The sequence below is a fragment of the Carcharodon carcharias genome, chromosome 10, assembly GCF_017639515.1.
Source record: "Carcharodon carcharias isolate sCarCar2 chromosome 10, sCarCar2.pri, whole genome shotgun sequence".
Classification (NCBI taxonomy): Eukaryota; Metazoa; Chordata; class Chondrichthyes; order Lamniformes; family Lamnidae; genus Carcharodon; species Carcharodon carcharias.
The window spans coordinates 124,881,318-125,100,256 of NC_054476.1; the positions used below are offsets into that span (position 1 = coordinate 124,881,318).

The 218,939-nt window shown below is 41.4% G+C and overlaps 2 protein-coding genes and 1 pseudogene across 7 annotated transcripts; 1 reads left to right on the plus strand and 2 right to left on the minus strand.

The window, feature by feature from the left end:
- Positions 1-14,775: 14,775 nt before the first annotated feature.
- On the minus strand, positions 14,776-15,416 carry LOC121283417 (annotated as a pseudogene).
- Positions 15,417-23,687: 8,271 nt separating this feature from the next.
- Positions 23,688-187,619, minus strand: tyw1 (tRNA-yW synthesizing protein 1 homolog (S. cerevisiae)). 6 transcript variants are annotated; one of them, XM_041197092.1, is made up of 17 exons: positions 187,429-187,619; positions 186,072-186,211; positions 185,421-185,555; positions 181,586-181,687; positions 179,975-180,169; positions 178,531-178,821; positions 173,972-174,091; positions 158,841-158,967; positions 135,561-135,613; positions 133,262-133,380; positions 130,138-130,247; positions 114,249-114,426; positions 108,522-108,657; positions 48,113-48,223; positions 43,254-43,421; positions 26,984-27,143; positions 23,688-23,832 (listed from the first exon to the last, which is right to left on the minus strand). In XM_041197092.1, the coding sequence occupies exons 1-17, from the start codon at positions 187,496-187,498 to the stop codon at positions 23,795-23,797; spliced, it is 2,253 nt and encodes a 750-aa protein (XP_041053026.1). In that variant the 5' UTR covers positions 187,499-187,619; the 3' UTR covers positions 23,688-23,794. The 6 variants fall into 6 exon arrangements, with proteins under 6 accessions (XP_041053026.1, XP_041053025.1, XP_041053024.1 ...); XM_041197091.1 differs by having other exon boundaries at positions 23,688-24,187; positions 26,933-27,143; XM_041197090.1 differs by having other exon boundaries at positions 23,688-27,143; positions 185,421-185,552.
- An 8,566-nt stretch (positions 187,620-196,185) lies between these two features.
- sbds (SBDS ribosome maturation factor) lies at positions 196,186-214,198 on the plus strand. Its single transcript, XM_041197096.1, has 5 exons — positions 196,186-196,742; positions 200,957-201,086; positions 210,426-210,626; positions 211,699-211,863; positions 213,796-214,198. Exons 1-5 carry the CDS (start codon positions 196,615-196,617, stop codon positions 213,922-213,924), a joined length of 753 nt encoding a protein of 250 aa, XP_041053030.1. The 5' UTR covers positions 196,186-196,614; the 3' UTR covers positions 213,925-214,198.
- The last annotated feature ends 4,741 nt before the right edge of the window (positions 214,199-218,939 follow it).

The window sequence follows — 218,939 nt, forward strand, 5'->3', positions numbered from 1 at the left end:
AAGGCAGGTCATTGATGAAGCAGCTGAAGATGGTTCGGCTGAGAATACTACCCTAATGAACTCCTGTAGTTATGTCCTGAAGCTGAGATGACTGATCTCCAACAACCACAATCATCTTCCTTTGTGCTAGTTAGGACTCCAACCAGCAGAGAGTTTTTTCCTAATTCCCAATGCCTCCAGTTTTGCTGGGGCTCCTTGATGCCACACTCGGTCAAATGCTGTCTTGCTGTCAAGGGCAGTCACTCTCACCCCACCTTGAGAGTTCAGCTCTTTTGTCCAAGGCTGTAAAAAGGTCAGGAGCTGAGTGGCCCTGGTGGAACTCAAACTGGGCATCAGTGAGCAGGTTATTGCTAAGCAAGTGTTGCTTGATAGCACTGTTGATGACCCCTTCCATTACTTTGATGATTGAGAGTAGACTGATGAGGCAGTAATTGGCCAGGTTGGATTCATCCTGTTTTTTGTATACAGGACATACCTGAGCAATTTTCCACATAGCCAGGTAGCTGCCAGTATTGTAGCTGTACTGGAACAGCTTGGTTCAGGGCGCAGCACAGTTCCACAGTTCTGAGATAAAGGGGAGAGGGCATTTGCATAAAGAATGGGGCAGAAATATTCAAGGTCTGGGATGGAAGGGGGAGGGATTTTCACCTTCACCCAACCATATTAGAACCTGCTCAATTTTAATTTCTAGTGCAGGTACAAGGTCGATAATTACAAATGAAAAACAATTTAAAAAGAAATAATGCGATGGGAAAATTGCTGGTAATGCGTAAAGCTAAATGTTTTATAAAAAGCATGACACTTTTTCAATTAGCATTGCTTCTTTGAAATTCAGAGGATCTGAGTATTCAAGTAGGCTATTACTTAACTTGGGCAGTTCTGACTATAGACTGGGCTATCCTCTTACACTTTACAATTGGAGGCATTTTTCCCCAGACCATTCTTTGTAGAAGCCCTTGGACGTACAACATCTTGCTCACAATCCGTACAATCCAAGTGGAAGACATCATTGGGGCAGTGGCTAAAGCACGCTCAATTGATCCTTTCAGGGCTAAGGCCAAAACTGGGGTTTATACTGGTTACATCGACATACTACACAGTTAGACGGGCTTTTGGCAGGTGTGGAATTTAAGACAAGTCCTTCAAAAATAATGTATATAACTAGGTAATGGGGTGGTAACTTCATCCAGGAAATTCCCAGAGCTGACATTTTGGAGGTTTTGAATCTACCAGTGTTTTAACATGAAAATTCCTCAGGCTAGAAGCATTTAAAACCATATTTTTGACCTTTATATGTGCTCACACATCAAATGAAGCAGACACATTGACTGCCAGTTTATGTTTGCAGCCTTAGTTATTGGTTATACAACCAAAGGTCCTAAATCCGGAGCACATGTGTTAGATAACACTCCAAGTAAAATACACATCTCAACCTGACAGAGCAGCTGTGTGCTTGCCCCAAAGGATTTTAAGACAGATGCTGCAGTATTGATATGTACTGCAATGCCCTCACCTTCCGTCAGCTCAAGAAAACAGTCAGGTTCATGCTTTTATTACTCTATAATAAAAATGTCTAGATTGTGCATTGGTGGTGGATTTTCATTCAGCCAAATGCCAACTTACATCAGGGCTGCTCTTGCGAACTCTTGAGAATCTTAAGAAATGAACCATAAACTGCAGTTACATTAACTAATCATAATCTCTCTATATTTAAAAAATTTTGGAAATTGACAATTCAACATCAACTGATTTATCAATGCGCTAAAATGCAACATGCATCTCTTTTGTGCATTGGATTGTCAAAACCATCCTTTTACACTTCTTTTGAAAAATACATTTTAATGACATATTTACTTTTTTGATGTTTGGTGAAGTTAAGAAATAGAAAAAAATCTATTTCCCATTAATGCAGCTTTGCTGAAAGACACATTTGGGCCAGCTCTAACAGAGCTTAATGACCCGCATCTTCTTCTTAGTGCCAAACTCTGGCTTATGTTCAAAAGTGTGTTTTGATCTTTTTAACTAGCTGCAATGGGAGCTTGCTTTCCTGGCTACAATCTGGATCCAGCCATAAGGCAATTCCGAGGACGAGTGGAGAGGTGCAATTCCAGCAAAACTACGCCCCTCTTTGACATCATGAGCTGAAGACACACTCCTTGAGGTCTGCCTTCAGTTTCAGGTCAATTACTTTTTAAGAAATATTTACAATTGATTTTAAATGCATTCCAGTTTTACATGTGTTTTACATAAGTGCGTTTGGGGGCTTGCCAATGTTTACAAGTGCCCCTAAATCCCTTTAGGTACTTTCAATGTTTCCTTGATTCAGCTTTGAATTCTAGCCGTGCCTCCACCCCACCACACTGGCTCGGTTCATCAGTTGCCCCCACCAACCCTATGGCACCAGTGGGGCAATCAACGTGGAGCCATTTCTGGTGAACTGCAACTTCTGGGTTCCAGTCAGAGTCTGTCCCTGGAACTTGGGGTTCTGGTGTAGCCCTCAATAAGCGGCAAACATATCCGTCCTCACCATGTATGGAACCAGACGTTCTGGGCCAATGGAGATGTGTGGGTCAATCTTGTGAAAATCTAGCCTCATGAGGAGAAAAGACCAGAGTTGGAATATGAATGCCGGACATGGGACTAAATTAAATATGTTATTAAGGAAAACATTGAGGGGAGGGGGTATTAAAATTGGTAGCCCCTGAAGCCAGACGTGGGGATCGTGATGTGCAATAAACCCTCATCTATTGACTGTAATACAGGGAGCACGCAAACATGGTGACAGCATCAAACCAGCACACACTGCACTGTTCATTGGCTGAATACCCAAGCAAGGTATTCAAGTAATATGAGTGATTGCCAATAGGTTCATAAAGCTCAACAGCACCTGTTAAAGATAAAGCGCATTGCAGCTTGAGCAGGTGATGGGACCCCTTTGTGAGCTGAATCTGACTAGGAAAGAGAGAAAAATGGCAAAAATGGAAGAACACGTGCTTCAAGGTTTCTGATGCTGCACTGGAGGCCTTGATGGAGAAACCACAAAGGAGGAGCATTTTCTTGTCTCCTCATGGGTCCTGGAGGCTCTCCAGACACAGGCTCAGAAGATAATGGGAACAGATAGCCATAGTGGTCAATGTCAGGAGTCAAACCCCTATCCATGTGATAGACTTCTATCAAATAAATATAAAGGGTAAAAAAAATCTAAAATTAGTGTTATACTGAATATACTGAGCTAGATACTATTGGTTAATTTAAATCACTAAGTGGTTGATGCTCAGTTCATTAAAGGGAACTGAATATCATATTCAGGAAATTGTTTTGATTGTGACCAATTTTATAGACATTACAGAGATGACATGAAAACAAAGTGCTGAAAATACTCAGCAGGTCTGGCAGCATCTGTGGAAAGAGAAACTGAGTTAATATTGAGTCGAATATGATGCTTCTTCAGAACTGAATATGGACAAAAATGGATGTGGGGCTCAGTTCTGAAGAGTCATATTTGACTCAAAATGTTAACTCTCTCCACAATTTCTACAGTATTTCCAGCACTTTGTTTTTATTTTAGATTTCCAGCATCCACTGTATTTTGCTTTTATTACAGAGATAATGCTCAGTTGCAAAATGATGTTTTTAAGAATTGCTGAAAAAAAAGAGACGTGTCAAAGCTTTTCATCATCTTGCACTCATCAGGGCACTTCACAAGAATACCAAAGGAAGGGGAAAACAACAATTTATACTGTATGAGAAGAGACTGCTGAGTGGCTGGCAAGTGAACTCAGGTTAGTAGAGATCCTGCCATGGAGAATGCACCAATTGATGATGATTGACAGCTAACTGCCAAGTATTGTTTGAAATTTAAACCAGGCAGCTTGACCCTGATTGGTCAAGGCATGAGTCAGCAGATGGCTATCACTTATTTTACTTTGCTGAAACAATTGCAAATTGTGTACATGTTCTTTATGTCTGCAAGGAACAAGGTCCTGTCTATTAATATATGCAGCTTCCAGTATACACAAATGTGCCACACTGCAAGCCTGACAATCTTAAATTGGCTAAAAGCAAAATACTACGGATGTTGGAAATCTGAAGCAAAAACAAAGATTGCTGGAAAACTCAGCAGGTCTGACAGCATCTGTGGAGAGAAAGAGTCAACATTTTGAGTCTGTATGACTCTTCAGAAATTCTTAAATTGGTTGTCATCATAACTTTTAGCACACAGATTATTTAGCAAACGTTGTCCAATCGCAGAATCACATCTAATGTTGGACACTGTGTTTTGAGTTTTGCAAGCACATGTTGGTTGGGTACAGTCTGTACCACGCTTGTTGCAAACAGCAGCTGGTTCATGTTATTTGATACAATCTGCCAGTCTTTGGGAAATATGGCCTACATAACTAGTATCGCACGGGCACTGAAATTCATATACCACTTTTCAGGGCTGAAAGTGACAGCCTTAGACTCGTTTATGAGTTTGCATGATATATAGCACACAATGATCTGTTCAGGGATGGAATGACATCTAACCTCCTACCCCTCGCATATTTCTGATATGTGGATGATATGTTTGCTATATTTAAATCTGCAGCTGCATGTAACAATTTCCTTGCATGTCTTAATGGGCTCCATCCTGAGCTCAAATTCACCTTTTAAATGGAGTAGTCAAATAAGCTCCCTTTCCTTGATGTACTAGCTGAGAAATCTGCAGGGGCTTCTCTACCATGGTTTACCACAAGCCTACTTTCATTAGTCAACACATGAGTTTGGATTTCTATAGTTACACGCTATAAGATTGGTCTTATCGGCAATCTTGTAAATGGGGCCCAAGTCATTCGCTCACCATGCAAACTTGATGCTGAAATAGGGTGCATCAAAGGCATCCTGTAGCATAATGGTTACCCTAATCGGATAAATTCACACTGTGTATCACGCAAACTCATGAATGGGCATAAGGCCATCACTTTCGGCCCTGGAAAGTGTCCAGTCTACCTCAGATTACCCTGGAAGGGCAAGGTATCTCAAAAATTTGAGCAACAGGTGAAGTTAGCTGTTTCACACTGCTACTATGCAGCAGCAATACGAGTGGTATTTGCCACTAACAGGATGCTGCCATCAAGCCAAATAGACGTTTTGCTTATCACACAAATGAGTAATGTGGTATATGAATTTTAGTGCCAGTGTGATGCCAGTTATGTAAGCCGTACGTCCCAAAGACTGGCTGATTGTATCAAACAGTATGTCTCAGCTGCTGATCGCAAAAGGCAGGGTACAGACTGTACCCAACCAGCCCATGCTTGCAAAACTCAAAACAGAGTGACCAACATTAGGTTTGATTCTGCAACTGGATATTTGCTAAATAATCCCCAATGTGCTAATAATTACGCTGACAACCAATTTAAAATAGTCAGGCAATGTGGCACATTTGCATGTACTGGAAGCTACATATATTAATACACAGAGCCCCAATCCTTGCAGACAGGAAGAACATGTACATGTATTGTGCCTGTTTCAACAAAACAAGTGACAGCCATTCGCTGACTCATTCCTCAGGACAATGCCTTGACCAATCAGGGTCAAGCTGTCTGGTTTAAATTTCAAACAATGCTTGGCAGTTAATTGTCAGTCATCATCAATTGATGCATTCTCCATGGCAATGCCTCTACCAGAGTTCACTTGCCAACCAATCAACATTCTCTTCTCATGCAGTTTTCCCTTGATATTGGTATTCTTGCGGTGTCCTTATGACTGCAAGATGAAAAGCTTCGGCATGTCTCTTTTTTCAGCAATACTCAAGTTCTGTACTACCAAATGACTAATGGTGTGTTTATTTTAAAGAGATCCCCCTATTCCAAGGACGTCTAAATAAGATGGACAAAGAAAGCTTGTTCCAATCACCCACTATTCAGCTAGTATTACAAATTCAAGTCCACCATTGATACCTTCTTGAGTTCAGTAGCACCAGTCACTCCCATAAGCAGATTAATTATCGTACTTCTATGTGCTTTGACTTACCCCACCTTATATCTATCTTCACTCTTGGGTCATAATCCAACACCCTTTTCCTATGAAACTGGCTTCATGCATGGCTCACCTGAAGGGCTTTCTACTGTCTCATGGTGTAAATATTTGTTGGGAGGCCTTAGAATGGGATGACAACTCCCTATTGTTCCCAATTGTCTTCGTCACCATGGGGAGCATTTTTCCTATGGCGGGTGGGGGCGGGTGCGGACCCAATAGCCGCACTCGATTGGCTGCGCCCCACCGTTTTACGCAGGCAGGCCAATTAAGGCCCGTCCAGTGTAATGCACAGCCAGTAGCGCTCAGCACTATCCGTGTGGGTGGGGAGGAGCAGAGTTGGGGCATGCGCGCAAAAGAATGCAGCAATCTCCCTGAGGCATGGAGCTGCCTCAGGGAGATTGACTGGATTATAAAACTTTTTAATAAATCAAGTAAAATTTTATTTAAATATGTCCCCTCATGTGATAGTGTCACATGAGCTGGGACATGTTTGTGAAGTTTGGAAATTTTATTTATTTATTTTATAAAAGCTTCAGGAAACCTCATCCCACCTGTGGACGAAGTTTCCTGTAAAACGCGAAGGCCACTTGGCCTCTTCGCCTACCCGCCAGCCTCAAGGTTGGATGGGCAGTGTTCCTAACAAGTCTAATTAATTTTTTTAATGGCCTTAATAGGCCGTTGACATTTCAGCAGGTGTGCAGCCACCTCTGCCGCATGCCCGCTGAATGAAATGTCAAGATGACGCACGATGACGTCGGGAGGCATGCCCAACATCATCGCGCGTCACTACGTGTCAGCATGTCGGGCCCACCCCACCCCAACGAAAAGGTTCTGTCCCATGTAAACGTTTTGTTTTAAATAACCTTCTGCAAATGGCTACTGTCTATGGCTTTCCCTTTTGAACTTGTAAAAATCCATTTTGTTTTTAAAACTAAACACTTAAAATAATTCAATTTCTTTAAATCCTTTCTTGGAAAAGTTGTCAAAACTTCCTGAAATACAAGTGCCACAATGCCCAGAGTTTAGACAGTGCAAATATTTGACTCTCTGAACAAAAATAGATAAACTTTACCAAAGTGTTGCTTCATTTTTGGGATCAAAATTGGGAAGAAATGTTCTGAACCATTGTTGTTTAACCCTTGCTTTACAATTGGTGCAACAGTGAAGTTTCACAATTAGCACAGGTATGTTCTCTTCATTTTCTATGCGCCATAAAACCAATGAAGAAGGCTGATTGCCCAATTGTACCTATGCTGCTGTGAGCTCTTCAAGTGGAACTGTCTACTGTAATGCAGTTTTCCTGCTCTTTTCCCACATCCTTTTATACTCTTCCTCCTCAAATGTTTCTACAATCCTATTTAATTGATGACATATCTGCTCCACAGCCTCTTGCAGGAAAGCAGTCCGTGTTCCAAATAGCGTTGGTATAAAAACGGAGGCCCGATGCACCAAAAGGCCTCACTCTGTGCCATAAAATTCTATGGTGTTACGGGCTAGAAATTTGTCTTGGGCAATAGTGCAAAATGAGTGCTATCAGAGTGTCCACCTGTTATAAGGAGCACCTGCCATTAAATTCCATTGACTGCAATGGAACTGAATATCATGTTCTGTGTGTAACAAGTGGCCAACTGGTATCACCCATTTTGTGTCACTGCCTGGGGCAAAGTTTTAGCCCATCTTCTTTCTTCCCAGCACCCCCCACCCTATTCTTTGAATGATAATTCTTAGTCCATGCCCCTTAACAACAGATATATTCATGAGTTGAAACAACCTTTCACTTTCTCTTCTCACAAAATCTTACTTGATTTGGCAAATCTCTATAAAATTCCATTTAGTCTTCCCCGTTCCATCAACAAAGCCCTGATTTTACAAGTCCTTTTTGACGTTTTGGTAAGGTTAAGGCCTCAGACCCAACACAATCCTAGTGATTTGGCACTGCATTTTCTCCTTAGCTCTTATATTTGATGAACTATTACTTTCAGATACCCGAATAAGTTAACAACTTTTTGAACATAAGTTGAACAAATGATCAAGATGGTTACCAGTTCAAGTACCAACACATGCTTAACAGTGTGGTTAATAATGCAGAGTTTATATTAATTGATTTTGAAGATTTCTGTCATCAATCCAGGGCATTATGTGGAGAGATACCATATATTAAATTTAATTTAAATTGTAAACCTAAATGAAACTATAAAGGGAAAAAAAGCTGATAATTCCCTCTAAATCTGGTTTGTGGGTAATGACAGTCCATGATTACAACACCCAGCTCACTTATGCTCTGATTATGGTTAATATTCAACATCAGTCAACCTTCAAAAACTTAGGCTGTCATGCACATCTGCTGCTTTCAAAAATAGTTATTTCACTGAGGTCAGAGGCGAAAACTGCAATGATTAGAGTTATCTGTTAACAGCAGCCTTAAATCAAGAGTGGTTCAATCACTCAAGCTTGTTACGATTCCCTGCAGTGGCACTTAGAGGGCACCTTGTCCAAGGTAAGCAAAGAACACGCAAAAAGCTTCACTTGCTATTTTCCTTACAATTTTTGACTTCTGAAGCACTTTTTTATTGAAATATTGCTGTTGAAAAAATAGAAAATACTAAATGATGCAAACACATCATTAAAGAGATTATTTTTGTCCTTCAAATTTGAGAAGTTGTTACAATCATGCTTCACGTTTTAATAGCACTGACTGAAGTCTATTAAAAAAATTATCACCTTCATTAGGTTCCTCAGTGTACTTTACCTAGGTGGATAAGGCAGGTAGGTTATTCTGTGAAGTGGTCACTAGGAGGTGTTTGAAAGCACCCTAGATTGGCTCACCTGCAAGTATTGAACTACTTCCCCAATGGGCTGAATATGGAAATTGCTACGTGCAGAATTGCAAAGGTTCAGTTATTCTGCCACACTGATATCAGTTTGTTCAAAAATGAAAAGGTTTGATATACAATTTCCACATGATGTCAGGCCAAATTTGAAAAACATATTTTTCCAATTCTGTGGACTATAGAATAATATAATTTTCCTTTATCTGCTTTGAATAAATAGCAATTTCTTATACTTTTAGACAAAATGTCAGTTGTTTTTACATTCCAGTAGGTGCCCAGAGCAAGAATATTGAAAAACAGAAAAGGAACTGCAGCTGATTTTATGCAAGTGAATAAAATACATGACAGGTCTTCAAAAGATCCTCTACACTACAACAACATATTGGAAGTCACACATCTCTGATTCTATCTCCCACATCACCCAACTTCACTCATCTCAGTTTCTAATAAAACCAAAGCATTCACACTCCTAAAGAACAAATAAACTGTGTAATGGTAAAATACATATTATTAGGCCCAATAATGGGCCAGATTAACGTGTCAAATAATGGTGAGGCTTACGGCACTATCCATTATTTATGCGCAAGTGGTACAGAGACTTCAGGTGAAGAGTAAATGTACCTTTAAATGTGAACATCCAAAAACTGCTGTGCAAGTTCCACTACATCACTATTAGCTTTGCAAAAATAACATCTCGCCATCTGCCTCACCAGTGACATACATTAAATGGTGTGACATTTCCATTGTGTTTTTACATGATAAATTCATCTCAGAAAGTTAAAACGTGTTATTTCAAGTCTAAGTACAACAGTGTGATAAGTTTTTATTACTGCCTCGCTGGTATTGAAACTTAACTATGTCAGCAGTGGCTCAGATGGACTCTTGCCTCTGAGTCCAAAGAATTATCTGGTCATCATCACACTGCTGTTTGTGGCAGTTTGCAGTGCACAAATTGGCTGCCATGTTTCCTATGTTGCAACACTTAAAGTACCTCATTGCCTGTAAAGCACTTTTGAGACATCTGTGATGAGTGCATTCTAAATGTACATTTCTTCCCTTTTATTACAAATATAGAGTCTTGTCCTCAGGTATTAATTGTTGTTGGAGATTTTAAAAATGTTCATGGGGATGCTCAGGAGAGAGTTGAATACAATAAGATGAAATATTGTTGCCAGGTTGGTTTTAGGGGATAGAGGTGGATGTTTGGTGGTGAGCAGATACAGGAACATATTAGGGTGCAGAGACAGATGTTGAAGAGGTGATGCTCCAGATATAGAGTCACAGCAGGTGGCCATTTGGCACATCATACCTATGTCATTATTTTAAAAGAGCTATCCAATTAGTCCAACTTCCCCACTCTTCGTCATTGTTCTGCAAATGTTATCTTTTCAAGTATATATGCAATTCCCTTTTGAAATTTACTGTTGAAACTACTTTCAGCGACCCTTTTTGGCAGTGCATCCTAGGTCAGAACTTGCTGGGTTAAAAAAAAACCTCATCTCCCTTCTGTTCCTTTTGCCAATTACCTTAAATTTGTGTCCTTTGATTACCAACTCTTCTGCCACATGAAACCATTTTTCCTTATTTACGCTAGGTAAAGCCTTAATGATTCTTAATACTTCTAACAAATCTTCCCTTAACTTCTCTGCTCAAGAAGGACACTAATAGTTTCCCTAATATTGCCATGGACAATTAAACAACTAACTGGAGGAGGCAGCTCCACAAATATCCCCATCCTCAATGATGGGATAGCCCAGCACATCAGTGCAAAAGACAAGGCTGAAGCATTTGCAATCACCTTCAGCAAGTAATGCCAGGTGGATGCTCCATCTGGGTCCCCAGCATCACAGAGGCCAGTCTTCAGCCAATCCGATTCACTCCAAGTGATATCAAGAAACAGCTGGAAGCATTGAATACTGCAAAGCTATGAGCCCTGGCCACATTCCTGAATAGTACTGAAGACTTGTGCTCCAGAACTAGCCGCGCTCCTAGTCAAGCTGTTCCAGTGCAGCTACAACACTGGCATCTACCCGACAACATGGATAATTGCCCAGGTATGCTCTGTACTCAAAAAGCAGGATCAACCAGCCAATTACTGCCCCATCAGTCCAATCTCGATCATCAGCAAAGTTATGATAGGGATTTATCAACAGTCCTATCAAGCGGCACTTTTTAAAATTCATTCATGGGATGTGGGCATTGCTGGCTAGACCAGCATTTATTGCCCATCCCTAATTGCCCTTGAGAAGGTGATGGTAAGCTGCCTTCTTGAAGAACAGTCTAAATAGAGTAGGTATACCCAAACTGCTGCTAAGGAGTTTCAGGATTTTGACCCAGCGACAGTGAAGGAATGGCGATATTTTCCAAGTCAAGACGGTGAGTGGCTTGGAGGGGACCTTCCAGGTGGTGGTGTTCCCATGTGTCTGCTGTCCTTGTCCTTCTAGATGGTAGTGGTTGTGGGTTTGGAAGGTGCTGTCCAAGGAGCCTTGGTGAATTCCTGCAGTGCATCTTGTAGATGGTACACACTGCTGCTACTGTGCGTCGGTGGTGGAGGGAGTGTATGTTTGTGGATGGAGTGTCAATCAAGTGGGCTGGTTTGTCCTGAATGATGTCAAGATTCTTGAGTGTTGTGGGAGCTGCACTCATCCAGGCAAGTGGAGAGTATTCCATCACACTCCTGACTTGTACCTTGTAGATGGTGGACAGGATTTGGTGAGTCAGGTGGTGAGTTACTCACTGCAGGATTCCTAGCCTCAGACCTTCTCTTGTAGCCACAGTATTTGTATGGCTAGTCTGGTACAGTTTCTGGTCAATGGTAACCCCCAGGGAGACAATAACAGGGTATTCAGTGATGGTAATGCCTTTCAATGGTTAGATTCTCTCTCACTGGAGATGGTCATTGCCTGGCACATGTGTGGCACGAATGTTACTTGCCACTTGTCAGCCCAAGCTTGGATATTATCCAGGTCTTGCTGCATTTGGACATGGACTGCTTCAGTCTTTGAGGAGTTGCGAATGGTGAACATTGTGCAATCATCCACGAACATCCCGACTTCTGATCTTATGATGAAAGGAAGGTTATTGATGGAGCGGCTGAAGATAGTTGGGCCTAGTAACTCGCCTCCTGACTCCCGAAAGCCTGGCTATCATCTACAAGGCACAAGTCAGGAGTGTGATGGAATACTCACCACTTGCCTGGATAAATCCAGCTCCATCAATGCTCAAAAAGCTCAACACTGTCCATGCCAGATCACAGTGCAGAAGGCAGCCCCTTGACCCATCAAGTCTGCAGTGGCTCCCTGAAAAAGCATTCTACCTATCCCACTCCCCTGCCTTATCCCCATAACGTTGAACATTCTTTCTTTTCAGGTAGCAATCCCATTCCCTTTTGAATACCTTTGATCGAACCTGCCTCCTCACTCTCTCAGGAGGTTCATTCCAGACTCCAACCACCCTCTGGATGAAAAAAGTTTTCACACATTACTGTTACTCTTTTTGCCAATGACAAAGCAGCCCACTTGATTGGCACCACATCCACCACTGACGCAGCGGCAGCAGCGTATACAATCTCCAAGATGCACTGCAGCAGCTCACCAAGCCTCCCTCAACAGTACCTTCCAAACCTGCGACCTCTACCATCTAGAAGGACAAGGGCTGCTGATGCTTGGGAAACCACCACATACAAGTTCCCCTCCAGACACAGACCATCCTGACTTGGAACAATATCACTGTTCCTTCACTGTTGCCCAGTCAAAATCTTGGAACTCCCTTCCTACAGCCCTGTGGGTATACTTACACCACATGGATTACAGCAGTTCAAGAAGGTGGCTCACCACCACCTTCTCAATGGCAGTTAGGAATGGGTAATAAATGCTGGCATAGCCAGTGACGCCTTCATCCCATAATAGTATAAAACAAAATGTACCTGAAGTCTTTCATCCCTGTACTATTCTAGTAAGTCTTATCTGCAGATTTTCCTGAAGGTTTGTACTTCTGCCCCAAAGTGTGGTACGCAGAATTACATTAGCATGGCTGTGGTCTAACCAGTGATTCACAAAGGTTTATTATAACTTCCTTGCTTTTGTACTCTATGCCTCCATCTTTAAATCCTAGAATCCCCTAGGTTTTTATTTAAAACGGTTTTGTCAACTTATCCTGCCGCCTTGAAAGATTTGTGCATGTACAACCCTAGATCTCTTGATTCTTTCTTCACCTTTAAGATTGTGCCAGTGTACATTGTCTCTTCTCATTCTTCCAACAAAAAGCATCATATGTTGTTAATGATGTGCTGGGAGCATCACATGGTTCAAGGTCTGGAATACCTGTGCCAGGAGCCTGAAAAGACCCCTGGCTGCCCTCACATGGTTCAAGGTCTGGAATACCTGTACCAGTAGCCTGACAGGACCCCTGGCTGCCTTCGAAGCACCAAAGTGCTTTTGTTTTAAATTAAAAAACTCCTACAGCATTGCTCAATGATCAAAAATTCAGAGTTATAAAATAAGCTGCCCACGGGTTGTAGGAGATAAAATCAGGGTCAGATTTAGTGACTGATTAAATCAAATCCCATTTCTGTTGGATATAAGCCTCAGGCCCCTACATCAATGCCTGCCTGCCATTGCATTATTATCCGCCTTGTGAAAGCACATTGTCATCCGACTCTTCATCTCATACTCCAACAAGCACTGCTCCCATTATCAAAATATGATGTATTGCTATTAGTGATCCAGTGGCTACCAGAAGATGAAGGGAGGCAATTGACTTTGCTGGGGGCAAGGATATAAGTAGGAAGGCAATAGAGAACATGTAAATGCATGTTTGTTATGGAAAATAATTTATGAAATACTATTTGTATGCAAATCTAATTCAGAAAATGGTTTACTACATCTCAATTTATTTTGGCTTTAGGATTGATAGTGCAATTTTTATCACTTGCATGACTGGATAGAGGAACTGTCCTATCTGCTGAACATAACAGTATTTCACAGACTGAATTCAGAAATATTGTAAGAAAATAAACACTTCCAAATTCTTGTGAACTTCAGTTATCATTGTAAGTCTTAGCTCAGTCTAGCACTTTGATCTGAGCCTGGAGGACATAGATCCAAGCCCAACTGCAGAGACTGGAACACATATTCCAGGCTGACATTTCACCTCCACCACTCCATCTAGTCTGTGGGGAACCAGTAAGTACCTGGTCAAAATGAAAGTGAATAACATGTTATCTGACAAGTAAAACACTACCAAAAGAACCCACATTGTTCAAAAGTAGTACTCAGCATGATTCATCACTTACCTGATTATATCAAAAAATTGCATCTCGGGCCACCTTTTCTTTCCAGTTTTTGTAAGGCTCTAGTATATCTTTTACAGCCCTTACTACGTAGATGTTTGTGACAGAAGATAGATGCCAAAAATGATAATTGTAGCACTTATAACTCTATTCCAAAAATTTACACAATTACCAAAATATTCAGAGGTGACTCCAAGAATATTGTTTGCATTTCCACAAGGGATGGCAGGACATTCTAGCATCCTTCTTGTCAAGGTCAGTAAGCACAATGATCTCTTTCATCTCATTCAATCTCAAAATTCCAAACAGCTGTAACCCATCACTTGGTTAATAACAACTATCACTCCTGTATAATGAGGCTGTAAGGAGATTAACCTATCAGCCAGTGCTATACCAGAGATGAACTGAAGTAAGTCATATGATGAGTAACCCCAGTAGATGACTGCATAACTGAGTGATAGTTACCTCAAAAGTGGGACTATTTATCATTATCACAATCAACTGGGATGTACTTGACAATATCCAAATTTTAAACAGCATTTTGCAACCCAACAAAATAACTTAGAGCTTCTTTATTTTTTTTTATGGTCAGTAACTTTCCTTTTAATGTTAAATTGTTCTGCGAGCGAGTCACATTCAAACAGCGTGCAGTGCACGCCACACATTGAGGGGGCCCCTCTCAGGGATATACTTCACCCCGCAGCCATCTGGAAACAGGTGCTTCTCAGCCACCATGTCATCAAAGTCCTCGGTGTTGAACTTGGTGAAGCCCTACTTCTTGGAGATGTGAATCTTCTGCCTTCCCGGAAACTTGAGCTTTGCCCTGCGGAGGGCATCAACCACGTGCTCATTGTTCTGCATCTTCGTGTGCAAAGATATGATGACCTGGCCAATGTTCACAGGGGCAACTGTGCCCTGAGGTTTGCCAAAGGCACCGCGCATACCAGTCTGCAACCTATCAGCACCAGCACACGACAACATCTTGTTGGTCCGGATGACATGAGAAGGGTGCAGGCGTATCCGGATGTGGAATCCATCCCTGTCTTGACCATGTACTTGTTGGCTCAGATAAGAGCCGCCTCCAGAGTTTCGGAGGATAGCTGCTTGTATGCATTGGACACCATGTGGCCACACAACGGGAACTCATCCATCTTGGCTTTCTTGGGACCCAGGTCGAAAATCCTGGACTTGGGATCAGGGACACTCCGACATAAATGGGATTTGGGGTAGGATTTGTTCTTACAGTATCTGTAACAGCGGGCTGGTCGGTGGCCCATCCTGCTACCTTTTTGAGGGGTGTTTTTGTTTGAAGTCAGTCGGGGCCTGAGGCCTACTGGTATTTTCCCGCAAATGGGGCAGAATGTTCTGGAGGTGACAAGGGTCTTGCCTGCCAGCTGGCGAGAGACCTACTTAGCCTCCTTTGGGGAAGGCCTGCTGATCCACAAGCCAATAAGGCAGTAGTCAGTTTCCCCGGTATCAGGGCCCTGGGGGTGGAAGTTGAGAGCTTCCAACCAATCAGAGACCGGCAGCTCTTTTGCCCAGCAATGTCACTGGGGAGGTGGTGGCTGCTGCAGGAAATACACGTATTGGAGGCCTTGGATTATGGAGAGACCCAGGCCAGAGGTAAGGGCACAGGGTTGGCGGGGGTGGTGGAATGACACTAGCAAGGAGTGGGGGGGGGCGAGGTTTGGCTCTCAGCAGCCCCCCCCCTTCTAGTTTTTCAATGAGAGACCCCCGTCCCGCCACCCCCTTCCCCCAGGAGATGACAAGCACCATTTTACTTGCCGTGCATGCTGTGTGGCAGCAGGCTAGCCCACAGCTGTGTTAATGCTAATGGTGCACAGGGATGAGGCCTTCAAGTGGCCATTAATTGTCCACTTAAGGGCCTCAATTGCCAGCGGGGCAGGAAGGTCAACCACAGGCCTTCCCTTCCCAGACTTAATCAGTGGAGATGGGAAGGCGGCGGCAGGGTGCTCAACTGCCATCCTCACGCCTGATTAAATGTACTCCCTGCCTCCAAACACACCACTGTAGCCCCTAGTGTCCTTTTCTTGTCAATTTTTCCCCATTTCTGTCCTCTGCTGAAAATATTTCCATAGTACACTCAATGTTATCACTCATGAATCAGTTTTTTGCAGCCCTTTGCCTCTAATACCACACTTAAGCAACCATTTCGTCATTGGAGCTCGGTCAGTGAATATTAACAGGCTATTCAAATCTGGGGTTCATTATACTCCAGACTGACCATCATGTTCTCCTGAATTGAGAGGTGCACTTGATGTTGCGAATATGAACTTTCAAAAGGCATTTGATAAAGCACAATATAATAGACTTGTCAGCAAATCGCTGGATCAAAATCCTGGAATTCCCTCCCTAACAGCATTGTGGGTGTACCTACACCACATGGACTGCAGCAATTCAACAAGGCGGCTCACCTTCCCAAGGGCAGTTAGGGATGGGCAACAAACACTGGCCTTCCCAGCAATGCCCACATCCAATTAAAGAATAAAAAGTCCATTGGGACCATAAAAGGGATACAAAATTGGCTAAGGGACAGAAAGCAGGGAGTAAGCAGATATTTTTCAAATTGTTGGGGAGTGCTCCCTAGGTGTCGGCATTAGGATAACTGCTGGTCTTCATATATTATTAATAAATTGGACTTTAGGTATACAGGAATAATTTCAAAGTTTGCAGGTGATGCTGAACTTGGAAGTGAAATAAACAATGAAGCAGATAGTGACATACTCCATAAGAATATAGACTGGTGAACTGGGCAGATGCAATTCAATACAGAAGTGATACATGTTCATAGGAAGAATGAGGAAAGGCTAAACTAAATGGTACAATTTTAAAGGAGGTGAAGTGTCACAAATGCGTAGTTGAGATATTATGTATTTTGAGTGGAATTTTCTGTTCCTGCTGATGTGGGGCATGTTTCGTGCCGTGAACAGACAATATGGCGAGAAGGCCAGGAATCGGTTTCACCACATCGGTTTTTGGATAAAGGATATTCAACCTGTAAGGAGAAACTGTTTCTAGTGGCAGGAGGTCAGTAACCAGAGCGCACTCAAAAACAGAAGTGACATGGGGAAACATTTTTATAGCATTGCTGTAATCTGGAATGCAGTGCTGAAAAAGAGTGCTGGAAGCAGATATAATAGTAACATTCAAGAAAAGGGAAAAAAATTGAAGAGATATGGGGTTCAGCAACTCAATAGTTCAATAGTTCTACCAAAAAAGGAACAATGGGCTGAATTGCCTCCTCCTGTGCTATATCTGTAGTATAAGGGTCTGGCACATATAGGGTTAATGTGAGACTGAGTACAGTACCGCCCACACAATGATCTAAGAAAGCAGGGTTAGCCTGGTGTTGGACAAAGCCACATGTACCAGCAAGCATGGGGACATCCTAGCTTGTACCCTTTACTATAGATTCATAAATAGTTCTAAGAGTCAATAAAGACTTAGCTAACCTATATATGGCTATGAAGACTTCTTCAGACCTACCAAACTGTAAACAACACCCTACAACATGGTGGCAGTGAAGGATGGACCCTGAAATCCCAGAGAAGCTGAGAAGGAACTCAGAATCTCAAACAAGGAAAACTAAAGAAACAGAAGCCAACCTAAATTTGCCCAAGTCGAAGACACAGTTGGAGATCACCTAAAAAGCTCCGCTGCAGACGTGGAAGCTGAAGGACTCCACCAGGGCATGTGGAGGTCCATTGCCAGACCTGATCGAATGCAGGGTTAACGGCCCTAGCTAGATCACAAAAGGCCGGGCAAAATGTCAAAAAGGGAAAAAGGCTGAAAGGCAGCAGACGAATCCACTGTGCAGATGAAAAGAAGAACCTGAGTGAACACAGTCAGGAGACTTAGCCAAATCACAAGAAGGGTGAGCAATATACAGTAAAATAGGCAGCTATCAGGATCAGTAGTAGCATTCCAGATTGCAGCCGCAAGAAAGCTGCAGCAATGGATCCACAGCCGGCACCATAACTCGTGAGGGCTGAGATCGACTGAAAAAAAAGAAAGTTTTTTAAAACTGACGACAGAGTTTAAAAGTCACCTTTCAGTTTATTTTCTCTGACTTAAAAATCCAGTAACTGGCCCAAACAGCTTGTTTTGACACTCCCTGGGGAATCGATTAGTTTGGAGAATCGAGCCCACAATCGCAGTGGGAGTCCCCTGAAACCCAACAAAGCAGGCGAAGAACAAAGAGAAACAAAAAAAAGGCAGCTGCAAAACCATCTTGAAGAGAAAAAAAAACAGCCATGGATAGTAAATTAAAACTGCCAGATCAATTTATGCTAAGGGCCAAACCCAAAATTGGAGGTCTTAGAGAAGAAATTTTTTACATTACAGGAGCACATCGGGATTAAGTCAGAAATCAGAAAAAAATACAAGTTAATGTGTTTTTATACTGGTTTGGTGTATTTGCGGATGAAGTAATCCTAATACAGTGTATTGATGAATCCTCAACCAGCTTCAATTAAATATTAAAAGCCTTTGCAAATACTTTAATCTTCAAATTGTGGAGCGCACAGAGTTTAAGGAGGATTGAAGACCCCCAGTAAAGCTACAAAAGAGTATAAGATATTACCCTAGCAAACCACATGAGGGTCCCAGAGAGACAAGGAACTTTCCAGAAGTCCCAAACATATATCTTTGTGGAAACCCCAACACTTTACTCAAGCTACAACAGCTGGTGGCAGAGTGGGCAGCTGACTGTGAATGAAGGAAAGCTATCTGATGAAGTCCAAATACACAAACTTTGCAAAAGAAAAATGAAGTAAGGTTGGAAAATTTATGCATCAAAGCTGAATTGGAAGATTTAATTCAAGCTGGAGTATATACCTTTAAGAACACACAATAAACTAAAGTCTTCAGCAAACCAAACTGTTTGAGGTCTGAACAAACAACTTTCTGAGGAGTCACAAAGAAGCCAGGAGGAAATAACTCTGAACTCAATTGTTGGCAAATCAAAGCGGAAGTTGGGAAAACTCAACCAGAAATACAGCCAAGCGTGACAGCAGGCACAAAATGTACTCAAAGAAGTTGCAACCTTGAAAGAACTGAAGAACTAGTTGGCAGAGAAGACTCAGGAATGCTCTATATTCCAGGAGGAAGCCAAGGGGTACAAGAAAGAGACTGCAGAGCTGAAGAAAATGATTGGACATTTGGAAGAAAACTTAAGAAAACATTATTTTTCCAAAAATATATATGAAGAAATGAAAATTAGGAACCTAGAATGGCAGAGCATATAGAACTTCTACAAAAGTGCATGAAGAGACTTAGAAACAATTGGCAGAAGTGCAATTACAGAATGTGAGCTTGAAGGATAGTGCAGAGAGATTGTGTTATGCTAAAGAAAAACTGATCAGTGTAGAGAACCAACTTGCACGTTCAAAAGTGAGTTCATAAAGAAAAAACAAGAACTGATGAGAACACTGGAATGTCACTCACAGGAAGTAGAACACTTGAAAGAGGACTTGAAATGCTTAAACAACAAACTTGTAGAAGCAAATCCAACAAAGATCTTCAATTAAAAGTTGATGAACTTCAAGCATCAGAGGTCTCAAGTAAGCATCATGCAAAATGCCTGGGACAGGAGAAAGCATTGCTGATGCATCAGAACAGTTCTTGAAAACAAAATTAACAACCAAAACTGATGAACAACTTGAACTTTGATCCAACCTGAACAACATGAAGGTTGAGATACACAATATGGAACAACAAATCCAGACGTCGAAAGCAGATAAGAGAAATTCTATAAAGCAGATTGACAATCTAATGAGTGAATTGAAAGAGTCCAAGGAGCAGTGACCATGGAAAAAAAGATGCCAAACAGAACTGAATTCCCAGGTGAAGTAGTCAAACTTATATAAAAGTTCCGCAGATAACTCTGAAAAAAAGGCAACTGAACTTACCAGAGTAGTTGTTGAGTGGAATGAAAACATTTATAAGCTCGAAAAACAACTGGGAAAGAAGAAAGTACTCAAATTTAGGTAAAATCGTGAAACAAGAAGGAACAAGGGTTCCACTTTTGCAAACTTTCACATACATTGCGATGACTCACATAACAACAGAAGTGAAAGAAAAAAGATGAGTACAATGTTCGTCCACCCCGCAAGAAACGACTTAAGGTCACAACCACGGAACAGCGCAATAGCCAAACCAACCAACTGCGGTTCAACGTGAAAGAATGGAAGAAAAGGATGAAAACATACCCAAATGCCAGAACAACCTCCAAAAGAACCAGCAGCAACAGAGCCTACCACTCCTCCGACAGTAGTGCAAACAAGATATGGAAGGGTTATAAGGCCTCCAGACAGCCTGAACCTTTATTTTCAAGAACTTGGAGTGGAGGGGGGTGGTGCTGGTGGGGGGAAATGGGGTAGTGATAATGTAGAAATGACAACCCAAATGTATGATAATAATAGCAAAGTAAGACATAAGGATAACTATAGTCACGTAAAATACATTACATAAAGACTTGGGGGAGGTAGTATAAGGGTCTGGCACATATAGGGTTAATGTGGGACTGAGTACAGCACCGCTCACAGAGTTATGTAAGAGAGCAAATCACTTGCACCCAGTGTCAGTTTAGTGCTGAACAGAGCCATGTGTACCAGCAAGCATGGAGATAGCTACTAGTGTGTACACTTTACTGTATATTTGTAAACAGTTCTAAGGGTCAAAAAAGACTTACAGTTAACCTACATATGACTATGAAGACTTCTTCAGACATATTGAACTGTAATCAACACGCTATAACAACAGTATTCTATGCCTTTTTTATGAGGATATTTGTTCTGCACTTACTGCTTCTCCTACTGAGATTAGCCAACCCAATATAGACTGGTGATTGGCTCTGGCACCTCCAGGGTCATTATGGCTTGGCATTAACTGAATAAAATTGTGGGACCATCAGGAGGTCCTCATAATGGCAATATATTTTAAATGTTGGCAGTATCATAACTGAATCAAATGTGCATTAGATTGATGCTCAGATGCCTTAAATCTGGCAATCATGACACATTGAAGAGACTGAATTTGTTCATTCTGGAGAACATAAGCTTCATTGGAGGCATTACTCAGGGTTCTTGAAAGTATAGATAATTGAACCACGTTAAGATATTCAAGACTGCCACAAACTCTAAAGTAAGGTGCACAAGTGTTAAATTTAGAAAATGGAAGGTGGAAAGTTTAAGTTTGAGTACTTTACACTTATGGGATAAATTGCCCAAAGAGGCAGTGAAGGATAGAGTGGGAAAACTTGATGGGAGAATTGAGTACAAGGGAAGAACTTGCAGTTATATAATGTCTTATATATATTTCAGGACCCCAAGTGCTTTGAAGCCAGCTGTTTAATTTTTGAAGAGTATGTTGATGTCCAAATGCAGCAGCTAAATTACACACAAGATTGAGGTTCCACAACCAGCAAACGAATCAATGATGGGATTAAAATTGTTAGTTGAGGGAGCAATGTTATCCAATGCACCTGGAAAAATCCTTGGTTTTCTTCGAATAATGCCACCTGAGCAGGTGGTCTCAATGGCTCAGCTTAAAGACAGCCTCTCTTCTGCAATCCTGAAGCTTCACCCTAGATTGTCTATGAAAGTCTGTTCCCACAACATTCTGACTGAAGGATTAGATCACACTTCAGAGATAGTTGTGGCATTGGTTAATTGACGGCATTTTGAGTCTAGTCAATTGGACTAGCCTTTCGGAAATGGACATCAGATTCATCAAAATTCACAAAGGGAAGGGAGAGTTGAAGATCTTAGCTGTGGGCACTGGCAGAACTGGAACTGAACTGAGGGAACATCTTTCAGGGCTGAATAAAATTAATTGGGGAAGGAAGGGAAACAGATAAAAGACTCCTGACTATCACAAAGTAATAATGGAATTAATGGCCTTTCAACTGTTTAAGATGCCAAACATAAGAAGAAATGCTGATTGATACACCAGGGTTATTTCACCCAAACATTAAAAAGGTATTAGAAAGACAAATCAAAACCAGCACAATTTACTCTGAACAATATCTCAAACAGAAACTTAGAAACACGATTTCTACTGTGGAGCAGTGATATTTTCGAATTCCCACTAGTACCATCCTATGGTTCTAAGTGAGATTAATAACCTCCTGCCAGTTACTGCCAAATTAGAGGAAGTTGAAATGTGGACCGACAGAGACAAAGAATTGGCCTAAACTGAAATCACATAGAATACTTAGTGCAAACAGGCAGTGCAGGCTTTCAATTTGTCAGTCATGGAATTGAACCCTGCGCTCAGATATGAAAGTGCAATTCCACTGTCTTGAATGAGTTTGAAGGGAAAAAAAGTGTTAATACTACACAAATGTCTTCTGCAATTCGGACACGCTAATGAGCAGACATGCATTTTATTAAATATTTTACAGATTAAGCTTTAAATGTATAAATAAAAATTCTCATACTATTGACCATATAATAAATAAGTTTCTGATTTTGCATCAGTCCACACGCCACTGAGATTACTTTGGTTTTATTAGAGTCTGAATGAGTGGTTATTCAGAGCAGGGAAACTGAACCAGACTGTTGTGAAACCCACTTATGTGATCTCTTAAAGACTTCACTTAAAGGAACTTATTTTAGGCTCTTTTAGCTTTTCCCCTGAAATATATCATTTTTATATCTCTGTTAGGTTCCAAATGCAATCACATGATATTGAGAAAACAAAAATAAGTTCCAGCTGAAATACCATACTCAACACATTTTATGTTGTTATGGAAAAATATATTACATGTTGTATACTGCGGTCCATCCTAAATAAATTAACATTTTCCCTAATTTACTTTACAGATGTTCTGAATATTAGTCCTTTTTACACCTCAAAAACTCACTCGCACACACACATACAAAATGAGAGTTAGTGATATCGTTGGGAGCTCTGGCTGCAAGGAATTAAGCCCAATAACAAGAGATATGCCGAATTTAGTAGAAATGCTTAATTATATTATCCTTCGGCCAAATGTTAATAAGCTTCAATCATGATTGATTATTCCGTCACTTCACACTGCAGGCTCAGTATAGCTCCTCTCAGCCACTTTCCTCAAGGATACTGTTTGCATTTGCTGTTCAAAAATATATATACTTAACTTCACTCGAAAGCTAACATTATTTTGTTTATTTTTGGTTATGTTATGAACAAGTAATATACTAAAGGGTTAAAATGATACAAAAGTCTTGAACCAAAAGCATTGCAGAGAATGCAGGAGTTTTTAAACAGTCCCTGGGAAATATGTGCTTATGTTGTAGGCTGCACTTAAATTTCCATACTAACGTGGTTCAAAGGGTCCAATCCTGGAGGGTTAAACTTTCTTATCTCCATATAAATGCTCTGTATTTCAGCACTTTGCTTTATTTCATATTTCCGGTATTTGCAATGGACCTTCCAGCGCACTTGCAAATATCACAGATAGTAGTTGTTGCATCATAACAATACAAAGGACACTAAAATTAAAATAATAAAAACAAATGTCATACAATGTGACTACAGTAATATGAAAACGGAATTTTATTTTTTTCAAAGTGGGTACAATTCTGGGACTGTTCTGTGAAATAGCTATTTGTCTGGTGAAACTGGGTAGAGAACAAAAAAACAAGTCCTTTCAGAAGTTTTTTTCTAACATGGAGGATGGAGGAGCAACAAAAAAATCTAAAAGCAGCCATAAACTTAAATAAAACAACAGATGAGGTATATGCAGCCCACATCCTGCAGTGCTTACAGAATGTCTTCAATGCTCAAATACACTGTATCAAAGTAGCCCATCATAGGTCATTAGCACTGTTTGACAAGTAACTAAAGATCAGCTGCAACGTGGAAATTGGATAAACATGTGAAAAGGGAAAAGATTTGCAGGGATATGTGGAAAGGGCAGGGGACTGAGGTTGATTGAACAGCCCCTACAAAGTGCCAGTACAGACAAATTGGGCCGAATGCTCTCCTCCTTTGCTGTATGATTCTATGATTACCATTTGATTGATGAATTACCATCATCACCCTGTTAAAGAGGTATAGAAATTAAAGTAACAAAATTTATTATCACATTCTGTATACAAGTTATTACAATCATAATTTTAAAAAGTTTAAAATTTAACTTAGAAATAAAGGAACAGCTCATGTTAAGACAATGGATAATAACCAAATCATTATTAATTGTCGCTGACCGTGAAGATGACATTTCCGACAACGAACGTTGAACTTTACAAGAGAGTTGGTGGGCTGACCCTGTTGTTTTTTCTTTACAGCCACCTCCACACAGCTCTGCAACCTAACTCAAGTGTTAGTAGGTATCAGAATTGGAGGGATAGTATCCGATTTTCCTCTTTATCAATGTGATGCAAAGCTGAGGACAGGATTGCTTGCATCACATCATTGAAGAGGAAAATCAGATACTGTCCTTCCAATTCTGATCCCGACTAACACTCAAGTTAGGTTGCAGAGCTTGTGTTGGAAGTGGCTGTAAAAAACAACAGGGACAGCTCACTAACTTAGATGAATGTAATTTTATGGGGATCTGACAATAGATAAGAAAGTTGAATAAAACAGAATAAAATAGAAACAATGACAATTAACATACACAAGATTTAGACCAGGCTTGTCCAACCTGTTTGCGTAGGCGACCACATTTCACTTCTTTTCTCACTCAAGGAGCTGGTGAGCAAATTTTGGAAAAATAACATTTGGCACAACATTAAACATGGATTTTTTTTTAAAAAATCAATGTCAATGCAGTAAATTGATAATTCAAAAGAAAAGGGTAGAGTAATAATAAAAATGACAATTCAAAAGTGCCAAGCAGCAGAGTTAACCTTTTTTGCCTTTTTGATTAAGAAGCAGAGAAAGACTAGGGCCAAGTCATAGACATGTTGGTGGATTGGGAAGACAAGTGGCAGATGAAGTTCAATGCAGAGAAGTGTGAGATGATTCGCTTTGGCAGGAAAGATATGGGACAGCCTCTAAAGGAGGCGCAGGAACAGCGGGACCTCATGTATACATACATTGGTCACTGAAGATGCCATGGCATGTTGAGAGAGCAGTAAATAAAGCATATAGTATATTAGGCTTTATAAATAGGGGCACTGAGCACAAGAGTAAAGAAGTCATGTTGAACTTGTATAAGACACTAGTTATGCCTCATCTGGAATACTGCATCCAGTTCTGGGCGATGTGAAGGCATTGGAGAGAGTAAAGAGGAGATTCACAAGAATTATTCCTGGGATGTAGCTGTAGCTATGAGGATAGATTGGAAAGGTTGAGCCTCTTTTTCTTGGAGAAAAGAAGGCTGAGAGGAGGCTTGACCAAGGTATTCAAAATCCTGAGGGGTATGGACAGGGTAAATAGTGAGAAACTGTAACCACGCAAGAGAACACCAAGAACTAGCGGGCACAAGTTGAAAATAATTGGCAAAAGGAGTAAATGTGATGTGAAGAAAATCTTTTTCACCCAGAAAGTGGTTGGATCCTGGAACAAACTTCCTGAGAGGGTGGTGGAGGCAAGTTCGATCAAGGTATTCACAAGGGAATTGGATTGCTACCGGAAAAGAGAGAACGTGCACGGTTACTGGGAAAAGGCAGGGGAGTAGGACCAGGTGGAATGCTCTTTCAGAGAGCCAGTGCAGATTCTATTGGCCGAATGGCCTCCTTCTGCTACTGTGAAGTCCTGGTCACCAGGTAAGGGGTGGGGACCTGGGCTGAGCTATGGTGCTGGGTATAACTAACACTGACCTTGAATTTGCCTCTGTGCTGGCCTCTGCAAAATTCATACGAAAACGGGGATCAGAAGTGGGTTCCCTTTCAGCCTGGGTGTTCCTCCTCTCCTAGCCTGCTTTGTGGATAGGTTTTTGGGAGGGAGGTGGAGGGGAGGAAGGGTATTGTGTGTGTCTGGCTTACCTCCCAGTCTCAGGGTTCTCACGCACACACACAGACAACATACAAAGACGCTCTCTCTCTCTCACATACACACACGTGCAGACTCTCACACATGCAGAGTCACTCACTTCCCACCCAGGCCCAGGAGGTTGGAGGCATTTGGGATACTGAAGAGACAAGTTTCCTCACGCTGCCCTATCTGAAACTCCAGCTGCCCCAGGTGGGCACTGTTGCTGCAACTGCTTATCCTCGTGGTCTTCCTCCTGGCCCGCTCCACCATCGCGACCCCTGTGCGGGAGGGCAAGAGAGAGGGTGCAGCCAAAGACAGAGAGAGCCACGCTATTAAAAGAGAATGCACTCACCTTCACACTGTTAACTGCTCCTCCAATCAGAGACTGTTTCTCCTGCATTTGCTGCTGGTGAGAACCGCAGCAAACACGGGAGAGAAACGGCGTGTGATTGGAGGAGCAGTTCCTTGCAAGATCTTTCACTGAACCTAGCCATAGTTTGAACATTAACTCTGCAGGCCGGATACAGAGGTTTAGTGTGTCAGATTGTGACCAGCAGGCCGTAGGTTGGACATGCCTGATTCAGACAGTTACGCTTATTACATTGTCAAATATGGTTGTCAATTGGCAGCAGTTTTGGTTAAGGATATACTGCAACATTTGAATGTGATACATGTGGTTTCCTACTCTGCATGTAGTTTCCTATTCTGCATGTGCGTATTTTGATAAATTCTTCAATTTACACTCGAATTAAAATCCATTACAATACTAATACACAGCTGGTCTAAAGACCAATATGAACTGTGCACAATTTCTTTTGAATTCCCGTGGCACCACGCATGAGTCACACTGAATAGTCTTAACAACCTGAGATGTCCTTCCTTTTTTTCCTTAGGAAGCGAATATCAACAGGATCAAAACCCCTCTGCTTAGCTCCAAAGAGTGCCCAGGGTGGTGTCTTCACCATATAATCTTCAGCAGAGATTATCTTCGTGCCATTGTTCTCCTCATTATCTTTGATGAGGTGCTGAAAGCGGTCATAGTCTATCCAAGTCCACCATTCTCCATTTACTTTGAACTAAAACAAGGAATAACAGAAACCTCTATTAATACAACTACTCAAGTGAAAAAGAGATTGCTTAAATCTTCAATGAACCTCCATTTCAGAGTATTCTGGTTCGAGTTAAGTGATTTTGACTAATTACTGGAATTTGTTATATGCTACCAGATCAAGAAGTGACAATAGGTCTAAAGTTTTCAACTTAATTAAGGGGACCACATGAGTATCAAACACCATATTTTAGGGAAATTTCAACTTAGCAGGAATAAGTGAAGTAATAGAAGAGAAAATTTGTTTTTGGACATGGTAAAGAAATAAGACCTTGCATTTCTTTAATGTTTTTCATATCCTGACTATGTCCCGAAGTGCAGCTTCACATGTTGTAATGTAGGCAAAGTAGCAGCCAATTTGAACAAAACAATGTCTCAAACAACAATGAGGTAAACAACCAGATAATCTGCTTTAATGATGTTGTTTAAGGTACAAATGTTGGCTAGGGCAGAGGGAGGACCCCGTGCACTTCTTAAAATAGCATTATGGAGCTTTTAAGTCTACATGAGAGGGCAGCTGAGGCCACGGTTTAACTTCTTATTTGAAAGATGAAATCTTCAACAGTCAAGTACTGAAACGTCAGCATAGATTTTCAAACTGGGGCTGTGATGAGTATCAGGGAGAAAAAGGACACATGGATTTTGTCTCTCAAATTCCAAAATTATTGGTGCATGGTATTGTTATAATCAGGTGAGGAGGGGTCGAATGGCTCCTCTCATTTCCCTCTCTCCGTTTGACTGAAGCAGGTTTTTTGTTTGGAAAAGGATGTATTTGCCAATTTAGTGAGTACTTAATTGTTTACGTGCTGCGATCATAAAAGAACAAATCAGGCAGGTTTTCTTGAGTTTAACAAAGAGAGAGGTTAGCTTTATTATACTTAAACTGATCAAAGTAAAATAATAAAATACGGTCTGAATTTCACGTGTACACACACCCAAAGTTCTCATACATACAAATGCAGATTACAGAGTGAGGAGGAATAGGTTGGCCAAATTAGAGTCCATATAAAGAAAGAAGAATATACAGTCTGTAGTGCGGTGACTGGGCTGGCTTCAGACTGAATTCAATGATCTTAATACTTCTGATTTAAAGGTGTAGGTGATCAAGTTGTTTGTTCTTCTGGACACAGTAGTGCTGGGTTGAATTCTTTTAAAAAATCTCTGTTTGCAGCAGGGGCATCCCTGGATGGTCAGAGTCAACAAACAGGGCTTGAAGATTTCCATGTGGGTTGGAGAGAGGGGTTGGCAGGAGGGACCCCACTTGGGTCTTCTCTCTCAGCTGCTTGTCCTCAGTTCTGCTGAGAAAATATGGCTTGTTATGAGACCTTCCTTCTCCAAATGCCTGGTGATCCAAATAAGGTCACGTCTGTATATTCCAAGGGTAACTTGATTAGCTCATGTCTATAAAGTTACCTTAGCCAGGGTCCCATTGCCCAACTGATTAGTCTTAATGGTCCATCTCCAACAGTTGAATTAAGGTGATTGCCTTAATGCCTTGTTAATAGGACAGGAGATGTGGATCTTTCACATTCCCCAGAAGGTCATTGTCTTCAGTGGGTTTTGCAGACTTGCAGTCTCCATTCCAATGGAATGTGGAATGTACTGTAATACAAACTAGGGTATCCATCTTTGGCTGTGATCTCAAGTCGCCGTTTAGTCTGAGTCTTAAAATGCCTATTTTTAAAATTTTAATTCACGGTTCCAGCCGGTTTATTAAAAATCATTTTTTGACATAAACACATCTTCATGGCAGTGTCAAAACACCAATGATCAGTTGTTTGGAAACCTCTGCCTAGATTGTATGTTCGAGTCTCTGAAATGGAGCGCATGAGAACTTAATGAGATAGCTAATGAAATTGGGTATGTTCAAACAGGCATATTTTGGATAACCTTGGAAAGAGGGAATGTGCCTGAGGACAAGTGAAAACAAAATGTGACACCAATCTGTAAAATGGGGTACAAAGATAACACAAGAAATTACAGGCAGATCAATCTAACATCCATTGCAAGGAAAGTAGGCAGTCATTTGGAAAGAATGAATGTACCACCACCTGAAGAAATATGGAATTATAAAAAGGGAACAGGCATGCCTTCATGGGAAGATGATCATACCTTTTGAGAAAACAAAAAGCATTCTGAATATTAGGAAAAACTCAGTGAATGTTCTATATTTAGATGATACACTGGTCCACAAGGTTGGTATGCACAGCATAGTTGGAGCGCTTCCAAAACAGGCTGAAGGAGGGAAGTCAAATGTGGTTGTATACTGAGCTGGATCTGGATGGAAGATGGCAAATAAAGGGGTGTTTTAGGGTCAGCTGCTAAAGCCACTGCTATTTGCAAAGTACATTTCCTCCTATTAAGTATTGCAAAGACTGAAGCACTATTGCTTTTGATTTCTGCTTCAAAATCCATTCCTTAGCTACCAACTCCATCCCCCTGCCTGGCAACAGCCTGAGATTAAGCCAGCCTGTTCACAAACTTACTGTCACATTTGATCCCAAGATGAGCTTCCAATCTTATATTTGTGCCAGCACTCAGTCTATTTCCACAGCACAACATCATCCCACTTCTCTCCATCTCAGCTCATCTGCTGCTGAAGTCTTCACTTGTTCCTTTGTTTCCTCTAGTCTCGATTATTTCAATGCACTCCTGGCTGGTCTCCCATATTCTACTGTGTAAACATGAGGTCTTAACTTGTAAGTTACATTTCGCTATAACCCATGCTTGCTGGCCTACATTGGCTCCTAGTTAAACAACATCCTTATTTTCAAATCCATCCACAGCTTCGCCCCCACCTCCCCCTCCACCCTGATCTCTATAATCTCCTAAAGCCCCACAACCCTTAGACATCTGCGTGCCTCTAAATCTGGCCCTTTGAGGAACCCCAATTTTAATTACTCCATCACTGGTGGCCATGCCTTCAGTTGACTAGGCCCCAAGTTCTGGAATCCCCTCCCTGCACCTTTCCACCTTTGTGCTTCACGTTCCTCTTTTAAGTTACTGTTTAAAGCCTAACACTTATCTGATCTAATATCTCCTTACAAGGCTCGGTGTCATACTTTATTTTATATTGCTCCTGTGAAGCACCTTGGAGTGTTCATTACACTAAATGCATGCTATAAGCTATTGTTGTACATACATGACTTGGAAGCAGGGACAGGAACTAAACTCTCCCAAATTTAGAGGATGCCAAACAACAGGACGAGGCTGATTAAATGCCAATGGACTTGATGTACTGGGATGTTGGGCTGATCAGCAGTAGATGTCATTTAAGGTAGACAAATGCAAAATTCTGAAATTGGGAAAGTAATATATGGTAGCAATAAAAGCTAAATGCTATTTATTTTATAGGGCATATCACAGGAGAGGGATTTGGGGGTACTGAAGGCATGTGGATCAACAGTTAAGTGAGTAAACAAAATCTTGGGCAGTACAACAAAAATCTCAACAAGCAGTCAAGATTGTACAGAGCAAGTCCTGCTTCATCTAGCGTATTATGCACAATTCTGACTACTGTATTATTACAAAAAGATCTAGGCATTGGAGAGGCAGCAGCAAAGGACAATTAAACTGACAGCTGAGAGTTATTAAGAGACGCTGCAGAGGCTTGGAACTTTTACTGAAAATATTGACATTTATCCTTATGTCCCACATGATCAAAGAGAATGACTAAGATACCAAAGCATCCAGGCAATATGAAACCGCCATCAAAAAGGCTAGTAAAAAATGACATGCAACTCGAAGATATCCGACTAAATGAAAACAAGGTACATTGTAGAGCATTAGTGAAGTCACATTACAATTTTCACTGATTAAAGGATACTAATGCATTAAAGCAGGTCTAAGGAAGATTACCAAAAATGGTTGCAGGACTCAGTACTTTAAATTATGGACAGATTTTCATATGGACTTGTTTTCACTGGAAAGGGGATAGGATACTGAAATGCTGAGAGGCATTCTTTAAGGTAAACAGATAACTCAATCTTCAAGAACATGTATAACCAGAGGATGAGAGGATACATGCACAGATAAGTAAGGTTCAAGTGAAATAGATGTGAAAAATTCCAGAGTTGCTGACATGTGAAACACTCTCCCACTGAACTGCATTGATTAACTTCTTTAAAAAAAAAATTCTGGAGAAATATTAGATTAGGATCAAAATGAAGGCTATATGTAGAGAACAGATAGAAATAATCTGATATGGTGCAACCTGATGGTTCCTGTGCTGAACTGTCAAAGCTGAAGGATAATAATGATCTAAATTTGCAGACGTGCCAAGGAGAGTGGAACAGCTTGAATGATGACATTACAATAAATGTCTTTCCTATACTTATTAATCAGATAAACAAAATGTTTTTGTTTAACAATAAATTTGCTTTCAATAAGTTTCACTACTTCAGTATTCACTATTTTGCTGTCAGCAATTTTTAAAAGCTAATGCTTACCAATTGGCCAACAAAAGTAGTCTACATTGACAATATTGACAAATCATTTTCATTTGTGGAAAAGATTTGTCCATAGATTTTCTGTCTTCAAATAGACAGGAGACATGTTTATTTATTTTAAATAGAACTTAAATACAGATCATCCAGAATCATAGGGAGAGGCCAGTAAGCGGGGAATACCGTGCTGTATGTTATGACGTGGCAGATGATGTGTGCCAGGCAGATCAAATCCACGAGGGAAACTTGATCACTCGATCACAACTGTTTTGTAATTTGTTTTTTTATTTTGAGATATGTTCCCTGAATTCAGAAGTAATAAGACTACCATAACTTGAGGATTTTAAAAAACTAAAGTTAAACATTTATTAGCAAAAGAAAAGATTTCAAGCACATACATAGGTCTAGGCTTGGCCTAAATAGCCAAGTGGTTACGGTACTGGGCTTGCAACCCCAAGATCAAGAGTTCAAATCTCACAATGGCAAACTATGAAACAATGTAACTTCATCTGAATAGGAACAGATGGAAACGTGTTTGTACTCAAAAGAGTTACATAGATCTACAAATTACTACTACAATAACTCCTAAAATCCCGAATTAATCTGGCTTCCAGTTACACCCCCTGTTAAGGTAACGGTAAAAACAAATAGATTTAAACAGGCCCAGGTAAAGCTACACAATACCCGGACAGTCGAATTCAAAGTGAGTTTTCTCAGCTTCGGTTGCTGTAGGCAGCAAATTGATGCATAGAGGCTGGAGGCTTTTTACCCTTGTGTTAGATCTTAGAATGTCTTCTCATCTTACACATAGCCTCATCTCCTTCATACAAGTTTCTCCCTTTTTAATGCAAATTCCATTGTTCCAATATGTCTTTGGAACTTTACCTTTCTCATAATGTAAATCTTTTCATAGTGCTAATTTTATCAGTAGCCTTTGGGAAAATTAAACACACTGTTTGGCTTAGCTTCTTATGGCTAGGTGTAACATATTATCACCTCTTTGAAATTCAAACTAACCTAATTTATCTAAAAATGCAAATGTTCCTTACACCTCTCATTCTAAAACTTCAGCCATGTTTACGTATTTAGCATTTCAAACCTAGTTTCTTGTTGATAACTCAAAGCCTCCAGATCAGCTGTGTCCAATTCAATTAAATCCCCCCAACACGCACACACACACACAAACAAACTAATCCAAACCCCACTAATAACCCACTTTTACCATAAATCACAATAATATTATGAAAATTATTATATTTTCAATACATATATTTCAATTTATTTTTGTTTTGCTCCTTTGAATTATTGTCTTGGAGCTCACTTGTCACAATCATAATAATATGGATCTCATTTGTTAGGAATTTTGCATCCAGCCATCTTTCTACTTTGTAGTGTCATCTCAAGACAACTGTTATGAATGCTGCACCATCAAGCCTGATCAGAATGGGGTCAACTGAGGAGGAAAACGTGGTCTTTTTTGCTGTGTGCCAAGACACACCTGCCAATGTGAATGCTTACTCTTTCAAGTACTGTCACTGCTACTTTAGTTACAGTACATATTTTATTTTGCATAGTTTTATATTCTACAGATCACAAGCATAAATGGATATATCTTTTCTCAAGCCTTTTCTCCACCTCAATAAATATGTCATCCGTCAGCATTTATCGTGGAAGTAGCTCATTAAATGAGGAATTCAATTTTGTCTTTGAATAAAGGCAATCTAATGAGGAGTATGCAGCTTAATTAAATCTTTCTGACTATCAAAAATAATTGTCACTGCCATTACAACAATCCATTAAGGAATTTGTTAACTGCATTAAATATTACTGCTCACCCAGCCTCAAGGCACAGCTGTGAATGGACTGGTCAAACATCTGTTGCAATTCCAAAATCATCTTAATTCTTTGAATGTAGCAGGACCCCTTCAGATTCGAAATATGATTTCTTAATTAGTTGATGACTTCTAGCGCTGCACATAGTGTGGATACTTTTGGCTTTAGGTGGTAGCCTAAAAAGGGCAACATTGAATATTGATGTCAATGAAAACTGAGAGAAATGCACAACAAGCAGCTGAATCGATAGCTACCAATCTTGCATGTCGCCCAAAATCAAAGCTGTCCCCAATGGGTTGAGAGTGGGGTTCTTCAGGTGAAGTTGTTCAAGAAGAAAGCCCAATTCCATTTTATCAAAGATAATTAGGAACGTGCAATAAATGCTGGCCTTGCTAGTGATGTCAATTTCCCAAAAAATGAAGAAATGAAACTCACCTAGAAAGAGATGGGTTAATTAAGGACATTTGGCATGGATATGTATAAAAACAATCTAGTTTCTGGTAAAAACATCAGAGAGAATTGATAAATTAAATGTAGTGGATGTTGTGTATATGAATTTTCCAAAGCATTTCGATAAGGTTCTGTACAGGAGACTTGTAAGTATTAGACATAAAGAGGTGGATTTCCAATTTGGGATCAGGAACCCGGTGTCCAGAACATTTTCAGGTCTTGATCCCACATTATGACTTTAAAATGTCAGGTGCCTAATTGGACCGGGGCGGCGGGGGGTTATTGCCTGGGTCTGGTATGGTGCCCTGGTCTGTGATGTGGGGCAATGTGAAGACCTCATTCTCAAAGTTTCTGGGTAGCAATGGAATTCTTCAGATGTGTGCATTTGAATAATTTCTCTCGCTGATGTAAGTTGACTTACAGAGTTATCTGTCATAGGTCTGAGAGGTACTCAGGTGAAACGTTGCTGAATCAACTTGGTCATTGCAGCCTGCCAATCACCGTGAGGCCTGTGACAGCCTCCATCCAAAGTCTGGGCATGCGCATTCCTCTGCAACACCGCCATCATCCTTCACTTCCTCCTTCGAGGAAGAGTGACAATCCAGGTCTCCTCTTCATCCAGCTCCTAGCCTCCTTTTATAGTTATGTTGCCCAGCACATAGCAAACCACCACAACATGAGACACTCCGGCTGGCTTATATTGGAGGGCACCTCCCGACCCATCAAGGTAACAGAAGCACATCTTCAAGATGTTCAATGCAGCTTTCATGTTAGTCGATGGTTCTGGTTGTAGCACCTCTCCCATCTGTGTCTGGGCATGGGACGGACGTCAGGATCCACCTCCGCAGAGGGTAAACCTTATCTCCTAGCATCCATCCATGAAGTCTGGATGTTGACCTGAACAGAAATGTCACCTGGGACTCTTGCAGGATGAAGGAATCATGACAACAACCCACTAACCGGTGAACACCTGCAAGATGCTCTTCTTGCGGTCACAGACCAGCTGGACATTCAACAAGTGGAAGCCTTTTCTGTTCAGGAATCTGGCCGACTGGTCTGTTGGTGCTTTGATGGCTACATTGTTACAGTCGGTGAGCCCCCTGGACATGAGGGAATCCATCGACAGAGGCAAATCCCAATGGCCTCTTTGCCTACATTGGCCCATCTGCATCAAAATGGATATAGTCCCCCAAGCTCTGGAATAGGGCATCGTGACCTACCTGATGGTATGATGAGTTGCCATGCAAGTCCACAGCTGATCCTGGAAATAACTCTGAAGCATAAAAATCCATAAAGAAGCCTTGACAGCTGCAGGTAAGGGACTGCCATGGCTACCGCAAGGTCTCAAGTCATTGTGGACCAGAGCGCAATTGTCTGAGACTAGCTGTCTGGATAGGCACACTCTCCTACAGACTGGCACTCTGTCATTTGCAGGTAGCTGACTCTTGAATGGTACACCCCCATGTCTTGGGTAGTGCCTTCTTCTCCTTACAGCCCCTCACTGTGCTGCTTTGGCCTCCTCCTGATCAAAAGGATGCATATGCTGAAACTCCTCCCCACTACTCTGTTCAATATCAGAGTAACCAGCTCCTGTTTCATCTTCCTCAGCTGGCACTAGTTCATTTACCAGGGCTTCATCTGCCAATCTCTTTGCCCAAGTGATGACTTGATTCAGTTAGATCAAACAGTACAACTGGTCTTTGCATGATAATATAAAATAATAAACATTCTATGCTTCCCCACATTAGTGGCTTAGTTGGTTGGCTTAAACACAACGTCAGTCAGTCAGCCCTGATCTACAAACAAAAAACTGAGCAAGATTTTGCTTTTGAGCCTAGCAAAAGCTTGCTCTCAGTTTTCTGTTTGCAGACCAGGGCTGACTGCCTGACTTTGTATTTTGTCACCTTCTCTTTATAAACTGAAGACACTAGGCACTACCTGACACAAATCGGTGTAAGGCGTTAATCAATTGCTGAGACATTCAACAAATTGATTTTTTTCAGGGTATGAAGAACAACATTGAAGATTAACTCATTGATATCTTAATCACCTATCATCTCAGGACCTCTTTTTCTAACTTGGGTTAATACACAATGCTTTAAACTCAACATTGAAAAGTAACTTCTTTTTCAAGAGGAGCTGAATGTCAATGCAAAATTCTGAAATAAGACAGCACTAATGGAAAGAGATATCAATCAGTCTAGTTTCAAATGCAATTCACCATGGAAGAAGGGACAATGGAACTGAACATGCTATACCAACAATTCTTCGATTCTGTGCCACTTTTAACTTTCAAACAAATTAAGACACAGAATAAACAGACCCATAAAAATGGCACCTGACTTCCTTACTCTTGTATACTACTTCTCTTACTGCTTGCTTGATTCCAAATCTGAAAATATAAAACAATCTGGTCCCTACCTGAAGGACAATTACTTGCAGAAAATGCACAAAGCCGTCAATGTGAAGATCTGATATTGCTGCATTGACGTCATTGCTATGGACTATGCAGGATAGTGCACTAGAATCCAGAGTACCTACTATTAATATTATTTCTTGCAAACATTTAAGTCTACAACCTACCTTGGCTTTGTGGGGTATTGGTCTCACCTGTTTTCAATTTATATTCATCATTTTTCATTGTAGTACTGTGTCAGATTAAATAGAAGATTGATTTCTACACTACAGTTCTCTCTAATAATGTAATTTTGCTGCAGAAATCAAATGATGCAGAAACCAGTGGTAATAAATGAGATAATTATTCATAAACATTATGAAATGCAGCATTAAACTGATTAGTAAATGTGTTAATGTGAAGAGATGTATTGAAATGCATGGATATTTGATATTTCTAGATTGTAGGCAGCCACTTTCAATGCATGTCACGAATTCACAAATCTGATACATACTAACGTCTTATCAAATATTCAAGCTCAAATTTAGGGGCTAAGCATGTGGAAAATCTGCCAATTTGAGTTCAGTGCTTTTTCCACCATATGAAACAACGAAAAATAAAACAGGCAGAATACTAAAATGCTGGTAGATATTTTTTTAATTCAAGCATAATGTGTTTCGTATAACTTTGTATGCAGAAATTACACAGAAAAATAGTGCTTTATGAGATTAGGGTTACGGTATTTGACTGGAATAAAATAAAGTAATTTTACCATGAATCTGGCTAATGATGTTGGATGCAAAAGCTGAGAATCATTCCCAATGCCCAACTATACAAACAACGCTCCATTGTTTCTTTTGGCGATGATCTTAAATTTATGCCACCTAGTTGCTGATTCACTGGCCAGTGGAAATAGTTTTTTACAATTTGGCATTTTCAAATTTCCTCATAATTCTGAATACCTCTATTACATCTTATTGTAACCTTCTCTGTTCTAGGTTCTTCAGTTTCTCATTACCGATATCATCTTAGTAAAATTTCTATGCACCCTCTCCTTGTCTTCAAAGCCTTCCTAAAGTAAGGCTCTCTATACAGGATAGGCCCGAGATGGTAGGGGTTGGGTATGGGAGAAGGTTTGGGAGGCGAAAGTAACAAAAATAAACTTCTAGCATATTTCCCACATCCTGCCATTTTCCAGTAGGCTTTTGATGTGGGCAATGAGCCTTCCCACCAGGAACATGAAGGAGCCTCTTAATTCAATGCGATTAAAAAAAACTAAGGGAATAATTTTCCTGTTGGTGAGTGGGGGCGGGGCCCGCTCGCTGACACACAAAATCACACGGGGTGACGTCGGACAGGCGTCCCGACGCCACTGCACGTCATTTAGGTTGTCAGTTTGGCAGGCGCACAGCCGTGTCAGCTGTGCGCCCGCCGAACTGTCAAAGGCCTATTAAAGCCATTAACAAAGTAATTGAAGCCGTTAAGAATGCTGCCCCGTAAGGTTGGCAGGCAGGCGAAGAGCCCAGGTGGCCTTCACATTTTTCATGAAACCTCACCAACAGGCAGAATGAGGTTTCATGAAGGGTTCATTAATTAAATAAAATTTTTTGAAAAAATTAATGGACATGTCCCAGCTCATGTGACAGTTTCACATGAAGGGACATGTCCCAGCTCATGTGACAGTTTCACATGAAGGGACATGTCCTTAAATTTTTTTTGACCTTTATTACATTTTTCAAGACTTAAACTAATTTCAGGGAGATTTCTGCGCAGCCCTGACTCAGGGAATCCCCCGCCAACACAGCGAGCGCACAGCGTTTCCAGGTATGCGTCACGCTGGGCGATCGGGGCGTCAATTGGGTTCAAGCTCGCTCCTGCCCGTCCCCCCAAAACCCCCCTAACGGGGGGAAAATTCAGCCCTAAGGCATAGTTAGGGCCCTAACGTCATTTCGGTACAGTTAACTGTGGAGCCTGATGAGTGTTAAATCCACCCACTACGGAGAATGGGAAACAGCCTGGACTGATGCCTCTTAAAGGAATCACCAGAAACAGCTTTATAAACAACAGAAAATATTTTGGCACACTTTAAGCAACAAGATGAGCACAACTGCTTTCCCTGCACTCTATTCCACAATCTTCTGACTCCTTTCCAGCCCAATACTCTCCTTTAATCCCTTGCTGTAGGCTCTGCTGCACCTCCTGCCAGCACTGCATCCTCTCCCCCACCCCCATCACCCAAATCATAACCTGATCAGCACTCGGAATATGCTGCCCTTCTCATAAAACTTTGGATTCCATGATATTTTTAAACATCTTTATCAATTTAAAAAGGCACTTGTTAGTCAACTATAAACTGAACCAATAACACTGCATTACAGGAGTTTAAGTTTTAGTTTTCTTTATTCTTTCATGGGATGTGGGCATCGCTAGCAAGGCCAGCATTTGTTGCCCATTCCTAATTGCCCTTCAACTGAGTGGCTTTTCAGGCCATTTCAGAGGGCAGTTAAGAGTCAACCACATTGCTGTGGGTCTGGAATAACATGTAGGCCAGACCAGACAGGGATGGCAGATTTCCTTCCCTAAAGGACATTAATGAACCAGATGGATTTTTACAACAAATGATGATAGTTGTCACGGTCACTATTACTGAGACTAGCTTTATATTCCAGATTTATTAATTGAGTTTAAATTCCACCAGCTGCCGTGGTGGGATTTTAACCAACGTCCCTGGACTGGGTCTCTGGATTACTTGTCTAGTGACATTACCACCATCTCCCCCTCAATACGTTATACCCCATACCTGATCATTTGTAACAAGCCACCCATATAACACCTTGACGAATGGCTTCTGAAAATTCTTACATATTTACTGCATTGTCTTGCTCTATTCAACCATTCATTTCTTCAAAATACACTACTCAAGTTGGTAAACGTGACTCCTCTTTACTAAACCTATGCTAGTTGCTTTTTGAAGACCCCATGTGCAGGCATATTCACCTCTGAAATAACTAAAAAACTGGGTATACAGCTTAAGTGCACTCCTGGATTTCCTTTCTCTTGACCTTTGCTCGTCATTTCTCAGTCCCTTTTGCCTTAACTTTGGGTAATGGATTTTGATCCTTTTTAAGCCTTTCCAAAGGCTTTCAGATTTCTTGTCATCTATTCTGACATCCCCTCCCCCCCACTTAAATGTCCTCAACCCTTTTAATTTTGCAAAAATATAGTTTTCCACTCCCACTTTCTTGAACAGATCCAAATGTACACATGGAGCTATGCAAATTACGATTACAAACTGACCTCTGAAAATTGTATTTCTAATTGCACCTGAACAAAATCTGCTGTTGTAAACTGTTGGAAAATCCAGACTAGTCTGTTCATCCTTTGTTTGAAAAGAACAGTATTACCACAAGCCTGACAACCCCCTTCTGTGCTGTAAATCCTATGATGTCCTTCCAATTATGAAGAATGAGAACGCATATTTTGTAGTGTGGTAATTTGTTGTCCAGCATTGCTGCAATATACCTTGCACATAGGGACACTAAAATAGAAGGCCCTTAGGAGATGGAACAGAAAAGAATGTAACAATAATACATGTCTTGATTAAAAATCAAATATTTTGGGATCAGTGATATATTGTTTATCCTAACTGGGATGGATTCTGTGTATCATGAATTTATGAAGTATACCTTCTTATTTTTTGTTGCCGGAAATAAAATATGTTCTATTACATTTACAAAAGCAAAGAGGCAATGCCAAATCTATTATAAATCATTGCTAAGGCCACAATTAGAGTATTGGGGTTGATGTTCAGAGTACTGAGGAAAGACCAGGGGGAGGAATTAATTGGGTAGCTCTACCAAAGATGTGCCCAAAAGTCATCTTCTGTGCTGTATCATTCTATGATTGTACAATTTAGTTATGCCACCTGAATCTGTTTATGGGTGTGGCATAGCTTTTTCTGCAATTAACAAGTGGACTAATTGAGAGTCTGGATGCTGACTGAAGGTGGAAACACTTTAGTTATTGAGGCGGGGTGTCACAGGCACATCATTCAGAAGTTCAGTGAGATAGGTGATTCACTAACAGATGCACATGTAAACATATATCCAAAGTGGACAAAAAAAAATCAAGGAAATAAATAAGATAAACGGAGGACTCTGTGGTGCACTTCAATTGATTTCCCTGCAATTGTAAAAAGTTAAAATTTTCAAAAAACATGCAAATACTTGATGCCAATTAACAAACTGTATGTTTCAAATTAACCTATAATTCAGTGGCAGTGTCAGAGCTTAAAAGAAAATCATTTTCTGCTCCATTTCCCAATTATATCAGATTCACCTCTCCAGAATTGAGACCACAAATGGTTATTATGATAAACATGTTTTTTGCTATCTGCTTATGTAAATTACCTAGTTACCATATTTTTTAAATTCATTCATAGGATGTGAGCATCGCTGGCTAGGCAAGCATTTATTGTTCATCCCAAATTGCATCCCCAGAGGGCAGTTAAGAGTCAACCACATTGCTGTGTGTCTGGAGTCACATGTAGGCCAGACCAGGTAAGGACAGCAGATTTCCTTCCCTAAAGGGAACCAGATGGGTTTTTACAACAATTGACAATGGTTTCACAGTCATCATTAGACTTTCAGTTCCATATTTTTTAACTGAATTCAAATTCCACCACCTGCCATGATGGGATTCGAGCCCGGGTCGAACCCAGAGCATTACCCTGGATTACTACTCCAGTGACAATACCACTACCCCACTTCCTCCCATCTTATGAGGATATAATTTCTTAATGTGTTTGTAAATAAAGACATAGATAATAAGGAAAATAAAAAATAGAAACAAACCATTCTATACCTATAGCCTAACTCCACCATTTTCAATAAGATCACGATTGATGGAAGTTCTGATTTTAATAGGCTTAAGGCAGAATTTTGCCGTTGGCGAGCAGAGGGTGGGGCGGGCCCACTCACCGACACGTAAAATGATGCGGGATGACATCGGGCGAAACCCCCAACGTCATCTCGGCCCACTTAAATTTTCAGGAAGGCGGGCCCGCAGCAAAATCAGCAAACTTGAGGCCATTGACAGGATCAATTACAATTAAAGGACCTGCCCGTCCAACCTTAAGGTTGGCGGACAGGCCAGGAGCTCCGGCAGGCAATAGAAAAAACATGAAACCTTATCCACCAGCAGGATGAGGTTTCATGTAGGGTTTTAAAAAGTTAAATAAACTTATTATGTAAATTATTAACATGCCCCATCTCACGTGACATTGTCTATTCTATTTATCTATTTTTCATATTTTTAAAAGTGTAAGCGATCTCCCTGAGGCAGCACTTTGCCTCAGGGAGATGTGCGCTCTTTCGTGCGTATGCGCCAAAGAGCGTACTCTTACTCTTGGGGAATCCCACCCCCGCCCGCACAGGAAGTGCACCCGCCGGACGTCACGCTGGGCGGGCTTTAATTAGCTGCCCACGTAAAATGGCAGCAGGGCCCGCTTCTCTGGCGGGGATCAGCTCCCCACCCGCCAGAGATTGGGTTGGGCCCACCTGCCCAACAGGCAGAAAATTCTGCCCTTAGTGTCTCACATCATTGCTTTGAATATTCACCTTACAATTACGAAACATTTGGATTCAGGATGAGTTGTACTTAAAATGTAACGAGTGCCATTGTGATATAGTGGTAAGTGGGGGTGATTATGGACCTTAGTTATATGCTTGAAAGGAAATCTGACATAGACAAAGACAGGAAAATGCTGTGTGGTATTTTCTGAACCATCTCCGACACTTATCAAAATGTTTATCTTTGGTGATAAACCCATTCTCAACTATATTAATGAAACTGCACTGGGTTACCATTCTTAAATACATAAAAGAATATTTTTAATGCAAGGAGAAATAAAGAAACAATTACATTCTATTTTCATTGAAGATTTTGCATTTTTGATTATGCCAATAAATTTTATCAGAAACTTGAAATTTGACCTAATCATTACAATTTTGAGCGCATCTTGGGCATAATTTCCCAATTACAGCCAAAGTGGATACTACTCCGAGGTGTTTGACCTTGCGAAAAGTGAATCTAGAACGATTTGTGAAAGTACACTTAATCTTGAAAGTGTGATCTGTTTAGGTATGGTTTACGCCAAATTCAATGAAAAAGCTATACTAGACCAATTTCTTACAACAAAAAATACAAGCTAAAAAATTCAACACAAACACATTCAATTAGCTGAAATTGTGTTGCAACTGAACTGCTCTTGTTACACTAACTCTACCAATTTAAGGTAAATAGCTAAAAAAAAAACTAACAGTAAAATGTGGAAAAACCTGTTCATGTAGTGAGTTGATAGGGTTTCGAATGTACTGCCCGAGAGTGTGGGGAAGGCAATTTCAATTGCGGCTTTTAAAAGGGAATTGGATAAGCTTCTGAAGAGAAAAAAATTGCAGGGCGACGAGGAGAGGGTTGGGGAGTGGACGAGCTGAGTTGCTCTTGCAGAGAGCTGGCATGGGCATGATAAGCTGAATGGCCTCCTTTAGTATTGTAAGCATTCTATGTCTCATTAATTTCCAAGACCTCATAACTGTGGATCTCTTTCCATCTCAGCCTTCCCTCGGTCTTCAGTGCAGTGTCAACAGCAAAAAAGCACATTACTGAGCACCCCAGCTTTTCATAACTAACACCATTGCACAATAACTTGTTACAGGAAATGTACATTAGCAGCCACACAGCACACCAAAGCACAAGAGAAAATCAAAAAAGCTCCCAGAAAATATCTGATAATGTAACATATTATTCATATAAAAGCACTTGATTTATTAGTCATTCATTTTCTATTGTACAAGATTTTAAAACTGGTTTATAGATATTCTCAAAATTTTAGTTTGTAAATTAACAGAATAGTGGATATTTGCAAATTAAATACTAAAACTTAAATGGCGCTCACCTTTTTGTGTGCTATGAGGAGGCAGTTCGAATGCTCATGTTCACAAGCAATTTCATAGTCTCTCAGAAGGTCAGCCAGCTGCTGGACAAAATATGCAACCTCCTCGTGCCATGGAACATTAGCCATAGTCAGATTACTTGCTGAGCTTTCACCACAATACGTCACCCCCTAAAAAAAATTGAAATATTGTCAATATATCATTCTTCTTACATAAACTGATATTGAACATCAGAACCACCTGTTTAATTCAAGCTCTAACACTGTCCCATAGAACAATCCTCCATGCAATAAGTTTCTAGGCTGCACCGTGAGGGGTGGCAAGAAAACGCCAAGTACTTCCCCAAAGGAGGAGGCGGTGGAATTGAAGAGACAAACATTCCAGGCTCTTCTACTATACCTTCCTATACCTATCACACATTTGCTGAATTATCTTATGGCCACAATTTTGGTTATAACCCAAAGCACAGTGGATATCAAGAGAGTAAAAGAATGAAAAAGGTAGAAGATGAACTAGAAACAGACCACAGGAAGTCTCTGTGGAAATGTTGTAGGCAAAACTTAAGCCCACACTACATGCACTACAGAGTAATCAGAAGAGAAGTATGCCTCATAGTGTACCTTCACCCTTTATTTGATAACTAAGTATCTGTGAAGTGTCAAATCTACTGTATTCCTTACTCCCCTTTCTCTTTGTAACAACTTTAAGGATATGAGAAAAAAGGGATGAAGATACAGAAATTTTCCTGATGAGGATCCAGACAAGCATAAAGGGTCACTGTTCTGTTATTTCTGCTTTCTGAGGTAAAATATACTTAATAGAGTATTCTCATGATAAAAAAGTGAATCCTTAAATACCCTTGATTCTGGAATATAAACATCCATCATCATTGGCAATGGATGAGTGAAATATTAGCACAATTACATCACATTCCCATTGAGGTATTTTAATACAGCCAACCAACCTAGTTGACACAAGGATGCTAATGCCCAATGAAGTAACAACACTCTCAAGGGTCCCATTATATGTGTTAGACTGGTATCTGTAGAGTATAACACACAACCAGCAGATTGGAGTTAGACCATTGGCCATGAGTCTCATATTGCCCAGTAACACTGGAGTACTGTGCATGCATACAAAATATTTTCCAGAACTCTGCATTCTGAAATCACTTTTTTCATAGCAGAAGAAATCTTGCAGAAGCATGGACTCCCTCCCTACTTTAAAAAACCTGAGTTTTAAGGAAGTCTATTGTAGTCTATTAAAACACGGTTTTGCTAGGCTACCACTGGTGTGGAAGCAATATGATTTGGAAATTACCTCAATCCACTTGACATTTGCATATTCAAAAATAAGATCATTGGCCTGATTTCTAAGTTACACTACCGCAATTGCAGTAACTGGGGTCTCAAACTACTTTGAACTGATGCAAAATAATTCACTGACAAATGAGAAATGACCAAGAAAGAATTATATAATACATAAAAAGTGCCAATTAATAAATTAGCTAAAGGTATTTATCCAATTTTAGAGTTCAGAAAAGACATTACTGTCTCAAGACAATTTACATTATCTAAATCCCTTAATAAAATTAGTCCTTAACTTTCCCCAGTATCTGTATTACAATTGGTAGCTCACAAGATTCCCAAACTGACAAATAGCATTTATTGTGATGCTAACTGATCTATGTTAATTTTTCAAAGATGTGAATTATATAGTGGCTAGTTTCTTTTTTGCTGACATTCATCCTTATTGTTTTAATGTATTTAAAATGAAATGCCCTTGAATGAAGACCAGGGTGCACAATTTTTTTTATTCTTTCACAGGATGTGGGTGTTGCTGGCTAGGCCAACATTTCTTGCCCAAACATAATTGCCCTTGAGAAGGTGGTGGTGAGCTGCCTTCAATTAATAGTAAAGGGAATTCGTTCTTAGTTCTTTAAAGCTTTAAGCCAGAATAGAATTCTGCGGACACTACTAGTTTTTAACATTGATGGTCAACAAATGTATGAAACTGAAACAATATTAATGTTAATTTTGCATTTTGTAGTGGTTAGTTGGTAGCACAGGATCAACAGGGCATAAGATTGTGAATGATCCAGTACAAGAAGAAAACTTTGCAGAAATAACACTCATAACCACGGCAAAATCTCACTGAGAACAAAGGGGGGAAACAATGCAGGGATCAAGAATATGTAGATTATCAGACTGCTGAAAAGATACTTCATTTGCAAGTGTTGTTTACAGCTAGCATCTAGAACAGATTACTACAGATTTTACCATTACAGTTAGAGTGGGCAAGGCTGATGACGAGTTGAACTCCAGCCTTTAAAAATCAATCTCAATGTAATCATATGAAAGCTCTGTGGTAATCAACACTGCAAGTTATATTTTTAAAAATAGGCCGTCGTTGGGTTTCTCACCGAAAAACAGGACAACACTGTCTCAGAATACTAGTGAACATGGAGTTGAATATCTAAAGAAGATATAATCCAGAGAAACTGTTTAGTATTTCAACAGTTTAGGAAAGTCATCACAGAACGGCATTGCAATAAAGCCCTGTGGAAGACAGGTTAATGATTGCTTACTAATGCAGATGTTCAATAACAAAAGTTGTGTGGTCCATTGTCCAAAGATGACATGACTGGAGAGGAATACTGAATCTGCTTGCTTCTGTTATAAATTCATGTCAAAGGGATACCATTGCTATGCTGCTGTTATTAAAAATTGCTGCCACAAAACTTTCATCACAAATACTTTGATGTCAAGTTATGTACTAATTTATTTGTGTTCTGCTATTCTATCTTAATATTCATGTTATAACCCATATAAACTGAGGATCTGAAAATAAAGAAAAAGATCACTTTTTTTCCAGTGGCCTACATTTGCTATTGTACAATCAGTTTCACATTCTATTAGATTTTGCCTTGGAAGCTGCTGGGACTGCACCACAGATTGCTGAAGTGATCCAAAGTGGTTGGTTAAATAACAAAGAGTTTATGCAAAAATAAAATTAAATAGAACTTGATTAGAAATTGGGTTATGGTACTTGTGCCTGTTCTCAAAAAAGTTTAAAAGTCTGATCATCAAATTAGCTCCAATTTCAGGTAATGTGATTGATTAAATTACTTTGCTTCAATGTCTTCTCCCAGTTTTACAGAAGCTCATTGGGCAGAATTTTACCCTTGGTGGGTGGTCTTGGTGGGGGCAGTCATGAAGGCAACCGTCACCCGTGATCAGGATTGGACCGCGATTTCACACTGGTGGGAACTTGATAAAAATTTTAATGCTTTATTTTAAATGAAATTTGATTTGGAAACTTCAATGCAGTGATCAGAATTTCAGTTCAACCTAAGTTTAGTGCAAATGTTTAACATACCTGTGCCACATTCCTTTATTACTTTTATGCAGGCATAAACTAATTTATTTTCAGTAGGTTAACACTAGTTTAAAAGTAAGGCACAGAGAAGCTCAGGGCATTAAGTATTTGAATATAGACTTTACCAAGCAAAGTTTATATCCTGATATATTCCCAAATTTTAAAATTGTTTATGTGCAACATGGTAAATGTTGATTAAGCTGGCACCAAAAGCAGTGCACTAGGAATTCAAAATCTGCATCAACAAAGAAAATATTAGACATAAGATAATATTAGAAAACACTAGACCTTTTCATACTGACACATTTTCCAAGATAACTTCAGAGACTGCCTGACTGAGCATTAAGTTTCTTCAAACTGCAGTCAGCAATGAACAGTGCACTGATAAATCCAATAAAAAAGATAAATTTCTTCAATTGGTGCTTAGAATGTGTAACTTAAGGAAATGATTGAAACAAGTGTTTTAGAGGCTTTGAAAAGGAAACTAGATGAGTACATGAGTGAAAAGGGAATATAAAGACATACTGCAAGAGTGAGATTAAGCAGATGGAATGGAAGGAGGACTCATGTGGAATAGAAACACTAGCACAGACTAGCTGGGCTGAATAGCTTAGTTCTAGCTATCTGTTCTATGTAATCCTAGGCAATGTGCATGAATTTATTGCTCATTATGTTTCTTCAAACTGCAGTCAGCAATCTTCAATCAGGATCTTTTATCATTACAGCTTGAAACTTCATCTGAACCACATCATGAGGTATTGACTTGCAGTCCTTCACTTTTTTCTATTATCCTACATATAATGAATTTACCCTCCACAACAAATAACATTAAAAAGCCAAATTGGGTTGCAACAAGTTTCATGTGCACACACAGCACCAGTATACAGAGGATATCAGTCTGCATGCACTGTAAACACTTATCACTTTGTAAAAATTATAAAGTACTAGTTCAACTCCCATATAATTGCTAATGGTGAGTCAGATATACATAGTTTTATAATAAAAGGACCATTGTCAGTAAAATGCGATGGAAATAGGTTTATAGGAAGATGCTGGGTGAACTTTGGATGTTTCCAGCATTCCCTGTTTGTGCTTCATATTGCCAGCATCTGTGTTCTTTTGCCTTTTAAATATTGTGTTCTATTACCATTTATTTGTGTTACGAAATCTCTTCTCTAGCAGCATTTCTTTCTGAACTGGACAAGGACCCCTAACTAGAGGAGCTGGAGAAATGGGAAGGCATTCCTCTGTGCCTGAGTGAAACATACTACTAGAGCCATCATATCAAGCCTGATGCTGGTAAAGGGGGAAGAAGATCATGCTTTTTGACAAGACTCGGCACTCACTCAAATATGAAAAAATTATGACCAGTATTCTGCCAGAGATTATAAAACTTATAAGTTTTAATTTTTAAAAATTAAACATCATGCAATAATGGAATATGATAATACTTACCTGCCAACATACTAATATTCTGACTTACTTTAACTTCAATGAAGTCAGGTTTCCCAATCTCAATCAGATCAGCATAAGATCGAAGTTCATCCACATTCCAAGCCTTTACCAAAGTTAATCTATATACTGTGCGTTGCTTCTGCAAAATAACAGATGAAGAATATAATTTTAAGGCACAGTATTTTCTATCAGCATCCTGCGAAAAAAGCATTTTTCTCTATATTTCATTGTTCACTTTAAATAAGTTATTTTTGTCATGACCTATAGTGTCAAATAAATCTGTGTCTATGCTGGTATACAAATTTTGGTAAAAGATTCGTAAAAGGATGCTCTGTACAAATATGGTGCAATAACTCATCCATTCCAACTCCCATGCACTGAGATGGGACTCCACAGTTTTGTAAGATGTTCCATCTAGCAAACCAATACTATCTTTACTGAAATAAGCAAGTCCAAATGCCAAATGGCTTTTGGGTCTGGGTGGTGCAATTGTCAGATTCAGAATCAGTTGGTCAACTGGAAGAACTTCTGCATTCTTAACCTGAATTTATCATCCCTCAGACTTACTAGACTGCAGGTTACATGGAAAAATGGGCAGAACCACAGAAAGCAAAGTTCAAAACAAGTGCTAAAAATAACCTCTGCATCCAATGTATTAAAAATGTAACTTTACTGATTTAGTTATGAAGTAAAATAACTATTTATTATCAAAATAGGGCAAAGGAAAGCATAATAATTTTGAGCTGTGCATACAGTACATTAGCGAGGTTGAATTTCCACCCTGGACGTTTAATTCTCAAATTTCAGCTCAAACTTATTTGCATATTACTGAATGCAAAATTTTCCATGAACTAGTGCACTTGGGAAGTATTCCAAAAGAGAAACAGAGGCCTGAATTTTCCGGTCGGCGATTTGGGGGCGGGACCCGCTCACCGACAGGAAAATGACGTGGGATGACGTTAAGAGGAAACCCCGACGTCATCCCGGACCCTTTAAACTTTTAGGAAGGCGGGCACTCAGCAAAATCAGCTGTCCGCTCGCCAATTGAGGCCATTGACAGGCTAATTAAGATAATTAAAGACCTGTCCGTCCAACCTTAAGGCTGGCGGGCAGGCCAGGAGCCCTAGCGGGCTCCAGATTATTCATGAAACTTCACCCACTGGCGGGATGAAGTTTCATGTCCGTTTTTTAAAAATTTAATAAATTTTGTGTGTTTTTTATTAACATATCCCATTTCATGTGACATTGTCACATGAGGGGGACATGTTAATAAGTTTAATATTTCTCTATTTTTTGACTTTTCTTACCTGTCAGTAAACTCCCTGAGACAGCACTTTGCCTCAGGGAGCAGTGCACTCTTTCGCACGCATGCACGATAGAGAACACTTTAACAGATGGGGAATCCCGCCACCCCCCGCACAGGAAGGCCACTGGGTGGGCCTTAAATGGTCCGCCCACTCAAAATGGTGGCCTGCCCCGTTTCGGCGGCGGAGTTCGGCTGCCCACCCACCGCCGAGCCGGTGGGGCCCACCATCAGAGGGCAAACTTCTTCCCAGAACTTCTTCTAAATCTTGCTTTAAAAAATCTCCTTTCATATATTTAAGTGCCAACTTGGTGAACTTAGATTTACAGCCAAAAATGGGTTTGTCACAAAAAAAAGCATTTTTGATCACAATTCACCACCTGAACAACGTCAATCTTAAATTACTGAAACTTACTTTTAAAATATATACAAAACTATTTTCTAGTTTTATTGGGTACATTAGTCAGATTCTTAGTGAATTAAAACATAAATCACATTTCCAAAACTTTTAAAATGTATCCTTTAGTGTCCTTCTCCCCAAAAGAAACAACTTAATTTTAAAGCTCCTCTGAAAGTCTGCAAACAAGTGCAATTAGCTGAAAATTGCATTTGCAGTCTGGGGGTCTGGCCAATTGTATGGGCTGGACCTGCTTCCAGGACAATGTTTTTAAAGCTAGTACAAAAGATTATAGTAATTTGTCTTGGGCTGAATGCAAATTGTGCTTAAAGATTTTTTCAGTACTTTACACCGACTTTGGCTGAGAAAAAACAGGGAAGTCGAATGGGAAGTCCAGCATGTATTCGTCATTAATAGGCTTTCCAAAGGAATTAAAAAGGGTCAGTTTGATGTTTTTGTAAAATATTCTTCTGTACTCCTCAAAAGGATAAAAACCTAACAGGAAGTTAATTGCAAATAAGACCGCTTTCTGAAGTGCTTTCATCAGTTGCAGTTTAATAGTACAAAAACAAATTGCTCTCTTATTACCCGCATTTTCAGTGAGGTCTGAATAAGCTCAGTGTTGAGCTGCTTATTTGTTCACCATAGTATCTGCGATTTTCAAACCATTTTTATAATATCCTTAGATTTCAACTTCTGTGTAGGCAATGCAAAAAAAAAATTGGTGTTGGTCATACACCTATTGTTTAATTACAAATTAACAATTGCAAGAACTGCAACAGACTACTCTTATAGGCCTGAATATTATTAGTATTTATATTCAAAGCACTTTCAAATGCTAAGCATTTTAGAAAGAAAGCAAGGCCATAGAGAGAGATGGAGGTAGTGGCGTGGAAGAGTTTGAAGGGAGAGCTCCTGAGTTTAGGCAACTCAAGACTTTTGCTAACAAATGTGGAGTGTAAGGAGAAAGAGATATCTAGAAGCGTAAGAGTTGAAAGGGCATGGAATCCACACAAGCATATAGAATTGGAGATGTTGCAAAATCAGATGGAACCAGGTCAAGGAGGGAATGAAAAATTATTAGAAATATGAATTCAATAAATTGGGTCCAAAGAACAACATATAGCACCTCTTTAAGGTAACAAAACATCCAAAGGCACTTCACAGGAGCATTACAAAACAAAGTATGACACCAGACCACATATGGAGATATTAGGTCAGGTGGCCATAAGCTTAGACAAAGAGCTAGGTTTTAAGGCGAGTTTAAACAGAGGAAAGGGAGGTAAGGTAGAGAGGCAGAGAGGGTTAGTGAGGATATTCCAGAGCTAAGGGCCTAGGCAGCTGGAGGCATGGCCACCAATGGAGTGATTACAAACAGGAATGCTCAAACAGCCTGAATTAGATGACTGCAGATATCTCAAGGGGTTGTGGGGCTGGAGGAGATTACAGAAATAGAGAGCGCTGAGGCCATTAAGGGATTTTAAAACAAGGATGAGCATTTTAAAATCAGGACATTGCTTGATAGCGAGCATGGGGGTGATACATGAAGTTGGTGCAAATTTAAGACATGGGCAGTGGAGTTTATATACAGAAGATTGTGGGACAGCAGCCAGGAATGGAATAGTTGGAGATGGAATAGTTAAATCTGGATGTAACAAAGGCATGAAAGAGGATTTCAGCAGCAGATGCGCTGAGATGGGGCAAAGTCAGGTAATGTTACAGAGATGGAAATAGGTGGTCTCAGTAATGCAGAAAGATGTGATCCGGGTCAAATAATGCACCAAGATTGCAAACAAACTGATTCAGTATCAGACTGCTGCCAGGGAGAGGGATAGAATTGATGGCAAGGGAACAGAGTTTGGAGCAAAAACCAAAGCCAATAACTTCGGTCTTCCCAATATTTAATTGGAGGAAATTGTTGCTCATCTGGTCCTGGATTTCAGATAAGCGTGTTTTGATAATGTAGCAGTAGTGAAGGAGTCGAGGAAGGAAATGGTGAGGTAGAGTTGGGTGTCATCAGCATACATGTGAAAACTAACGCTGTGCTTTCAGATGATAGGGAAAATGTAAGATGCTATTATTAAAGACATTATAGCAGGGCACTTAGAAAAATTCAAGGTAATCAGGCAGAGTCAACATGGTTTTGTGAAAGGGAAATCATGTTTAACCAATTTACTGGAGTTCTTTGAAGAAGTAACATCTGCTGTGAATAAAGGGTAACCAGTGGATGTACTGTACTTAAATTTCCAGAATGCATTTGATAAGGTGTCTCATTAAAGGTAACTGCAGAAAATAAAATATCATGGTGAAGGGGGTAACATATTTGCATGGATAGAAGATTGGCTAGCTAACAGGAAACAGAGAATAATTACAAAAGGGTCATTTTCTGGTTGGCAAGATGTAACGAGTGGTGTGCCACAGGGGTCGGTGTTGGGGCCTCAACTTTTTAGAATTCATATAAATGACTTGGATGAAGAGACTGAAGGTATGGTTGCTAACTTTGCTGGTAACACAAAGATAGGTAGGAAAGTAAGTTTTGAAGAGGACATAAGGAGTCTGCAAAGGGACATAGATAGGTGAGTGAGTGGGCAAAGAGCTGGCAAATTGAGTATAATGTGGGAAAATGTGAAATTGTCCAGTTTGGCAGGAAGAATAAAAAAAGCATATTATCTAAATGGTGAGAGATTGCAGAGCTCTGAGGTGCCGAGGGATCTGGATGTCTTAGTGCATGAATCACAAAAGGCTATTATGCAGGCACAGCAAGTAATTAGGAAAGCTAATAGAATGTTACCATTTAGTGCAAAGGGAATGGAATACAAAAGTAGGAGGTTATGCTTCAGTTATATGGGGCATTGGTGAGACCACATCTGCAGTACTGTGTACAGTATTAGTCTCCTTATTTAAGGAAGGATGTAAATGCATTAGCAGTTCAGAGAAGGTTTACTAGACCAATACCTGGAATGGGCAGGTTGTCTTATGAAGAAAGGTTGGACAGGCTAGGCTTGTATCTGGAGTTTAGAAGAGTAAGAAGTTAATTGATTGAAACATAAGATCCTGAAGGGTCTTGACAGGGTGGATGTGGACAAGTGTTTCCTCTTGTGGAAGAATCTAAAATTAGGGGTCACTGTTTAAAAATAAGGGGTCGCCCATTTAAGACAGAGATGAGGAGAAATTTTTTCTATTAAGGGTGGTGGAAATCAAGTCTTTGAATATTTTTAAAGCAGAGATAGATAGATAGATTTTGGATAAGCAAGGGGGTGAAAGGTTATTGGGGTATAGGTGGAAATGTGGAATTGAGATTACAATCAAATCAACCATGATCTTACTGAATGGCAGAGCAGGCTCGAGAGCACAAGTGGCCTACTCCTGTTCCTAATTCGTATATTTGTAGGTTCGATGTCAAGGGGCAGCATGTAGTCAAGAAGTAGGAGAGGGCCAAGGCTAGGTCCATGGGAGACACAAGAGATAACAGTGCAGGAGTGGAAAAGGAAGCCATTGAAAATGATCAGATAGTTAAGAATGGAACCAAGTGAGAGCAGTCCTCTCAGTTGGATGACTGTGGAGAAGCATTGGAGGAGGATGGTATGGTCAACTGTGCCAAAAGCAGCAGACAGGTCATGGACAAGGAAGGATTGTTTACCTTTGTCACAGTAACATAGGATGTCATTTGTGACCTCAATAAAGGCCTTTGCGGTACTGCGGTAGGAGTGAAAACCTGATTGGAGGGATTCAAACATGGAGTTCAGGGAAAGTTGGGAGCAGATTTGGATTTTGAAGAGGAAAAGAAGGTGGGAAATGGGGCAGTAGGATGACAGAGTCAAGGGTTTGTTTTTTTGGGGAGAAGGGTGATGAAAGCTGATTTAAATGAAGAGGAACAACATCTGAGGATAGGGTCAAGGGAACAGGAGGTGAATCTCATGGGCAAGATGAGCTTGGACAGGGCATTAGGGGAGATAGGTGAGAAACTAGGATGAGAATTAAGGCTAGGGTGATGGGGAACTTTAAAGAAAATTTAACCAGTGGGATATTGGAAGGGAGGGCTGCAACAGAGGCAGCTGATTGTCTCTAAGGTTGAGACTATCCAAAGAAGTTCATGAGCTCCTTGCACACTGTTGGAAGTGAGGGAGAGGAGACCGGGGAGAGGGGTTTAAGAAGATGGTTTGCAGTAGAGAAAATAAGATGGGTTTATGTTTGCATTCCAGGATGACTCTGGATTAGTGAGCAATTTTAGCAGAGGAGAGGAGGATCCAATAGTGCTTTATGTGGTGCAGTCAGATTTGGCAGTGGATGACTAAACCAGTTGTCCACCACATCCTTTCAAGAGGGCCATAATGGGGGAATAACCAGGGAAGAAAGTAATGTGTGCAGTTTTGGAGTCCATATGTAAGGAAGGATGTACTTGCAGTGGAGACAGTAGAGTGAAGGTTCACTAGAACATGGGATGAGAGGGTTGTCCTATGAGGAGAGGCTCTCAATAAATTGGGCCTATATTCTCTGAAGGTTAGAAGAATGAGAGATGACCTCATTGAAACATAGAGGATTCTGAAGGGGCTTGACAAGGCTAAAACAGAGATTATTTCTGCTGGACGGGCACAGTCTTAAGATAAGGCGTCGATCATTTGGGAGTGAGATGAGGAGAAATTTCTTCATTCAAAGGGTTGTGAAGCTTTCGAATTCTATACTCCAGAGGGTTGTGGATGCGCCATCATTGACTATATCTAAGGCTGGGATAGACAGATTTTTGATCTCTCAGGGAATCAATGGATATGGAGAGCAGGCAGGAAAGTGGAGGTGAAGCCCAAAACCAGCCATGATCATACTGAATGGTGGTGCAGGATCAGTGGGCTGTGTGGTCTACTCCTGCTCCTACCTCTTGCATTCTTGTGTAATGGTTTTATTGGGGGCTAGGGCATCAAAGGTGGAGGTGAAGGTGTGGTTGAGCAAAATCAGTAGCTGCAGAGGTGTTGTGGCAAATGGAGAGCCAAAGGCTAGACAGTTTGAAAGTGTGGCTGTCAGTGAAATGTTTGGAAGTTGACAAGATTATGGGTGATAGCGAGTGGGATTTAATTCAGGATAAGATGTGGACAGAGTTTTGGATATGTTGGAGTTTATGTAGGCTGTAGCTCAGGAGGTCAGTTGAGAGGAGCATCGGAGGAGTCAAACTTGGAGTTCGCCACAAAAGTATGGACGACAGTTTTCAATGGTGGTAATATAAGTGCAGAAAAAGGTGATGATGTAGTTTTGCAAAAAGATGTCCTTGGGATGGATAGGACATAAGATTTGAAGCTCAGCTCAGACAATTAGCACCTCTAAGTTTGTACAGTCAGATTTAAGGAAACTAGCCTTCAGTGAGGGAGAGGGAATTAGGAACTAGGGCACAGAGTTTTTGGCAGTAGGCAAATAGGATAGTTTCTGTCTTGCTGATATGATGTTGAAGAAAGATCTGACTTATCCACCACTTAATGTTGAACAAGCTGTCAGTCAGCATTATGCTGGTTATGTAGTTGAAGGTGGTGCTGAGAAGATAGAGATGAATGTTGTCAGAACATATATGGAGACAACCCTCTCCTACAGACAACGTTAGGGACAACAAACAGAACAGGGAAAGGGAAGAGCCAGGTCTAAAGCGTCGATACATTCCCAAGGTGACTTTGCAGTGGAAAAATAGTTTTTGGGAATTATATCAAAAGGGAAGGAATGCCAGAACAAACAGCTCATAATATATTTGCATACAAAAATGGACATGTGACATCTGGAATATAGGCTTCTATTTGTGGAGGGCAGGATGGTTAAATCAGACCTTGTAATGATAGGACTTTTGGGCAGTAAACATTGAGATAAAGAGGGTTAGATGTGGGCATCGGACCTTGCAATGAAATGAGGGAGCAGGCTGGAACACACATTGGGGGGCAGGGGGGCCTCACAGTGGTGTTGTCACTTACCTCAGTGTGGGGCAGGGGTGTGGGTGTGGTAGGGGAGGAAGAGGTTGGAACTGATAATGAGGGAGGGAGTGTCAGACCCCGCTATGTTGGAAGAGAGCTGGATCTCTCAGTGGGGGAGACTTTAGAGCAGATGAGGAGTTGGTGAATCTCACTGTGGGAGAGGGTGGGGTGAGTTGGCAGACCTCACTGCAGTAGGGTGGGCACAGCTCACTGGGGAAAAACTGGATATCATGGAGGGGGTGTGGTAGCTTGAATCAGATGTTGTTGGGCAGGGGATGAAGGCAGCCAGATGTGGGGGGCCTGATGGTGTGCAGGTAAGCTTATTGGACCTGGGGAAAACATTTGTGCTCCTCTTGGCTACAAGCAGGCATGTAACCTCTTTTTACCTACAGGGCCTCCCTCCTTTGTTTTGTTAAAAACAAAAAATGCAGCTAAAATGGAGGCATTAATCTAAAATTTAATAGAACAACATTAAGGATCCTCAGCCTTTCGGATAAAGCATCCTAACAAGGTAAGGCTGGAGAGACTAAGGCTATATTCTCTTGAACTGAAGTTAGGAGGAAACTTAAAGGTGTTCAAAATGAACAAAAGAATAAACAAGGTAAACATTGATTAACCTATTAATGAAAACTAAAAGAGGTCATGATCTGAAAAAAATACATAGGTACAGAAAGCGGAAGCTCAGAAAAAACTTTTCATGAAGACTAAATGGAATATGAAACTCTTTGCTACAGTTGCCATTGATGTTTCAGTTATTATAGGCTAGAAAACAGTACAGGATAATTACTTCAAGAAAAACAAAACAAGATTATGGGGAGAAACCAGAGAAATAGGGCAAAGCAAATCTGTCCTGAGAGGATCCCAATTCAATGAAAGCAGGAAGAGTTGAATGGTCATCTCCTGTGTTGAAATCTATTTCTAACTTCCATGCTTATGTCATAGGTTGAAAAAGCAACAGTCAATACTCACTTATGATTCAACACCAGCCATTCAAAAGACTAGAAATCCTGGCAGATGAGGAGAGTTTTTATTTCCCCTTCCTAGTAATCAAATTAGCGACACAAAAAGCATTTTTATATACCGGCTCTTCAGTTATGCTATAACTCACGGCTGAGATTACTATATTAAACAGAATCATAAATTTTTAAACAGCCAGAGTATTCCATTAGAGATATTTGATAACTTTTAAGCTGAGCTTCCTCATTTTCCACATCAATTCCCACCCATCCAAAGATCCCACACCCAGTGTACTTGATTTATTCCACTCTGACTAAGTTCCGCTCATCTAATTAGTGCGGTTTTCCCATTGTACCCTACCACCAAACCAGTCAATTCAAAATCCTCTTCATTTTCAAATCTGTCCAATCCACCTTTGCAACATCTTACAGTCATATACGAGATGGCATTAAAGCACAGATAGACTGGCTGAAGAAATATATAGACATAAAACACATAGATAAATGATCTGGACTTTGATTCTCTTCAGAAATCAAGGGATTTGGGGAGCAGCCAGGAAAGTGGAGTTGAGGCAGAAGGTCAGCCTTGATCATATTGAATGGTGAAGCAGGCTCGAGAGACCATATTGTCAATTTCTGTTCCTATTTCTTATGTTGTTATAGGAAGTACAATATCGTAATGTACAGATGACAAAAGAAATAGGGAGCACCCACCCATGTAAAGTACTACAAGTAAATTATGGAGGATATGGTCAGGTTAGTACATTAATGCCATATTAATTCGCATGAGGAAAAAGTGAGCTGACCCACTAGGAGGAAGAATATATGCTAGATAGTGAAATTTTAAAATGAGTGAAAGAGCTAGCAAATGTAGGCTTTCAGATGTATGTATCTTTAAGAGTGGAAGGAAAAGTTGCTAAAGCTGTTAAAAATGCAAATGGGATCCATGAACAGGAGCAAAAGCAAAGAGATAGCGCTCCTCAGGGGAGGTGGTGGTATAGTGGTAATGAAACCAGGCTGGTAATCCAGAGGCCCAGGCTAAGGCTCTGAGGATAGAGATTTGAATCCCACAAAGGTAGTATCAGTAATAGTGAACATGAATGGTTCACTAATTTCCTTTAGGGAAAGAAATCTGCTGCCTGGCCTGGCCTACATGTGGCCTGTGTAGCAATGTGGTTGACTTTGAACTTCCTCTGAGATGGCCTATCAAACCACTACAATGCCTACTAAAAGGAATGAAACCGGCCAGCGCCGACCTAGGCACCAGAAATGACAACGGCAAACCCAGCCCTGTCAACCCTACAAAGTCCTCCTTACTAACATCTGGGGGCTTGTGCCAAAATTGGGACAGCTGTATCACAGGCTAGTCAAGCAACAGCCTGACATAGTCATACCCATGGAATCATATCTTACAGATAATGTCCCACACACCACCACTACCATCGCCATCCCTTAGGGGGCAGCACAGTTGTATACAGTCAGGAGGGAGTTGCACTGGGAGTTCTCAACATCGATTCTGGACCCCATGACGTCTCATGGCATCAGGTCAAAAATGGGCAAGGAAACCTCCTGCTGATCACCGCCTACCGTCCCTCAGCTAATGGATCAGTACCCCTCCACATTGAACAATACCACTTGGAGGAAGCACCAAAGGTAGCTCGGGAACAGAATATATTCTGGTTGGGGGACTTCAAAGTCCATCACCAAGACTGGCTCGATAGCACCACTAATGACTGAGTCCTAAAGGATATAGCTGGCAGGCAGTGAGAAAAACAAGGGGGAAAAACCTACTTGACCTCGTCCTCATCACTCTACCTGTTGCAGATGCACAGTGCTTGCGGAGACAAAGTCCTGTCTTCACATTGAGGATATCCTCGTCATGTTGCGTGGCACTACCACCATGCTAAATGGGATAGGTTTCAAACAGATCCAGCAACTCAAACCTGAGCATCCATGAGGCGTTGTGGGCCAACATCAGCAGCAGAATTGTATACAACCACAATCTGTAACCTCATGGCCCGGCATAACCCCCAGTGTACTATTACTATCAAGCCGGGGGATCAACCCTGGTTCAAAGAAGGGTGCACAAGAGAATGCCAGGAGCAGTACCTGGCAGACTTAAAAAGGTGTCAACCTGGGAAGCTACAACACAGGATTACTTGCGTGCCAAAAAGCGAAAGCAGCATACGATAAACAGAGCTAAGTGATCCCACAACCAACGGGTCAGATCTAAGCTCTGCAGTCTTAACACATCTAGGTGTGAATGGTGGTGGACAATTAAACAACTCACTGGAGGAGGAAGCCCCACAAGTATCACCATCCTCAATGCTGGGAGAGCCCAGCACACTAGTGCAAAAGACAAAGCTGAAGCAGCCAGAAGTGCCAAGTGGATGATCCATCTCAAACTCCTCCTGAGGTCCCCAGCATCACAGATGTCAGTCTTCAGCCAATTCAATTCACTCCACATGATATCACGTTAGGACACTGGGTACTGCAAAGGCTTTGGGCCCTGACAACATTCTAGCAACAGCATTGAAAACTTGTGCTCCAGAACTTTCTACCCCCTAGCCAGTACAGCTACAACACTGGCATCTACCTAGCAATGTGGAAAACTGCTCAGAAATGTCCTATATGCAAAAAGGACAAATCCAACCCGGCCAATTACTGCCCCATCAGTCTGCTCTCGATCATTGGCAAAGTGATGGAAGGGGTCATCGACAGTGCTATTAAGCAGCACTTATTCAGAAATAAACTACTCACTGATGCTCAATTTGGATTCGCCAGGGCCACTCAGCTCCTGACCTCATTACAGGCCTAGTCCAAACATGGACAAAAGAGCTGAACTCAATAGATGATGTGAGAGTGACTGCCCTTGGCATCAAGGCTACATTTGACAGTGTAGATCAAAAAGCCCTAGCAACTGGAGTCAATGGGAATCAGTAGAAAAACTCTCCTCCGGTTGGAGTTATACCTAGCACAAATGAAGATGGTTGTGGTTGTTGGAAGTCAATCATCTCACTCCCGGCAGGTGTCCCTCAGGGTAATATCTGAGGCCCAATCATCTTCAGCTGCTCCATCAATAACCTTCCTACAAATCATAAGGTCAGAAAGGGGGATGTTCATTGATGATTGCACAATGTTTAACACCATTCACGACTTCTCAGACACCAATATGCAGCAAGACCTGAACAACATTCAGGCTTGGGCTGATAAGTGGCAAAGTAACATTCGCGCCACACAGGTGCCAGGCAATGACCATTTCCAACAAGAGAGGATCTAACCATCTCACCTTGTGTCAGGAAGGTATAATAATTTTCATAATGTTATTGGAATTTACTGTAAAGTGATATTGGGGTCTGTGTCTATGGTCTGTGTGTGTGTGACTTAATTGAATTAAAGGCAGCTGGTCTGAAGGCTTTGATGTATTAGAAGATAAGCTAAGTTTGAAATGTTAAGTAGGTAGATACAGGGAAATAAGCCAGACTAGACTTATTTCAAAGGAGTGGAGAAATGCGTCACGTAGCCAGGAGAAGTAAGAAACAATGTGTTTATTTTTCCCAAAGATTACTAGTAAACTTGGTGTTATCCGAGATTTTTATTATCAAAGAGGTAAGTCCAAAGACATAATGAAACAATGGGAATTTGCATCCAAGGGGAAAATATGTATAAAGGAGTGAAGACTGTGTGTAAGGGTAGGCATTCTAAGATCTATCAAGTATGAAACGCCTTCAGCATCTAAGCCTCAAGCTGCTGTCTACAAAGAACTGAAGTTAAGAAAACTGACTTTGAATTGGATTGTTCAGGAATTCGTGTTTCTTTGCCTGGGTTTTTTAAAATCTATGTGTCTGACTGTTGCCTTAATAACTGGGAGTTAGATTAACTTGGGAATTTAGAAGTTATCATTGCAGTAATGTGTAGATCTATGTATGTATTTAAAATCATTCCTTTTATTAATAAAGGTTTAATTTAGCTTTATAAGAAACCTACAAGACTTGGTGGTCTCATTACTACTGAACTCAAGGCACGCATCTCGAAATTTATAAAATTGCAAAACAGTCATGGCAGTTGTTTCAAGTTTCCCTTTGGGATTTGAGCAGCTCAGCATTTACCATCGGCTGCGCCATAACACCTTGACATTCAATGGCATTACTATCACTGACTTCCCCAATATCAATATCCTGGGACTTACCACTGACCAGAAACTGAATTGGAACAGCCATATAAATACTGTAGCTACAAGAGCATGTCAGAGGCTGGGAATTCTGCGGTAAGTAACTCACCTCCTGACTCCCTAAAGCCTGTCCGCCATCTACAAGGTGCAAATCAGGAGTGTGATGGAATACTCCACACTTGCCTGGGTGAGTGCAACTCTATCAACACTCAAGCAGCTCAATACCGTCCAGGACATTGCAGCCTGCTTAAGTAGCATCCCAACCACCACTTGCAATATCCACCACCGATGTGCAATAGCAGCAGTGTTTACCATCTACCAGATGCACTGCAGAAACTCACCAAGGCTCCTTCGACAGCTCCTTCCAAACCCATGACCTCTACCACCCAGAAAGACAAGGGCAGCACTTGCATGGGAATACCACCACCTGCAAGTTCCCCTCCAAGCCACTCACCATCCTGACTTGGAACAAAATCAGTGTTCCTCCACTGTCACTGGGTCAAAGTCCAGGAACTGCCCCCCCAAATAGCACTGCGGGTGTACCTACACCATATGCACTGCAGTGGTTCAAGAAGGCAGTTCACCGTCACCTTTTCAAGGGCAAATAGGGTAGGCAGTTTAAATTCTGTCGAAGGGTCATGAGGACTCGAAACGTCAACTCTTTTCTTCTCCGCCGATGCTGCCAGACCTGCTGAGTTTTTCCAGGTAATTCTGTTTCTGTTTAGGCAGTTTAAATGTTGGCCTAGACAGCATCCCATGAAAGAATTTTTAAAAATGTATGCAAATCTTTAATTAAGCTGGAGGTATTCAATCACATCCTATTCTGCATGTCTCATTTTAAAAAGGATGTTAAGACCAAGGCATAGATGCAGGGAGGGTAAAGTGATACCAGGGCTATGAGGCAAGAGTAGTAAAACTGAGCCTCTTTTCACTTGAGCAACACATGTAAGAGGAGATCTAGTAGAGGTGTTCAAAACTATGAAGGATTTTGTTAAGTTAGATTGAGAAAACTATTGTCACTGATAGATGAGTTGGTAATGAGAGTATACGTTTAAGATAAACCTGAAAAAAACAAATGGAGAGGAGAGGAGAATTTTTTGTATGCACAAGGTTCTTAGGATGTTTTGATTTACCAGAAGTGGTGGGGAAAGCTGAGTGGATATATGCTTTTTTTAAAAAAAAGCAGATAAACACATTTCTTTAAGTTTAAAATGTCTTTCGTGTGAATCATGATAGGAAGACTGCTAGGAAATTTACTGTTTATTTTGTGAGAACTGTTTTCTGTTGAGTCACACATTAGATGCTGATTTACAATTGGCCTTATCGTACTAGGCTACTTTTCAGTCTGTTTTCCAAGAATTGGGAGAAATATGTGTGGCAGTGTATAAGAACACAGTACTGAATATACAGAACAGGGAGTCTAAATTGTTGTAGCCCAAAATCATGTTAGCTTTTAATTTGATACTGGACATAAAGGTGCTCTATGGTATGCAGCTGTTATAAGGTCAAATTACAAGATGCTGACTAGTGATGCTGGCAGAATATCTAGTGTAGATTTAAACTTTATAGCAACTGTTTGAGAAAGTCCAAACCAAACTAAATCTATTCAACTCTGTCCACCCAATCAGGAATACACACTTCCCCTCAAGGGCGCATCCTACTTACCCAAATTAAGAGAGTTTAGGTGCAAGTCTGTTGAAACAAGGTTTATGGTCCTCATGTTTGCACAGGAGTACTGTTTCATCAAAAAAACTGCGGATGCTGGAAATCCAAAACAAAAACAGAATTACCTGGAAAAACTCAGCAGGTCTGGCAGCATCGGCGGAGAAGAAAAGAGTTGGCATTTCGAGTCCTCATGACCCTTCAGCAGAACTGGGTGAATCCAAGGGGAGGGGTGAAATATAAGCTGGTTTAAGGTGGCGGGGGCGGGGAGAGAAGTGGAGGGAGGTGGTGTGGTTGTAGGGACAAGCAAGCAGTGATAGGAGCAGATAATCAAAAGATGTCACAGACAGAAGAACAAAGAGTTGTTGAAGTTGGTGATATTATTTAAACGAATGTGCTAATTAAGAATGGATGGTAGGGCATTCAAGGTATAGCTCTAGTGGGGGTGGAGGGGCATAAAAGATTTAAAAATGGAAATAGGTGGGAAAAGAAAAATCTATATAAATTATTGGAAAAAACAAAAGGAAGAGAGAAGAAACAGAAAGGGGGTGGGGATGGAGGAGGGAGGTCAAGATCTAAAGTTGTTGAATTCATTATTCATTCCGGAAGACTGTAAAGTGCCTAGTCAGAAGATGAGATGCTGTTCCTCCAGTTTGCGTTGGGCTTCACTGGAACAATGCAGCAAGCCAAGGACAGACATGTGGGCAAGAGAGCAGGGTGGAGTGTTAAAATGGCAAGCGACAGGGAGGTTTGGGTCATTCTTGCGGACAGACCGCAAGTGTTCCGCGAAGCGGTTGCCCAGTTCACGTTTGGTCTCTCCAATGTAGAGGAGACCGCATTGGGAGCAACGAATGCAGTAGACTAAGTTGGGGGAAATGCAAGTGAAATGCTGCTTCACTTGAAAGGAGTGTTTGGGCCCTTGGACGGTGAGGAGAGAGGAAGTGAAGGGGCAGGTGTTGCATCTTTTGCATGGGCATGGGGAGGTGCCATAGGTGGGGGTTGAGGAGTAGGGGGTGATGGAGGAGTGGACTAGGGTGTCCCGGAGGGAACGATCCCTACGGAATGCCGCCAGGAAGGGTGAAGGGAAGATGTGTTTGGAGGTGATATTATCTAAACAAATGTGCTAATTAAGAATGGATGCTAGGGCACAGGGTGATATTATCTAAACGAATATTACCTAAACGACATCTTTTGATTATCTGCTTCTTTTGTCTGTGACATCTCCTGACTATCCGCTCCCACCACCGCCTGCCCGTCCCCACAACCAACCCCCCAACCCCCACCTTCCTCCCCCCACCCAACCTCCCCCAAGGTCCTCATGGCCCTTTGGCAGAACTGGTTGAGTCCGGGGAGAGGGGTGAAATATAGGCTGGTTTGGGGTTGGGGGAGAGAGGTGGGGGTTGGGGGGGTGGTTGTGGGGACGGGCAGGCGGTGGTGGGAGCGGATAGTCAGGAGATGTCACAGACAAAAGAAGCAGATAATCAAAAGATGTCGTTTAGATAATATTCGTTTCGATAATATCACCCTGTGCCCTAGCATCCATTCTTAATTAGCACATTCGTTTAGATAATATCACCTCCAAATACATCTTCCCTTCACCCTTCCTGGCCACATTCCGTAGGGATCGTTCCCTCCGGGACACCCTGGTCCACTCTTCCATCACCCCCTACTCCTCAACCCCCACCTATGGCACCTCCCCATGCCCATGCAAAAGATGTAAAACCTGCCCCTTCACTTCTTCTCTCCTCACCGTCCAAGGGCGCAAACACTCCTTTCAAGTGAAGCAGCATTTCACTTGCATTTCCCCCAACTTAGTCTACTGCATTCGTTGCTCCCAATGCGGTCTCCTCTACATTGGAGAGACCAAACGTAAACTGGGCAACCGCTTCGCGGAACACTTGCGGTCTGTCCGCAAGAATGACCCAAACCTCCCTGTCGCTTGCCATTTTAACACTCCACCCTGCTCTCTTGCCTACATGTCTGTCCTTGGCTTGCTGCATTGTTCCAGTGAAGCCCAACGCAAACTGGAGGAACAGCACCTCATCTTCCGACTAGGCACTTTACAGTCTTCCGGACTGAATATTGAATTCAACAACTTTAGATCTTGACCTCCCTCCTCCATCCCCACCCCCTTTCTGTTTCTTCCCCCTTCCTTTTGGTTTTTCCAATAATTTATATAGATTTTTCTTTTCCCACCTATTTCCACTATTTTTAAATCTTTTATGCCCCTCCAGCCCCACTAGAGCTATACCTTGAGTGCCCCACCATCCATTCTTAATGAGCACATTCGTTTAAATAATATCACCAACTTCAACAACTCTTTGTTCTTTTGTCTGTGACATCTTTTGATTATCTGCTCCTATCACTGCTTGCTTGTCCCTACAACCACACCACCTCCCTCCACTTCTCTTCCCGCCCCCGCCACCTTAAACCAGCTTATACTTCACCCCTCCCCTTGGATTCACCCAGTTCTGCTGAAGGGTCATGGGGACTCGAAACGTCAACTCTTTTCTTCTCCGCCGATGCTGCCAGACCTGCTGAGTTTTCCCAGGTAATTCTGTTTCAATTAAGCCAGCTAAAAATCATACAGCCTACGAACTCAGGGTTTCAGCCACCTCATCAAGCCTGAAGTACCCTGCTTGTTAGCAAATAGTCACAGCCCCATCATTTGAAATTTTCACGAGCCATCTCTAGATTATTTCCATTTATAAGTTTGTTATTACCAGCAGGCCATGTCTGGTTAACTAGCGCTAATTATATAAAACAAAAACAAAAATACCTGGAAAAACTCAGCAGGTCTGACAGCATCTGTGGAGAGGGATACAGTTGACGTTTCGAGTCCATATGACCCTTCATCAGAACTAAAACATATAGAAATGAGAAGAAATATAAGCTGGTAGAAGGGGATGGGACAGGAGAGCTCGATAGGGGGCCAGTGACAGGTGGAAGCCAAGAAGAGATTGCCAAAGATGTCATAGACAAAAGGACAAAGGAGTGTTGACAGTGGTGATATTATCTAAAGGATGTGCTAACGGGGACATTAAGGGAAGCAAGCTACTGGCAGATGGCCCTAGTGCGGGTGGGGTGGGGGGGAAGGGATCGAAATGGGCTAAAAGGTGGAGATGAAACAATAGATCAAAATGGATTTAAAAACAGGAGGGAAGAGAAAAAATAGTTGCAAAAAGAAAATATTATAAATTATTGGAAAAAGGGAGATCGGAAAGGGGGTGGGGATGGAGAAGAGAGCTCATGATCTGAAATTCTTGAACTCAATATTAAGTCCAGAAGGCTGTAGAGTGCCTAATCGGAAGATGAGGTACTGTTCCTCATTATATAAATATTGGCAGAATATGGATGTTAGTTTGTGGTCCCAACACAACCCAAGCAGAAGAAGCTTACTGGAGCCAAATTGGTTGAATTTCAGACACTCGACTGCTTATGCTGATGTTATTAATAAGCTGAGTTAACTGTCTAATCAGCAACAGTGCCCATGAATATTAAGTTGCCTTACATGATGGAGGCTGCCATAGAGTTTATCTAGTTTGAAATTTTCATTGCCAGATGTCATCTTAAAGGCAATTCAGTCCTAAGAGATTCTGCTTCCCTCCCACTGCACCAAGAAGGGCAACTAAATGCAAGATAAAGATAAATCCAGAGTATTACATCAAATACAACTGTGGCAGCAGGACAACCAGATAGAAGTTTTGACTTGCAAAAGACATGTAGGACTGACACCAGGAAATATTTATCATGCACTGTGCAAAAAACTAAGTGGAATTACATAAGATATAGGCCATTGAAACAGGCCATTCAGCCCATTGAGTCCATGCCAGCTTTTTGCTTCACTTAAGCTTCCTCACATTTTTCCTCGTGGACCGCAGGGGTTCAAGAAGGCAGCTCACCACCACCTTCTCAAGGTAATTAGGGATGGGCAATAAATGCTGGCCTAGCCAGCAATGCACACATCCCATGAATGAATTAAAAAATATATAAAGAAATGTAACGTCTTAATCATCTATTCCCTTCTCCCTTATATGCTTGTGTAATTTCTCCTTAAATGTATCAATACTAATTGCTTCAAATACTCCCTGTGATTACCATTCTCATACCACATTCTCACTACTCTTTGGGTAGAGAAGTATTTTTTCGGAATTCCCTATTGGATTTCTTGGTGACTATCTTATATTGATGGCCTCTAGTTATGCGCTTTTGCAAAAGTTGGAAACATTATCTCTGGAGCCACCCTATCAAAACATTTCATAATTTTAAAGAATGCTATTAGATCAGCCCTCAGCCATTTTTTTTTTAAAAAAGAGAAAAGCAACCCAACCTGCTCATCCTTTCCTGATAAGTATACATTTTAGTTTCATCTTTAGAAATCTTGTTGGCATGGTAGGATATAGAGACAAAATTTTTTTGCTCAAATCACTTAAGAAACTGTGGTCGGGTAAATAGTTTATCCAGCCAGAAATAGCCTAATATGAGCCATTTGACTTTCCTTAAGCATGACTATCTTGCAATCAATGATCAACATGAACACAACTACAAAAAAACAGCTAGACTCAGCAGGAACTCACGTTGGCTGTTCCAACATGATGAATTTTCAGAGTTCTAAAACAGCTAATTGTTCAAACTTGCTATTCATTTTTGTCAAGAACAATCCTATCATTAACTGGAAAATAGATCAGCACACTGTTGCATACAAACCTATGGAAGAATCCCCCCCAACGTTGTTGCGGGGGCAGGGGGTGCAGGAGCGGACGCACCACCATTTTACATGGGCAGGTCAATTAAAGCCCATCCCAGTGTGATGTCCGCCAGGAAGCGCTATGCGCTCCCCCTTTTCCCGGGGTGGGGGGGGGGGAGAGGAGGAGATTCCCTCAGCCAAGGTTGCGCTCTTTTGCGTGTGTGCATGAAAGAGTGCACTCATCTCCCTGAGGCTAAGTGCTGCCTCAGGAAGATCGGTGCCAAATTTAAAAATGGTGAAGGGGCAAGAATAAAATTTCCCTGACATGTCCCCTCATGTGACACTGTCACATGAGTTGGGAATCTCCATCACTTTAAACCATACATTTATTATAATTTTAAAAACCCTCATGAAATCTCATCCTGCCCATGGATGAGGTTTCATACTTTTTCTGAAGCCCGCCAGGCTTCCCTGCCTACCCGCCAACCTTAAGGTTGGACCTAAAGATCTTGGCCCTCATCTCTGCAGAGAAATTAAAATACAAGGACATAAATCCAATGCACTTGGTCTTGTTGCAAAGTAGACAGGATACTGATGCTGGAGGCGATTTTGAAGGCAGTCCCATGGCCTTGTAAAAATCATTTTAAATTTATGCCACCTGAACAATTAAGTGTATAAAGTTCCTCTACATACCATGCAAACTTTCCCAATTTGTGTGTTTTAAATATATGATAGCACTGCCACTTTTTTTCAAATAAATTACTCCATAAAGGCGGAAACTGAAATTGTCACTGTTGTTTGTATGGTTTGCATGTACATTCAACAAGAGAAAGCTAAAGCAAAGAAAGAAATGCAGTTAAGGATCGTTTCAAAGTAAAACCAAACCTCTGCGATCTTCAGCATTCCAATGCAATACTTAGTTCTGGTTTCATTTAATTGCTCTGCTATTTCCTAATTCATATGCATCATGCCCAGTTGTCTCTGCTATCTAAACGCTCATGATTTTTTAAAATCTTGCTGAAAATTATACATACTCAGTGGAACAAAAGACATACTGTGACTTAGTGAAGCCTTCTCCAGGCACCTTTTGCGGTCATTAGTTTTATTGCTTAAATATAGATGCGGGGCAAAGATGCAAGACAGCGGCATAATTTATTCTTGGTCAGAAATAAAAATAAATTGGTAACTGAAATAGTCAACCTAATAACGGAGTGCAGATTAAAATTCCCCACTGCTTCAGGTACTAAATTTTGTAAAAATTTTAAGTTAACACTAAAAGATTTATGTACAAATATGAAGAACCATTCAGTACTATTTAATGGTGAAGCAGATTACTTTTGCTGGATCTGATCATCTAGCAGTTCATTTCAATAAAAGGTTTGACTGCTGTTGTGCTTGAGCAGTGCCAACTTTTTTCAACAGTCCTTTCCTATCAACATATGATCTGTTGCACTGCATCTAAGCCCACACATTTCCCAGTGCAACAATTCCTTTCAATCAATGTTGGCTCACAGGTACCTTTCTAGCCAACAGTCTATCTCAATATACATCTGAGTTTGGGAGTCCAACTATATTTTCATTAAGTAGATATTTTAATCAAGATTTTGATCTTTGTATGAACTCCTCAATGTTCAGTCATATTGAAAGAAGGTAACCACTTTACACATTAAGCTTATCAACACAGTTTGTAACTTAGTTTAGGATCAAACTAATAAGCTGCCAGGGTCAAACCAGTAGGCTCAACAAGTATTATGGGCATGAAATATGACTATCAAAAACTTGCCAAATATCAGCAGAATGATGTACAATCAAGTCAATGTACTAATAAGAATGATATAGCTCACCTCGCAGTTCACACCAATATTTTCTCTCTGTTGCATGAAAGGGTGCATGGAAATGGCTTACATTTCATGTAGGACAGTGTGAGGTGGGTTAATGATCATTACATATCAAATTCACACTAGAGAAATTAAGAGTTAAAATCAGCCTTTGAATTGATGAAATTGTTAGAACTATTTTGAATTGCAAAATTTTATACTGGTGTATGTTTTATAGAATAAGCTGTGTTGTAACAATAGATGGAGATAAAAATTTGGAATTTTAAAATAATACATAGTTGCAAGGACTGATACGTAAGTGAACGGGACGGTGTTCAGAATGTATTCACTGAAAGTTTGAATCCAGAATGCAGAGACTGATTGTACCATGAAAGCAAATTTTGAATATTTTATGTAAAGAGATAGTGCTGGAAAAACTCAGCAAGTCTGGCAATTTCTGTGGAAAGAGCGAGGGTGGAATTCTCAGTGCCCACTGGCTTTGGGCGTGATCGGTGGCATGAGTGGACAATATGCGCGATTGGTTTTATGATGGCAGGAAACCAGTTCATGACCGTCCACTCAGCCTGCCGATGGCGGGCCGCATTTCCCACCATCGGACGCTGGGAACCTCATTTTAATACATCAGTATATCATTATCAGGCCAGCCTGTCAGAATCATTCCCCCCACTGAATCGTCAGTCCACAGCGGCGGGAAAGCATACCGACGTACTTCATAACAGCACATAAAAGACGTGCACTTGGCTTGAAGGGAACTTGGAGGTGAGTACCCAGTAACGTTGTGCAGCGCTCACCTAGATCGCCTGTCGGACTTCAAGCTTCAGCAGCATTGGGGGGTCGGAGTTAAGGGCAGCCCTGCCGTTGAGGCGACTGGTGACGGGAGGCAAGGGAAACCTTGCCATTGAGGCAACTGGCGGTGGGCAGGGGAGGGGGCTTGGGCAGCCCTGCCATAAAGGCGACTGGTGATGGGGCCAAGGGCAGCCCTGCCATTGAATATAGCACACAAGCATTCGGGGTGGGATGTAGGGTGGGCGAGGGAAGTGGCCATACATTAGGGAAACCTGTATAAAGTGACCATTCCTTTGCAACTGAGAAAGTCCAGGCATCGCCACATTGATATGATTGAGGTCAGGCCCCTAGCTTATCTGCCCATTCAGGGGATGCGAGGCATCGAAGTGCCACCAAGTGCTCCACACCTTCCCCCCTCCATGCAGCGTACTAACCTCTGGCCATCCAAGTGGTGGCCAGCACCCTCTGGGAAGTGTTAAGGGGCCATCACACTTAAGCAGGACAGGTTCTTAGTACACCCTGGTGGAATGGAGGAGATCGTTCATCCTCTTGCAGCATTGGGTGGCTGTCCTTCTTTTGAAGGTCGGTGGCACTGACCACCGCCTCCCAAGCTGGGTTAGTGCTGTTGCTGCCCATCCTGCAGCCAGAGCAGGAGTAGAGGACATCCAGGCGGGCCACCGCAGCATCTAAAATTCGCTCGAGAGACATGTTGCTGAACCTGGGAGCTGCAGTCTTCTTCAGTTTCAGGGCTATGTCTTCCATGCAGCAGTGGTGGTCTGGAAGCATTAAGATGTGTGCTTGTGGCTGGATTTTAAATATGGCACCCAGCGTGATGCAGTGGCGAGCGATAGCAGGTGGGCCATGGAAACAGCATGTTTCCCAGGAATGCATAAATAAAGTGGCTGGTTTGGGATGATACGATGTGAAAAACCCATCATCGTGGCCGGCGGGTAAAACGTTGTTTTACCCACCTGCTACCGCACTTAGTGCAAATCTGGGATGACTCTGCCAAGAGCTAACGCTTCAAGTCCAATTTGTTTCTTCTTTGGAACACAAGAATTTTGCACTGACACTGATTTGGATACTCTTAAATTGACCCTTAATGCTCCATTTCAGCATCCATAATTTAGCTCTAACTTGCCCCCAAAAATGGACTTTGGACTTTATAAGAGTAGTGATTTAACAAGACTACCAAGATATTTGATAGAGCATTAATGTACAATAGGACTCTAGGGGGTTCAAATTCTTTTTTGACAATGGAATAGAAGGGGCAGCATTGGATCTGTCGCCTGTTATATATGGCATTTGATATTCGGTTCCATTGTCAAGGACAAATTATTATCCCTAATGTTCATTCATTTCAATCACAATAAAATAAGACCAGATTATTTGTATACTGACGGTTGTGTGATCAAGTTGTTTGAGCATTATGATCATTTAGAGAGGCTGATAAAAGTTAATAATTTCCTAATCAATGGGAGAGATTTTAGTTTTTAAATCCTGTGCTGTAAACATTACTATTTCATGCGTGTTATCAATCAATTATTTTTGAGGTGGATTTTTTTTATTCATTCACAGGTTTTGAGCTTCGCTGGCTGGGCCAGCATTTATTGCCCATCCCTAGTTGCCCTTGAGAAGGTGGTGAGCTGCGTTGTTGAACTGCTGCAGTCCATGTGGTGTAGGTACACCCACAGTGCTGTTAGAAAGGGAATTCCAGGATTTTGACCCAGCAACAGTGAAGGAACGGCGTAAGGACAGTGAGTGACTTGGAGGGGAACTTCCAGGTGGTAGTGTTCTCATCTATCTGCTGCCCTTGTTTTTTTGTATTCATTCATGGGATGTGGGAGTCGCTGGCTAGACCAGCATTTATTACCCATCCCTAACTGCCCTTGTTCAGAGGACACGTTGCTGTGGGCCTGGAGTCAACATGTAGGCTAGACTAGGTAAGGACAGCAGATTTCAAAACCGGATGGGCTTTTACAATCGACAATAGTTTCAAGGTCATCATTAGACTTTTAATTCCAGATTTTTATTGAATTCCAATTCCACCATCTGCCGTGGCAGTATTCAAACCCAGGTCCCCAGAGCATTATCCTGGGTCTTTAGATTACTAGTCCAGCAACAATACCACTACGCCATCACCTCCTTATGGACGGTAGAGGTTGTGCGTTTGGAAGGTGTTGTCGAAGGAGCCTTGGTGAATTCCTGCAGTGCATCTTGTAAATAGTACACACTGTTGCTACTATGCGTCAATGCTGGAGGGAGCGAATGTTTGTGGATGTGGTGCCAATCAAGCGAGTGGCTTTGTCCTGGACAGTGTCAACCTTCTTGAGTGTTGTGGGAACTGCACTTATTCAGGCAAGCAGGGAGTATTGCATCACACTCCTGACTTGTGCCTTGTAGATGATGGACAGGTTTGGGGGAGTCGGGAGGTGAGTTACTCTTTGTAGGATTCCTAGCCTCTGACCTGCTTTTGTAGTCACAGTATTTATATGGCTAGTCCAATTCAGTTTCTGGTCAATGGTAACCCCCAGGATGTTGATGTTGGGGGATTCAGTGATGGTAATACCATTAAACATCAAGGGGTGATGGTTGGATTCTCTCTTGTTGGAGATGGTCATTGCTTGATATTTGTGTGGCATGAATGTTACTTGCCACTTTTCAGCCTAAGTCTGGATATTGTCCGGGTCCTGCTGTATTTGGGCATGGACTGCTTCAGTATCTGAGGAGTTGTGAATGGTGCTGAACATTGTGCAATCATCAGCGAACATCCCCACTTCTGGCCTTATGATGGAAGGAAGGTCATTGATGAAGCAGCTAAAGATTTTTGAGCCAAGAAATTCCTGCAGTGATGTCCTGGAGTTGAGATGACTGACGACCAACAATCACAACCATCTTCCTTTGTGATAGGTATGACTCCAACCAGCAGAGAGCATTCCCCCGATTCCCATTGGCTCCAGTTTTGCTAGGGCTGCTTGATGCCTCACTTGGTCAAATGCTGCCTTGATGTCAAGGGCCGTCACTCTCACCTCACCTTGGGAGTTCAGCACTTTTATAAGAAAAGGATTTATCAGAGTAATAATGGTGACCTTGCAAGACTGGGAACAAATTTACCTGATGGCATAGATTCAGTACAAATATCATTTGCCAGAGTTCTAGTTTTCTTTACTCTAGTTTTTATTAAATTTATCTATAATATATTGAAGGTGTTCCGCATTACATTTTTTTGCGTGGGTTACTCTTGCTTCCTAAGTCATGAATATTGCTTATGTCAATATTTTTGATGCAAAGAGACAGACAGATAAATAGAGACAGAAAAATTAGATACATAAAAACACACAACTGATATACATAGTATACAACCTTTAAAAACAGTAGGGGATAAGGTTTAAAAAAAACCTTCTTCATGGAATAAAGGGACAAAATCATGCAATTTGATTCCAATAGAAATCTCAGAAGACCGCATAATAACAGAATTTGTCTTATTCAGTCACAGTAAAGTAATCCCTCTGATAATGAATTGTCCAAACAGCACATCCTCTAACTCATATTTCAGAATAACTTGATTACGTTCATTCACAGAATTATATTTTGTGTCTTTTAAAAATTTCCTTAAAGTTTTTATTGCAAGACCATGGTCTGCCTCAGAAGGCTTGCTTTCCATTGGTTATTTTTTCTTAAAACCAGCTGAAGGAACTTTATCTATGCATTCCGAGTGTATTCAGTTTGTAGAGTTTCTCAGGCGATGTCAGTATGAGCCTGTATTTTGATGTCTGCCTTGTCTTGTGAATATTTCTTCAGAGCAAGTGCTAAAGCTTTTGGAAAACAAATGTGTCACGACTAGCAATTATTGACTATTTTACCTAGTAGAGTAGTGGGTTATATTTGTTCCCAATAGCCAGGTCCAGGATTTCTAAATGTTAATTCCCAAAAGTCCAGTTTATGTTCTGCCAACTTGACAAAGAGGTGCCATTGATACAAGGGCATTGGTACATTAAAAACTCACTGAGGAATTAAGAGTCAGCCATTGAAAGTGCTATCCATAACAATCTGGAACAGTAGGCTTTTCATTACCTCAATTTGGATACTTCTATTGGAAGTGGCAGAACAAGCTATGCTTCTGTATATACAGCATGGGGGCTTTTTGGTAGGAATCCACCTTTGGCAGAGAGAAGCCAATTTAATTAACAATCCTACTGGCTTCTGCACAGGCAGGGAGAGAATTAAACTGTTAAACTGCCAAATTCCAATTCAGAGAGGCTAGGAAAAAGCAAAAACCTGCATGTTCAAGGTCAGTTAAAAAAGTGGCTCAGAGAGGCAGGTAAGGCTAGGCCGGTCTCTCTGAAGAGAGCATATCTAGCCTAGAGCCAGCCTTAGTTTGAATAGCAATAGGGCTGTCAAAAATCAGGGGCAGAGTTTTGTGGAAGTGGCAGAAGTCCCACTGCAGGAGTTGAAAGTGGGAGGAAACCTTATTCCAGTGGCAGGAAGCATAATGCTGGCAGCAGCCAATTAAGAGAGACAGTGGCCCACCCCCAAGAGCTGCTGGCCCATGCAGTGCCTATTGCTGAGGCTGCAGGCCCAGAGATAGGGTGCCTCAATGGCTGAGCACTCTCGAAGAAAGGTAAACGGAGTTGGGCAATGCCAGAGCCAAGTAGGCAGGCCCTGGCGAATGGATGGTGGGGCAGGTAAGGCAACAGCAGCGCTGTTGTTGGGAAGATGGCCACTGCCACCAGGGACCATGGAGTGCCAAAAAAGGAAAGCACTCCCCCTCCCCCCACCTCCGGAACCTGCCAGGTTTTACCTAGAAGCCTCCCCATGTGACAGCAGGACCCTGGTATGGGCAAAATGCATGCAGAGGCTGGAAGTGGCCCTTAAGTGGTCACCTTAAGTGGCTCAATTTGCCTCCTGGCGGACTGCAAATCTGATAGTTTACCCACTGCTGACAAAGTGCTATGGTAACAGGAAGACATCAACCAATCCAGCACCAATGCCCCCTCATCCCATCCCCTACACCTGCCAGCAGAACTTTGCCAGCTCCTGCCTCCCAGCCCATGACCAAAGGACTGGTAAAATTCCAGCCCAGGTGTTATTTAACCTGCTAAACACAGCAGTAGTCTTATTTCACTTATTTATGAGGAACCACCAAAGTTAAGTTGAAGTAAGGTGAGAGTTGGTACAATTGTAACTGCATATTCACATACTTGACTATAAAATTAATTGGCTTAAATCTATATTGGGTCACAACTCTCTAAAGTGGAAATCAGTCATATTTCAGAAGGATGGAGAAGTGCACAAGGAAACATACTCAGGAATGCAGAATCTACTCCTCATTATAACATGCATTTATGCAGCACATTTAACATAGGGCAGAATTTTCTGGCTGGCGGGAGGGCAGAGCGGAAGCGGGCAGGTGTGGATCCAATCGCCACCTGTGATCGGATCCGCGCCGCCATTTTACAGAGCCGGGCCAATTAAGGCCCGCCCAGCGTGAATAGCGGCTCCTGAGGACAGCGGGAGTGGGTGGGCGGCGGTGGGACTGCACTGACTGTCGGGTAACCTGCTTGACACAAGTGCGGACAACTGATTGTGAGACACCGCAAAGATCACCCACCAACCCCCCGAAGGAGACAGAGGCATAGAAGTTGAGGGCAGCAATGACCTTTAGAGCCACTGGCATGGGGTGTCCACCCACACAGTTAGGGGAGATCTCAGGCCCAATCATCTGACAGATATAGTTGACCGTCTCCCTCAAAGACGAAGCCTCCTTCGGCACTGCAGCTCAGACATATTGAGGTAGCTACTTCGCCGCCTGTATACCCTGGCAGCAGGATAGCGGCATCTTCTGCAGCCCCTTCTGCCTTGGACAACCTCTTGGCCCTGCACCCCTTGTGCCTACACCTCTCCTCCCAAAGGTGGCTCCCCTGGAGGCTGAATGTGCACTCCTGGCTCCTCCCTCTTCTAGCTCTCCCTTCCTCCTCCTGAAACCTGCAGGCCCAAAACCAATTCTTCACTGCAGAGTGCTGATCTGAAGATTGAGAGTCCAGTCCAAGCAGCTGGTATGCGTTTTGAAGTACTGCAGCTCACACAGGCAAGTATCAGTAACTTTGCAAATTGAATATTTGACAGAGCACACTCACGACCCCACTGAGCCCTCTTATCCTGCCCGTGGATGAGGTTTATACAAATGTGTCCTACCTGCCTGCCCACTGCGCCCGTGCGACGACCCAAAGATCACACGGGTGCCGAAAAATCACCGTCAATTGGCGCCTCAAGGGCCTTAAGTGGCCTATTATTAATGATTGGCTGTCATCGTGCCCCTGCCCAACAAAATATCGCAATGGTGCACAGTGACGTCGGGACACTCACCCCATGTCACCACCCTTCACTTTAAGCAGCGGCATATGGGTCCCGCCCCTGCACGCCAACAGGAAAATTCTGCCCATAATATCAGAAAGATATAATAATTGTCATAATTTTATTGGAATTTATTATAAAACTGTGGTATATGTGTGTGTGTGTGTGTGTGTGTGTGTGTGTGAGTGAGAGAGAGAGAGAGAGAGAGAGAGAGACTTAATTGGATTAAAGTCAGCTGGTCTGAATGCTTTGATGTAAAAATAGTAAACATGGGGGAAGTTTAGAATGTAAGGTGTAAAAGGATATTTGCATTTTAAATAAACCAGGCTATATTGTTTTCAAAGGAAAGGTGAAATGTGTCACCAAGCCTGGTGAAGATTAGAAACAGTGGTCAGAATTTTCCCATCAGCGAGTGGGGGCGGGGCCCGTTCACCAACGTGTAAAATGACAAGGAATGATGTCAAGCGGAACTCCCGACGTCATCCCACGTCATTTGCATTTTCAGGTTGGCAAGGGCGCAGCTGAATCAGCTGTGCGCCTGCCTTCGTATCAACGGCCTAATGAGGCCATCAAAAAACAGTTACACCAATTAGTGGACCTGCCCGTCCAACCTTAAGGTTGGCAGGTCGGGAGCACTGGTGGCCACCTGAAAAAGCATGAAACCTCAGGTGGGATGAGGTTTCATGACTGAATTAAAAAATTAAGATTAACTTTTAGTTAAAGTTATGTCCATGTCCCAACTCATGTGACATTGTCACATGAGGGGACATGGATGGTTAATGAAATTTTCCAAAGAATAACTTTTTCACTTTGGGAATTAATCTCCCTGAGGCAGCACTTAGTCTGATTTTAGGACACCTCCCCCCAACCCCTGGGCTTCCCTGTGGACGTTACGCTGGGCAGGCCAATCACATAAAATGGCAGGCGCCGCCCCCCCACACCGATTAGGAGGGCCGCTCACCCACCCTTCCCATCCCATCCCCTATCCCCCACCCTCTCCGCAATGGGGGAAAATTTTGGCCAGTGTGATTGTTTTTCCCAAAGATTACTGGTAAAACTTAGTGCTATGGAAGATTTTTATTATCAGAAAGATAAAGTCCAAAGACAAAATGAAACAATGGGAATTTGCATTCAAAGGGGAAAATATGTATAAAGGAGCAAAGGCTGTACGTAAGGGTAGGCATTTTCTAAGATCTAAGCCTTCAGCATCTATGCTTCAAGCTGCTGTCTTCACAGAACTGAAGTTAAGAAAACTCACTATGATTTCAACTGGTTCAGGGTATTGTGTATCACCTTGCCTTGGTGTTTTAAAATCTGTGTATCTTACTGTTGCCTTAATGAAAGGGTAACTGGGAGTCAGATTAATTAGGGGATTTAGAAGTTATTATAGTAGTAATTTGTAGGCATATGTATGCGCTTAAAAATAATTTTTCTTGTGAATAAATATTTAAACTAGTTTTGCAAAAACCTATTAGACTTGGTGGTCTTATTACTATTGAACTCAAGGCACACATCTTGAAATTTATACAAATTGCACAACAAGTTGTGGCAGTTGTTTCAAATTTCCCTTTGGGGTTTGAATAACTCAGCATTTACCATTGGCTGTGCCATAACAATAGCAAACGTTCCAAGAAGTTTCATAAGAATATTAACAAAATTGGACACCAAGCCGCTAAGGAGATATTAGGGCATATAGCCAAAAGCTTAGAAGAGGTCAGCTTTACAGAGTGTCCTAAAGGAGGAAAGCGAGAGAAACAAAGTGGAGTGATTAAAATTGGGGATGCGCAAGAGGCCAGTAATGGAGGACTGCCGAGATCTGGAAGGGTTGTGGGGCATGAGGGAGGGGCAGGACCATGGAAGGATTAGAAAACAAAGATGAAAATTTTAAAATTGAAGCACTGCCAGAACAGGAGTTGATGTAGGTTGGCACACAATGAACAAAGAAGACTTGGTGCGAATTAGGATATGGGCAGGAGAATTTTGGATGAGTTCAAGCTAATGGAAAGTGGAAGATGGAAGTCCGGTCAGGAGAGTTTTGGAATAGTCATGTCTAGAGGTAACAAAGGTGTGAATGAGGCTTTCAGGAGCAGAGGAGCTGATACAAGGGCAGTTGTTAGGTGACATTACAGAGGTGGAAGAAGACAGTCACAGTGATGGAGTGCATATGTGGCCAAATGCTCATCTTGTAGTCAAATACAACACCAAGGTTGGAAATGGTCTGGTTCAGCCGTAGATAGTTTTCAGAGAGAGGAATGGGGTCAGCGGGCGAGGAATGGAGTTTGTGGGTGTCCAAAGACAATGGGTTCTGTCTTCCAGATATTTAGCTGCAAGAAATTTCTGCTCATCTAATACTGGATGTCGGAAAAAGCAGTGTGACAAATTAGAGACAATGGTGGGGCCAAGAATGGTGGTGGTAGTGAGGTAGAGCTGAGTATCTTCAGCACACATGTTGTTTTGTTTTCCTATGATTGAAGAACAGGAGGGGACCAAGGATAGATTCTCTGGGACTCCAGAGCTAACGTTGTGGCAGCAGGAAGAAAATCCATTGCAGATGATTCTCTGGCATAGTTACAATCTTCAGGTCATGCTTAAATACATCTAGAAATTGAGCAGTGAAAGTAGGTGACTGATTGTGAGAGACACACTTAAAAGAGATTGTTGACACTAAGCCAAAAGAATAACTAGGATAGACCTCAAATTTGTAACAGACGATTATGATTGTCTTGTTTGTATTGGAACCAACAAACAGAAGAGAGTCTCACTCGTGGATTTATGTTAAAGATCAAGACCATAATGTCAAGGCTACTTCCAGTGCCACAGTCTATGCTACTTAGAGAAAGAGTAACTATCAATGTGTGAATTAAGAAATGGAGGCTTTCAAATTTCTGAGGCACTGAGGAAAAGGCAGAAGCTGTACTGAATAATAATCTGGACTGAAATAAGAACATCAGAACATATGAAATAGGAGCAGGAGTAGGCCATTTGGCGCCTTAGGCCTGCTCTGCTATTCCATATGGTTATGGTTGAGCTGGCTGTGGCCTTGTCTCCATTTTCCTGTTGCCTCCCATAACCCTTGTCTCAAAAATAGCAACGTTTTTGTATAATGGACCTAGGGGAAAGGTGGGGGGAAAGGTGGGGGGGGGATTAAACTTGAATGGCAGCAAGGATTTCAGGCTGAAAAACAAAATGAAGAATAATTGGGAATTGCAACATTAAACTCAAGCCTTCCCAACTGTGGGTCACAACGTCCAGTGAAGTCGCGAGACAAAACTTTGGGGTTTCGAGCTCCGAGGCAGCAAAAGCTGTTGTGGAGATCGGGCCGAGTGTTAACAGCTATGAGGCCCCTTTAAATAGCATGGGCATGGCCTAGCTGACTGACCTTTGAGGCCTTATTCCTGTTCCAAAAAAACCAGTGAAAAGTAGGTATTTCTTATTTAGAAACCCTGCAGTTCAAACAGCTCCCTGCTCTTATAGGTCTATCCTCGCACCCACCTCCTTTCTGACAGCTCTCCACACACCTCTCCAACCCCCTCCAACTGCCTCTATGACAACTCTAACACACCTGGCTCATGCTCTGGAGTCACAGCAATTTTCAAGCCTCAAAATGGGGTCACAGTGGGAAAAGCTTTGGGAAGCTCTGATTTAACTACAACAGGGAGAGAAAACAGCAGAAACTGTTAACAAAGATTAGGAGGAAGGGGGTACTTAGCGATGAAAAAAAATGGGACAGACCAAAAGACAAAATAAGTAAAAAAGAAGAGAAGTAGTGAACAAGCAAAGGTTACCATCAGTATCAAGGGAAAAGGGCTAAAACAGATGTGCTCAAATGCAATAAATGCAAGAAAGAAAAGTTGGGGAACTAGAAGCTATATTCAAAGCACAAAAGTAACAAAATTGCTTGAAGTGAAACCTTAAGGGCACACCTTGGATCTGGATTGAGATATAATGGGGTTGGTTATAGAAAAAAACTCAAAATTATTTTAAACTAAATGTGGGAGGACAAGGAAAGAACAACATTCTCCAACTGTATCACCCTAACAATATAAACACATTTGCAATCAAGTTTTGCTTAAAATTTCTTTAACCACAAAGCAAATGAGAATATTACAGAAGCAGTTAATTACAGTTAAACATAGACACAGTAAGAGAGCTAAATTTAATTAAGAACATCTGCTGTCCCTACACGATGTGTTATTTATTAAAATTCTACTGAATAAGCTACTATAACAAGGAGAAGGCCTCAATACTCATTGCACCAACAGCGTTATAGGTATATTAAATTTATCTTAACTAATTAGTCTTTAAATTACCCTCTTACAGAGTTCTAACTTGCTTCTAAATTGTTACAGCCCTCCTGGTGAATATCTACCCATGGCTGCATTTCACAAATAACTGCCTTTTGTGAAACATTTACTTAATTTAACACATCATATCCCTTTTAAGTGCTTAATATGCCACTGCATATTACACCCCTTTGCGAAATTAGTCTGCAACTAATGTGCACTATGTAGGATAATATCCAAAATCTGTAGCTAAGACAATAAGACTATTACAACAGCTCATTCCTTGACACACTCAAGAGTTGAGAGAGGTTGGAATGGCAACAGAAAAAAAATGCACTGGTTCATGCAAGCTCAACTACTAAATATGTGTTCAATAGATAACAGCAATGACCCAAGTTATATAAGAGTAAAAGAGTGGCAGCTCCATTCAGAGGTTCTGAGTATTTGCAACTAGTATTGCGACAGCATTTATAAATTTCAGCATGATGTTTCCTTTCGTATGTTTTAGGAAAACTGGCTGAATCATAATAGTTCAGACAACTTTGCTCGGCTACTTAACTCAAACATACAATTGTGAAACACACCGGATCTCAAAAAAGGCAAAATGCTGCTAATGCTGGAAATCTGAAATAAAAACAGGAAATTCTGAAAATACTCAGCAAGTAAGGCAGCATTTGTGCAGAGAGAAATAGAGCTGACGTTTCAGGTTCTTGGCCTTTCATCAGAACTGATCTTACCAATACTATGCATATTGAAAACAGTTGAAGCTAAAATAGAAATTTATTTTTGTCCTTTTGGGATATGGAAACAACAGAAAACTGGTCCATTTTCAGTATTCTTGCCTTTTCTGTTTTAGGCTATATTAATTAATAAACAAACAATGGCATCTGGGGAGAAATTGTGAAGGCATTAGAGGGTGCAATCTGCCTAAATATCCATCGTAAAGCATAGGTTTGAAATTTTCACCTGAAGACACAGACATTAGTTAGACAGCTACCCGTCTACTAGATTGCCATTTCAGGATTACATTCTGTCCCTGAATGTTTTGTCAAGTGTGAACAGCACATTGTGACCTTGTTAAGGAGAATGTTGCAATGTTAAGGAGAAAGTAATGCCCTACTACTGAAGTCTTCTATTTCATTAAAAGACTGATTTTGTTCACCATTGAAAAACTGGCAATATTTCTCTATTTCTCCCCCATTTTCTGTGCTCAACAAATATATTTTTTTAATTCAGTTGATAAGATTAGGTGAGGACAGCTTACTTTGATTATCTCAGTGAAATATTATAATATTTATTCTGCTAAGTACTGTACAAGAAACCTGACTGATCAGAATAACGTCACAGAATTGGGCAGTGGATGGTGGATACATGACTAAAATAGTGACTTTGGAGTCTACAGTGACATTGTCTATTTGTACTGATAGTTGTGCAGAATTTATGCTCAACATTAACACGGGATATGAATTAGTCAATTAGGTGGCAGGATATCACAGTGAAATGGTTTAAGTTTTGTACTTTTTACAAAAAAAACAAAATCCCGTTTTCCCAACAATACTCTCATGTCTGTGGACGCTGTCATTGAATACATTCAAGGTTGGGATAGGCATTCTTGAACTATAGGGGAATTAAGGATTATGGGGAACGGGCAGGAAAGGAGTTGAGGCCAAGATCACATCAGGCATGATCACACTGAATGCCGGAGCAGGTTCAAGGGGCTGTGTGCCCTACTCCTATTATTATGTCATCATGCAGCACCACCCAGCGCAATTACTGTATGCCCTTCAAACTGTGTGCCTTACTCTCCTGAAAGGCACTTGCTCGTCTTAGTGTGACTCAGTTGGTATCATTTCTGCCTCCAGAGACTTGAGCATAAAAATCTAGGCTGACACTCCAGTGCAATATTGAGGGAGTGCTTCAGTGGCAGGAGTGCCTTCTTTCAGATGACTCATTAAACTGAGATCCCACCTGATCTGTCAAGTGGATGTAAAAGATTCCACAACACCATATCGAAGAGCAGGGCAGTTAGCCCTGCTGCCCTGATCATTATCTATTTTTTAATCAACATAATTAAAACAGACTATCTGGTCATTGTTGCATTGCTGCTCATTTGCTGTGCACTGCTGCATTTCTTATACTACAACAGTGACTACAATTCAAAGAGTATTAATTGGCTGCAAAGCACTTTGGGATGCCCTGAGGTTGTGAACGGTATTATATAAATGCAAGTCTTTCTTTCTGTACAGTTCCATCTGTGTCTGTGGCACTTTGGAATCTCACTCTATTAGTCATTCACCTGGCTCATATTACAATCTAATCTTAGCCTCACTTGGCGTCCACAAATACTTTCCAGAAGGGGATTGGTGGATAGTAAACAGAAGAGGATAAGCCTAACTCAATTTTTTTTAAACCCTCCACTCCAAAGGGCACTGAGGCCAAATATAGCATGCCAATTGCTACTCCCGTTGACAGCAGCTAATGAAGTAAAAACCATGAATCAAACTAACATCTTCTGTCCTGAATGGCTTACTGCTATACTGACCAGTATCTCTTCAGGTAACTCTTCAAGACAACTTTGATGTAATGAATTCTTCAAGACATCTTTGATGTAAGAATAGTACTTTGCCACACCTAACATTACCCTGGTTAAATAAGTAACTTTTAAATCAAGAAAAACTGAATAAACAATTTGCAAAATATGATGTAAAACTACATAAGCAGTTTAATATTAATTTTTTAAGCATAAACATTCAGTTTCGCTTAACCAGAGGACAAGTCACTACGTGCAAGGAAATACATTCATTATTTGAGGAATGAGGAAATTTTCAGCAGAGTGGATAATCAATCATTATTCTCCAACTTGTTACTCACACAGGGCTCTGACAAGCCAGGACAGAATAAACAGTGTGATAGAGAGATTTTCTGTATTTTATCTGATACATTTCTAAAATAGCTAGGATTAAAACATAAGTTGCTTTTCCTTACCCAATTTCAAGAGTAGCCTGGAGACTGTGGGATTCAAACAGATTGATTGATTTGGACATTTTTACAGGACACAGGAGCTTTGTCTAAGTGCTAATTACATTATGCATGGTTAAAGTATTAGGCAGGCATGCAACAGCAAGATGATGTGTGCGCACCTGCTCATTAGTCCCGACCATTGTGCCATTAATCATGGATGACAAGCATGTCTAACTTTAGAGACTTTCCAACTCGTTTAGGGAGCAGATTCATTGTTCTGCCTGCAGATCTAAACTCCATTGGTTGTTATAACATCCAACTTACCTTCTTGTGCAGCGGAGGCCAGGAAATTGAAGTCCCGACAGGACTTGGGAGTTTCACACAAATGCAAACCGGGAGAGAGCGGCGCAAGCGCAATCCGACATTGTGTAGTTCTTCAGGCCAAGTGTAAAAGAAAAAGCGGAAAAATGGGTCATGTGACCCGGGAGCATAGTGCCATTACATAAGGGAGAGGAGGCAGGGAGAGGACTTAGTTAAGAAGAAAGAGAAGCAAAGAAAGAGGCTCCAAGCGGAAAAGGGATGCGATTGCAGACCTTAAGTGGAGTGGGCTCAGGAGAAACCCTGGCAATCAAAAAGAGCTCAGGGGGAACCCCCCCTGCGCCCTCTCCCTTTTGTTATCGCACTCCGCCCCGGGTCACATGACCCATTTTGACATCATTTTCTTTTATGCAGGCACACTGGGCCCATCCCTGGCCCAAAGAATTACACAATGTCAGAATGCGCATGCGCCGCCCACTCCCAGCTTGCGCATGCGTGAAACTCCCAAGGCCTGTCTGGACTTGAGGTTTCTGGGCCCCACCACATGGGAATTTAAGTTGGATGTTATAAACACCTAAGGGGCAGAATTTTTTGTCCTGCGGGCCAGTGCACACTCAACCCAAACGGGAGTGAAATAGTGCATGATGATGTCGGACGAACATCCTGATGTCATCGCGCACTCTCGCAATCTTTTAGTCAACAGGTGCATGTGAGAGGTGGCAGCGCACCCGACAATTAAGAGGCCTATTAAGGCCCATTAGTAATTAACTAAGTTGCATTTTTCGCTGCCCGCCCAACTGTTCGGTTGGTGGGTGGACGAATAGGCCAGGTGGCCTTTGCATTTTAAAGAAATCTCATCGACGGAAGGGATGAGCTTTCCAATGCTTACTAAGGAAAAAATTAAAAATTTTTAACATCCTTTTTCACATGTCCCTCCATGAGACTGAGTCACCTGTAGGGACATGTTTATCTCATATGTAAAAAGTTTATTTTTCATTTTAATATCTGTCAGCTCTCTGAGGCAGCTCTGTATATGCGCACACTTCAGCACTCATGCTCCTCCCAGCAGCGCGAAGGCTCTTAGCGTGCTTTTCACACTGGCTGTCCATTAATTGTCCAGCCAATGTGAAATCGCGGTCGGAGCCTGATCATGGACGGTGGTCAGTCTCGCGGCCGTTCCTGGGCCCGCCCATCCAACGAGGGGAAAATCCTCCCCATGGAGTTTAAAGGGGGAGGCGGTGGCGTAGTGGTATTTTCACTGGACTAATATTCCAGAGTCCCAAGATCAAATCTGGGAATTTGAATTCAGTCACTAAAATTCAGGAATTAAAAGTCTAATGATGACCATGAATCTATCATCGGTTGTCATAAAAACCCATCTGGTTTACTAATGTCCTTTAAGGAAGGAAATCTGCCGTTCTTAGCTGGTCTGGCCTACATGTGACTCCAGGTCCACAGAAATGTGGTTGACTCTAAACTGCCCTCTGAAATGGTCCAGCATGCCACTCATTTGTATCAAACCGCTAGAAAGTCAATAAGGAATGAAACCGGACAGGCCACTCAAAATCAAACTAGGCACCGGAAATGACAACGGCGAACTCGGCCCTGTTGGCCCTGCAAAGTCCTCCTTACTAACATCTGGGGGCTTGTGCAAAAATTGGGAGAGCTGTCTCACAGACTAGTCAAGCAACAGCCTGACATAGTCATACTCAAAAAATCATACCTTACAGGTAACGTCCAGGACACCACCATCAGCGGCTCTGGGTATGTCCTGTCCCACCGGCAGACAGACCTAGCAGAGGTGGTGCCACACTAGTATACAGTCGGAAGGGAGTTGCCCTGGGAGTCCTCAGCATCTATTCCGGACCTCATGAAGTCTCATGGTATCAGGTCAAACATGGGCAAGAAAACCTCCTGCTGATTGCCACATACCGCCCCCCTCAGCTTATGAATCAGTGCTCCTCCATTGAACACCAAGAGTGCAGAATGTATTCTGGGTGGAGGAGTTCAATGTCTATCACCAAGACTGGCTCAGTTGCCACCACAGACCAAGCTGGCCAAGTCCTAAAGGATACAGCTGCTAGACTGGATCCACAACAAGAGGGAAAACATACTTGACCCCATCCTCACCAATCTGCCTGCCGCAGATGCATCTGCCCATGACAGTATCAGAAGGAGTGACCACCACACAATTCTTGGAGAGACAAAGACCCATTTTCACATTGAGGATATGTTGTGTGGCAACAATTTTCAGCCAGGAGTACCAAGTGGATGGTCCAGCTTGGCCTCCTCCGGAGCTCCCCAGCATCACAGATGCCAGACTTCAGCCAATTTGATGCACTCCATGTGATATCGAGAAACAGCCGAAGGCAATGGATACTGCAAAGGCTATGGGCCCTATCAAAATTCCGGCGATAGTACTGAAGACTTATGCTCCAGAACTTGCCGCGTTCCTAGCCAAGCTGTTCCAGTACAACTACAACACTGGCACCTACCTATGTGGAAAATTGCCCAGGTATGTCCTGTATGCAGAAACCAGGACAAATCCACCCGGCCAATTACTGCCCATCAGTCTACCCTTGAACATCAGTAAAGTGATGGAAGGGGTCACCAAAATGCTATCAAGCGGCATTTGCTAAACAATAGTTGGCTCACTGACAACTAACTTGGGTTCCACCAGGGTCACTCAGCTCCAGATCTCATTACAGCCTTGGTATAAACATGGACAAAAGAGCTGAACTCTAGAAGTGAGGCGAGAGTGACTGCCCTCAACAGCAAGGCAGCACTTGACTGAGTATAGCATCAAAAAGCCCTGGCAAAACTAGAGCCAATGAGAATCAGGGGAAAGCTCTCTGCTGGTTGCAGTCATGCCCAGCATAAAGGAAGATGGTTGTGGTTGTTGGAGGTCAGTCATCTCAGTTCCAGGTCATCACTGCAGGAGTTCCTCAGGGTAGTGTCTCAGGCCCAACCCCTTCAACTGCTTCAATGACCTTCCATCCGTCATAAGGTCAGAAGTGGAGATGTTCACTGATGATTGCGCAATATCCAGCACTATTCATGGCTCCACAGATACTGGAGCAGTCAATGTCCAAATGTAGCATGGCCTGGGCAATATCCAAAGTTGGGATGATAAGTAGCAAATAAAATTCATGCCACATAAGTGCCACGCAATGACCATCTCCAACAAGAGAGAATCTAAACATTGTGCCTTAACATCCAATGGCATTACCATCACTGAATACCCCACTATCAACATCCTGGGTGTTACCATTGACCAGAAACTGAACTGCACTTGCCATATAATTACTGTGCCTACAAAAGCAGCTCAGAGGCCGGGAATACTGTGGCGAGTAACTCACCTCCTGACTCCACAAAGCCTGTCCACCATCTACAAGGCACAAGTCAGGAATGTGTTGCCTGGATGAGTTCAGCTCCAACAACACTTAAAAAGCTTGACAACATCCAGTACAAAGCAGCCCACTTGATTAGCACCCCATCCACAAATATTCACTCCCTCCACCACCGGTGCACAGTGGCAGCAGTGTGTATCGTCTACAATATGCACTGCAGGAACTCACCAAAACTCCTCAGAGAGCGCCTTCCAAACCCACAACCTCTACCTCTAGAAGGATAAGGACAGGAGATACATGGGACCACCACCACCTAGAAATTCCCCATCAAACCATACACCACGCTGACTTGGAAATATATCACCCTTCCTTCACTGTCGCTGGGTCAAAATCCTGGAACTACCTCCCTAACAGCGCTCTGGATGTACCAACACCACAGAGACTGCAGCGGTTCAAGGCAACAGGTCATCATCACCTTCTCAACGGCAATTAGGGATGGGCAATAAATACTGACCTAGCCAATGATGCCCACATCCCATGATCGAATATATTTAAAAAAACACTCAACCCCTCTGATACTGAAGCAGTCCAAATGCAGCAAGGCCTGGACAATATCCAGGCTTGGCTGACAAGTGGCAAATAACATTCGCACCACACAAGTACCAAACAATGACCATCTCCAAAAGAGAGAATCTAACTATTGCCTCTTGACATTCAATGGCATTACCATTGCTAAATCTCCCACTATCAACATTGTGGGGGATTACCATTAACCAGAAACTGAACTGCACTTGCCTTATAATTACTGTGCCTACAAAAGCAGGTCAGAGGCTGGGAATACTGCGGCAAGTAACTCACCTCCTGACTCCCCAAAGCCTTTTCAACATCTACAAGGCATAAGTCAAGAGTGTGATGGAATCCTCCACACTTGCCAGGATGAGTGCAGCTACAACAACAGTCAAGAAGGTCAACACAAACCAGGGCACTTCTACCCTCAGCACCTTCCTTTTTATTCTGAGAAAAAACTTCCTAGGAATTTCCAGCTACTCCTTTTCTTCCCTGACTACCTACCTTCCTTTCACCATCCTACTTTCTATCCTTTTTGGATTTAAAAGGGTGACGATAAAAAGATTTAGCTCTATGAACTAACTCATAATCATCAGCTATCCCTGTTGTTTGTCTTACAGTTTAAACCCCCTGTTCCTCCCCAAATAAGTTCTCTCTACCGGAGGGATTGAATCTTTAAACTCTTTCAAAAGAATTACTTCCCTAAGAGCTGCATAGGTTGTCTCTATTTTTAATGCCCGTATCCACCAGTCAAAATCACTTTGTTTTACTCTCTTTAACTCAATATAAGTTTGCCCAGACTGTTTTCTCATATCCCTAAATTTCTGACTATATGCTTCAGGAACCAGCTCATATGCACTCAAAGTAGCCTTTTTTACCATCTCATAATTCACCAATACTTCTTCAGACAGCGAAGCATATACCTCATATGCTCTATCCACCAACTTAGACTGTAACAGTAATGTCCAGTTTTCCTGCGGCCATTACATTTATTTAGCTACCTTCTCAAATGAAATAAAGAATATTTCAATAGCTTTTCCTCAAACTTTGGAAGAGCCTGTACAAAGTTAAACATCTCCCCACTGGATTCTACTCTGGAGATAAGTCTTTCCTCACCTCCTGGGATCTCTTTAACTGCCAACATTTTCAGTTGGAATTCTCTCTCTCCCTCTCCTCCTTCACTATCTTCACAATTTCTAACTCCCTTTCCTGTTTTCTTTCTCTCTCCTGCTTTTCTGCCTGTTCCTTTTAGAATGCCGTGTCTCTTTCCTTTTCTTCCAATTTAACCATTTTCATTTGCAACTAAATTTGAGCCCATTCCAATGAACCATCCCTTGGAGAACTCTGTCGTTAAGGTATTCCTTCCAATTTCAAATGCTGTGCTATCACTTCAATCATGTCTGATTTCCTAGCCCCCTCAGGTAACCCCAATTGTAGTTTATCCGCCAATGCTGTTAACTTACTCTTGGATACTTTTTGTAACCTGATCCAGAGTTATATCTTCTACTTCCAAAAAAAGATTTAGCTATGGATACAGCCATTTTTGCAGTCTCACCATTATAAAGGTACCTCATGCCCACTCCTGAATTCAAAGTGCTTCCCGTACACGTAGCCTTAAGATTCACAAATTCCAAAAAAAAATCAAGGAATTTCAAGAGCCCCCAATTTTTATGACACAGCCAATGGTAAAGGCTGAGTTGCTCAAATCCCAGAGAAAACTTGAAACAACTGTCATAACCCATTTTTACAATTTCTATGTTTCAAGATGCAGGCTTTGAATTCAATACTCATAAGATCACTGAGTCTCAAGAGGTTTTCTGTAAAACTAAATTAAACATTTATTAATACAAGAAAAAAAGTAAACACATACATATGTCTACAAAATTACTACTATAATAACTACAAAATTCCCCTAATTAATCTGACTTTCAGTCACATCCCTGTTACGGCAACAGTAAAACTCATAGGTTTAAAGAGACACCTGGCAGAGCACATCCTGGACAGTCACATTCAAAATGAGTTTCTTTCAGTCCTGGGTCCTTGCAGATAGACTTGAGGTTTACAGGCTGGAGGCTTCTCACACTTGATGGATCTTAAAATGCCTCTGTCTTACACACAATCTCCCTTCTCCATATCTTTCTCTTTGAATGTAAATTTTCCACTGTATCACTAGGCTTTTAATTTTACCTCTTCTAACAATAACATCCTTTGATTGCACCAATTTTATTAGTAAGGTGAAAAAATAAACACATTCCTTGGCGTCTTCTAGCTAGGTGCAAGATTTCACCCATTCTTTGGAATGCTTTATTTTAAAATGCAAATTCCGCCCTTGTCACTCATGTTTCCAAACTTCCCCATGTTTATCTGATTACCATTTCAAATCTACTTCTTTCTATACATCAAAATGTCTAGGCCAGCTGGCTTTAATCCAGTTGAGACACACACACATATAGGCACAGACACCAATAAACTCTATTTAAAAAGAATAATTTCCAATAACATTATAGACATTAATTTCTTCATGACAGGGTCAAAATCCTGGAGTTTCCTCCCTAATAGCACTGTGGGTTTACCTACACCATATGGGCTGAAGCAATTCAAGAAAGCAGCTCATCACCATCTTCCCAAGCGCAATTAGGAATTGCCTAGCCGGCGATGCCCACATCCCATGAATGAAAAAAAAGGAATGCCCTGGCAATTAAAGAAGGCTGCAGAAGATTGCTGACTCCATGCTCAGGCCATTGCAATGAAGGTATCCATTTGGAGCAGTATTCTGCTCAGCACAGGAGAAGAGCTAAAGTTGTGCTTTTGGTTGGTGTTGGAATGCATACTTGGGAATCCAGGGGAATGGAGACTCGGGAGACGAGATTGAAACTCTGCCCGAGGTGGGCCGTTATTGATGCTATTTGAGTTACTGTGACTTCTGGAGACACTTCCAAGGTGAGATCTTGAAAGGTGAAGATTGGAATCCCTTGTGAGAGAGACAGATTTTCAGTGAGATTCATTGATTAAATGTTTATTACCTTCTGAGTGGGTTGTTGAGAAATTTATGGAATCTGTCTTGGTCCTGTCTGCCATTTATTTTGCAGTTTAGCATGTTTGACCACAGTTTTCCTGTTATTAACCCTGAATGTTAGAGGATAAGGCAGATATTGTAAATTGTTTCATCCTTCTGACCTTGTATAGTAAAGTTTATTCTTGTTCAAAACCCGTGTAATCTTGTGGCTTTCATTCTCTTAGCATGTGTCTTGAATCTCAAACTTTGTCTACTTTAAACAAAAAGTTACTGGCCCCTAACCAGATCGCACCAAGAACTTGAGGGTTTGGTCCAGGATCATAACAAGGTGGACTTAAAATCTGCACCATCCCTGCAAAACATCACATCATAAAGCCTTCTTGAACCGCTGAAATCCATGTGGTGTAGGTATGCCAACAGTGCTATTAGGGAGACCTAACCCTGGTTTTTCATCAAACACTAAGAGTTACGTTCCAGGAAGGATGTTGCAACTCATTGAGGACTAATCCTATTTTTTATTGTATTTGAGTCTTGTACTCAGTTTTTATAATTCACTATTTCTATCTTTTTTAAGTAAATAAATCTATTAACTTAGCCAATATGCACTGATTTGTTGGCATGGTCATTTCCACCTGTTGAAAGTGGTGGGAAACAGAGCTTGGCATCCTACATGATATATTACTTTGAGTAGCTATTAATCCTGGGCATGCCAACCCATTTGAGACTCACCAGACACTTGCAACTGCTGAGGGAAATTACATTTTTAGTAAGAGCACAAGAGAAATGTGTTTACAACATACCTAAGCCACAACAGATGTTGACAAAAACATGCTGAAATTAACCAACCCGCCATCACACTTGCTAACAAAAGGAGGAAAAGAATAGAAGAAAGCCCTGTGAAAGTATTTTTTAATGCTAGTAACAATAATTCACATTTTTAAGACTTTGTCACAATGCTTCAAAGCATTTTTTCACAATAAGCTATGACAATTATTGCTTTAGATTGCACTGAGCATAAGAAAATAAATTTTAAAGCAGTTGCTTCCCAGTGTATTCTTTCTCAATTGATAAACTAATCACATAGAGAAGACAATAGATAAAAGGGAATAATTAAAAACTAGCTTTAACAAAGGCATTTTGTCAACTAAATCTCATGTGTAACTGTCATGAATTTACATTTAAAACATTAATACATGAAATGCTACAATGTCATGTCTTTCAGTCAATCGAAGCACTGATGTTTGGTATCACTATATAGCAAAAGCGGTTGAAATAAAAAAAAAACAGGAAATGCTGGAAAAACTCAGCAAGTCCAACAGCATCTGTGGAAAGAAAGACAGAATTAGCGTTTCGAGTCCTTCAGGGCTCTGAAAAAGAATCATACAGACTCGAAATGTTAACTCTGGCCAGAATTTTGACGTCGGCGTGCAGGGGTGGGCCCGACACACCGATGCGTAAAATGGAATGCGGTGACGTTGGGCATGCGGCCTGACATCACCGCGCGTCATTTAGATCTTTCATTCAGCGGGCGCGCACCAGAGGCGGCTGCGCGCCCATCGAGCTGTCAAAGGACTGTTAAGTCCATTAAAAAAACAATTAAATTATCAAAGCTGCCCATCCAACCTTAAGATTGGCGGGCAGGCGAAGAGCCCAAGTGGCCTTTGCATTTTTCAAGAAACCTCATCCATGGGCGGGACGAAGTTTCCTTAAGATTTTATTAAATAAATAAATTTTGCGCAATTCATAAACATGTCCCAGCTCATGTGACACTGTCACATGAGGGGACATGTGTAAATAATTTTTATGTTTCTTTATTCAAAAATGTCAATATGTACTTAATTTCCCCGAGGCACGGAGCTGCCTCAGGGAGATTCCTGCAGTCTTTCACGCACATGTGCAAAAGACCTCAGGCTCCAACTCTCCCTCTTCCCCCCGCCTGCACAGGTAAACGCTACCAGCTGTGCGTCGCCCTGGGCGGGCTTTAATTGGCCCGTCCATGTAAAATGGCGGCACACAACCAATTGCGGGCGGCGATCGGCTCTGCGTCCACCCGAGCCCACTCCCGACCAGCCCGCCTGAGGTGGGGAAAATTCTCCCCTGTCTTTCTCTCCACAGATGCTGTTAGGCCTGCTGTGTCATTCCAGCATTTTCAATTTTTGTTTCAGGTTTCGAGCATCCGCAGTATTTTGCTTTTATCGGTTGAAATAAACGCTTGTGGATGAACAGTGTAGAAATATCTCCTGATTTTCACATTAGCCTGGGACGACTTTAATGGGATACTCAGGGAGTGCTACATTCAGTGGTGCTACCTTTCAAATGAGATATTAAACCCTGTGATCCCATCTACTCTCTCAGATGGACATAATAAATCAATAATTTAAATGCAGGAACGTTTTGCTGTGTATAAGCCAACATTCATCCCTCAACCTACATCACTAAAACAATATCTGGTCATTCGCCTCATTTGTTTTTTACTTCGGTGGAGCAACTCTGAGAAAATTTGAGGACATAATCTTGAAGTTTTTTTTCAGGTTTCTCCTTGAACTTAGTTCTACTTCAAAAAAACCCTCCAACTTCTCAACTTTTTTCTTTCTGTTACCTCCATCCTTAGCAACATCCTGTTTTCCCCCCTATAATGAGGTACCCAAAACTCTACAAGATATTCCAACTGTAGTTTAACTATTGCATTATGCAAGTAAAAAAATAAAGTGCTTAAAGCTGGCATTTATGGCACTTTCATATCCATGTTGAGAGTTAATCCTCAACAAAAGTCTCAGAAATAAGAGACTGAAACACTGCTAATATAATCTGTAAAAGGTGTTAAGTACCAACTTGGAGAATAACAAGACCAACCCTGAAGTAAATGAGGAACAATTAATGTTCTGCAACAGAATGTGTTATTACAAGAATATTGTGAGTTCTGGTATGATAGCCAAGTGGTTATGGTACTGGGCTTGTATCCCCAAGATCAAGAATTCAAATCTCACCATGGCAAATTATGAAACAATGTAATTTCATCTGAATAGGAACAGATGGAAACGTGTTTGTACTCGAAAGAGTTACAAGAATATTGTGATAGGTGGAGTTGAAGGTCAGACCACCAGGAAAACTGTGGAAGCAGTGTCAGCTGGGCAAGAAGCTCATACAGAAGATCAAAGTTAAGATGGTAGAACTGTATAACAGGTGACTTGAAAAGAAAAAAAATAGACAGTTGCAGGAGCTGGAAAACCATAGTAGTAATAGCAAATGGCATCCCTGCCTACAATGGTTATAATGACTGACTGATTGCCTAAAAGAAAATTAAGACCTTGCATGGTCCAAGCTCAGGAAGGAGCTTACGTAAAATTACACATTATACAGTAAACAAAAAAGTAATTCAGCCCAACTAACCTGTGGTGGTGTTCATATTCCATGTAAGTGTTCTCTTTTTCAACTTACCTTATCTCAACATTTCAGTACATATTTCTATTTGTCTTTCATCTGGTTCTCTTTTGAAATCAGCTAAACTATTTGACACAACCATTAATTGCAACAGCGAGTCCCCTTTTCTAACCAATCTCTGAGAAAACCGGTCACTTAATATTTCTCTATTGGATTTATTATAAACTCTTATATTTATGGCCCCGAGTTTTGGACTCTTCCATAACTAGAAAAATTTTCTCCACATCTACGCTATCCAAACCATTCATAACTTTAAAAACTTCTGTCGCAAGTCTTCCCCTTTCTGAAGGGAAACAAACCCAACCTGTACAATCTTTTTGAATGGCTGTAAATGATCAGCTTTGCTACTATGCTTCTTAGTTTATGACTAGAACTGTGTCCAATCAGGATCCTGTACAAGTTTAACATAACTTAAAATTCACTACTAATTGTAGAAAAGCAAAATACTGCAGATGCTGGAGATCTTAAATAAAAACAGAGAATGAAGAAAATACTTAGCAGGTCCAGCAGCACCTGTGCAGCAAGAAACAAGAGTAATTATTTCAGGTCAATGACAAAGGATCATCCAATATGTATAACTCAGATAAGTCTGTCAATTGTGGGAAACCAGATACTTAAGAACACATTATTTCAAATACCTTAGCAATCCTTAACACCTGACTAAATAAAAAATATTATTTTATCTAGTGAGGACAAGATGCCAAGTGGGTGTGCCATTGTCACACAGTTCTATAGAAACTGAGGCTTATTTCATAACCTTCCAAGCTAGGATCTAAGGTTAATACTACAGTTGAAAGCACCTATATAATGATGAAATAAGACCAGCAGTAGGCCATATCATCCCTCAAGCCTGCTATGCCATTCATTATCATGACTGATCTTTTACAGCAACTCCACTTTCTTGCCTGATCCCCATATCCCTTGATTCCCTCAAAGTTCTAAAGTTCTAATCGATTTCAGTCTTGATTATGCTCAACAACTGAGCATCCACATCCCTCTGAAGTACAGAATTTCGAAGGTTGACAACTCTTTGAGTGAGGAAACCTTTCCTTATCTCAGTCCTAAATGTTGGATTCCTTATCCTGATACTATGACCCCTAGTTGTAGACTGCAGATTCCAGACAGGTGAAACAGCCTCTTAGCATTTATCCTGTTATGCCCACAAAGAATTTTATACCATGCAATGAGATCACCTCGCCACCCTCTAAACTTCAGAAAACATAGGCCCATTCCATTCAATCTATTCAACAGGATAGCCCTCTCATCCCAGGTGTCAACCTAATGAACCTTTAATGCACCCCATCTAGGGCAAGTATTTCCTTCCTTAGATAAAGAAACCAAAGCTGTAATCAGAATTCACCAAAGTATCATATATTTGCAGCAAGGCTTCCGGACTCTCATACTCCAACTGCCTTGCAATGAAAGCCTGTGTGCATATACCTTCCTAATTTCTCATTGTACCTGCATGTTGACTGCAATTTGCATATATGGACACCAAATCCTCTATATTTCAACATTTACTAGTCTCTTATCTTTTAAAAAAAATTTGATTTGCTATTCTTCCTGCCAAAGTGAATAATTTTATACTTCTCACATTATACTCCATCTACCACTTTCTTGCCACTTACTTAACCTGTCTATATCCCTTTGCATCCTCCTCAAAGTTTATTTTCCCATTTAGCTTTGTATCATCAGCAAACCTGGATACATTACACTCAGTCCCCTCATCTAAGTCATTGATGCAGATTACAAATAGCTGAAGTCCATTGGCATCCTATCAGTTACAAATTATCAACCTGAAACTGACCTATTTATTCCTGCTCCCAGTTTTGAATATATTTGAATAAAAAACATTATTAATGACTGGCTTTATCATTCATAACTTGGCAATAAATGATATATTGCAGGGAAACTAAATTAGGGTAAAGAATCAATTGCTTTAAGCCATTTTATAATCCTCTTTAAATGCACTCGTTAAATTATAAAGATATGTTCCACCTACTGCAGTCATAAAATGCACTAATTTAGCACAATGAAAATAGAATTGCCACATTTTCTCCTTTCTAACACACATTTCTGAAATTCATCCTCTTGTCACTACACTAAGAAAGATTACAAGTCTATGCTAGGCAATACAGGTCAATGTGAAGGCCTTCCAAAGTCCTGCTGTCACTATTTAGATATGCTGACAGCAAGGCCAGGAGGAGCATGCAGCACATCATTTCTTAACCATTTTCCTCACTGCACTATCAATCATCAGCGTAATTCTTTTTAAACCACTTCATCATGGTCCTTTTGCCTGGATATAAAGCACACGAATGATGATTAACTGAGTACTGGAGAGTTAACATTATCGACTGTAGACTATTTCTAACAGTGCTAATATAGATGGCTTAAATAAAGAATTTACTGCCATTCTAAATTAAAGTATATCGTAATCCAGGCTGTTTAAGGTGTACCATTGACTTTATATCCATGTTACATACTGTGGAAAACAGCACCATAGCGTTAATTCTCTTGTGTGATGTGTTCAGTGTACAAACTTCTCTTCAAGCCAAACTGAATTCTTTTTATGGCAGTTTAAAATACTACAGTCAAACATCAGTTGCTTAAATTGTAAAGTTTTGAGAAATTAGAAGATTTAGCTAAAGAAAGGTTCAGAGATTAGAAGGTTTCAAAAGAGGTTATGTGTTAATACAGTAGTTGAGTATGTAAACAGGCTTCCAATAATAGGTTAAGTTTAATTATGGGGAAAGTAAAATACAGCAAAACAACTCTCAGATAATGTTTGTGCAAAATCAGCCGAACTCAGGGAGAGAAAACACAATCAACAGCAACTCACTAACAACGTAACATGGAGCTACCCAGAGGAAGACTGGCTGGGCAAGAAGCTCCCGATGTTTGAAGACTATTTTATAGTGCAATTGCAGAAAAGTTTCCCTTTAGTCACACCCTTTCTTTCTGCCCATTACTCATTCTTTGCCTCTGATCCCATCATATCCCTTTGTTTTTTACCTTCTCACTGCCTGTCCTCTACCACTTCCCATTTAAAGTATCCACTCAGCCCTTGTATCACTCCTCCCACTTGCTTCATTGTCACTCACCTCATCCTTACCAGCCCTCACTCTCCTAATGCCAGGTGGCAAAAGATGATAGTTCCCTTCACCCTCAGCCTGTTTCCCCTCTCTTACTCCCCCTCTCCATTTCCTCCAAAAAACATTTGCTGTTTTGAAAGCTCAAAAGATTTTAATTGTGAGAAAAGCCACCTTGGACAGAATATTACGCTCGGTGTGCAGGTGCATGCCCGCAATCCGAGCGTAAAATGACGTGTGATGATGTCCTGTGTGCGTCCCGATGTCATCGCACAGTCTCACCGCCGATAATTAATAGGCCTATTAAGGCCATTAACAAACTAATTAAATTCAAATTTACGCTGCCTGTCCAACCTTACGGTTGACGGGCAGCGAAAAGGTCAAGCGGCCTTTACATTTTCTACTTTTTGAATTAAAAACATGTCCCAGCTCATATGACAGAGTCACATGAGGGGACAAGTTTGATTAAATTTTTATTCTCTTCATTTTTTTTTTACACAGCGCTTCAAAATCTTTCCTGCACATGCGTGAACTGCACGCTAGGCCCAGCTCTCCCTCCTACCCCCACCCGCTCAGGAAGTGCTCAACGCTGCCACTCGCAATCCATGCAGGGCGGACCTTAATTGACCTACCCGCATGAAATCACAGTGTGGAGCCGACTGCGTGCGGCGGGCGGGTTCCCGACTGCCCCCACCGAGCACTCCCGCCAAGGGCAAAATCCTACCCTATGTGTCTGCCCCTCCCAATTTCACTGTCAGCAATTAAAATATTTACTTTTTCCATTTATAAAAAAGGTCACATAATTGGTAACCCTTGCTTAACAAACAGGAAGTCAATTTTAGTTTCTTTGCATGGAAATTAAGACAAGGAAGGCGTAAGATCATAAGACACTGCAGGGATTAGGCCACTCGGCCCATCAATATTCTGGGGTTGATTTTCACCTTCGACGTTTATCAGTGGGAAGAGCAATTGGAACACATGCCAATGTTGTGAGCAGAGGGCATGGATCTTTTTCATGGTTGGGCTTCATGTGAACTGAGCTAGAAAGCCATCTGCACATTTACAAAGCTACAGGATACTGAAATTTGACTAAATATTCATTTCTAAGAAATCCGACCAAAGGTTTGTAAAAGAATAATGTTTGAAATTCCTGTCATCTGTTTACCTATTGAGTCTCTTAGGAAAGAGACCCTTTAAATCCACCACTTTGAAGTAACGGACATGGCCCTGGATGGAAATATATGTCCCAGTATATAACGTTTGTGCTGTCTTCCATGGTTTGAACAGACAACAGACGTAACAGAAAATGTTTCTCTGTATGGCTCAGCAGAACATTTGTGCTCAAATATCATGAAAAATTATGTAACACATTTTTCCAATTAATTTCATCTTGAAAATTGTTTGAGAATCCAGATTGTGAACAAAGAATGAAAGATCATGATGTCAAGAGCAGTTAGATTGCACAATCCATTCAAAGAGAAATAGGGTGTCGCTCCCTTATAAATGTTCAACTGTCACGTAAAAAGATGCATTCACTACAAAACTCATTTTTGGAGAACTGCAAAATGGCCTGGATTTTCTTATTTAAAAATGTATGTATACACTAATTTATACCGCTGCAACAGATTTTCAACAGGAGTATGAGTTGCTTTTTCTTCTGCACGTTAATAAACAAATAGAACAGATGGTCGGGGTAAATTACAGATGCATACAGCGGCTTGAAATGCTTTTGAGCCAGTAGATCCAAATCAATGAGGGACTCCATACACATCTGTAATTGATGCTGTTCTACCTGTGCCATGTTCCTTTCTATAAGGAATTACCGTTGTCCAGCATGAAATTAGTGTTTTCAAGATGGTTATTTTTCATGTATTTGCAAATTTTGTCATATCTCAGTGCCTTAGCACCATTTGATAACTTTTACAGTATTTCCAGAAAACTCCATCCAAAAACATGGAGTAACATATTTTGTTGCCCATCCCCAGTTGCCAGGAGAGTAGTGGTGGGCGTTCTCCTTGAATCAGTGCAATCTTTGGCCCACATCTTGTGAGGAGCAGCAATCACCATTGGATTGCCCCTCTGCTCCTACTTTTCTGTGCCATGGTATTTCTGGCTGTGTCTTCCGATCCTGGGTTTTTCAGAAATGCGGAGCATACCTTCAATGGAACTGCTTCCCTCGTAGTGCTGGATCAACACGTTGGCGACTCAAGGTCCCTTTTTACAGCACTAGCTGCCATATTCTGATGAGCGTTCACTAACACACTGAAAAGTTTTCGGACATTTAAACAGCTTTTCAGTGTGATAGTGAGTGAATGTTTGAGTGAACAAATGGGCGAATATGCAGGTGTGTAAGTGGGTAGGGTGGGTAGGATAGCAGCTGGGTACGGTGGAAGCTGGGTAAGGTGGGTTGGGGTAGTTGGGTCAGGTCAGTAGGGTTGGCAGGTCAAGGGCTAGTCAGGTTGTGCAAGGGGCGAGTCATGGGGTCAGGGGCTAGTCGGGTGGTGGGGGCTCATCAAGTCAGGTCAGAGGATTGTTGGTGGGGGGGGCAGTCTTGTAGTAGTGGCTAGTCAGGTTGGGGTGGGGGGGGGTGCAGTTAGTTATATAGTCACCCAGGAGTTACACTAGGATTTTTCATTCTAGCATTTCTGGGGCAACTATCCAGGTAAGTCAGAACTGTCTGAAGTCCCAGTAATTCCCACGGAGTCAGTGCTTTGGGACTTCCGAGTGGTCCCAAAAATCATCTTTTGGGGGTGCATCCAGTTTCCAACGATCTGGAGACCATAAGATCTGGGCCTATGTGTTTATGATGTTCACATGATGGTATCCATAATATTGACATAACCGAGATGGTAAGATATGCCAAAATTAATATGCATTCTGTGTAACTTGCTGGCATTCTCATGTTATTGCTACTCATTTTTCTTAATAATAGAGATGAGGGAGGTGCAAAGGAAGTAACCTTGGTGAGTTGCTGCAATACATTCTGTTCACATACTGCAACCATGACAGGGGCACCATTCAAAAACTGCTTTGTCTTGGATGTCATGGGACTTCTTGAACTTTGTTGCAGCTATGCCCATCCATGTGAGTGGTGAGCATTCCATTACAATCCTGACTTGTGCCTTGTCAATGGTGGATAGGTGGAGCTAGGTGAAATGCTGATCAGAAGTTACTCAGCTTCTGTCTTGTTACCACATTGTTAATATAGTTGGTCCAGTTCATTTTCTGGTCAATTGTGATCTTAGGATGCTAATGGCGAAGGACTTATCAATGGTAGTTAAAGGGAGGTGACTCAACTGGACCATAGCTTGGCACATGCTACTTGTCCATATTGCACAAATTGCAGACCTGTGAAAGCATTAGCATCAGATTCTTGCTTTCATTTCCTTTTGAATTCTCTTTCAGCTGTTGCTGGATAAATATTTTATCCCATGCCATTCCTGAATATAACATTCCTTATTAGCAATAAGCTACAGAAATAAATTCACTGAAATATAAATGCAAACATTGGCCAATTGTCTCAGGATCTAAGGTTCCAAGACCATTCCATTTTTATGAAGTAAATCACCAAACATTTATTTGCGATAACTGATGTTTAGGCATTTGTCTTCCTAATGGCCAAAGCAATAATGATAGTTACAGTTTGGTAAAGTATCAAGATTGAAGCAACTCATTGGATATAACTGGCTTCAAGTAAATCTAGGTAGAATGGTGTAAAAAGGGGCAATACTAGTGAAGTAGTCATCAAAACCACTATTCTATAACATTTCTGAGTTGATCAGCAGAGAATGCTGCTCAAATGCCCATGGAAACTGATAAACATCAGACTGGTTACTGACTATATATTCAAAGTACAGGACCAAAACAACCATACAGCCAATCTGGATAATCCCAAAAACTAATACTTCTCATCAGCCAGCTCCCATAAACATCATAAAACTTAATTACATAGAAGGATGCCAACCAACTCACCATACCTGTGCTGGCTCCCTGAAAGAGACATTCATTAAATCCTATTCACAAAATAATTACGAATTGCGAAAACCATTTGGCCAATCTTAGTTTATCCTTCCAGAAAGATCCTACATTCCCTCCATTATGGTTTTTTGTTATTCCCTAAATGATTCCAAAGCTTGCCTTTCCACAAGAACACAAATATCTATTTCAGATCACAAGGGGTCATTATTCTCACATCTTTTTGGTTACACCATCATATGGGCAGTTATTTAGCATTACAAGTATATTTTCAAATGCAACATAGTCAGACCACTTATTGAAGTGGCTATTATTACTGTTCCAAAGGTAATACCCTAAGTTTGTAACAGTATGCATTCAGTACATTTCTGAATGATATAGTCAATTTCTCCTTGTGGTAAAGCATTCAACAATCCAATATTTCTATGCATGAAAAATCCTCTTTCAATTTTTCCCAAGCAACATAAAAAGGGATTTTCCTGGCTTCAACCTGAATTACAACTAGTCTAAGACTGGCAGTTGCAACATAAATTAACTCAAGGTGCCGACAATTTAATTCTATAGAGTGTCCAATCTCAATTATTTAGAAGTGGTTTTCTATTTCATTATTTTAATAAAATATGAAAGTAAAATCTTTTAGCTCTAGGTTTTAATGCTTCAACAGATGCTCTTCAGAGCCATATTATCCCAGTAGTTTAGTGCTTCGTTCCGACAGTTATTTTTGAACCACAAAGAATAATTCAAGTATACTCTGATCACCATTTGCACCTGATTACAAAATAATCAACTGCTGAAATACTTATTTATTTAAACATAAAGAACAGCATGCATTCTTATAGCATCTTCCTCAGTTCAATGATGTCCCAAAATACTTAACAACTAAGTGCACAGTTTTTTGGATTGTAGTCACTGTTATTTTGTAGACAAATGCAGCAACCATTTTGTGTATTGTTTGATCTGAATAAACAATGAAGAACCATATAAAGTAAAATTTATTCCATTCTGAAGGAAGACTTTGATGACTTTGTCTTCACTTTGCAGGTGCACCTTAATGAAGTACATTTTGCCTTTCATGGTGCTAATCTGTAGAACCTCTATTTAGAAATTATTTCTTTCTCATTGTTCTGAGATTTACCACTGGCAATATGCAAAAATGCACAAAAGGTCATCTTTACATTCCATTAGCATAACTTAACCTCCACAGGCTCCCTTTTTATTAATATTAAATCCTTTTAAAAATAACCGTCACCAATGTAATGTTCAGCCTTGTCACAAAATTGTTACACCATTTCCCAGCTTTCTAATAGAGTGATTTCACATTAACTATCGATAAGCAGATCTGTACTTTCACAACCTTTCATTTCACACTGTACATATTGAGGGTAGGGTATAGGACCAAGACAGAACTGGGAGATGCAGGTTGTAAATTTAATGTGTTGGGGGATATGGGAGTCAGTGGAGATACATAAGGACTGAGTAATGGATGAACGGAGGCTTACTAAGGGACAAGATTCAAACAGCTGTATTTTGACAATGTTGGAGTTTATGGTGGTGATAAGATTTTTATTTAGGAAAGCATTGGAATAATTGGAGCAAGGATAAGAGTTTCAACAATAAAGAGTTAAAGACAGGATCAGAGGTGAAAATAAGTAGCCTTGTTGATGCAGAGAATGTGGATTTTGAATTATGCCAAAGGGTTGAACTGAATTTCAAAATTACCCACTGTTTTGTTGGAAAGTGAATGAGACCAGGGAGGCGTATAGTGTCAAAGTCAACAAACAAATTATATGGTAAGCAGCCAAAGAAATGCCTCAATTTTCCAATCTTAACTAAAAGGGAACAAGACGGGATGCTCAAAGAAGGAAGAGCAGAGGGCTTGGAGATGGTGCCAAGGTGTGATTTGATGAGCAGGTTACACTATAGCCACTGGGCGGTGCAAATGATGGAAAGTATAATCAAGTGGGGAAGCATCAGAGAGGAGAAAAGAATCGCCACTTGTTAGCCATGTCAGTTAATGCTTGGGTGCTGATACAAATGGATGCAAAAGGCCCAAAGAGACAGCCGAGATTTTGGAAATTTTGTGGAGTAAAACGATATCTGGGGTGAGAAGGAGGTTAGAAAGATGTATCACTGAGAAGTAGGAATGGCTGTGACCGGATGGGCTGTTGCTCAGTGAGAATTCTGGAAGCTATGGTGTATATAGATGTCATCACAAAGAGGTCAAAGATCAACAGGAAGCTTGCTCATGAGGAATTCAAGTCTAAGTTACTGGGAAGAGACATTTGTCACTGTTGCTCAGCCAAATGAGAGGGGAAATCTAGGAAAGCATGGTACAATACAAAGGGAGAAGTAGTTCAAGCATAGCCTGAAGGGGAAATAAAGGGCCCAGATTAATCAGAAAAAGAATGGAATGATAAAATAATTCAGTCTAAAGTACAGCCAAAGCATGCAAGACAGATAATACTGCAAAAATAAAAAATTCTAGCCTTTTAGGTTTATCTATGTTCCGTTTTAGACTTTAAATGCTTTTCACTATGCGCTTCCTACCAGGTTAACAATTGTCATTTTACTAAAATATTTTGTGCAAGAATAATGCAAGATGACCACAAGATGACATAGGAAGGAACCAAAATTGGCAGTTACACAGTTCAAGCTAAAAGTACACATTCAAACATGGATTAAAACATTATAGAGTATAGCACAGTTGGATTTTAGGGAATTGCAGATAGCACTTTTGCTCAATATAAAGCTAGTCTGCAAATTTGATACATCAAATTATTCAAAAGTTCCATCTTCTTTGAATTCATGATTGAAAATCTACAGCATTATTTTGTTAACGCTACATGAGGAAGTTACGCACACACTTTGGAAACTGGAGTAGAGCATAAATAATCAAAGAGTTGCAAGCGCATTCTTTTTGTCTTGCAGGAACATATAAGAATTTTTATGCAATACAAAAAAGTGTTTTAAATGTACAATTAATGCTTCAATTACATCATTTAATTTCGAATCAACAGACTCAAAACCATGCCTTGGGGATATTGGAAAAAACTTCTGGAAATATTAATAAATGCAACAGAACAAAGTGAACCCAAGTAATAAAATAAAATAATTTAAATCTCAGCAACACTTTCATTAGAAGTGTTTTCAGAATACAGTAAATTATTTAGATAAATGTACTCACAAAGTAAAATGCAGACATAAATATAGGAGAATAAATACAATGAATCTGAGAAATAATTAATTTCCTTTCTAATATCTTTGTGCTAGACATTTTTCATTATTTTATGCTAGATTTATGGAAAGAGCATTAAACAACTTTCACACGTTGCTTTTTTATTATTTGATTAAGGATCGTTTTTGCAAGAGGAATACTTGAAGTCAATGAAATTCAAACTCATTTACTGTATGAGTCATTCAGTATGAATTTGCAAAGTTGCCATATTCTGATTTCCCTTAAGCACTGTAATCATACTCAATAGAAATCAGCACATACAGTGCAGATAACTAAAATAAAATTCATCACTACTGATCATTCTAATTTATTATTTTACGGTCCATCTTAATGTCAAGTTACTACTTGCAAAACAATGGAGCTGTAATGGAGCCAGGCAATTGCTTCAATATGTATCAAACACATGCTGGAGACTCTCCAAGTAGTGTCAATCGATAAGGATGATTCTTGTAGACAGGAAAATAATCAACTCCCAAAGACAAACCATCTAAAGAGGTAGCATTCCTAGAATGGTCCAGATAGTACTGCTCTTATTATCATATAAGAAAGGTGGCCAACTATCTCAGGATGAAATCAGATATTACCAAAGGACCATACTATCCTGATGTCAGACAAGTTATCTGTCTTCAAAGCTGGAATTTATCCCACCCTTGTAGTCAAAACCAAAGGTATTACAAGTACAATTTACTAGGTGAGGAAGTGGAGGACATTAGGCTGTTCAGAAGAAAACTTGAGATACAAGGATTACCTGGGAAAAATTACATGTAACTAGCTTATAACATGCACAAAGGAATGAAATATTGTTTCACTGAGGAACCCAATGAGTAATGTGAAAGTTGAGATTGTTAACATGGGGCTGGACTTTAAGGGCCCCTGGAGGATGGGCTCATAAAATGCTATGGGCACCGTGCATGCCACCTAACTGCACCCACCATAATTTTACCAGTAGAGGGGAAGGTGTTGGCCCATCTGTGGACCAATGGTCACTCGGGAGGCCTCACCCACCGCCACTGGGATTTGACAGGCAGCGGAAGAGGGCCACACCAGGAGTCCAACCCAGCAGCTTTCACTGAGTGGGCCAGTGTGGGTAAGGAAGGAAGAGGGTGCCTCCTTAATAAACCCCTGTGCCCAATGAAGGCAACTCCCCCCCCTACCCCACCGCCAAAGTCGTTTCTCCAACCACCCCCTCCCCCACCATCATCCGCACAACACCCACCACCAGTTCCCCTCCACCCACAGCCTGTCTGCCCTGGCAACAACAACACCCGCCCCCCCCCCGCCCACCCTTCTTACCAGGACCTTCTAGCCTTGGCCTGACATTACCCCACCCGCCCACCCCTGCTGACCCCGCCCATTTACCTTTCATTCCGGCACCAGCTCTTCAGCTTTGGGGACTGTTGTAGTCCTATCAATGTCCACCGCTCATGGTGGCACTGCTGGGACCAGAGAGCTGCCAGCTATTTGATTAGCTGGCAACTCTCAAGGTGGGACTTGCCCCCAGATGGGGCACAAGACCTGTCTTAAAGCAGTTAACGCCCTGAGCATTAATGTGAGCCAAGCGAGCTACTAAAGCATGGGGGTCACACCCTTGATTGTTTTGCTGGGGGGTATGAGCACTCCAGTGCCCCCTTAAATCCAGCCCATGTGTACATGCAGCAAGCTCAGTATTACCACGTGGGCTTTCTCCTAAAAGTCACATATGCGATGAATAGCATACTGCCAAGCTGACCAGAAACAAATAAAAACAGAAAACGCTGGAAAAACTCAGCACGTGTGACAGCATCTGTGGAGAGAGAGAAACAGAGTTCATGTTTCGAGTCTGTACGACCCTACAGACTTGAAACGTTAACTCCGTTTCTCTCTCCACAGATGCTGTCTGACCTGCTGAGTTTTTCCAACATTTTCTGTTTTTATTTCAGATATCCAGCATCCGCAGTATTTTGCTTTGACCAGAAACATAACTGGACCAGCCATTTAAATACCATGGTTATAAGAGAAGCACAGAGGCTGGGAGTCCTCTTTCTCCCTAAAGCATGTCCACCATCTACAAGCACAAGTCAGGAGTGTGTCAGTTTACTATCCATTTGCCTGGATGAGTGCAGCTCCAACAACACGAAGAAAGCTTGACATCATCCAGGAAAGAGCAGCACGCTTGATTGGCACCCTATCCACCACCCTAAACATTCACTCTCTCCTCCACCAGAATACAGTGGCAGCAGTGTGTACCATCTGCAAGATTCAATGCAGCAACTCACCAAGGATCCATTGACAGCACCATGAAAGCCTGCGACCTGTACTACCTAGAAGGACAAGAGCTGCTCGTGCAAAGGAACACCACTACCTTCCAAGATTCTCTCCAAGCCACACACCATCCTGACATGGAACTGTTTCACAGTTCTTACACTGTCACTGGGTCAAAACCTGGGACTTCCTTCTTAACAGCGCTGTGGGTGTACCTAGGCCACATGAACTGCAATGGTTCAAGAAGGTGGTTCATACCACATTCTCAAGGATGATTAGAGATGGGCAACAAATTCTGGTTTTGCCAGCGACACTCACATTCCAGGAACCAATAAACAAAAATTGCACTTGAGTTTCTGCACAAGTGTAACGTAAAACACCCACTGTGTTCAGCACATCTTTGATTAAGCACAAGCCATTATCCTGTCAGATCACATATTTCAGGCTAAAAATACAGATTAAGATTATGACAGGAAATAGATTTACACAGAAGGAAAAGTAATATAGAAGAATCTTACATAATAGTTGTTTCCTGACTTGAAAATAAAAGTATTGATGTTTCAGAATTTTTAATTTGTGTTATTTAATGACTTCTAATGCAGGTAAATGCAAATCCCCCTCTGAGTTCTGGTTCACCACATGTTAAAAATATGGCTAAGGGAATTAAATAACTTGATGTGGCTGCTCAGATTTATCCTTATTTCCTTCGAAGTGGAGGCCAGTTTGTTTGAAGGATCCCCAAATTATTTCTCAACAGGCTAGTAATTACATTCTATACTCTAAATGGATGGGGATATGGATAGGAGCCAAATTACTATCTGGAGAGTTGTTTATTACTATTGAAACTAATTGCCCCATGGACAATCATTTTCTACCTCCACACTGACTACAGATGGTAACATTTTGATTAGTGTCCCAGCTATTGATTCCCTTGTAAAATTAGAAATAACAACTTTGTCAAAGCCATGTTATCCATACCTACTAATAAGCAATATGTACTCAATGCCTCCGTTTCATGCATACATCAGGAATTTATACATTTAATAACAAGTATAAACTATTTAATGTATCCCCAACACCAGGCTTTCTGAAACAAAGTATATCTGCGCTGTTATTGCCCCGCAGCAGGAAATGTTATACTAATCATATCTAGTTACAGATACACCCAAATGCCATTTTTGCTGGTCTCGGTAAAAAAGTTCTGATGTGAAACGTGATCTATTTACCAATCTATGTACTGAACAGGATTAGAGCTTCATATTAAACAGTGTTGCCTGTTCAACTACCTCCACTGGCAATCATTTGTATTAATAATCTACATAGCTCAATTAATTGAAATGACATGTAGCAAGTGAATATTAATACCTATTAACTGCATTTTTTACATAACATATGAAAATCTAACTGAAAACAAGATCTCAACTATTTTTAGCCAGGAAGATGCCAATTGAAAACAGTCAGTTAGATTTATCAGCAGATCGTGGTACACCGAGCATCATAAATTGCTTGTACTGGCTTGAGATAACTGACTAGGGGCTATGTAGGATTACACTTTGGGGATGGTCAGTGTTGGAGTGGCAGAATGAAGAGTTTTTGAAGAATGTGGCAGTTTGCATTTTGGGCAAAGTGCGCTACAACATACCAATAAAAAGCCAATGCTTTTATATGCATAAAAGTATAAAAATTGACTGCAGGGTCATTGGACATATTCCAGCTCATAATAAATCAATTCCAAGATCCTTTTGCAAATCTAAGGCAAAGATATTTCCCTAGTTCTCTCTTATTTAAATATCACAATAGCACACTGATGTATTCAAAAGCTGCAATATACATTTATAAAATTGAATAAATTAGCTCAATACCTTGTCTGCCAAAGCCTTCAGGGACTCAAGAAACCTTGGCCAAAAGTCCTTAAAGAGAGGACGATCAATTTTCTTCAGGCTATCCTTTGTACTTGCATCCACGCTGACATAAAGCTGAGTAACTGGTTCAAGTTTTCTGAATGAAGGAACATTACATTTGAAGAAATTATTTCATTTATAACTTTTTCTCCTGAACAGAGGAGAACTTCTCCACTGAGGCCAAATTCCTGAAATGAAACTTTCACATTTTCAATCACTTATTTGTCTTCCCCTCTCTTGCTTCCATTCTGATCAAGAAAAAGGTAGTCAAGATTACTTTAGTACAGATCTACTGACAAACCAAAGTGAAATACATGATTGCCCTTATTAAACCATTTCTGCCCATTCAAAAATACCTTGTTCACATAGTTAAATAAATACAAATAAAATTTGCCTAAAACTGTAGGTCAATGGGAGTCAAAGTCAAACCCTCCAACAGCTGAAAACACAGCCACACAGATGGTCTTTGTTTGTTAGAATCTGCAGTCCCAGGACATCACTGGAGTTCTTCAGGGAAGTACCTACCAGCCAACCATTTTTCAGTATCTTCTTTAATAACCATCCCTCTGTCAATATATCAGGATTGAGATTGTTCATTGATGATTCCAGTGTACAGCTTTATTCTCAACCAGCGGGATCTGGACAATACCTGGATATAGGCTAACAAGCGTGAAGTAACTCAGCCCACGTAGGTCCCAAGCAATGACCATCTTGAACAGGAAACTTAACTGGGCCAGCAATATAACTAACATGGCTACAAGAATGTTTCCTGCTCCTCTCCACACAGGAATGCTAGGCTAGTGCTTCCCATTCCATTTGGAGTATGAAAATAATCAGAAATGTGCATCTGCCTGCCACTCATTTAATTGCAGCCTTTAACATTAAATTTACAGCTGTCTCCAAAGTTGGTTGACGATCTAAGGTTATTTCATGTTGGATCCTCACCGAAGATTGTCATCCTATTCTGAACTACATTGAAAGCTCGGTCTCAGACACCATGGGCTGAATTCCTCCTATGTATCCGGCAGTGGGGTCAATGGCAGGGAGGAGAGAGAATTCAGCGGGAGGTCAAAAAGTCAGTTTCAAGCAGGCATGAAATTACAGCAGGATAGTCCAATGCTGCCTGCGTGGCAGATTGGGAATCCTGCTGGAGGCCAGTGCGAAACCAATTCGTATCCCGCCAGTCCAGAGCACATCTGGACCAACGTGATGTGCAAAAAGTCAGGACTTACTCATGTCCTTGCGCAGCTCTCAGACATCTGAGGAGATGATGATAATGGAGGCCTACCGCTGTTGAACCCTGGAGGGACTCGTGCATTGCATGGTGGACATGGCCCCTCTGCAAAGCCGTTTTCGGAAGATGGGAGATATCCACGCAACAACTTCGACTTCGCTGAGGCTTCAGACTTCCAGCATGGGCAGGTATGGATGGATGGCGAAGGACGGGGTATGGAATGTCTAGGTCTGAAGAGGAGGTTGGGGGGGGTGGGGGGAGAACATCCAGGTGAATGTGCTCACAGGGTCAGTGAAGTCAACATCTGACTCCTGGTGGGTGAACTCAGGGTGGGCATAGTAGGATGGGATGGGTTAGGGTAACAGGGGGCAAGGGGAGCCAGTAGGGTGGGAGGGTGAGGGTTGCACGGTAACGATAGAAGGGGCAGTGAGGGTTGTTGGTGGGGACATGAAGGATCACACAGACATGACGGGTGGGAAGGGGGAGGTCGGGGAGGTCAATGTGGATAGGGGGTGGGATTCTCCAGGAGGACGGGAATGTGCACATTCACCTGGACATTCTGGATTGCAAAGGGTTCGGGCTGGAAGGTGAGGATGGGAGGTTGAAGATTATGCCTGTGGGGTCGATGGTTTTGAGGGAAAAGACATGGGCGACTGAGGAAGGGGAAACGGTGTGGGAGCTCAAAAAATATTACTACCATGTAGGTCAAATCGAAATGGAGAAGAGCCTCATGTTAGACATAGGTGCTGCATGAGAGTGCAATAAATATGGGCTGAGGTGCAGGTCAACTCAGCTGGACAACTGACTGGGAACCCCAGCAGGCAGGAGTGAAAATCCTTGGGACCAGTGAGATGCGTGCGATGGATGAAGATTCCACATGCGCAGGAGAGTGCTTGCACAAGGGTCCAAAAGGCCCAGCCCCAGAAACTTCTCCCTCCAGAATCACTCATGGTCCAGCTGCGTGCAGCTGAGCTCCTAGTATGGGGTGGGGGGGACGGGGACGCAAGGCCTCGCGAAGCCTATGTAATGATGCGGAAAAAAACAGTACACATTATGCAGTGAAAGTGTATATATTTTCAGAATAATTAGTGACAATACTGTGTTCACCTGTGCAACCACTTGTGATCAAAATTTCATGATTTTTCTTGGCCTAACACTTCTAGGTGCTGCCCTGGCATCTGTAGCAAGGGTGGAGACAGCCTGTGGAGTTGTTTTCCCTGCTGCCTTTGATGACTTTGGCGGTCGCCCTCTGGAGAGCCAAGGCCTGGAGGGCTCTGGCTTCCTTTGGATGTCCATTGGGCCAGCTGTGCCCTCTGCAGTGACAGAGGATGAGGTTGAAGGGGTCACAGGCAAAGGGGATTCGGAGGGAGTAGACAACCTCTGAGATTCCTTACTGGATGACCCAAGGGTGTGCAGCCACCGCTCCTCCAACAAGTGGGTGCCCGAATGCCCTGACCTGATGCCTTGGGGGGAAGGAGCACCTGGAGGGAAGTCGAGGTGCCCTCTCTTGTTGCCACTGCAGAAACATGGCTACCGTGAGGGAGTGCAGGTCTGTGAGCATCTCCAGCAGAAACTGGGCAGTTCTGCTGGACCTGGGTCTCCTTGGCATCCACCATCCTCTGCATGGAGACCTCCATGTGCGCTCATGTGGCACCACTTCATCACAGAGCAGGCGGATGGACTCCTTCAGCTCGCGTGCCACTCTGTTGAGGGCCTCCAACAGCTCTGCGTGATGTTCTCTGCCTCTTGCTAACTCTCCACCACAAGTTGGAAGGCTCGTCATCTGACCAGACCTCACAGATGCCTCTTCCCCAACAGTCCTCTGAGAGCCAGGGAGTTCAGCTGTAGCTGTCTCCTCCTGCTGTGGGCATGTGTTTGTGTGGTGACCACCAGATTGTGAGACCCTTCTTAAACTAGCACTAATACCCACCGAGGTGTGTGTTCATGAGCTGTGGGAGGGTGCAAGTGACTGCTGTGACGCCACTACAGGTGTGGAGCTCTCCTCTTCTGCTTCCTCCTGGCTCATCTCTGGGCTGGGTCTGAGGCCTGATAGGAGTCCTCTTCCTCCTCAGGTCTTGTCCTCTTCTTGGAGGGCCCTGTAAGTGAGAGAGGAGAGTGTAAGTGACAGCATCAGCTGCCTCCAACATGGAGGCACAATCAGCACTCAGGTTTGCATTGAATGGTTGAATCCTTATTAGATGGATGCCCAAGTCCAAGCTTTCCATCATCAATACCGCGATCTCTCTCCACTCCTGCAAGCTTGATGCTTTCTCTTCGAACTCTGTAAAAGACCTGAGAAACGGGCGCCCCCTCCTGCCTTCTCACACTCTGTTATGTTGGATCTTTTCCTGGTCGAAGTGAACAGTATGTTTGAGAGGAGTTATATGTTGCATAGATTGATGCAGTGGAAATTGGTTCATTTATCATACCTCCCCTCATAAGACAGCCCACTTTTGGTGTGAATTGGACAGAAGGGTTGTGGACCTGCTACCTTCAGAGCACTGAGCACATCCACATGCAAGGAAAAGACTCAAACAGGCATGTGATTTGAGGAGATTGCTGGTTCCCTCTGCACCTAAAGCCCCCCATTCCCCTCCACCACCTCCTGCAACCCTCCTTCCATGCAGTATTCCATGTCTTCTGAAGGGTGAAGGAGGCACAGTGGTCACTCCACTGTAGCTTGGATACATTGAAATGGGGCTGTGAGGCAAAACATGTCATTGCCAATGGAACTTCAGCCCTCCCATATTGGAATCATTCTGCTTTATGAATCTTATCCTGGTGGAACGAATAGGATTGTCCATCCGCTTCCAGCACTGTGTTGCTGACCTCTTGTGCATACCCTGGGCACTGACGGCATGGGCTATTGGCATTCATGCAGCATTAGTATCCCTGCTTGGCCTCCTCCTCCCATCAAGCATGTAGAGTACATTCTTGCGCAGTTCGACATGGTCCAGGAGGATGCGCAGTTAGGCGCCACTAAATTTTGGAGCTGGACTGCGGAATGACCTTGCAGACATCTCTGCTTTTGGTTTAACAGTGTGGATGCCCAGGCGCCTTTTAAATATGGCATCTGGATATGGCTGCGGGGCACAAATCATCAAGCCCGCCCCACCATGGAAGAAGGTGCAAAGCCCCCGGACGTATAATTAATGACGTCAGGTGAGAAGGATACCGTGGGATTTCCCATCGGCTTCTACACCGGGAAACACTCCCCATCCCCGCCACAGGGTGGGAAAATTCCACCCCATATAACTGAATTCTAATGCATTGCTCCACTATGCCACATATTAAGACCAACATAAAATATTTGTGTTATTTTAACCTTGAAAGGTGCCAGGATCAGAATAGCATTTGAACACTTTTTATTCAATGCCTATAATAAAAATTAAAAAGATACTTTTGATCTAAATTGGAAGTGTTCTTCTATTATGCTATTCCTCATTGCATAAAATGGTTTTTGAAGTGAAAATCAATTTAGCTACCTTATACATTTGTGATATGTTGTATATGATTCTGGAAAGTAATAGTTCTGCATAAATTTTATCAACAGTAAAAACACAACAAGTATTCCATCAGTGCTACAAATTAAAGGTATAAAAATATCAATCTATTATTTCAAAACTACTTCGCCAGATAACTTTCATGACATTCAAAAAAAGCAGGTCATCGATACTATAAATTAGATGCAAAAAATATTAATCACCTTAACTTCTAATATCCAGTTGAAATCAAAATTGAAAATGCCTTACACTTGTTACATACAGTAAAACAAGAGGTAAATTGGGCCTACATTTTAGCTTACTTTCTTTCCCTGTTTTCAAATCCTTCCATGGCTTCACTCCTCCCTAAATCTGTGATCTCCTGCAGTCCTATGCCTTCCAAGATATCTGCAGTCATCTAATTCTGGCCTGTTGTGCAACCCCAATTTCAAACATGCCACCAGTGGTAGCCATGCCTTCAGCTGCCTAGGTTGTAAACTATGGAATTTCCTCCCTACACCTCTCCCTCTCTCAACCTTGCTTTCCTCCTATGAAACACTCGGTAAAACCTAACTCTTTGACCAAGCTTAGTCATCTGACTTCATATCTCTTTATATTCATGTCATATTTTGTTTGATAATACCCCTGTGTAGTACTTTGGGACATTTTATTATGTTAAAAGCGCTATATAAACATAAGTTGCTGTTGAAGGAGGTGTTAGGTTGTTTAAGTATTCTAATTTAATTAACTGAAAAGCAAATAAGAGCTTAGTAAATAAACTTGCACTGCAATAAATATTTATTTCATTTCACTAGACAGGATTTCAAAGACAGTTAAAACCCTATAACTAACAATCCTTTTTCCATTAAGTTCCATAATTTTAAAAATATACAATTTGCTTTAAAATTAATTTTCTTGAATATATCACAACTTCATCTATCAGTGGCGGTCAATTTAATTGAACATTCTCACCTGATTTCCTCTGGAAACTGAGCATTTGTTACTAGGAAAGTGGAAATTTTTTTATGATGCAACAGTTTTACAAATTGGTTGATTTTTGGGTACATGATCGGCTCTCCTACCAATGACAATGCACAGTGTTTCACCATCATTCCCTCTGCAAAACGTTCAGCCTTTACTCCAGGTACGCCTGCAAAAACAACATATTTGTAGAAAACATCAATTTAGCACATATGTGCTATGTTTGGGCCAGCGGACCAGAATTATTTCATCCAAGATAACTTCCTTGACATTTAAAGCAAGCAGGAAGTCATCAGTACTACAAATTACACCTTAGGTTCACTTTGCTTAATATCGAGCTAATATCAAAAGGTCTTACACTTATTATACATAGTAAAACAACAGACAAACTGGATCTGCATTTCAGCTTCCTTTGTAGCTGCTAACATTTCTCCTCCCGGAATGTAATTTAGCCACGTTCAAAAATGGGTCAATTCATTCCCATATGTGCTTCTAGTATTCAGACAAAATGGCAATTCACCCCTTATGGAAACTGATAAAACCAAGTATTCTTTTCCTTAAATGAACTACATTGTATTTTGGATAAAAATTATGAATCAAATAGTTTGCAAGTGAAGACACTGTGTCATGAAGCTATTAATGTATATAATATTTTGGAAAATATTTTTCTTTTAAAATAGAGGTTTGGTCTGCAGGTGTGTCTTAATTGGATTAAAGCCAGCTAGTCTGGGTGCTTTGATGGGTACTAGTTTTGATATGGAAGAGAGATAGCGTGCACTTACATTTTTTGAATAGAGAATTCAAGAAGTAGGTTGAAAACAGAGACCTGTCTAGCAGCCACCAAACAATATGTTTATATTACTAATAAAATTGGTACTATGAAAGGGGTTTATTGTAAGAGAGGTTTAGTTCAGAGGTTGTCGATACAATGAGAATTAACATTCAATGGGGCTGATAAGTATAACTTCTGTAGTTTTCGGGTGTGCAGAGGGGCAGCTGCAAGCCTCCAACTGGCTCCACAGGAACCAAGTGAAAGAGCCTCATTTTGAATTCATAAGGCTGGATTTTACCGTCGGGGACCAAGGGTGGGGCCCACTTGCCGATGCATAAAATGACACGTGGTGACGTCGGGCAAAACTCCCAAGTCACAATACCTCTTAAATTTTCAGGAAGGCGGGGGCAAAGCAAAATCAGCTGCACCCCTAGCGACCTGTCAATGGCCAAATTAGGCCATTGACAGATCAATTAAAGTAATTAGTGGACATGCCCGTCCAACCTTAAAATTGGCCGGCAGTCCAGGAGCCCCTGCAGGAACTAGAAAAAACATGAAACCTCATCCACGGGCAGGATGAGGTTTCATGTAGGGTTTTAAAAATTTTAATGAAGTTTTTTTGGAAATTATGAACATTGTCACATGAGGGGACATGTAAATGAAATTTTTTCTTATTTTTAATATTTTTGAAAGTAGAGGCAGCACTTAGCCTCAGAGAAATGAGTGCACTCTTTTGCGTGCATGCGCAAAAGAGCGCACTCTCGATTTTAGGAATCCCCCTCCTGGCCGCACAGGAAGTGCATAGCACTTCCGTGCGGACGTCACGTTGGTTAGGCCTTAATTGGCCCGCCCACGTAAAGTGGCGCCATGCCTCCAATAGGGGGCGCTGGTTGGAAGCTCACCCGCACGCGCCCGCCCATCAACTACCCCCCCAACGGGGGAAAATTCAGCCCATAAGGTGAAAATGCTTTGCCCGGTGTTTGGTTAAGTCTATGGGTTGCTGTTGCCTTAATGGAGATTAGATTGGGAATTTGTTAAAAATTATTATAGTAGTAATTTGTAGCCATGTGTATATCTATTCTAACCTGTGTAAATTAGTAAAATGTTTCCCTTAGTTTAACGTAAAACCTCGAGATCTGGTGGTCTGATTCCAGCATTTAGCGTCACATCTCAAACACAACACTTAAAATCATAGATAAAAACAAAAAACTGCGGATGCTGGAAATCCAAAACAAAAACAGAATTACCTGGAAAAACTCAGCAGGTCTGGCAGCATCGGCGGAGAAGAAAAGAGTTGACGTTTCGAGTCCTCATGACCCTTCGACAGCACTAGGTGAATCCCAGGAAGGGTTGAAATATAAGCTGGTTTAAGGTGGTGGTGGTGGTGGTGGTGCGGGGGGAGAGAAGTGGAGGAGGGTGGTGTGGTTGTAGGCAAAAGCAGTGATAGAAGCAGATCATCAAAAGATGTCACAGACAGCAGAACAAAAGAACACATAGGTGTCGAAGTTGGTGATATTATCTAAACGAATGTGCTAATTAAGAATGGATGGTAGGGCACTCAAGGTATAGCTCTAGTGGGGGTGGGGGGAGCATAAAAGATTTAAAAATATTTAAAAATAATGGAAATAGGAGGGAAAAAGAAAAATCTATATAATTTATTGGAAAAAAACAAAAGGAAGGGGGAAGAAACAGAAAGGGGGTGGGGATGGAGGAGGGAGGTCAAGACCTTAAGTTGTTGAATTCAATATTCAGTCCAGAAGGCTGTAAAGTGCCTAGTCGGAAGATGAGGTGTTGTTCCTCCAGTTTGCGTTGGGCTTCACTGGAACAATGCAGCAAGCCGAAGACAGACATGTGGGCAAGAGAGCAGGGTGGAGTGTTGAAATGGCAAGCGACAGGGAGGTTTGGGTCATTCTTACGGACAGACTGCAGGTGTTCTGCAAAGCGGTCGCCCAGTTTACGTTTGGTCTCTCCAATGTAGAGGAGACCGCATTGGGAGCAACGAATGCAGTAGACTAAGTTGGGGGAAATGCAAGTGAAATGTTGCTTCACTTGAAAGGAGTGTTTGGGCCCTTGGACGGTGAGGAGAGAGGAAGTGAAGGGGCAGGTGTTACATTTTTTGCGTGGGCATGGGGTGGTGCCATAGGTGGGGGTTGGGGAGTAAGGAGTGATGGAGGAGTGGACCAGGGTGTCCCGGAGGGAACGATCCCTACGGAATGCCGACAGTGGGGGTGAAGAGAAGATGTGTTTGGTAGTGGCATCATGCTGGAGTTGGCGGAAATGGCGGAGGATGATCCTTTGAATACGGAGGCTGGTGGGATGATAAGTGAGGACAAGGGGGACCCTATCATGTTTCTGGGAGGTAGGAGAAGGCTTGAGGGCGGATGCGCGGGAGATGGGCCGGACACGGTTGAGGGCCCTGTCAACGACCGTGGGTGGAAAACCTCGGTTAAGGAAGAAGGAGGACATGTCAGAGGAACTGTTTTTGAAGATAGCATCATCGGAACAGATACGACGGAGGCGAAGGAACTGAGAGAATGGGATGGGGTCCTTACAGGAAGCGGGGTGTGAGGAGCTGTAGTCAAAGTAGCTGTGGGAGTCGGTAGGCTTGTAATGGATATTGGTGGACAGTCTAACACCTGCCCCTTCACTTCCTCTCTCCTCACCATCCAAGGGCCCAAACACTCCTTTCAAGTGAAGCAACATTTCACTTGCATTTCCCCCAACTTAGTCTACTGCATTCGTTGCTCCCAATGCGGTCTCCTCTACATTGGAGAGACCAAACGTAAACTGGGCGACCGCTTTGCAGAACACCTGCGGTCTGTCCGCAAGAATGACCCAAACCTCCCTGTCGCTTGCCATTTCAACACTCCACCCTGCTCTCTTGCCCACATGTCTGTCCTCGGCTTGCTGCATTGTGCCAGTGAGGCCCAACGCAAACTGGAGGAACAACACCTCATCTTCTGATTAGGCACTTTATAGCCTTCCGGACTGAATATTGAATTCAACAACTTTAGGTCTTGACCTCCCTCCTCCATCCCCACCCCCTTTCTGTTTCTTCCCCCTTCCTTTTGTTTTTTTCCAATAAATTATATAGGTTTTTCTTTTTCCCTCTTATTTCCATTATTTTAAAATATTTTTAAATCTTTTATGCTCCCCCCCACCTCCACTAGAGCTATACCTTGAGTGCCCTACCATCCATTCTTAATTAGCACATTCGTTTAGATAATATCACCAACTTCGACACCTATGTGTTCTTTTGTTCTGCTGTCTGTGATATCTTTTGATGATCTGCTTCTATCACTGCTTTTGCCTTCAACCACACCACCCCCCTCCACTTCTCTCCCACCACCCAACCCCCCCGCCCTCCCACCACCTTAAACCAGCTTATATTTTAACTCTTCCTGGGATTCACCTAGTTCTGTCGAAGGGTCATGAGGACTCGAAACGTCAACTCTTTTCTTCTCCGCCGATGCTGCCAGACCTGCTGAGTTTTTCCAGGTAATTCTGTTTTTGACTTAAAATCATAGGTTATGACAGTTGTTTAAAGTTTCCCTCTCGGATTTTTAAATAACTCCACTTTACCAACAGCATCGGTCATAACACGCTGTTTAGAAGTTATTCTGAGTATGTTGTCAGAATATAATGAATCCTTACGAAAACAGTTATAACTTTCAAGCACATATTGGTGACTTTGAGTGGTATCTTAGAAAGGGGTACATGAACCAAAACGGCCTTTAATTGGAGAAAACACTCAAAATAGTATTCTTTTTCTGATAGATTACAGAACTTAAGCTAAGATTTGGTTATGGATCATACTCCCTTAATGAAAAGTATTCAAAGTTAAAGGTAGAGGTATAGAACACTGCTTTCAAGATTAAAGCTGCTTTGGTTTTAATTTAACCTTCTTGCCTGCCTAAATACAGAAATTTCTTCAAGCAAAATGTTACAAGCATAAATTTTGCACTAATCACTGTATAACTGTTAAAAAGACTGTAGAAGTCAACAATAACCCATCATTTTTCTTAGTCACTGAAATTGCTAAGGTGCACAAGAGTATTTAACTAGTCGTGGCAATTGTAGGTTGTGATGAAATCTCCAGGAATATGCTCAAGCAGAGTTGGCAATCCTATTATTAGTTAACAAAAAATACAGCAGCGTTTCATCTACTAAAAGGTACTGATGTAGCAATTTTAAATAAAATCATATATTTCACAATTGTAAGGATAATTTATGAAATTAATTGAATTAGTGTCTTTAAAAGGCTACATTCAAGTTTTCACTTGAAGGCCTCAGCCTCAGTAAAATCCTGTTCTAGGACATCATGTTTTTGCCCAGAGCTAGGTGCATTGCATCCAATTTTTCAGGATACATCAATACCATTTAGTACTGAAACACTATTGTATTTTTATTAACTACTAATGGAATTGTCAACTCTGCTTGGTCACGTCTCCGGAGATTTAGTCACACAACCTACAATTGCCTCGACTAATTAAATACTCTTCCCTCACCTCCCACCATTCTCCAACGTTTTATAGCTAAGAAACTAAACTGTTCAAAGCAAGCACATAATATACATTAGTATATTTTAAGATATGCTAAAATCTCTTTAAAATATATTTTAAGACCCTTCTAGTTTTTCATTCTGAGTTTTGCTCCTAACAATGTCCTGGAGATTAATTCTTCATTCCTGGAGACTCCGGGGCATTCCTGGAGGGCTGACAAGCCTAGCTTTTAACAGTTTTGGTTCAGTTGCTTTTCGAAAACTAGGGGACAAAATGTGTATTTTTGAACAGACTGGCTCTATGATTTTTTTTAAATGAAGGAATGTATGTATGAAATATATGTGAAACAACCATTCTGAGTACGAAAACAGTTATAACTTTCAATACATACATTCATACATTCCCCCAACGGTGGGAAAATTCAGCCCATAAGGTGAATATGCTTTGCCCGGTGTTTGGTTAAGTCTATGGGTTGCTGTTGCCTTAATGGAGATTAGTTTGAGAATTTGTTAAGAGTTATTTTAGTAGTAATTTGTAGCCATGTGTATATCTATTCTAACCTGTGTAAATTAGTAAAATGTTTCCCTTAGTTTAACGTAAAACCTCGAGAACTGGTGGCCTGATTCCAGCATTTAGAGTCACATCTCAAACACAACACTTAAAATCATAGGTTATGACAGTTGTTTAAAGTTTCCCTCTCGGATTTTTAAATAACTCCACTTTACCAGCAGCATCGGTCATAACATGCTGTTTGGAAGTCATTCTGAGTATGTTGTCAGAATATAATGAATCCTTACAAAAACAGTTATAACTTTCAAGCACATATTGGTGTCTTTGAGTGGTATCTTAGAAAGGGGTACATGAACCAAAACGGCCTTTAATTGCAGAAAGCACTCAAAATGGTATTCTTTTTCTGATAGATTACAGTACTTAAGCTAAGATTTGGTTATGGATCATACTCCCTTAATGAAAAGTTATTCAAAGTTAAAGGTAGAGGTATAGAACACTGCTTTCAAGATTAAAGCTGCTTTGGTTTTAATTTATCCTCCTTGCCTGCCTAAATACAGAAATTTCTTCAAGCAAAATGTTACAAACATAAATTTTGCACTAAGCACTGTATAACTGTTAAAAAGAAAGACTGTAGAAGTCAACAATAACCCATCATTTTTTTTTAGTCACTGAAATTGCTAAGGTGCACAAGAGTATTTAACTATTCGTGGCAATTGTAGGTTATGTGATGAAATCCCCAGGAATATGCTCAAGCAGAGTTGGCAATCCTATTATTAGTTAACAAAAAATACAGCAGCGTTTCATCTACTAAATGGTACTGATGTAGCAATTTTAAATAAAATCATATATTTCACAATTGTAAGGATAATTTATGAAATTAATTGTCTTTAGTGTCTTTAAAAGGCTACATTCAAGTTTTCACTTGAAGGCCTCAGCCTCAGTAAAATCCTGTTCTAGGACATCATGTTTTTGCCCAGAGCTAGGTGCATTGCATCCAATTTTTCAGGATACATCAATACCATTTAGTGGCTGAAACACTATTGTATTTTTATTAACTACTAATGGAATTGTCAACTCTGCTTGGTCACGTCTCCGGAGATTTAGTCACACAACCTACAATTGCCTCGACTAATTAAATACTCTTCCCTCACCTCCCACCATTCTCCAACGTTTTATAGCTAAGAAACTAAACTGTTCAAAGCAAGCACATAAGTTACATTAGTATATTTTAAGATATGCTAAAATCTCTTTAAAATATATTTTAAGACTCTTCTAGTTTTTCATTCTGAGTTTTGCTCCTAACAGTGTCCTGGAGATTAATTTTTCATTCCTGGAGACTCCGGGGCATTCTGGAGGGCTGACAAGCCTAGCTTTTAACAGTTTTGGTTCAGTTGCTTTTCGAAAACAAGGGGACGAAATGTGTATTTTTGAACAGACTGGCTCTGTGTTTTTTTTTAAATGAAGGAATGTATGTACAACAGAGGAGGAATGAGAAAGAGAGGGGACAGGAGACGAGGAGATGGTTGGAAGGAAATGGTGGAAAAGGATGAGAATGTAGAGGGAGTTATGTTAGAAAACAAAAGTAATTGCAAAACCAATCTCTGGAACATCCCACTCCCAATCTGGAGAACACTCGTTTACTAGCAACCTTTGCTCCTGCCTTACAGCCGTCTCTCTCTACCTCTGTATCCACACCACCAGATTCCTGCTTATATTATGATCTTTAAATTTTCTCAGCCAATTTTTCAGGTCGCGTGTTATCACATGAGCTTTGGAAGCTCAAAGAAACATCTACCATACTCCACTTGTAAGCATTCTCTCAAAAAGTTAGGTCAGGTTTGTCAGACACAACCTACCCTTCACACATCCTTATCGGCTGCCTTATTTATTTTATCTCCAACCACAGTACATTGTAACTTTTCTACCAGAAGGTCTGAATAATTCTGGTCCTATTTTTGAACAGAAGTGCATCCTTTGCTACTAGCTCCAACACTTCCTCACTAACCTCTTTCTGTATTGTATATCTTGTGTACTGACAACAATATTTAGCTACCTCAGCCCCTTAAAATAATATTTTTTATTAATTGCATATATTTATTGAATGCATTGACTGCTTCCTCATGCACAAGCCTTTGACTCTTTGTTGTTTCAGTTTTTGCAGGGTCAAAGCAAGAAACAAAACTCTTTTGTTTCTTTATCTATCATTATTATCTCACCATGCTCATTTTGGAGTGCCTCAGGGGAAAGGGTGTAGAAATTTGAGATGGGTTTTGTTGGTGGAAGGAAATTCAATTATGGGGTCATGAATAGTCCACTAAAGGGGGGATACGTGTGAAAATTGGGAAGTGCTAAGGATTAGAAGCAGTTGAGTACAGCCCACCATCTGAAAGCACTCAGGAGAGAACTAGGAAGATTGGTGAAGCACTGAGGCTTGGTAGTGCTGAGAAAGGCTGGTCATTGTCCTCAATAATGTTTAGCAGGATTGGAGTTTTGAAAAAGTGGAGAGGAATCCTGGTTTTGACAACATTTAAGAGAAGAGGTCACAATGTATGGCAGCGCTGGGAGGCAGGTTCTGGGTCTGGAACTGCTGAGCAAAGTAGCTGGCAGAAATGTAGAATGGACCATTGGGACTTAAAGGATCTGGTACTAATGCGGAGGGGCCTCAGGGAGTACTAAGGAAGGGTCCACAGCATTTCACAATACAGCAGAGAATGTCCACCACCACAAAATTAAATAATGATACAGCATAGAAGGAGGCTATTCTGACCATTGAATCTGTGCCTATTCTTTGGTAGAGCTATCCAATTAACGTCACTCTTTTGCTTTTCCCCTTAGCTCTGTAATTTTTCCCCTTGCAAGTACTTGTTATTGTTGAATCTGCTTCCACTACTCTTTCTGGTGGTATATTCCTGTATGAAGGTGCCATTTACTCTGGCATAATATGGTTCTGACTACAAAATCAGCTGAAGTCGTCACCACTGTACGGGTAGCAAAAGCAGGCACTTGGGAGCAGAACTGGCTGAGCCAGTATGGACAAGCTTAAAAGTATATACTATAACAACAAAAACAGAAGATGCATAGGCAGTACAAAGAGACAGTAGTGGCGAGCAGCATAACATTCAGCCACAGTCAGATATTGAACCTTATGCTACAGAACCAACAGGATGCCCCTCCAGGAAAATATTTTTCCTAAATTAACAATACTGTACAGATAACTCAATGGATAGGAGTAAGAATTTTGATCAGAATTATTCACACTTTTTAAAAAATTGGTTTATTTTATTAAGGGTCAAATTTAGCTGGGTAAATTCAATCTGGAGGTTCAAAGCAACGTAAACTTTTTTTTTAAAAGAGTGATTTGATTCGCTGAACTTCTAGTTTTAATGATAGATTTTCTTTGTAGCTCATCTTTAACTCATTGCTTGCATGCATGTTTTGTGCCTCCTCTTTGGTAGATTTACAGCTAATTTGCTTTTCATTTGCCCTTTATTCAGCTACTTCATTCTAATTTGTCACTGTTTTATGAATGAGACATTGGATAATAATTGGCACAACATGTATAATGTCTCAGTCTAGAAATATGCATTATTGTACCACTTTTATTGCATTAAAACAGATATAAAGATAGGTAATACAACTTATAATCCAGAATGGCAAATTATGTAGATGCATGATCTGAAAGTAGCATACTTAAGTCCAAATGGATAGAATGTATTTTCTATTAAATATCACAACCTGTTTACTGAATTTTATGAATACCCCTAGTATCAACATCAGGCTTCAGATTACCTATGATTCATTAACAGCACCTTATAAAATGCACAATCTTGCCAAAGTCAATCACATTTAATATTTAATTCCTAAAAAGGTGGCCTTATCAATAAATCCATCCAAACCTGCCTCTCCTACAATATATTTAGAGCACTATTATATTTTAGTTGCGGTTCCAGTTGTAGCTACAGAATGTACCAAATTGCATGAAGAAGTTATTACCGGAGAAAGCTTTACAACACCTCTCATGAGCATATTATTTTACTCTGCATTTCTTATATGGTATAGGCTGGGACAAGGTTGTTTTTAAGGACAAAGTATCTTTCTGCTTTATTTTCCCACACAGTTTCCCACTTAGTTCTGCCATATATACAAAACAAGCAAAAATAAAAGTTAGGATCCATCAAGCTGGGCTCCACTCTGGGATCAGCCTTGTCCAGGGGTAGCCTCAGCTTGGATCATAACACTTGTCTTATGGTCACTGCTGGAAAATCCCAAGCTTCCACTCTCTGTGGGACTCTCCAGATGGCCACAGCTTCTACCCAAACTCTCCTTAAGCATGGCCCCACCAGACATACTACTTTGCTGGTCTCCTTTCTTGGTCTTTCTCAGTCTTGGTGCTGAATTTCTTGCTCTTCCCAAAAGCAACCTCAGAAACACAGGAAGGTACCGGAAATGGCAGTCAAATTCAAAGCAGAGACTCAGGCTTATTTTTGAGGGTCAGCTAACTTGCATAAGTTCAGGAGAGATGCTATGCTTCAGTTCCCAGAAAGTAAATGGCATCTAACACCAACTGCATTTGTTTTTCTGGGAAATACTGTGCACAATGTCAGGGCGTGCTTGCTAGGCAATCTGCTGTCGAGGGCACTGGAGATGAAGAAGTTAACTTTACAGAAAAGCAATCTGCACTTATTACAGCAAATTTCTGTGCCAAGTATATGGACAGCATTTTCGCCCCCGTTGGGGGGGTTGTGCGGGTGCGGGTGGATTTCCGATTGGCGCCCTAATTGGGGCGTGCTGCCATTTTACGTGGGCAGGCCAATTAAAGCCCGCCCAGCATGACGTCCACCCAGAAGCGCTGTGTGTTCCCTGTGCGGGCTGGAGGGTGGTGGGATTCCCTGAGCCGGGAGTGCGCTCTTTCGTGCATGAGCACGAAAAAGCACACAGATCTCTCTGAGGCAAAGTGCTGAAAACTTTATTAAAGGGACAAAAAAATATTCCTGACATGTCCCCTCATGTGACACTGTCAGATGAGCAGGGGCATGTCAATTATTTTTATTTAAAAATTTTATACAGATTTTAAATCCCTCATGTAACCTCATCCTCTCTGTGGATGAGGTTTCATGTTTTTCCTGAAGGTGGCCTGGGCTCTTTGCCAGCCCACCAACCTTAAGGTTGGACGGGCAGGTCCATTAATTGGTTTAATTTCTTTTTTTAAAGTCCTTAAGTGGCCATTGACAGGAAAACCTAAATGACACGCAGTGACGTCAGGGCACATGCCCAGCATCACCGTGCGTCATTTTACACGTCAACGAGCAGGCCCTGCCCCCCAGCTCATCAACGGGAAAATGCAGCCCTATGTCGCAACAATTTCTTTCTTACTCATCCTGAAGCTTCATTATGGCTAGCAGATGGAAACATGGGAGTGTAGTTATCACCCCCTCCCCCAGCACCAAAATGGATAGACTTGGGTCAAATGGGAAGTTAAAATCAAAATAATTTGAAACCTAATCCCAACGCACCTCAGGTCCACCTACTTCCAGTTTTAACAGAGGCAACCAACTCACTCTCTGGTGGTGGGCTGGTCAGTAAAATATTTTAAGGAGCTGTACACTTCCAATTTTACAAGCTGTTTAGTTTTTACCCATTTCAATTGGGTGTCCTGGGACTCTGGAAACCCAGCAGGTAAAAGGTGGGGAGAAGGACTGCATCCATAATTTAAGTGCAGCACTATTTGTGGGCCAAGGGGCAAACAAACCTACATGCTGCTCTCCCCATGATCAGCTGATACCTCACCTTGCGATCATTGCACCCCTCCACTCTCAGACAACAATCTGTTCCCCACCACTGACCATGATCCCCATCCCTCACCCGCGATCTTGCCCTCCCTCCTTCCCACTCCCTGGCTGCAACCTAGTACTCTGGCTTCCCTGTCTAATAGGCAGTCAGCCCATCAGCAGAAAGCCTGAAAAAGAAATTAAAATACATTCTACTGTTAATTTTAGCAGGACATTGGGGAAATCCATATTTCCTGGTTTCCTACCCCTCCTTCCCATTGCTCCCCATGAATGTTGCGGCTGTTGTGTGGGATTCACCTGATCAACATGAACTAATAATCAATTCTTGTGGGTTTGTAAAAGTGAAATTTAACTCATCTGAATTTTTGTTTAGTGTCATGATCCAGTCTCTTTTAGATTGAAAAGAGGGTAAGCCATTTGCACACTGTACTTTACTGCTGCTCAGTACACAATCATGTGATCTATCTTGCTACAGAGAAAGTTGTCAGTTACTCCTCCTCTTAGATACAACACTCCGCTGTTACAAAAGATCCTACCTCATTAAGAGTGCTGGTATAGCTCATCACAAGCACAGCTAAAAAAAGTTAACATTCAGGCAACACTCAATCAATAGCAGCATCGTAAACTTGTATCTAAACAGCAACATTCAGGAAGACAGCAAAGACCTTAATGTTAACTAACTTTCATTAATATCCTGCTGACTCAAACAATAACATGACCTTTTAGAAGTGGCTAGATTATTTCAAACTATAACCCAACTTCCATTACAGTTTTAAAAAGCGGTCATTGAAGCTTGTTACGAGCAGCAAAAAAAAAGAAATTCACTTGTGAAAGTTTAACCAACATTTTCATTGAATCAGGATGAGAAGCATTAATAAAGTTACTCCAAATAATATTTTCTTTAGGTTTTAACAATCAGAAACATGCAATGACCTTGGATATTTGCAACATTTCTGTTCAAGTGGTTTCTTCCTTCTTTATTATCTTCTTAGCCATGTCAGCTGTGGTTCAGCTGACAGCACTCTCACCTGAGTTACAAGAGTGTGGGTTCAAGTCCCACTCCTGGACTTGAGCAGAAAAGTCAAGATGGACTCTCCAGTGCAGTCCTGAGGGAGAGCTAGACTGTTGGTACCACCATCTTTTAGGTGATTCACTAAACCAAGACCCCATCTGCTCTCTCATCCACAAGGTGGATGTAAAAGATCCCATGGAGTTATTTGAAGAGCAGGGGAGTTATCATCAGTGTCCTGACCAATGTTTATCCCTCAATCGAGATCACAAAAACAGATTATCTGGTCATTGCCACACTGCTTTTTGTGAGAGAATGTTGTGCACAAATTAGCTATCACATTTCCTAAATTATAACAGTGGCTACACTTCAAAAAGTGCTTTACTGTAAAGTGATTTGGGAATTCTTTTTGAATATATGTATTATTTCAAAGACCAGAATTTGGGAGGGTGGAACAGGGAGAATGGTGGAGAGGGACAATAATATAACCAGTTCTGAGTTAGGAGAGTAAATGAGAAGACTATAAGGGTTGACATTAGGCAGAGGTAAGCAATGTACTCCGTAAACTCTTTGGGGCAGTGCAACACAGACTGACTTCTGCAATGAGGAGATTGTTCTATGAGGAGAAATTGAGTAGATTAGGCCTATATTCCCCTAAATTCAGAGGAATGATCGGTGAACTCCTTGAAACATATGAGGGAGAATTTTCCAGTCAGCAAGCTGGGGCAGGGCCCTCTCGCCAACGTGTCAAATGACACTCAGTGATATCGGTCATGCGTCCCGACATCACGTGCGTCATTTAGATTTTCAGTTTGGCGGACACCCAGCCAAGTCGGCTGCATGCCCATCGAACTGTCAAAAGCCTATTAAGGCCTATTAAAAACTAATTGATATAATTAAATGAGCTGCCCGTCTAACCTTAAGGTTGGTGGGCAGGCAAAGAGCTCAAGCAGGCTTCGCATTTTTCATGGAACTTCATCCACAGGCAGGATGAGGTTTCATGTTTTTTCTAATTCCCGCTGGGGCTCCTGGCCTGCCCGCCAACCTTAAGTTTGGATGGGCAGGTCCTTTAATTGTTTCAATGATCCTGTCAATGGCCTCAGTTGGCCATTGACAGGTCGGCGGGCCCACAGCTGATTTTGCTGCGGCCCGCCTTCCTGAAAATTTAAATGGGGCGGGATGACATCGGGGAGTTCCCCCGACGTCATCCCGCGTCATTTTACGTGTTGGCGAGTGGGCCCCGCCCCCGGCTCGCCAATGGCAAAATCCTGCCCATGAAGTGTTTAAAAATTCAATAAAAATTATTTAAAAAATTCATTGACATGTCCCAGCTCATGTGACACTGTCACATGAGGGGACATATTTTAAAAGTTTTTAATTGCTTTATTCAGATGTTTAAAACTTAAACAAATCTCCCTGATACAACTCTGTGCCTCAGGGAGATTTCTGCGATCTTTCGTGTGCATGCGCATGAAAGAGTGCAGGCCCGGACTCAGGGAATCCCCCCCCTCCACGCCCGCACAGGGAGCGCTCAGCACTTCCGGGTGAGCGTCACGCTTGGCGGGCCTTAATTGGCCTGCCCATGTAAAACGGTGGCGCCGATCGGGTTCGCACTCGCTCCCGCCTGCACTCACACAAAATTCAGCCCATAAATTCTTCAGAGCATTTTCGGGGCAAATGCTGGGAGAAAGATTTCCTTGGCTAGAGAGTCTGGAGCTAGGGTCAACCATTTAGGATGGGAAGAGGAGAAATTTTTTTCTCTCAAAAGGTTGTGATTCTTTGAAAATCTCTATCTCAGAGGTCTGTAGATGCTCAATTGTTGAACATATTCCAGACAGAAATAATAGATTTTTGAATACCAAGGGAAATCAATGGATATGAGGAAATGGAGAAAGGTGGAGTTGAGGTACAAGATCATCCATGATCCTACTGAATGGTGGAGCTGCCTCAAGGAGGTTATCAAACTTGTTATTCAGAACACCCAATTATTAATTGAGTTACTCAGGCTACAAAATGTTCGATGACAATTAAGAAGTTCAACTATTTATTATTATGTTCAATAAATTAATGAAACTTTACCAATGTATATTCTAATAACTTAATGTGTAATTGGTAATCTCACAGTTCCTCTCCTCAATAGTCAGTTGGTTCAGTCAGTGTTCATTTATTATATATCTAGGAAAAAATCAATTTGTGCAGTTTATAGCAAAGGAAGGGAGGCGGCAAGGGAAGAAGAACAAACGGACTTGCATTTATATATAGCGCCTTTCACAACCTCAAGACATCCCTAAGTGCTTCACAGCGAAATAAGTTATTTTACGTGTAGTGACTGTTGTAATGTTGGCAAACATGGCAGCCAACTTGTGCAGAGCAAGGTTCCACAAACAACAATGAGAAGAATGACTGATCTATTCTTGGAGCTGCTGCTTTGAGGAGTAAGATCTAAAATGGCCAAACTTTTTGTCAGCTGTATTTAGTTAGAACACAACTGGAAACAGGAACTCAAGTTCCAGGATCATTGTATCAAACAAAAACTCAGCAAGAAAACAGATTAAAAGGAAAGCATGGTTTTAAACTTAGAAGATTGGGTTAAAAGACAGCTTAGATTTAATTATGAAAGTGGCATTTGGAATTCAAAACCGTCAATGCAAGATAATACACCACTTAAAAAAAGTAATTATACTTTGTGGGATAGCTGGGTTACATAAAAGAGCAGAGGACCTAAGGTTTAAGACTTGTAAAAACTGGGACTGCTTTTGTTGGAGTAGAAGAGATTACTTAGTGATTTGGAAGAAGCAATTAAAATTAGTAAGGGCTGGGAGAGTATCAAGCTGTTTCCACTGAAGAGGGGAACATTGATAAAAAAAAACTAAACATAAGACTTAAGGCATATGGTAGAAGAAACTTTTTTGATTATATAGAGAGGGCTCTAAGGCTGTGGAATGCTTTTCCTGATTTTGTGACTGAAGTATAGATCATGCCAAACTTACAAATAGGTTAAAAGGAAAAGAGAATGAACGCATATGGAAACAGCTGGGCACCTAGGTTGAGACCATTGCTCTATGGAGGACAAACACCAAGGTGGACTGCTTGGCCTGAACAGTCCTATAATTCAAAGCAAAATGATGGAAATAAGGTGGAGTCAGTGGCAGGACTCTGAGCACAAAGTTCATCTTCCTTTGCTAGCCGCATTCACCAACCTACCACATTGCCATTAATGATATGGAACATAAAAATTGCCATATAATTTCCGATATCATGTTTGGAAATTTGCCGATACTGATTGACAATTTTTTACCTTTAAACTGTTTTATCAGGTTCTGATGGTTCTCAATTGCTTCTTTTAAAATCATATCTGCTTCATCCATTTTCCATCGCCATTCCGTTCCAACTGGGTTGGTATGGTGTCTGTCACAACAAACACATTCAATGTCAGCCATAGCTATTTATTTACAACATCTCTACTTTTTCATTTCTCTCAAGTTCCTTAATTTGAGATGCTCCTTGTTAAGTTTTTGAACTTTAAAGTAGTCTACTCAGGTTAAGCATCACTGACTATCTACATCAGCAGTCTCCCTACAATTTGGAGTGTGCCTTACCTATCCAAAGTCTAATTAATGATACACAGAACAATGTAGCGAACAGAACTCTTGTCATTATGCATCATCTTCCTGAAATACATCGTTGGATTCCTGCCTTCAATAGCTGGAGTTATTTTACAATCATATCATCTGAGTGAGAGCGTACATCAACAGATGATTTCGTTCACAAAGAATGCCCAAATGAAGAGTACTCTGTGTAAATAGTGCTGTCAGAGTAACTTACAAATCTTACTCTTGCTCACAATGTTTTAAAACAATAGAGATGCTTCCCTTAAGTTGGCTTTCAACAGAACTAGACAGATCTCTGAAAGGCTCGCTCACTCTTATCCCCCCAAATCGGAACATTCTGGTCACAAAGCTGTGCAACAAATTGACAATTGCTGACCCTTCTCACAGGTCTGAGACAAAAGTTGCTTTTACCTATAGCAGGGGCTTTCCGCAACAAATCTCACAATGCTGTGAAGCAATGACACACCAAAAGGCATTTTTAATTACACAAAGTTTTTTTCAATTACATAGATAGTTAATGTGTGTAATTACACACACAAGTTGTTTGATGAACAAGCTCAGATTTTCCTTTCCCCCATGGCTCAGAATCATCAAAACAAAATGTTTTGTAAACATTTAACATACTAGTCTCTCTACTGTCTGTCGGGAATCAGAATGCTTGTATATATTAGCTAGCTTTTGTCCTGTCTGATAACAGTGTGCATTGCAAAAATAATCAACGGAAACTAAAATTCACCTCACGTATACTATGGCCAATAATAAAGTAAACAATTAATATGCCAACAGGCAAAAAAAGGCATTTTGTTACACTCTTTGTCCTTCATCATACAGATATTAGTCAACTGGACAGTAGTCAAGTAGAAGACATTTAGGTTTTGTTCTGGGTTTTGATTCCAACTTTAATCCAGATATAGTCATTCAGTCATGAGAAATAAATTTGAGGGAAAGGTCAATAGGGTATTCTGTTCCTATCGGAAAATAGAGACTAACAGAGCAAAACAAAAAGATTCGCACTAAGATAGCATCTTAAAAGAGGAAGTAGGTAGATTTTTAAAATATCGGGGAGTTGAGGACAATGAGGAGCTGGCACGAAAGGGGAGTTGAGGCCTGGGGCAGATCAGCCATGATCTTATTGAATGGCAAGGCAGGCTTGAGAGGCCGAATTACCTACTCCTGCTCCTATTTCTTATGGTTTTATGTTAAAAACATCTCAAGGTGTCTTACATATAATGAATTACATTGAAGAGCACTGCTGGCTGTTATGTAGGGAAATATGGTCACCATTTTGTGTACAGCCAGATTACAAAAATATTTTAAAAACTATGTTAAAATATGGTAACTGATGATTTTGACTAGCTATGGGCAATCTTTAAAAAAAGCAAACTTAAGATTTCAGACCAGCAGAGAGCAATCATAACTAGCTCACAATACTCACTAACACAATTTCTCCATTAGAGGACATTGTCCTGATAGAACAAATGACTCCTTATAGAAGGTTTGGAACTAAAAAATTACAAGTATGCAACTGATGACTCTATTCCACATGAATAATGCAGCGCAATAGCGCTGCTTAAACTTTCTCTGGTATCTGTCAAACAAAATCTTTAGAGCTGGATGTTTTGACTGCTCCAAGAACTCAACTTTCTCTAAAACTCTCCTAAACCACAATATCCCTTTTTAAACCTCAGTCTTCTCCTCACTAATATTTAGAATTCTAACAATTAGTTTTAAGATGTAATTCTTTAATTTAAAATCATTGATATTTTAGCTCAAATTGTTCTTTCACCACAAAGGCTGCTTTCACATGTAAACAGATACTACTTAGCCCTTATGAGTGACAAACTAATTCCAGAATTTTCTAATAAAATTACTTTTTAATCCAATTTAGACCATTTACGTTGTTACTGATGGTTAAAATTGTCCAATAAACATCAATGACGTACAAGCTACTTTTTTATGTTTGGAGGAAATAAAAGTCATCAGTTACAGTTCATTTTAACTATATGATTCAATCCTCCTCTTCTTTTTGAAATATTAGCCATTACTGATTTTCATGTCCAATTTTGACATTAGCATATAGGCCTGCTTACAAAGCAAAGAAAAGCAGGGCAATAGTTTCAAAAAAGTTGACAACACAATAATGATTTGGACAAGTGAAAGCAAGTAGCTACAAGGGCTTTGCAACTTAAGCATAACATTTACCTTTAGCAGGACTAAGAAACTAACTAAACTGTTATAAAAACAAAAAACTGCAGATGCTGGAAATCCAAAACAAAAACAGAATTACCTGGAAATACTCAGCAGGTCTGGCAGCATCGGTGGAGAAGAAAAGAGTTGACGTTTCGAGTCCTCATGACGTTCTGTTGAAGGGTCATGAGGACTCGAAACGTCAACTCTTTTCTTCTTCGCCGATGCTGCCAGACCTGCTGAGTTTTTCCAGGTAATTCTGTTTTTGTTTTAACTAAACTGTTATTTGCTTTCAGAGCATTCACCATTAAGTTCTTTAAAGATCATCAAGACCTACAAAATGAACTTCTTCATGACATAAATACAAGTGCTGAATTCTCAAAATAATCTGAGGGGGAGGGGGTTTCAAAAAAATATGACAGTGTCATCACTGTGATGAGAAACCAGGCTTACTAATAAATTAGACACCCAAACAATTATATTTGTGTGTCTCAAACAATAAGGCAATTTCTCATTTAACTGGCAATGCTAATTAACACCACTTGGTTTAATCCACAAAAAAATAAGCAAATTTAAACCTGAAGAAATCAACTAAATTAATCATGCCCATCATCAGTCTCTTACCTCCAGCAAAAAACACATTTGTTGGCACAGGCTAGACTAGGGGTTGTCTCCATACAACGATGGCTTTCAATGCCATAGAATGTGTGTTTGTAACAGCCACCTCTACCTCGAAGCATGGACTGTGGAAATAAGAAAGAGATGCAACAAATCTTATACATCAATTATTGTAGCCCCTTATACATACACATATAAAAATAACAAAGAGGGGCAAGTAACATACAGATATTATGGAGGTAGAAAAGATACAGAAGGCAGATATTATGGTACAGAACAGGGACTTGTAGATGATAATTCAAGGGCAGCCAATGATGTATCAAAAAGTGTGGAGAATAAGAATAGGGCCAAACAGGGAAATAACAAAATTTAGAAAACACAACAGAATAGGGAGTTTGAGAGACTTTGAGGGATATCTCAAAGTTCTGAATTATAAATAATAGGTGTCTTAGCAATAAAATGAAAGATCAAAAGATCCTTGTACAAGATGGAGGTCCTAATATCATTCAAAAAAAGAGATTAGGTAAACCTACAGATCACGTTAAATAAATAAAACCACTAAACTAGGAGGTGCAGCCTTCAAATGAAATGAAACTTGATTGCAATGCATATCGGTCTATGTGGATAACATTGAAATCTTGTGGATAACAATGCGAGCCACAAGAGGAAGAAAACCATAAATTACAAAGTCAGGAAGAACTGGTCCAACAACTTTGCAGTTAAATAGAGGGAGCCACAGGGATAATAAAGAACTAACATGTATTTGTTTACCATGAACTTCTGTGACTTTTCATACCCCTCACCCACTATTGTACATTCTTCGGCATCTCACTTATTATACCCTAAACTCGATAATATTAAGCTGTTTGTATACTATTTAACACATTAACTATGACAGTATTGGAAGAATAGATATTTCCTCTATTAAATATGAGGAAGATAAGAGCCAGTGTTTCTCCATCACAAAATTTGTTCCCTAGCCACCATCTGAGGTTGAACTAGCATTGTTGCAACCTTGGGATTCCAATTAAGCCTAAACCGACCCCATAACTTCTTCATCAAGACCACCTAGTTCCAACTCTGTAATATCACCAGTCTCCATCATTGCTTCAGCCCATATGCTATTGAAACACTCTTCCCTGCTTTTGTCATCTCCAAACTCGGCTATTGCAATGCTCTCCTGGTTGGATTCTCATCTTCCACCTCTGTAAAATTGACTTTACTAAAAACTCTCCTGCCCATACCCTGATTCAGGCCTTGACCTACATGTGCTCGCGGTTCCTGGTTCAGCAATGCCTCAATTTTAAAATTCTCATCCTTGTTTTTGAATCTCTCCATGTTCTTGTCCCTGTCTCTGTAACCTCCTACAGCCCTACAACTCTCTGAGAACTCTGCATTCTGCCAATTCTGGCTCCATGGGCATTCACAATTTCCTTCACCCCTCCATTATCTGTCAATGTATCAGCAATTAGATTGTCAAGCTCCAATAACAATCATTTGGCAATTACATTGCAAAGCAATTGCATTGCATTGTTAAAACGGGTGATGGGCATTGGCTCACCCATAAATGGGTACAGCTGTAACACTCTAATGGGCAAAGGAATTGGGAGTGTGTCACTATGTTGAGCTGGCTGAAGAATAAACCTGCTTGAGGTAAAAAGACCAGCTTCAAACTCACTCTTCTCTTATATACAATTATTGGAGTTAACATTGTCAAACATACCTTTGGCTGTCTAGTCCCAAAGTTTAGAATTCACTTGCCCTCTTCCTTTAAGACAATCCTTTAAACCCATCCTAACATCTCCTTCTGTGGTTCGAAGTAAAATTTTCCCTAATAATATTCCTGTGCAGTGCTTTGGAAACTTATTATGTTATACTATTTGATAGCAATATCAGAATAATGAGGGAGGAAATGTAATATGGCCAATTATTGTGCTTGTAATTCATGATACAAATATAAAATGACTTTTAATTTTAAATGCTCTCATTTGAGACCAAAGATCTAACTCCAACATTTATGAACTGATATACAAAAACATTGCAGACTCCTATGAATTATTCATTGCACCAAAGTCTGTTGATTGTCAAATGAAGCTACTGTAATAAGAGGTGAACCTTCCTGTTTAGTACAAAAAATGACCAGCAGGATCTACTTCTATGCCTGTGACATAAACTTCATGATTTAATGCAGTGTCTCACATGGCCTTACAAGTTATCCCTGTTGGTCAATTTTCATAAAATCTATATAAAGAAATCAGGTGAACAAAAATTCAGAGATTTTTGTTGTCAGCATAAGATCAACTACCTTGGTCCATCTGCAGAGCTTCACACCCGAGTGACTTCCTATCAGCCTGTATCCTGAAAAATAAAATGGTTCACTGTCATTACTGTATCATTAACTGCTTTTGACTCCAATAAACTACCCATGGGTTCAATCTATTTTCTTGGCATTTTTATCTTTCTTCAGTTCAATTAAATCTCAAAATCTCATGCCCTTTTAGGCATGTGGGAAAATCATCTCCATGCAGAACCTCCTCCCAAAACCCTTCCCCCACCCACACACAATTCTAATAGTATCAATCTATGGAAGTCTTTCAATTATATATCAAAGAGCAAAATCATTGAAATCTTATCATTAGAATGCTTTGCATTTTTTTTTGCAACACACACCCCATGAAAGCATATTTTAGTTCCCCTTTCACTGCTATGTTTCAAAGGGCATTAGAACAGTAAAGAGTTGTATACTTCACATGGTGAAAAATAAACTATAGTGCATCTCCAAAGAATGTTACACTTAACAGAAGAACAATGACAATTTTGTTATGTTCACTGCCAGTTATTGGGCTACAAACAGAATCAAAACAAAAATCACACTTGTAACTTAATGGATACTCCCAGGAGGTAATCATTTACTACACCAACAACTTTTGTTCCTCAATTTAAATCCCATTTGCGTCCTGAATGGATTGCAATTCTTCTGTAATAAGGCTCTTCCTGTTATAATATTACAAGATTCTTTTGTTGCACTAAGCTATTACAGTTTGCCTCATTGTCAGTTCCTTCTATGCCCCTCACTACCTATTTTTAAATAAACATCACAGCGACAGAGTAACATTTCTTGGCCTTTTACTGAATCTTGTTATGTACTTACCCTGCATGCCAAGTAGTATGTCATTGTATGATTATCTTAAAGTGAAGTTTTCTCAAGTAAGAGGATAGTTTACGCTGTAGTGGTCAACTCTGTGTTAAGCATTGCATGGTCTCTCAGAAGCCTCAATCTGGCATGGGAGTTTGTGCCACATTTGATGCAGAGGAAGACAGTGGGCTGAGAGTTAGGGCCTGTGTTTTCTCTGGGGTCTCTTCTTAGCCAGCTGAGTTTTTCATTTCTTCTCGCCTCTTCCAACGCTCTTCCAAACAGACAGCTTCCAGAGGCCCCGGCCATTAGTGATGACTGAACTGTCAGTGTCAATGCCACTTTCATATCTCACTTGCAGGTCTCCTTGTAGTGAAGGCATGGAAGTCCAGGAATCATGAGCCAGTGGTGAGTTCACAATAGGGAAAATCTTTAGTCTACACTGGGGAATGGGCCCAACAGCATTGCTTGGCATACTAGAACTGTGTATATATTAACCTAGTTAAATCTGTTTGGGATTGCTTAAAAGGAGCAAAATAGTAGTGGCAACTAATACTTAACAAAACTAATGAATGGTTAGCAATGGAGTGCGGGCTCTTAGGACAAGCCTCACTTTAGCAGAATAATAGAGGTGATGCCTAAAAGCAATATGCTTGCCAACAATCCTGAACAGACAGACTGCAACTCCATGTTGTGCCTTAATAACTGTTAGTGTGCATTTAAAATAGCTGTCAAGCTGAAAATCAAGCAATACTAAAAGTTATGATCAAAACAATGAAATTTCTCAAATATTGCTGGTGCTGAAAATCTGAAATAATACATCAGATTTCCTTGACACAAATATCAACAACTGTTCAATGGAAAGTGATTTCTCTTACGAAGAAAAAACCTTTTTGTGAGGTTGCTTAGGTATATTGAATTTTAAATATCAAGCATAAGTACACCAGAAGATCAAGAAAACACAATTTTCACCATGTTATCAACTGGCAAAGGATTCTACGAAATATATCAAACACATGCTGGAAGGGAAAAACCAAGCAGTCAATGTCTTTATGCTGTGTAATTTTCTCCATCATCAACCTCAGCTTCAACAAAGGATGCTGTAAAGGAGAACCACTTAAGACAAGATCTAAATCTCACTATTATTGACACTCAACTATCTGTGCTTCATTTCTGACCCTCAAAGCCATTTCTAAAGTCAGTTTTAAAGGGGTTTTTTGGCTCTAGGGCATCCTGACGGCTTGTTCCATTTTTAAGTTCAGTGCATGGTTGTAAATAAAATCAATAAGTTATAAAAATGCATTACTACGATAATCTTTGAACATTAATATTAACATGGTTCACAGCATGTATATTTATGCTGTTGGGTTGGCATCAGTGCTTTTAGAAAAATGACTGATCTGAAATTAAATCGTAATTGTTTGCCATCAAACCTGCATTACAAAACAAAATTAACTTAAACCATGCTACTGGATGCTCTAAACTAATACATTTTAGGAGCTGACTCCACACATTCAAATAGCAGATTCTACTTCCACTACACTACGGCAGTGCTAATTGTGATAGCAATGCATTATCTGCAGCTACCAGCACCGAACAGAAGAATATACCTGAGAAATGCATGACTGGAGGGTTAAGAGGATGGAGAGCAAAAAATACAAAATATCCAGAAGGCAAGCCTGTGTGTAAGAGAAGAGCTGCCCAGGCAAAAGTTGTTTTAAATATTGTGAAATGGAACAAGCGAGTTTATTTGTTTTGATGAAGGGAACACTACCGAAACATCACAACCTATTGTTCCCTTTACAAACCCACTACGTATTTCCAGCATTTACAGCAGTTTTTTTTCTGATTTCCAGCACTGCAATTTTTCTTTTATTTGGCTGAGTTAAGCGCTAAGCTTGTTCATCTTTTCCACTATATGTTCATTGTTTCATAAACTGTTATTTTTAGTGGCATATTGTAGTGTGGAGAAGAACCAATAAAGCCACTCAAGAGGATTTTTTTTTGGTACTGCACATTTGTGGTGACTGCAGGTTATTCACTCTGGATTGTTTCTTTACTGAACAGTTTATTTTTAATAGATTTGGTGATCTTTTTCTCTTTATAGCTAGTGATTTCTGACTAGGACTTTTAAATCAATTATCATAGTTCACTTGGTAAAGAGTGATTTTTGACTGGTGGATTTTTAGTCAACATGACAACTGAGTTAATTGGCACACTTTGCACACCACAGATATTTCCCATATCCTATGGCTAGTTGGCAGACGTAAAATTGTAATTAGATAGATAGATGACTGAATTTATTTTATAGACAGAAGGAAAGCAAGGGCAAGCAGTGAGAAAGTTTTGTGTTGGATTAAGTGATGACACACACAGTACCTCACATTAGTAGATTTAAACAGATGGTTTTAGCAACAAGGATAAGATAGAAGATGAAGAGACAATGAAGGAGGGAAAACCAGCACTCAAGCACGATGCTAAAGAGACGTTCAGTGTTTTGAGAAGCAACAGTAACATTAGAAAGCACAGCAGCAAAAAAGATCCTGCAGTTAAAACCAGATCCTGGCTGGTTCCAAAATACCTCTTAATCACCCTGCCCCTCAATATAGGTAAATAATTCCTCTGCTTCCCTGAGTAGTCCATTCCACATATTCACTACCTTCTATATCAAGTAGCAATGCCTGTGCATCTAAGCTTAGATGCACAACTAAGGTAGGCATCTACACTCTAATATGAAGAAGCTCACATTAGACCATGAATTTCCTTGTTAATGATTAGAAAAGAAAATAAAGATTACCTTAATAAAGATACTATATAAATGCAAAATAAATGAAAATTATTTTTCATACTCATTTCTTTGAGTTTTCAGTCAGTTTATATATATCCCTGTACATCTTATACCGCTATTCACCAAACATTTATCCAGCTTCTTTCAAATAAGTTAAATGGCTGGCCCTCAAAAAAAAAAGTTGCTCCTAATCTCTAATGGCTTAAACTTAAAGGCTGTGAACTCAAGTTGTGTTCAGTCTGTCATAAAGCTTGCTTAGCTAAATGTTATCTGTACATCTCAGTCTTTTAAAAACCTACATTATATCTCCCCTTAAATATTCAGCTTTACAAATCATTCTTTATACCTGGGAGCCCTATGACCAAATTCCATCTTGCTGCTCTTCTTTAAACCCCAACACACAATGTTTTTCTAAAGGTAAGAGTGCCAAAATTGGACACCAAACTCTAACATGATCTCACTAATGATTTATCAAGATTAGAATAGCTTTTTTTTGACTTACAGACAAATGACCATCAAATACAAACACTATTTGTTCAACTTTGCTGATAACAGCTTCACATTGACTAGAAACATGGTGAAGGATGAATAACTGCACAAGAAAATTATCACTGCAGCATGCAGAATTGTATCTTATATTCTAAAGATATGATTGTGAGCCTTGAAAGGAATACATTATAAAACGACACTTAACAGCTGTTAGCAGTTTGTGGTATTTGAGATGTCACATAAACATGCAAACTGTTCTAGAAGGAGCAAAAAGAATAGCTCATCAGCAATCATAAGTTCCAGGTGTGCTTTCAATCATACAAATGACTATCATAACTCATTTGTTCTCATATCAATCTCAGCTCATTCTAATTTGTAGTCATGAGAGATGCCATAAATGCTGCCAAACTTACCAAATTTGCAGCAGTCTGATATTTTCTATAATTAACAAGACCGAGAGGTCAGTACAAATATTTTCACCATAAAGCTTGGCCTAAATAGCCAAGTGGTTATGGTACTGGGTTTGTAACCCCAAGATCAAGAGTTCAAATCTCACAATGGCAAACTATGAAACAATGTAACTTCATCTGAAACAGATGGAAACGGGTTTGTACTCGAAAGAGTTACTTTCACCATAAATTTATACTTTTGATGATTTTTTTGCTATCAGCGTGAGGCTGTCAGTGCTAGAAAATGGAATGCATCAATCACTATGTCAGATACAGCATGTGTTCAAGATACAAATTTTTTTTTTTTACAGTGCCACAATCTAAACAATACCAATTTGATAACTCCTAGATAAGAATTGCCAAACATGTTAAAATCATTGAGAAGGTGAGGGGAAGGGAAGTGAATAATTTATTGAATAGCTGGTGAAAATTTCATATTACCTGGAAAGCGATTGTTATGCAAGATAATATATGACTTATCAAGGTTTTGTCCCCCCTCATCAATTGTGTCAAAAAGGTGTGAACAAAGCTGTACTCTTTTTCTTAGTGACAGTAAGTGATGTACACTTAACCATCTCAGGCTGCAACTGATATCTGCAGAAGTTCATTGTTGCTTCGGCCTTTGGTCCCTCTGCATTAAGGCATATCTTTAACATGTCTAGGCATTTATAGAGGGGGTTTTAACAGAGGTCCTGCAGGTAGTGACAGGTGCGGGCAAAATGACTCAGATTTGTCAAGTTACATTTACTGGCATCTCGCATGGCGCTCTTCCTCAACTCAATTTGCAATGCACTGGAATTCCTTAAGGAGTACAAGATGGTGATTGACATACTATAATTTTATGGGAAAAATTTTCTCCCCATCACGGGGTGGGGGGGGGCTTGGCCGGAAGTGGGCGTGCAGCCAGTCGCCGCCCACGATCAGCAGTCCGCCGCCATTTTACTTGGGCAGGCCAATTAACAGCCACCCCAGTGTGACGTGCACCTGGAAGTGCTGAGCGCTCCCTATACCTGGGGGGGGGGGGGGGGGGTAGGCTGAGTCGGGGCCTGTGTATTTTTGCGCATGCACATGAAAGGGCGCAGAAATCTCCCTGAGTCACAGAGCTGCCTCAGGGAGATTAGTTTGCTTTTCAACAATTTTGATAAAGAAAACCAATTATTTTAAGACATGTCCCCTCATGTGACAGTGTCACATGAGCTGGGACATGTCAATGAACTTTAATAAAATGTTTTATTCAATTTATAAACACTTCATGAAACCTCATCCCACCTGTGCGAAGGCCGCCTGAGCTCTTTGCCTGCCTGCCAACCTTAAGGTTGAACGGGCAGCTCTGTTAAGTATTTCAACTGACATTTAAATGGCCTTTGACAGTTTGGCGGATGCGCAGCTGGCTCGGGTGCATGCCCGCCAAACTGAAAATCGGAATGACGCGCGGTGACGTCAGGATGCTCGCCCAACGTCACCGCACGTCAGTGAGCAGAGCTCACCTCCACTCACCGACCCGAAGATTCTGGCCTATATGTTTAGTATGGATTTTTTTTTCAATTTCAATGCATGGTTGTTGAGCTTGTATCTTTTTAATGTAATGAAGTAGGGGGATTACGTTTCATGTGGGAAGCAAGAAAGTGTTGGAGAACCAGAAGTAATTCATATTCAGTAAAGGAGTGAAGAGCCACAAAAGGTAAAGAGAATACCATGTATATTTCCATATAACCCACATTATTTCCCCTACAGGTCATTACTGCCATCTCCATCATAATATTTCCTCTTTAACTGGTATAATATAAAATTCTTAGGCAGTAATGCACATATAAACTGTAATAAATGCAGTTGCAATAGGTCAATTGGGAAAACTCCATTTGCTACTTATAATGAATGTGTTTTACTACTTAAAATAAATGGGTTAATGCATTTGGGGAAACTCCTCCATTACAACTTGCAATTATACCATGCACTTAATTGCTTAAGATGGTGGACACTGAAGCAGAAAGAGAAAAATGACTGAAAATTTGGGAAAAGTTAGATGAGTTCTGAGAAAGTTTTTTTTTAAAGGAAAAGAGAAGTGGAGCAGCAGTGAGGTTGAGGGAGGGAATTTCAGAGAGGAAGACCAGCAGCAGAAGGCTCTGTTACCAACAGTGAAATGAAGGGAGAGATGATGTAGAAAAGGCTACAGTGAGAGAAAACTTCAGGGGATGGTGGTGGAGAGCAAGGGATTATTGAGCAGGAGGGAATTGCAACAATGGGATGGGTAAAGGATATAAAAGGAGCATGGAGATTTGAAGATTACTGCAATGGGGAAGGGAAGTCAATGTATATCCAGAAAAATGAGTATGATGGGTGGCATGAGAAATACTTGGTTCAGAACAACATATATGCAATCGTTTTAAAGAATTTGGATTAGAATCTTTCCTCTTCTTTCTCATTCTCAGTTAACAATTTAATTGAGATCAGCACAAATAAGAGCTGAAATCCTAAAGAAATATCCCGATCTTCCTGCTCCATTCAGGACAGTTACTATAGCGGAACTTAGGTAGAGCTCAAGGAATTTCGTTTTAAATAATTCAAAAAATGTGCAACTTAAAACAATGAAACAATAGATTAAAATACATTTAAAGCAGTAACAGATGGTGATGCTTTACCTTTACAGCCTAGTGGGCCAGAATTATACAAGACAGCACATTTGAAACAAATATTAAATCCTTGAAATAGAATTAACCAAGTGTATAAAAGATTTATACTGAAATAATGTTGCTTTAAAATTTTGGACAATACTTCAGTAACACTCTTTGAGCTGCTATTTGTTATTGATGAACCTAGTTGCTTTGTCCTTCAAAAGATAATGCAACTTGCTAAATCCCCATGCGACAAAACTGCAGGTGAAAAGTAACACAACAAATTAACTTCAGCAGCAATCAGGAAGATAATGTAAGTTCTGTCGAAGGGTCATGAGGACTCGAAACGTCAACTCTTTTCTTCTCCGCCGATGCTGCCTGACCTGCTGAGTTTTTCCAGGTAATTCTGTTTTTGTTTAGGAAGATAATGTATGTTGGCTTGGCAATGTACAGTATCTATTATTTTATGTCAACAACTCTAGATTAAACGTTCGAAGTCCATTTTTATTGGAAAAAAGGAACAATTTACTTTTTCTCCTCAACTTATCCTTTTTTTTTTACAGAAGCCAGTAGCACATGTTGTGGATACAGTCTTCTAACAATTTTCCCTAGAAACTCAGACATTGAGCATTGGCAGTGTATTCTATTATGGAGACTATTGCAGTCTTAGAAGAGGTTATTGAAAGCACTTTGGAGCAGCAAACCTAGTTAATTTTTTTGCTTCTTAGCTTAGGGCACAGAAGATAATTGTTCACATGCTCACCTTGACAACAAGTATTGGCAGACAATTCAGCAACAGAAAGCACCAAAGCAAAACTGGATTCTGTCCTGAGAACTAGAACAGAGAAATATCACACGCACATTTAGATAACCTGAACTGTCTGTAAAGGAGTAGCAGAACTCGGTCAGTTTACAGTTACTTAATCTGGGTATGCACTGAATGACAGGTTCATCGGCTGAAGAACCTGTAATTATATCAGTTCAATGCAGCAAAAACCTTCACTCGACTAGAGACGCCGGAACCCATGATTACATGGCACACAGTTAATAAGCAATCTCCAAACAACAGGAATTTTTAAAACCAATTTTCTCTATCCATTTTCTCTGCTTCCTTCTTCCCCTCAACAACAGTGACTCCTTACTAGGATACCATGGATGCCCCTCAGCTTCCAGTGCTTCATTCCTTCATGTCATGACGGTGACTACCAGCAGGATATTCAACCACATTAAGCATTACAGACAACTCAGATCCTCACCTCATAGGGTGTCCAGATATGCAGACTGCCAACTAGATAACAATTTCGAGTAGCAATCCTGGCCACTTCTTTCATCTTAAATGTAAGGCAACAAGATCAATTATAATTCAAATTATTATTGCTCTAGCTCATGTGAAATAGTTTATCATAAAGAGAGAATCAAACCTAAGACTTTGCAGAATACAATTCTACACCATTACACCTGTTGACAGGGCCCTCAACTGTGTCCTACCCATCTCCCGCACCTCTGCCCTCACACCTTCCTCTCCCTTCCAGAACAATAATAGGGTCCCCTTAGTCCTCACTTTTCACCCCACCAGTCTCATCATTCAAAGGATCATCCTCCGCCATTTCCGCCAACTCCAGCATGATGCCACCAACAAACACATCTTCCCTTCACACCCCCTGTTGGCATTCCGTAGGGACCATTCCCTTCGGGACACCCTGGTCCACTCCTCCAACGCCCCCACCATCTCAATCCCCTCCCACAGCACCTTCCCATGCAATCACAGAAGATGCAACAACTGCCCCTTTACCTCCCTCCTCCTCACCGTCCAACGGCCCAAACACTCCTGCACTTCCCTCAATTTGGTCTACTGCATTTGCTGCTCTCAATACAGTGTCCTCTACATTGGAGGGACCAAGCACAGACTGGGTGACTGCTTTGCGGAACACCTTCGGTCTGTCCGCAAGCATGACCCAGAGCTTCCTGTTGCTTGCCGTTTCAACACACCATCCTGCTCTCATGCCCACATGTCCATCCTTGGCCTGCTGCAATGTTCCAGTGAAGCTCAACGCAAACTGGAGGAACAGCATCTCATCTTCCGACTAGGCACTTTACAGCCTTCCGGACTTAACATTGAGTTCAACAACTTCAGACCATGAACGCTCTCCTCCATCCTCACCCCTTTTTTATCCTCTTTTTTCAACATTCATTTTTATTTTTTTCCACTTATTTTTGTTATTATTATTCTTTAAATTTATTTTCATTTTTATTCATAGTTTTATCTCCATCTTTTAGCCTATTTTCGATCTTTTTTCCCACCACCATCCCCTCCCCCCACCCCACCCCCACTAGTGCCATCTGTCACTTGCTCACGTTGTTCTTTCCAAGGTGCTTACCCTTGTTCGGCTATTATCACATTCTGCTTTCTATCCTTAATGTCACTATTAGCACCTCCTTTAGTCAGTACCACCACCATCAACACCCCTTTGACCTTTTCTTTATGACATCTTTGGCCATCTCTCCTTTGCCTCCACCTATCGCTGGCCTTCTATCCAGCTTCACCTGCTCCACCCCCCTTAAAGGGTATAAATTTCACCACATTTTTACTTCTCTTAGCTCAGAAGAAGAGTCATACAGACTTGAAATGTTAACTCTGTCTTTCTCTCCACAAATACTCTCAGACTTGCTGAGTTTTTCCAGCATTTTTTGTTTTTGTTTCAGATTTCCAGCAACCACAGTATTTTGTCTTTAACTTTGTAGAATAGCATGGTTTAGTAACTCATTGGACAAACTCATTCAACAAACAGGAGAGCCTGCAAATATTTCAACTTACAAATCTTGTCATTCCCAATGCAAAAGAAACTCAATACGCACGCACACACAAGTACAACTACCTAATCCCCATGAAGTAACCACAATGCAATAAACCAGATAACAAATGCAGCCTCAGAGAATGAACATTATATCCTTGCACCAATTTACAATTCTTAGCTTTCTTATCATTGAATATTATACAACATGCATAAATACATTTACATATACATACACCATTTACTCTGAAGCAATTGTTTGCTGCTCACATTTCTGATGGGGAGCCAACTTCATGCTTACCTCAAAACATTTAAAAATTGGGCAATTTGAAACATTGGCATCAGATTCAATCTTTGCAAAATTAATGCTTACAGATCACCTATTCTTATTACTTTGACCCTGTGCAGATTCATCATATATAAATGATCTAGACTTTGGAATTAAAGGCATAATACTGTTGCTGATGTCACCAAATAATGATAAGGATTATGGGAGCCAAAAAGGGAGATCCTGAAGTACTGTCAAACAGGGAGACTCAAGAGTGCCAATATATAACTTTTCAAAAGAAAAATATGCAACATTAGCTTTTATAAAAAGCAGCATTTAGATACAAGAGCACGAGATTATGAGGGGTTTGTACACGACAGTAGTCAAGCTACAATTACAACATTGCAAGAAGTTTTTGGTATCCTATTATAGAAAGGACAATCAAGCCATAGAGTGTAGTGTAGGTACACCAAGATTATACCAGGGATAATAAACAGTGAGAAAAGAGACAGAAGAGGGGATATGCAGACAAAGTGAAAAATGCAGGAAGTAAAAAAAGTTTAAAAAAGCCAAAAGAATAGGTGAAGAAAGACACATAACAAAAGGAAAAATTCAAGGAATGTATCAACGTATAAATAATAAATAGTTAAATAATTGGACTGATTATAAATAATATAAAATAACTTTGCATGGAGGACAAAAGAATAACAGGTATATTAAATGCATACCGCAACTTTGTTGTTGAGAAAGAGTAGATGATGTCGAAATGGAAAAGTAAAAGAGCTGCAACAGTGAGGATAAGTAGAGATAAGAACTGGGACTCAAAGTGGAAAAGGCACCACATCCTAATGGAATGCTTCCTGGTTTTAAGCTCCTGACAGCCAGTTGGTGAAGGAGGAGCCCAGGAATCAAACTTGACTCAAGTTTTAGATTTACTCACAAAGTGCAACATTACAAATGTACAGCTCCTAACTATACAACACCTCCAGAAAGAGAGTACGCGAGCGAATGAGAGAGAGTGTGTGTGTGTGTGTGTGTGAGAGAAAGTGTCAGAGAGCGAGAGAGAGCATCAGAGCAAGCGAGAGAGAGCGTCGGAGCAAGAGACAGAGAGTATAAAAGAGAGCATGCATCAGAGAGAGTGCACGAGTGAATGTGTTACGACCACATTTCACATGTGACCTTCACCTTAAGCACTCATACCCACCAATCAACACAAGCTGCTTAAGCTGTTCAAATTCAATGTACATCTAGTCCTGCTGTTTTCCATGGGTATTGGTCTGCCTCTGGCACCAGCTCGTATGCACTTAAAATAGCCTTCTTTGCCATCTCATAGTTTGCCAAACTCTCATCAGGCAACAGGGAGTAAACTTCCACCTCTTACTCATCAAACTTAGGGATTTTAGGCGGAGGCAATGGCGTAGTGGCATTGTCACTGGACTAGTAATCCAGAGACCCAGGGTAATGCTCTGGGGACCTGGGTTCGAATCCCGCAACAGCAGATGGTGGAATTTGGATTCAATGAAAAGTCTGGAATTAAAATCCAATGATGACTATGAAACCATTGTCGATTGATGTAAAAACCCATCTGATTCACTAATGCCCCTTAGGGAAGGAAGGAAGTCTGTCATCTTTACCTGGTCTGGCCTAATATAACTCCAGACCCACAGCAATGTGGTTGACTTATAAATGCCCTCTGAAATGGCCTAGCCATTTGTAACAAAACTGCTACAATGACACAAAAAAGGAATAAAACCAGACGGACCACCCGGCATCAACTTAGGCACCAGAAACAACAATGCAGCCCTGTTGACCCTGCAGAGTGTTCCTTACTAACATCTGGGGGCTAGTGCCAAAATTGGGAGAGCTGTCTCTCAGACTAGTCATGCAACAGCCTGACATAGTCATCCTCACGGAATCATACCTTGCAGATAAGCTCCCAAACAGTATCACCATCCCTGGACAAAAACAGAATTACCTGGAAAAACTCAGCAGGTCTGGCAGCATCGGCGGAGAAGAAAAGAGTTGACGTTTCGAGTCCTCATGACCCTTCGACAGAACTTGAGTTCAAGTCCAGGAAAGAGCTGAAATATAAGCTGGTTTAAGGTGTGTGTGTGGGGGGCGGAGAGATAGAGAGACAGAGAGGTGGAGGGGGTTGGTGTGGTTGTAGCGACAAACAAGCAGTGATAGAAGCAGATCATCAAAAGATGTCAACAACAATAGTACAATAGAACACATAGGTGTTAAAGATAAAGTTGGTGATATTATCTAAACGAATGTGCTAATTAAGAATGGATGGTAGGGCACTCAAGGTATAGCTCTAGTGGGTTTTTTTTTTTTTATTTTATATAATGGAAATAGGTGGGAAAAGGAAAATCTTTATAATTTATTGGGAAAAAAAAAAGAGAAGGGGGAAACAGAAAGGGGGTGGGGATGGGGGAGGGGACTCACGACCTAAAGTTGTTGAATTCAATATTCAGTCCGGAAGGCTGTAAAGTCCCTAGTCGGAAGATGAGGTGTTGTTCCTCCAGTTTGCGTTGGGCTTCACTGGAACAATGCAGCAAGCCAAGGACAGACATGTGGGCAAGAGAGCAGGGTGGAGTGTTAAAATGGCAAGCGACAGGGAGGTTTGGGTCATTCTTGCGGACAGACCGCAGGTGTTCTGCAAAGCGGTCGCCCAGTTTACGTTTGGTCTCTCCAATGTAGAGGAGACCACATTGGGAGCAACGAACACTCCACCCTGCTCTCTTGCCCACATGTCTGTCCTTGGCTTGCTGCATTGTTCCAGTGAAGCCCAACGCAAACTGGAGGAACAACACCTCATCTTCCGACTAGGGACTTTACAGCCTTCCGGACTGAATATTGAATTCAACAACTTTAGGTCGTGAGTCCCCTCCCCCATCCCCACCCCCTTTCTGTTTCCCCCTTCTCTTTTTTTTTTTTTTTTTCCCAATAAATTATAAAGATTTTCCTTTTCCCACCTATTTCCATTATATAAAATAAAAAAAAAAAAACCCACTAGAGCTATACCTTGAGTGCCCTACCATCCATTCTTAATTAGCACATTCGTTTAGATAATATCACCAACTTTATCTTTAACACCTATGTGTTCTATTGTACTATTGTTGTTGACATCTTTTGATGATCTGCTTCTATCACTGCTTGTTTGTCGCTACAACCACACCAACCCCCTCCACCTCTCTGTCTCTCTATCTCTCCGCCCCCCACACACACACCTTAAACCAGCTTATATTTCAGCTCTTTCCTGGACTCGAACTCAAGTTCTGTCGAAGGGTCATGAGGACTCGAAACGTCAACTCTTTTCTTCTCCGCCGATGCTGCCAGACCTGCTGAGTTTTTCCAGGTAATTCTGTTTTTGTTTTGGATTTCCAGCATCCGCAGTTTTTTTGTTTTTATCACCATCCCTGGATATGTCCTGTCCCACTGGCCCAGCAGAGGTGGCGGCACAGTAGTATACAATTGGGATGGAGTTGCCCTGGGAGTCCTCAACATCAACTCCAGTTCTAGTACAACCGAGTTCATTGTGGGATTAAGAAAAACATTGTGCTGCAACCTGAATATAAACACAACTGAGCTCATTGCCACGATCTGCTTCTCAGTAAGTACAATAAGATTGCTGAATTTATTCGCCAATGTTGGCTGACACTGTCGACTTTGCAGTAGTGACATTTACACCATATAATCCAGAAAGTGTATCAGAGGGTTTTCATTGCAGTGAACATTCAGAACCTTTTTCTGTTCTTGTTCATAAATTTAGTTAGAGTTTAATTCAACCTTCATAAAACTGAAGGATAGTGAAATTCAACATACGTGAAATTGTATGGCTGTGAAATATCCAGAAAGACGAATTCAGAATCAATGTTATTGCAAGTCTTTGAAAGTGCAGATAATAATAGCCCAAAATTTCCAGTCTTTGGATCGGAGATGGGATGTACGTTTGAAATACGCGTTAGGACCCTGCAGCAGTCCTGATGCTAGACAAATGTGGAAATTGCTGAAGAAGTTAGAACTTTCGATAGGTTGATTCCTTGCTGCATCGGGATCCTCCTTGAATATCTCCGATCCTGAGCTTAGGGTGGAGACTTGGGCTAGATATGCAGCACTTACCTGGATACTTGCCAAGAAATGTTAGACAGTTTAGTACCTGGTCTAACAGTGAAGCATCTCAACTGACCCCACCAATCACCACCCCACCTCAATCACCCGACTATCCACCCACCAGACTTGCCAACCCTTGCACCTATCACCCTAACCAGATCGACTAACCAACCCGCCAGCCAGACCCGACTACTTCCCCACTCAACCCTACTACCGCACCCCACCGACCACTCGAATAGCCCCCCCCTATTTATTCACTCATCCATTCACCCACACACATTCCTTAAAAGCTACCGTTGTAAAAAGGGGGCATGCCTTCTCCTTCCCCCAACCCTCCTAAACCTGCTGGACTTACCCTGGAGTGCCTGTGTTACCCATGAGAGCTTCAGCCAGGATCAGAAGATCTCAGAAGAAATGGGAAGTATTGTTGGGCCGGAAGAAGCTCCATGGGCAGTGGCAATGTGCCAAGCATTGCCGCTGCCTGTGAAGCTTTTTCCTACCCAAGCATTGCGGCTGACCGGAAGGCTTAGGCCAATGTTTCTTTACAGTAAGTGCCTGAACACTGAAAATTGAATCAAGAATTCAGTAATTGTAGGTCGCTATCATAGTGCATTATACGTTTTGGGACTTAGCAAAGCACAATGTCTCATGTGTAATTTAACTAGTCACTAACTGAACAGATGTGCAAAGAAAAGTGAAGTGAATAACGGGCATGCGAGGAGACAGGTGACTATGCCAGAGTGAGACGGAAACTGAGTGGGTAGCAAATTAGGCTGACGAGGTAAGTTCTGGTTAAGTCCTTTTTAGGTTTAACTATTGATTAAGAATCAAGATATGACTATTAAGTGAGTTAGGCTAGCTTGTTAAGTAGAGAAGTGCCTGGTGTGGCAGTTATCTGTCAATCACCTGAAAGCAGTTGGTTTAAGTGGTGTTAATTACTGTAGCAGGAATCTAAACTAGCTAGTGATTCATCAGAGGGTTTATAAAAGAGACAGGCTTTTCAAACCGTACAGTGTTTGCTTCCTTTTTCCATCTTTCTCAGCCAGTAGGAATTGATTCTTGCTCCACCACAGGGAAAGGAATTAGCTGTTTGGTGAGTGGCTAAGGTCTATGCTATTCCTAAGGTTTAAAATAGTATACAAATTGGTGGCAAAATTAATAAAATTTATTTTAAAAAAGCAACATTAGTTGGTGAATAATATAATTAAGTAATTATTTGAATACATTAAGGATGGCAGGACAGGTGATGTTCAAGGCTGCAGCATGTGGGAGCTCCTGGTTAACACTGTGCTATAACAAGTTTTTGCAGCTCAGGGAACTTCAGCTCAGAGTCATTCAGCTGGAGACTGAGCTTCAGACTCTGACACATCGGGGAGGGGGAAAGTTACCTGGATGCTTTGTACAAGGAGGCAAACACACCACTTAGGATAGAGTCTTCTGTTTTGGTCAGTAGTCAGGGACAGAATGGTGTGATTGTGAGTGAGGCAGGTAAGGAGACCTAGAGGGCAGGAGTGTGAGCCTCTGCAATTGTCCAATAGGTTTGAGGTTCTCTCAGCTTGTTTGTATGAGTGAAGGCTGCAGGGTGGATGAACAAACTGACCATGGTGCAGGAAGCCATTCTAGGGGGAGGGGGCAAAAAAGAATGCAGTGGAAGTAGGGAGAGTATAGTGAGGGGGATTGACACTGTACTCTATAGCAAAGCGTGAGAGTTCAGATGGCTGTGTTGCCTGCCTGTTGCCAGAGTTTGGAATATCTGCTCAGGGCTGGAGAGAAACTTGCAGTGGGAGGGAAAAGATCTGGTTGTCATGGTCCAGGGTGATCCCAACAACATAGTTAGAATGAGGAAAGATGCTCTGCATGGAGAGTATGAGGAGCTAGGTACTAAATTGAAAAGCAGAACCTCAAAAGTTATAATCTCTGAATTATTAGCTGAAACATGTGCAAATTGGCAAAGGGTATACAGAATTAGAGAGATGTACATGTGGCTCAAAGACTGGTGAGAGGAGTGGGTTGCGGTTTCTGGGGCACTGGCACAGGTGTGGGAAAAAGTGGGGGCTGTACAGTTGGGACGGTCTACACCTGAACCATGCTGGGACCTGAGTTCTTGCAAACCGCATAATGAGGGAAGTAGAGAGGATTTTAAACTAAATAGTGAGGGCAAGGGATCAAACGTAGAAAGTTTGGTGTAGGAAAGAGTAGAAACAAGGTAAAAGAGGAAAACAGTAGTATGGGAAATGAGGGTTGGAGAATGGCAGGAAGGGGCACAGAGAAAAAAACCTAAGAATGCACCAAGAATCAAGATTAGCTGTTACAATTATAACAAAGACAAAACTAAAGGCTCTATATCTGAATGCATATGACATTCATAACAAAGCAAATGAATTGATAACATGTTGAAGTAAATAAATCGGATTTGGTAGACATGACAGGATGACAAGGGTTGGGTCCTGAGTATTAGGAGGTATATGACCTTCAAAAAGAATAGGAAGCTAGGCAAAGGTGGAGGGGTAGCACTGTTAATCAAGGATGGCATTTGTGCAATAGATAGAGATGATCTTGGTTCAGGAGATCTGGATGTAGAATGTTTGGGTGGAGATGAGGAATAATAGGAAAGAAGTTGCTAGTAGGATTGGTCTACAGGCCCCCTAGCAGTAACCACAAGTAGGACAAAGTATACACTAAGAAATATTGGATGCTTGTGATAAAGGGACTGCAATAATAATGGGTGACCTTAATCTACATATAAACTGGAAAACTCAGATTGGCAGTAGTAGCCTGGATGTGTAGGTCATAGAATGCTTTTGAGAGCAGCATGTCTAGAACCAACCAGAGAGCAGATTATATTAGACTTGGTATTGTGTAATGTGACAGGATTAATGAATGAACTCAGGGTGAAGGCACCCCATGTAGCAATGACCACAATAGGATTGAATTTTACATCCAGTATGAAAGGGGGAAGAGTGGGTCTAAGACTAGAATTTTAAACTTAAGTAAGGGCAACTATGTGGGCCTGAAGGCTGAGCTAGCTGAAGTCAACTGGGACACTAGGCTAAGGAATAGATCAATAGAGAAGCAGTGGCAGACATTTAAGGGGATAGTTCAGAATACTCCAAATAAGTATATTCCTACTATAAAGAAAAATTCCCAAGGGGAGGACCAAACATCTGTGGTTGACAAAAGTTAAGAAAAGCATATAACTGCAAAGATGAATGACAGGTCAGATGATTGGTCAGAATATAAAAAATGGCAGAGAATGACTAAAACATTAATCAGGAGAAAGAAATTAGAATGAGGAAGCTAGCTGGAAATGTAAAAACGGATAGTAAAGTTTCTACAGGTATTTAAATAGGAAAAGAGTAGGTAAAGTGAGTGTTGGTCCGCTAGAGAGTGACAGTGGGTAGTTAATAGTAGATAATACGGAAATGACGGATGAAATGAATGAATATTTTGCTTGTCTTCACTATAAAGGATATTAAAAAAATTCCAGTAATTGATATGAATCAGGAGTTGGAGAGGAGTTTAGTGAAATTGCAATCACCAGGGAAGCAGTACTGAGCAAGCTGATGGAGCTGCTGGCTGACAAGTCTCTGGGTCATGATGGACTTCATCCTAGGAACTTAAAAGAGGTGGCTATTGATGTAATCGACACATGCATAAATGGATCTTTGTCTGATTGGCAGGGTGTGACTTGCAGAGTCCTGGAGTCCCCGTGACCTTGTCATGGAACAAGATCGGTACTTATTCCTAGCCTTATTTTTACACATGGATAACTTTATGTAGCTTTTCTGGAGTGTGAAGTTTTGATTCCATTAAAAGTCTTTGGTGAAAGAAATCCTCTATTTAAAGATGTAGTATTACAATAAGGATACTATTTTGACTGTGAATGTTTCGCAGGTCACTGCTAGTTTATTCTATTTTATATCAAATCAACTTTAATAGAAAATTGGACACTTTATACTGCCATGTATATGGAATATTAAACACGTGAAAAACATACACATCATGTTCATAGCGGAGAATAGCTTCAAAGGACGCAACGTTGATACTTGGGTGAGAAACTCTAAGTTTTTAAAAACAGATGCACAAAAACGCAGAAATTGTACAAATAATGATGAATCACAAGTCTTTATTGTAACCTGGATGGATGTACCATAGATCAAAAGGCACTCTACAGTTTGACACCAGAATTGATTACAAAATGCTGATGACATCATCATGCAAGAAGGAAAGCTATGATTTCAGGGGGAAGTGATTGTACCAATATAGTAGTATAAGATGTCTAAAGTATTTTTAAGGTACACTAAGTAGTATGAGGTACAAGATTTGCATCATAGTTCATTTTAATTCTATTGGTATACCAATATTTATAGTACCACCACTAAACAGATTCAAGTTTTATAACTCAAGTAAGGCAGGATCACCAATCTCATACAATCATCTCTTGTCCATTAATCAAAGCATAACCGAACTCTACTAAATTAATTCACAATTTGCTTTCAACCTTTTCAAATCTCTTTCTGCTCTATCCTAATACTTTTCGACTGCTATTTTCTTATTTCTCTTAGTACTCAAACAGAAACTCTGAAAAGAAAAATGCCATGACAACTATATTGCAACACTGTTACAAATCTGATTACTTTCCTAAAGTGAGTAAAGTGGTTCTCAAACTGTGGATCGCAGCCCCCAGTGGGATTGCTGGCTCCTTGGCAGTAACGACAGCTGCAAGGCTTCTTTAAACGTTGGTGTCTTTCTGCCCTTGGGCATGGTTTAATCATCTGTCTGAGGCCTGATTTCTCCTAAATCCAATGCCTATGAAGAGGTGCGCCTTTGCTTTTTCCCCAGGGCAAACCCAGCATTTTTAAGCCCATCCTCTCTTCTTCTCCCCGCCCCCCCACCCCCCGTCAGTCACTCACACCACACCACTCATTCAAAAACTCTCTAATGCTCACACCTCACCCCCAGCTTTTCACTCTGAGATTGCACTAAGTCTGAGGCATTAAAATGAGGTCACGTCATGAAAAAGTTTGGGAAGTACTGGTCTTTTGGCATAGATTTCCTACCTGTACTGATTACATCTGTATACCTTTCTCTACTTGTATCATCACCTATCGTCCTATTTTCTCTCCAATTTTTCCATTCTGTCCATGGCACAGAAATGGTGTTAATTTGTCAACTGCCTTACAATGTTTTCTCGCATGCACAAACAAGACAAAGACTGTCCACAGTGTACAGAATACCCTTAACAGTGTGTGATTTCCTGTAACCTGCTGTATGGGTATAGTTGAAAACCAAATCAATCTATGATCATACTTCAGGTGCTTAAAATCTGCATTCAACAAAAATCCATGTTTGATCTGCTCTTATAGCCACAATATTCATATGCTCTGCCTGCCCACCCCACCCCTCCCCTAGGATGTTGATAGTGGAGGTTCAGTAAAGGTAATGCCATTGAATGTCAAGGCCAAATGATTAGATTCTCTCTTGTTAAAGATGTACATTGCCTGGTACTTATGTACCCGAATGTTACTTGCCACTTATCAGCCCAAGCTCCATATGGTCCTGCTGCATATGGACACGGACTACTCCAGTATTCTGAGTTGCAGCAAATGGTATTGAATATTGTGCAATCATCAGCGAAAATCCCCCACTTCTGACCTTATGATGGAGGGAAGGTCATTGATGAAGCAGCTAAAGATGGTTTGGCCTAGGCCACTATCCTGAGGAACTCCTGTAGTGATGTCCTGAGGATGAAGTGAGTGGCTTCCAACACCACAACAATGTTCCTTTGTGCTAGGTATGACTCCAACCAGTGTAGAGTTTTCCTCCTGATTTCCACTGACTTCAATTTTGCTTGGGCTCCTCAATGTCCACACCTAGTCAAATTCTGCCTTTATGTTCAAGGTAGTCATTTTCACTTACCTCTTGCGTTCACAGCTCTTTTGTTAATGTTTGGACCAAGGCTGCAATAAGGTCAGGAGCCAAATGCTCAAGGCGAACCCAAACTGAGCATCAGTGAGGAAGTTATAGCCGTCCAAGCGCTGCTTGACCGCACTGTCAACAACACATTCCATCACTTTGCTGATGATCAAGAGTAGATATAGACTGTTGGGGCAGTAATTGGCCAGTTTGGATTTGTCTTGCTTTTAGTGGACAGGACATATCTGGGCAATTTTCCACTTTGTCAGGTCAATGTCAGTGTTGTAGCTGTACTGGAACAGCTTGACTAGGGGGATGGTTAGTTCAGGAACACAAGTCTTCGATACTTCTGCAAGGATATTGTCAAGGCCCATTTTCACTATTAAATGCCTTCAGTCATTCCTTGATACCGCGTAGAGGGAATTGAATTGGCTGAAAACTGGCACCTGTGATGCTGGGGACTCAAGAGGAGGTCATGATGGATCAGCAACTTGGCATGTCTGGCTTAACAGACACCATGCTCAACATATTCAGCTGATCCAGAGGAGCAAAGTAAAAATCATAATGAAGTGCATTGCCAAAACATTAAAATACATGTCAGAGGAAGTCATGGTCAAGTTGTACAATGCTCTGTTCAGACCAAAGTGAGTAAGTACTGTGTACACTTCGAGTCTACAAGAATAAAAGGAGACAATGAAGAACTGGAAGCATAAAGAACAGCCATACGGCAGATTCCTTGTATTAGGAGACTGATTCATGAGGAAAGGCTGGCGTGATTTAGGTTTAACAGCCCAGAACAATATAGCTTGAGAATTTGTTATAAAGATTTACAAGGTGGTAAACAGTATGGAAAACAGTAATCAGAATATTACTTTAATTTGAACACACTGGGTGTAGCACAAGAGGACACAGATTAAAACCAGTGAAAGGACTGTTTGAGATCTTTCTTCAAGTATTAATCATTCTCATCAATCACGAAGTGGCTATTTAGGCAGAGTGGTGAGAGAAAAAAAAACACTGAATTGTTTAAAAAACAACTCAGTTCAGCAATGGGGGAGAAGGGAGGAGGTGTTGAGTTGTTTGGATTGGATGTATTAACATGATAAAAAAAACCTTCCTCATCCCTAAATATCAAGTGACCTAGACAATGTATGAAAAATGACAATAATGGCATATGACATTCAATACAGAAATAAGCACAAGATCTTTGATATTGGAAGAAAACTGGGGACATACTGAATGAGTGAGATAAGCGGCTAAAAACACATCTGACAGTGACCACGTTCAGTCACTGCACAGTAGCAAACGAACAAAGCAGAATGTGAAGCTACACTGACAAATTAATAGACTGTAGGTCTGAGGCACCCATACGAAAGCTGTTCAGAGTTCTGGTCAGGCCACACCTTTAATACTGCTTCAGCTTTGTTCATCTCAAACAAGGGAAACATTCAGGCCCTTGAAGAGTTATAGAGGTTGATCCCTATCTCAGAGGATTGGGCAATCAGTGGAAACTAAAACTCTTCATCTTTGAAATAAAATGAATAAGCGGACATCTTAAGAGATATTAAGGTTAATTAGTAGAAAAAATCATGAGTATTAATTCAAATCAAACCACCACTGAGGCATAAAGAATATGGGGCCAAACTGCTAAAGGCAAGTTCACACTAATATCAAAAGCACATTCACACAGTGATCAAGTTTAAGCAAAATCTATGGAATAATTCAAGAGACATCTACGCAGTGATTGGGGGTTTTTAGATTTCAATAGAAAGATGAGTTAAATAGGATGAATAGCCTCCTTCATTGTCTGAAATGGGGTGGGGGGCTGTAGGGGGAAGGGATGAGAAGCTGCTGGGTAGGTGTGTGAGGGGAGGAGAGCCTGCTTTGCATGTGTGGTGAGGCAGGGTGTGTGTGTGTGTGTGTGTGTGTGTGTGTGTGTGTGTGTGTGTGTGTGTGTGTGTGTGTGTGTGTGTGTGTGTGTGTGTGTGTGTGTGTGTGTGTGTGTGTGTGTGTGTGTGTGTGTGTGTGTGTGTGTGTGTGTGTGTGTGTGTGTGTGTGTGTGTGTGTGTGTGTGTGTGTTGGTGGAGCGAGGCTTCACTGAGTCTTCTACAACCAGGGAATATGGAGAGCCTGGCTGAAAGCTACACAAGTACATAAAATAACATTTTTAAAAAGTGCTTCAAAAAAACAGATTTTCATATTTATATGTAGTATTATATGTTGATCTATTTACACTACAAACCTTCATAATTATATACTGAATATTAATATGCCACTTTACTGCTCTGATGTTTTTACTGGCCTCTGAGGTCACATGAATTTTCACGTGTAAAAATGGGAATAAGGTTGGAAAATAGCTTAGGAAGCATGGAGTTAAATGAAATCATTCATGAGGTTATAGGTTTAATAAAATTATACAACGGTTTGTTAAACTGTTAAATTAGAGAAACAAATAACAACACTATACTGTCAGATTAGTGTTGGGGAGTTGGGAACAGGAAGTACAATTTTAACAAGTCAGTAGATTAAATGTGATCTGATGATACAAAATAGTCCTTCACTGTTGAGCACACACCTTATTTGCATGAGACACAATCAAACTAAACAGCTTTGTAGCTACATACGAAAAGGTCACACTGCTCTAGGCTTTGAGATTTTTTTTCTTAATGAGGCAACACTTTACACAGGTTGATTTATGCTCAACTACATAATTGAAGTTATACCATTTTCTCTCTAATGAGTCTTGTGGGATTTTAAACTTTATTCTATAGTTTAAACAAGTAGTAAAGAATAATGATCTATTTTGCATTATAGGAAAAAGATTTGGGGAAAAGAGATGGAGGGAGTGCAGAGACAACAGAATGAGAGGCACAGAACTGCCCATGAGAAAACTACAGATGATCTGCTTTTTTGTATAAAACAATATTTCCTTTGGGCTTTGAACAAACTTGACACTTGCCCAATGTGGAAAATCAGAAACACAATTTCAGGTCAGGCAGGTGTAACCTTTTAAGAATCATACCTTGCTTTGAGAGTGCAGCCCTAAGTGCTGGAGTGATCATTTCTCTTGGTTCTGCTATTTCATTTTTTCCAATAGCACGCTTTGATGCTTTTCGTTTCACAACTTTTTTGGCCGTTTCTCTTTCCTCCTATAAGACCATAGGAAACAGAATTAAGAATTAACACAGGTTACAGAACAATGGATCTATCATATAAACATTGCACACTGAGTCTTTTGCAATTTGGAAGCTGAGAAAAGGAACACTTTTTTAAAAAAAGGTACAACACAGAGATAAACTGTCTTTTATAGTTTTGAGAGCTTGCTTATCAGAGCTCCACTGGCTCAATCATGTAGTTCGCATGAGGGTTCCTGCACAACAAAGGCAGTTTTCTACAGTTAGCTGAGCATGGGAACCAACACCATAGGACATCCCAAACTTAGCTACAAAGAAAGCCAATCTCAGAGCCTGTAAGTTGGACCCCACTACATGAGAAAACAAAAAGCCTGGACAGTTCCAAATGGAGAAGTCTGTGTTATCAAACAATCTCAACATTTAAGAACAGAGCCAGGTCCCCACAAGACAAGCGGGCACTCCATAAAGCTAGTACCTTCACCCTCCCTTCCAACAGCGACTTCATATCTAATGTCTGTAAATGAATCTGCATATCAAAATTTGGTTTAACAGCACATATGAAATGACACCAGCCTAAGTGGTGAACAACTAGTCTCCTTCCTGAACACACATCTTCAAAGCTTCAGGACCATCATTATCATGTATGTAAAATAAAGAATTTTTCAGTCTCAAAGTTTTCCACCTGTACCAACAGCTGACCACAAGGGAAGGTCACTGACTGGCTTCTTTTCTCTCCAAATGCTGCAAAAGTTGATTATTTCCAATGGGTTGGATTTCACTTTAAAAATGACGCGAGAGCAAGGTGGCTTCTGTACCAGTGAGAATAAATTCAGTCCAAATTTCAAGCTGCACCATTCTAGTTTCCTTCATCCTTTATAGGTGGAACTTTAATAGAAAGGATCTAGCTATTGTACATGGAGACATAGACCTTGAAGAAAGGACCATGACAGTGGTGTGAATATACAAATTAGTGTGTGATATTATCACAATCTTTTTGGTGGGTATTCTGTGCACTGCTCACAGTAATCAGCTGACATGCTCTTCAAAATGGAACAACATAATGCACCAGGTACCTATTCTGCTGTTAGAGAAAAACTTTGTCCCTTTATGGTCACCAAGTTAGCTGCTGTTGAACTTTGTTTAATACTTAACAAAAACAGAATTAGCTGGAAAACTCAGCAGGTCTGGCAGCATCGGCGGAGAAGAAAATAGTTGACGTTTCGAGTACTCATGACCCTTCAACAGAACTTGTTTAATACTTGTCAGGTGACAGGTCACAACCTCAGTTTTCATCACCTTTTTACAGCACAAAGTGAATGATAAGATCAGTGAAATTCAAGACATTCTGGTTCCTGTCAAATAAGGAATTTTATACGAATGTATGAATTAGGAGCAAGAGTAGGCCACTCTGCCCTTCAAGCCTGCTCCACCATTCAATGAGATCATGGCTGATCTGATTGTAATCTCAACTCCACGTACCCCCAATAACCTTTCACCCCATTGCTTATTAAGAATCTATCTACCCCTGCTTTAAAAACATTCAACGATTCTGCTTCCACCGCCTTTTGAGGAAGAGAGTTCCAAAGGCTTTTCAATTGCTGGGGGGCATAATACATTCCACATACCATGTAATACAAACCACATTGCCCTTATGGTCCAGAGATGCTTTTCTTCCAAATTTCAATTTAAACAATAGGACATTTTCCCTTTTTGTCCTTGTCTTCTCTGTTTGGCACATATAAAGCCAACAGGTGTAATACAAAACCTACTCAAAAATGTCATCCAATATGTTTCTAAAGCATTTTCAAACATCACAAAATACAGAAAAAACGGATTTTTCTACTGAGAAAAATAAATCATACATTGTTTTATCGCAGATAAATAAAGCTGGCAGGCAATTGATATTATCAGTCATGTTAAAAGTGAGTCTTCTCTTACTGCTTCTGATTCTCTCTCGCAAGAACAGCTTACTTAAAAACACAGTCAGCTTAAATTTAATCGAAATGTTGAAATGCGTCCTCTAGCTTTCCTTCCAATCAGTTGTACAAGGAAGAGAAACACTTTTCTCATGGAGCTAATAAAATGCTATTCAGCTTTGACAGGGACTTATGTAAACTGCACATGCTCACAAAACACGATCCAACTTCATATAGTAGACTCAGTCCAGACTTGAGAGATAACCAGAGATTCTTATGTAAAACATTGAGCAAGATGTCCAAAAATGTGTTATTGTGAAATATGCATTTATGTTGCAAACCTTAAAAAGCTAAATTTCAGTTATGGGTTGGTTGGGGGCAGAAGTCCAATACTTTCTGAAGAGGTCTTTTGAGTGATCAGACTCAGCTGGTTGTTCAGAATTTGTTATTTCTGCGATTGCTTAGTAGTTTCTCACTGGTATTTTTTCTTCAGTTTATTTGCATTACTTTTGATGCACATGTTCCCTATCTCCATTCTGATTTGTTAATTGTGAGTCAATCAGCAGTGTGCGACTGAAAACACAAGACCACAACAGTGCAACAGAAAGTAGGTATGATGCTTTGAAAAGTTGCTCACTCCAAAACAGACTTGTCATGTATTACTAGTGTAAGTCAGAGGGTACGGTAGGGAGAAGGGAAGGATTTGAGGTGGGTCGGACCATTTTTAGAATGCTAATAGATAAATGTAGATCATTAACTTTTTTTTTTACATAACTGGATCTGCTTCATGGCCAATCACGGAACATAATATCAGTCTTACCCATCTTCCTGTTGCTATCTCTCTTCCGCCTCTTGCTAGCTGATTTTTGACTTTTTCTGCATCTCTCCCCCGTATCCTTTCCCTCTCCTAATTACTCTCACCCTATCACCACCTACTTGTTCCTCCATCATGCCCCCCTTAACCTTCGCACGCTCCAATCCCCTCTTTATTCCTCCTGCATATGCCTCATTCCCTTGCTCTCACCACTTGTCCTACCCCATCAGTTCTCTATCACTTCCCCTTCCTGGCACCAGCTCAGGCCTGGTCACTTCTCTTTCTATCATTGCACTGACCTAATGCCCCTTTTCTGGTTCCCATTATCCACTGTGCTACCTCAGCTTCACCCCGCTATGCAAAATACTCTCATCCTGACTCCATTTCTCCCCAACCTGCAATCATTATGAATATAGAATAGCGAAATAAAGCACTTTAAATGCTGGTTTGTCAGCTTAGTGCCCAAGGCCTAAGATGGTGGGGGAGAGGTGAGAGTTCCTTCTGAAACTGCCACAAAGATCGAAAACCTAGTCAAGGAGTCGCAAGCAGTCCAAGGCAATGTACCTGTAGCGTAAGGGTTACAGATGGGCTAAGCTAACATATGATGTAGATGATGATTTTCAACTGACACTAGTCAGTTATGCTTTAGACTCTCAAGAGAGGTTGGAATATTGCTGAAGTGCAACGTGCTGTAACCTGTTGAGTGTAGAACCAATAAACAAGTGTTAAACAGATACCAGAGTATATCTACTGTCTGTCTGAGAACCACGTCCTATGCCTAGAAGAACACATCTCACAAAATGGTGGCAGTGATTCAGACAATGATGGAAAACAACTCATCAATGTTAAAGGAGTGAAGAAACCTTCGAAAGCATCATGATAAATTTCAGTGGCAGTAAGAGGCATACTGGAGAGGGGTAATGATGACCAGAGCTAGAAAGCAGTCCCTGTCCTTCCTCCACCCGTTTGACTGCCTCGAGGGTCTGCAGAGAGACCAGCGATGGGAGATATGAAAATGCCATTTTCCCGGTACCGAGCAAGCAGCATCAGGGTCTTAATGGAAAAGGGACAAAACTTTAAGTTAGTTCCTTTCTTTATGTAGTAGGTCAAACAGCAGACGGCGTTCTCCTAAGGCAAGGCATACAGGAGTCCACCGCAGATTTTGATTCAATTATTAAAGCCTTGACACCTATCTTAAAATGCCATGGGCCCCCATTGTCAATCAAGCCGTCCAGTATGAGGGGCAGGCCAAGCTTAAAGCATTTAATCAGGCTATAATTAGTGGAGAATCTGAGGCTTCACATGACTCCGTAGATTGAGTAGGCCAAAGGGCACCCATACGAAAGCCCACCAAATTCGCAGCCACCCCACCTGTACGCAAGCCTGCCAAATTGGGAAAAGGCATGAAGGAAAATCCAGCAGGGGCCCAGGATGCTTCCAGTCTGACGAAACTGGAGATTTCAAGTGTTTCTGCAAATCAAATAATTTTAATCAAAGTGAAAGACCAGAAAGCATTTATGAAACACATTCCTTCCAGGAAATGAAAATTCAAGAACAAGACGTATCTACAGAGTTTCTTGTTGAAGTAGATTGTCTTCATCAAGATTACTGGTCCATTTTAGTCCAAGTCAAGGCTTCACTACTGCCTTTAAAATTGATACTGGAGCTGGTGTTAACATATTAGCAGATGATCGTGAGTGACTTGAACCAATGTCCCTTTATTCATCAGACATCAAATTGCAAGATGTAGGCAGCACTGACCTTCCGATCAAAGACAGGATCGTTGCTGCTGTTGGCTACAAGGGGTGCCAGATTGTTGATTCTTTCTAAGTTCTTCATAATTGGCATAGGCATAGTGGTATTGTCACCGGACTGGTAATCCAGAGACGCATGGTAATGGCTCTGGGGACACGGGTTCAAATCCCACCATGGATGGTGGAATTTGAATTCAATAAAAAATCTGGAATTAAAAATCTAATGATGACCATGAAACCACTGTTGATTGTTGCAAAAACCCATCTGGTTCACTAATATCTTTTAGGGAAGGAACTCTGCTGTCCTTACCTGGTCTAGCCTACTTGTGACTCCAGACCCATAGTTGATTCTTAAATGCCCTCTGAATAAGGGAAATTAGGGATGGGCAATAAATGCTGGCTTAGCCAGCAACGCCCACATCCCATGAGCGAATAATAAAAATCTGTTGAGCATATGAGGTTGCTGCACTTCTAAAAATAACAGAAAAAGCAGATGATCCCTTCCATTCGGATGAATCATTGTCCTTCATGCAACAATCTTTATCTTTTCATTTAGAAGCAGTAGAAGTTCAGCAATCAGAAGGCGAGGAAGTTTATTCAAGCAGCAGTAAGTCCCTCTCTTTCACAAAGAGGCTATCTATTATTCCCAAAGCAGAAATTGAAGTTATGAATCCCTCAGTGAATCGCAAAGGCCAGAGGTGAAGATACAGAGGGCACTGCAACAGACAGTGACCATCCCCATGAAGACCTGCTGGGCCTGAAGTGGCTCTTCATGTAGAGTGACGAGAAAGAATCCCTTGCAGTACTGAGTGAGCTCTTGGATGTTGAGATCCTAGAGAATGATTCATCTTTCCCGTTGATGGATGCACCATATGAAGTCTCTGATGTCCTCTTTGAAGAATCAGCTGTGCTTTCAATGGCTGAGTAACATTCAGATTTTAGTTCCACTGAATCTACTGATGTATTGCCTAGATTACCTCCTGTTATCCATGTTATTCTGTTATTCCACAGAAGATGAGGCTGTCTTGTCTCGATATTCTTAGCAAGTTTTCCCATTGGGAGCAACCCTATACAGAGGGAAGTGTGCCTCCATGTCTACAGAAAGAAGAGAGTCCTCCAGAAATATAATTGGGAAATAATTTCTTCTTTTCCTAACAGTTTTACAGGAAGTTGGTCATTGTTTGCTTCATCATTTAAGTTCACTGCAATCTCAGGTCTTCAATGCCTTTTCAGTCTTTGACACAGCAGTGGAGGATACAGCTGTGACAGTCTTCCTTGAAATTGAAGATCATTCCTTTTCTGAAGTTTCTTCCCTGGGTCCTCCAAGGAAGCAACATGTTCCTCAGAGTGTCTTGGGTTCTTTTTTCTAGTCCCAGAGGGTCCAGAGGCCCATTCTCTTCAGTCTTCTCCTTCAGACCAGTCTTTCATTGAAAATTCATTCATTTCTTGTCCTTGCAGCTGTCCTGCAATCTACACCCTGCTTCCCAGCTATGCTGACACCAATGCTGCTAAAGCGTTGTCCTATTCTGCAGATGATGATGTCCTACCAGATCCAGAAGAAAGCCCTCGTATCTCCAAGACATCTTCTTTGAGGGCCGAGAATACTGTGGGCGATTGAATTCCCCAGGACTGTGATTTGGGGGAGGGGAAGAGTCGGAGTTGGAGTTGGCTAGGATCTGTATTTGGAAAAAGGGGGTTACAGAACCGCAATTTAAATAGTGGAAAATTAAAATGCTCCTGTGTGCTACTGTGGTCACCCAGAGCAGGCCATGGAACACACACGGCTCAATGCCCAACTCAAATACGAACACTACTAAACACACTGCCGCTCATGACGTAATAGCCTGGCTTGACCAACTTGAAGTCAAATTATAGGTGTTGTCCTGATGCTGGGATCATGCAGAGGTGCAAAATGCCTACTCTGTAAGTGTAGTGTAGTGCCAATAAACAACTGTTAAGCAGATACCACAGTGTGTCTACAGTCTGTCTGAGAACCAAGTCCTATGCCTAGAGTCTAAGTCAGAAGGACACATCTCACAACAGTACCCTTTAATTTTTTTTAAGTAGTGCATGGCCGATTTACATAAGTATGCAGCTATATTAAATATATGCATGCCCTTGTACACACATGGACTTAAAGGGGCCGACTATGCGCAACCTGCAGGGGGTCTTTCAGGTTGCTGCACCATCATACAGCTTGGAGGGAACATTAAGCTAAGGTAGGCCACTCAAAGCCCCCAGCTGGGGAGGTGCGAGTGGGGCTATGGAATGGGATGATTGTCAGCAGAAAAGGAGAAACCCAAGCCTACAAAAGGCAGCTGAGGTGAGAGCAGGGATTGGATAAACACAAAATAAATAAAAGGATAGTTAAAATTTTATTTCTTCCTAAATTTCTACTTTAAAACTTCAAGGGCCAAAAGCAGATAAGGGAAAGGTGCAGCAGTGCCACTTAGTATCAGGAGAAAGCAACCTGGGGGACAGGAGTTTGCAGGAGTAACAGCACCACTTAGTGGCCTGAGAGAGCACTGACTTGATATTACATAAATAAAACTAAAATCTCAATCTGCAATCCATTTATTAAAATTGCACAGAGAACTTTACCAGCATTTGATGCAATGGGAATTTATTTATAGTTTTCTGAATTTATAAATGTAAAAGCATTCTCCAATGGAAAGAACAGGCAGAAAAATTTAATTAAAATATCCAGACATGACAAGTTCATGATGCAGGTTGGATTTGTTAGAACAGTACCTTCGTTCACAGCAAGCTTGTAAAGTTAATCAGAATGCAACTCAATGCAGCCAAGTGACCAATGATTTACCACTAAAGATCTCAAATTTAACATCAAGAAAGACAACACAAATAAACAAACTACTGTTCATATTTGACAAGTGACATGGTCTTCCACCTCAGTGGCACAAATCTGGTTCTCTGTCAGCGCTATGAGTCAATTGCTAGGATTTGATTCAGTTTTTTCCCCCAATCAGGCTCTCAAGTAATCCTTCTTTTTTGTTTTAAACACACACCAGAAAAAGCTTACAGAGTTTATTAAACAAGTTACCAAGTTTACTCCCTCTGTAGCTAAAAACACACAATTTGCTGAATTAATTCAATTGCCAGTTTTAATGGTAGCAACTTTTACACTTGGAGCTTCAACTTTAGCATTTACGTTTTGTCTGATTTTTGGAAAGGCCAGGGGAGAGTGAAAATGTTAAAAATAACAGAAAATTTAAATTAAATTAAAACTCAAATGCTCAAGTATTTAATTGCATTTATCAAATGCAAACATCTTTCTGGGCAACATCAGCAAGTTTACTTTACTTATATTTTAAAAGGTACGTTAAAAAATACAGAGGGGTAAGATTCTTAGAACAATAAAATAAGGGAACCTATAAAAAAAGTAACTGACATAGAGAAAGAAATTAGTCAACCAGACAATGTTAATGGTTTATTAAATGACAAATAATATTGGTACGGCAGAGAAATAATTTTCCCATTAAGAAGCCAAACAGATTCTACACAGCAGTTTTCTCAAAGGATGACTATGAATACATTCCAGACATGGTAAATGAGACTAAGTGACCCAAAACATATGGAAGTAGATAAAAATTGTCATGCAGAAACTGAAAGGATTAAATATTCACAAAGCTCTTGCAGATGACGTACATTCTAAAATCCTCAAGTAATTAAAGAACATTCTTCCAGAGTTCCATAAATCCTGGAGAAATATCTGAGGGTTAGAAGATGGCAAATGTATTTCCAACATTCAAAGCAGGAGAATGTTTTGAACCTAGCAATCACAAGCCCGTCAGTCTAACATCCAGAGCAAAATGCTTGACTGTCTTCTACAGTACTCTATAAAGTGAATATTTGAAGAGCACAGCTGTGAAGAACAATAGATCATACCTGACAGACCTACTGAAATTCCTTGAGAAAATAACTAAGGTATTAAGAAAATCTAGTTTAATTGGATTTTCTGACAAGGAAATTTAAGATCTATAGAATGGCTGATAAATTGCTTCAACAAATTTAGGACTAAGGGTGGTAAGTGCTCTGTTTCAGCATAAGGTAACCAATGTTTTTACACAGGAATCTGTTCTGGGACCCCCGCTGTTGCAATGGCCCAGACATTGCCATAAAAATAACAGCAATCGGGGATCACTGCTACTAAAAAGACAGCAATTTCCAACAACCGTAAACGTACAATTAACTGCGGAATTCAAGAAGTTGCTGTCTGAGTTGCCCTGCTTTTCCAGAAGCTTCACTTGACTCAGCATTCAGACACATGGAATGATGTCAAGTTGCAGTATTTACATGATAGAAACCCACGAAACATGCTAGAAAGGACTTGTCCATTCCACTATAAGTGAATTTTTAACGGCATGAAAAGTCTTAATTAATCAAGGAGAAATTTTTTTTAACAGAAGGAGGTAGTCCATGTTAAGACTGCGAAACCATGTTCCATGAGTGACTCACGAGAGCCTGTGATGTGGCTCAAGAACACCTAAAAATCTCTCAAACAGCTGTAAAAAAACAGGCAGACAGACATGTCAGGACCTGAACCCCTCAGCCAGGAGACTATGTGCTAGAGCTCCTACCAATACAGGGTGAATCCCTAAAAGCCCAGTTCAGAGTACAGTACAGAGTAGCAAAGAAGCTTGGGGAGGTAAATTATTTAACTGACACCCAGACCACAGCAAAAAGCAAGGCTATGTCATTTCAACATGATAAAATAATACCAAAGCCGAGAAGGGGACAATCGGCTAACGGTCTGTGCAATAACAACAGACCTGGAGGATGAGAGGAACAGTGAGGCTGTTCCAGTACAGCTACAACACCAGCTATGTGGAAAATTGCTCAGGTATGTCCTGTACATAAAAAGCAGGATAAATCCAACCCGGCCAATTACCGCCCCATCAGTCTCCTCTCCATCATAAGTACGGAAAGGGTCATCAACAGTGCTATCAAGTAGCACTTGCTTAGCAATAACCTGCTCACTGAGGCCCAGTTTCGGTCCCGCCAGGGCCACTCAGCTGCTGGACCTCATTAAAGCCTTGGTTCAAACTTGGACAAAAGGGCTGAACTCCTGAGTTGAGGTGAGAGTGACTGCCCTTGCCAACAAGGCAGCATTTGACCGAGTGTGGCATCAAGGAGCCCTAGCAAAACTGGAGTCAATGGGAATCAGAGGGAAAACTCTCCACTGGTTGGAGTCATACCTAGCACAAAGGAAGATGGTTGTGGTTGTTGGAGGTCAGTCATCTCATCTCCTGGACATCACTGCAAGAGTTCCTCAGGGTAGTGTCCTTGGCTCAACTAACTTCAGCTGCTTCATCAATGACCAGCCTTCCATCATATGGTCAGAAGTGGGGCTGTTCGCTGATGATTGCACAATGTTCAGCACCATTCGCAACTCCTCAGATACTGAAACAGTCCATGTCCAAATGCAGCAAAACCTGGACAATATCCAGACTTGGGCTGACAAGTGGCACGTAACATTCGCACCACGCAAGTGCCAGATATGACCGTCTCCAACAAGAGAGAATCTAACCATCGCCTCTTGACATTCAATGGCATTACCATCACTGAATCCCCCACTATCAAGATCCTGGAGGTTACCAATGACCAGAAACTGAACTGAACTCGCTGCATAAATACTGTGGCTACAAGAGCAGGTCAGAGGCTAGGAATGCTGCAGCAAGTAACTCACTTCCTGTCTCCCCAAAGTCTGTCCACCATATACAAGGCACAAGTCAGGAATGTGATGGAATATTCCCCACTTGCCTGGATGAATGCAGCTCCCACAACATTCAAGAAGCTTGACACCATCCAGGACAAAGCAGTCCGCTTGATTGGCACCACATCCACAAACATTCACTCCTTCTACCACCGATGCACAGTAGCAACAGTGTGTACCATCTACAAGATGCACTGCAGAAATTTACCAAGGTTCTTTAGACAGCACTTTCCAAACCCAGGACAAAGGCAGCAGATAGATGGGAACATCACCATCTGGAACTTCCCCTCCAAGTCACTCACCATCCTGGCTTGGAATTATATCACTGTTCTTTCACTGTCGCTGGGTCAAAATCCTGGAACTCCCTACCTAACAGCACTGTGAGTGTACCTACACCACATGGACTACAGCAGTTCAAGAAGGCAGCTCACCGCCTCTTCTCAAGGGCAACTAGAAGTGGGCAATAAACACTGGTCCAGCCAGTGAAGCCCACGACCTGTGAATGAATTATTTTTTAAAAATCTGAGGGAGACAAGGGTGAGGCCCACATTGAACTCCCTACTGTCCAACTAGCAAACACAGAAATTCTAGGGAAATTGGACAACATATTCATCCACCTAAATGCAGATCAGCAAGGGGACCTGACAAGGCTGCTCACTGCATTTAAAAACATCTAGAGTCAAGCCAGGCTGCACCACTTTAGCTCTAGGTGATGTGAATATGGGAGAGGCCCCTCCCATAAGGCAGCATCCCTAATGTCTAGGTCCAGAAGGAGATTAACTATATGCTGGAGCACCAACTAATAGGGCCTAGCAATAGTAGTTGGTGCTCCCCAGCTATGCTCATGCCCAAGCCAGACAGCTCCACAAGGCCCTGCATTGACTACCGAAAGGTTAATGCAGTGACCACAGCCGACTTGATGCCCCGATTCCCTGCCTGGAAAACTGCATAGATAGGCTGTGTTACTTTTCCTATCTTATAGGAATAGAGTTACTCAAAGGAAAATGGCAGGTTACCTTGACCATTTGCACAAAGGACATCTCCACCTTCATGACTCTGGATGGGTTATGTAAGTGTCGAGTTGTGCCATTTTATGCCATCTGAAAGGTGGCTGGGGTATTTCTAAGGCAGATGTACCAGGTAATGGTGGGCTACAGTGATGCCTGGATGTGTGGGTTCTACCGCAAGTTCATCCCAAACCCTCAGCACTGTAGCTGCCGCACTGACAGACCTACTATAGAAAAAGGCAAAAATAGTATGGACCAAGAAATGCCAGACAGCTTTCAAGAAGCGGAAAGCCATTTTAAGAAACGCATCAGAAGCCCCGCCGCTCACAGGGCCCAAAGCCCCGCCGCTCACAAGGCCTGAAGCCCCGCCACTCACAGTTCACATTGGTACCAATGATATAGGTAGAAAGGGGGGTGATGAGGTCCTTTAACAAGGATTTAGGGAGCTAGGTAGCAGTTTGAAAAACAGGACCTCAAAAGTTTTAATCTCTGGATTAGAAAAATCAAGTCAGTCTGGAAGGAAGAGCGTATATAGTCAAGTTAAGGCACAAGGGTGCATGGCAAGGCTGGGTGGCATTTACTTTAATGTAAGGAGTCTTGTGAGTAAGGCAGATGAGTTGAGGGTATTGATTAACGCATTGGACTATGATTTCATTGACATCATGAAGACATGGTTGAGGGAGGGGCAGGACTGGCAGCTCATTATTCCGCGTTATAGAATCTTCAGGTGAGACGGGGTGGGGGGAGCGTAAAAGAGGTGGTAGTGTTGTAATATTGATCAAGGAGTCAATTACTGCAATAAGGAGGAATAACATCTCAGAAGGTTCCTCAAATGAGGCCAAAAAGGGGCAATCACACTACAGGGAGTGTACTATAGACCACCAAACAGTCAGGGAAAGATAGAGGGGCAGAAATGTAGGCAAATCTCAGGGAAGTGTAAAAATAACAGGGTAATAATAGTAGGGGAATTCAACTTCCCCAATATTAACTGGGATAGACAAAGGGTGAAAGACTTAGAGGGGGCAGAATTCCTAAAATGTATCCAGGAGAGCTTTTTAAGTCAGCACATAGGAGTTCCTACAAGTGAGGGGCGGTGCTGGACCTAATTTTAGGGAACGAAGCCGGGCAAGTGGTAGAAGTGTCATTGGGAGAGCATTTCGGTGATAGTGACCATAACTCAGTAAGGTTTAAGCTAGTTATGGAAAAGGACAAAGAAGGACCGGAAATAAAGGTTCTGAATTGGGAGAAGGCCAATTTTAATATAAGACAAGACAGGATCTGGCCAAAGTAGACTGGGAGCAGCTACTTGTAGGAAAATCTACATCAGAGCAGGAGGTTGAATTGAAGGGAGCAGTTCACCCCTTCTCACTTCGTCATAACAGTTGGGTCAGAGATGTCTTTGGGCAGCAGCATCTGTGACTGAGCAGTCCTCTTCAAGACACCCTCTGCTCACCCGAATTGGGAGGGAGCTAGAATAGGTGCCCTAAAAATAGTCTGTCCCACTTTCTCCTGGCTGGGGAACCACACCTTGTGGGATCACCATCTTAGTGGTCAAAGAAAAAAAATTTAAATTTTGAAACTTGAATTGTTAGAACACTCATGGATATTCTCAAGGGTGACTGTCCGCTTAGAAGAACTGTAATCACATGAGCTATCAAGGCTCCAAATTGACATCACCACCCCCAGTGAATTGAGTTTGGTAAGTTAGATGTATGAAGGTTTTCCAGCTTGGTCATGAGCTGCACTTGGGATTCCTTTCTTCAGTCGGGTTGTTTTAGGACTGAGACATTGATCATCTTCCTCTTGGATTTTTGGATCTTGTGAAGTCTTGGTGCTAGGTGGATGTTTATCATTGATCGAACAAGAGACCTCACTTCCTCAGGAGGGGCAGCTAAAGGAACAAGCAGGGGATACACCTTCTACTGGAAAGAAAGGCTGACAGCAACCCTTGTGTGTACAAAGTTGGTTTCGCCATCCAATCTTTGATTGCACTGCCAGAACTCCATAACTGTATAAATGAAAGGCTTATAACGTTTCACCTACAGCTCAGTTGTAACCGATACACCACCGTTATCAGTGCTTATGCCTCAATCCTCGACTCTGATGGAGGTGTTATGGAAAAGTTCTATTCTGACCTTGATGAATTTCTTCCTCATTGTCATCCCAAAAAAGAAAGATCATTATTCTTGGGAATTTTAATGCAAGGGCTGGCCATGACCCTGATGTTCTTAGAGGAACCACTGGGAAAATCAGGATGGAAAAACACAATGCAAAAATGGTGTTCTCCTGCTGACGAAGTGTGCAGCATGACCTTCTTATAACAAGTACCCTCTTCTGTCAGGATACAAAATACAAAACCACCTGGAGGTATCCTAGATTGTTTGGCTCAAAGACCCAAGAGATATCTGTTATACTCAATCCATGTGGGAACTGGTGCCCAACGAACAGATCATTGCCTTGTTCAATCGGTGATGAGCATTCACCTAGCACCAAGACATCACAAGGTCAAAAAGTATAAGAGGGAGGAGATCAATGTCTCAGCCCGAAGACAGCCCAATTGAAGAGGGGAATTCCAAGTGCAGCTCACAATTATTCTGGAAAATCTTCACACACCCAACTCAATTCCAGAACAACGAGATTAAATAAAGCCAGCTGTGCTGGATTGCTGTAGTCTGACCATTGGGTTCAAGCACATCATTATCAGCACTGATTTGACAAAAACAATGCCAAAAAATGTGACCTCCTAGAACAAAACTGAGCAGCCTTCATTGCCTGGCCATACAACCCAAGGTCGCAAGTCAAGAAAGCAGCATTCCAACAGCTCAAGGGTGATGCCCAAAGAAAAATCTAGAAGGTAAAGGACACGTGGTGGGAAGAGAAAGCCTGAAAGATCCAACAAAATGCTGAGCATCATGATGCATGTAGCTTTTTAGAAGCCACCAGGGCCATCTATAGGCCAAGGTCAAATGGCAAAAAAACCCTTCAGCATCCATCAATGCTGAAAAAATAATTTTCAACAACTTTTCAATAAAAAATTGTGTTATATGTCCCACTACATTCCTGAGGTGTGAATATCCCCTCGTTCACCACCTTATAGAAAGCTCAAAATAAAAAAGGCAGCAGAATATATTCGAAATTTAGAAGCCATCTTCAAACTCACAATATGTTCCCTGCAGAGCAGGAAATTTGGGAGGGAAAGGCTGACTTCAAAAAGTAAACAAGACTGCTGCATACCAGCCGCCGGCCAGAATTTAAATCACACACAGTCTCCAAGAAGCTTTTCATGATTTCTCTGCGGCAGGTTCAGTGTTACACCTCAAATCTCAGATTAACACTGGAAATTCTCTTAGAATGACAGCATTAAAGGCAAAGGTTACAAGCAAGCCTAACATTTGGTGTGCACACGTTCAAAATAGGAAGGTCCATCAGAAGATCTTTTCTTCTTGGAACTTTCACTGGTAAAGTTCAAGGATAAGGCCATTGCAGAGCTTTGAAAATTCCCTTAACTTGTTATAAAGAATTTTTCCAGACAACAGCTATCATATTACCTCATCCATCAAACAATAACACAGATCTCTGAACTTCAAAACATTATGAAAAATTAATCCAGGTACTTCTAACCAAGATGGAGAAATAATGTAAAAATTAAGGCAATCTCCATTTTGCCCCAAAAGCACTTAATTAAATCCACTCTTCCTGAACCTTAGTTTAGTTTTGCTCCAGAGCTCTGATTGACTGAGGACAGCCATAGTTAATTGTATCAGTACCTATCAAAATGATAAATGAGCCCATACCTTTGCTTGTTTCATATTGTTCATAACATTGCCCAGGTCTTCTACATCAATGACAGAAGCAGCTTCAATTTCATCTTCCAATCCAGATTCTTCTTCACTTGTTGTCTCAAACAATTCTTCCTGGAGAGACAAAGAAGAATCAAAACGTAAGAAATAGAATCAACCAAAGTTAAGTGCCAATCATATATACTAACAAACAAATCAGTCAGGGGTGACATTTATTCACATGCCTCACCTCATCTACAGGAACTTTCAATAAAAAATCATTTCAGGTATTTCAGTTTATTAGATGATAGTGTGGGTTTATTAGATGATGGAGGAGGCAACAAATCAGGGTGAAGAAATAAACCAAGACACTCACTAGACAGATAATTTATCTAATGGAGGGACCTGACTAAACATCACACAAAAGCAAACACTGCAGATGCCGGAAAACTGAAACAAAAACAGAAAATGCTGGAAAAATTCAGGTCTAACAGCATCTGTGGAGAGAAAAACAGACTTAACGTTTTGAGTCCGTATGACTCTTCTTCAGAGCTAAGCTTAGCTCTGAAGAAGAGTCATAGGACTTGAAACATTAAAACAATTAGATAGTAGTTTGGTACTACAGAATGTGAGTATTGCTGCAAAAGGACATTTTGTCAAAGCTTCTCGTTTTGCACTCATCAGGGCAATTGCAAGAATACCAATGTCAGGGGAAAAAGCAACTTTACACTATATGAGAAGAGGGTACTGATTGGTTGGCAAGTGGACTCTGATTGGTAGAGGTGTTGCCATGGAGAATGCACCAGTTAATGGTGGCTGACAATTAACTGCCAAACATTATTTGAATATTTAAACCAGGCAGCTTGATTCTGACTGGTCAAGGCATTGCCCTGAGGAGTGAAGCAGTGGATGGCTATCACTTATTTTGTTTAGCTGAAACAGGTGCAATGTGCGTACATGTTCTTTCTGTCTGCAAAGAACAGGGCCCCGTGCATTAATATATGTAGCTTCCAGTACACGCAAACGTGTCACACTGCGAGTCCAACTGACAACCTTGAATTGGTTGTCAGCATAATTTAGCTGGATTATTTAGGATTATTTAGCAAATGTTCTCCAATCATGGAATCACATATAATGATGGACACTGTGTTTTGAGTTTTGCAAGCACGAACTGGTTGCATATAGTCTGTAACTTGCCCGTTGCAAACAGCGGAAGGGGCATGCTGTTTGATATGATCCGCCAGTCTTTGGCGCATACAGCCTACATACCTAGCATCACACTGGTACTGAAATTGATATACCACATTACTCATTTGTGAGATAGGTAGAACGTCCTTTTGGCTTGACACCCGCATTCTGTTAATGGCGAATACCACTCTTGTTGCTACCGCATAGTAGCAGCATGAAACAGCTAGCTTCACCTGTAGCTCGAATTTTTTGAGATAACTTGCCCTTCCAAGGTAATCTGAGGTAGATTGGGCACTTTTCAGGGCCAAAAGTGATGGCCTCAGGCCAGTACATGAGTTTACATGATATACAGTGTGAAGTAATCAGAGTGGCTATTATCCCGCATCTTTGGTGTGCCCTATTTCAGCATCAAGCTTGCATGGTGAGTAAATGGCTCGGGCCCTATTTACAAGGTTGCCAATAAGGCCAATCATAGCACGTGGAACTGTAAGAAGCCCAAAGCGTGCATTGACCAGTGAAGGTAGGCTTGCAATAGACCGTGGTGGAGAACCCCCTGGTAGATTTCTCAACTAGTATATCCAGAAAAGGGAGTTAATTTGAATGCTCCATTTCAAAGGTGAATTTGGGCACCGGACAGAACCCATTTAGACATGTAAGGAAATTATTACATGCTGCTTTGGTTTTAAATATAGCAAACATTACATCGATCTGGTGCATTCTCCATGGCAACGCCTCCACCAGAGCCCATTTGCCAATCAATCAGCAATCTCTTCTGTTGTTTCCCCTGACATTGGTATTCTTGCAATTGTCCTGATAAGTGCAAAACAAAAAGCTTTAACAAAATGTCTTTTTTCAGCAAGGCAAAAGAGTGAGACTATTTTAAAAGCGTTGGCTATGTAATTAGCTGAATTTTATTAGGCCTGAGCAATGCGGGGAAATGAGGTTTCAGAAATGCTCAACCTTAAATCACCTTTCACTTCCAATGAGGTACAGTTTGATACATCATAAGGGCAATTGTTGCTGCATCACACCCTTTGTGGCTTGTTGCATTTCTTCCCTATCACACTGGTCAATACCACAAGCATTTGTTTTGGCTCCACACATAAAGAAGCAGCAGAGTACAAGGAGGAAATTCTAGAACTTGCAGTCTGGGTGGCTGACAGCACAGCCTCAAATATGGGACAAAGAGATAGGAATAATGCAAGAAGCCAGAAACAGAGGAATGGAAGGTTTGGGGTGGTAGGGTGAGGGGTGGTGGGAGGTGGTGCGGCAGGCTGAAGGAAGTGACAAAGTTAAAGATGGGTGAGGCTATGAATGGATTTGAGCACTAGGATGGAAATTTTAAATGGGAGATGTTGGTGGGGGGCAGATTTAGGAGACAAATATATAGCAACATACATTCGCACAAATGGACAAAATAAATAGACGTGCAATTATGTGTACAAACAATACCACCTATTAAACTGATATCAGATAAAGTCTTGTGGTCTAAATGATGGCCAAAGGAAGAAGTACAGAACCTGTCCAGCAAATGGGACTAAGATATTTCTCATAGCCAGGAAGCCAGAGTTTGCTGGAAAACATTGGAAAAACTGGATTTGTTTAATAGGCTAAGAAGTGATGATTGGACTGATGGGTAATATTCATGGTCTGAGTTGTAACAGAATCATCTGAATACATCACACTCGGTCCCTTCATCTAAGTTAGTGATATAGATTGTAAATAACCAAGGCCCCAGCACAGATCTTTGCAGCCTCTCACTCGTAACAGCCTGCTAACCTCAACTCATTTATTCCGGCTCTCTGTTCTTTAAACATTTGTTCGGTGGTCAAAACATGGGCACTGTGCTGGGCCAGGTCAACAGTTCAAGTCTGGAGACTGGGACCATTGAGCTCGATGCCCAGGGCTACAAGGCAAACAGTAGTTCGGCACTGCCTCACTGTGGGTGGCATGCAGATGTTCTCAGTCATTCTTATTGTCCATTGGACAGAAAGTTGGGATCTAGGGACGGTCCTTACCTTCAGCAACGAATAAGGTCAGTATCTCAGGGTCGCAGGTGTGGGAAAGAACACAGGACTTTGGAGCAGGAGTAGGCCATTCAGCCTAAACTGCTCTGCCATTCAATAAGATCATGGCTGATCTGGTTGTGGTCTCAACTCCATTTTCCTGTCTGTCCCCACGTAATCAATGACTCTCTCGTCTATCAAAAATCTATCTAACTCTGCCTTGAATAAATTCAATGACCCAGCCTCCACTGCTTTCTGAGAAAGAGAATTCCATACTGAGGGAGATCTCTCCTCATCTTCGTCTTAAAAGGGAGACCTCTTATCCTTAATCTGTGTCCCCCTACTTCTAGTCTCCCCCAAAAGAGGAAACATCCTCCCAGTAACCACCCTATCAAGTCCCTTCAGGATCTTATGCGTTTCAATAAGATCACCTCACATTCTTCTAAACTCTAATGGGTATAGACCCAATCTGTTCAACCTTTCTTCATCCCAGGAATGAATCGAGAGAACCTTCTCTGAACTGCTTCTAATGCAATTATATTTTTCAAATAAGTAGACCAAAATGGTGCACAGTACTCCTGACAGTGTGCTTCAGCAGTCAACAACAGTTTCTCCTGCTCCACTATTGTCAGAGTCATACTTGACAGTGTCAATCCTTATTGATGCCATCAAGCACTCAATTGCTCCAGGTACAGTCTAAGCACTTATAGAGGAAAAAGCTAATTTTAGAGGAAGTATTTCTATTGAGAGCTATTGGTAGGAAGGAACCAAACTTGGTGAACAGAAAAGGAGAATGGATAAACACTTCAGGCAATTGGACAGTACTGAATTTGAGGTCCAATCTAGAGTCTCCCTCTACCTCCCACCCCCAAAATTATTTTAATAAAAATTCTCAATATGAGTACTTAACTAACAAGTTGGGAATGGTGATAGGTTGAACAAAGTTGCAGGAAATAGTTTTCATTAAAAAAAAATGCTAGAAATATGTATTCCCCATTCCCAGAGTATATACATTACAGAGGAAATTTAGGAGGATAATGAACTCTCACTGTAATATAAAACACACTGCACAAGTGGCTGCATTTTGATTTTGGTAGTATTCTATACAGCACACTGATTACAGAAACCGACAGTTTGATGGAGGTCGCATTTCCCACATTTGTAGCGAGAGTGGGGTGGGGTTGGTGGGGGGGAAGAGGTCTTAAACATCTACAAGCTATATCAAAATGAGCAGGTTTTAGAGCTCATGCTACCAAAATCCAATTTAGTCATTTAGCAGTGAACAGAAAATGGGAAAGCCATGGAGGACTGAGTCATGAGATAAGCATTTATTACAATTCTGTACGTTCAGTAGAGTACCTTTAATGTGGTCTAATTTACCTCTTCACTACTGTGATCTTTTATCTCTTCTGGCACTTCATTCTGACTGGATTCCTCTTTATGTTTCTCCTCTTTGGACTTGCATTTCCCCTTTTTGCAGCTGCCACTACATTCTTTTTTTTCCTCTTTGTAGAGTGCTTGTACTCTGCTCAAGAACATGGTTTGCCATTCACTAAAGTCAGCCTCGATGCTGCCATGTTTGCTCTTTACCACGTTGCAATCACCTTCTCCACGGGTCATAATACGACTGGCACTCAACATCCACAACCACATATCAATATTTTTACCGACCTGACAAAAGGACAAGCACTGTACAGTTAAAGCTATAACAGTTTATTTCACTACTCACAGTAAACTTGTGAACATGAAATGCAGTATACAAAAGGGCATCAATAGAAAGAGTATTTCAATCTTTGCAATAAAAATAAAAAGCAATGTTTAGCTACATGAATTTTTAGGTTAGGAAAACAGTATTTGCAACACTAAAAAAATGTTTCATCCCAGCCCCTGAAACACGCGTCATTCAGTGATCAATGTAACTTAAGTGCAAATGTAAATATACCGATTGTATTTTTTCTCATTTTCGGGGTATGGCTACTACTGGCAAGACTGGTATTTATTGCCCATCCTAGTTGTCCTTCTTCTTGAACCACTTTGTGCAGTTTGATACAACTGAGTGACTTGCTAGGACACTTAAAAAGATGGTTAAGTGTCAACCACATGTGGGACTGGATCACAGAGAAGCCAGATTGGATAAGGGTGACAGGCTGTCTTCCCGAAAAGACATGAGTGAACCAGTTGGGTTTTTACAGCAATCTGACAGCTTCATGGTTGATTTTACTGGTCTCAGCTTTATATTACCAGTTTTTATGAAAAAAAAGTTCAAATTTGCATATTTCCATGGTGAGATTCCAACTCCCATTCCCAAATAACTTGCATATAACAGATTAAAATACATTTAAATGTAATATAACTGAATATAACCAAGGGAGATAATAACTAAATGCAGAAATGTAGTAACAGGCATTCATTAGGATGGCTACAATCTTACTACTGCATTACTGGCACCTTTTTACCCAACCCCTTGAGGTGATAGCAATGTATACATGCACTAATCTGTTCTAACAATGTTAAAATAAAATTAAAAAGAAAAATCACACAGATTAACATAAGTTTGCAACCAAGATCAGAATTTTAGATTTGTACAACACAGAGTAATTTAGAATCTACACCAGAGAAATAGACTATGCTGCTCAACTGGTCAATGCTGACAATTATGCTTTACACAAACCTCCTCCCATCCTTCTAATAGTCATTGGTCAAGTTGCAATAAAATCTCAGAAGGCAGTTGATTCTTATCACACTAGTTTTGTACGCATTTTTAAAGATTGCAGCCACATAGCAGAACCATGAGTAGTTACAGAAGCAAGGGCAATATACTTACGGTGTTGTAATGATTTACATAAACAGAGTTGCCCAAGCCGAATACTGCATATCTCAAACCTTTGAGGTAGGATTTGCCATATCTGAAGTCATGTGTTGCATCTTCCAACCACTTACAAAACCAGGCTGCACTTTCATTTGGTTGTCCATCAGTGTATGTGGAAACCATGAATACACAGATACTTTTAGTGTATACCTGCACAAATAATAAAGCATATTTTTTCAAAAAGCAGATTAAATCATAAAATAAATTTCTGTGGTCTTATCTCAGCCCATCTATCATTCTCCCCTATCTATCATCCATGAATTAGCTTTTTTAAATCATTCAGAATTTGGGTCAGTAGAGGAGGATACTAGGCAAGATCAGACTTTTCTTTCAAAACATCTCCGAAAAGTAGAATTTTAAAAAATTTTAGCCATATAAATTTTAGTCATAGATGATTGGAGATTACAATATGTTGCTTTGGAACATATCCAAGAATGTATTAAATTATAGTAATCAATTTCTTTTTGTTTGATACAAGGTTTAAAAGTTAGTTCAACACAGTCAGATTTCACTTTTGATGCTAGTGAATAGTAATGGCTGTTTAAATGTTATAAAGTCCTCAATGCAACAGCACAGAAGGGATGATGGTCAGAAAGTAGGTATGCATTTTTTCAGTTCCATAACAGTAAAAAAGTCAGAAGAGACTACAAACAGGGCTAAGGCTGATGGTGAGCACAATATACAGTTAATGCGCTAAATAATTATTTTCAATCATTCATTAGGAAAGATAAAAGCAACATGCCATCTCACAATAACCCCAAGAAGTATTAACAACATTTTTAACAATGTGTACAAGATTGAAATCATAAACAAATCTAAAAACAAAACTCAGGATAAAAAAACTGTTGCCAAGGGATAAATTGTATTTTTGTTTTTTCCCTCAGGCTCAACATCTATGACTACTCCCTTTAAGCAAGTTCTCACTCCCTGTTGCCTAAGGTATGCTGTGTGTTTCAGGCCTGTTCTTTAAATTTCCAGCCTGAAAGTGATGAGGACACTCCAACCTGCAAACTTTTCTAACAAAACAACAATTGGACGCTGAACTAAGTGAATTTCTGTTTACTCCACAATTAGGTTGCAGCTCTAAGAGCATAGATACAATTCATATTTCATAGTGCAACATTTCTGTTTGGGAAATGGGCTGATACAGTCCATCTTTGGGAACAGGATTCAAATCCTGCCCAGACTGATGGGATGAAAGTCTTCGAATGTAAAATAAATCAGGACAGTTTCAACAGAATTCCTACAGCAAAACAATCTATCCTCATTCAGAATTAATTACGCACATCACTCAGATGGGCACAGGATTGCAGGTGTAGGAAATGAAAAAATGTCACACTGATGAAATAGCAATGCTCTTCTGATACTGGAGCCTGCTGCTAACATTGGGAATCTCATACACTTAGAAACCCACCACCTTGATGAGCAAACACTTCTGCGCATAAAATAGCAAATCATCCAATTTACCTCATGCAATGCCATGAGTAACATGTTAGTTACCTAATTTCCTGTATTACCAAAGTTTTTATCAATAGTATAGAAATTGACAAACATAAAATCACTAACCTCATCTACCAGGTTTTCATCTGGATCATACTCCTTCAGATCAACAACTTCCACAGGTAATCCAAGTTTTTGTACAGCATCTGCAAGGGTTGTGGCAAACCTCTGGAATACAATAATTTTTTTGAAAAAATCCCTTAGGAATTCAAAATGTAAAAGATGTGCTCTGCAAAAGTTCTGTTCGGCATTAGTATCAGCACTCCACACTGTTCATAGCAACCTCAATTCAAATTCAAATCACAGCATTGTGAGTGAGCAGTGTCTTCTAATATCCAGCCCCCACTCTTTCCAACGTGTCTGACTAAATGAAAACTCGAATATGTCTAAGAGTATCCAAACCAAATAACTGAGAAATTCACTTGTGGAATTTCTGTTTGTCAAACATGAGATGGACATTCACCCCTTGAGAAATACACCATACAACAAAATTAATTATACAATGCATTTAGCAAACAGAAATATCTCAAGGTCCTCCATAGCTGGGTGGAATGAGCTGCAATCAGAAGAGGGGACATGATTAAAGATACAAAGTTTTGAGAAGGTTTTTGAAGATGGGACAACTAAGGCAAAAGGGTATAGAAAGAGAATCAGACAGCAAGGTATGAATGTTGCCACGGGCGGTGGAGGAAAAGCAAGGGTTGCACAATAATCCATATCCAAGAGTAAGGATATGAGCTGGGATATTTTTCTAAGGTTACAAAGGTCAGGTAGAGTAAGACAACAAGTTATAGCTGCAAATTTGCAACAGATGAAACTTGGAAATCCCCTCAAGCGTAGCGATACTTAGGAAGGAGAGCTAACTTTGAACTTATGGCTCCCAAAGCTTTCAGCCACTGAGGTTTTCATCCCTTCAAGTCTGGATCTCTTGTACAGTAACTGAAAGGGATTGAGTGTTATGATTAATCAACAATTTTGCCCACATTTTGTTTCCCTTTTCTTTGCAGGTTACTGTCTTACTCTTGTTTTACTCTTTCTTTAGGTTTCAAATGGCAGCTGCTCATCATTCTGCCATTCACACCTCCTCTAGACACAACTTTTGTTTCTTAACTCGTCTCATTACCACTCATTTTAGTCTTGTACCACCAACTCTTTTGTCATTTAATCACTCATATGTTCGAATCACAGGCCTTCCCTTAGGTTCTTTTTCCTGCTCTCCCTTTCACTTGAAACCTATTACATTTCTATTTTTTCCCAGTTCTGATGAAAAGTCATTGACCCAAAACATTAACTGTTTTTCTTTCCACAGATGCTTCCAGCTCTGCTGAGTATTTCCAACATTTTCTATTTTTATAAATTTTCAAGATCTTAATTTTTTTTATCTAACAATTCCTATATTCATGTCATTAGTTAGTTTCTAGTTAGGCATCCATCTGTCTTGGGAGATGGTGGACTGCACCTGGGATGTATGTCACTTCTGTATTGAACATTGTCTGCTGTGGGTATAGAGGTTGATTCGTGAGTGACAATGCCTTCCACAGCTGGCACAGATGAATAGCATTGGCCCAAAAAGTCAACCAGTGTTCTTTCCTTCCGGCAGGCTCTTTTTTCCAAAATCTGGTTTTCTTTATCCGTCTGCTTTTGTCATTCCCTTCCTGACAGCTTGTCTCCGGGCACTCTGGTCAGCAGCGAGGACTTCCTATGCATCGACTCTGGTCCCACTCAACTTGAAGTCTCACTTGTAGACATCCTTGTATCGCAGATGTGGGCGACCTGTTGTGTGCAGCTCTGCTTTATCCTGCTGCAGATCGTGAGTGATGCTCCAATGATGCTCCATTGTAACTGATGAAACTCTGCATGGTCTTGTAGAAAGAAAAAATGATCCCAAGTGGTCCAGGCAGGCAGCCTATTTTCTGCAGCAGTATAAATATCTGTCTCTGCTAACAAGGTCAAAGGCCTTTGTGAGGTCTAAAACAGCAATGTAGAGTGGTCTAGGCTCTTTGTGGCACTTCTCCTGTAACTGTCAAAGTGAGAAAATCATATCAACATTCGATCTGCCAGCTCTGAAGCCACACTGAGGCCCAAGGTCATGACGCCAAGATCTGATGACTGGACCGAGCAAAGACCTTCTTCACAATACTAAACAAGAAAATGCCTCAGTAATGGTTACAGTCACTGCGATCTCCTTTGTTTTAGTAGATGATGATTATTTTTGTATCACACATGTCTTGAGGCACAAATCCTTCCTTCCAGCAGACACAAAGTTCATGGGTGTTGCTTTTCCACTTTTTATGATTTAGGTGGAATGCTATCATTACCTGGGGTTTTTCCACTGGCAAGATGGTCAATGGTCTCATTGAGCTCTATTATGCTGTCCAGATCCTCCCTGACAGGAAAGTCTAGAATGGTGCTGCGAGCTTCTTCAGCGACAACGTTCTCTGTTGCAGAGAGTTTAAGATAGCGCTCCACCCACCTTTCCAACTGCTTGCTAGATTTGGTGTTGATCAGCCCTATTTGTCTTCAAGGGGACTGATTTGGTTGCTGCTGGGCTTCTTGCTTTCTTGAGTCCTTCAAACACCCTCTAGCATCCTCGGATTCAGCAGCAGATTGTATGGCTGTTGCACGGCTTCTGCTGAGACTTAATTCTGGCAGTTCTGACAGCATCTAGATTTTGTTAGCTGGAGAGTTGCTTGTAGTTCATGAGGGCTGTCCTCATGGTTGCAGTGACTGGCTCCATTTGAGTCCAATAAGCCTCAAACCAGGCAGAATTTCTCACTTTTCTCCATGTTGCTATCATACGCTTTTGACTACGCAAATGAGGGTGTCTACCTGCATATATTCATATATTGCTAGAACATAATCATCCAAAAATCTGTGCAGCATACAACCATATTATAGTAAGCATCCCAATCTTTGTCTAGTGGAGGGGAGTCCAACCTCTAACCCAAGCCCTGACAATTCACTCTTTGGGCTCCAATCAACAAGTCTTATTTTCACTTACATCTCTTGTTTTACTTGTTTGTCCTGTCTGAGTTTTGGGGCACAGAAATGGGCTGCTTTTACCATTGGTTCCTCAGTGCGAGATAAATCCTAAATCAGAACACCAAGTTCAACAAAGCATGGATTTAAGCAACCTTGAGATTTCATTATACATATGCCACAAAGACATCCCTAATAATCTGCAAATTACCCTACAAGCCAATATCCCCAAGTTTCTGGATATTAGCAGAAGCAACCCAGCAATCAATAGACTGGTCTACCCCTCTAGGTTACATCAATGAGCCAGAATGGTTGATCAATCAATAAGAACACCCTGAAGAGCTATGGACCTGACTAACTTAAATATCTGAGCAAAATCTGCAGATGCTGGAAATCAGAAATAAAAACAGAAAAGGCTGGAAATGCTCAGCAGGTCTGGCAACACTGTATGGAAATCGAGCAGCCAATATGAAGAGAGTAACAGAGAGCCAATATTGAGAGAGAAACAGAGCTAATATTTCAGGTAGATGATCTTTTATCAGGTATCTGATTACTGGCTCTGTCATAGCAGATTGGCCTAATTCCAATCTCCCTCATCAGGCATGCCACTTTGGAACAAGCTAGCTACTACATTAATGTAGAAATGTGAGGAATATTTCAACAATTCCTAAAGGATATGTGCTTTAACTGTAAATAGTTGGAATGTTAACTGTTGCTTCAATGTTATAATGGGAAACAGAAGCCTACGTAATTCATTACTACACCCAACCACATGCGAACAGCTGAAAGCAGCTTGGTGAACCCGCTTCTGAGGTGATTTTCGACATTTGAAATAATATATTATAAAACTTCAAAACACAGCTAAACACTAAAGTGAGAAAATATGCAAGAACTCGCTTAACAGAATTTTTTAAATTCTTACCTCAGCAGTACCAGTTTGAGAACCAAAGAAAATCTTCACCCCAGCAACATGAACTTCCTTTTCTTCTTGGGCTAAATGCCCATTTTGAATGATTTCTTTGGCTACTTTTGGTACAATGCTGTTCTCAACTTTCTGCTGTTCAAAATATTTTCAGTATACAGTCAATTTCCATTAACACAAAATCTTTTCACAAGAACCAGTGCACATCATTCATATATATTATATATATAAATAAAATATATCAATGAGAACCATTTATTCTATGGACAAACAAAACAATTTGATATTAAGAAATAAAAGAACAGGAAAGTAGCTGTGCAAGACATCCATTTTCAAAGTAATTTAACTGATGTACAAATGACAATGCTTTAAAGACTTAATCATGTAGCTATAAACCATTTACATGTTGATCCTTTTATTTTTCCATAGAATGAGTCTCACACATTAGTGATCAAGGGTTGATGTTCAATCTGATTTTCTCTCGACTCTCACACCGCAATCCCCACACCACCTATGAAGAAATGTTAAACCTTCACTCAGCTCACATAACTAAGATTGGTACTTTCAGCAGAGTGGCAGACAGAAGCCACATTTCAATACTTTATTGCCTCTATTACAAATCATGCAGACGCAGAGCTGTAGATTTATTACCTTGTTGTGGTTTTTACTTAAGAACTCAACAGCTGCCCAAACTCCTAAGGCAACAACAATGGTTGAATAGATGTAGTGTCTAACGTGCCACAACGACAATGCATAATTCTGCAAGGAGCTCCAGGTATCAAAAATGTGAACTAGAAAGGAAACAAAAGCTTCAGTAAACATCAGCTCATTCATAACTTTGACACAAGGCACTACAATATGGAAATCAATCACCAGTGTCCTCGCTGACCTGCATGGCTCCAATTTAAAATTCTCAGCCTTGTTCTTAAATCCTGCCTTAATCTCACCTCTACCTTTCCCTGAAACCTCCTCCAGTGGAGTACTGAGAGATTGCTGTCTTTCAGATTAAGTGTTAAACTAACTCTCAAGTGGGCATAAAAACCTCATGCCACTAGACAAATACCAAAAGATCTCTCTAACATTTATCCCTCGAACAAAAACTATTTGGTAATTATTTCATTGTTGTTCATAAGTATATTGGCTGCTTGGTTTCCATAAAACAGTGACTGCACTTCAAAATTTATTTTGTTGATTGTGAAGTACTTTGGAATTACTGATGTGCTACAAAAGCCAATTCATTATTTTTCTTTCTATACAACTCAACCCAGACCCTCCAGTCCTCTAAATCTGGCCTTATTTCACCCATCACGCCTTCAGCTAACTAGTTCAAACTCTCTGGAACTCACCCCTGAAACCCCCAGCTTCCCTATTTGCCTCTCCTCCTTTAAGATCCTTCTTAAGGATCAAGGCTTTGGTCACTATTCCTGGTCCTGGCATCCATTCTTGGGATACCTCGTGCGACTGTTTCTCCACGTGAAACATGTTAGATTAATACAAGTCGTTACTGAAGGACAACTGAATGAAAATCTCACTGAGGTAGAGAAAATATTAAATGCCATAGGAAAGGTAAACGCTGAACATCACGTCAGGGTAAGGGAAAGTGTGGTTGGGGGCGAAAGGATATAATTTCACATTGGTGAGGGACAGGACTAATTCAGAAGAATTTCTTCACAAACAGTAATCAACGCTTGGCTTCCAAGAAATGCAGAGGGAGAACTATTCAAGTTGGACTGAATAATGGGGAATCTGTTTGAGTAGCTGAACCGAGAGGAACGGAATTATATTTATTAAAATAGATATCCCTCCTGCAATATTTTAAAAAGCCACTTTCAAAGAGCTGGACTAAGGGGCGAGATACCCCGGACCGAGGGAGAACGTTGAAGCAGAAATTGAGAGATTGAAATGGGTCCATCGGGGGAAGAATATTTTACAAATAATTGTAAATGCGCGGCGCTTCCATCCGGAGAGGCCATGAGGGAAACTCCATCAGTAAAAGCTGCGGCCTCACCATCATCGCGCTCATCCCCGCAGCCCGGCCGGCAAAGACACAGCAAAACCAGGCTAACAAACTCCCGCATGGCCGCCCCCTGGGCAATAACCCGCCGCTCGGCAGTTACTCAAAACCCTTCAGGAAAGCTGCAGAATCGGGATTTAAATCCGCACCCTCCCCTCCCCCACACACACAGAGCGCCGCCATTAGCCCCGCCGAGCATGCTGGGAGGCCGCCAACAACAACTTACATTTAAAAGCTCAATTTCCACCCAGCTCCACTTCATCAGCTAGAACACATCAAACTCCTAAATTCCACCGAACTCCACTTCATCAGCTAGAACACATCAAACTCCTCAATTCCACCGAACTCCACTTCATCAGCTAGAACACATCAAACTCCTCAATTCCACCGAACTCCACTTCATCAGCTAGAACACATCAAACTCCTAAATTCCACCGAACTCCACTTCATCAGCTAGAACACATCAAACTCCTCAATTCCACCGAACTCCACTTCATCAGCTAGAACACATCAAACTCCTCAATTCCACCGAACTCCACTTCATCAGCTAGAACACATCAAACTCCTCAATTCCACCGAACTCCACTTCATCAGCTAGAACACATCAAACTCCTCAATTCCACCGAACTCCACTTCATCAGCTAGAACACATCAAACTCCTCAATTCCACCGAACTCCACTTCATCAGCTAGAACACATCAAACTCCTCAATTCCACCGAACTCCACTTCATCAGCTAGAACACATCAAACTCCTCAATTCCACCCAACTCCACTTCATCAACTAGAACACATTAAAATCCTCAACTTCAACTCAACTCCACTTCATCAGCTTGAACACATCAAACTCCTCAACTTCAACTCAACTCCACTTCATCAGCTTGAACACATCAAACTCCTCAACTTCCACCCAACTCCACTTCATCAGCTTGAACACATCAAACTCCTCAACTTCCACCCGACTCCACTTCATCAGCTCGAACACATCAAACTCCTCGACTTCAGCCCAACTCCAGGAATAACTTAAATAGCTGGAAGACTTCAAAATCTCATCCACAACCAAACTCTAACAACTTGATCAGCTAAAACACATCAGACTCCTCAATTTCATCCCAACTCATTTAACAATTAAAAAAACACATCAAACAGTCCTAAACAAAAATCAAACAGTCCTACTACAGTTGAGAACAGCTACTTGAAAGCACAATCTAAATAGTTGGTTTTGAGAAGGTCTTTAAAGGCTGGGAGGGAAATGGCAAGAGTACCAGAAAGTTGTACCAAGCACCTTGATGTTGCACATAGATAATCAGAGTCAAGGTGCTAAGCTACTGGAAGGGGTAAAGAGCTACCATAGAGTTGAAGGAGCAAGGTGATGGAGTCATTTGTAAGCATGTAGAAGCATTTTAATACAATAATTAATATGAAGCCAGTAGATATTGGAGAGGGTGGGGTGATGGATGAATTGTGCAGGGTCAGGATGCAAGTGACAGGGAAAATGGATAAGTTGGAGTTTGAGAGGCTAGCAAGGATAATATTGGAAAATTCCGACTTCCATTTTCTCTCAAAGTGCTTGATCATGTTGTCACCTTCAAATCCATGCCAATCTTTCCTGCAACTCTGTGTTTGAATTTCTCCAATGTGTTTTCCATTGTTTCTTAGCACCAAAATTAATCAAAGTCACAAATTAGATCCTCTGTAACTGTGACCATGGTGTGTTATCCCTCGGACTCTCTGCAGCCTTTAACATGTTTAATAAAATTATTCTTCATCAACACCTCTCCTCTGTTGTCCAGACCAGTGGGATCATCCTATTGATTCCATTGTTACCTATCCGGTAACACTCAGAGCATCTTAAATAATGGCTTCCCATTCTGTTCCCATGCTGTTAATGTGGAGTGGTCCAAAGATCTATCCTTGGCTTCCTCATCTACATGCTACTCCTTGCCAACATGTAGCAAATGTAAGTTACCCTCCACCTGTACAATGACTTGCTCTACCTCTCCACCTTTTAGCCTTTAACCTTTTAACCCTTCCATTATTTTTGCTGTCAGAATGCCTGACCAACTTCCACTCTGACATGAACCAAAATGTCATCCAGCTAAATACTGGATTGCCTGAAGTCATGGTCCTCAGGCATTCACCATAACTTTGTACCCCATCCACCAAATCCATTCCTTTCCTTGGCCCTTGTCTCAGGATGAACCAAACTCTTCACAATCTCGACTTGGAGCTTGGCTTCTGATCTTAAACCCTCTCTTTCGCAAAGACTACTATATATACCTCTGTAACACCACCTCATTCTGAGCCTACCTCAACCCATCTGTGGATCAAATGCTCATGCATACCTTTGTTACCACCACCAGTTCTCATCTGGTCAGTCTCCCATCCTCCACTTTGCAAAAACTTAAGTTCATTCAAAACTCTGCTGCCATATCCTATTCAACATCTATTCCCACTCTCCTATCAATTATGTCTTAGTTGACATACATTGGCTCCCAATCCTCCAAGCCTCCAATTTAAAATGCTCATCTTCATGCTAAATTCATAGCCTCACCTCACTACTGTAAAGGAAATAAAAAAAATTCCTTGATATTACTGTGAGATACTGAAGCAGGTTTATGGGGACTGTGTGTATGTATGTTTGTGTATGTGTCTAGTTTAATTAAACTGCAGACAGTCAGACTGCAAGGTTAGAATCATCAAAAGGGCTTAGGTGTAAAACAAGCATTTGAAATTGAGATGGGTAAGCTAGGATGAAGTCTCAGCAGATACAGTGTGAATGGAATTTGCATTTTTAGATAAGTTGAGAGATTGTTTGATTTTCCAAGTGACATGATAAAATGTTTATAACTGGCAAGATAAATAATGCAAAATTATTAAGTTTATCTTTCCTGAAAGTGCTGGCTATAATGACAACATAAAAGATTTTATATTCTGGGAAAAATAACTTACAAAGAAAGGTTAAAGTAATGGGATGTACAGATCAAAAGGGAGAAATATATTTAAAGAAAGATGGAAAGCTGTATGGAGGAGTGGCCATATGAGATCTTGAAGGTGCATTGTGTGAAATAGACATGTGGGAAAAAGCCTCTAGCCACCCTGGGGATGTTTGCTGTTCCAGTAACCAAGGTTTTGTTAAAAGCCTTTGGAATTCCATTGTCGAGTGAGAGGGGGAAAGAAGCTGTGAAATACCTCCCTTACAGCAACAGTGGGTGCTTGTGGTAATATTGCTGTATGTTTTATATATTAAGAATCTATTTGGACTGTTGCCTGAAAGGGGTGTATAGTTGGGAGTAGTTAAGTAAAAATCCGGTGAGAACTATTATAAAACTAAATGCAACTGTGTATCTGTAGTCTTGTGTGTTTAATGTTTATTTTCTTATGTTAATAAATGTATTAATTTAATCTTTAAAATCTCTAAAGGTGGTAGTGGACTCATTACTTCTGACTTTAGTGCACAAACCTTCTCATAATAGATAGAAATTGCAAAATCATTGTAATAGCATGGCCATGTTTCCCTTTGGGATTTGGTCAGCCTGGCAGATACCACCTGCTATATAATAACACTACCTCTGCCAGTCCTACATCCCTTACCCTAAACTCTTTTGTTCTTCTGCCTTTTATCTCTTGTGCATCCCATTCTTTGACACCCCACAATTGGTCGCCATGTCTTCAGCTCTCTAGGTCACACATTCCAGGAGTCACTCCTTAAACCCATACCACTCTTTCTCCTTTAAAACTTTCTATAAAACTTAACTTATCAAATTTTTCAGCACTCCTTCCAAAATCTCCCTATGTAGGTTGGCATCAGCTTTTGTCTGAACACTCCTCTGTGAAGTCCCATGGGATGGTTTTCTATCCTGAAGGTGTCATATGGATGCAAGTAATTGTTGTTGTTACACATAAAACCACAACTCTGAATGGGCTGCATTATTGTAAAACATGCCATAGGAGTTGACCTACATTAGCTGATCTGATTTGACACGAGCTTTATAGGATAGGTGTAGGATGTGACACTAAGAACCTAATTGTACATACAAAGAATTACCTAAAAAGGTAAGTGCTATGAAAGCTATGGTAGGAGGGAGAGAAAACAGTGTCCACGGTACAAATAAGTGAATTCATGTTGGCAAATCAACTTCTAGGGATTGTTCACGACCATTTCAGCATGGGGCCATAGGACCACAAATACAAAACATTTATATATAAATTGGTTGAGAATGCCAATCACTTTGCGCTCTTGCAGCATTGGGAAACTGACACATGGCTGATGTCAGTTACTCCACGTCATCTGTCCATTGAGGGACTTACTGAGCCAGCTAATCGGGCCATGAGATTCTGCTGGTGCAGCCGAACATATTTTAGAACAATGCTGCCAAAGATTCCTGTGACAGGTTAGATCTTAAAATGAACAATATGCAAACAAAGCATTCACTGAACATCATTCAGTATCCAGTTGTTGAGGGGAACAAAGTAATGCATATAAAGTGGAACTCAAACAGATTCAACTAGCTGACCCTGTGTGAGAAACCAACTAGAGTGCATACCTCATTAGAGACAGATTTAAAGAGTAATTTTATCAGGAGACTTTACTGGTCTTTCAGAGATGCCTAGCATGGTGCAGTAAAAGTTTGACACCACTTTCCATCTATGATGAGGTGTCCACCCCACTCAAAGGAAAGATGCAAAAGGCCACATAAGTTAGCACATTCAAGTGGAATAAAGTGAACTTCCTACTCATTTCAGCTTGGCTGTGTTACGAGAACAACCGGTGCAAGGCCTGTGCTGCACCTCACAGTTACTGTCATCGAACAGAATTAGTTGCACAAGGTTGTCTAGCTAAAGGACAAATGTGGGCTGATTGATGGCAAACACTCTGCACAGCACCATTGAATAATAAAGATGCCAACACGCTTAACACAGGGTTGGCATGTCTTCTTGGTGAGCTCCACACACTCTACGGAAGGAGGAGGAGGCAAGGGCCTGGCAACCGCCCCCGCTCAACTTGGTTGGAATCTGCAGATTTCATACAGCCTGTTATAGCACAGTGGATGGTAAATGCTGAGCTGTTCAAATCCCAGAGGGAAACTTGAAAGAAATGGCACAACTATTTTATAATTTATATTTATTTTGAGATGCATACCTTGAATTCCGTAGTAATAAGACCACTGAATCTTATAGGTCTCTTACAAAACTAAATTAAGCCTTTATTAAAATAAAAATGGTTTTAAACACATACATAGGTTTACAAATTACTACTATGATAACTCCTAGCTCCTCCAGTTGATCTAACTTCGAGTTACACCTCTGTTAAGGCAACAGTAAAACACAGATTTTAAAATATCCAGGCAAAGTAACACGATACCCTGAACAGTTGAATTCAAATTGAGTTTTCTTCACTTCAGTTTGTGTAGGCAGCAATTTGGGGCTGAGACACTGGAGGCTTTTCACACTTGTTAGATCTTAGAATTCCTTTCTCATTTTTAAAATTCATTCACGGGATGTGGGCTTCACTGGTTGAGCCAGCATTTATTGCCCATCCCTAGTTGCCCTTGAGGAGGTGGTGGTGAGCTGCCTTCTTGAACCACTGAAGTCAATGTGGTGTAGGTACACCCACAGTGCTGTTAGAAAGGGAATTCCAGGATTTTGACCCAGCAACAGTGAAGGAATGGCGATATATTTCCAAGCCAGGATGGTGAGTGACTTGGAGGGGAAGTTCCAGGTGGTGGTGTTCCCATCTTTGTCCTGGGTTTGGAAAGTGCTGTCTAAGAAACCTTGGTAAATTTCTGCAGTGCATCTTGTAGATGGTGCACACTGCTGCTACTGTGCGTCGGTGGTGGAGGGAGCGAATATTTGTGGATGTGGTGCCAATCAAACGGACTGTTTTGTCCTGGATGGTGTCCAGCTTCTTTGGTGTTGTACGAGCTGCACTCATCCAGGCAAGTGGGGAGTATTCCATCATACTCCTGACTTGTGCCTTGTAGGTGGTGAACAGGCTTTGGGAGTCAGGAGGTGGGTCACTCGCCACAAGATTCCCAGCCTCTGACTTGCCATTTCAACACTCCACCCTGCTCTCTTGCCCACATGTCTGTCCTTGGCTTGCTGCATTGTTCCAGTGAAGCCCAACGCAAACTGGAGGAACAACACCTCATCTTCCGACTAGGGACTTTACAGCCTTCCGGACTGAATATTGAATTCAACAACTTTAGGTCGTAAGCTCCCGCCCCCATCCCCACCCCCTTTCTGTTTCCCCCTTCCCTTTTTTTCCAATAAATTATAAAGATTTTCCTTTTCCCACCTATTTCCATTATATAAAAAAAAACCCCACTAGAGCTATACCTTGAGTGCCCTACCATCCATTCTTAATTAGCACATTCGTTTAGATAATATCACCAACTTTAATTTTAACACCTATGTGTTCTATTGTACTATTGTCGTTGACATCTTTTGATGATCTGCTTCTATCACTGCTTGTTTGTCCCTACAACCACACCGCCCCCCCCCCCCTCCACCTCTTTGTCTCTCTATCTCTCCGCCCCCCACACACACACCTTAAACCAGCTTATATTTCAACTCTTTCTTGGACTCGAACGCAAGTTCTGTCGAAGAGTCATGAGGACTCGAAACGTCAACTCTTTTCTTCTCCGCCGATGCTGCCAGACCTGCTGAGTTTTTCCAGGTAATACAATAAATGAATTCTTTGCTTCAAGACCTGCCACCTTCTTTCAATATCATCACCACCTCTTCTTAAAACACTTACCTTAATTCCATGGTCCCAATCTCCTCAAGTCTTACAACCAATTCCAGCCTCTTTATCCCCAATCCCTCAAATGAACTCCCCATTCCTCTGACTGGACTCCTGAATTTCTCTCATGTGTCATTGGTGGTCATGCCTTCAGCCGGCTAGATTGCATTTAGAGAATTTTTTTCCTAAACCTCACCATCTCTCTCTTCTCCTTTAAGAGCTTCCTTAAAATCCAACTCCTTGGCCATGTTTTTAGTCACTCTTCTTAATCTACCTTTCACTGATTCAATGCCCAATTCCTCATGACTTAGTGAGACATTTATTTAACTTTGAAGACTCCCCCTTACCTGGACACTGGCCATCTCTCCCAAATCCCACTCCCCAGCAACCTGGACACAGGCCACTACCTAAATCTAGACCCTGACCACCACAGCCCCTAAGTCTGGATGCTAACCAACACCACCCCACCCTCCCAAAGTTCTCTAAACTTAGATACTGACCACCTCAAAACCTGGATACTGATCCCCACCCCCTAAACCTGGACACTAATCCTTCTCCGCCCCCAAACCTGGACACTGACCTCTACTTTCCATCCCCCAAAGCTGGACACTTACACCCTCGCCACCCCCTAAACCTGGGCACTCACCAACTCCCACAAACCTGGACACTGACCCCAGCCCACCAACCTTCTCCCCAAACCTGGACACTGACCCCACCCTCACACCTTTCCCCAAACTTGGACACTGACCCTACCCCCCAATCACACCTTCTCCCCAACATTAGACACTGACTCCCCCCTTCTCCCAAACCTTGGATACTGACCCCCCACCCTTCTCCCCAACCTTGGACACTGACCACACACCCCCCAAACCCTCAACCTTGGACACTGACCCCACCACCCCCACCTTCCCCCCAAACCTGGACACTGACCCCACCTCCCCCCCCACAAACCAGGAAAATGACCCCGCCACCCCCCACGCCATCTCCCCAACCTTGGACACTGACACCCCCCCCAACCTTGATCACTGACCAGGCACCCCCCGCAAACCCCCAACTTGGACACTGGCTACCAACCCCAACCCCCAACGCCTCCTGAGACACCAACTACCGCCCACCCCCAACCTTGGACACTGACTACCCCCACCCCCCCCCCCGCCCCAACCTTGGACACTGACTAACCCCCCCCCCCGCCCCAACCTTGGACACTGACTACCCCCACCCCCCCCAAACCTTGGACACCGGATACCCCCACTGCTCCCCCCCCCCAAACCTTGGACACCGACTACCCCTTCCCCCCTTTCCCCTACCCCCCCCCCTCCCCCCCCCCCTCCCCCTCCCCTCCCCCCTTGGACACTGACTACCCCACCCCTAACCTTGGACACTGACTACCACCCCCCCCAAACCTTGGATACTGACTACCACCACCGCCCCCCAAACCTTGGATACTGACTCCCCCCACCGCCCCCCCACCGCCAAAACCTTGGATACCGTCTACCCCCCCACCCCCCCAAAACCTTGGATACCGTCTACCCCCCCACCCCCCCAAAACCTTGGATACCGTCTACCCCCCCACCCCCCCAAAACCTTGGATACCGTCTACCCCCCCCCCCCCCCCCCCCAAAACCTTGGATACTGACTCCCCTCCCCAAACCTTGGATACCGACTCCCCCCCGCAAACCTTGGACACTGACTACCACCACCCCCCCCCCCCAAACCTTGGATACTGACTACCACCACCACCTCCCCCCCAAACCTTGGATACCGTCTAACCACCCCCCCCCCCCCCCCCCAACCTAACCTTGGATACCGACTCCCCCCCCCCCCGTCTTGGATACCGACTCCCCACCCCCCCCCGCGGATACCGTCTACCGTCTACCCCCCCCCCCCCGGGGACACCTTCTACCCGCCCCCCCCCCCCCCTTTGGACACCGTCTAACCCCGCCCCCCCCCCCCCACATACGGTCTACCCACCCACCCCATGATGCAACAATGTGCTGCAGGATAAGGTTTCCCCCGGACATCATGTGCCGGAACCTCCTGTTTCCCGGGGTGTGACTATCGTTGCGCTGATACTAAATTCCAAATAATTAAAACCAATCGGGGTTGGAGTGATCTCTCGGTGTCGGTCTGCGGGATGGGTTATCACTGGGGCGGCTGCTGAGAGCGGGAACCGCGGGTCCAACCGGAGCAAAAGCAGCTTTCGGACGTTCCTGAGACAGAGAAACCGGGAGAGGAGCCGGGGCTCGGAGGCTACTCCAGGCCGGGGCTCGGGGAGAGGAACCGGGGCTCGGAGGCTAATCCAGGCCGGGGCTCGGAGGCTAATCCAGGCCGGGGCTCGGGGAGATTTGCTGGGATCTGCAGTTGGGGTTCAGGCCGGTGCTTTGGGGCTCGGGGCTGTCGGTTGTTCACCGCGGGCTGATCCAGGCTCCCGGCCACAATGTCCATCTTCACTCCCACCAACCAGATCCGCCTGACCAATGTGGCGATTGTCCGCATGAAGAGAGCAGGGAAACGCTTTGAAATCGCCTGTTATAAGAATAAGGTGATGAGCTGGAGGAGCGGAGCGTGAGTATCCGATTCCCCATCAACAGAACTGGCGATTTATATTTTACTTCATAATAGAATTAAGTCAAATCATTGGGAGCATATTTTATAATTGTATTCGTGATTCTTGTTGTAACCCAATAGAAGGAATATTCAATCCCTTGATCTAGAAAGTCACATGTAAGGAAATATCCATCATTGTTTCTAGTGCATATTTCTGTAAAATGTGAATCAAAAGCATCATTTAATATAGAATAAAAGCAAAATACTGCGGATGCTGGAAATCTGAAACGAAAACAAAAATCGCTGGAAAAACTCAGCAGGTGTGATAGCATCTGTGGAGAGAAGGACAGAGTTAACGTTTCGAGTCTGTATGACTTCTTCAGAGCTAAAGAGAAGTAGAAATGTGGTGAAATGTGTACTGTTTAAGGGGGGTGGAGCAGGTGAAGCTGGATAGAAGGCCAGTGATAGGTGAAGGCAAGGAGAGATTGCAGAAGATGTCATAAACAAAGGGTCGAAGAGGTGTTGACGGTGGTGATACTGGCTAAAGGAGGTGCTAATGGTGACATTAAGAGTAGAAAGCAAGTTGAGCAAATGACAAGACAAAAACAGAATTACTTGGAAAAACTCAGCAGGTCTGGCAGCATCAGCGGAGAAGAAAAGAGTTGACGTTTCAAGTCCTCAACAGAACTGAGTGAATATTAGGAGAGGGGTGAAATATAAGCTGGTTTAAGGTTGGGGGGGGTGGGGTCGTTGACAGGGCCTTCAACTGTGTCCGGCCCATCTCCCGCGCATCTGCCCTCACGCCTTCTCCTCCCTCTCAGAAACATGATAGGGTCCCCCTTGTCCTCACTTATCACCCCACCAACCTCCGCATTCAAAGGATCATCCTCCGCCATTTCCACCAACTCCAGCATGATGCCACCACCAAACACATCTTCCCTTCACCCCCCCTGTCGGCATTCCGTAGGGATCGTTCCCTCTGGGACACCCCAGTCCACTCCACCATCACCCCCTACTCATCAACCCCTACCTATGGCACCTCCCCATGCCCACGCAAAAGATGCAACACCTGCCCCTTCACTTCCTCTCTCCTCACTGTCCAAGGGCCCAAAGACTCCTTTCAAGTGAAGCAACATTTCACTTGCATTTCCCCCAACTTAGTCTACTTCATTCGTTGCTCCCAATGCGGTCTCCTCTACATTGGAGAGACCAAACGTAAACTGGGCAACCGCTTTGCAGAACACCTGCGGTCTGTCCGCAAGAAAGACCCAAACCTCCCTGTCACTTGCCATTTTAACACTCCACCCTACTCTATTGCCCACGTGTCTGTCCTTGGCTTGCTGCAAGTTCCAGTGAAGCCCAATGCAAACTGGAGGAACAGCATCTCATCTTCCGACTAGGCACTTTACAGCCCTCCGGACTGAATATTGAATTCAACAACTTTAGATCTTGAACTCCCTCCTCCATCCCCACCCCCTTTCCGTTTCTTCCCCCTTCCTTTTGTTTTTTCCAATAATTTATATAGATTTTTCTTTTCCCACCTGTTTCCATTATTTTTCAATCTTTTATGCCCTGCTAGTCTTTCCACCCCACCCCCACTAGAGTTGCACCCTGAGTGCCCTGCCATCCATTCTTAATTAGCACATTCATTTAGATAATATCAACATCTCTTTGTTCTCTTGTCTGTGACATCTTTTGATTATCTGCTCCTATCACTGCTTGCTTGTCCCCACAACAACACCACCCCCCCAACTTCTCTCCCCCCACCACCTACCTTAAACCAGCTTATATTTCACCCCTATCCTAATATTCACTCAGTTCTGTTGAAGGGTCATGAGGACTCAAAACTTCAACTCTTTTCTTCTCTGCCGATGCTGCCAGACCTGAGTTTTTCCAGGTAATTCTGTTTTTGTTTTGGATTTCCAACATCCACAGTTTTTTGTTTTTATCTCTGAGCAAATGACAGATGACCCTAGTGGGGGTGGGGTGGGGTGGGGGGAGGGGACAGGACAGTGTGGGGAAAAAAGATTGAAATAGGCTAAAAGGTGGGGATAAAACAATGATTGGAAATAAATTTAAAAAAAATAATAATAGAAATAGGTGGGGGAAAAATATATAAATTAAAAGATAAATATTGAAAAAAGGGGTGAGGATGGAGGAGAGTGTTCATGATCTGAAGTCATTGAACTCAGTGTTAAGTCCGGAAGGCTGTAAAGTGCCTAATCGGAAAATGAGGTGCTGTTCCTTCAGTTTGTGTTGAGCTTCACTGGAACATTGCAACTGGGCATGAGTGCAGGGTGGTGTGTTGAAATGGCAAGCGACAGGAAGGTCTGGGTCGTGCTTGTGGACAGACCGAAGGTGTTCTGCAAAGTGGTCACCAAGTTTGCGTTGAGTCTCTCCAATGTAGAGGAGACTGCATTGGGAGCAGTGAATGCAGTGGACCAAATTGAGGGAAGTGCAAGTGAGGCACTGCTTCACTTGAAAAGAGTGTTTGGGCCCTTGGAGAGTTGGGAGGGGGTTGAGGTGTAGGGGATGATGGAGGAATGGACCAGGGTGTTCCAGAGGGAATGGTCGGGGGTGTTGGGGGGGGGGGATGAAGGGAAGATGTGTTTGGTGGTGGCATCATGCTGGAGTTGGCGGAAATGGCGGAGGATGATCCTTTGAATGCGGAGGCTGGTGGTGTGAAAAGGGGGACCCTATCATGGTTCCGGGAGGGAGAGGAAGGTGTGAGGGCAAAGATGCGGGAGATGGATTAGACACGGTTGAGGGCCCTGAGACCACCGTGGGTAGGAAACCTCGGTTAAGGAAGAAGGAAGACGTCAAAGGAACTGTTTTGAAAAGTGGCATCATCGGAACAGATGTGATGGAGGTGAAGGAACTGAGAGAATGGGATTGAATCCTTACATGAAGCAGTGTGAGAGGAGTTGTAGTCGAGGTAGCTGTGGGAGTCAGTGGGCTTGTAATGAATATTGGTGGACAGTCTATCAGCAGAAATTGAGACAGAAAGATCAAGGAAGGGAAGGGAAGTGTCAGTGATGGACCATGTGAAAGTAATGGAAGGGTAGAAATTGGAAGCAAAATTAATACATTTTTCCAGGTCCAAATGAGAGCATGAAGTGGCAGTGAAGCAGTCATCAATGTACTGGAGAAAGAGTTGTGGGAGGGGACCTGAGTAGGACTGGAACAAGGAATGTTCCACATACCCCATAAAGGGACAGGCATAACTGGGGCCCATACGGTACCCATAGCCACACCTTTTATTTGGAGGAAGTGAGACGAGATTAAAGAGAAATTGTTCAGTGAGAGAACAAGTTCAGCCAGACGGAGAGAGTGGTGGTGGTTGGGGATTGTTCGGGCCTCTGTTCAAGGAAGAAGCAGAGAGTCCTCAGACCATCCTGTGGGGGATGGAGGTGTTGAGGGATTGGATGTCCATGGTGAAGAAGAGGCGGTTAGGGTCAGGGAACGGGAGATTGTTGATATGATGTAGGGCATCAGAGGAATCGCGGATGTAGATGGGAAGAGACTGGACAAGGAGAGAGAGAACGGAGCCAAGAAAGGAAGAAATGTGTTCCGTGGGGCAGAAATAGGCTGACATGATCGGTCTACCAGGATAGTCCTGTTTGTGGATTTTGGGGAGGAGGTAGAAGTGGATTGTCCAAGGTTGGGAGACTGAAGTTGGAAGTGGTGCAGGGAGGATCTCCAGAGGAGATGAGGTCAGTGACAGTCCTGGAAACAATGGCTTGATGTTCGGTGGTGGGGTCATGGTCCAGGGGAGGTAGGAGGAAGTGCCTGCGAGTTGGCACTCAGCCTCTATGAGGTAGAGGTCAGTACGCCAGACAACAACAGCACTGCCCTTGTCAGCAGGTTTGATAACAAAGTCAGGTTTGGACCTGAGAGAATGGAATGCGGCAAGTTCAGAAGGAGACAGGTTAGAGTGGGTGAAAGGAGTAGAGAAATTGAGATGGCTGATGTCACGCTGACAGTTCTCAATGGGAAAAATCAAGAGCAAAGGTTTGATTTCTAATTGCAGGAGTCGAGTCATCCAACTTGCATTCTGCGTTAGGGAAAGGATCAAGGCATAGGGTGATTGAAAACTTGGAATAATGTTATCTTGTTGGATATTCTCAGAGTGAAGTTTGGGAGATTTAGAAAGGGAAACATCATGTGGTTTCCTTCTGTATGTATGAGTAAACGTAGCTCTCTTTCTCAACATGACTTTTATGCATTTTCAGTGAAAAGGATCTTGATGAAGTTCTTCAAACTCACACCGTATTTACAAATGTGTCAAAAGGACAGGTGGCAAAGAAAGAGGACTGTATTGCAGCATTTCAGACAGACGAACTCACTGAAATATGTAAACAGGTCAGTTTTGAGAAACTACAACAAAATGAGTTGCCTTGCAAAATATTTAAATACCCAGCAGAAGTTCAACTTTTGAATTCATTTGACCGTAGATCTTTTAAATTGCCAATGAATTAGATTTATATTAATGATCCGTGACATTACTTGCAGTAAAATTAAACAATATGCATGTGATTTTTTAATTCATTCATGGGAGGTGAGGATCGCTGACAAGACCAATAGAAAATAAGAGTGGAAGTAGGTCATTTGTCTCTTTGTACCTGCTAGAAATCTGTCTGCTCCTTAAATATATTCAGTGACTTGGCCTCCACAGCCTTCTGTGGTAGAGAACTCCACAGGTTCACCACCCTCTCAGTGAAGAAGTTTCTCCTCATCTCAGTCCTAAATGGTCTACTCCATATCCTGAGACTGTGACCCCTGGTTCTAGACCCCCCTACCCAATCAGTGGAAATATCACCCCTGCATCCAGGTGTTAGAATTTTATGCATTTCAACGAGATCCCCTCTCCTTCTTCTAAACTCCAGTGAATACAGGCCTAGTTGGGCTTGGCCTAAATAGCCAAGTGGTTATGGTACTGGGCTTGTAACCCCAAGATCAAGAGTTCAAATCTCACAATGGCAAACTATGAAACAATGTAACTTCATCTGAATAGGAACAGATGGAAACGTGTTTGTACTCGAAAGAGTTACAGGCCTAGTTGGCCCAACTTCTCCTCATGACAATCCTGTCATCCCAGGAATCAGCCTGGTGAACCTTAAATGCACTCCCCCGATGGCAAGCATATCCCTTTTTAGGTAAGGAGACCAAAACTGCACACAGTACTCTAGGTGTGGTCTCACCAAGGCCCTTTACAGCTGCATTAAGACATGCTTGCTCCTGTATTCAAGTCCTCTTGCAATGAACATCAACTTACCATTTGCCTTCTTAACTGCTTGCTGCACCTGCATGCTTACTTTCAGTGATTGGTGTACAAGGACACCCACCAGGTCTCTTTGTACATCAACATTTCCCAATCTATCACCGTTTAACTAATAATCTGCCAGTTTTTCCTACCGAAGTAAATAACTTGACACTTATCCACATTATACTGCAACTTTCATGTATTCGCCCACTCAACTTGTCTAAATCGCCAACATCCTCCTCGCCGCTCACAATCCCACCAAGTTTCATGTCGTCAGCAAACTTGGAAATATTACATTTGGTTCCCTCATCCAAATCATTGATATAAATTGCAAATAGCTGGGGCCCAAGCACTGATCCCTGCAGTACCCCACTAGTCACCATCTGCCACTCTGAAAAAGACCCATTTATTCCTACTCTCTGTTCCCTGTCTGCTAACCAATTCTAAATCCTTGCCGATGTATTACCTCCAATCCCATGTGCTTTAATTTTGCGCACCAACATCTTATGGAATTTTACCAAAAGCTTTCTGAAGATCCAAATACGCTACATCCACTGGTTCTTCCTAATGTATTCTGCTAATTATGTCCTCAAAAAACTCCAGTAGGTTTATCAAACATGATTTTCCTTTCATAAACCCATGTTGACCTTGTCTAATCCCGTTGATATTTTCTAAGTGTCCTTTATTATAGACTTGAGCATTTTCCCTACTACTGCTAAGCTAATGGGTTTGTAATTCCCAGTTTTCTCCTCCTTTAAATAGTGGGGTTACATTTGTCATCCTCCAATCTGGCGGGACTGTTCCAGGATCTATATAATTTTGGAAGATGATGACTAATGCATCCACTAGTTTCGTGGCCACCTCCTTTAGTGCCCTGGGATGTAGGCAGTCAGGCCATGGGGATTTATCGCCTTTCAGTCCCATTAATTTCTCCAGAACTATTGTTTTAGTAATACTAATTTCCTTCAATTCCTCCTCCTAACTAGACCCTTGGTTCCCTCGCATTTCTGGGAAGTTATTTATGTCTTCCTCCATGAAGACAGAACCAAAGTAGATGTTTAATTACTCTGCCATTTCTAGTATATCTAGTATAAATTATCTAGTTATCTAGTATAAATTCTCCCGTTTCGGACTGTAAGGGACCTACATTTGTCTTCACTAATCTTTTTATTTTTACATACTTGCAGAAGCTTTTACAGTCTACTTTTATGTTCCTTGCAAGTTTACTCTCATACACTATTTTTCCCCTCTTAATCAATCTCTTGGCCCTACTTTGCTGAATTGTAAACTGCTGCCAATCCTCAGGCTTGCGACTTTTTCTAGCAACTTTGTGACTCCTTTTTGGATCTAATACTATTCTTAATTTATTTTGTTAACCACGGTTGGGCCGCTTTTCCTGTTGTGCTTTTGCGCCAGAAAGAAATGTATAACTGTTGCAATGCATACATTAGTTCCTTAAATGTTAGCCATTGCCTATCCACTGTTATGATTTTTAATGAAGTTCCCTAATCTAAGCCAACTTACACCTCGTACCTTCGTAGTTTCCTTTGTTTAGATTTAGGGCCCTACTTTCGGATCGGACTACTTCACTTTCCACCCTAATGAGGAATTAAATCACATTGTGATCATTAGATGACCCCGCACAACAAGATTATTAATTAACCCCTTCTCATTGGACAACACCAAATCTATGATAGCCTCTTCCCTAGTTGGTTCCTCGATGTACCGGTCAAAACATCCATCCTGTACACACTCCAGGAATTCATCCGCCACAGTGTTATTGCTAATTTGGTTTGCCCAGTCTATATGTAGATTAAAGTCACCCATGATTACTGCAGCACCCTTGTTACATGCATCTCTAATTTCCTGTTTAATGCCATCCCCTACTTTACCGGTACTGTTTGGAGGCCTGTAGACACCTCCCACTAATGTTTTCCACCCCTTGTTGCTTCTTAGCTCCACCCAGACTGATTCTATATCTAGATTTTATGACCCGAATTCCTCTCTCACTATCGCACTGATTTCATCCTTACCTAACAATGCCACCCCAAATCCTTTTCCTTTTGCCTGTTCTTCCTAAATATGGAGTACCTTTGGATATTCAGCTCCCAGCTTTAGTCACCCTGCAGCCATGTGTCCATAATTGCAATCATATTGTACCCATTTACATTTATTTGTGCTGTTAATTTGTCTACTGTATTGCGAATGCTCCATGCATTTAGATACAATGCCTTTAGATGTGTCTTTTTAACATCGTTACACGTCATCTTTTGTACTATGGCCTTATTTGCTGCTAGCCCTTATTTCCTCTGCCTTCCAATTTTGCTTTCTACTTTTCTATCCTTCATTCTCCCACCCCCCACCGTCCTGAGCCACTGGTGGTGCCAGGGATTTGGCTCTTACTGCATTCCCCTGAGAAACCATCTCTCCCAGCAGTATCCAAAACGGAAAATCTGTTAGAGAGGAAGATGGACCAAGGGGACTCCTGCATTACCTGACTAGTGCTTTTAATCTGTCTGACAGTCACTCATTCCCTTTCTCCATGTGCACTCTTTACCTGCGGTGTGACCATCTCACAAGTTACAATCCAGAATTCAGTGCCTGAAAAGAAGAGGAAAACAGATTCAATAACACGCAAACAGAAATAAGATAAATAATTTCAAAGGAAAGATTTTTATATCCACGCAGATAAAACAGGAGAGTGGTTCTAAAACAAGCTGGTGCGGGCATGATGGGCTGAATGGCCTCCTTTAGTGCTTCAGTGATTCAGTGCTTCTAGGTTAATGTTTCAGATCCATACCTCAAATGCGATGTGAGGAAAGCTGAATTCCTTTAAATCTCACTTAAAGATGGTGGTGGTGAGCCAGCTTCTTGAACTGCTGCAGTCCTTTTGTGCAGGTACACCCACAGTGCTATCAGGAAGCTATTCAGGATTTTGATCCAGCAACAGTGAAAGAACGGTGATATAGTTCCAAGTCAGAATGGTGGGTGGGAACTTGCAGGTGGTGGCGGGTCCATGCATCTGCTGCCCTTGTCCTTCTCGGTTGTAGACAGAGCGGATTTGGAAGTTGTTGCAGTGTAACTTAAATATGGTACACACTGCTGCCACTGTGTGTTGGCACCAGAGGGAATGAATTAAGGTGGTGGACAGGCTTCTTGAGTGATGTTGGAGTTGCACTCATGCAAATAAGTGGAGAGTATTCCACCACACTCCGACCCGTACCTTGTCGATGGTATACAGGTTTTGGGGAGTTACGAGCTGAGTTACTTGCTGCAGAATTCCCAGCCTCTGACCTGCTCTTTTAGCCACAATATTTATGTGGCATACCAAGTTTCTGGTCAACGGTAAGCCCCTCTCCAGGATATTGACAGTGGAGTTTCAGACATGGCATTTCAATTGAATGCATGGGGAGATGGTTAGATTCTCTCTTGGAGATGGTCATTACCTGGCATCTGTGTTGGAACTCCTACGGTGATGTTCCTGGGCTGAGACGATTGGACTCAACCACAACCATCTTCCTTTGTGCTTGGTATGACTCGAACCAGTAGAGCATTTATCCCCCTTTCCCATTGTCTTCAATTTTCCTAGAGCTCCTTGATGCCACACTCAGTCAAATGCTTTGTGCCAAGGGCAGTTACTCTCAGCTCACCGCTTGCATCCAGCTCTTTTCTTGATGTTTGGACCAAGGCTGTAATGAGGTCAGAAGTTGATTGACCTTGGCGGAACTGCACCCGAGTATCGGTGAGCAGGTTATTGCTGTGTAAGTGCCGTTTGATATTAATATAGTATGTGGTCCAATATTAGTAATGCACAGACCCAGGGTAATGGTCTGGGGACCTGGGTTCAAATCCCACCAAGGCAGATGGTGGAATTTGAATTTAATAAAAATCTGGAATTAAAAGTCTAATGATGATCATGAAACCATTGTCGATTGTTGTAAAAACCAATGTCCCTTGGGGAAGGAAATCTGCCGTCATTACCTGGTCTGGCCTACATGTGACTCTAGACCTACAGCAATGTGGTTGACTCTTAAATGCCCTCTGAAATGGCCTAGCAAGCCACTCAGTTGTATCAAACCTCTGCAAAGTCTTAAACAAAGGAATGAAACTGGGAGAACTACCTGGCATCAACCTAGGCACCAGAAACAACAATGGTAAACTCAGCTCTGTCTAACCTGCAAATTCCTCCTTATTAACATCTGGGGATTAGTGTCAAAATTGGGAGAGCTGTCTCACAGACTAGTCAAGCAACAGCCAGACATAGTCATCCTCACTGAATCATATCTTATAGATAATGTCCCAGTCATCACCATTCCTGGGTATGCCCTGTCCCACCAGCAGGACAGACCCAGCAGAGGTGACAGCACAGTAATATACAATCAGGAGGGAGTTGCCCTGGGAGCCCTCAACATCGACTCCGGACCCCATGAAGTTTCATGGCATCTGGTCAAACATGGGTAAGAAAACCTCCTGCTGATTACCACATACCATCCTCCCTCAGCTGATGAATCTGTGCTCCTCCATGTTGAACACCACTTGGAGGAAGCACTGAGGGTGGCAAAGGTGCAGAATGTACTCTGGATGGGGGACTTCAATGTCCATCACCAAGAGTGGCTCAGTAGCACCACTACTAACCGAGATGGCCGAGTCCTAAAGGACATAGTTGCTAGACTGGGTCTGCGGCAGGTGGTGAGGGAGCCAACAAAAGGGAAAAACATACTTGACCTCATCCTCACCAACCTGCCTGCTGCAGATGCACATCTGTCCATGACAGTATCGGTAGCAGTGACCACCGCAGTGTCGTCGTAGAGACGAAGTCCCGCCTTCACATTGAGGATACCTTTCGTCGTGTTGTGTGGCACTACCACCGTGCTAAATGGGATAGATTTCAAACGGATCTAGCAACTCAACACTGGGCATCTGTGAGGTGCTGTGGGCCATGAGCAGCAGCTGAATTGTACTGGAAAGTAATCTGTAACCTCATGGCCAGGCCTTTCCCCACTCTACAATTAACATCAAACCAGGGGATCAACCCTGGTTCAATGAAGAGTGCAGGAGTCCATGCCAGGAGCAGCACCAGGCATACCTAAAAATGAGGTGTCAACCTGGTGAAGCTATAACAGGATTATTTGCATGCCAAACAGCGTGAGCAGCAAGTGATAGAGCTAAGCGATCCCACAATCAACAGATCAGACCTAAGCTCTACGGTACTGCCACATCCAGTTGTGCATGTTGGTGGACAATTAAATAACTCACTGGAGGAGGAGGTTCCATAAATATCCTCATGCTTAAGGATGGAGGAGCCCAGCACATCAGTGCAAAAGAAAAGGCTGAAGCGTTTGCTACAATCTTCAGCCAGAAGTGCAGAGTGGATGATCCATCTCGGCCTCCTCCGGAGGTCCCCAGCATCACAGATGCAAGTCTTCAGCCAATTCAATTCACTCCACTTGATATCAAGAAATGGCTGAAGGCGCTGGATAGTGCGAAAGCTAAGGGCCCTGACAATATTCCAGCAATAGTACTGAAGACTTGTGCTCCTGAACTTGCTGCGTCCCCAGCCAAGCTGTTCCAGTATATCTACAACACTGGCATCTACTGGGCTATGTGGAAAATTGCCCAGGTAAATCTTGTTCACAAAAAGCAGGACAAATCCAGCCCGCCAAAAACCGTCCCAACAGCCTGCTCTTGATTATCAGTAAAGTAATGGAAGGGGTCATCAACAATGCTATCAAGTGGCACTTGCTTAGCAATGCTCACTGATGCCCAGTTCGGATTCCACCAGGGCCACTCAGCTCCTGACCTCATTACGGCCTTGGACAAAAGAGTTGAACTCCCGAAGTGAGGCGAGAGTGACTGCCCTTGACATCAATGCCGCATTTGATCAAGTGTGGCATCAAGGAGCCCTAGCAAAACTGGAGTCGATGGGACTCAGGGGGAAAACTTTCATTGTTGGAGTCATATCTAGCACAAAGGATTGGCTGTGGTTGTTGGAAGTCAGTCAGCTTGGCTCCAGGATATCACTGCAAGAGTTCCTCAGGATAGTGTCCTCGGCCCAACCATCTTCAGCTGCTGCATCAATGACCTTCCTTCCATCGTAAGGTTAGAAGTGGGGATGTTCATTGATGATTGCACAATGTTCAGCAGCATTCGCGACTCCTCAGACACTGAAGCAGTCCATGTGCAAATGCAGCAAGACCTGGACAATATTGAGGCTTGGGCTGACAAGTGGCAAGTAACATTCGCGCCACACAAGTGCCAGGCAATGACCATTTCCAACAAGAAAGAATCTAACCATCACCCCTTGATGTTCAATGCCTTTACCATCACTGAATTCCCCACTATCAACATCCTGGGGGTTACCATTGACCAGAAACTGAGCTGGACTAGCCATTATAATTATGGTGGCTACAAGAGCAGGTCAGAGGCTATGAATCCTGTGATGAGTAACTCACCTCCTGTCTCCCCAAAGCCTGTCCACCATCTACAAGGCACAAGTCAGGAGTGTGATAGAATACTCCCCACTTGCTTGGATGAGTGCAACTCCCACAACACTCAAGAAGCTTGATACCATTGAGAACAAAGCAGCCCACTTGAATGGCACCACATCCACAAACATTTACTCTTTACACCACTGACGCACAGCAGCAGCAATGTGCACCATCTACAAGGTGCACTGCAGGAATTCACCAAGGCTCCTTAGACAGAGCCTTCCAAACCCACAATCACTACCTTCTAGTAGGAGAAGGACAGCAGTTAGATGGGAACACCACCACCTAAAAGTTCCCCTCCAAGTCACTCACTATCTTGACTTGGAAATATATCGCGGTTCCTTCAATGTCACTGGGTCAAAATCCTGGAACTCCCTTCCTAACAGCACTGTGGGTGTATCAACACCACATGGACTGCAGCAGTTCAAAAAGGCAGCTCACAATCACCTTCTCAAGGTAATTGTGCAATAAATGCTGGCCCAGCCAACAATGCCCACATGAATGAATTTTTAAAAAATTGGAATTTCAATTTGTGTCTAATTCTTGATTAGTGTCTTTCACTCATTATTTATTTGCAATCATTGGGCATGTTATCTTCAGGAGGAAGTGTTTTTTGTTTGGCATTTTTAAATCCTAAGATTTTGAGTCCTGTAATTTGGTGACATTGGGAAGGACCTCATGACCTCTTACAGCTTGATAGCACTGTGAAAGTTGCAATTTATCTGTCACAAACCTCCTGAATCTGTAAATAATCTTATAATGGAATTGGATAGTTTCTTGAAAAGGAAAATTCTTAAAAATAAGTGATAACTGTTAAATATAGAATTATTTTACTTCTATAATTAATCCATATCCATTTTTAAATCTAAGGATACAGCAAGCACCATGCATCATTTATTGGTGTTTAGCGGTATTGCAGGGACAGGGTGAGGGGTGCAGCAGGGGTGTGTAGCAATCCTGAGGTTTTGTTGCTTTGAGAGGGTCCTGAAATTTGCTAGCACATGAATGTAGCAGTAAGGTTACAAGTGTTAAGGTTTGGCAACATTGCAGGGAAAATCGAGGGTTTGGCAAAACCCAGTGTTGAAATGTGGAGTTTAGCTCACTGAATTCCTGGGATCTCTCAAATATGAGGCTTGGTTTCCCTTTGTCCATCCTATGTTGTGAGCTCCTAAGAGATCTCTGCAAACGTTAAACATAGTGTCTTCTGACTGCTTTCTGGGAAATTTGTTTTCCTTACTCAAAGAAATAATGAAATTATGAAAACACAGATTTCACATGTCCATGCCCCGCCAATATAATTATTTTTAGTTTCTTGGAAAGTTGGACACAGGTGGAACTTGCAGCCAGAATACTGTACATTTCTGAATGGCTAATCTTTCAGACATTGCTTCATTAAACATTTTTGTAAGACAGGTCCCAAACTATTCTTTTAAGATTAAAAAATAGATGATAAAATGATTTACATTATCAAATTATTATGCAAATAGTAATAATTATTTCACACAATCTTGGTTTTGTGCATTTGAATAATTTGTTTTATTTTGCCCCTCCTTCCTTATAGGAACAAAGTTGTACATTTTTTGATTGAAATGTTGTTTGAGAAATGAATGGAAGTGATCCAATTTAATTTAATTTGGCACACTGGAAACGTTTACACATCGGCTGTAATCTTTCAGAAATAGCAAATATTGGTGTTACATTGTGTGGTTGTATGCGGTAACAACGTGAATATATGTTGAGTCAAAGATATTCCAGACTCCATCTGTTCCCAAACTGCTTCTAACCAATAATGTCAAAGTGTAATAAGCAGTAATAGTGAGAAAGCTAGTTAAAAATAAATACTGATGCCTCTCTTCCTAACAATCAGGATTGTGTCAGTTTATTGGACAAGTTCCTTTTTTTATATATCAGAATTAAACTTCAAATACATCTAAATGTTTTCTTTTACAGATTCTGGCAAAGGGTGAATTGCAAGTATCTGATAAGGAGCGACATGCACAGCTCGAACAGATGTTTAGAGACATAGCAACTATAGTAGTAGAGAAGTGTGTGAACCCAGAAACTAAGAGACCTTACACAGTAAACCTGATTGAGCGAGCCATGAAGGACATCCATTACTCTGTGAAAGCCAACAAGAGCACAAAACAGCAGGTAGATTAACATTGGACGTTGACTATGGAAAAATGATGTTTGGTATTTACAGAATATGTTTTGATCGTTATGGTTCTCATTAAGGAGAATAAGATTTCCAAAAGGTATTGAAGTGGTTGCCTGGTTACCACTTCAGCTGTATATAATGTGCAATATCTAGCAATGGGGGCTTTATTTTACATGATTAGATTAGTTTCATTTTATATTTTATAAATCATTTGTTTAATCTTGCTACAGCATCTTTTAAACTTCCTTATTTCATACCTTTTTGATTGCTTTTTGATAGGTTTTCATAAAAAAATGAGAATCCTTTAATTGAGGAACTTTTATAAGTTGCTCACAATTTTTAATTAAATTGTGGAAAGATCCACTTGATTCATTTGGTCGCACTCTTGCTTCTTAAAATTATTCAGTTCAAGCCCTTTCGCAGACTTCTCTTAATCATTCTTGGGCTTTGGATGTAGCTGGCAAAGCTGGCATTTATTGCCCATTCCTTTGTGCCCTCGCATGGTAGTGGTCAGTTCCATTCATCAATGTAAGCACATAATGTAGGTTTGTAGTTCAGTGCAGAATTGAGCGAGTGCAGCATTGTTGGAGGTCTTGATGAAATATTCAACCAAGGCTCTATCTGCCTGCACAGTTGGACATTAAAAATTGGATGCTGCTATTTTAAGTCATATTTCTCCCAGTTTTTTTGTCAACATATATCCCTCAACCATTACCACAAGGAACAGATTATCTGGTCATTCACGCACTTGCTTTTTGCAGGACTTTGCTTTCTGTGTATTAGCTGCCCGGTTTGACACTTTTTGCACTTTGAAAGAACAATCCATAAATTGAGGTAGGAGTTCCAATAGACAAAACTCAAAACACGCACTGGTTACTTTTCATATTGACATACCAATTCTCAAATATCAATACTGTACTGTAATTAAAACAAATTTAATTGTTTTGAATTAGTTTGTATACGATTTCCTCTTAAATGCATTGATATTGTCATAAATTCTACCCAATTAAATGGTCCAATGTGCAGGTTAGAAATAATGTATTTTTAATTCCTCCACAAACAAAGGCACTCGAAGTAATAAGATTACTAAAGGAGAGTATGAAGATTGAACGTGCTCACATGAGACTCCGACTCAGGCTTCCGGTAAGGGATGGAAAGCGTCTTAAGGAAAAGCTGAAGCCTTTGATTAAAGTGATGGAAAGTGAAGAATTTTCTGAGGATTTAGAAATTGTAAGTTTTACTCATATTCTTGGTTTATTGATGTATCATAATCACTTTCTTTGGTGGTGTTTATAGAAAAACAGAATTTTATGCACCAAGATTGGTAAAAATGTCCTGTTCCCACCTAATCAAAGTGGAATTTGATTTATTCAGCCATCATAGATCAATGGGTCTAAATATAAATAGAGTTGCAGAAAGCAATTAACTAAGCGCTGGTCAAAATCCCTTATTGCCGTTGAATGAAAGCAAAATTTGACTTATTCAATCACTATAAAACAGTGGCCCTGATGATAATATTTGGGAACCTGACAACAGGTGAAAGTCTGCATAGGTGAATAAAGGAAAAAAATAAATTATTTGCAGTTGAAGCAGCACAGAGCATAAGAACACTGTCTAATGCCCTCAATTAGCAGATCTCAGCTGGGGCAGCAACCGGGGTCCTCAGCTGCTCTGGGCTGGCAAGAAGAAAATTAATGTTCTGAAGAAGAGTCATATTGGAGTTGAAACATTAACTCAGTTTTTCTCTCCAGAGATGCTGCCAGACCTGCTGCGTTTTTCAGCACTTCCTGTTTTTATTCCAGATTTCCAGCATCTGCAATATTTTGCTTTTATAGTATATAAAAGGGGCACATTGGTAGCATCCCTACCTCTGGGCCAGAAGCTCTGGGTTCAAGCCCCACTTCAGGGCTTGATGGCCGCGGTAGGTGCATTCATAACATAGCCAAACAAGTTGATTATCTTTCCAACACACCTGATGGCACGCCGTAAGAGTGGGAGAGATTCCTGGTTAGCCATTTTGCAGAAGGCAACAGCAAACCACTGCAGTTCTTCGCCAAGTATAATCATGGACCAATCCAATGGGAGTCTGTGGTTGCCAATGCCCTCTTAGGGCATGTTACCTGAAGGAGGGAGTACATAAGAAGAAAATCACTCCTGATTGCTCATTTATGGTTCTTGTTAGGAGGAAATGTAGCTGTGTGGATATTAAATGATAAAATGTTGAGCTTATTTGTGGTTTCTCCCTCCGTGGTCATCATTCACAGTATAGGCTCACACATAGCCCTTGCAAAGGGCCTGGAAGAGTTAGCATCTTGTATAGAGGATGGCAGGGAAGGAATTGCAGCACCTTAGTTCAATATATTTTCGCAAAATAACCTAGGTCGATGTGAGACCTGCAGAAATGAAAACTCTGAAGATGAACCATTGGCATCAGTTTTCTTTCATGGGCTGGTTGAGGGGGACGGTGGCAAGAGATTGGAGAAGGTGTTATCAAGACCACGATTCCAAAAAAGGCATAATATGGATGATAATACCTATGTTAGTTGTAAAAGATACGAAGGGAAACGAGAATAGGAAGGCTGAGGGAAGTATGAAAGACAAGATAGTCCACACAAAAGGCACTAGAGATTTTTTATAAGAAAATAACAAAAATAGTCATAGAAGGGGTGGAACCATTTTGGGGATGAAGGTAGGTCATTTCATGCTTGAGAGATGATGAGGATGGAGAAGAGTAGACAAAGGCTCAGCTGGGTGGGCAGGGGAAAGGGGAGACAGAATTAAATGCCTGTATGTATCAGGTGTAGGTACATCAGTCAGATTGATATTGAATGAGAGTGATGGGCCATAAAAATGTCAGGTTGGAGAGGGTTCAAGGTCTGAAAATTATCCCAGAGGAACAAAGGTAGATGTTAGGGTAAACTACTTCAAATAGCGGGTTATTAGAATATGGAATGCTTTACCACAAGGAGCTACTGAGGCAGAACATAATTTAAAATATATAAATTAGTATTGGAAAAGGATTTTGAGAACAACAATTTTAATGTTGATAAATTTCCAGTTGAAAAGTCTGCACAGATGTGATGGGCCAAATAGCTTTTTTGCTTTGCTGGTACTTATCATTTCTATAGCTGTGATTTACACTGTTTTTTGATTTTACTTTAGGTGTGTTTGATTGATCCTGGCTGCTTCAGAGAAATTGATGAACTAATCCGACGTGAAACAAAGGGAAAGGCTTCCCTGGAAGTTCTCAGCTTAAAGGAGGTGGAGGAAGGAGATGAGAAACTTGAATAAGTTCATGAGAGCTCTGGTCTTGCAAAATCAATAAACTACTAAAGCTACATAACCATGTTAAGTTTTCTTAAATTACACTTGTACCGATAAGTATTCACTTAACTTGTATGAGATGACCATGTCATCTTCAGTGGGAGCTCACAATGAATGAATGAAATAGCAATTACGATTTTTAATCCTTAACCACTTTAATTGATATTCTTTCCAGAGTGTGTTCTGATTGAGTTTTTCCTTTTCTTATAAATGTATTTAATTAAAATATATATTGAATCCATGTGATCGTTTCTTTTTAATTTATGCATTCAACTGGTAGTGGTGGAAAGCTTATAAAGCAAGCTGCATTGCCCTGGATGGTGTTGAGCTTGAGTGTAGTTGGATCTGTACATGTACATGTACAGGCATGTGGCAAATATTAAATCACACCCTTGACTTGTGCCTTGTAGGTGATGGAAAGGCTTTGGGGAGTCACATGCTGCAGAACACCCAGCCTCTGACTTGCTCTTGTAGCCACAGCCTACCAACTGGTCCACTACAATTTCTTGTCAATGGTCACCCTCAGGACATCGACGAAGGGGGATTTAATGATAATAGTGCCATTTAATTTCAAGGGAAAATGGCTTGACACTGCATGACAAAAATGTTTCTTGCTGGTAGTAAGCCCAAGCCTGGATGTTTTCCATGTCTTATGTCTGGGCACAAAAGCTTCACTGGCTGAGGAATTGCAAATGGAACTGAATATAGAAAACATACCCACTTCGGACTTTATGATGAAGGGAAGGCCATTGTTGAAACAGCTGAAGATGGTTGGGCCCAAGACACTGCCCTGCGGAAATCTGCAGCAATGGCCTTTAGTTGAAAGGCCCATCCAGTTTCATTATACTTCTCAATAAGAGGTCTGATATAACGGAGTGGCTTAGCAGCCCCTTGCTTTGGGTCTGGGGTTGCATGGAAAAGTAGATTTCCTCCCACAAAGGGTATTAGTAACCCAGCTGGGTTTTTAAGACATGGAGCTTCATGAACATCATTACTGATATTGATTCAGATTTTTTTAAAAACTAGATGCAAATTCATAAATTTTGTTTATATTCATTTGGGGTGCCAATCAAGTGGGTTTCTTTTGTCCTGGATGCTGTCAAGCTTCTTGAGTATTGTTGGAAAATTACCATGGTGGGATTTGAACTGACATCTTTGGATTACAAACCCAGACTTCTGGGTTACTTGTCCAGTAACAACTACTAGTCTACTGTATCCAGAATGTTTAGAGCAGGTGTGTGTTTAAATAAAACACATTTCACTGCTTAAAATAATTTGGTCCTTAAGGAAGTTAGCTGAAAGTGTTTTTGCCCAGATTAGTATATTTGTCACCATTATCTTCCCTTTATAGCCGTCTGAAGGTTTTAATGGTAGAAAAAAAATCTAAAACTAGTTAAGTGCAGTGAAGGTGAGAAACATGCTTATCCATGAGCGGAAATAGCAAAATAAAGTGGTAATTGGGAGGGAGTCACCACAAATCTGCACCAGTACCAGAAAAAGTTCAGGGAACTGACTAAAGTTATGCATGCACCCCCTCCCAACTCTCCTATCTTTGTGTCTTGCCAGCACTTAATACCAGCCTGTGATACCTTGAATGGTTTGCTCTTCAGGGTAGTGTTTATCTTCAGCTGCTTCATCAATAGCCTTCCTTCTATCATAAGGTCAGAAGTGGGGATGTTCACTGATAATTGCACAATGTTCAGCACCGTTCAGAACTCAGGTATCAGTCCATGTCCAAATGCAGCACGACCTGGACAATTTCCAGGCTTGGGCCAATGATAGGCAAGTAACATTCATGCCACACAAGTGCCAGGCAATGACCATCTCCAACAAGAGAGAATTTAACCATCACCCCTTGACGTTCAATGGCATTAACATCACTGAATACCCCACTATCAACATCCTGGGGGTTACCATTGACCAAACTGAACGGGACGAGCCATATAAATACTGTGGTTACAAGAGCAGGTCAGAGGCTAGGAATCCAGCGAAGAGTTACTCACCACCTGACTCCCCAAAACCTGTTTACCATCTACAAGGCACAAGTCAGGAATGTGATGGAATATTCCTCACTTGCCTGGATGAGTGCAGCTCCTACAACACTCAAAAGGCTTGACACCGTCCAGGGCAAAGCAACCTACTTGATTGGCACCACATCCACAAACATTCACTCCCTCCATCAGCGACACACAGTAGCAGCAGTGTACCATCTACAAGATGCACTGTAGGAACTCACTAAGGCTCCTTAGATAGCACCTTCCAAACCCATGACCACTACCATCTAGAAGGACAAAGGAGCAGACACATGGGAACACCAGCACCTGGAAGTTCCACTCCAAGTCCCTCACCATCCTGAATTGGAAATATATTGCCGTTCCTTCACTGTTGCTGGTTCAAAATCCTGGAACTACCTAACAGCACTTTGGATGTAACTACAGCACATGGACTGCAGCAGTTCAAGAAGGCAGCTCATCACCACATTCTCAAGGGCAATTAGGGATGGACAATAAATGCTGGTCTAGCCAGCAACACCTACATCCAGTGAATGAATTTTTAAAAAGCACAAACCTTTCATACTGTCTTCTTGCAAGGATAAGATGGCTTATCATTTCTCAGAGAGGGGTCAGGAATGGGTAGTGGCAGGGAGTCCCTGACATTAAGCAGCTGGTTCACTGATGAGTATGCCAAATTTTCCAGTGGCTTAGGAGGCACTCTGCACTAGCAATTAGCAATTTAAGTTAAGCTTCTCCTAGTTGTGGCTACATCTTTTCTGCCTTGAATTTCCATCTTGCTTTAGCAGCACAGGCTAACTTCCATCGCCTCATCACACAACTTGCTACTCCTGCAATTCTGCCTTTTTATGAGTGCATACAATTCATTGTAACCTCTTTACTGGTGATGAATGACAAGAACAAGAGGAGCAGGAAGAAATTATATTTTTTCCCTTTATGTATGAGTATAGGCCTACAGTTTCAGGCATGCCAATTTTTTCTATTCGCTCCATCATTGGGCTGGAGTGATTCTCCCAAAGGATTAAGATGGTGAAGATGAAGATTTGGTCGCAGAGCACCTAAATAAGAGACAAATCAATGGGAAATGGAGCCTGCCAATCCCTAGAGACAGCTCTTTGAACAATGGCTCATTGACCTTCCTCTGAACAAAATGGTTAGCAAGCACCATACCTATTTTCAAACACTGAAAATGATTTTCCAGTATGTGCGGCAGATGGAAAAGTCATTGTTTAGTTCACTGTCACCCTGTGATAGGAAAGTTTTGTCCTCACTGCACCTACTGTCATATTTGTAACTGTTTCTCTGAGCATGAATACCCAAGAGCAAGTGTATGAATCCTCAACAATTAAGAGACTTTGAAGCCTTAGGGATGGATTGCAGAAAGTGTAGGGGCAAGATTTATAAATAGCATTTAAAGTCTTACATAAATGAAACAATTCCTGCAAGTGTCACATTTCCCCGCTGATTCGATAGAACAGAATTTGACTTACTTTGTGAATTGGTGGCTCTGATGATAAGTGAACTATGCATCAGACAATGCCATATTTTTAACCTATGAAAGAAAGAGAAGCAAAGCAGTGGGAGACAGCATAGGGTAGGAGTGAAAGGAAAAGAAAGTAAATGAGGTGAAAGGGCAATAGAAATAAAAAATAGCTATTATCAGGCCATTAAATTAGAACTGAACACAAACAGAAATGACAGAAAGGGTGGCAGAAATAGGTACTTCCAAGAGAAGAATTAAAATCAAATAGATAAGACACTCATATTTAAGTAATAAGCTGCTTCCACGGCTAGCTTACAGTAGAAAATCCAACATGTTAGAGTCAGAGCTAAGAGGAAAACATGCTCTAGTGTTATCCAATAGTCAGTGCCTGCACTGGAGTTTTTACAAACTAATCCAGATTGTCCTATTAATAGAGAAAAACAATAAAAACTGGCAAGCACACAGGAAGAAGGTTACATCCAAACACAATATGTATTTAAATAGAAAACCCCATCAACAAATATAAAATATTACTTCTTTTAATTCTTTACATCAGGGGTTCGCAAGAAAGTTTTTAGAGGTCTGCCAAAAAAAAACAAAGAATGCACAGAAAAAAAATTCACCTGCTAATAGACCAATTAGAATCAGGACAAGCAGCAGTTAAGATGCCCTGTCAATTAAGGGATGCCATCCAATGAGTGTGAATCAGAGCTGGGGCCTCCTTTTGGTTTTCACAGGTTTGGATTGAAGCATAAAGAGGTAGAGAAGATAAGCAAGCCAGTCTATTCAAGAGGCAGCACCTGTAGATTCTCAAGTGCAATGCACAGAGGAATAGCCTGGGACAAGGCAGGAGCTAGGGCAAGGAACTAAGATGCTGAGTCTTTGCCCAGTGAATAGTGCTGAGAACTGATATGAGAGAATGCTTCATCTCATTTCCCCAGTGACATGATTATGTGCATTAGCTCAGTAGGCAAAATTCTCCATGTTCATGCATATCTTTGCACTTATTTCTCCTTAGTATCGCCCGATGCTTATGATTTCACTCTCCGAGCCGCTGTTGTGATATCACTTTTAGAATATGCTAATGTGTAAGTAGCCTGGATGTAAACCAAGTGATCAGCAGGCGTGATACTGAGTAGTTTTCTGTTTCACTGGCAGCATGTGGTGTGGAGTTGCAACTGCATCATCTTGCTAACAATAGCTGTTGAATCTTTATAGCAAATCCGTCTGCTGAGCAATCCTGCACTACATCTTCAATTAAACCAAACCTATGTTTAGTTTATCAATCCTGTGAGTGATTGGTAAGTTTGCATTAAGCAAACATAGAAATACAACACCTGCCATCTCCAGTTGAATTACTTACTGTTCGCTATATCATTGGGAATTACAATCGTGTCCAGTGCCATATTTATACTGTATATACATTTTTTGGAAAAATGCTCAAGGTAGAAAGAATTTGCAAGTTGGAAGGCTAATTATGTGATATC

Coding starts and splice junctions, on each gene's coding strand:
- sbds (XM_041197096.1), top strand. CDS start 196,615: ATGTCCATCTTCACTCCCACCAACCAGATCCGCCTGACCAATGTGGCG. Junction 196,743..200,956: donor ATGAGCTGGAGGAGCGGAGC/GTGAGTATCCGA, acceptor ATGCATTTTCAG/TGAAAAGGATCTTGATGAAG. Junction 201,087..210,425: donor TCACTGAAATATGTAAACAG/GTCAGTTTTGAG, acceptor TTTCTTTTACAG/ATTCTGGCAAAGGGTGAATT.
- tyw1 (XM_041197089.1), bottom strand. CDS start 187,498: ATGCGGGAGTTTGTTAGCCTGGTTTTGCTGTGTCTTTGCCGGCCGGGC. Junction 178,822..179,974: donor ATGTAAATCATTACAACACC/GTAAGTATATTG, acceptor TCCTTTTGTCAG/GTCGGTAAAAATATTGATAT. Junction 108,658..114,248: donor CAGTTTCCAGAGGAAATCAG/GTGAGAATGTTC, acceptor TCCTTCATTCAG/AAAACTTGAACCAGTTACTC.